At 40.8% G+C, this 209,437-nt stretch overlaps 23 protein-coding genes and 1 non-coding gene across 45 annotated transcripts; 10 read left to right on the top strand and 14 right to left on the bottom strand.

The window, feature by feature from the left end:
- Nucleotides 1-7,456: 7,456 nt before the first annotated feature.
- On the top strand, nt 7,457-21,796 carry LOC115628955 (neprilysin-1). Its single transcript, XM_030525231.1, has 9 exons — nt 7,457-7,784; nt 7,878-8,054; nt 17,571-17,639; nt 18,978-19,105; nt 19,178-19,295; nt 19,376-20,382; nt 20,464-20,626; nt 20,689-21,005; nt 21,068-21,796. The coding sequence occupies exons 1-9, from the start codon at nt 7,457-7,459 to the stop codon at nt 21,338-21,340; spliced, it is 2,580 nt and encodes an 859-aa protein (XP_030381091.1). The 3' UTR covers nt 21,341-21,796.
- Nucleotides 21,797-22,699: 903 nt separating this feature from the next.
- Nucleotides 22,700-25,371, bottom strand: LOC115628846 (putative inorganic phosphate cotransporter). The gene is made up of 2 exons (XM_030525092.1): nt 24,965-25,371; nt 22,700-24,849 (listed from the first exon to the last, which is right to left on the bottom strand). The coding sequence occupies exons 1-2, from the start codon at nt 25,149-25,151 to the stop codon at nt 23,324-23,326; spliced, it is 1,713 nt and encodes a 570-aa protein (XP_030380952.1). The 5' UTR covers nt 25,152-25,371; the 3' UTR covers nt 22,700-23,323.
- A 1,418-nt stretch (nt 25,372-26,789) lies between these two features.
- Nucleotides 26,790-28,035, bottom strand: LOC115628871. Its single transcript, XM_030525127.1, has 2 exons — nt 27,730-28,035; nt 26,790-27,645 (listed from the first exon to the last, which is right to left on the bottom strand). Exons 1-2 carry the CDS (start codon nt 27,841-27,843, stop codon nt 26,935-26,937), a joined length of 825 nt encoding a protein of 274 aa, XP_030380987.1. The 5' UTR covers nt 27,844-28,035; the 3' UTR covers nt 26,790-26,934.
- Nucleotides 28,036-28,342: 307 nt separating this feature from the next.
- LOC115628836 (type-1 angiotensin II receptor-associated protein) lies at nt 28,343-36,157 on the top strand. 3 transcript variants are annotated; one of them, XM_030525075.1, is made up of 5 exons: nt 28,343-28,589; nt 28,801-29,127; nt 29,822-29,968; nt 35,413-35,482; nt 35,588-35,802. In XM_030525075.1, exons 2-5 carry the CDS (start codon nt 29,080-29,082, stop codon nt 35,800-35,802), a joined length of 480 nt encoding a protein of 159 aa, XP_030380935.1. In that variant the 5' UTR covers nt 28,343-28,589; nt 28,801-29,079. The 3 variants fall into 3 exon arrangements, with proteins under 3 accessions (XP_030380935.1, XP_030380936.1, XP_030380937.1); XM_030525077.1 differs by having other exon boundaries at nt 28,414-28,502; XM_030525076.1 differs by having other exon boundaries at nt 28,345-29,127; nt 35,588-36,157.
- Nucleotides 36,158-36,530: 373 nt separating this feature from the next.
- On the bottom strand, nt 36,531-51,068 carry LOC115628851. Its single transcript, XM_030525101.1, has 6 exons — nt 50,949-51,068; nt 39,929-40,444; nt 39,502-39,618; nt 38,317-38,612; nt 38,087-38,246; nt 36,531-36,868 (listed from the first exon to the last, which is right to left on the bottom strand). Exons 2-6 carry the CDS (start codon nt 40,270-40,272, stop codon nt 36,706-36,708), a joined length of 1,080 nt encoding a protein of 359 aa, XP_030380961.1. The 5' UTR covers nt 40,273-40,444; nt 50,949-51,068; the 3' UTR covers nt 36,531-36,705.
- Nucleotides 51,069-54,528: 3,460 nt separating this feature from the next.
- LOC115628850 (amyloid protein-binding protein 2) lies at nt 54,529-62,073 on the bottom strand. 2 transcript variants are annotated; one of them, XM_030525100.1, is made up of 9 exons: nt 61,982-62,073; nt 61,271-61,581; nt 58,721-58,988; nt 58,279-58,642; nt 58,002-58,226; nt 57,833-57,934; nt 56,617-57,293; nt 56,369-56,526; nt 54,529-56,292 (listed from the first exon to the last, which is right to left on the bottom strand). In XM_030525100.1, exons 2-9 carry the CDS (start codon nt 61,460-61,462, stop codon nt 56,113-56,115), a joined length of 2,166 nt encoding a protein of 721 aa, XP_030380960.1. In that variant the 5' UTR covers nt 61,463-61,581; nt 61,982-62,073; the 3' UTR covers nt 54,529-56,112. The 2 variants fall into 2 exon arrangements, with proteins under 2 accessions (XP_030380960.1, XP_030380959.1); XM_030525099.1 differs by having other exon boundaries at nt 58,279-58,988.
- A 1,871-nt stretch (nt 62,074-63,944) lies between these two features.
- On the top strand, nt 63,945-66,303 carry LOC115628956 (putative ammonium transporter 2). The gene is made up of 3 exons (XM_030525232.1): nt 63,945-64,390; nt 64,455-64,850; nt 65,379-66,303. The coding sequence occupies exons 1-3, from the start codon at nt 63,945-63,947 to the stop codon at nt 66,301-66,303; spliced, it is 1,767 nt and encodes a 588-aa protein (XP_030381092.1).
- A 414-nt stretch (nt 66,304-66,717) lies between these two features.
- Nucleotides 66,718-68,085, bottom strand: LOC115628920 (E3 ubiquitin-protein ligase MARCH7). The gene is made up of 3 exons (XM_030525181.1): nt 67,508-68,085; nt 67,158-67,373; nt 66,718-67,067 (listed from the first exon to the last, which is right to left on the bottom strand). Exons 1-3 carry the CDS (start codon nt 67,907-67,909, stop codon nt 66,831-66,833), a joined length of 855 nt encoding a protein of 284 aa, XP_030381041.1. The 5' UTR covers nt 67,910-68,085; the 3' UTR covers nt 66,718-66,830.
- A 3,225-nt stretch (nt 68,086-71,310) lies between these two features.
- LOC115628931 (microtubule-associated protein futsch) lies at nt 71,311-117,140 on the bottom strand. 13 transcript variants are annotated; one of them, XM_030525193.1, is made up of 16 exons: nt 116,486-117,135; nt 113,358-113,433; nt 101,010-101,367; nt 97,884-100,574; nt 97,418-97,795; nt 91,041-96,710; nt 90,290-90,973; nt 90,029-90,222; nt 83,828-83,971; nt 83,692-83,767; nt 81,948-82,310; nt 74,306-74,398; nt 73,678-73,780; nt 72,386-72,533; nt 71,753-71,904; nt 71,311-71,480 (listed from the first exon to the last, which is right to left on the bottom strand). In XM_030525193.1, the coding sequence occupies exons 2-16, from the start codon at nt 113,412-113,414 to the stop codon at nt 71,357-71,359; spliced, it is 11,235 nt and encodes a 3,744-aa protein (XP_030381053.1). In that variant the 5' UTR covers nt 113,415-113,433; nt 116,486-117,135; the 3' UTR covers nt 71,311-71,356. The 13 variants fall into 13 exon arrangements, 11 of the variants coding, with proteins under 11 accessions (XP_030381053.1, XP_030381063.1, XP_030381057.1 ...); XM_030525203.1 differs by having other exon boundaries at nt 91,041-92,354; nt 116,486-116,731; XM_030525197.1 differs by lacking the exons at nt 113,358-113,433; nt 116,486-117,135 and adding exons at nt 107,733-107,841; nt 108,135-108,285.
- A 4,958-nt stretch (nt 117,141-122,098) lies between these two features.
- Nucleotides 122,099-126,679, bottom strand: LOC115628816 (protein deltex). Of its 2 annotated transcripts, XM_030525042.1 has the most exons (6): nt 126,439-126,679; nt 125,755-126,373; nt 125,512-125,686; nt 124,310-125,445; nt 124,073-124,215; nt 123,287-123,587 (listed from the first exon to the last, which is right to left on the bottom strand). In XM_030525042.1, the coding sequence occupies exons 2-6, from the start codon at nt 126,223-126,225 to the stop codon at nt 123,287-123,289; spliced, it is 2,226 nt and encodes a 741-aa protein (XP_030380902.1). In that variant the 5' UTR covers nt 126,226-126,373; nt 126,439-126,679. The 2 variants fall into 2 exon arrangements, with proteins under 2 accessions (XP_030380903.1, XP_030380902.1); XM_030525043.1 differs by having other exon boundaries at nt 122,099-123,587; nt 125,755-126,678.
- A 779-nt stretch (nt 126,680-127,458) lies between these two features.
- LOC115628812 (60S ribosomal protein L7a) lies at nt 127,459-128,991 on the top strand. The gene is made up of 4 exons (XM_030525037.1): nt 127,459-127,592; nt 127,778-127,901; nt 127,964-128,334; nt 128,576-128,991. The coding sequence occupies exons 1-4, from the start codon at nt 127,578-127,580 to the stop codon at nt 128,879-128,881; spliced, it is 816 nt and encodes a 271-aa protein (XP_030380897.1). The 5' UTR covers nt 127,459-127,577; the 3' UTR covers nt 128,882-128,991.
- An 835-nt stretch (nt 128,992-129,826) lies between these two features.
- On the bottom strand, nt 129,827-133,419 carry LOC115628848 (serine--pyruvate aminotransferase, mitochondrial). The gene is made up of 3 exons (XM_030525097.1): nt 133,143-133,419; nt 130,185-131,047; nt 129,827-130,123 (listed from the first exon to the last, which is right to left on the bottom strand). Exons 1-3 carry the CDS (start codon nt 133,290-133,292, stop codon nt 129,949-129,951), a joined length of 1,188 nt encoding a protein of 395 aa, XP_030380957.1. The 5' UTR covers nt 133,293-133,419; the 3' UTR covers nt 129,827-129,948.
- An 866-nt stretch (nt 133,420-134,285) lies between these two features.
- On the top strand, nt 134,286-137,459 carry LOC115628833 (probable RNA-binding protein 19). The gene is made up of 4 exons (XM_030525072.1): nt 134,286-134,389; nt 134,447-136,749; nt 136,811-136,927; nt 136,997-137,459. The coding sequence occupies exons 1-4, from the start codon at nt 134,354-134,356 to the stop codon at nt 137,334-137,336; spliced, it is 2,796 nt and encodes a 931-aa protein (XP_030380932.1). The 5' UTR covers nt 134,286-134,353; the 3' UTR covers nt 137,337-137,459.
- A 935-nt stretch (nt 137,460-138,394) lies between these two features.
- Nucleotides 138,395-155,949, bottom strand: LOC115628842 (active breakpoint cluster region-related protein). 5 transcript variants are annotated; one of them, XM_030525083.1, is made up of 14 exons: nt 155,813-155,949; nt 153,955-154,481; nt 144,656-145,239; nt 143,911-144,583; nt 143,559-143,842; nt 143,370-143,490; nt 142,562-142,582; nt 141,821-141,919; nt 140,768-141,757; nt 140,310-140,693; nt 140,085-140,245; nt 139,878-140,017; nt 139,569-139,818; nt 139,139-139,328 (listed from the first exon to the last, which is right to left on the bottom strand). In XM_030525083.1, the coding sequence occupies exons 2-14, from the start codon at nt 154,300-154,302 to the stop codon at nt 139,139-139,141; spliced, it is 4,245 nt and encodes a 1,414-aa protein (XP_030380943.1). In that variant the 5' UTR covers nt 154,303-154,481; nt 155,813-155,949. The 5 variants fall into 5 exon arrangements, with proteins under 5 accessions (XP_030380945.1, XP_030380944.1, XP_030380943.1 ...); XM_030525085.1 differs by lacking the exon at nt 142,562-142,582 and having other exon boundaries at nt 138,395-139,328; XM_030525084.1 differs by lacking the exon at nt 155,813-155,949 and having other exon boundaries at nt 138,395-139,328; nt 153,955-154,302.
- Nucleotides 155,950-157,388: 1,439 nt separating this feature from the next.
- On the top strand, nt 157,389-159,431 carry LOC115628876 (scoloptoxin SSD14). Its single transcript, XM_030525132.1, has 3 exons — nt 157,389-157,447; nt 157,548-158,312; nt 158,367-159,431. Exons 1-3 carry the CDS (start codon nt 157,401-157,403, stop codon nt 159,307-159,309), a joined length of 1,755 nt encoding a protein of 584 aa, XP_030380992.1. The 5' UTR covers nt 157,389-157,400; the 3' UTR covers nt 159,310-159,431.
- A 1,567-nt stretch (nt 159,432-160,998) lies between these two features.
- Nucleotides 160,999-165,013, bottom strand: LOC115628845 (protein SPT2 homolog). 2 transcript variants are annotated; one of them, XM_030525091.1, is made up of 4 exons: nt 164,854-165,013; nt 163,083-164,481; nt 162,420-162,629; nt 160,999-162,350 (listed from the first exon to the last, which is right to left on the bottom strand). In XM_030525091.1, the coding sequence occupies exons 1-4, from the start codon at nt 164,914-164,916 to the stop codon at nt 162,253-162,255; spliced, it is 1,770 nt and encodes a 589-aa protein (XP_030380951.1). In that variant the 5' UTR covers nt 164,917-165,013; the 3' UTR covers nt 160,999-162,252. The 2 variants fall into 2 exon arrangements, with proteins under 2 accessions (XP_030380951.1, XP_030380950.1); XM_030525090.1 differs by having other exon boundaries at nt 163,083-164,484.
- Nucleotides 165,014-165,191: 178 nt separating this feature from the next.
- Nucleotides 165,192-166,933, top strand: LOC115628881. Its single transcript, XM_030525138.1, has 2 exons — nt 165,192-166,398; nt 166,459-166,933. The coding sequence occupies exons 1-2, from the start codon at nt 165,252-165,254 to the stop codon at nt 166,650-166,652; spliced, it is 1,341 nt and encodes a 446-aa protein (XP_030380998.1). The 5' UTR covers nt 165,192-165,251; the 3' UTR covers nt 166,653-166,933.
- LOC115628883 lies at nt 166,707-168,160 on the bottom strand. Its single transcript, XM_030525139.1, has one exon. The coding sequence runs from the start codon at nt 167,984-167,986 to the stop codon at nt 166,928-166,930; it is 1,059 nt and encodes a 352-aa protein (XP_030380999.1). The 5' UTR covers nt 167,987-168,160; the 3' UTR covers nt 166,707-166,927.
- Nucleotides 168,161-168,332: 172 nt separating this feature from the next.
- On the top strand, nt 168,333-169,048 carry LOC115628884. Its single transcript, XM_030525140.1, has 3 exons — nt 168,333-168,521; nt 168,582-168,612; nt 168,666-169,048. Exons 1-3 carry the CDS (start codon nt 168,341-168,343, stop codon nt 169,006-169,008), a joined length of 555 nt encoding a protein of 184 aa, XP_030381000.1. The 5' UTR covers nt 168,333-168,340; the 3' UTR covers nt 169,009-169,048.
- LOC115628885 (transmembrane protein 242) lies at nt 169,035-169,830 on the bottom strand. The gene is made up of 3 exons (XM_030525141.1): nt 169,676-169,830; nt 169,362-169,603; nt 169,035-169,297 (listed from the first exon to the last, which is right to left on the bottom strand). Exons 1-3 carry the CDS (start codon nt 169,740-169,742, stop codon nt 169,166-169,168), a joined length of 441 nt encoding a protein of 146 aa, XP_030381001.1. The 5' UTR covers nt 169,743-169,830; the 3' UTR covers nt 169,035-169,165.
- Nucleotides 169,831-170,269: 439 nt separating this feature from the next.
- Nucleotides 170,270-176,329, top strand: LOC115628880 (DNA-directed RNA polymerase II subunit RPB1). The gene is made up of 4 exons (XM_030525137.1): nt 170,270-170,350; nt 170,523-172,766; nt 172,834-175,078; nt 175,153-176,329. The coding sequence occupies exons 1-4, from the start codon at nt 170,270-170,272 to the stop codon at nt 176,247-176,249; spliced, it is 5,667 nt and encodes a 1,888-aa protein (XP_030380997.1). The 3' UTR covers nt 176,250-176,329.
- A 1,100-nt stretch (nt 176,330-177,429) lies between these two features.
- On the bottom strand, nt 177,430-177,536 carry LOC115628968. The gene has a single exon (XR_003995858.1). It is a non-coding gene; the product is annotated as a U6 spliceosomal RNA (small nuclear RNA).
- Nucleotides 177,537-179,003: 1,467 nt separating this feature from the next.
- Nucleotides 179,004-197,085, bottom strand: LOC115628958. The gene is made up of 7 exons (XM_030525233.1): nt 197,016-197,085; nt 195,850-196,934; nt 195,668-195,795; nt 191,848-191,943; nt 180,046-180,217; nt 179,416-179,965; nt 179,004-179,281 (listed from the first exon to the last, which is right to left on the bottom strand). Exons 1-7 carry the CDS (start codon nt 197,083-197,085, stop codon nt 179,004-179,006), a joined length of 2,379 nt encoding a protein of 792 aa, XP_030381093.1.
- A 2,671-nt stretch (nt 197,086-199,756) lies between these two features.
- On the top strand, nt 199,757-200,618 carry LOC115628959 (peptidoglycan-recognition protein SA). Its single transcript, XM_030525234.1, has 3 exons — nt 199,757-200,046; nt 200,120-200,238; nt 200,310-200,618. Exons 1-3 carry the CDS (start codon nt 199,757-199,759, stop codon nt 200,492-200,494), a joined length of 594 nt encoding a protein of 197 aa, XP_030381094.1. The 3' UTR covers nt 200,495-200,618.
- Nucleotides 200,619-209,437: the final 8,819 nt, after the last annotated feature.

The raw sequence follows: 209,437 nt of genomic DNA on the forward strand, positions 1-209,437 counted from the left end.
ACTCGTAAGCTTTAACATACAAATATTGTGTGCGGTATGATAGAAAAATGAATATCTGGTACCACAGGGATATGTACAACTCACATCTCTTATAATAACAAGGCGTTATGGAAGAAGCTATTATTTCTGATGTGCATATCAGATCTCTTCTTAAAGTTGGTTGTAATTTCTTGCCGTTATACCTAGATTGAGAAATTGTTTAATTCAAGAAAGCATATTCACTGAAATCGCTTAATTTTTGATTCTTCGTTAATTATAGTTGGGACAAGCGGGAAAGTATGGTATGGTATCCACTAATAGTGCGAAACACAGTTTATCTTAATTATAAGACAAAGACAAAGATTAATAATCTAGAACAAATGAGAATGGTCTGTGAATATCGTGTGTCTTTTTTAGTGTCTCATTAAACCCACTCCTAAATGCTGCAAAGTTATTTTGTTCAGTGCTTTGAAGATCTGTCATGTCAAAGGGATCCTGGTGGAACGCTCAGGCACATATGTATGTATGTATGTGTATGTATGTTTGTATGCATGTGTGTTTGTAGATATTTGCTGCAAAAAGGCGCCGGTTTTTGCATGTCAACAAGTGTGTTGTGTCTGTCTGTCATTGTGAGCGGCGCGAGCTTTCGTTAAAAAGCTCTACAGAGTGTGGGTCGGGTGTGCAGGCTGATGGGTTACGAAGTCGACTTAACGCCGGGCATTTTGTATTATTAACTTGGCTTTGTGTACAAAATGTTTAGTCGCACGCAAAGCAGTCAAAGCGACAGCCAACGTATCGGCGCACAATTCGCTCGTCATAGAAACCGTCGCCGACCGACCGACCGACCAGCGCCTGCCCGACCGCCAAAAGAAAAAACCCAAAAACAAAAAAAAAAGAAAAGAGAGATAAGAAAGTTTGTGCGCGCCTCCAGTTAATGAATGTCAGTTCGATTGGAAGTCGCGTAAGTCGGATGAGCAAATAGAGCCAACATTTGGAGCCCGAGGCGTGCAAATTGTGTTCGAAATCGCGCATTCCTGCCATTTCTCGGCTAGCATATGGCAACGAAAAATGCCGCCAAAAAATCGCGTGTATATGTGAAAAATGTGAAGGCTCAGAACTTGAAACCATTCTGCCGGAACTGTGCGCCAAATTTGAAAAAGTGAAGGTAAAATGTTAAACAATTTATCCAGTTTTCTTGGTCAATTACAATCGACTGTCTGTAATTTTATTTTATGTATGTGTGCGTGTATTTGAATGGGGGCTAAGTGGTTTTTTTTTTATCTCTTGCCACGCCTTCGACAACATAATTTATAAACAATTCCTAATTTCCAGGAATTAAACATTCAACTCAGCTATTCATATTCGTAATTACATACATATGTACATATGTATGTAAATAGACGCTATCGCTGGGATATCTTTGTCTGGCCAATCACAACACCTGTTGGGTGTCAGCTTTGAAGTGAAAAGAACGCCGGGCTTGAAGCTTCGCGTGCTCGCCTGAGAAGTGCAGAGAAGGGATCCGAACAGCTGTTGACTGTGATTGATGGCAGTGGAAAAATAAAGAGCTCAATCAAAAAGATGAAAACTGAATTTTAACGGTGAGTAGGCAAGATAAAGCGGATAATTTATGTACTCATTTAAAAAAATTTTTTTTTATAAATATGTACTATCTTTTGTTTTCTTCAGCCTAATCAAAATGTTTAATTTTATCTGCTCAGTTGGTTGTATATAAATGCGATTGAATTCCAAGACAGAAGTATTTATGAGAGACTTTAGTTTCGGGCATTCCCAGCAAATACTCGTACTTTATAAAACGTTTTAAGAGATCAGTAGTGGAATTCCTGCAAACAATTTCGATTGATAGACCATGATATCATGTAAAGAATGGAATAGTACTTAAACTTATATACTTAAAAAGAATCAAGGCAAGCAATTTGTTAAACATCCATGCACAACTATTCGACAAAATCTATCACAAAACTAGTCAACTTTGAGAAAACTGAATTTGTGGACTCGTGTTGACTTTTCGTTATATTTTAAAGTTAGCCTGCTAACATCAACCAAATATTGTATTTTTAATGAGACATTCCTAAAAAAAATATGTAAGTTAAAACACCCCAAAATATAATTGGAATTAAACATATTATCCATCTTCATTTTACAAAGCAATTTAAAACAAAAGTCCTTATGACGGAAACTTATGTGAGCCATGATCTACACCAATGTTTCAAAATTGTAACAATATGATTCATAATTGTTCGTTTATTTCAAATTTCAAATGCAACAAACCTGTCCGATCGATTTTTTCTATAATTCAAATCATATTCGCCGTGGATTTTTAAAAGAGTATTTTAATTATGCATTAATATTTCCGCTTTCCTTTATTTAAATGCCACGGATAATTTTAATTCGAATAATGTCCAATTCCTTAATGAATTTTACAAAAAGTAATTTTCATAGTTGGCTTTAATCTCTTCAGGTGAAATATTCCATTATTATTTCATGCTTAAGGTAAATAACTTCTTAAATAAATGTCGTTCAATTGTGACATGACATGACTTCTTTATTTTATAAATAAAAAAGCTCAGGATATGCTTGGTAATCACAACGAAAGTAACTTTAGTTCCCAAAGATGGGTGTCTAATCAATCAAAATCGACTATACATTCTATTATACATATAAACACTCTGAAGTGGTAACTGATACAATAATACAGGAATGCTATCTTACATCTCTCTTCTGTTTTGGCAAACTTTCCGCTGACTTTTCACCTGATGTGTTTGGCTGCGTTTAAAAGGCGTCGGCCAGAAGGCAGCATCAGCAATCACGATAACAATAATATAATGTCTATAGTGGTTTAACATGGCGTATAGTATGATTTTTCAAATCGTTGTGTTTTTTTTATTTTTTTTTTGGGCAATACTTATCTGCTTATCTATCGGCAAGTGGTAATTAATTTCGATTCGGCTACGGACAACACAAAAAATGTTGACAATGTTGTTTTGGCCAACGATCACGCGCTGATAATGGCCAGAACCCCCGGCATAAATTTGGCCGTGGCCGTGAGCAGCGTCAGGCAGGCTGCCGGCTGCCGACTGCTGACTGCCGACTGCCGGCTGCGACGATTAGAGGCGATTAGAAGAGCTGTGTGTAGAACGTGCCAAAACGGTACACACGCACACACCCACTCGGATGGGTGTTGGTGGAGTGTGAGAGGGGGAGAGGGGGAGGGGGACATTACTGAAAGACATGCAAATGTGGGTAGTGTGCGTGCGTGCTGCACTTCCTTTAACAACACAGAACGCTGAAGAAAAAAACAACAATAAAAACAAAAAATAAAAAAAAAACCAAAATGAATGTGCGAATAAAAGGGAGCTTTTCATGCCGCACTGTCAATCGGTCGGTCGGTCGGTTGGTTGGTCGATTGGTCGGACGTCTACGCTGGCGTCGTCGTCGTCAACGCCAACCACTGCTGGCTGCTTAAAAGCTAAGGACACGCGTTCAGAACGTTCAGTTCGTGACGAGAAGTTGCCTCGCGTGGTTTGGCGAGACAGACGGAACAAACTTAAACGAAAGACGAACCACACGCACACACACATGCACAAACGAAACACGCGCAAAATAGTTCAAAACAAAACGGTGAAAGCCATAAACAAAGTCAAAGAAACGAAAAAATAATAATTAAAAAAATAAAAGACGACTCCGATTTCGGACCAAACACACTCAACGGTCGAGTTCTCATCTCAATAATATAACCACCAACGTTAACAATTATCGTTCAGCAACAAATTATAAATAAAACAAAAAGTAATAGCATACAAAAAACCAAAAGTTTTCTTAGTTTAAAAGTTAGAGCGTGCATCTAACTCGTTATACAATGGCATAAATTATTTAAGTTTTGTTCAAATTTCATTTCATTTCTGTGTTGTTTTTGTTTTTATTTATTTTTATTTTTTTTGGTTTTTTTTTGTTTGTTTTACTTTGATGAACCCGCCACCGACTCTTTGAAGACCGGAACTGATGAACTGACTAACTGATGGACTGACTATTGCGGATCATAGCGATCGCGTTTCACGTGGCGCCCAATATTTAATTGCTTACTAAACTGTATTGTGAAACAATAAGCGGAATTGGTCAGCAGCTGAAATATTCATGAGTAGCTGCCGTCGCCGGCGCCTCATCACGAGATCAGCGCTGGCCAGTCGAGCCCAGCCTTCTTCTTTTTGACGAGAATCGGCGTCGTCAAGTGGTGACTGGTGACTCGATTCGCGACCAGCTGCGATTCTGGAACTAGTTTAGCTGCTGATCCAAAACGCACATAAATCTCCATTAAAATATACAGAAAATTATTAAATTTTTCTGTTTTTTTTTTTGTGTGTGTTTTTTTTGTATTTTGCATCTCGTGGCCGGCTCAATGGGCAGGCAATGTCGCCGCCTGCTGACAACCTGGCCTGAAACGCGACTGCGTTTGCGCGCATTTCGCGCACGCGGCTTTTGGCGGCTTTTCGATTTGGACAGTGGCAGCCAAACACGTTGGCCCTGATCGGCCGGTCGGCCAAAACGAAATGCAAAGCTAAAGTATGGAAGGAGCAGAGAAACAACAAATACAAATGCCGACACCCCTATACTTTTATAAAAACTCTCAGATGCATGTTAAATATATTCATACATACATACATATGTAAATGTACAGGGTGCGCCATCTTTTATGTCGGTATGTAAACATTGAATATCTTTGAAAATAAACAACCGATTTTCAAGTATGAGATATTTTTATTTAATTTGGTTCTGTACAATTTCTTCAGACTCATTCTTTAACACTGGTCTACTCAAGTCAATCGGTTCACTAATGACAAAGCTATTCAATATTTACATACCGACATAAAAGATGGCGCACCCTGTATGCGTGTAATCATTTTTGAACACAGATACATCTGTATCTACGTAGTATGTTGCATATCAGTGCAAATGAGAAACATATGTGCATACATACATACATATGTATGTATATATGATTTTGTTTATACACCTGGCGGCAAGCAATTATTGCCATTTGTGTTATCAAGTAACTAGCCAGGCAATGGCCGGTTATTAATAGAGGCAGACCTAAATATTGCGATAGTTAATGTACTTATGAGTTTAGTGAAACAAATATTAATTCGGTCTCATTGGCGTCCGTTATTCAAGATATTGGGAATGGCCGATTTGAGATAAACAATAGTTGTATATGTGCTTTAGGGACTCAGATTATTAGCCTATGTGCATCCATTTGTAGTGTTCGGAATGTTAAGTTGAGGGCTTTGCCCAATTAACAGTTTTTTGAAGTGAAACTTCATACTTCACGGTTTTTTGGTCTGCTGGATCGGCAAGGTTTCGTTACGGAAGTGACGTCAGCCAGACACACACACACACACAAGCAAAAGACCGATCGCGAGCGAACTTAGCTTTAAACTCTTTGGTACTTTTTGTGTTCCTTTTATTCATTTTATCTGTGCAAATTTATTTGCTGAGCTGCAAAATAATCGATCTTTTTCCATTTTTAAACATCGACTAAATCGATTTGATTCCAAAGGGGGGGTCACAATATTAATTTAGCTTTAGACGATGCGAAACCATTGATTCCGTTTTTAGAGCAGGAATGAAGACGAAATTTTATTTTATTAGTGGAAAAATTAACTACTGAATAAATACAAATGCTCCCCTTACCAATACAAAAAACAAATAAAATTACTCCAAATAACCACAAAGTTTCACTTCTATCGCGTGTCGTCCTGATACACCATTTTTTTAAGGTCAGAATGCTTTTATGCTCTTAATTAATACATTTAACTTCTCACATACTCGATGAGTTTATGTTTAAAAACTTAAAGCTAAACCTATCTATATGTGGAGCCTTGACTGATTTATTGCAATGGAGCTGAGCTCTACAATTTAAAATCGTTATTACAAGTTAAGTCAACTTATAATGACAATACTATGAATACCTCTTAAATTTATGATAGACTCAAAAAGTGTAAGCAGGTTTGTTTCCAAATATCACGATATTCTTGCGTAATTTGTTAGTAACTGGATAAATCCGTAAAAATGCAAATAACCGGCTTACAAAGTATTTGAATAACCTTTTTGCTGTTATTGTTATGAATTTATCCATTACGTCCAAGTCAAAATATATTATATATATTATTTAAAATGATATCATACGTAAATAGTCCCGTATAAATACCGTGCTATATAAAAATATATTTATTGCTATACTTAGTATGCGAGAAGCTGTAGCGAGTTGTAATTGTAAACTAAAATGGAAGAAAATGTAGATACTTATGGTGTCTTATAATGCTTTTCCCTCCTTTCCTCTCCGACAATTGAATCTTTAACGAATCTTATGTCGTGACAACATTTTGCTTTCCACTCAGTGAATATCTTTCCTTTGAGTAGGTACTAGAATTAGGAACATTTTTAAGTATCCTATGGATGAAATAGGCTCTCAAATTCTTTAAAATAATACTTTACTCCAATTCAATAATCAGATAGTAATAATACTTGTGTTATTTTAAACAATTTCCGTTCCGCTTCCTCCATATACCCTGCCGTTAAGTTCTCGTATAGCTTCCACTTTGAAGCTATTTTGACCGTTAAAATTCAGCAGTTATTTTAAGATTAGTTCCACTGTCGGTACACATCATTGCTAAATGATGCATCCCATCCAGAAAATGATCTGCTGCGGTCTTCGGCCCGATATGAAACCAGCACACACGCCTCATACTTGTTTGGACTCGTACATATCCATATCAAGTATCCATAAATCTATCCATATATAGCTATATGTACGCGTATATATCCGTATCATATGACGGGCCCGTCGAGCCCGTACTCGTTTGCCTCCAGTGGCATAAATATTTCATGCCTAATGCCAGACGACGTGCCATTTGCCATGTGAACGGCCGCATGTGACATTCGTTGTTGTCGCTATTGTCGTTGTTGTTGTTGTTGTTGTTGTTGGTGGTGGTGTCAATCATGGACAGCCTTTCAAAATTGGCGGCCCGGGACCGTAAGAGGGACAGGGACAGGGACTGGGACTGGGACAGTTTGGACCGTGACAGTTTGGACTTAGGAGGGGTTTATAGCGCTCTAGTATCTCACTATCTGTATTATCCGTATCTCTATCTGTGCTTTCCAGTGTCGTCATCAGCGTCAGAGCTGCCGACGTCGGCGTTGTGGCATTAGTCGTCGCATTAGAACAACTGTGCGAAAATCAAATAGTAAAGTTGTTTGGTGGACAGCTGCTCATCATTGATTATTCATAAGCCCCGCGCTCTGTCGAACCCATCAACGAGCCGGCAAAGAGCAGGCTGTTGACTTTATCCGGCGATCCACGACCATAAATCAATATAACATAGAGACGGCCAACCGTATCGGCAGACCAAGTCAACGAGCATTGCAACTGGCGGCACTCGGCCGCCCGCCCCCCCAAATAATGTTGGGAACGGCGAGCAGCGGCGCCCCGGGGCCCACAGAGAACAGCGAGAAGCCCCTGAACAATGGGTTCCTGCAGGCGGGCGCTCATGCCATGGACGAGCTGAATGCCACTGTAGTGTCCCCGCTGCTGGGACAGCAGACCACCAGACCGGGCCTAGCACCAGCTGCAGCCACAGGGTCTCTATCGGCAACGCCGGCTTTCAAAGTTCCGCAGCATCAGTCACAGAACAAACTGCCGAGCGTCGCATTTCTCAGTCCGGACGGCAGTGGCGGCGTGGGCAGCGCCCTTCAGCGCAACATGCCGCCGGCAATGCTGGTGAGCACAGTCACAGCACCAACAGGAACCACAACAACAACAGCAACAGGAGCAGGAGCTGCTCCAAACACAACATTGACGCAAACGTCGGTAACGCGCCATCCTCGACCCAGCGATTGGCTGCTCAAGGAGCCGCAGCAGCGACGTCGACTGCTGGTCTTGGCCATCGCCTTCACTGTCCTGGGTGCGGCCATTGGGGCGCTGGCCATATACTTTGCCAGCGTCCATCAACGATGCCAACTATATCATCGGACAGCCCTGGCGGATGAGCTCAGCTCAGGTGAGTGAAAAGAATATGGAACGAACAGCGAATGCTCTTCCTATAAGCAGTAGTTAGGATATCCATTCATTAACGTTGCGATTATCCAATAATGATTTCGTTTCTCAAGATCACTAGATTGAATTCACATTCGCATTAGCTCTATTAGAGTATGTACAAGTATTCCAAATAATGGCTTCGATTTTAAAAGAATCCATCGATTTACCAGTAACGTGAATAGGATTTTGTGTTTCTTGAAGTGGGCTTTAAAAAGTGCATTTCAGATAAGTTTGTTGTGGCAGAAAACTATATTTTACTACACATATATATCGGTCTTTATATCGGTCTTTATTATCACATTTTAACATACTTAAATTTATTATATAGTTGTTAAGTTCGGCCTATTTCTGTCAGTTTCTTATTTAAATACAAGTACATTTAAATACAAATATATGTTAAGCACAATTTTAAATACAATATATTATTTGATCACCCATATTTAAATATCCATGCCATAAAATAAACTACTAAGCAATAGAAAGATAAAAAAAAACGAATTAAACACGGGCTTATAATCAATAAAAGAATTGGAAGAACAAATACACAAAAAATCTATAATATAGATAGATATAGATTCTATATCATCATCTCTTATAAGTTTGTATATTCATTCCTATTCTGATTGGTCGAAAAGCCTACATTTTAACGCCTCCAAAAATATAAAACAGAGACAATGTTCCAAGAAAATATAAATATTGAAAGTGATGAACCATCATCTTTAAATTCTATTTAATAATATATATATTCTCGTTTCAAATTTAAGTCTAGAGGAGTTGCTACATTTTCACTAACTTAATAAAAGTAAAAAATCAGCAAAGATAGTAAACCACTCCCACACCCTAAATGGTGAATGATTTGACAATTTGGCAGACACAGTAGGGTAGATTAGATACCCTTGGCCATTAAGAACTATATGTTATCAACGATTGTGAAGGGTATATACCTTCGCCACAACCGAAGGTAACTTCTTTCCTTCGTCTTTCGATTGATTATGGCTTAATATCAAAGTTTGGACCTACAAATTTGTCCCACGCTTAGTATTTGCAATGTTTCGAATTTTTTAGTTGATTAAACTTAATTTTTCTTTTAAAATATTCCACAGCTCTATAATCCATTCGTATATTAAACAACTACTAAGAAAAGGATCTTAAGAATTTCCTGCTATGAAATACTATATTTAATTGAAGTAATATTAAAGCATAGGCTTGAGCTAATGAATACCCTCTCTCAATACTTGAGTAAAAAGAAAAGCAGCTAATTAATTATTTTATGAATGGAAATATTTGCCTAATTATTTGAAGAAACATTATATTATTAGAACAAGAACATAACCTTGTAAATACAGTTTTTTGATGAATATTAACGACTGAGAATTGTTGAACAAATATATAAGCATTTGTGCTGGTTTTCTCATAAGCAGTCACAAAAAGTAATTTTAAGGATTGATTTTGAATGCAGTAGCAGGAAATACTATTTAGTTTCATAACAAATACCATTTATACTCTGAAAAAAAGGGGACTTATAAAATAAAGTTTCTTTGCTAAAGACTTAAATAAATAATTGGAACCCCGTTAATTGAAGCCAGCAACTTGCCAGTTATTTGCTATAAAATAAGCTCGTTTAATTAGAAAGTCAATTTATTTCGAAATACCAAATGAATACTTTTTAACTTTCTTGTTTTTGATGTTTCTATGGTTAATACATTTTTAAAGTCAAATGTTTGCCTTAAAATGGCAAATATTATATTCAAAAGCTCTATTAGAATGTCCACCTAGTGTTAAGTTTCAACGAAATTAGTCGAATATTTGATCAACATTATTATAGTTTAAAAAAATCACGGCGACGATTCGATCTACATACGTAGCCAGTTCTGTGTGCTTCTTTCTCCCAGTACCAGATGATTTGTCAGCCAGCCAGATTGGACTACTATATCGTATAGCTGATTTTGCATTTACTTCTTTGTTCTTAAAGCTACCTATCAGATGAAATATATTTTGATTAAATTGAATTGAATTCGAGCTGAAATGCACTCTATTTATATCATATAGGAATCATTAGAACGATCGAGAATACGAAAAGGACAACTTTTAGAGACCAATACGTACTGGAAAAAGCTCTTGACAAAGTTTGAGCAGGATCGTCCTGATATAGAGCTATATGTTAATATGTTATGATACATTTGCGAAAGTTTACAAGCTACGGTATTTATTTATTATTTAAATAGGAGGCAATTGTGCGTTAAAAATGGATTTAAAACTTAGTAAAGGCAAACCTTTAAATAAAATGCATATTCGCCTTCCAAGCATTTAGTCGAAAGGGTAATGGACACAGGTAGTCCAACGGCCCGCCCTATAACCATAGACGATCATCGACTGGCATTATCATTAGGGGGCGCCGATAGTGAGAATTGAAAAGAAATTGCAGGAACGTTGCGCATACGCCACGTTGCCGTTGCTAAATGACTAAATGCTAACTGGGTCAGCAGGCAATCAAAATCGCTTCAGTCGCTCGTTTTGCTGGCTCTGTTGCTGCTCGTTATCCTGGCATCCTTACGTCCTGGCATCCGTCGACGCCGCGCTTCGTTGACTTTTTAGTGCACTAAATGAGCATTCGATTTGCTTGTATGTTAAGTGAATTTGGTGCCGGTGCCAACGGCCACAAAGTCATTTAGTTGTCCCACACACACACACACACACACACACATATAGTTGGCAGCCTGCAGCATCCGCTTAACCGCCATCAGAGCAGCTTGTGAAGCTGGCCAGCAAATGGAGCAAAAACTCAATTTCCTTGCTGCCGCTCAGCCCGGCAACTCGGCCAGCAAACAAACAAACAAACAAACAATGGAAGAAAGAAAGAAAGGGGGGAGTGCGCAGCCAGCAGGCAGTTAGGAAGGCAAGCAACAGGCGTTCAACACTCAACAGGCTGATGCTGACGACGACGCTGACTGCCATTTGGGCTTTATCTCTGAACACCTTCCATTTTAATATTCAAGTGGTTGCGAAAATGTTGTCAAATCTGAGCTTCATCCTTTCAGTTTTCTTTTTTTGGTTGCTCCTTTGCTGCCTCAGCAGAACTTTTGTTTGTTCCTCTACGTCCCCATACTTTTGCTCGCCTTTTCTACCTTTCCTTTCCTGAGAAAGAAGGAATGGTTCTGTCTCCTTTTCTTTTTGCTTTTTTGCTTTTTGTTTGATTTGATGCCATTCATTGGCAAGGACCGGAGACCACAGAGCCGTGAGCCGTGAGCCAAGAGCCATGAGCCAAGAGCCAAGAGCATAGAGTCGGGCCAAGTCAACAAAAGCCACACAATGCCAACCAATTCCCACTAATCGCATTCTCTGCCGCACAGCGACCGCAGACATCATCCAGATTCTCACTCTCTCGCATGCTACAAGCTGCCTATTTCCGCTTGCATTAAATGGCCCGCGTGCCGTTTGAAATTCAATTACAGAATATGTCAAACAACAAACAGGCGCTAAAGCAACAACAACAATACACCATCATCATCATCATCAACAGCAACAGCAACAGCAACAAGAACATGGCTTCCTGGCTTTCTGGCACTGAATCTGACTCTGACTCTGACTTTGGTCATAGCTTTTGTGGTATTTCGTTTGTGCGTTGTTTTTTTTTTTTTTTTATTTTTCTACAGGGGCTTCCAGGCCTCACACATTCTTTGGCCAACAGCCACACCCCCTATCTATTGGCATGGCCTGCCTTGCGCCACCTTCATGCATTCATTCATATCGACATCGAGCTAATGCGTTTCGGAGCCAACTTAAATATTTAAGGTCCATACGGTCCACGGCCATGTTTGGGCAACAACTTCATTTTCAACATTTTCATCATTTTCAAAAAACCAATCAATTGGCGGGCTGCCCATGAATTTTTTAGCGCTCGCTTCAATCGATCGGCAGACTTCGGGCCGCCTCGTGTGGTCCTGTCAGCGCTTGATTGAATGGCTACGCACATCCACAACCACACAACCATATGCACACACACACCCTCACCCCCACGCTCAACCACACACACACACACACATGTGCGTGTTTATATTTGCGTTGTAAAACGTGCTTTTAATGTTTTGCGCCAAAATTCATTGATGGCAGGACAACGGCAGGCTGCCATCAAAGCCTATTTCAAACAACAATGACACGCAGCCAAACCCACACACGCCACGCTTTACACTCCCATTAGTGTGTGTGTGTGTGTGTGTGTGTGCGAACGTGTTTTTTATAACTGTTTAAAAATATATTTCATCTATAAATATGTGCATTATGTTTATGTCGTTAGCTGTGTACCGCCCGCGGCAGCAACAACAACAGCTTACAATGAACAGCATACAGGTCCTTGTCTAGGGCTGCTTCAACAACAAATTCCACCAGGACGAAGCTATTGACAGATTAAAACAACAGAGCAACGAAAATTTATTCCATAATCCGATCACTCTACATATCTTCCTTACTACGAGTATGATTATAAAGACTTGATAATTTAGGACTGATTTTAGTATATCTCTGATACTGATACACAACGTGATGTGAACAAACGGACCTTTTCAAATACACCTAAATCTGTTATTACATGGCTTATTTTATACGGTTTTGATTTAACATGGTTTGACTATTAAAAATGTTTCAATGAACAGCATACAGGTCCTTGTCTAGGGCTGCTTCAACAACAAATTCCACCAGGACGAGGCTATTGACTGATTTAAACAACAGAGCAACGAACATTTATTCCATAACCCGATCACTCTTTCTTCTTTATTATGATATATTTAGTATATCTCTGATACTGATACACAACGTGATATCAACATACGGACCTTTTCAAATACACCAAATTCTGTTTTTACACGGTTTTGATTTAACATGGTTTGACAATTAAAAATGTTTCAATGAACAGCATAAAGGTCCTTGTCTAGGGCTCCTTCAGTAATAAATTCCACCAGGATAAAGCTATTGACTGATTTAAACAACAGAGCAACGAACATTTTTTCCATAATCCGATCACTCTACATATCTTCTTTTCTACGAGTATGATTATACAGACTTGATAATTTGAGTCTGATTTTAATATCAGTGATACTGATACACTACGTGATGTGAACAAACGGACCTTTTCAAATACACCTAGTTATGTTTTTACATGGTTTGAAAATTAAAAATGTTTTACAGTCGACTCTCGTTAATTCAAACCTGCGATAATTCGAACCTCTCTATAATTCAAAGTTATCACGAGGTCCCTTCAAAATCTCCTTATATTTCGAACTAAATCAATATATTTTTATGCACCTGGTAATTCGAACGAAAAACTCATTGATATACTTGTATAACAAAACGACGCGTTAATTCGAGCTCATCGGCGTCCAACACTCGACAATTCATAGTTGCATAGAGATAGAGGCGGAAAGATTGTATGCAAGTACATTTTGCGACAAGTTCAAACTTGTATCAACGTACAGGTGCTAGCAAAAAACGACTTCTGAGCATCATACGGTCACCCCTCAAGATCCGTCCCGGCAACTGCTTTTTATGATTAGTTTGGCTCTTCGACACACACTTCACACAAATTGGTTTCTTTAGTTATCATTCAGTTGCTGTTAGAATTGCAGCTAATAAATAATAATTGATCAACACTTAATAATTCAAAGTTTTCTTATTTTGAAACTCTCGATAATTCGTAATATTTTAAGAGTCCCTCGAGTTTCGAATTAACGAGAGTCGACTGTATATGGTCACACGACTTTATTCCATTTAGCACGATTCATTTTGCATTTGATCAATGTCCTTTTTTACACGACTTTTTTAGGAACCCATCTACCGTGTAAAAACAGAATTAGGTCTTCCGTATAACTTGCTTAGCTGCCTTCAATCATGTTCAGAGACTTTTGAGGCAGCTAACATCGATTTAACTTTCAATTAACATTTATATCTCTGGCGGTTTGTATATGTACAAGTATATATAAAGTTTTACACCTAATTCTGTTTTTACACGGCAGATTGCTTCCAGAAACAACCGTGTAAAAAAAGACATTACATTACATCATCAATTTCATTAATGGTATGACCATATATCTCGCTCTTCATGTATCTTGAATTGGGTAAAGAATCGTTGAATTACAAGAATCATGGAAAATCACAAATAGTGGGTAAGTGGGGTAAGCCTCCGAAATTCTCTTTCAAATACCGCATCGACGACTTTAGCATTTAAAGGCGATGAAATAATTATCTAAAATAATGTTAACTTTAAGCCGAATTCATAAGCGGTAAAATGCTTTCTCCATTCATATAGTATAGTATAGCTTCCTGAGTACATTGATATTTAATTGGTATGAACAATAGGCTCATGTATAAAATAAAATTGACTAGATTTTTCGTACATTAGTTCTAAAAGTAGCCTTAAACAATCCATATACATCCTTTCATTCATTTTGTCTTTCATAAAACACTAAAATGTTTAAACACGTTTTAAAATGTTTCTGTCCAATTTTTCGATTGAAAAGTGTATTAAAGGATAAGGGTTTTAAAGGGCCTGACTCTTGTATATAGTACTTTATGCCCGCGCTCTCGCTTAAGGTCCTTTCATTAAATATAATGCTGTTTTGTTGCTAAAGCCCCATTCAAACTAGTAATTTTTATCACAGTTTTTTTCTCGCATACAATTATTCCAATCTCAGTAGAACTGGCTGTTTATTTCATTAACTAATTCATCTATTAATTGCTGCCAATGGCACTACTACTTGTACATGCAAACGCATCGATTTCAATGCCAGGCAACTATGTTGGATAAGAATTGCTTCTATTCCTTAAAAAACGACGTCAAATGGAGCTTAAATATTTCACAAATTGTTGACCGCGAAAGTTCCAATTAATTTGGTTAGAGGTCTGTTGTTAAATTATTATGCACATATACTTGTACATATATGTGAATGCACATTAATTTATATATAAATATATATTGGAATATAATTTTTCCAAATTCCTCAAATTACAATAACTTGGTTTTTTAAACAAAAACGTAATTCAAATACCACGCCCTAGAGCATGCTAGAAGGAGGCGTGGCAGACCCCACAAAGTATACTATATATTTTATTGATAAGTATGATAATACTTATGCCGATATAGCCATGTCCGTCTGTCCGTCTGTATGAACGCAAGAATCTCGCGAGTTTGCGTTTTGTTTCGTTATTTCTTCGTGTTAAAATGGCGACGATATTTCTGTCTGTTAGAATATGATTGGTTTCTAAGAAAGAAGAACAACATCAAATTATCCAATTTCAATCCAAAAATACATACATATTTATGTGCAAACAAAATGAAAAGGCAAAACAAAATTTAACTTTAGATATTTATTATAGGCACCGTTTCAGTGGCTAATGTCTAAAATTTAGACTCTAAATCATAATTTTTACCGACAAATTGAATTCAGAAAGTATTTGAGGATTTGAACCTTTGGAGGAGTGGGCATCAGTTTGTTGAATTTATACGCCAGCCAAGCTTGATAAATTCAAATAAAATTCCTTCATGAAATATGAATTTTCATGCGCTTTCGTTTGAATCGTGTTTTTTTTTTAAAGTCGAGCTTTCCCGAGCAAGTTCTCGCACTCGTTTGCTTGAAGGATAGTTCCAAACTATGATCAGTCTAGGAGTAACAAAGAAAAACTTATAACATAAAAAAGGAATGCAAAGAAAAAACAGAATATTAATATATTAATATTATTAATATATGTAATATTAAACAAGAGAGAACGCTACAGTCGAGCAAGCCCGACAGTGTAATACCCTGTACCCAGGTAAACTTCCGGCACTGAGTTATATGCGCCTCTAGCAGAAGCAAAAGGAAGAAGAAGAGCGAACTTGATGCTGCAGCTTGTGGGCGTAGTACCGAAGTAAAATTGTTTCGCTAATAACTTTTCTTAGAACAAACCGAATTAGATGAAATTTGAAACAAAGGTAGATAATTATATAGAAACTAGAAATGATGTGTGCATAGTTTGGTTAGGGTAGCTTTTAAAATGTGGACGGTATTGACGAAATTCTGTAGCGGAGGAAGGGGGGGGAAATTCCAAAAAATAAAAGAAACTCGTCCTTTCTCGGACCTAGGAGAAACTGGATACCAACTTTGGTTATTCTAGCTTTTATAGTTTCTGAGATCCTTGCGTTCATCCAGACGGACGGACAGACGGACGGACAGGCGGACAAACGGACGGACAGACGGACGGACGGACGGACATGTCTAGATCGATTTCTCTCGTCATGCTGATTCAGTATATACTTTATGGGGCTTATGGGGAGATGCTTCCTTCTGCATGTTACATACTTTGCACAAACCTAATATACCCTTTTTACCCTACGGGTACAGGGTATAAAAATGTAGTAATGCATTACTGATCCTGAAGGGGTATTTTAGTCGCCGAAATAGGCCGCTGGTATATTTGGGATGGCTATGCATGAATTGCTTTTTAAATGTCAGCGATACATTTTCCATTACATGTCCATGCACGGAGAAGAAGCAAGAAGGTAGCAATACAAGTATGAGTCGCAATACTCGCACCTAATCATGGTAAATTTCATTAGCGGACTGGGGTGGTCCAGGTTAGGGCAAGGGCAAGGGCAGTGGCAGTGGCGGTGGCAATCGTTTTAATTAATAAACAAGGCATGTGTCAGGTAAGGTTACCAAGGCACGAAGCATTTGCTCACCTTTTTTATTGACGGCAGTGGCGGCGACAGTCGCATGCAACATGTGGCACACATTACAACACAGGACAGGACAACAACAAAACGATTCGATGCGATCCGAGCCGAGCGGAGTGGAGTGGAGGCGTTCGACAGGCAGGCAGAAACAGTGGCAGCGAAGCTACAGCGTTTCGTTTTTTAATTCAATAAAGGCCGGGCCGAGCTGGGTCGAATGGAGCAGCTTTAAAAGCTGGCAGCGCTCGGTTGTTGTTGTTGTTATCATTGTTGTTGTTGTTGCCGTTGTCACTGCCTGACTGACTGCTACTCTTTAATTTACATTTGATTATCTTTGGTTGTTAAGGTTGTGACTGCTTCTGCCGTCATTGCCGTTTTTTTTTTATTTTTTTTTATTCTTCACACAATTCTTCTTCTCCTTCCGCTCTCCGACAAGTCCTTTTAATGAAAAATTCAAATTCAATTTACTTGAGTGGTTTTTAAACCGTTTGTTGTCTGTTTGTATTTTTTTTTTCTTGCTGCAAATCAAACCTGTGATTGTCGGTGTATGTGTGCGTGTGTTTTAATGTTTGTGGTTCTTAAAAGTCATTCACTGGCCCCTCAAACCACAAACTGGCCCCTCAATCCCACATTGCTCATACGCCCCATGCGCCGCCTCGAGTCGTTTCCGTGCCAAAGAACCAAAGAGCTTGGCGGCCATTTTGCCGCATATGCAAGCTCTTACCGTTACATACAAGTAAGGACCTTTATTCATGTCCGTACTCTCTGCTCTAATTACAGCCGACGATGGCATATCAACGAGGCATGGACAGGACAATATCTGCATGACACAGGAATGCGTGCGTACAGGTGAGTGTCCAGCTCCCTTCTCCGTGCTCCAAGTTATGTGTTTAGGAAGATTGTGGCTTTGCATGTCCATGACGGGACAGTTTTACTTGGTTGGTGGTGGTTGGGTAGGCGGGCGGGGGGGGAAGAAAGGGCCGAGTGCCACATAAAAAGTGCATGTCAGCCAAGTGTCACCAAACAAGGCGGAAGACGAAGGCAACATGGCCAGCACTTCTAGTCGTTGCTGCTACCACAAAAGACAAACATGTACGATTATGTACGAGCATGTGGTCCTGGTCCTGCTCCTGATCCCCCGACCTGACCACCCATCCCACCCCATCCAACATGACAAAGACATGTTTTAATGGGCGCAGTCAATCAATGCATCGCCGGAGACCGACCACTAAAATGACTTTGGCTTTATATTATTTATAAGTAATTCAGCTGGTTTATTGCCTGTTTACTTGTAAGTAAGCAGTCCACGTCAAATGAATTAGCACAAATACTCTTGATTGTACTTAAATGGAGCTCTTCTAATCTAACTAATTCCGGGAAGCATTCCATGGCAATAAGCCAAAATCCCTTTCCAACATATTCTGAAAAAACAAATTATATTAAACGAACGGGTATGTAGCCTAGACTTATGAGACTAGACCTGCCTTAACTCTTTGATCGTCGTACTAAGAAGCTAAGAAAAGGCACTAGTTCGAGGCGTAAAAGGGAAACTTTGTTCATAGAGAACACATCCAGGAACGAACCAAGTGCTGTGTCGACCGATTTGAAGATTCAAAGTGTCTGCTAAGAAGCGTTTTTCACAATTTGAACCAGATGAATCAAAAGCGGTCTCCAGTCTGTATGAGGATATTTGGCAACTGATTTAGCTGACTATTTTGTTAGCCATGCCTAGGGAATTGGGAGTAGTCAGATATTTTGCGACATTCACGTTGTGTTCAATTTTGAGTTGAGCCTTTTGTTTTGGCTTTTGTCTGACTGGCAAACTTTTTGGCAGCAAGAACTGTAGACAATTCATGCCAAGGACCCAGACTCAGACTGGGCCAACTTTAAGCGTAAATTTTGTGTACATAAAGGAAGTTGCGATGCCTGTACGACTGAGGAAGTAAATGGGTTGGGCTTAGGCCAACAACTGCTAGTGTGTGAAAAAACTTTACACATGATTTGTTGGCCAAGTTGGGAAAGGCGGTACGAGAAGGGGGGGTCTGCGCCTTTATGATCACAATAATGAGGCATAATTTATGACAAGTGCATGGCACTTTAATGAGACGCAGGTGTGACACTTCCCCTGAGCTTCGCTAAAAGAAAGTTATTCAAACAAATGTAATTTACAAGCCAGAGTGTTTGCAGCTGCTTCGTTGTTATCGGCCATGGATATGACGGCCGATCCCTGCGAGGATTTCTTTCAGTATGCTTGTGGCACGTGGAACAAAATGCATCCCATACCCGAAGATCGCAGCTCGATCAGTACATTTGAGGTGGGTCTGGCTCTGTACATATGCATGTATATAGCATCATCGTTGATTGATTTTGGTACTTTTTTTTTACAGGTGTTGTCCGATCAGCAACAGGTGATTCTTCGTGGAGTACTGGAGGAACCGATCGATGGACGCGATAACAAAGCGACGATCAAGGCAAAGACATTTTTCAAAAGCTGCATGGATATACGTAGGTGCAAAAACAGTGCTTACTCAATGATCCTACGGCCCTTGCTCTCGTCGGTTAGCTCATTCCCTTTTCCGTTGCAGCCCAGATACGCAAGATCGGCGATGGCCGGCTGAAGGAAGTGCTCAAGTCACTGGGCGGCTGGCCCGTAATCGAACGCAACTGGCAAGCCCCCAGCCAGATGAGCATTGAACAGCTAATGGGCTACCTGCGCGCCAACTACAGCGAGTCGGTGCTGGTCGAGCTCTATGTGGGGGCCGACGACAAGAATAGCTCGGTGAACATCTTGCAAATGGATCAGCTGCAATACGCCCTGCCCTCGCGCGACTATTACCTGAAGGCGAGCAGCGAGAACGATCTAAAGGCCTATCACAAGTACATGACGCAGGTGTCGCTGTTGCTGGGCGCCGATCCGACCACGGCGGCCCGGGAACTGAATGAGGTGGTACTCTTCGAGACGCAGCTGGTGAATGTTTCGCTGCCGGAGGCAGATCGACATGACACCAGCGCCGTCTATCGCAAGATAACGCTGCCAGAACTGCAGCGTCAGGTGCCGGAACTGAACTGGACAGAATACCTGCAGACCTCACTGGGACCGCAGATCCCCTTGCATGCGGAGGAGCCACTGGTGACGTATGGCATGCAGTATCTCACCGAAATGGGCAAGATCCTGAAGCGCACCGAACGACGTGTGGTGCACAATTATGTGCTCTGGCGTTTGGTCATGTCCCTGATGACGCACATGATCGATGACTATCAACGTGAGCGTGTCGAATTCCGAAAGATATTGATGGGCATTCAGTCGGAGCGCACTCGCTGGTCCCAGTGCGTCGAGTGGACAAACAAGAAGCTGGGCGTGGCCGTGGGTGCGCTATTCATACGCGACAACTTCAATCAGGAGAGCAAGGAGGTGGCACTGGAGATGATACACACTATACGGGCCGCCTTCAATGAGCTGCTCGCCGAGAACCATTGGATGGATGACGAGACCCGTGCTGTGGCCAAGGAAAAGGCGGACTCCATGAACGAGCGCATTGGCTATCCAGAGATACTGACAAATGCCACCGAACTGGAGCAGGAGTATGTCAATGTGAGTGCGCCGAACCTTTCAAGCCCCTCCATAATAATATTGCCATAATCTCTGTCTCTCTCTCTCCCCCTCCGCCTCCAGCTAACAATTGTGCCAAACAACTTTATAGACAACGTGCTGAACATTCTGCAATGGGAATCGGCGAAGGTGCTTCATCTGCTGCGCCAGCCGGTGGACAAGGAGAAGTGGACCACAGAGCCGGCTGTTGTTAATGCCTTCTATAACCCCAACAAGAATGACATTGGTATAATAATATTATGATTCCTGCATAAGAGCGCGCTTTTCAACACCTTCCATCCCACACAGTGTTTCCCGCCGGCATTTTACAGCCGCTTTTCTACAGCCAACACTTCCCCAAGTCGCTCAATTATGGTGGCATTGGGGTTGTGATTGGACATGAGATTACCCACGGCTTCGATGACAAGGGTAGGCAGTTCGACAAGGAGGGAAACATGATGCAATGGTGGAACAATGCCACCATCGAGGCCTTTCGAGAGCGCACGCAGTGCGTCATCGATCAGTACTCGCGCTACAAGATCAATGAGGTGGACATGTATATGGATGGAAGGATGACGCAGGGTGAAAACATAGCGGACAATGGCGGCCTCAAGCAGGCATTTAGGGTAAGTCCGTTAAAGGATATTGCTAATCTTGCATCACTTATGCTTTCGTGTGCTCCCCCTAGGCCTACAAGAAGTGGGAGAAACTGCACGGACGCGAGCTGCAGCTACCAGGCCTGAACATGACGCACGATCAGCTCTTCTTTCTCAACTACGCCCAAATCTGGTGCGGCTCCATGCGACCCGAAGATGCGTTGACCAAAATACGCTCCTCTGTGCACTCGCCGGGCTTCGTGCGAGTGCTCGGACCGCTCTCCAACTCCCGGGACTTTGCTCATGCGTACAACTGTGGCGAGGGCACGACTATGAATCCGGAGAATAAGTGCAGTGTGTGGTAGATGACGACGACACAGTTGCTCCCCTTCGCTCTCTTTCCCGCACCGTCTCTTTCTTGCTCTCTTTCTCGCTCGCTCCCTTTCTCATTAACTGGGGATTGTTTGCATAAGATTATTTTTTTATATTTATATATATCGTATGTATCGGGTGTATAAAGAAGAGGATGTCTTTTTTTGTTTATATATACATATATATATATATACTTATATTCGTTTATATAGTATATGAATACATACCTGATGTATACCTACATATATGTATGCTGCTATATGTATCTGTAATGCATATACAAATCATGCTCCCTCCTCCACATAGCGCTTCAAAATATGCAACCTATATAAGTATATACATATATACATATGCTCTATTCTTTAAGACAAGCAACATCGCTCCCAATATCCGAGAAGAGTCAGTCAACAAATGACATTATAATCGTAAATAAAATTAATTTAAAACCATGTTTACAAAACTATTGTATTGAGTAAGGTTTGGGATATCCACACGGTAATATTTTTCCTAATTTTTCCAATTGCTTCAATAACAGTTTAATATCATTAAATTTTTGCTAGATATGCTATGCAAATGAAACAGATAAAAAAAAGTGTATAAAAAACGCGACCTAACGGCGAATTATAAATACGCCCCCATCCAGCAGAACCAGAAAATAAATCATCAAATGTAACATGCAGAAGGAAGTATACATATGTATTCTTGATCAGCATGACGAGAGAAATCGATCTAAACATGTCCGTCCGTCCGTCTGGATGAACTTAAGAGTCTCAGAAACTATAAAAGCTGGAGTAACCAAAGTTGGTATCCAGTTGCTCCTAGGTCCGAAAAAGGACGAGTTTATTTTATTTTTTGAATTTTCCCCCCTTTCCACACTACAGAATTTCGTCACATTTCCAATCTAAATACAGTTATCTACTTTTGTTTTAAATTTCCAATTCGGTCAATTCTAAGAAAAGTGATTAGCGAAACAATTTCACTCCGGTGCTACGCCCACAAGCTGGAGCTCCTGTTCCTTCATTCCTCTTTTTGCTTCTGCTAGGAGCGCTTATAACTCAGGGACGGAAGTTTCTCTCGTGTTTAATTTACTTTTCATTTAACTAAATGTATATAGTATGCCCTTGATCAGCGTGACGAGCGAACCTTTTAAACACGTATAGTCACGGTCTTTCAGACTCTTCAGTATACCCTTTCATAGAGAATAGGGTATTTGAACAATTGCCCATACAACTGTACCCCTTTGAGTACAAGGAACCTACACGGTCTATAGTAGAGCTGCAGTTCTGATAACCATATCCAAGATAATGAATGGCGCATTAAAAAACGCCCCCGACATCCGACGGGTCTCAGAGTGCGATATGTTTGTGCGGTTTTATTGTTGCCATACAAATCGGCACACAACTGTGCCTTCTTATACGTTAAATAGATACGTTCATACAATATGTACATATGTTCATAAATAAATTGTTGAATATGTATACAAGTAGTTGTAGTTGTAAAAAATTGTCGTAAGGCAGCCACAGGCCACTACTCTAAAGCTATGAGCACGTCTTAAACTCTAAACTTTCGTACATTGTTAAAAAAAAAACAATACGTTGAACAAAAGCTACGCTTTACAAAAACAAAGTTCGTATAAAACCAATATTGCGCGATTCTAGCAAAGCATTTACATTTATAAGTAGTATGTACACACATATTGACATATAGACATCATAATTCATAGTACAAGTAAATCGTTCGAGACCATCGAGCCGCCTCCTTTGAGCGCTTGGAAGCAATGTAACGGGATAATAATATTTGGTTTGGAAGCAACTTGCGCGGAAGGGAGCCTAGGAGGGCCCGATGGCTAGCGTCGCTCGTCAGGAATACTGCGTCTTATAGTTATCACACGTGCTTATAGAACAATATAAGATACATAATTAGATAATCCAGAGTGGTCCGCAGGTACATAAAGCCTCTTCTCTCCCCATATCTGGCTAAGTTTGCAACGGAGCTCTAGTTCCGCGTACACGATGACCACGTCGTTGAGATGGGGCCGCACGAAGCGACCAACTTTGCTCATCTGCACTGGCAAAAAGCAAATAAATGAAATTTCCGGCAATGTTGAGTCCAGCTGCCAGCCAGAAGACAATGTGCCATTGGGTGAGAGTCTCGCGATGATTGATGATTAGACCAATGACATAGGGCGCCAGGAAGCCACAGATATTGGCTGCGGAATTAGTTATGCCATACATTGTGCCCGCAAAGCGAGGACTGAGCGCAATGTGGTTCATTTGATTCCCCGCATAGACGGCGCCCCCAAAGGAGCCAACACCGGCCAGCATAAAGGTAACCCAAACCCAATCACAGCCCACATAGATAATGCCAATTAGACCCAGCGAGGGCACCACAGAGGCCACCGTATTCCACAGTTTGTATGAGTTCAGCAGCGAGATGTAGCGTCGCTGCAGCATCCAGTCGGCCAGAGCGGAGCAAGCAATGCCTACGAACCAGGCCGTTAGATACGGCACAGCATTGAGCAGCGCATTCGATTGAATATCAAAGTGTAGGATATTGCTCATGTATGTGGGCAACTCTGTTAGTTGTGTGTAGAAGGCCCAGCCCTGGCCACACTGCGTGAGAAGAATCGCCCACAAGGGCACGGAACAGAGCAACGAACGCCAAGGTATGGCGTCGTCGACATTCCGTGTACGCCTCAATTCCACGCCATCCCCAACATCGTCGTCCTCCTCTTCCTCATGCACATCGATATATCCGCAATTTGGGCGAATGCTTCGCTCAATGTAGTCCCGTTCAGCTCTCGAGATACGTGGGTGCAAGCTTGGCTTGTCGTACACCAAATACATCCAACAGGCAAACCAGAGCATTCCCATCAGTCCGAAGATGTAGAAAGCCGAAGGCCAGCCGCCCAAAAAGTCCAACGAGCAAAGCCAACCAGCCAATGGCATGGAGATGACGGTGCCAATATTGGAGCCGGCATACACAATGGCCGCAAACTTGTTGCGCTCCAGTGGCGGTATCCAGTGCGCCAGCATGGCATGCATCGCCGGATAGGTGACCCCTTCGCCCATGCCCTCCAATATACGCACCAGCACCAGCAACGGCAAATCCCAGTGAGCAGCGAATGGTGTGAGCAGAGTAAAAATGGCCGTAACTAATACACCGTAGCCATAGATGCGTTTGCCACCCATTAACTCTGCCATGCGTCCGCCGGGCACCTGAGTTAGCACATATCCGTAGAAGAAGCTGCCTAACACCAAGCCCTGTGTGGCCTCGTCCCAAACGAATTCGCCTTGGGGGAGGACGCGCGTATCATTCCGTACTGGCGGCACTGGACACGTATCATCGTCCACCACGGAGCTGTTGGCATGTGGAATAGCCGTTTGATTGACCATGGCCACAATCGCAACTGAGAGATTCACGCGCATGGCATAAACGACGGCGAAGCCCAAAAAGCCCATCAGCCCGAAAATGTGTCGTGTTTTGGGGAATTCACCGTCAGCTGTGGACAATACAAACAGCCATATGTTAGTTACATATGTACATACATACATATGAGTGTATATACATACATACATACATACATATGTACTACATTATTCACTTTTTGCACTTACCGCCCGCATCGTTTATGAGCGGCCCACCCCTGCTGCCGCCACAGAACGCCTCCTGCTCATCAGTCTCGTCGTACTCATCGTCTTCGTCATCGCCTGTGCTGGAAACCAGGCGTCCATGGCCGAGCTCATCATCTGCATAATAACAGGAGGCGTCACGCGTCTCGTCCGTCCATTTGCTGGGCGGCATTGTCCACGTCAGCGAACGACAGCAACTCCTGCTATCGGCAGGGAGTTCTTAATAATTTTAAGAAAATATTGCGCTGATCGTTTTAAATGCGATTGCCTGTTATTTTCGTTACTTTTCCTTCTTCATGTGGTTTTGCAACTGCTAGCGCATTTTCTTTTTTCTAAGCCACGACACCTCACCACCTCCGCCAGCTGGAACGACTGACAGCGACTGTTGATGGCAGCGACGGCTACAGAAACAACTTGGTTGGCTCGCTGTCTGCTTGCAGTTGTAGTTGTAGCAACGACAACAACAAAATGCCAAACAAAAGCAACAGCAATTCTGTTGTAAAAGTGAAGGCCAGACTCAACACAGCGGGCGACGGGACCGTGGAAGGGTGGATATGCCAGACCAGTCAGTTACTCTCTTACTGCTTGTTGCTCTCTTGCGCGTCTCTCATCTGCCCTCTCAGAGCAGCGTGAAAGTGGAGCAAAAGACCCGTCGCAACGCCAGCAGCAAAAAGTAGAAATGAAACGAGTAGAATCAACCAACGCGTTGGTTCCACAGTTTGTCGGGTGTAGGGGAATGCAGCGGAGAATTTGTAAATTACTATGCCATTGTTTAGTTGTTGTTTAATTCCCATTCAGTTAAAGGGTGAGAGAAGAGAAGAGGCCGGGAGAGCACTGACTGATTAAAAGTATGGCGCAGCAATTTGTTAATACATACATATGTACATAGATGTATATATGTACTAACGCTTTTGAAAACACTTCCTTATCGCCAGTTCCTTGGCAGAGAAATCATCCCCTAACTTAATCATAACAAGGCGCCCTGTTGCATCTCTGCAATCCTCCATTTCTAACCTTAACCTTGCCCATTACACACTTCTATGTACATATGTACATACTCTATACACGTACTGTTTAGACACATATATACACGCTGCTTTAAATCGTTCCTTAACACCAGTTCCCTGGCGGAGAGAAATCATCCGCTAACTTAAACAAAACATGTCGCGCAACTACTTAACATGCTACCCTGTTGCATCTCTTTAACCCACATCTAAGCTTAACCTTAACCCATCACAGTTTTATGTATGGTTATAAAAAAATATAAATATAGTCTCTTACTCAGTGAGAGGCTTCAACAAAGAAAGGAGGGATAAAGCAGGTGAGTACCGAAATGGTGCTACAAAAAACAACGTTACTGACATTCTGGCATGAGGACCGCGACAGATTACTCATTAGTTGGCTAAAAGGAAAATTAATAAACAAAACTTGTTCCACGTATACCGCAACCACAGTGAGAGTTTCTATATAAATATCTATATACTTGTACATATGTTTAAAATCGGTAAAGTATCTTTAGTAAAAGCTCAGAAGTTATCTTTGTCCTCGCCCAACTTCACTGTCCCCTATTATAACAACTGTTTTATGGTCGTGAACCGCGAACTCTTACCCTATTGTAGACAAATATTACCTATAATACGTCTACCATTCTACACTTCAGCCGTTCATCGAAGGATAAATATTGAAGTAACTATAGATTTTGTAATATACGGACCAGTATATTCGACTAAGAATACGCTATTTTTTCTTACAACAGGAAACTTGTCCGCCTATTCTGATTTACAAAATAAAATATAAAATAGTGGAGCTATTTTCCCCTTTACATGAAACATACTCGTATATTGACAAAACGTTGTTAGTATATAAAAAGAGGTAGCTATATATTCTAAAAGTCTAATAAAGCACCTTGGATGCTGTCTCCAGTCCCTGTAAATGCTCGGCTCAGTGCGTTTCTTTCAATTGGCGAAAATTGTGCCCACCGGAAAGACAATTATCTTGCGTTTCTTCATAACAATTGACTCATAGTGGTAGCCCTTGGTGATATTTACATCGCTTCGGTCCGCTTTGAATGCCTGATTGATTGGTTCCAGGCTCACATTAGCGCAGTTGATAAAGAACGTGTCGCAGTCCACACGTTCGGCAATTTCATAGGCACAGGACATGTGTTCATTCCAAATGCTGACAGAACTGAACTGTACTGGCTCACTTAGATGTAGCTGGGTAGCCTCTTTGGCAGTACGAAATGTGTGTAAGGTTATTACGCCAGTCGGCCCATCACCCAAATATTTATGGGTAAAATCTTTCACTATAGTGGGCGAAAGCTCAGCAGGAACTGACTTCGGATCGCCCACATAGGTTATAGCTTTAAGATTTTGCAGCTTGGCCAGGGTGCTTACATAAACGGAGTGCTGCGCTACCTCGTCGTCCAATTTCTTAATGCGTGGAACCACTCGCTCCATAAACTGATCAACTATGCTTTCTTGTATGGCTATTGTAGCTACGGAATGTGGTCCAAACGGATTGTGCAGCGATTCGAGGAGATGGTGCATCGCGGAGTTCATATCGCCGTTATCAAACACAATCATCAGACTCGGTGAATTCCATTGGTACTCCACTTGCTTCGATCCATTTAGGCAATCACCACTACGTTCCTTGATCTGGGGCAGCTGTGTGGCGTAAAAGACAACATAAATTATAATAATAATCTCTGTATGATTGTGTAAGACGCGTGCGTGTTTTAAGATACTTACGGCACATTTTCGAGCCTTTGTAGACTCCAGATTGTCTACCATTTTGGATGTGATTATGGACGCCGGTAGTGGGGAAACCTTCGAAATGTTGCTAGATTTTTTAGCAGCAGCCATGCCGTATCCAACTTGCACTTTGTACAATCACAACCTACAAAGGGCGTCGTCGTTGTGGTCCCACACGCGCACGTTATCAACAGGTTTCTCACACACAAACACACTCCTAAACTGAGGCAGTGTTAAAGTTGCTTTGATAACAAACCAGTGTTTATGGTGCGTGGCGTTGCCCAATGTAGGTAATTGCAATGTTAATATGCTAGCTAGTTTAGCTACCAATACAAATCTTAGAAAGCATGGTACATATACTATGTACATATATGTAGAAATTATTTGTTTACAATTTGGCACTGTTGCCATGTTACGCACGGGCCCACTTATTTGAGCACTTCTGCGCACCGCTTTTCAGCACTGATGCTCCTCTACTTGTGTGGCAACACTTTTTGCGATTACGCCACCACTGTTGACGCCGACGCCGACGTCGATGTCGACGCATGTGTCGGTGGGGTCCGCCTTGTCAATGGGGCACCGGCAGCGTAGCAGTCACAGTCAGATTTGAATTGTAAACGCTTTAGCGTCGTGAGCTCCGATTTGATTTTTCGTTTTTTATTGTTGTTATTGCACTTGTTGGTGCTATTGTTGTTGTTGTAGTTCTTATTAATATTTTGCGGTGTGGTAACGGCCCCAGAATACAGGGGGCTGTTACTTTTGCAATTGCTGTTGTGGTTTTTTTGTTTTGTTGCATTTGAAAGGAAGACCAACAAGTGCGCGCTTCACAGCCCACATTATTCATAATTAATACAACTGTATCTACATACATACATACATTCATACATCTGTATATGCACTTTTGTTTGAATGAGTGAGTGTGTCAAAGTGCGTTCAACTACATTGCAATAAACATTTGCGTGTATAGTATTTCTATACAAGTGTATGTATGTACATACAAATTGAAAGTGAAATAAGCAAATGAAAATAGATTTGACAACAACAATACATTTTCGAATTGCTTTGCAGTGCACAAATCGTACGCACTACATATTGAAAAAGTGGAACAATTTCAAATATTTGCACAAAAATAACAAACAGCTGGCTGGCTAAAAAATAACGTCAGCGACAACGACACCAAGAGCGACAACAAAAATAACAAATTACGCCTTGTGTTTTGTGCGTGTGCATCTGCGTACTTGTTTTTGTTGCTGTCGCGTCAGGAGCAACAACAGGTTCAGTTGACGTTTGTCGCTCGCGTGTGGGCGCCACTGAAATTTTCTCGACTGACACACAAAGAGCGCCAAAATGACCGATTTGAATGAGCTGATGGGTTCGCCATTTGTGCGCGTCAAGGTAATTATAGTGTGTTTGATGTTTAAAAAGATGCCTCTTAGAATACTGTAAGTGTAAGTGTTTGTCGCACAAGTGGCGTTTATCAGCGTTTAAAATGCATTGTGCCCCACTCTGACACGCTCTCGCACGCCCACACGAACATGCATACATATCTACATACATATGTACATGTACGTATGTATATAGGTATTAATGTGTAGGAGCCGGTTGACTGTGTTCGTTGCTGGTGGTCGTTGTCATTTTGTCCGACCACATTGCCACACTCCCTCCCATTCAACATGTAATGGGTGCAGCGCTTGTTATCTAACACGAGCCATGAGTCTTCATTGCAGCTTCAACAAAGCCGCACCCAATACTACAACAACTACAACTCCTTCCAGCCAGCTGGCTACTTTAACAACTACCTAGCTTGCAAGAGAGGTAGTACATAGGTATTCGTCAGACGGCTCATTAGCACCTGGCATTGCAAAATGCAGTTCAGCAGTTGCCAACCACTATTGATATGCGATACTCTTCGATATCTGCCTCCAACTTCAGGCAGTAAAGAAGCCCTGTTCGCCTTGTCCACATACTCTTGTGGGGTTTCACTCGACAATGCATTAGCTGCTTACCAACTTTAAATCATATCGCATCTACATACTAAGTACAACAATATGTATAATTCTCCATCTCTATCACGATCCTCTCTCTTCAGCTCGTCGCCTTTGTGCATTTCTTCTTCATCACGAATGCCATGCTCGGCAGTTGGGGTCATGGCGCTTACGAGTTCTACAATTTTCTTTTTATCATTTCCATGTTCTGGACAATGCATAGTAAGGATTCCATTGAGGCGGTGCAAACGGTAAGTACATGCATATGTACAAAGTATTTATATTTACTATATATATACTGATAAGCACAGGCGCTCATTTATTTCAACTGTCTAATCAACTGGCTGTGATTCATGCCGGCACAAATCGTAAAAACAGTGCCCCCCACTGATAAAGCCTTCCATGAATAACAAAACCTCAAATATGTTGGGTTAATATGTATACTATATAGCATATAATAACACACATAGTATGTATATAAAGCAAGTACAGATCGTCCAAATTAATTGTTATTTTTATACATATGTGTATAGTACTTGTGTTTCCGCACAAAGGGATTGTTGTGTCTGAGCGAAGCTTTTTGCTGACTCTGATAATGTCATGGGATTAAAGTGTGATGCTAATGCCTCAAATTTTATGAAAAACCGGTTTCCCGCCCAACAAAAACGAATTCTTGAAATGAAATTAGCATATAAATCGTAAATAAATGAATAGATAATAGCAAAAAGAACAAAATAGAAACTGCACAGATGACAGAACGACTCGACGAGACTTCCTCATGCCAAAGTGTAGTCACACATAAGTCTAAATAGGTTCTCTACTAGTGGTAACAACAAGGTTCTCCGTTCAGAGATGCACAGAACGTCGGGCCACATGATGTGCGCAATCAGAACAGCAGATTTAAAAATTCAGATTGTCATCAGCTGATAAGATAGCGTAGATCATGATCAAATCTTATGCCTTGTTTGCGCAAGTACACTCGAAAAAAAGGTTAATTAAATTTTGGAAACTAAAGAGTTGGAAACATCTATTATTAAAATAAATAAATCCAAATTTGGTCATGATAATCGTTCCTATTGAAGCTATGTAAAATGAGATATTAAAGCAATACATGACTGTAACTAAGCATGATCTTTTTGTTAGGTTTGGTGACAATCTCTCGTTTGGATTAAGATATGTATCTCCAAGTTAGATAAACAGACGGATATGATTCTATTGCCTGTGTAAAGATACACCGTACGCATATGAAAGGCATGAAAAAGCGCAGTCATAAAATAAATTAAAAATTATAAAACCCCTTTGTTTCAGAACACCGCAATTTTCATATCCAAATTGCGAAAACAAAAATTGTTGTTAGTATATATAGGAAAAAATAAACAACTATGATTAAGCAATATTATTGCGGCTAATAAAGTTGAATAAAATTACTTATCGCTCCTGATACAGATTTTTACATTTGTGAGTCACCTCAAAAAATATATAGTCGTTGGAAATACTTATAAATGCATTAAGGTGCATCATACAGCTTTGTAAGATAGTTTGTCAAGTGAAAACTAGAAGCAAAAAAGCTTTATTTAGGTGCTGTAAATATAAATTTGTAGATTCGATATTGATAATCGGTTCGACTATGTTATCTATTGCTGCTGATAAAAAAAAAAAACATTGTTATGTCCCACAATATAAAAGAGGCAGACTAGATACGAGCAATAAATATATTCAGATGCGGTAGAAATGAATGCACTTAAAAATTTTTGTATATTATTATATTTTTATAAAAATATAATCTACGGTATTAAGTAATAAGAGCGCAGTTATTTTTTGCCTAACCATTTCATTTGGCAGTTTCGACTAGAAACAAACGATTGTAAAATATGAAAACAATTCCATTTACTATTGCACTTTCTTTTCCCAAACATTGTTGATCTTTTGTTAGACATAAGTACATCAACATACAGCAATAGGCCAAATAAATGATAAGCCAATAAGGTGGAGAAAAATTTCTGAAGAATTTTATTAAACAAACATATTGAGAAGAGCGAACAGCTTTAACTTTGAAATATAATCCAACATTTCTGTTATTCAAAATACACCAACTTGTATATACTTTTCACAATTTATGTGAATTTAGCTTGTTTTCTTGGTGGGTTAAAAAAGTCTGCTAAAGAAGAAGAGTTGAAGTTTCCGAGATAGTATTCAGACATCTATCCTGATCACTGTTTTGTCGTGTTGTTTGCCGTTCTACCTGACATCGAGCCAGTCCCTATAACTAATATAAAAAATACAGTTTAATTCAAGCACATTTTTGTATAGTTGACCATGAAGTTTAAATATTAAAGACCTATCAGTATATATACTGGTATGCCAATAAAGTGACCGATTAATGTTGACCATAAAATATTCATTTCGTTTTAAGTCCAAGTCCTACATTTAACTGGCACACACATTTTGTTGTTGTTGTTGTTGTTGTATGTAGGTACATATTTATGGATATGTGTATTGGAATAACCATAACATGCATACATACTTATGAACAAGTACGCCTTAAAAGGCAGCCCGTTTCACCTGTCCAAAAAAAAAAGCTCAGAATAAAGAACCGTGAAGAAACATTCTGGCCAAAGTCTTGGCGCGTTCGAATCAAAAACTTGGCCCAGCACGTCAGCTAAAGCTTTTGAATTACCCGTTTGGCTAGCTAAATTTTTTGGCTATAAGCATACAGTTTTGTGTTCATATATACATAAGCATGTATGTATGTGCTGGTTAACTATAGTATATATGTATGTAGTTATGTTCAGCGTTTGAAGCCGCCTTGAATAGAAAAAGCTAACACACAAGTACTCGTCTGCAAGCCGAGGCATTAACTTGAAATTGTTACAATTTCAACTTTGACATTCCACAAATGCATGACCTGGTGAGCCCTGAACTCGGGCGATCCGTTTTTGACAGCTCCACCATCGCCAGCAATTGCAGGAACAACAACCTGCCGCTGCCCTCTATAAGGCTGTACGCTTTATTTTCATTTTTATTTTCAGTTTTTTTTTTTATTTATTTGCTGTTTTTTGTTCCTTGGCCCCAACTAGCTGCTCAAAACGGGTCAAAATGGACGCGGCACGCTATGGGCGCACACATACATATATCAGCATATATATATATATATATACATATATAAATGTTCATAGAGTGAGAGTCATATATCAAATATGTACAATTCTATTTGGTCGGTCAGTCACACGAACCAGCAAGCCAGCAAGCCAGCAAACAAGAGAGTCCCAGCTGCTTAAGTATTGTTGCTATATGTTATTCCCCGAAAGGCATTAGCAACGCCTTTTAATCAACTTAACTATGCAAAAGTCAAATAGCAATGGTCAGCACAGCAACAACAACAATACTAACAACAAATAGCATAAGTCGTGACAAAAGGCGAATTCGTATCGCTTGGATTGGGTTGAAGAAGGGGGTCTTAATGGAACACGCACACACATACATACATACATTCCTACAAACAGAAGTAAATTTAGCTTTTCACTACCTACACTATAACTCCATCCAGTAACTCTTTGGGCTCAGAAATCGGTCAGCCAGGCGGCTTCTGTAACCTCCTGTGGAAATTTAGCGAATGAAAAATAGTCATGGGGATCTAATAAAGAAAGCACTAACATACACGCTCGACTGAAAAATCAATACAAATAATTAATTACTTAGATGTTCCAAGTGTGTGTGTGTGTGTGTGTTGGTGTGTGTTTAGGTCAAGTGTATTAAAAGCTTGCACTTACACAGGTATTCTTGGAATTTCTTTAAAAAGTAGAGTCCCTTCAACTTGCAACACAACGAGGCGAATCGGCGGCAATTTGGATCGAGCTGTCAATGCGATAAGTCCAAGTATAAAGCGTAGTAGATATGTACATATGTATGTGTCTTGTTACATGCAATGCAGTGAATGCAATCTGAACATATGTAGGTACTATATACATATGTATGTATGATTATATCCACATATTATGGATTTATTGCTTCAAAATGCACCCATGCGAAGCATTAAGTGGGGCCGTGTAATCTGAAAATTACTCCCAAAAACGATTTCAAAAATCAATTGGTGGCAAATGCTTTGCTGCTGCTTTAGCAAAGCCATCTTTATTGAGTTTTTGCACAAATTTACCCAATAGCCGACAACAATCCCTTAGCAGTACTCTACACTAGACTAAAAACTAAGACGGGCTGTTAAGAAAAGTTTGAATGCATGTAGCGCGACGAGACGAATCGATAAAGACATGCCCGTACGTGCGTCCGTCTGTCTGTGTTTCCCTTTCAACATCGAGAACTTTTAAAACAGACGTGAGGGACATGTGTTATTAAAAAGTGATCCCTAATTCGAATTAACAATCGAAATAATTTTGTTCTATTACTCCCGCATACCAAATACAAATAATTCAGCCTAGCCAAAGAAATCTTCCAGCACATTCTCTCTCCCATGATGATTTTGAAAGATAGATAATCTTAGTTGCTTTTTTTTATAACTGACAATTAACTCGAGAAAAAAAAGGAAAACATTAATTACCTTTCTGGACAGCCTGTCTTAGAATGTCTCACATAGACAATCAAGAAACCAACGATCCCATAAAAAGTTTGGTGTGGAGAGACAGTGATAACTTGGCAAGAACATTTAGGGATATACTTGAATAGTTCACAGTCTACCTAGTCTGTAGGAATTTATTAGAACCTTCTTCTTATTAAATTCAGCTAAAAGTCGATTCTTATAGGTATAACCAGTCTATGCAATAATTGTATATGTATTTCGATGAGACTGATGGATTATAAAAACACCAAATTGTGTTGCGATATCGTAAAAAGCAAAAGAGTTCATTTTGATTTTTTTGTTTGAGTTGATTTTTGCACGGATCGATGCTATGGCAGCTATATAAAACAATTAAGTTACAAGTATATATATTGTTGCTAATGAACTAGATCTCCGTATGGATTATATAGTACAAGTCTACATAACGAGCTACTTTAAACCTTTAAAACGGGGACTACCACGCTTTTTCCGGCCTGTTACACACAATTGAAGCTTAGACTTGCTAGTAGGCCCTTTTACACTTATGAATTCGGCATCGGGCGTTTAGGACAGTCACGAAATCGTAATCTTGTATAAAATATTAAGCGGTGCTTGCAAGACGTCAATAATGACTTTTATAAATGTCAGGATAACACTTGTGCTCAAAATATCGATATTGCAGCTCAGATCTTTTGGTAAGCCCGGTATAAAAAGGTTCCCTAGTTTTTAATAACTGCACTGTAGCTTCCGGTGTAGTCTAATTTAGAATGGTGCCATAAGACTATAATTATAAATTGGCAAGATAGCCTGAAGAATGTTAAAAGCAGGTATTAATATGAAGCTAGTCGAAGATGCTCGGCTCGGAGGCGTTAATTAGATATTATTGTAATTCCAGCAAAGCCTAAGCTAGCTTATAAGATGCTTTTTATAATTTGTATATATTTTCCTCCTATGTCGGCAGTCAATGTTTGTTGACATAAATAAATAAATAAATAAAATGTTGATTGTGTGCACTGATCGCTCATATCAAGCTCAGCATTTCACATCTGCTAGTCGTAGCTCCCCTCTCCCGAAAATCTGACATGTGTCGCCAATTGTAAAACTCTCATCAACACATTTTTGCATTTATATCTTCTGTATTTGCAGGCGCTCGTCATCAACGCTTCTAGCATATTCTTTGACCTAGTCTGCATTATCGTATTTTTCGCATCCATGAGTGAGTTCAACGTTATATAGTAGAAGCTATAATCGCGACCATAAACAAGATCAACAGCGAAAACAACTAAAAAAAAAACCCTTCATTCCATTTCTTTTCATGCAGATGGCTGGGCCATAGCATTCGCCATTATTAATCTGATGTTGCGCCCCATAAGCGTCGCTCTGCTCTACCGTGAGTTTAACACCCGCGGAGGAAGCCTTCAGACCGGATCGGTATTCCCCACCGGCCAGCAGCGCAGCTACCAGGACATCGACAGACCCACGCAACCCACGCCTACCAACTCCCAGCCGGGACCGAATGTGGCGAGCATTTTTTAGGGGGCCCTATCTTCGCCGCCCACTAAACATCACCCGTTGACGTCTGCCCCTCCCCCTGTATTGTTGTGCCACGTGCTGCCGACTGGCGATTGGAAACTGAAAATTGGCGCTGGGGTGTGAGCGACCAATCGGTAACCCTTCCATGTACCTTGAGAACAAATTGCAATTAGCCTGAACCTAATATCGGATGTCCTGCTACGCCATTTTGTTTACAATTTAATTTTGAGGGCTTATTATCATTATTACATATGTATGTAAATAAGTACGTATGTATGTGTAATTATTATATATAATGTTATTAGTCAAAGCGCGCATATAATAAAGAAAGAATGATTTTTTATATATATAAAGGGAATCTAAACAGTTTTTTTTTTTTGTTTTTTTTTGTATACTACAACAATGTAGTTAAGGTAAAGTAAATCTGTAATCTGTGAGAGGTTAATATTGAAGAGAAAACTAAAATATTTATTATTTATTTCTCATTCATTGTTGGATTGTTGGGCTAACAACACGGCATATGACGTTAAGGATAACTGTTGGAAATCGTGAGAAATGTTTATATATTTATGTATAACAAAAGCAAATGCTACTTTATAATAATATAAGTATATATACATATATACATACAAATACACTACCTACTACACATAACAATAATCTAATTAATAAAAAACGCCGTAATAATTGTATTTCAATAAATATTTAATATTTAAAGTCGTTTCCTTTCCTTTTTCTCTATGTGTATGTTTGTGTATTTGCAGCTATTTTAAGGGGACAGAAAGAAATATAAGGATCAAAAACAATTCTCGTACCAACTATGTTAAGCTCTTTATGTATATACAATTGGCCAGTGCGCTAGTACAGTTGGCCAGTAACCCCGCTCCAGTTGCAGTTGCCAGCACCTCAGAAGCCCTCCTTGGCCGCACGGAACTTGTACTGATTATTGCGGCCATCCAGACAGGGCACCTGCACCAGATTAAAATAAATGGATCCCATGAGCTGCGAGGCCGAGGTGTTTGTCATCTTCAGGCACGAGTACAGCATGTCATCGCAGATGCAGTGAGATCTAAGGGAAAATGCGAATACAAATATATTTTATATTTAAATATCGTTTCTGTTGATAATGCACATTCAATTCTATCGAATATCAATCTGGCCACTGCGGCGTTGTTGCAGTATGTCGTTGCCAGATTGTGTAAAATATATGTGAAGGCAAGAGCAACAATGATAAAAGAAATGCATTAACCGTTAACTTTTCAAAAATTACTTTTTGTGCTAATGTGTAGACATTTCTTGTTTTTTCGGCAACTCGCAAGCTGTGCGCAATAAGGAAATAATAAATCTAAACTTTAATTGAACATTTTGAAACATAAATAAAGTTGGCTTTTATTTATGCGATCGTTATCCTGTATTTCAACAATTTCTTTATAATATTCATTGGTAAATGGTTTCCTATTGTGAGCTGGGAGTATGATGGATATGGAAAGACTCCAAAATGTTCAGCTTAACGACACATAATTTTTTGAAACAAATGCCATTCACACTTTTCTTGAAGAAACAATGTTCATCAAATAGTTTCCAAAAATGAAGAATAGGTTCTATTCCCCCATCTTTGCCAGTTTTAGGACCCTTATATAGAGGATGTTCTGATTCAGGTATTGGTAATAAATACTTAATTTCTACAATAGCTTTATTTGCGACTAGCCTTTGGTTGAGAAAATGCAATCTCTGTAGGCCATTAATTGGTTAGTTTTAAGTGCCACGTTGACAAAAAGGTGGCTTTGATTCATCTTTACAAAGATGCTATATCTCAGATGCAAGTATGTACACCTAGCTAACTCGACTCTTCAATACCATGTACCCACATAGTCTTTCAACGAAATTACACTTGGTTGCATCAATCATTCCTATAAAAGCTATATGATTTAGTTTGCTGATTATGTCATAACTTGAGATTATGGTGAGGCACTATACAGAACTCACAATTGCAAATTTTGCTGAAGATGAGCATTGAAGTTTTTGATACTGACGTCAGCTATATAAACGAATGAAACCTTAGAAATATGTTTTCTAACAAACCCGCTCTGCGCATGGATGAGACAAGTCTACATACCAGTTACAGTGTATAATGGGAATTGTTGCAGCGGGAAATACTTGTAAATCGTATTAACTCAGTAATTCCTAAATAACGATCATCTGAGTCAATCAAATTTTGTTAAATTCTGCCCGCGAATTTGTTTTGTTTTGTTGAACATTTATTTTGTGTTCAGGCGATAGGACTTACTTGGTATATATGGAATCATTTGTCAGCTCGTATTTGCTTTGATAGGCGCGTATCTTTACCGGACAGAGATCATGCTGACGACAGCAGCGGTCCATTCGCATCTCGGTGCCCAGATCGCTGTACGTTTCGGCAATGTCGCCGGTGCCGCACCACTTGGTGCCTGCAATAGAGTGTTGATCAAGAGAGTGTCGAACAGAATGCCATTTGTAAAGTTGTTATTCCTAGCCTACCAGGTATAATGCCGCTTAGCAGCGTGAACGGGTTACGGGGAAAGATGTGGGCGGCGAGCTTGAGGGAGGTGCTCTCACTGTTGGAGGGGCTGCTTCCAGTGCTGCGCATGCCATTAGCACCATCGCCCTCCTCGGCCACCTTGTCAGCGGCCTTTCCCTTGTGACGCGATGCATATGTCATCTTATCCACGTGCTCGCACTGATCCATCAGTTTCAGCATCTCTTCGAATTTAATTTCCAGCGGACGATTATAGTGCGACAAACTATCAAGCAGCATTTCGCCCTCCTTGTCGTTGCTGCGTGTTACAAAAAAATAAAAAGACAAAAAAGAGATCAAGGTATTGTTTCAAAACTATTGCACGCTTTTATAACTCGGCCTTGTGTTGCGGACCCGCTCAACCTCTGATTATAGGCAACTTTTTCATGGTGAATTGCAATTATTTGAGCTTTTTAAGTGAATCTGTTATTCTTTCCGAGATACCGGTTTCTCCCCCAAAAGTTTCAATATGTCAATAAAATATTGCAAAACCCTTCAATACTGTTCGGAACTATTTGTTTTGTACGAGTATCTTATATCCCATTGTAATGCAAATAATTTATATTTTATATAGTTATTAGATTTAAAGGTGTAGTTTATGGATAATTGTAGTATTCCCCTTTAAGGTACAACTGGATTAAGCTGTCATATTAGGTAGCAGTACAATTGTTTAATAAAGTATAAATAAAAGTATAATACAGTACAAATTTTGTACGAGTATCTTCTATGCCACTATAATGCAAATAATTTGTATTTTATATAGTTATTAGATTTAAGTGCAATCCTAAAGATGCAGTCTATGAATAATTGCAGTACTCCCCTTTAAGGTACAACTGGATTTAGCTGCCACATTAGGTAGCAGTACAATTCTTAAATAATAATGATAACGATCAAATGTAGTACAAATTTTTTAATAAAAAAAACTTCTATCCCACCCATAACTATGAAGAAAATCATTTCGACTGTACTTGTAGGAATCTTTTGAGTTCTTTCAGGTTGTGCTTGAGGGAACATTTTATTGATGAATTGAAAAGGTAACTTTAATAAATTTGACTTAACTACGTATTCGTTAGAGGTAAGTCTTACTGTACATATGTGTGTGTGTGTGTGTGTGTGTGTGTGTGTGTGTGTGTGTGTGTGTTACTCACTATATTTCGATGAGCTCGCAGCTGAGCAGCAACTTCTGCGGTCCCAGCTCTGTGACGGCAATGGTCCGATCGTGGTGGTAGATCATTAGCAGCGAGTCATTGCTCACGCGCTGGCCACTACAAACCACAGGAGAGAGGGAGACATCGAGAGAGAGAGAGAGAGAGAGAATGACAATTATAATCAGCATTCGTGTGCACATGGCCAGATGCATATCAATCAATTATAGACGCTGTCTACTACGTGCTGGCCATGGTAAGCCAGCATGGTTGGTGAAAACTACAAAGCTACTGACAGGTGACGTGAATTCGAATGCCACCACACGATACTCCGAGCGTACCAATGATGGGCCGGCAGACCACTTACTAATCCGCCCCGCCCCACCTCATCAGAGCACACTCCAATCCACTCCCAGTGGTGTCCACTCACCTGTATGTCTTGATTTGTCGCGCACTGCGCTGCTCGATCAGCTGCTGTGTGAAGGATTGGAATGAGGGAAAACCCTGCAGTCCCTGGGGCAGGCTGAAGGATAACGTCGGCTTCGCCACCGCCGTTGAGGTCAGATACCCGAGCAGGGCGCAGAGCAGCAGAGAGGCGAGAAACTGCAGCCGTCGCTTCAGCTCGAAATTGCAACTCATTCTGTGTGCCTCAGATGGTGTTGATTTGTGTTGTTTTTGTTTTTGGCGTTGGCGTTGGCGTCTCATCTGTTTGGGTTGCAGCTTCAATTGCAGATGAGGCTGCGGATGCGAATGCAGATGTGGGTTCGGGTGCATGGCGTCCCTCTAGGCCGTGCCCAACGGCCTCACCAGCTCCTTCCTATATTGCGAGAAGTTTGTCTGTTCCAGTATTCGTTTCTATTTAATCCTTTCGCCTGGGCCACGTGTATGCAAGGCTACGACAAGGTTGCGATTACGGCCAATTCCTTACCAACTAGCAGCCAACTACCTTGAACCAATGGAATACGATTGCTTGTCATTGTGTGGTTGTCGTTAAATTAAAAAGTAATATACATACATACATATATGTATGTACATATGTCTATAGGTATAACAAGGATATTCACCAAGTCGTTATGTACTATGGGTCGAATTCGTAGATTTGCGGACCCTATGTTGATGAACATATCAAAAAAGGACACATCGAGTACTTGGTTCGTTAAGATGGAGTTTAGATCGCCGGATTTGAAATTGTCGAAATATTTCCAAACAATACTCTTAACCCTTCTTCTGCAGAAAAGATTAACTTTAGATCGCCGGATTTGAAATTGTCGAAATATTTCCAAACAATACTCTTAACCCTTCTTCTGCAGAAAAGATTAACTTTAGATCGCCGGATTTGAAATTGTCGAAATATTTCCAAACAATACTCTTAACCCTTCTTCTGCACCCATGAGCGGAACATTTTTATTCAGCTAAATAAAAAATCGAATCTGAACTGTTATATTCACACTTCCTCGCCCATTTTAAATTTAAAACTTAAGCACCAAGTGAATCAAGGAAGAATGCTATTCAGTTTAGCTAAGGGAACATCTCTGGAATTCTGATATAGAAATAGCCACGACTATCTTTATTTATATATATTTATACTTGGCGACATTGCAGGGAGTTTATTTATTTTATTTATATACAGCTTAAAGGTAATTCAAATTACAGATAAGCTATGGTGGTCTAATCTATAGCGTCGTGACCTTAAGCTTAACTTAAAAATAATATGATTTATTACAATGAATTAGAATTTATGGAATTGTAATAGAACTATAATTTACGAATTAGATTCGATTTTTTAAAAAACTTTACAAGTATTTTATAGTTGTCTTTTGATGGCCAAAAAAGAGCGGAGAGGACTAAGTGAAATATTAATTTATTTGATACTTAGTATAGTATATTTATAGAGCACAGAGCTTCTTCTAAGTAGTTCTTAATCTCCTCTTCTACAACTTTACTGTTCAAATTGCGGTTACTTTTCATACACAGGTGTAAGCAACAAGAGTTTTTTCAGAACTTCTCTGCACCATGTTGGATAATGAGGCCCAGAGTGCTAATTGCGACTGTACATTTGAGAAAGTTACCATTGTTGTCACTTTTTAACTTAAATTGTCTTCGCAGTCAGTCCCTAGTCGTTGTGAACCGTGTAAATCGTGTGCCACAAGTGTTAGAAACTATTGTTGTGGGTTTGGTACCTGTTTTAAGTTTTGCACGAACCGTACCGAGCCCCGTCTTGACCCAGCCTTTAAATAACCCACACCAGGCCCTTCTTACACACTCGTATGCCCATCGATTTGAGTGAAAAGTGTGCGGGGGGCGTTTGGTAAATGCCGCCCACTTTGTTGTTGTGCGAGCATATCTTAGAAATTCCATATGGCTGTGATTTTGATTTATTTAAAAGGCACCGAAACTTGGAGAGCCAGCTGCAGCTGTTCGAGTTCAGCTGGATCGTCAGACAAAAACCAGCTTGCATTTAAGGTTACCCATATACTATGTACAAGTATATAGGGACGACCTCGATTCGATTCGATTCGAACATACTATATGGAGAACATGTGTGCAAGCAATTGTCTGCTCTAAACAGAAACAAGCAACCGATTCATGTCATACACACACCTACTATATACTATATACATTTATCTGAGTATGCTTTTCTCACTTGTTCCGCTCAATTCCCGCCATAGTCGCGCCCTCTTATTAGCGTCTGCCAGACGTAATTGCTTAAAAGCTGATTGGGAGATTGGGAGACCTACACAATGGAGAAGCCACCACAAAAGTGTCACAATAAGGCCGACAGTGTGACGTATATGCGCATAACTTTCATATCGCCAGCATTAGCGATCTGCGCAGATGATATAACCAGGCAGCTGTTATTCATCTAAAGAGATATATGTGAGAGTATATGTATAGTATATATGTTTTTATTTGATATACTATATATTTTTCTAGTCTAACATATCGTTCTATACTTGAAGTCTACGTGAGGTTGAGCTCATTTTGTCTAAGGTCGCTTGTTTTATGGGTTTGCAAATTGGTCAGGGCCCTGGAGCTGCGATGGGTCAAGTACCTTCGTTTGAAAGCCACAGTAGGGGGAATTCCGGCTAAAATACGCCGACATGGGTGCAAGTCACGTATGATCCAAAACACATGCCGAGCTTAAAGAAAGTAATAGGTACAACGAAATTTTCACTAGAAATGTTGCAAAGTCTGCCTTCACTCAGACAAATATCCATATTCTCCAAAATTTATAAACGTTTTATGTTAAGAAATGCTTTTCTTTAATATACAAATAGTTATTTAAGATTTAGAAAACCATTACATATTGTACATTATATATTTTTGCTCAAAATTAGGATTACGCCTAAAACCTCAGAAATTTTAGTTTAGTTCCGATATTTACTCTTAACTTCCACGGGCCGTTTCTGTTATTGTGTGCTATTAAAACTGGATTTCTATAGGTCTACAGGAAATAAGAATATTATATACGAATTAGTTGATGTAATACTTGTATTAATATCACATAACATTCTAAAATATAGACCTTTAAATGAATCTAATGGCGTATTGCAAACCCACAACAGACGTAAGTATATTTCTGCCATAGGAATTACAATAAATAGTGAAATATAATAATAAATAAATGTTGCCCAATTAATAAAAAAGCCAGCCACTCTACAAGTACATATAGAGTTGGAACCAAAACAGCAGAGGTAAGGCTGGGCAAAGCTTCGATTAAGGAGGTCATGAACCTAGTACTATTGAGATTAATAAAAATACTATATAATGCTTTTTACCCTATCCCTTTATAAGTCTTGTAATACCATTATTTGAAAAAATTCCACGAAGACGATTAAAGACTGTAAATGAATTTTTTTGAAATTTGTGTTTCCATAAAACCATCTGATCAAGAGAGAATGAGACTTGAAAAATGTCGTTTAGAATAGAGTTGGAAAGTTTGGCATTTAGGCTTGCTTATTTATTCATCGCCTAGAACTGGGAGAGTCCTCTACACAATCTAAAATTTGAGGAGGAGAGTACTTCTAGCTCGGAGCATTTATCAATAGAGCTTAAGACTAAATAGATCTACAATCTAATATTGAGACCTATTTAAAGCTTTATAGTATGTAAACGTAGCTTCACTAATTCACTTTAAAAATGGGCTCTTCTAAGAATGAAATTGCTACATGAATAAATTGGGTTTATTTGTGAAGAAGCAGAGGTAAACTTCTAAAACTTTTTAGTGCACTCTACAGTTCGTTCACACTTTATTGTGTTATACTTGGTGTTAACATATGGAAAAGCCGTGCGAATTTCCCAACAATTTCCACAATTGTGGGAATGCTGTTCAGGTCTCAAGCATGCGTCCATAGTTGAAATGGTCGCTAACGCCTCTGGCATATACTTGGATATGGTATAAAAATTATAATAAAATATATTTCCCATCGTCACGAACATGCTAATGAACTTGCCTCGTGTCTCACTGTGTGTGTGTGTGTGGAGCAAGCGCCCCAAAAGTTTATTATCATTATTGTTATTATTATTGTGTTTTCCATTTCTTGGCGACGCTTTGTTTTATGATTTCTGTCTAACCCTCTCCGTCCCCATCCCCGTCCCCATCCTATATTCGTTATTAGGTATTTTGGAATATGTTTTTTTTGAGTTGCTTGCCAAAAGTGAATTAAAATAAAGCAACAAAATAAGCCAAGCACGACATTTTACGCAAGCGTCCGATATCGTCCAACAACAACAACAATACAAACAACAATAAGCAAAACATCGGCGCCCTGTGCGGCCAAAGTGAAAGTGTTTGTCTTGTTGGCCCAACTTGTTTGCGGATTTCGTGCGATTCGCTTGGAAACTGTGGACGAACATGCAACTGGCCGGCACAGCCAGAGCCACAGCCAGAGCCACAGCCAGAGTCAGAGTCAGAGTCAAAGTCAGAGCCGTGTATTGCCGATGATGAATCGGCGCTGACGCTGACGTCGACGTCGACGTCCACACTAACTTTAGCCGCTGGCCACTGGCCACTGGCATTACATTGTTTTTGGCCGAATGTGGCGTGTTTTGCAACTTGGACGCGTCCAAGTCGATTTAACTCGCATCGATTTACTCACACAATTTTTGCCACTGATTTTATACCGACTGGAGGGGTCTGAGCGGGTGAACAGGTGAGGGGCTTCATCGTCACCTGGCCGTGCCCAGTTATGAAACACTTTGCAAATTGTCTGCCTAATTGATGGCTCAGTGGCTGCTCGGCGTTGCCTCATCTTCAACTGAAGAAATTGCGAATGACTGGCCATAACTTTGAGTGGAGGACGAGTACTACAAGTACATAGTAATTACAAAGCACACCTACAACCATGCAAGTTATGGCCATTAAATGGACGTAGAGCAGCTTAAGCTCTTGAATTAACGCTCCGCCAATGAACAGAAAACAGAAAGTGAGAAGGCGGGATTCCCACACAGATACTGGCTACTCGATTCATTCATTTTTGTGGCATAACTTTGTTGTAATTTGAAGAATTGCTTGCTTTTAATCTCTTGATTAATCAATCGATTTAGCTTTTCTGCTGTTTGGAAAATGAACCTCCGATCGATGTTCATTTGAATCACTATTGTTGGATTTGAATTGAAAATAAATATTTCCAAACAAGCTTAACTTTTTCTTCTGCACCCATAAAGTTACCCAGAGCGGAAAATTTGCATACAGTTAATTAAAAAGTGTAATCATAGCTGATATATTTGCACTCGTAGTGGCTTTGAATCAACAATTGATTTAAAAGAGATTACGAAAACTAAATACTACTCAAGAATACTTTTCGGATCCAAACTGTTGCTTACATTAATTGTTTTTTCAGTTTTTTCTATTTGCTAAAGTACTTGTACTTTGAAATAATTACAGTAAAGTATCTAAAATGTGAATTTATCTCAAGTGAACTCAAATAACAATAAAAACGAAATCATTTAAGTTGGGAAAGGTCAGTGAAGAGACATTTTAAATAAATTGGTTAATTTATTGATAAAAGTAGATGAATATGTTAATGTTATCGACTTCGACATCGTCTTGTATTCTTCTACTCTGACTGCAAATGCATTTTCAAAGAGTAATCTTAATTTTTTCGAATATAAATTGGTTGAAACGAGATATTAATTTTATTATGATAGCCTCAAGGCGCCGATAGGGACGATAGGGAAAATGCATCGGTATATAAGTAATGTTACTTTCGAAAAAGACCGAGCTGTAGCAAAAAGAAGAAGAAGAAAAAGTATCTTGTTTTAGAATCAGAAGAGTGTACATAGCATTGGTCCAAGAAATGAAGATCAGGTTATGCTTGAAGGCGTTGTTTGCCCAACAACAAATGTTACGACGATAAGAACAGCCTTAAGACCGTCTGATCTTGCAGTGCTTTTTATAATTAATGGAAATTTGTGTGAATTTCGTTGATGATAGAGCTGTCTAATACTTGCGTACCACGATGGAGTTTTCGTTATCTAAAAATCAGACTATTTGTATGAAAAACCTTCATTTATAGTTTTGGATAAAAACAAACAGTTATTTACTCTTTCTATATAACAATTTGAAGAATTTGTAAAGGTGAGTTCAGCCGTTTTCAAAATCCAGGCATACACTCAAACAGAAGGACAGACGTACGGACTAGCAGACATATCTATATTTAATTCTAATGGATCTGAGATGTTTCTTTCTGTCTGATACATGCATTTGCATAAAACTGCTTTTTCTACCTAATGACTAATCGACATAGCTAGAATTCATATGTAAATACATAAAGACTGAATTAGTTACCAAATGATTAGCCAAATAAATGAACTGTGTGTGAGCGGAAAAAGTGAAATATTTCGCAAGAGAGTTGACTCATAGGAAGACCCATTTGCAGATGCAGATGCTCGGACACAGCGCAACGGTTCATTGTTGGGACTTCCTGTCTACAACTGCTACACTTCCGCCAAACTAAACCGTGTGTGACTTGGCCGAGAGATTTGCTAATGACGGCACAATAACACACAGACAGTAGACTGGGCCGACGGGGGGGGAATCACCGATTGGCTCCCCAATCTGTGAGCTAAATGGTGAGCACATTAGCGTACGCATCGGAATCGCACAGGAAATCAAAAGGTGAACCAAAACCCAATGCTAATGGGCAGTGCGGCATTTTTATTTAGTTTTGCTTTTCATTTTATTTTGTTTTATTTTATTTCAGACGCATTTCATGTCCATCAACGTCGCGACGGTCCAAAAACTGAAACGCAACGCAAAAATGACTACAACAACAACAACAACAACAACGATTGCCATTGAAATTCAATTAGCATTCCAAAAGTCGAAGCAATAAAAAGAAACAACGCGTATTAAAAGTGTTTAGTTTTTAGTTTTTTTAGGCTTAGTTGAAGGCAGATCAAAGTTCGGAACTATAGTGCAGGTGAAAGGACAAAATCTTGGCAACAACAGCAACTTTTTTAAGACAGTCAAACCCCCTAAGCACACATTTTGAGAAGACTTGAACTTAAGATATAAAAAATCTGCTACGAACTGCTTCAAAACATTTTACGTTCCACAATACAAGCAAGCTAGTATTCTACGATCTTTTTCCAAGAGGAGAACACATTCTGCGAAGCTTCTTCAAATTAAATTAATAAATTAAAATTAAATTAATAGTTTCTTTATAACCATAGTTTTCAAGTCGTGGGTAGACTTTAGTTTCTTGCCCAAAAATTTGTTAGAATACTTGTATTTAAAAAATGTATTCTAAACCAGACTGGGAATTACATTTGGTATTATCTTTTGTCCATTCGGGATCATAGACTTTACGCCACATTACTGGATGAACTATATGACGGATGTACATATAATTGTGAACATCGTATAATTGTTAGGAAAAGTGCCCTAAAATGCCCTAAAGGGGGCAAAGGGGCTGACATTTTGATGTAATTTTAGGTAATGCCGCTCACATAAATAAATAAAAGTGTCATAACTTAGTAAACTATTTTTCGGACACTTGTATTTTTTATGATGCCTCAAGAATTGTATGGCACTAGCACCATACTTGTATAACGGACAGATCGGACAAATTTTTTCATACGATAACTAAGAAATAATGATGTTGTTAGAAAATAAAGATTACTCTGCAAACAATTATTTATTTTATTCATATATGTTCTAAAATGTTATGTTATGTTAAGTGTTTCAACTTTTACAACAGATGGGGAGCTCAGTTTCTTAGTTATACAAGTACATGTATATATTTATTTGAAATAATTAATAATTTGAAAAATGTCAATCTAAATATATTTGAAACCAAACGTTTTAATATACTAGGAATTACAATCCGTTTTTTTTTTAATAAACCAACCAATAAGTTATATTTTATTTATTGAAAGTGGCAGTATAATGAATTGGTGATATTTTTAAATAATTGAAATAAATGCGAGCTATGAATGAATTGGGGATTTCTTAAAAAAAGTGAAGTTGATGTTTTGAAAAACTTGCTGCAACTAATAATATGTATTTGGGTTTAATGGCCTCAATAATTTTAGAGCTTCTAGTTATATACTTGTATTTTGCCAGACATTCAAAAACATATTAATTGGATTGAGGTCTATATTACATAGAAAGAATGACACGCTTTAAATATCTGTCGTCCTATATTTCAAAATGAAAGCTCTCGAGCTGTTTATATAAATTTCTATAATTTCAACTGAAGTGCTATATATTTTTGTCTCGATGAAACAATTAAATGTATTCTAATTAGCAAAATACATATCATCAGAGTTTTGATGCAATAAAATACCTGATCTCCCCAGCTAGGTGCTATTGTATTTGATTCAGAAAAACCGATATAATTTGTATACCTGCATTAATCATTTCTTTGAGATTTGTGCTGGGTCGTCATAGCGAAGGCTGACTGTGGACACAACAATGAGTCTAGCGCTCTATAAATCGCCTCTTGGCCTAGGTCAGTGAAGCGAACAAAGTTGTTGGGACGCTACTTTGCTTCGACCATCAGTTGACCTGCTGGCGTTTTTGTTGCCATTAAAGCAAGAAACTCACACTCATATACATATGTATGTATATATATTTGTGTGTATGTGTGTGTGTGTTTTTGCGCTCATTGTCAAAGTCAGTTGCAGTAAAAGTCGGCAAAGTCCGTCCGCTGTCTGCCGCTTGTCTGGCCAGCCAGTGCCAGTGCCAGTGCCGGGCCCAGTCCCAGTGCAGATGCGCCCGAGTTGGAGCCACCAACTGGTTTTAAAGTTCGTTTTTCAGATGTACATACTTGTATATATATACACACATACATGCATAAGTGTGTGCGGTTTTAACTTTCACATTGCTTAATTGTGGGCTTAATCTTGGCTAATTTGCTCCAGTTTTTATTTTCATTTGTACTGCACGCGAGCCGCTGAGCAAAATGCTCACGAATTGTCGATTAAAGCGCGCGCTGATCAAGATATTTGGACGACGCCTCGTCTATGGCTGGATGCCGATTTCGATGTGGATGTTAATGTATTTACTAATGAGAAGACGGCGCGCGCGCGTGCTCCAGCAGCCGCCCGGATTACCCGCAAACGCCTCATGTGTCTACATACATACATACTTAGTATATCTATATCTAACTGCGGACGACTTTAACGACAGGTTGCGTTGTTTTTTTTTTCTGTTTTTTTATTTATATTTTTTTTTTTGTTCCTCTTGTGGCTGCTGTTGCTCTAGTCATTGTAGTTCGCATGTGAAAATGTGATCCATCAATAGGAAGAGCAAACAAAATAGGCGGCATGCGGCCAAAACGAACAGTTGCGGGCACTACACCATCAGAAAACTGAACTATAAGTGTATTGAAAAGCTCTTAGCTCGTCATTATTTAATTTAATTTGAATAGAAAGTTAGAGATATAGAAATCCTTAGCCATGTCTAGAGTTTCCTCAGTTCCATTTCCTGAACTTTCCTCAACTTCTTTAAATTTAATTTGTTAATTTTTAAAATTTGTAATCCTTTCTCTCCTCTAAATTGGCATTGCTATATCCTACTGTCGCTATTCAAAATTTCTGTTGAATTCTATGATATAATTGCGACATTGACTGTTAAATATCAAATGAATATGGTAATTGCTTATTGAATTAACAAAAATCTGTTTTTAAAAAAAAAACTTTTCTGTAATCAGCACAAGTTGTATTCGAATGGAAAAGAAAAGTTATTCGTCTGCTTTTATAAGCGATTTTCGTAATTTAGGCCAATACACAAAATCCATTTGCAGATAGTATTAATTAGCAATTAAGAATAGACTAGCTTAATGGGAAATACTTGTAGTCGTGATAAATGATTGGCTAACTATGCGTTCCCTTTCGGCTCTGTGTGTGGCGGCTTTGTATTCCGATAATTAGCAACATAAAATACAGACACACATGTAAATGATTGATTTAAACAAGAATGTTATTTACGCTGCCTGCTCAACCGATCATCTCCATATACAAACATATATATGTGTGTACATATTTACATATGTACAATATAGGGGCGATATACTGCATGTAAAGTACAATTTATTGCACTGTTTGTGCCAACATGGTTGAGTAGTGAGTTGGGAACGCGCCCAAAAACAACTTTCCTATCCCATGGCATCACGTTTTTGTTTCTATTTGATTTTTTATTTCACTTTTTTATGATTGTCATTCATTGGTTGGCTTGACGAGCGCATGCGTAGGGTGCTAAGCATGTCAAGTGTATGCCCAGAGCCAGAGCTCATGATAATAATAATAATAATAATAATAATAATAATAATAATGGGAATGATGAAGTGTGAGTCGTCTGACGGAATGACTGACTGACTGACTGAATGTCTGTTTGGCTGTCAATCGAAATAGAGTTGCTGCCTGTTGACAACTGCAGTTAACAACTGCAGCCTCCTCCCCCTCCTCCGGCAGCATCGTAGGTCTCTATTGCTGCTGACATCGTTTTGTGCAAGTTTCACAAGCATGGGCGAGCGAGTGAAAAGCGGCCAACGGCAGACGCGCCGATCTGTTGCCAAATACGGCGCATGCGCAGCATATGCAACAAAAGGCAACAACAACAACAACAACAGAAGCAACAATTCAGACAATGGTCAGTCATAACAATGCTTGGCATAATAACTATAATTGCACACATATGGTACACACTTTATACATACATACATACATACACATGCACCAACAATCACTGCAACAGCAGCAACAACAACAACAATAACAACTCACTGGCCACGCATTGGCCTTGCAATTGGCGCGTTTTATTTGAACTTTTGAACTGTTGCGCCACAAAAAACAAACAAACACACTCACACAAACACATTCAGAAAACTGTGTAGAATTGCGTGATACGGTCAAATAAATAAATCAAAAAATATGTAAAATAAAAAAAAAATAAAAATAGCAAACTAAACTAAAAACAAAAACTAAAATTTAATCACATTTACTTTGCAATTGAAGAGGCGCGCCTTTTCCGGCGACAGTTTCACTTTTAAATAATTCGTATGTGGATGCCAAAACCAAAACCAAAACCGACCAACAGGCGAGCAACAACTTTTTGTTAACGTTTTTTATAAACCGTGCGTCGTTAACCGCGCAATCCGTTCGCTGCCGCGCAAAGTCAGCAACTGATCGATCAAACTTCAAGCGGGCCCAGAGCCAAGCCAGTGAGACGAAGAGCCAAAAGCCAAGTCGCCAAGCGCGAGTTGCCGGCCAAGTTTAAACGACGACAGCAACAGCAACAACAACAGCAACAACAACAGCAACAGCAACAACATCAGCGATAGCGACCAAAAATGTGTCAAAAGCAAAAGCTGTGCTGTTGCGGCTGCTGCTGCAAGCAACAAAAACAAAAACACAGATAAACACCAATGCAAGTTTTGGCAGTTGCATGCGTGTATGAATGTCTGTGTCTGTGTGTGTGTGTGTGCGTGTGAGTGGGCGGCCCGCATTGAGCAACATTTCGTATGTTGCTAAACAATCCCACACTCTCGCGCGCGTTTAAAGTCGCGCCCGAAACGCTCGCAAGTCGCATTAACACAATTGCTTCTGCTTTTTACCCCGTTTTTTGGTTTCTGCTACTGCTGCTGACCCATTTTTATTGCCAAGTGCCACACCAAAAGTGTTTCCAGATTCAATTTCCTTTAAAATTCAAAAAAACATTCGACAATGTTGCTGCGAATAAATAGTTAGTGAATAAATTGCAAATGCATTTAAAACGAAAGAAACGCCTACGTTGCACCGCCCCGTCCTTCTCTCTCTGACGTATCTCTAACTAAAAGAAGCCTTGTTCGCCAATCGTTCCTATGGAAGCTATATGATATAGTGCACTAATTTCGAAAAAACTTCAGACAATATAATTGAGAGTGAAACACTATAAAAAGCTTATATGCAATAATTATATTATTTTGTTGTCTTATTTTCGTACTAAGTTTTTTGCCTTCTCAATGGGGTTTTTGTATTAATCGAAATAGCCAGAGAAGGTTAATTCACTTGGAGTGATTTTTTCAAGAATCGGTTATAGTACTTGTATGTATATGGCAGCTATATAAAGCTCGCTCTCTGCGTTGCGTATCAACTCCCTAGACTTTATGGCTCAAAAGTTATCCATCTTCATACGGATGCATATGCGGACAAATGGACAGACGGCTTTGTAGCATAACTTGAACTTTTCCGGTACAGGCTATAAATATAGTGATTAGGCGAATGCAATATTTTGCAAAAAGTTCCATGACAGATAATTGATAGAGTGGTGGGATCAAATAATGTATCTAAAGAATAAAAAGAACGATATCCCTAATACAATAATAAACATCTAGACAGACAAAGGAACCTTAAATTATGTAAGGTAAATATATTTATGTAAATATTTATTTTTCAACATCTAAAATAAATTTATATGTAGATTGTAACTGAATTTTTGCAACATATTTGTCATTTAAGACAAAATATTAATTATCAATTAACCCTTTATACAGCAGAGATAGTTTTAAAAATAGTAAGTGTTTAAAGAAAGCAATAATCGTAAACAATCTATCATTTGCGAGTATACCTAAAAAAAAAGTTGCAAGCTGTAAGTATAGTTGAGACTATAATTATTTATTTTATTTTTTTATTTATGAACCCTGAGCATAGCAGCTTAGTTACAAATTCATTGAGTTCTTTTAATTGTCACAAGCTGAAAATATGAATAGAGAAGCAGCCGAAATGAAGAAGCTACTTTCAAATTTGGGAAACGATTTCTTAGAATACCAGAAGCTTTTATTTGAATTATGAGTGAGGGAGAACAAAGTGTGCGTTAAGATTAGGAAAGCGGTTATATTTTTGTATACCCTGTACCCGTAGGGTAAAAAGGGTATATTAGGTTTGTGCAAAGTATGTAACATGCAGAAGGAAGCATCTCCGACCCCATAAAGTATATATATTCTGAATCTGCATGACGAGAGAAATCGATCTAGACATGTCCGTCCGTCCGTCTGTCCGTCTGGACGAACGCAAGGATCTCAAAAACTATAAAAGCTGGAACAACCAAAGTTGGTATCCAGATTCTCCTAGGTCCGAGAAAGGACGAGTTTATTTTATTTTTTGGAAGTTTTCCCCGCTTTCTCCGCTACAGAATTTTGTCAATAGCGTCCACATTTGAAATGCTACCTAAACCAAACTTTGCACACATAATTTATATATAATTATCTACTGTTGTTCATTTTATTCAATTCGGTTAAATCTAAGAAAAGTTATTAGCGAAACAATTTCTCGCCAGTACAACCTCCCCAAACTGCAGCAACAAGTTCGCTCTTCTTCTTGCTCTTTTTGCTGCTGCTATGGGCGCATATAACTCAGTGACGAGGTACAGGGTATTACACGTTCTCTCTTGTTAACTCTTGTAACACTCCTTCAGACGTGCTGAAGCGTCTGAACGCTGATCAGAAACAGTCCTACATTGTTCTGCAAATGTACATATGTATATAGGTAGAAACAGTACTGTAGTTTGTGGAATGATATATGGCATGTTGAAGATAGCAACAAAATAAAACAATAATATGCCTTGAATTAAGGCCAACAAATAATGAAGATGAGAAAAGTGATTTATGGACCAGTCTAGTGCACTAGTTAACAATTTTCACAACTTCATTTAAACGCTCTCACAGACACACACACACACACTAACAAATCGACGCCCCAAGCAGTTGCCAACACTTGGCCACTTGTTGGCCATATCAGCGAGCTGTCTGATCCGATCCCAAACGCCTCGTGTCTTGTTTGTTGGTGCCGCTTTAGTGTGTGTCGTCCAGTCAGTAGGCTGTAGACGTTGACGTCGTCACCATTCAAGTGAAAACAAACCCAAGCCCAAACAACTTAAACAACCCAAACAACTTAAACAACTTTTACAATGTCAACGTGCCGCTGGCCAAAGAAAAGTGACAGTGGAGCAGTTTCGGTTTGTCTTGCCTGCCGAAAGTGACACACAAAGCAGAAGGAAAAAGCGAACAACGAAAAACGGAAACCGTAAATAAAGAACAGCAACAACAAATCAATTTAAAAGAGAGCGACAACAATGCGGGGCGGCACATTACATCGATTACATTAACAAATAAATGAAACTGTTTGTTAATTAAAATACTTGTATTCATTGCCTTGACATTTCAACTGGAATTTTGTTGTAAAAAGCGCTTAAACAATCGATTATTCTTTCATTTTATTATTTTATTTTTTTTTTTTGGATTTCTCGCCTGAGCCGCAGCGACATTTTCCAAACATATATGTATGTATGTATATATACCACATGATTTATATGCTATGTTGTTAGTTTTTTTTTCGAGACGTACGTATAAATTGTAGTTTTACATTATATTTAAACTGGAAGCTTAATGGTGTTTATGGGCGGGTGTTCTCGGGTTAAATTAGCCCAAAGCATTTCTCTGTTACTTTGTTAATAATTTGTATTTATTTTTTTTTCACTTAGCGGCAGGGCATGGCTTGACATAATACTTATAAATGTATATGATGGCTGCCACAGCAATATAATAATTTTTCGTTTTGTTTACATTTATTTATCTTCTATAGTATTTGACAATATAGTTCTGCATATGCCCGAGACGACTTCTTGCAGGCAAATGCTATTTATGCTGTTTACGTATTTAGATTGCTGCTTCTCGCTTCGTGCAATTGTTTAATTTTGTTTAAACAAAAAATAGTGCTAAGATTTAACAACTGGTCGTTGGACGGCCCCATCTTATATCTTCTTCTCTCGCTTTGGCCACCAATTCTTTTTTTTTTTTGCTTTTCTTGTTTTTGTGTTTTTTGGCGAGTTTTTCTTTTTTTTACATATGAACAAAATATCTAAAGAAACTTAAATCGTCATTTTCATCACATAAACGTATTATGTTAGACAATTCAATTAAGTGCTAAGCATTACAACTAAAGATATTGAACATTGTTGAGTTGGTAGGGGAAAATAATTTATAACCGACTTCATGCAGTTATCGTCTCATATAATTTCAACATAATCTGGATCTATAAAAAAATTTAAAAAATTGCCACAAAACATGATATCGGCGTACGCAAGCAAACTAATTCCAAATGAATGTTTTAAAAAATATACTATATATCTATATACAACAAACTTACAATCAAAATTCATAGCTATATACAAACGAAAAAAAATACAAAGATTACATACATTGTTTGTATGTTTTTAGGTCAAACAGAAATGTTTTCAATTTTAAAACATATAGTTATAAAAAGTTTAAATTTTCATCTGCGGCACCATTTTCTATATATGTACGTTTTCTTTTCCAATTCATAAGGTATGTAAGGTTTAAACAACAATAAATCAACTTTGACCAATTTTGAACGCAACTTAATACAAAAAATATGAAAATAAGCAAAGCCTTAAGCTGTAAGCTTCCTTCCTTATTAGTCAGCCATCTCTTGCTGCTTGGACGTGTGTGGATATGATAATTGTTTTTGTTTTTATTATTATATAAGTATATACTTTTATGTAAAACATCAGCGAGAGCAGTGAGCGCTGTGCAACATTTACATTAATAGGTCAAATTTGTTTGAGATTCAGTTATCGACTATTCAATTATAATGAAAATTTAAACCACCAAAAAGAAATGAAAATGTGAATTTCAAGAAAAGAACATGAATTTATAGACTCGACTTTTAAACAACGTTGAAAATACAAGTATAGGACCCTGATTTGGGTTTGAAATAAAGAACACACTAAGCTAAAAAAAAAATGTATAGACTGAAATGTTGAATATGCACCTAAAATGGTATTCGGGAAAAATGGAAGAATGTACAATATTGCTGAAGTGGGGAAGGGATATATAACATAAAAGAGTAGCAGTATTCTCTTGATCTACTCGTAAGACAAAAATCCTCTGCTCTGAAATCAACTTCATTATGGTAGATATACACATACTTAACTATCTGTACCAATTTCTTAAGTGTGGTAATTCCTTACGATTTCTGCTAAGCATTTTGTAATTGTTAACTAAACGGATTTTTTGAATAACTTAGTAACTAAACTATATTTGTATGTGTGGTGCGCCGTCTCTGGGCGATGTGCGATTTTCGTGTTATTGGACAGGGAAAACATAGGATTTAGTTGACGCCGATAGAGGGGGCAGCCGACTCCGATGTTGGATCGCCCGACCCGGTCGACCCGGTTTGCCCGTTCGGACTGTGGACCAAGCCGGTGGTCCACTTGTTGTTAATGGTAAAGAACTTTGTCTTGACTTCATCAATAGTGTAATCCTCCTCAATGGCCGGATAGCTTGTCTTCTGCAAGGATAACAATATATAAAGCAGGAAATTAGAAAATGTATATTGTTGTCCAAATATAATAATCGTTACTCACATTTTGGGTAATGTTTTGGCCGCGCAGCATGTGCCAATTTTCTAGGATTTGGGCATAGCGCAAATATTTCTCAAAATCGTGCACTGTCTCGTAGACATGGCAGAGTCCCAAATAGTCATACTCCAAGCCGGAGTACGAGCGTCCATACAGACGCAAGCCTGCAAAAATTAAATAATTCGCGTGTGCCGATTAGTGAGAAAGGGAGGGCAACATAGAAGAGAGCGATAGAGATAGACAGAGAGACTCACTTATGTCAATGCTGCGTAGGTAGAGATCCTCAGCCTGGCTATATTTCTTCATCTGATAGTTATAGAGCGAGGCCAAGTGGCCAATAGACAAGCCCACCTCGTAATCGTAGGGACCTAGCAAGTCCGTTTTTATTTTAATGGCCTTCTGATGCATACGCTCTGCTTCATCAAAACGATTCATGGTCTGGTAGAGTCGTCCCAGATTGCCATAATGCTTGGCAGTCTGCACGTTCACTTCGCCGAAAACCTCAAGGGAAAGCTGCAGTGCAAAATTGTGTAACTCCTCCGATTGGTGCAATAGATCCTCCTCATCCATGCCATCAGCCATTTTATCTAGTGCAATTTCCTCAAGCAACAGCGCTTTGACGCGCTTGGCTGAGGCCAATATCAGATGATTGCTTGGCACTATATTCTTCATAATCTCCACAGCCTTGTCCACGTGATCCTGGGCACAGGTGAAGTTCCCGGTACTATATTCGTGCACATAGTATGCATACGAGAGATCCTCGTGCGCAATCGCCACATGGAAGTTCATGTTGCCAAAAATGCCGCGACGCACAGCCAGCGCTTCCTTGTACACGTTGACCGATTGGAACACCGAGTCTACATTCAGCAAAAAGAAACCATAGTCCAGCAGTGCATCGCCATATTTCTGATGCTTGCGTCCAAAGTGTTCGCTGCGAATAGTGCCCAGTAATTGGAAAAAGATTGTATGGGAATGTTTGATGTACGTTGAAATCATTATACTATAGAACTTAAAGTCCCAAAGCACTTCCGTTTTAGTGCTCCTAATGTCTTACAATTTGCACAGTTCGTAGCAAAACATCAAAAATCTATCTCAATAACATACCTAATTCTACGTATTTTTAAAATCACAATTGTTATTATAAGTTCACCGAATTAAACACAAAGTAAACACGTAATGGAAAACTTCGTATTGCTGATCATTTATTTATTTAAACTTCGGGTCTTCTTCGAAATGTGCGCAAAGATATTATATTACTGTGGTGTTATTTAAAAAATAATATATCTAGCATAAAAACACACAGAAACACAACCACATATGTATGTATTTGTTTTCTTTAATAAGGAAATACGAAACCAACTGTATTTAGAAGGAAAACCTGACGAGAAAGCTTGCGTGATTGGAATGCAGACGCCTGTCTCATATAATCGTGTATATGTTAATAGAGATCGGGTTAGCTTTTTCACTTACCGTGCACGTCGCACAGCCTGGCAGATGAGCAAATTGGCGCGGGCAAAGTCGCGCTTGACCACACATGCCTTGGCGGCCTGACGCAGAACATCGATTATAACGCTGCAATAGATAAAGGCAAAGGATAAGCGTGAATAAAGAAATGATGTCTGGACAAGCAGCTACTTACCGTGCGGGGGCAAAGGTCTTAAGGTAGCGCATGGCCAGTACACTCCACATATGGCTGTTATCGTATTCGTTGCGCGCAAAGTGCATGGCCGAGATTTGTGTGTAGGTCATGGCTATTAAGGACGCTGGTAACACACTGTTACAGTTGCGATTCAGTTCCATGAGCTCATCAAGGGTCAGTTGCGCCATCTTAAAGTTGCAATGGGCGGACTCGGCAAAGAGCAAGCTGTAGAAGAGGATGTTTAAGCTCAAGGATTACCATATTACGTTCCACTTACCGCTGCAAGCAATCAATGCGTACGATAACTATATTCCTGAATGGCTTCATCCGCTTGAGTCTTTCGTTGAGGCACTCCAACACCGCAATGCTCTCCTGCATCCAGCCAGCTTCGGAAAGAAACGAGCCCAGACGCAGACCAAAATCAATAATCTCGCCTTCGTCATCAGGCGGTACTTCCGGCATCGAGTCTTCTTCGGAATCACCGTTGACATTGGCAACGGCATTGGCATCGACAATAGTAGCAGATTTAACTGGACGCAATACATCGTTGACGTAGATATTGCTTGGGGCGTTCCAGCGACTGCAACTGGCACTTGTGCCGGCCACATTGTCATCGTCAACTACTTGCATTTTACTGTACTCTGTGGCCAGCATGAGATGTTTTAGCTGTCGCTGCATTATCAAGGCCTTGTCCTTAGCTTCGGCTATAGCCTTCATACCTGGCTGTTGTGGGGGAGGGTCCAGCTTCTGTCCCTCTTCCTCGGGTTTCTCCTCATCCTCATTTTCTTGCAACTGCGCCTGCAGTGCATATTGGGCCACATATGCCTCGCTCAGTCGACGCGACAGCATCTTCTTGCTGGCCATGAGAGCGGCTATAATGCGCAGCAATTTGGAGCGTGCCGGGGTGTGGCGTATGAGACGCCTGAACACATCTAAATCAGATAGCTCTTCGAGTAGAGTATCTTTTAGTGGCTCGCACTGTGACATCTGTGGTGAGCAGAGTTAAATAGTAAAATGTTTCATAATTTTTAACAATTTGGGGGACTAATTACTTAAATAATTTACTTTAAATAGTAATTGCGGTTTATCAGCTAGCATGGGTATAGGCGTAGACAAGACCTATGTCTAGTCTAGCGCTTTTTAATGTATTATGATCATTTCGACAGTTGGTAGTGCAAAGGAAGGTTTTGCAGAGTTGTTAATCAAAATATTGTTCAAAAATTAGTCTTATATGTATTTTTTTTGTAAATATTTTTGTAATAGTACTATATACGTATGTGTATTTTGTACAAAATTAGAACAGAGGGCTATATAAGTGTTTTATTGACATACATATATGTATGTATGTATAATCGCTCTGTTGCAGCTTTATCAGCTAGATGCAGCCATAGTCATATACATATGTATGTACATATGTGTTCATGAATGTATAGGCACGCAAAAAGAGTGCCTTTGCTTGGAAGCTAACTGACAGACTGACTAACTGACTGAAGGACTGACTGAAGTTCAACGGCTTTTCTAGAGGAGCGACAACGATGGTCACAACGACAATGAGCTCTTAATAACAGCTTGATGATGATGGTGCTGCCTGTGCGTTCTCCAGCTAAGCGCAGTCACGCAAAGTATCCACGTCAATGCAACTCGTGCAGGGGACAATCAGCGTGCGTCCAACCAACAACAACCTGATGCTGCTATTTAGACTCCACCACGCTCCCTGCCCATCAGCAACAAAGGGCGCCCGCCTGACACTTCTACAGGGAAGGGCTATTTATAGTCAAGAAAAACGCAGCAACGCCAACGTTTATCATTTATATTGTAATTGCGCGCTTATGACAATCTTGACAATATATACAGATGTCTATATATGTATACGTACATATATATGTGTGTCTGAATGTACGCAGGCTTGTTTACAATTCATGGCAACCACAATAACAACTAGAGGGAATCAGGCCTTAACATCTATGCAACTAATCAGCAAAACTATGTTGCTAACTGAATCTACATATGTATGTACATATACATATGTACATACATAAGTATAAGATAATTCCAATTTATAGCCGTATTAGACCCCCATACATATATGCACATATGTCTGATAATTTATAAGAAGCGAGAGAAACTTGATATCTGGATTGAAAATAGTTATAAATTCCGTTCTGAGGTCGCACTTCCAATTAACAGTTGTTTGGGGAATAAACAATAATATACACACATATGTATATATATATGGGTAATAACAAAAGCCGATAGAGGCTCGACGCCTTGTGGATATGTTCAAAGCTCTGGGAATTAGTCACGACAAGTAAAACACATACATACATACATAGATATATTTAGAATAACAGAATTTAAATAAAATAGAGTGGTGGTTTTTAGTTGACTCTCATAGTGACTACAATTTTCTAACTCTACCTCCTTTAAATACAATCATAATATAAAGAAACGCACATTATTTTAAATGTCCAACAATTCTGTTGGAATACCCCTATTCCTTGTACAAAAATATCATTGTATTATATATCGTTTTATTACTATTATAGTATATATCGGTTTATTTCTATAGTATTAATGAAATCATATTAAATGGCCACACTGTGGTTGGCTTCTTTCTTTTTCTTATTAACTCTGTTCGAGGGAGGTTGTGTTCCTGGTGTTGCGGTATAAAATATAAAGTAAAATATAAAACCATACAACATATATCTTGTGTTTATATTTAAATATATAATTGAAGCATATAATTCAATAAATTCTTGTAAAACCTAGAAATATAAGGCATAAAGCTCTATCAATATTGTAGATATTGCAGATTGGCCAGGCAAAGGAATACAAAATACATATGTATATTTTGATTACATCCTGATAGAAGACGTTACGGAAAAAACCTGAAGCTGTCTTTGTTGTTGTTGCTGCCACAGCTGTCAGTGACGGCGTAAAGACAAATACAAGTGATAATCACAAAAAATGGAAAATATTTGGTTTTTAAGATAACTTTGGCATTGTATTTGATAAACCTACGTATGTGCACACATATGTACATATGTATATAAGTACATATATATATACATATACATATATGTATGTACGTATGCTCATATGACGTACGCATATTCAGACGCACTCCTATTGGCACTTGTTTGCGTGTTGCAAGGCAGCAATAAGTGTAGCAGCTGATTTCTCACTTTCAATACAAAGTGCCCGCTGGGCTTTGGAATGTTATGTGTTGGTCTGGGTTATGCTCAGAGTTATGGGATATATGAACTTACCAAATCGTAAACATCAATGAGTACGCTACGCGGCAGCTCGCGTAGCTTGTGGATGCGGTCCAGGGAGGGCACACTGGTGTCCATGCTACCAACCACTGCCTTAAGGCTCAAATCGTACAGCATTTTGGGATTGTTATTGTTGTTTCTTCCAGCACAGGCCGCAGATATTAATGCGAAAAGCTGTGCTTCCATATTATGTGTGTGTTCAATGATTCGTAGATTTTCGCACCGTCGCAATTCGGATCGAAAGTTGCGCGAGGTGCGGAATAGGAAATAACTATGCTTCGCCTTCGTCTACTGCTTTGGGAACTCTGCAACAAGTTTGTTGAAAGACACACACGTTAGGGAAAATTGAAATTAGAAGAAAAGCTTAGGCTGGTAGCCTAAACAGGCACATGTGCCTGCTCGCACACAGCTAATCAAAGTGGCAGTGGCAACAACAGTCGAAGTCGTAATTGTTATGACTGACAGACTTGGCTGGCTTGCCTATTATATTTTGGCTATGTGCACCAAACATACACACACAAACAGAAACCCAAGCACACTTGCGCTCACTTCACTTTCTTCCAAGATGTTCTTCGTTTTTCCTCTCTTTTCCCTTACTAACAACAGCAACTTTGCAGGTTTGTTTGTGAATTCGCTGAGATTGGCAAAATATGTGCTCGGTTTTCTAGATCAATATATTTATGAAGCGCAGCTAAATTGACTTACACGATGTCGAATTCATCTAATTTTAAACTAACAATACGTGTGCTAGTGCTAACATTAACTTTAACTTCGAAACTTTGTTTTCTTGCAATTCCTATATCTTATAGTTAGTGATGTGCAAAATATATCGATATATCGCTTGAAAGCCTTATGGGCGATAAATATGTGTTGAACAACACTAAAATACGAGATGCGCGCTCTTCGCTTTTCAATTGACAGACGTGTATCAGTACAAAAAATATTTTTGTATGATGATGATGAGAAACACAATGTAAAAGGCCGTTAGTTTATATACGCATATGTGTGTGTGTGCGAGTAGAACAAAGAATTTCGGATGTCACAGCCAATATACATGCGTATACATTTGTTTTTAAACAACTACTTTGTGCGTTTACTGAAATAACGTATCTTATGATACTAACTACCCGCAATTGAATATTTGTATGTAACACATATGTACATACATGTATGTAGTTATTAGTTATGTAATTGTATTCACCATTTTTAGCTTTATTTTCTGTTTGCTTTTGTATACATACACTTTTATATGGAAATCTAGTGGAATATTAATACTAAATTAATATTAGCTATTAAACAAAATTATGATGCGAAATAATAAATAAGCATTCTTTCAAAAATAACCTCTTGACTTAGTCTGGTTCGCGTACTAGTGTGCTAACAAAACAAGTTTTACCAAAAAATAATACACACATACATATGTTTCAAAATACTTACTAATTCAAATCGAATCTTAAAAGTTTAAGTTCGCATGCCGTTGTATAAGTTGTCAATTGGTAGTTCTTGGACTCAATAGCTCCAGGAACAATCTGACGCATACCTTTTACATCATATTCTGATGTCCTTTTCCAGGCCTTCACAGGGCAACAATCAATCATATACCAATTAAATAGCTGTGCCGATTACACGTGGATTCCCATTTCGAGGCTTTTCTGCGTTGACGGTAGTAACAACAATAATATGTACATATGCATATGTATGTATGTATGTACATATTCTCTTGAATATTTTTAATTTAATATAATTTCACTTTCCACCTTGATAATACAGTAGTAGAAGTAGTGGAAATTCGTAATCCAAATGGTCATTTCTGTTTTAATTCAATTTGTCCTATTACATGCTTTTTGATGTTAAATTATTGGCAATTGTTGTTAGTTGAAGATAACATAGCAATATCTGGTATGTGATGAATCCTTCCGTCTTCAAACGCATCTCCACCAAATTTGATATGCAGATTATGTTATTGATATACTTGTGCATACATAGATACATGCATACAGACATACAAGTATGTATTTAAGTATTTTTCACTGAATCCAAAGGAGGAAGGCATAGGTACTGTAAATCCTAAGAAGTTGGAAGCAAATACATGACTAGTTTTTTCTTTTTCTTTAAATACTCCGAAAATATAAATTTCTCCACATACCTAGAGGCATGAATTCTGTGCAACTTCAAGGGGCGGCATTCGTGAGTGCAATAAAATGTAAGCAGCTCCAATAAAAAAAAATCAGTTTGCAATCATTGTGGGTAATTGAATTTAATGCAAATCTGTTCATGAATTTTCCAAAATGCTGCAAACATGCAACTGCAGGAACAACAAGTCGTATTCATGCTTAAAGGTTCTGCTCTTTTAGTTTGGCGGACAAAACACGCGCAAATTAAAAATGGCTGTAAACAACAACAACACGCACATTGTGTGTGAATGTAAATAATTTAATTTTTTTTTTTTTTGCTATGCGCTGTGATTAGCTCGCAGTTAATTCAAATGCAGGTAATTTGTGCCAGTCATTTATGCTGTGTATGTGTGTGTGGGTATGTGTGTGTGAGTGTGTGTGTTTCACTGAATTTGTTCCAAGCATGCAAATGCAGCTGACACTCGCCATCGAGCACGCCCCGTCCATTGACGTGCCGCGTAAAGAGGTCTCGGTCCCGCTTCCAAACCTGTTCAATGGCTTCGAAATTGGCGAATGCGACTGCCTCGCAGACGACGGCATTGAAGGGAGTGGCAAGGAATAGCAGTTATGTAATACCCGGACTCTATGATCTCTCCATCGAGGACACCAACTGGGTGTTGACCTCATCCTTCATCATTTTCACAATGCAAACGGGCTTCGGTATGCTGGAATCGGGCTGTGTTTCGATCAAGAATGAGGTCAATATCATGATGAAGAACGTCATTGACATTGTGTTGGGTGGCTTCACATACTGGCTATTTGGCTATGGGATGAGTTATGGGCGCGGACCATTATCTAATCCTTTCATAGCCATCGGAGACTTTCTGTTGGATCCCCCAGTTGGGGATGCACTAATGGGTCAAATCTTCGCCGCATTTCTTTTTCAGCTCTCGTTTGCGACTACAGCGACGACCATCGTCAGTGGTGCTATGGCCGAGCGGTGAGTAACAGCTTTTGACCTTCACCCTCTCCGATCTTCACTAATCTGGATTCGGTGCTGGCAGATGCAACTTCAAGGCCTACTGCATGTTCTCATTTCTCAACACCGTCGTCTATTGCATACCCGCTGGCTGGGTGTGGGGCGAGCATGGATTCCTAAATAATCTGGGCGCTGTGGATATTGCAGGGAGTGGTCCAGTTCATTTGATAGGTGGTGCCTCGGCCTTTGCATCGGCCGCCATGCTAGGTCCGCGCCTGGGTCGTTATGCTGATGGGTATGATCCCCTACCGTTGGGCAATCCAGTGAACGCCTGCATGGGACTATTTGTGCTCTGGTGGGGCTGGTTGGCCTTTAATTCGGGCAGCACCTATGGTGTCAGCGGCGCCAAATGGCAGTATGCGGCACGAGCCGCCGTCATGACGATGATGGGCTCCTTTGGCGGTGGCTGCGTCAGCTCCCTGTAAGCCTACTAAGTAATGCCCTTTATTCAGGGACTCAAACCCTAACGGTAAAGTGTCTGAGATACGCGAAGGTATTTGTATTTTATACGTAAAACCGATTTGATTTCGGGTTCGTTCCGATACGTGTGTATATCAGTTTTCAAATCGGTTTCGGTTACGTACCTTCAGTGAAATATATAGAATCGGTTCAGCTTGGCTTCCGCGTCGAGTTAATTCTTCTTTAAAATAATGGTTTATTAGACAAACTATCGACATTATTAATAATAATACTAATTGACCGAGATACATGAAGGTATTTGTATTTTATACGTAAAACCGATTTGATTTCGGGTTCGTTCCGATACATGTGTGTAATACAGTTTTAAAATCGGTTTCGGTTACGTACCTTTAGTGAAATATATAGAATCGATTCAGCTTGGCTTCGGCGTCGGGTCTTCATCCTCTGTTAGTCGAGTTTTTGTTCTCGTTTTGTATTCCGTTTGAGTCCCTTTAATGACAAGTCTCTATCACTCAGCAATTTTGTACAGCTTTAGCTTTTGGCGTCATGACGGCCGCATGGACATAATGGATCTGATCAATGGCATCCTGGGTTCGCTCGTCTCGATTACCGCTGGCTGTTTCCTGTATCGTGCTTGGGAAGCTCTGCTGATTGGGGCACTGGGATCGCTGCTCTGCGTGCTCGCTATGCCCCTTTTCGATCGGATGGGGGTGGACGATCCGGTGGGTGCCAGTGCGGTGCATGGCGTCTGTGGAATTTGGGGTGTCATTGCTGTCGGCCTGTTCGCCGATAATCCCATACCACTGGAGACAACAAAAGGACGCAGTGGATTGTTTAAGGGCGGTGGCTGGTACTTGTTGGGTATACAGGTGCTCTCAGCCTTCTGTCTGGCCTGTTGGGGCATCTGCTCCACCTTCCTGCTCTTGTATGTGGTGAACAAAATCATACCCATACGCATGGATCCCAATGAGGAGCTCTTGGGGGCTGACCTCATGGAGCATCGCATTCGACACACACAAATTGGCTTGTCCCGTGCCATCTCAGCACTGGCACCCATTAAGATCGATCTCCACGAGATCTCAGGCGTGCAGCCCATTGGCATTAATCCAGGCCACGAGCGCAGCATCGAGCAGTTGCGTGCGGCTGACGACAAACTGCAACAGTGGCAATCCTTTCTGCAGCAAGTTGGCGGTACTCCAGCCAACTCAAAGGCGCCACAGCAGCAGGGCGCATCCGAAGACCTGGAAACGGACATCAAATTGAATATAAAGTCGCCGATTAAGCAGCTCAGCAACTTGTTTGGACGCAAGCTCAAATCTGTGCACATCCGAGAGCGTCAGCCATCAGCACATCCTGCCAATCAGGAAGTATACAAGTCCTACAACAGTGAGGTACCTGCGCCGCCCAGCGCCCAGAAAGTGGACAAGGATGGTAACTTCGCTTGGGTGGATTAAATGAACCAGCGTTGCTCTTGAAAATAACATATTTAAATCGAATTGATTGTTAGTTAATTCTTTTTTTTAAATTATGGCTTTTTAGACAAACTATCGACAAAACAAATGTATAATATAACTTTTAGATCTCTCCTGTTTAAGCAAGTTTCAATTCCTTACCGAAAACTATATAGAGTGCTATCGCAGGTTAAAACATACATATACATATGTACTATATACACAGTTTAAAATAGAGTCTTTGGCTGCATATGCTATATTGTTTTAAAATAACATGTTCTGAACCCAAATAGTATCTCAGGCTCAATCTATTTTATGCTATAATATTTCGATATAATTAAATAGCACATTTCCAGAAAGGTAATTACTCTGGAGCAACTAAGTCGCCCACCCAAGCAATTCTACGAGTTCAGGCCGTATAACGTATCACCGATTCTATTTTATTAATGCAATTTTGTTATCCAATATATAAAAGTCTAAAGCGTCTAAAGCTTGGTTCTATTGTTTTGTTATCCTGTTTTGTAGTCCTGTTAAAACAGGTCTATGGAGTCGTCATCGATTTCCACGAGAGCATAGTCGCTGGTGCTGCCGAACATCCACCAGTGCCGCAAAATATTCCGGATGAGGAGGCAGCGCGTGGTCACAAATTCGAAGAAGTGGAAGAACAGAGCACTCGAGGTGAGCAACGCGCAGGAGGCCACAAAAACCTCCTGCACGCTGAGCTGTTCGGTGCTGCCCTGATTGAGATTGTCCATGCACTGGAGTACCTGTACACAAGAGAAGAACCGCAGATAAGCGTGGATAAGGGCACGGGTCACATGTCGCCGGAGACGAGCGAGTCGGGCGCACGCGCTCACCTGCTGCAGGATCACGTGGGCCAGGGGCATGAGCGAGGCGCTGAACAGCAAGTGCTTCACAATCAGGCCACAGCAGCGACCACAGCAAAAGGTCTTCAGCATTTGCTTGAAACTGAGGCGATCCTCTGAGATGTCGTAGATGGCGTGGCATATCTCGCAGCGATTGTCGCGTTGATGCATGATCCAGCGCTTCAGACATTTCATATGTATGTAGCCCTAAGAAGATGCGCTACAGTAACGCGAGCTCTGTAAGGTCTGGGCTCCCACTTCCCTTAAGTCTCACCAGAAGTTCTGGACTCTTAACAAAAGTGGGAGCCGTGAAAAGTGGGATGCGATGCCATTGCACTTACCACGCTGCCCTTGCAATTGCAAGGACAACTGATAATCTCCATATCGCTCCGATTCCAGCGACAAATGCGACACGAGTTGCCAAACTCATTCGCGGAATGAACGCTCTCCTGTAAGGTATATGCGGGCGCTGGGATCTGTGAGAGCACACCCAGAGTAGTCACATTATTGCTGCCACTGCCGCAGGCATTGCCACATCCAGTCGCAGTCGCATTTTCAGGGGTCGTGGCAGTGTTGCCAGTGTTGCCAGGGTTACCAGCGCTGCCGACCACGCTGTTGAACAGACGGATGGCCGTGGCCTCCGACAAGGTGCGCTGTGTGCTCGGCATTCTGCTGCGAGGCGGAGGCAAGTCAAACAGCGGCGTGTTCGTGTTGGTGTTGGTGTTCCTGTGCCTGGCATTCATGTGCACGCAGCTTCTCAGCTTCTCCCTGCTCGACCTTACCAACTGACTGACTGCTTCTGGAGCTGCTTGTGGAGCTGCCGATCTCTATGTGAAGGATGGATGATGCTGTCAAAGCGTGCGCCCGTCTTGACTCTAATTTTTCTCTACCAAAAAATTTACACAAAATTTCGTCTACACATTGTACAACAAACTTAATGATATGATGTTTGAAATCGTTTGTTATTTTTTTATTTATCTAGATACTAATGCAAGCGACTATGAAAACAACGGCAACTCTGTCAGTACTGTTTGCGGGAATGGCTGCATCCCTTGCATCTGTGCTCTGGTGGTTATGGTCGCTTTAGCTTTTGGGCAAATATGTATACTGAATTGGCGAAGCAAAAAAAACAGTTTGTTCCTTATACTTGTAGTTCAGTTAAACAGACCATCCACAGTCGAATTTGCTGCCCGAATTTGTTGTGTTCGACGAAATGTTCGACGTTAGTGGAGGTGCTCGGGTTAAATTTGAGTGTTCGACGTTTTGTTCGCAAAGAACACACATGTTTATATTCTGTACATGAAATGTACAAGAGTACAAGAAGTGTTCCAAAGTAAACAAGACTTGTTTAAAATAAAAAAAAACAGAACAAATGGTTTTTTCGGCAAAATCAGTTTATTTTATTCAAAATAGTCTCCATCTGCTTCAATACAGCTTGTTGCACGATCCAAAAGCATGTCGAATGAGTGTTTTAGCTCGTTGGCCGGTATGGCCGCCAGTATGCCGGTGCAAGCGTTTTGAATGGCCTCTACGTCTACATAACGCTTTCCTTTCATGGGCAAATGCATTTTTCTGAAAAGGTAGAAGTCGCACGATGCCATATCAGGTTAATACGGCGAGTGATTAATGGTTAAAATGTGATTTTTGGTCAAATAATCGGTCACAAGCGTCGATCGATGAGATGGATTCTGAGCAATTTTTGGTCGTCAGTCAATTTGTGCGGAACAATCCGTGCACACACCTTTCGTAAGCCCAAATGTTCGGTCAAAATGCGATAAATCGATGCTTTGGAGATGTTCAATTCCATTTCCATCAATTTCAATGATGATTTCGGCTGATTTTTGATGAATTCAGGCACAGTTTCGATGGAATTTTCAGTGATCACGAATTTTGATTGGCCCACATGTTGATCGTCATTTATGTCCTCACGACCACTTTGAAAACGTTGGAACCACTCGTGCACTCTGCTACGGGATAGGCAATCATCGCCACATACTTGTTCCATCAATTGAAACGTTTCGGTAAAAGTTTTACCAATTTTAAAACAAAATTTAATGTTGGCTCTTTGTTCGAAGCTCATTTTCTCACCAATAACACAAACATACTGACACCTAAAACGCAACTTCACTTCCAATCGATGAAATGTCATGAAGTTCTCACTGGACAATCGATAAAGATAGCAGATTCTAGCGCACCAGTCGACATATAGATAGCGCCACCAGGGGGCGCTAGATTCAAAAAGTCCTGTTTACTGTGGAACGCACCTTGTAATTTGAGCTCATGATACATTTTAAAATACTATATATACTCTTGAAATTGTTTGTATCGGTTCAATTCTCAAAGCAAACCGAAACGTTTTATAGATTGGAAAGCCGTTTAGAAAATTATGTGTATTTATATATAGTATGATAGCCGACGCGTCGTGCGTGAATCGTGAGCACAAACTGTCACGATGCACGGCTCAATTGCAGACAACATACATTTTGAAACGAAAAGACACACGTTCTAATTATGATATTTCAAAACGGGTCGGGACAACGGAAAAAATCGGAAAAGCCCTACAAATTGGGCAAAACAAGAGAAAGCAAGCCCGATAGTGAGAAGCAAAAAGAAGAAGAAGAGCGAACTTGATGCTGCAGTTTGTGGGTGTAGTACTGGATTGAAATTATTATGTGATAATAAGTTTTCTTAGAATTGACCAATATCGATGAAATTTAAAACAAAAGTAGATAATTGAATGTAGATTAAATTATAGAAGAGAATATAGATTAGCAAGGGCGTAGGCAGGGGGGGGGGGGGGAATGGGGCTACAAAATATATTGCCATATACAAGTAAAGTCTCCTTAAAATGGATCTGAGTTGGATTTGTTGAAGTTTTTCCATTGATCATATGCCCCCCCTTTGGTAAAAGCTGCCTACGCCCTTGTAGATTAGATTCGCAAAGTTTGTGTAGATTTTGAATTGTGGGGGAATGGGAAGTAACCCAAAAAATAAAATAAATAGGTGTTGCCTGGATATTTGGGGAGTCTACATAACAACTTTGGTTTATGTAGCTATCGAAATGTGGACAGTATTGACGAAATTCTGTAGCGGGGAAAGTAGGGAAAATTACAAAAAAAAAAATTCTTTCTCAGGATACCAACTTTGGTTTTCCCAGCTTTTATAGTTTTTGAGATTCCTGCGTTCATGCAGACAGACAGTTTTTCTCTCGTCATGCTGATTAAGAATTATGTATAAGAATATGTATATATTTTATAGGACGTGCCTTTGTGTGTGTGTAAGTGCAGGCTCTGCTGGCATAGCATGGACAGATATTATATTTGTGGCTAGAACTTCATTTTGGGTTGACACTGAATACCGAGGTCGATGAAATTGAAAAAATTTACACAAAATTTCGTCTACACATTGTACAACAATCTTGATCCTAAATGTGTTACAACTATTATTTTTTGAGAACTCCGCCAGTTTGAAAAACACTTGTCTTCTTTTTGTTAATATCATCGTTTAATATATTTAATATATTTGTATATGTGTGTAAATAATTACAAATAGTTTCAAAATGTCTACGCCCACGCCCACCAAGGTGTGAATCGAGGCGTAGCAGCACGTTAGTGAAATGTTCGATTTCGTTTGTATTAGTTTCCTGTTTTTCCATTGAAGTCGCAAAACGCCAATGCATTTATCGTTATATATGTATATAGGTAGTACTATATGGTTTTATTATATAATGTATTACAATGTTTTCATCGAATTTTCATCAGCTTGGTTTGTTAGTAAGATTGCTGCAATGCAATGCATATTCATATATATGTATGTTTATATATTTAATAATTACAATCAAGACAAAAAAATCAACAAATTAATGAATAGTTTTTAATTCAATAACAAATAAAAAACACGTTTCTTTATAAAAAAAAAATTATTATATAAAAAAAGATGTAACACAAAAATGTCGCACAAATGTATTTGCTGTTTTGTTCAACATGACGAGCCTGCCAAATGTGTGTGGGGGTGTGCGTCGTGAGTGTGTGTGTCAGATGGCTGCCCAAAAGTATGCCACAGTATTTTGTTATAGAAAGCTTAACATTTTAATGAGTTGAGTGTGTGTGTGTGTGTGTGTGGGGGGGGGGGGGGGGGGGGGGTTAGTAGGTTTAGAGACTTGTGCACACTGGTCTGCCTGGTCCCACGCCTCACTGACAATTACGGAAACGCCGCCAGATGCTCTGCACGTAGACAAAAACGCACTTCCAATCCGGCCGACTCATCTCCACCATATCCTCTACGTCAAGCAATGGCGCTATTCCCGCTTTTTCGCTGCAAAAATATGAAAAGTTAACAACGAGCTTGAACAAATATTTTGATAATAGGGACACTAAATCGAAGTCGCGTACAGATTTGGTTCAATCCAGGGGCGTCTATAATTAGTGCGACTCTTTGAAGCACTTTATGGTGACCCCGAACCTTATTTAGAATCATGAGATTCATTTTAGTTCATTCTTTCACTAAATTTTTTCAAAATTAAACAGTATTTTTAAACGCGGACATTCGATTTGATTTCCATAATTTTCTTATCCTTTCATACTTACTCAGCCACGCCAAAGGCCAATTCAAAGTTGTGTCTTCGATTTTGTTTTGTTAGTGTACTGTAGTCAAATGCTTTTGGCAAGAAATGATGTATCAGCGCACAAAAGGCTAAGCCATCTGACCAGCTCGAGCTAAAGTTTGTTATTTGGACGTTCTGTGGAGTAGAGGATATTGAATTATTTCTCTGCCACGGAAGAAAGATGGGGATGGAAATTGGCAGGCATTAAGATATATATTATGTTCCAGCCCAATTTCATGCTAGTCCATGAAAGCAACAACAATGGCAACGGCAATTCTTTTGTTTTGGTTTTCGTTTTTAGTATAAGCACAAAAAAATGACATTAAGAAAAGGCTAAGCTGCATGGAGTGGCCAAAATTAGTTCGCTTGGTTGGCTATTCTTAGAGCAAGGAAAAGAAAAAGCGAGAGTAAAAAGCCTGGCATTATGCTTGGTTTGGTTTGGTTTGTTATTGAGATTCGCAGAGGACGGCCAAATAAAAGAAATGAGCTAAAAATAAAATGAATAACAACTCATAACAACATAGAACAGAAAAGAGATAACGGTCTATAGCTGCAAATGCGATTTTTGCGCTTTGCGATTTGTGGGCTGCTGCTGCTGCTGGTTAGGATAGGATACCTCATATTCCTGCGTTTTTTGCTGACACCACTGCAGAAGTTGATCCTTGACAGTGGCGGCGCGCGCATTTAGTGCCGGATCGGTAAATTTGAATAACGGTTGTACTGAACCGCCTGGGGTCGTGGGTGTGCTTGTTGTTGGAGATGATCTGAACGAAATGATTGAATGGAATTGAGGGGGCAGACGTTTTAGCGAAACTCTCACACAATTCAATTTATCATATTGATATTATTTATTATTTAGCTTGTATCTATATGTGTGTGTGTTTGGTTTTTTTTGGTTTTTTTTTTTTTGTTAGCAATAATCAACAACAAATATAAGTGGTAGATAAAACTATTTGTATTTATTTCTATTTTATTTCATTTTGCCTTTTTTTTTTGGGGGGGGGGGGGGGGGGGGGTTCTTTCAATGTTCGTGCTAATTATAAAAATCCAATATCTTCATTGTGGCAGGGACGTTTTTGCAGAGACAGTGAGAGAGAGAGGGCGAGATAGTGAGAGAGAAAGACAGTGAAGGTCGTAGGGGGAAAGTGGGGAAGAGAAGGAATAAAAAGAAGTGCAATTAAGAAAATAATCTGCCCTGGCCTTTGAGTGAACAGCAGAGTGACGGGAGAATTGAAAAAAGGCATAAAGTGAAAAGGGACAGTTCAAATTTGCTTACAATTTAGAATACAATATAATCACAATTATCGGATTATGTGTGGCAGAGAGGTGGGGCAGCAAACACCATGGACCGTACAAATAACATAAGATGCTACAAATTAAGGTGAAAGTACTTGTCATTAAATCAAGCAAGGACCGATTGTCTTTAAAAACACTCTTGAGGGACCCTTTACTGGGATTCGAACACATTTTAAGTTCAACTAATTTCTGCCTTCATAGATTGTGAAAATTACATTATTTGCGAGTATTTAGATGCATTGTTGGTGTAGGTATGTGTAGTATGTATGTATTTCTGTTAAGTATTTGTGCCCGCTAGGACTGTGTACATATATGCTCTCTTGTGTGTTCACCTTCACCCAATTGTGTGTTAACTAGATTCTTAATAACTAAAACAAATCAGTTGTGTAGCTTATTTTGATTGAAGAGCGGGTGCCCTTCTTTTTGTGCAATGCAATGAGTTTCTAACCAAATGCATACATACATACATCTATGAAGTTTCAATTCCACGAGCCAATAAGATGTGTCTTTCTAATGTACATATATGTATGTGTGTGTGTATATCTCTTATCTACTTGTATGTATATGTGTAGTATTAAGCGGTTAATAGATGTATCTGAGCAGTGTGCTTACTTTTGCGCTTGTTGTTGTGCGGCCTCTTTATCCAGCTGCTTGAACTTGGCCAGCGGTGAAATATTCTTGGATGCAGCGCTGCCGCCTACAGTGCGTGTGGTAACTGTAAAATGGTGCAAATTAGCAGGTGTATCTAAATATCTAAGTAGCTACATACATAAATAGCAAACAGTATGTTTATTTGCAGGCATAACAGAATTATTGTGCATCCTAGTTAACTCAATCAATTCAATAAGAGAAATATGCATTTTATTCTTAGAATTAGATTGAATTTTAGAACTTTAAATTAAATGTAATTCACAAGAGATAAATTGTAAACGAAGTATCTCTACGAAAGTCTCTAATCAACACGACCATATAAAGCTATGGAAGGTATCGCGGAGAAATTGGGAACGATGCAACGGCTTTCGAAAATAATACAAGTAACAGTCTGATGGGATATTGTTCAGACTAACTTGAATAATTTATGTATTCGGTTTTTCGATTATCTTAGAATTTAAAAGAAATCATTTGTTTCTAGTCTTATTAGCCCTCGTATGTGTCAGATGGTTCTCTTAAAATACTGTATGCAAATTGTAAGCATAATTATATGTTCTTTGAAGTATCTAGCAGATACGCTGCAACATACCTTTTGTTGTTGTTGTGGTCACAACGGCGCCACCATCCTTCGACTTGGTCTCAGTGCGTTCGCTGGTCGTTGAGCTTTGTTGCTGTTGTTGTGCTGTATGAAGAAACGTTTAAGGTTTGCGTTTTTGTATTTTTTTTTTTGGTTTTTTGGTTTTGCATTTGTGGCAGACACAGAAAAACGAGAGAGAGAAAAAAGAAGCAAACATTACGAAATTAGTAAAATGCATGCACAAGATCAATTACAAGGAAATCAAATTAAACAAAATGCGACACATACAGATGTGTGTACAATACGAATATTAAATCATACATATTTCAATTAATTATAGAAAATAATAAACATCTGTGTTTCTTACACTAGCAGGCAACAAATATACATACGCTACGCAGCAAAAAAAAAGAGGAAAATTAAAAGAAAAATGGATGAACAGTTAAGAAAACATATAGTAAACAATTTATCGCGCTACATTCAGAGCTAGACAAAAAAAAAAACCAACAACAAAAATTTGTTGCATTCATTTAGGCGCAGAGCGCAACGACTGGCAATGGAACAAATTGCCGATCGTTTCAGACCACTGCTAAGCCACAAAAATTAAAATAAAGTGCTGTGTGATAAAAACCGAAGCGTTGATATGGTGTGGCTGCCGTTGTGGCTGTGGTTGTGGTTGTGGTTCGTGTTTGGTGGCGGCTGGTGGTGGTGCTGATTGGTTGTTCGTGGCTGCTGACTATTTGCTGTTTTTGCGCAGTTTTGTCTTTGGAACAGCATCGAATTTTGGGCATGCAAAATAACTTTTTATTTCTATACAAATTATGTACAACTTAAAAGCTATGTATGTATGTGTTCAGAAATTGCATGCTCACGAATAGAATAGAAAAGAATGGAACGAAACGAAACGAGAAAATAAACAACGCGCACAGACAAGCGACAAAAACCGCGCAGCAAACGCAGCTACTGTCCAAAACGCGACTGTACACAGCAATTTTAAAAAAGTAAAGTGTGCGTCTTGGATTTTGGGTTTTTTTTTTTTGTTTTTTTTTGAATGATTAACAGTAATGACATAGAAAAAAAGGAGGGACAACATGGGGTTTTATTTGTATTTGTTTGTGATTTTGATTTTGATTTTGTTTCTTGCCTGGGACCAACCAACGAACGAACGAACGAACGGGCGCAATGAACGCAAGAAACGCAACGGAATGAAACAAATTATCGTTTTACGAGTATATAGCAAAATAAAAGCGCTGGGTGTCTTACTATGTATAGTATGTACAATTGATCTTTGTATACGAGTATGGGAGAGAGAACGGCAGGCAAAAAAAACAAAAAAAAAAACAGAATATACAATGTGCTTATACGAGTATATGGCTGTATGTACACGTATATATGGCTGTTAGGTTGGGCGTAATATGTAGCATTGGTAGTACAAAAGGTGGCAAATATTGATTCAACTCAAGACGTATTGAAAATTTGTTTGGCGGGTGAAAAATTGGCAACGCTGTTTGTTTAGATTTAGATTTTGGGTGCATCGCAACTATCATTACAGATTGTTGTTGCGTTACCAACAGTAACGTACTAATTCACTCACAAATCTTGAAATAGAGCTCAAGCTGTTGTGCTGTTGTTTCTGTTGCTGTTGCTTCAGCTGATGGCCGTTGTTGCAGTTGCAGTTGCAGTGGCAGCTATCGTCCTTTGGGGCCTTTTCGGTGCAGCAAGGTCAATTATTCAGACTGCCCTTATATGCAATATGTGTGTGTGCTGGTGTGTGTGTGCGTGTGTGTGTGTGTATATAAGTTTGCATAAAAATTGTCTTTAATTTATAATAAAAAAAACCACATGTAGTCCCTCCTTCTGACATCGTCGCTAGCTCTAATTAAACTAATTACACTTCGAAAGCAAATACCATAAGTGGAACGCGAAAACAATATTGAAACGCGGACTAGAAAAACGAAACTAAAACTAAAACAAAAGGCTAAACCTAAACCTACATTCAACAGTAGCGAGTAATCAGTACAATATTGTTGCTCATAGTTCTTGTTCTTCTTCGGTCTTGTTATCTGTCGTCCAGTTGTGTGTTCAGTGCTGACCCACAAGTGGATGCAGCGGTCAAACTGGAATGGCTGCGGGCACAAGTCACAAGGTAATGATGACCTACATGACATGGGCAACTAGGTGCCCAGCATGAGCTGCTCGAATGCATCCTCCACATTGCTCTCGTCAAGCAAATTGAGATGCGCAATGTGCGGCATGGTGGCACTACGACTGAGACCACCACCGAAGCCGCCACCACCAGCACCAGCGCCAGCACCACAGCCGAAGCCCGCATAAATGCCGGCCGTGGAGACATTACCATTCGAGCTGGCACCAGTCAGCGAGCTGAGCGATTTGCGCGCTGCCGACACTTTCTCGCTAGTCTTGGTTCGATTAATCGCCGATTTCCTGGTCGTCACTGTTCGCACCTCCTCCTGCTGGTGTGCCCCAGTGGGTGATTTCTGTCCCGAGAAATACGCCGCAACCGTACGCTGTTTCTCGCCTATGTGCGCCTTATCAATGCCCGCTTCATAGAGCTTTGGCACGGATAGCGAATGTCCCGACTTAGTTCGACGCAGTTCGTTTCCAGCCGGTGACATCGGCTGATTATATTTGGGTTGACTTATAACTGTTTGCTGCTGGCAGATTTGGTTCCAGGAGTCGCATTTGCTCAGACGATTGATGCGCGGACTACTGCCATGGCTGTTGCTGTTGCTGCTCTGGAGCTCCTCCTCATGTGTGTTGCGACGCGAAAGGGAGGTGAAGGCACTGACGTTGTTGAAGACGATGTTGCGTGGTATTTGATCCTCGGATGCTGGCTGTGGTGTTGCCGGTGTCTCCACAATGCTCGGCTTCGAGTTGTGCGTCGAGTGCTGCACAATTTCCCGCTGGGTTGCTGTACTTGTCGTTGTTGCTGTTGTTGTTGTTGTGCTTACTCGGCTGCTGGTGCTGGTGCTGCTGCTGCTATTACTAGTCTTTGAGCCACCCACCTGTGGACTCTGATATGCATTGGGCACATAATGATGCCGCTGTGGCGGTCCGAACTTTTTCAGTATCGGCGCATTTTCATCCTTGGGCAGTGAGGATTTGACAATGTCCGGCGTGTCCGACGGTGCTGAGCTCTTGTATTCCTGCTCCTCAAAATACGCCAGCTTTCGCTGCTGCTGCTGTGTGTCCAGGACATTGCCAAGACTCTTTCGCCGCAGCTCACTGCTCAGCTCCTGCTGACTCTGGTGGCTCTGTTGCCGGGTACTGAACACGTTCTGTTGTCGAGTCACGAGAGATTGCTGAGAGAGTACGCGGTTCTGAGACTGCAAGGGTGTTATGCTGGAGCTACCGCCGTCTATTGTATGCTGCCTCAGCATTGGTGCCTGGGGGCGTTGGTATTGAATGTGTGGCGCTGGTGCTGACGGTGCGGCCGGTGCTGCCAGGGTTGGTGGCTGCTGCTGCTCGTACCGCTGGCTGGAAGTCTCACTTATGGTGTTGCTACGTACACTCAGCTTGGGTCGCTGCTGCGATGCCTGTACCTGCGGTTGTGCCTGCGGTGGCGGCAGCTGTGGCTTGGGTGCTAGCTCTGGCTTGTTGCTGCGATCCACCGGCGGAGGTGCATACTGGGGTTGGGGCTGTATCTGTGGATGCGAATGATGTCGTGGCTGGGGCTGGGGCTGGGGCTGTGGCTGCTGTCGGGGCAGCTGTACATTCGTATAGTGTTGGTTGCGCAAAACTTGCGCGGGCTGTGATGATGGTGGTGGCATAGATAAATCCTCAACTGCATGCGCTGGATTCGCTGTCCAGCTAGTGCTCGGCGAGGGTAAGTTGTGCAGCGAGGGTGTGGAGCTGGTGTTGGAGTGCTCCGATGGACGACGTGGCCTCTGCAGTGGCAACGACATTGGGTGCGGTTGCCGTTGCGACTGCTGAGAGTACTGTGAGTGCTGCGATTGCTGATAGAGGCTGTCCTGATCATCGGTGGAATCATCCACGGGATAGGTGACCACATAGGCCGCTTGTGTGTCACTGATGTAGGGGCGCGAAGGCTCCACATAGCTATCGGGTCTTTGCGGTGGGTGTTGATGGTTCTGTGGTCGTGGGTCCACAATCGGTGGTGGTGGCGTGTATGTGGGGTTTGCCTGATACTTGATGGGTGTTTGCGTGTTGGGCGGTTGTGCAGGATATGTTGGCGCGCGATTGGCCTCGAAATTTGTTACTTGCGGAAAGATTGGGTCCACCAATGGAGCCTGATATTGCCGTCCATCTGGTGATAGGCAGCCCGGCTTGGGTGAGGTAGGCGCGGTCAGTGGCTTGCGGGCACCGGCACCACCATTGCGCTTGCTAGATCGGTCATTGCCACCATTGCCCAGCTGTTGCATAGTGTACAACAAGGACTTGGCTGCACGGGAATTCTTGCCGAAAACTTCATCATCACTCATGTGGGCAGTGCGGCGACCTGCCACAGTAACCGCTGTCTGACTCTTTGGCTTGCGCATGACCTTCGTTTCGGCGCGATACTCCAACATATTGTTGTCTGAGTCGAGGTCCAGATCGTCGTCGGTGTTATCTGTCATGGCAGGAACGGTCATAAAGCTGGGACTTGTGGGTGCGCTATCTACAGGACTGGCATAGTCGAATTGACGCGGCGTATACGGTGGCACCAGATGGTCCGCGGTTGGTACTTGACCGTAACTGGGATTTGCTTGCGTTAGTACCAGGGGTTGAGCCATGGGATTGGTTAGAGAATCACGACGCTTCCGTGTTGGTTCCGCATACTCCACGGCACTGGGCAAGCAAGGATAGCTTCGATAATTACTAGCCAGTTGAGAATGCGGCACCACTGGAGCCGGCGGTAGGTCTGCATACGTGAATGAAATGTTGGTCGGCGGAGGCGGAGGCTGTGCAATAAATTCCTGATGTGGCATATATGCTGCTGGCTCGTAAGGATCCATAGCATTAGGCAGTGAAGGACGCTTTTTGAGCTCTGAATAGGGCTGGGACTTGTTCTTGGAGCGCAGCGAATTGTGACGTTGCAAATAGGGACTATGTGACAGTTGTTGTTGTTGTTGCATGTCCAGATTGTCGCGCAGCGAGCGCTCCTCAAAGTGATGGGCCTTGCGTTTGAAGTCGCTGTTATCCACCTTTGGCTTGGCCACCCAAGGAAGACCTATGGGCGAAGTAGCCGACGGCGATGGTGAATGGCTGCTGGAATACCCGACTCCCTTCGCCTGCAGAAACTGTGGCGAGGCAATGCTGGCTGGCTTGTTCTTGGACATCTGTGGCTGCCAAGTATTGGGGGCATGCGTTTTCTGGGGTATTGGCTTGTAGATGTTTTGGACTGGCTGCTGATTGTTTTCAATGGGTCGAAACACAGACTGTGGAGCATGGATGAACTGATTTACTGGTGAAGGGTCGGAGGCGTTTTGTGCCTGTGCCTGTGCGGCCGCAAGTCTCGCTTGTTCCCGCTCGTAGTATTCGCGTTCGAAACGCGCCTTCTGATCTAGTCGTGCTTGCTGCTCCAGTCTTGCCTGTTGATCGAGTCTTGCTTGCTTCTCCAGCTGCGCTAGTTGCTGTTCTCGCCGTGCCTGTTGCTCCAATTGAGCTTGTGCTTGAGCATGGGCTTGTGCTTGAGCATGGGCTTGTGCTTGTGCATGGGCTTGTGCTTGAGCATGGGCTTGTGCTTGTGCATGGGCTTGTGCATGCGCTTGCACTTGCTGCTCACGTCGCAGCTGATGCACGCGCTCCTGCTGCAGCCGCTCCTGTCGCTCGTGCTCGTAGCGCGCCTCTTGTTCGAGACGCAGCTGGCGCTCTCGTTCCAGACGCATCTCATACTCCTGACGGCGTTGACGCTCGGCCGCTGCTTGGGCGTGCTGTTGCTGCTGTTGATACTGTTGGTCCTGCTTGCTCCAGGATTGCTTGGGTGCCATCTGTGTATGGTTGGGCACATGACCCGGAACCTGGGGCGGTTTGCCAGTTGTTGCCGTTGCCGCCGCTCCCACCTCAAAGGTGTGCTTGATATTGCCAAACTTATTTGTCCAGTTGGACACGGAACGCTGACCATTCCAACCGAGACCCGCCTTATTGCTCTGTTTATTGATGAATGCCAAGAACTTGTGATCGTTCTCGGTCTTTGGCTCAAATGGTGGCACTACATTCTGCACTTTCCGCTTAACGCTCACCTGAACGGCGCGCTTTAGACCCAAATGGGGCCCACCCTTTCCCTCCTCTATCTCTGAGTCCGTATCACAGTCAGCATTATACTTCGTCTTGCCCTTGGGTATGTCAATGGTGTTGGCACGCTTCATCAATTGCTTCTTGTTGCCATTAAAGCGGATGCCTTTGCCATCTAACTGATCCGCCCCTGAAGCGGGGTCTTGGGTTGGGCGCTCCACAGCCGCTGCATAATTGGCGAAGCTGACAGTGTAGTCTCCAGAGAGTGGACGTCGATTGTTATTACTGGTCGAGGGTTTGAGCTGCTGTGGTATTGTGGGCTGACTCTTGGCGGGCACAAACTGATTGGGCCGATAGAGTTGTGTGGCTGGCGCGCTAGTATAAGTCGGGGGTGACGGATTCGGTTTTTTCGATGTTGCCACCGCCGTTGTTGTTGCTGATTGTGTTGTAAGTATAGCGCCCGATGAGGCATTCTTCTCCAACGGCACCGGACACCACTGTGGCGGCGTTAACGGCGTCACACTGCTGTCTGGCGTCGTGCAGCTAGAAATGCTCTCCATCATCAGCATGTCCTCCATGTAGCGACGCGCGTCGGCCAGCTCCTCGCGACTGACGCCAACCGTGTGACGACTGTTGCGGTTGCGTCGCTTCGCGAAGCGCTGACGACTCGTGCGCTGCTGTTCGATGGCCTCCGGTGAACTGGTCTCATCATATTTGGACAGCTCGGTGCCGAGACCGCTTTCGTCCTCGCGTCCCGGATCTGCAGCAGCAATGCCGCTACTTGCAATGAAGCTGTTCATCTCGGCCAACTGTTCTGGTGCACTGAGGCCGGTCTGGAGACGAGCCACAAGCGCCAGAAGTGCTTTACGCTTGTCTCCATCGACCGCTAGCTCCTTCCCTTTGCCCTCCTTCAGCGAGCACTCGAGGCGGCTGAGTGCTGCTGTTACCTCCGCGATGAGATTTGTGTCGTCGTCATCGTCGACGCAGCCACCATTGCCGCTCTGCTGTTGCAGCTTGTCGCGCAAGCCGGCGGCTAACAGACGCAAATCCTCGCCACTTTCCGTGCCCGAATCTTCTTTTTGAGGCACACTCAATCTCTTCACTTGTGTGACTTGACCCGGATTCGTATTGTTGTTCTTACTGTTGTTGGCCATTGTCTCAGTCGTGTTAGTTGTTGCTGCTTTTGTTGTTGTTGTTGTTGCTGTTGCTGTTCTGTCTTGTTTCTGCTGTGTGACTTGTGTTTTTCTACTACCTTGATCACTACTAATGCTACTAATATTTTTACTATTGCTATTTCTACTGCTATTGCTGCTGATTGGTGGCTTGCTGCGATTGCCGCTGCCGCTTCCGCTGGCACTGCTCTGCTGTTTGCTGCTGCTGTTGTTGCTCGTCACTTGCTTTGACTGCTCCTCTGACTGCGTCACTTGCTTTGGCAGCTTCTTTGCCAACGCTGACTCACCCTGCGTTGCTTTAACGCCACCGTCAGTCTGACTAGTCTCCTTGACGCTAATCGAGCTTGAGGTGCTCGCTGAAGATGTTTTCGTTGTCGACTTCTTAGCTGAGGCAGTAGTTGCAGTGACCTTGCTAGAGGCGCTCTCAACTTCCTCGCGCTTTTCAGCTTTGACTGCTTGCTCAACTTTCTCAGCAGTTGCAATGCTTGTGGCCTTTTGATCCGATTTCTCAGCGGCCTTAGTAGGTTTCTCCTTTTCTTCTTCCTCTTCTTCGTCACTGTAATCTGTTACCTCTTCAATTATTTCCTCATATTCGCTGGCACTGCTTTCTTCCTCCTCGGCATTGGTCTGCTCAACCGCCTTTTTTTGCTCTATATGTTTTTTGTTTTTGTTTTTAAAGTTGCGCGACGCGGAAAAAATTTGCGATTCAAATGATAAGATGGTTTTAAAGAACCGAAATAAAAAATAAACGATAAATCGTAAATGGGAAGAAAAAGAGAGAGAAAATTGTTTAAAACAGACATACGCCAGTGGGTTGCGTATTTTGAACGACAACAATAAAACAACGATCAAAAAGCATTACAGTGGCTGGGAGTGGGGCGGCTTGGATAGGACGTTCCATGGGCTGTTGCCGGAACTTTAACTGTAACTTCAACAGTAAATAAGTACAAACATCTTATGAAATGAGGGAGATATAGAGATAGAAAGCAAAACATTTGACAATAACTATGACTGAGATGTTTAAGACGCTGTTCGTCTTTACACATAAATGAATATAAACAGAGTATATATGCTATTTAAGTTCCTCATCATGAACACTTCTTGAAAGTAATGATCATTAAAAACCTACAGATTTAGAAGAATATGTATCCTTCTTTACTGATCGCTGATTGTATTAAGAAACTGTTTACGAATGTAATTGAAAGAAGAGTTGTGGTGAAAAACTCTTCTATGATAATTCTCATTAGTGATATGAACATTTGTGAAAACATACTATATACTAGTATATTATTCACTAGATAATGTTGTTCCTTGATCGATGATTTTTAGTTTCTGCTCTTCTGATCAGATCAGATCAGACTTATATTTCTCTCTGGTATACAAAACACCAATAACTTTCCCTTTTAGTTGAATACTTGTATTGATTGGAAGGAACCATCACTCATGCAAATCCCTTTAGGATCTTTAAAGAGCATAACAATATGTGTTTGTTTAGCTCGGATTTGTTCCACCAGCGGGCAATGGCGTGAATAGAGTCGGGTAGAAGATACAGATATGTATGTATGATGACGAGACGTATTGTAGATAGGCGATACGTGACAATGAGACTATATAGACGACACACACTTAAAAGTACAAATCCAATGATGGGTGAGTGCTTGTTGTGTGCTTGTGCTTGTGCTTCAGTTATGGGGGGTTTATGGTGATCTAAATACCTGGCCTGGCCTCTTGTGGCACCTAATCGCTATGTCTAGCTATGAGCTGAGTGCATATCTACAAGATACAGAACGCGTGAAGATACGAGATAGAAAAGAGAGATTGTTGAGCATGTGCGAAGTAGGTTATAGCGCGACTTACTCTATAGTACTAAGGTATACGTATAATTATTGTCTTAAAAACTGAACTACAACTACATATATAGTGCAGTACTATATACTTGAGTACTTTTATATTTGTTTGTGGGCTCTAATGTAAGAGTATACAAGTTTAAAAGTGTATTAGTTGCTGGCTACGATAAAACTTGAATGTTACCTTCGCGTTCCGCCATAAGTTCGCGTAGACGTGCACGGATTTTGCGACGTTCCTCGTAGGTGGACGCCTTTTCCAGCTGTACGTAGAATTTGATTTGCAATTATGTATTGCTTTCGATCGCGCGCCAATTACTTACCAATTGCTTCAATATATCCTCGTCCCAAATCTCCTCGATGTCACAAGTTGTTCGTGTAACTAGTGATGAAGAGCTATTGCTGTTGTTGTTGTTGCTGCTGTTGCCTGTTTTGCTATAAGTTTTCGTAACACGCGTCGTTTTCACCTGAAATCGAAATGCCAAAAAAAAAAAACATATGTGAATGCCATTTGTTCCTACATTTTGTTTATCAACCGGAAAATTTTTTATGTTTTCTGCTGCTCGCTTCTAAAACGCCAGCATGCCAGCTCACCAGCTGCTTTGTCTATCTAAATAAAGCCGATGAGCGCATAATGCCGGCAGCAACAGCAACAGATTTGCCAAGTATTGGCAAAACAAGAAACTCAAAAAATGAAAGAAGAGCAAAATTTGCGAGGCAGACGCCTTCGCATGTGGCAGAGCTGCGACGAAGCATTTTGGCCCAAAATTCGCCAACAACCATCGGAGCATGACAACACAAAAATCCAATGAACGTCGTTGCCACCATTGTTGTTGGTTTCGTTTTTTTTTTTTTTTTTTGTTGCTTCCGGCTGCGCTTAGCTACTACATGCTAATCAATTAATAATCCATAAATTGAGGAAGCTCTTTCACCACCAGCTAAATGCGCATACTTGCCGTATACTTGCTATTTGTTATAATAACTCATACGCCTCGTGGCTCGCACAAAGATAGCTGAAAGCTTTTGAGAAATGGCAAAAAGTATTGAGAGAAATGGCAATACTATGTAAAGATTTGCAGTATAATTTGCTTAGCTGCCTCCAAAACTTTGCACATATCCTAAAAAAGGCCTAGCAAGCTTTATTTTTTATTTAAAATTTGTGTTGTATATGTACACATTGTTTAACATTTATCAAATTGCTAAGAAATAGGTTGTAATTACTAAAAGATTTGCAGTTACTTTGCCAATATGCGTCTGTAGTCTAATTTAAATAAGTGAATAATGCCTTATTCTAGAGGTTGCATTAGGGTAGTATTTGGTGGAAGATTAAATATTTTTACAAACTCAAACTCACGATCAAAACAAATAAACGATCGTAAAAAAATATGTACACATTGCCATTCTACACAGAATATAAAGGGACTATCTAATTTATAAAATATGTTTCATAGATGGCGCAGCTTACTTCCTTAAGTTTCATAGAAAATGACAACAAATTACAGCCGATATGAGGCGCTTGAGTCCAAAATACTGTTAAATCAACTCTTAGTGTTGCCAAAGGAAACAGGGCAGCTAAGCAAATTACTATCTTTTAATATATTTCTTGCCAGCTAGAGCATTTTCCTGCTGACTGTTTTCCCACTTACATGTATATTAATGTTTATACAATTTTCTTAACAACAGCATAATATTAGGATAACAGTCTTCTAAATATTTCGAAACTTATTTCATTTGTTTTTATTGCATCCCCCATCTTCCCGTACCAAACAAAATTAATTTCCTACGTTAAATGAGAAATGAGCGCAATTTGAAAGGAAAATTGAACAATAAATGTCAATTATTAAGTATACGCAATGTGCGTCGCATGAATTCCGAATGCAAATAACCTCAGACAAACGGATACAAAAACAATGAAAGCAAATGTACAATAAAAATTTAAAAAGCGAACGACCAACCTACAGATTTGTCCGTCTTTTTGTCTGTCTGTCTGTCTGCTTTGCGTCATTGCACGGAAAACGATTTCGAACATTTCCTTATTGCACATTTACCCGCTAATGCATATGTACAACTGGCAGATGTCGAGCGGACGGAATTGCCGCGAAAATTGTTTATAACAATTTGACCAAATTTGGTCAGCAACAAAAATTTGTTGAGCAGAACAATTTTAAAAACAGGCCGCACATTTTCGAGAGCGTCCGAAAACACGCGTTGCTATTTTTAGTTATAAATTATTTAAGAAATACACAGATACCAAGGCACATGGATATATATATATATAAACACACAAATACTCGTATATATATAAATATTCTATGTATATACAAATATATATGTACGGATATAATGTATGCCAGTGTGTGTGTGTAAGAAAAAAATGTTCTTCATAATTCTTTTGAGATTTATCCCATTCTTTCTCTCGCTACCGCTCTCAGTCGCCCCTGGGCATTGTTGTTGTTGTTTTGTTTCGTTGAAAATTGATTACTTTATATAATATTTGTGTCATGTTATAAACAAAAGCATGGCAAGTCAGCAACAAAATTTTAACAATAATTGCACAAGTTGTCAAACAATTTTATACACATTTTTCTTCTCCAATGTGGGCCAACTTTTATTTGTTGTTCGTTCATAAATAAATTTGTGCCTTTTTATGTGCACTCTCTATATTTGTGTGTGTGTGTGTGTGTGTGTGTGTGTGGGTGTGCGTGTGTAGCAGTTGTTGGTTTTTGGGATGCACAATTTATTTACTTTTTTTCAAAAGTTTATTTTCGGGTTTATTTTGTGACGTGTCAAAGCGTTTTCGTTGCCAACTATTTGGCGCAATTCCGCCAAAGCGTAAAAAGTTGACAACGTTGCACAGTTGCAGTTGAGCGTGGAAATAAAATCGAATGGCAAGCAATTAAGATTGCAAAAATGAGACAAGCAGACAGATAGACAAATAGACAGTCAGGGGGGCAGACAGGCGCTACTTTTCACCTGCCCTGTACTGCTTTTGGTTGTTGTTGTTGTTGTTGTTGGTGCCTGGCATTGACAAAGGCCAAATGCATTGTTCATTGTTCCTTGTTCGTTGCTCGTTTTGTGTGGCAGTCAATTAGAGAAATATAGTATGTTTCTGTTGTTGTTGTTGATGTTGTTGTTGGCTTTGAAACAGCCACCCAACGCCCAGGCCATATGATTAATGGTTTTAATTTTGTCAAGGCATTTCAATTAAATGCTAAGTGCTCGCCATTAGGTGTGCAATAAAATTGACCAAATCGATAGCCTTGTCCTGGCCTCAGCGCCCACATGTGAGTAGGTGGGCCAGTTAGTCAGTCAGCCAGTCAGCCAGTCAGCTCCTCCATGTCGTCAAGGCTAGGTATAAACTTTTCATTTAACGCAAAGTTCTTGAAATTGAAATGAAATACACGAAATTTCGTTTTGTTTATATATTTTTAGAGCGCACGTATTTTCACTGTGACATGCAAAAAAGCAAAAACAAGAATGTTGTTCTTGCCGATTATGAAACAAGTTTTCCATATCTTTTGGATTTTGAGGTGAGATGAGGTGAGCAGCTGCTATCTAGCCATAATTATTATTTTGGCTACCTTGCGGGTTCGCTATTGTGTGTTTGTTTGCTTTTGCTTTTGCTTTCGACTATTCGACTATTTTTGTACTCTACACGTATGTATGTTGCCAAATACCCGTACGCATGCCTTTAAACAAGAAATAAACGCTAGGTATTTAGTTCACACACCGTTATAGTAGAAGAAACAAAAATGGAAATGGAAATCGGGAGCACACGAGCATGCTGATTGTGCTTTGCCTACTTCCGCTGCCTGCTCGCCTTCTCGCCTGCTTTCCCCACTGCCCCCCCCCCACCCCCCACAACCCCACCCCTTCACATCTCTTCCCTTGCCATGCCAAAGGCTACATTGCAAGTGCAATGGGCGGCTGTTCGCCTTGCATTCAAGCATGTATTTGTGTAGTATGTGTCTATGTGTATGTGTATGTGTGTGTGCTTGCTTGGGCGCCCGTTGCTCAATGCTCCAAGCAGGCAGGCAGTCCGCATAGCCCGTCCGTACGTAAAAATAGTGCCGCGCTATTTTTGTCGAAATTTTCCGTAAGCTTGCGCTCTCATTCAACGCGCGCCTTCATACCACATTATGGTCGTACACGTATGCCCCACCCTCCTGGTTCCTGCCACAATGCTGCTGTTCTCGTTCCCCCTCCTCGCCCGCTGCACATGTCGCTACACCTCATCTAACATTTTGTCGTCTCGCCTCGCCTCACCTCGCCTCGCCTCGCCCCACCTTGCCCAGCCACGCCCCATCACGCCTCCTCCTTCTTGTCACTGCCCGATTGCTTTGCTTTGCTTTCCTTTTAAATTTATTTATTTATTTTATCTTTGTCTGCCTGCTTTCTACCATTCCCTCTCCCCCCATGCTACGCAAATACAAATACAAATACTTGGTGTGCGTGTCCGTCCGTCTGTTTAGCTCTTAGTGCATAGCATACACACATATGTATAAATATGTATGTATATCACATTTTTATAAAGCAGCCGTCGCTGTCACCATCACCATCGAATTTCAGGTGCATTTTGAGATGTCGTGACAGAAATTCTTTGCCGCAAATTATGCGCATTAAACACTAAAAATAATTAAAGTATTTTCACACATACACACACATGCCCTCGTCCCGCACTTACGTGCCTTGCTTTTATCCAACTGCCAACTGCCAACTGTCGCTTCGTTGTTGCCACTATTGCTATTGTTGTTGTTGCTGCTGCTGAGGCTGCTGATGTATTTTTTTTTTAATGCTGCAATTACTCCAAATATGGACACACGTTGGCCAATGTCTTTGCCGTCACGCACACAAATTCATATCACAGCGAACACACAGAAAAAAAAATTATTTTCTAATTTTTTTTTTAATTTTTTTTCTTGTTTAACACTGCCGGAGAATTTTCCCCTTTATTATTTATTTATTTATTTAATTTGCACTGCAATCTCGAGCTCGTCGTCGTCGTCGTAGTTGCTCGTGGTACAAGTGATCGATGCCGCCTCTGAGTGTGTACTGGCCGACAACGACAATGATGCGTCGCTCCTGTGTGCCAAGATTGGACACGACGACGCACACGGCACTAAACGGCAAAGACAGAGAGTGAGAGAGAGCAGCAGGGAGCTGAGCGAGCGAGCGAGCGAGCGATCGCTCGATCCACAAACTATTGAAAACGGAAAGAGAGGCGGACGCACTCACAACTGTAATACACCGTGGGTGGCTGTAGGGGGCTGTGGACAGCCCTAGGGCAGTATTGGTTAAGTGCTGTGTCCAAAATCGCCAGCTGTGACTCATGGTTTAGATCGGGCTTCATCACTACACCCTTCACTTCACCTTGCAACTAAGGGCCTGGCATAGCTCAGGAGCCAACAGGAATCCCTCAATGTGAAATCGTTCCTAAGTATATGACTCGGTTCGAATCACGGCGCCTACAATCATCGCATAAAGCATGATTTTAAAATTCTATAAGAGTGGTTTCAATTATAAAAAAAAACTCATTTTCATTCCTATTCACTTCATCTTGCATCTAAGATCTTGGCATAGATCAAGAGCCAACAGGAATCCCTCAATGTGAGTTTGTTCCTGTTCGGTTAGTTCATGATTTTAAAAAACTACTTGCCGTTTTGAAAATTCTACAAAATTCTATGAAAAATGTCAAACTGACGTTTTATGGCCAAATCGGCAAGCTGATTTCGCAGCATAATATAATTTTTAATTTCGCCACCTACAAATGATGCAACACCATATCATACTATATTGACAACAATATGTTATTCGGCTCCAAATTGTAATAAACAATAATTAGTTTACGCCATATCGTTCCCATCACAGCTATATGTTATAGTTACATAAAATGTAAGCAAAAAGAAACCTCGCTGCAGATTAAAGCATTCTATGATTAAGTCACAGAGTTCCGCCCAACATTTTAATGAATAAATAGATTTTGTGCAAAGTTCTTAAAGATACAATAGACCTATTAATTTGTAGTTTAAAGTCTGCATTTCCTAAAAAACATACATCATATTTATACTACCACCATATTTCTTTCTTGTAGTAAACAACCTATTGTCTTACGATTGTTTTTTTTTTTAATAGTTTCATTTCGAAATAATTCTGGTGCGGTTCACTTTTGTCGAAGGTTTAAAAAATTAACTTAAAATTCGACCGAACATATGACATTATTGCACATACATTTACATTTAAACAATAGCAATGTTGTTACTAAATCAATAACTTGAAAGCTGTAAGGCACTAGAATTTTCTGTGAATTGAAATCCGCTTTATCTGTAACGGATTTAAATTGATAGAAAACTTATCAAGCAGCTGCAAGCTAATCAGTAATTGAATTTCATTGCTAAATAGGATTAATTTTCTAAGCACATTCCATCATACTTGTGTTACTTAAAATATATCCATATATGTACCTATATACATCCAAAAATCTCTTTGCGTGATCAATCACTATTTTGCGCATCACTATCACTTACCGCTTGATCGCCTTGATTGGCGTTATTGTTGTTGTTGCCACCACGTTGTGTATATGTTCGTGTTGAAGTTGTTGTTGTTCTTCCACCTTGCGGCAACATGCTCTCCACACCCTGCATGATGACGCTGGCACCGAGGAATTTGTTAAGCAACGCACGTGCTTCCTGATCCTCGGCACTATCGCCGGGCTCAACGACTATACAAAAAAAAATTAATATTATAGATAAGATGTTATAATGTCTATAGAATTAATTAGCACCCACCATTATCAGCATTGCGCATGCGCTGAAGCACATCGTCCACGCCTGTCACCACGCGATCTTCACCGGTGGTGTTGAGGAACGAGCGCGTCGATTGCTTGGAACGTGTGCTCGAAGAATGCTGGCGAAGCTGCAGGGACTCGTCCGCTGAGCTGTCATCCAATTGGGAATGCTGCAGCTGTTGCTGGCTGGTATACGCTGCCGATTCGATGACGCTGCAGACCTCGTTGGACTCACTGTCCTCGGTCTCATCGGCGGCGTCGGGCTCTTGCGAGCTCAAACGTGAGTTGGTGCGCAGGATCAGTCCAGCTTTGGGGTAAGCTGAGGCGCTGCTGCTGGTGCTTGTGCTGCTGCTAGTCTTAGACTCAGTTACGGACTGAGAGGACTCTTTCCGTATAAACTTTTCGCTCATTTCTTTGACGGAGCCACGACGCACGTATTTCCTATCTATGTTCAGGTCATCCGCATCGTAGCCGAGCGCCTGTGTAGCTTGCTTGTCCAACTTCTTGAACTCTCGCACCACCACGCTGCCGTCGTCGACATCTTGGGAGCTCTTGCGTTCGACCTGTTGCTGCAGGGAAGCCAGCTCATCGGCATTAGTGGAGTAAATGAGCTCTTTACGCTCGCGCCTAGGAGCTGATTTGTTGTCCGAATAGAACTGCTCCTCGATGACATAGCCTGTGACTTCTATAAAAATGGAAAGTTTACCTAAATGAAGTGGTTCTAAAATTGTACCCATGGTTGTCAAACTTACCTTCGCTTGTTGCACAGGGCTCATGTGCCGGATGCGCCTTTTTCTTGAGTGCGCGTATACCGAAAAGGGGAAGCCCGTTCTCATCGGTGGGTCCTACCCCGTAGCTTGAAGTGATTGAGTCTTCTTCACGACGCTTGATTTTCTGACTGCTACTGGTGGAGCCGGTGGAGCTTGTTGTGGTGCGTGTGATCTTCGTGTTGCTGCTCGCTGTGCTACTCTTTTTGGGTGGGGGCGTCGATACTGGCGTGTGGCCACGAAGCACCTTGCTGCGATCTGCCCATATGGGAGCCGATGTCTTCTCAGCACCTTTTACGGGCTTATTGCGGTTGCCGCTGGTCTTTGTGGTTGTTGTTGTTGTCGTTGTGGACTCAACACGTTTTGTCTGTGGACTGCGGTTTCGATCGGGCGTCTTGGCAGCTGAGTCGCGTCGACGCTCCGGTGACTGAGTAGAAGGACTGCTGCTGGTACTTCCGCGTTTTCCAGTTGGGCTACGGTGTCCGGTTCGAGGATCCTGGGCAGGACTGGCGCTACGATCGCGTGGTTTCACAGGGGGCTTGCCCTGTAGACTAGCGTTATCCACCTGCTCCGTACGGGTGGTCTGACGGCGACTGCTACTGGTACGCACTTCTTTCATACTGCTACTAATTGTCTTGGCATCGGGGCTGTGACTACGGTCCCGAGGCGTACGCGGCTGGGTCTGATCCGGTACTCGTCGCGAGGACTGCGGACTGCGACTCACGTTTGCCGTAGTAGCCTTAGGTGGTTCTGTCTCATTTTTACTTGACACCGTGGTGGTTTTCGTGGTTGTGCTAGTCACTATAGTCGAACCCGAATTGATCATATTCTTTTTAATCAAACGAATTTGGGCGCGTATGCGACGACGTAATTCGTATGAGCTAACGGTTTCCAATAATTCTTCAAGCACTTGCAGATCAAAGATTTCTTCAATGTTGGTGTCGTCGTTAATGCTGCAACTAGGCTCTTTTCGGGTCGTACGCTTCGGCACATCGAACTTAACTGCCGTGTTCGGGTTGCGCGGCTCATAGGTTGTTTCGTCCTCCACCGACGACTTCCGTGAGTAGTTGGTCTTGTTAATCTCAAGAGAGTCGCGACGAATATGTTCCAACGAACTCTTCGTGTGATCCATGTAGGAAGGGCGACGTCCCGTTTCTTCGGACTTGGTGGGCGTTGACGTTGGTGACTGCTTCTCGAAGAGATTGCGCCGTGAGGCTACTGTGTCCGCGGCCACACGGGTTCGTCCGACGCTAGTGTGTATTGGAGGCTTGCCAACGCTGCTAGGCGTCTTAGTCTGGTCTAGAAGTGGTTCAACGGATGGTTCATTGTCAGGTTGGCTCAATGGGTTAGTTGTTGGAGTTTGCTTAGTGCTGTGCTCAGTGGTGGTTTTAACTACGGTGGTCTTTGTGGCGGTGTGCGTACTGGGTGCCGGTTTACTGCGGATCATGTGTGTGGGCGAGGGACTTTGTGGATATGAGCTCTCCTCGTCGACGTCGCTTTCGGGGCGGGTGGCGCGGTAACTACTCTTTACGAATTCTGTTTCGGAATCTGTGGTGGAAATTTCAGCAGTTGTTGCTGGCATACGGTTAAGTCCTGTTTTTGGACTAGGCTGTTCAGCAGACGGCCTACGCTTCGGTGTAGGCGTAGCTGTTCTCGGTATTTCTTCGCGCTGCCGTGGCGTTTCGAATCTAGACTTGGTGGTGGATACACTCTTTGTCTGCTGGCTTTTGTAAGCCCTGCGCTCCTCAGCTATAAGTGAAGCACTTGGCCTTTCCACTTTAGGTGTAACTGGCGAGGTACGCTCATTCGGCTGCAACAATTTCCTCTCAACTGACTGTGGTGACTTGGGTTTATTGCCATTCTGCTTTGATTTGGGCGCCGATATAGGCGTAGAGTTACGTGGCACAGATTTTGGTGAGAGCACCGAGGGCCGACTAAGTATATCTTTCTGACGCTGAAGTTCAATGGCTATGGTATGATTTTTGGTCATGGGAACTACATCATCCTGCTCAGGCTCGGTATCGACGTTATCGGCATTAGGTTCTTTTATAACTTCCGTTCGATCAGTGCGCTTTGTAAACTGTTTGAGAACGACATTGCGATTCGCCTTTTCAATTTGATCCTCCGCATCCGTCTCAATGACGCCTTCTGGCTCTGATTCCTGATCCAGCTCCGGTTCATTCTGACGTGATATATGACGTTCGATGTTTGCTACTAACCGGGGTGATTTTTGCGGAGCCGTGGGGGCCAGTTTTTCGGCCGTATCTATAAATTTGTGCACTTTTTGTGACACACTCAGCGTACAGTCGTCTTGAAGAAGCTCTTCGTCTATATCCTCATAGCTGGGTCGCTCTACTTCGCGTGTTGGCGTTATGGGCTGCATGGTAATGCTTTCAGCTGTCTTCAGGAACTTATCTACTTTTTGATTAATGCTGAGAAGACACTCGTCATTGTCGGCAACCTTGGCATGACGATCGAATTCGCGACTAAATGGCGCCGATGATTTGGGTTGCTTTGTTTTCTCGGCGGTATTTGTAAACTTCGTGACCTTTTCGTGTACACTCAACAAACACTCGTCATCCCCATTGGTGGGATTCCAATCAAGACTTTTCGGTGCCTCAATTGTTGGATTATCCAAAATCTCATCAACTCCGTTTTCATCCGGTTGATCTTTGGAGCTACGCACTTCAGAAATCCGGCAGCCAACATAGTCGTTTGTTTCCTCCTCAAATATGGGTATGTTTGTGACCACAGGTTTCTTTCGTGGTTCGTCGTCTGGTTCCTGCACTACGTCAGGGTAGCGTGGGTTGCCCGTGTCGAACTCAGTGGGCACCGGTGTTGGCACGATCTTATCTGGCGAAGGTTCACGGGAACTCTTTGCATGCTGTATGTCAATGATGACATTTTCCATTTCCTCACTATTAATTAGCTTTTCGGAAGTGGTCAAGTTAATAGTCTTGGTAGTGAAGCATTTACTAGGGCGACCACGATCAGAAGGCCTCTGAGCTGTGTTCGGGTTTAAGGTACTCATTTCCGGTTGCTTAGGAGTTTGCGGCTTGCCGTTGACCACCTTAATGACATTTTCACTTGTTGAACGAGTCACTTTATCTTTGTCGCGTCGAGTAACGCGTGGCACAGGCGCCGATTCTTTTCGTTCCGTTACGGGGAACTTGCGCACAGGGGAATTACCTCCTTTCGGCTGCGAAGGCTTTCTATCTCCTAACTTGGGAGATTTTGGCTCTGTGTGATCAATTATGATCTCTGTGTGAACGGAAATATTGCTCGAGCGACGACGCTCACTAACCCGTACGGGACTAACATCAGAAGAAGAGGACTCTCCATCCACATCGTCGTCTTTCTGCGGCTTTGGCTTGCGTGGTGAGGAACGCAGGCGATCTTTAATCGAGGGCGACGCATTAACATCGCTAGGCTTTCTGCCTTGCTTATTTCTCGATGTTGAAGTTTTGATGGTGGAAATGCTTGTTTCCTCCACCAATCGATCCACCTTTGCTGGCTCTGTCCTAGCTGGGGAGTCCTTGAGAGGACTCTTACCGATTGGTGTTTTTGTTTCGGATTCCCTAGGGCTATGGGGTTGAGGCTGTGCTGATCTAGTAGTTTTTACAGTTGTAGTTGTTCTGGAGCTGCGGCGTTCCGTTTCAGGTTTGAAAATTTGCGGCTTCTTAGTTTCGGACTTGGTCAGTGGTAGCTCTTCAGGTTCACTTTCGTCAGATAGTTTCTTAACTGGAGCTGTATTACGACTAGTAGGACTTACATTGCGTGGCGTTTTGCTTATCTTCTCCACTATAGTTTTTTCATTGCAGTCAATGATCTTTTCGGTAACGAAATGGTTCTCAGTGGAGCTTAATGATTCTTTGCGTGATGGTGATTTGGAGCTACGGGTCGGCGATTCACGATGCGGTGACGGATGCTTTGTGGCAGGCGCATTTCGTTGCGGTGATGGTGACTTCTCTGGGCGCACTGTTACAACAATAGTATTCTCCTTATTCACGTAAACGGTATCCTCAACATTTTTGGGAGTTTTAACGGGCACATTTAAGCCGCTTCTTTGCTTCGGAACTTTCTTTACTTCTGTAGTTTTCTTTGTTTTCTCGCTGTTCACAACTTCCTCAGATTCTATGACATCAACCGTTAGCTCACTTAATTGAGGCGAACGGCCATCTGGCAATGGACTTTCTGTAGGTTGTGAAGGGAACTGCTGGCGCACTACAAAGGTTTCGATAACACCCCTAGGCTTATCATCCTCATCGTCATCTGGACAATCTTCGATTCTCACATCGAAAGTTTCCTTGACCACTTTTGGGATGGTTTCTTGCGGCTGTTCGTCATCAGATCGCACATAGGTGCCCTGTGTATCACCATCCTCTTCCATACCCAGTATTTTTCGACAACGATCCTCAAAGGTCTCACGACGGCTTAATCCCTTTTTACGATAGGTAGGCTTGTCATCGTCCTGATCTGGCTCCGGACTTTTTGAAATAAAACCACCATCAGTACTCTCAGGAATATCAGGCTCGGGCTGTTTTTCATTCTGATTTCGAGGACTAATCGGTTTCTGTGTAATACGTTCGTTGGTTATAAATTCCTCATTAAAATTGTTCGTTGTGTTTCGCACGTTTTGAGTATTTATGCTCTGGAAAATAACTTCTTCTCGATTTTGGGTTGGTCCAGGTATTTGCTTTTCCGGACTCTGTCGTGGTGCATCTCTAGGTTTAGATAAGATTGGTTGTTGTTCTTTAGGGCTTTCGCGTGGTTTAGTTATATTTGACAAGGGTCTTTGAGGACTCTGAAGCGATTCATTGTTTATTTGTGGCTTTTCAGGAATTTCCTTTGGTTTTGTTTTATCCGAAAGGGGTTCGTCAGGGTTTGGACGTGTTTCCTCTCTAGGACTAACTACATTTGGCTGCTGCCTTTTAGGACTGTAGGGTATAGTTTCTTCCGGGAGCTGTTTTTCTGGGCTATGTCGGGCCTTCTCCCTGGGTTTTATTTGACTTGGCAACTGTTTTTCAGGACTATGGCGCGGTGATTTTGTTGGCTGTGGCGCTTCCTTAGGCTTTGTTGGCCGTACAATTGGAGTGTCAAGTTCTTGTCTCGGCTTTGTGGAGGTCGGTAATGGCTTTTCTGTCGTTACGTCCCTGGGGCTAAGCTCACCTGGCAACTGTTTTTCAGGACTTTTTTCCCGGGGCTTTAGTTGGACTGGCAACTGCCTTTCAGGACTCTGAGAAGTTTGTGAACGGGTACGGGGCTTGGGTGAAATAGGCGACTTTCTAACTTCGGACTCATCTATAACGATTTGCTCATCGATATGTAAGACATCGTCAGTTTGAGGAACTCGCTTTATAGAATTATCGCGCAACTTCTCATAGGTTGTTTCTCTCAGTACTGTACGACGATCGACACTGGGAGACTTGGAGCTACGTCTAGAAGGCTCCCGTTCCTCAATCGGCGACTGACGATTGACATCGTCACCGACTATGCGAACATCGTCGTGTGTAGCGTTTGTGCTGCTGGTGATTGTTGTGGTGGTGTTGATGGTATGATTGGGTTTTCTATTACTTTGTGGCGTGCGTTTGCCGATGTCGTTGATCTTGCTGGGTGATTCATTTGGAGTTACATGTGGTCGGCTCTTGGGCGTTGCTGCAGAGAGGACATCAACGCATAAACATAAGGGGATTTCAGACGGCCGCAATGCTGCGTTCTACTTTTGGGTGTGTGTGTGTATTTCCCGCTTGGTTAATGTATTAGTTACGTCAAGTACTACGTAAGTAGGCAGATAGATAGTTGGATTTGTTAATTGCTCTACGGGGTTAAGATTTTTACTAATTAATTTGGCAGGCAAAGTCAGGTGTGCATGGCAAGTAGCTTGAGGGTTAATTGCGCAAAGCCCGTTAATTGAACAAATCAGTTTGTTGCTGGTATGAGAATACTATATAGTTGGTCGTTTGGTTTTCTACTTTCAGCTAACATGCAACTCGTGGCTTCAAGCAACAGCATCATGCTGGCTGCTCTCTCACGCCGTCTTTCTCATCCTCTTCCTTGCTTCGGTCCATACGACCACCTTCTCATGCATCATAGGATAGGGCTAATATAGTATAATCTTTAGATTGTAAAGTCTTGACTCGTCATGTGTATGTTTATGATACGTGTGGTGCTTGAGCAAAACATTTCACAATTGCATTTGGTTTATCAAGTGTTTTTTTATTTGTAAGTTCCAAAACAGTTTAAAAACTAGTATAGGTAAATAGTACTTTATTGATAGCTTTAAGAAGTTTTTGTGTAGTTTTTTCTTTGTGTTTTTCTTTTTTTTTTCAATTCTTTTTATATTTATATTTCTTATGCCTTACCAACGGTTTCTGAATTAATTAAGGCCGTGGCAGTCAACGCAGGCTCAACAGCTGGGCTTGCTGGTGCCTCAGGGGTGGCGGGCGCGTTCTTGGCCGCTGCCTTATCGGACGGACCAAGTTTGTAGTAATGGCGTTTCACACACAGCGGCTCCTCGATGAGCGCGTGGGAGGCGTCGTTTGTGCTCAGTTGAATTTTTGTGATTTCGTTTTCAGTGTTGTTGGTGGACTTGCTGTTTGGCTTGTTGTTGGACTGGTTGTTGTTGTTGTTGTTGTACTTTGTTGTTAGTGTTGGTTCGTTGTTAATAGTAGGAGGAGTAGGTGGTAAAGAGAATATATCGGCTGGCTTAGTGGTAGTATACGTATACTGTGACAGGTTATCTGAAGGATACATTCATATATATTCATACATAGTTTCCGAGATAGGTTTTGCGCCATTGGCATAGGTAATGTGTAGGCTAATTCGTACCTGGCACTTGAGGAAGCTCGCTGCTGACTGAAGCTGGAGCTGGACCTGGACCTGAAGCTGAAGATGGAGGTGAAGCCGGGCTGCTGGCTGGCACGGGTGCAATAGTGGCGGGTGCTATATTGGAAGGTGCAGCTGGGGTGCTTGGTGAAGATATGTTAGCTGGAGCTGTAGGTTGGCCTGCAGGCTTAGTGATAATCGTAGTAGTGTTCGTAGTTTTCGTAGTGCTGATCGGTGCCGATTTGGATATCGGTGATTTGGCACCGGATGCTGGTGGGGACTTCGGCGAACGCTGCGGCATAAGATCGATTGTTTCGTTAGAACCTTGAACGTTGCGGGTCTTCACAACAGTTTGCTTGGTAACGACAGTTTTACCCACGCTCTTGGTGGTGGGCGGGCCAACGTGACGCGTCACCGTCGTCGAGCTGATGCGGCTTGTTTCGGAAGGCGCATGACTATCGTGGGAACCCTCTCGTGTATCGCGTCGATAGGTCTTTGTCGAGGAGATACTCGACCGCGGTGTGTGGCGCTGCTGATTACCATGGGGGTGCGTGTGCGAATCGCGGCGGTGCGACGAGCTACCCGAATGATTACTCTCCGCCGGCGAAGAACTGCGCAGTGAGGCAGCAAATGCGCGATGTGTAGCATCTACTTCACGCTCCTTTTGCAGCTGCCGGCGTGTTGTGGTCGTTGCCTCATTAGTTGTGCGCTTAGTGGTGGTACTCACTGGAGTACTTTGACCACTTGGCTTACGTGGTGGCGATTTGTATAGAGGCGCACGCTTCGTTGCATAGTCAGGCGTTGTCTTTGTAGGGGATCGTGCAGAGGGAAAGCCTTGTGTGGTGTAGTCTTCACGCGATGGAGTGCGTCTGGGACTGATGGGAATGTAGTCAGTGCGTGTTGGTGAACGCGTGGGCGACCTTGCGGCAGGATAGCCATGACTACTCAACTGTTCCGGACGACGATTTGGCTGCTCCACTTCGGTCTCAATAATGCGTTCCGTATTGGTTTTATGCGTAGCGCTATGATTGCGACTTACTGTCGTCTTGGAGGTTATTACTTCGCCATCTGGCTCACTGTGCTCCTTTCTGGGCGAGCGAGCAGAAGGGAATCCGTGCGTGCTATAGTCGTCTTCGACATGTCCACGTCTAGGAGTGGTAGGCTGTTCCCAGCTAGGTGTGGCCTGCTGAGGGGCAGCAATTTTCTTTTGTGGTGCAGAGTCCTGCAGGGCCGGATAATCATCACTGACATATTCCGTCTCGATGGTGCGCTGTGAGCTTGTCTGCTGCTTCACCTGACGACTCTGTTCGGACTTTACCACAATTATTTCCTCACCATTCGGACCGTAACGCACTTCATTCACACTTGATGGTCTATCTGTCGGATACTCCTGAGTGAGCTTATTGGGACGCACCGAAGGAAAGCCGTGCGTTGAGAAGTCCTGTGTGGGCGGCTGACGCGGGGAGCTGGGTGTGCCGGCACGCTGAGTTGGATACTCTTGCGTGGGCTTATGCGGCTTTACCGATGGAAACCCCTGCGTGCTAAAATCGCTGGTCGGCTGACGCGGTGTTTGTGGCGTCGAGGGACGATCTGTTGGATACTCCTGCGTTGGCTTATGTGGCTTCACTGAAGGAAACCCATGGGTGCTAAAATCGCGACCTGGGGATGGTGACTTGTGACTTCCATTAGGATGATCATCATACTCCTCGATAGTCTCAGACGTAGTCTCTGTTGAAAAACGACGACTGGACTTCTTCACCGAGGAGTACGACTGCGATTGAGTGGTTAGCTCATCAGCAGCTGACTGGCGACGCACTGTCTCCACATTGTCTACTACGTCGCGAGGCTCAGAGCCACGTGGTGTCGGCGACTGCTTTACGTAGCGGTCCTCACGCTGATCACGCTCATCATGTGCCCGATGCTGGCTGTAATTGGTGTTAGTGTTGGTCTGCCGCACAGACTCATTACCTGGACGGAGCTCCTCCGTCTCATAACGCTTGTTCTTGACAATAGTGCCATCGGGTAGCTTCTTCACCGTTGTAATCATCTTAACGTTCGGCTTAGGATACTCAACTGTATTGGAAATGATCTCACCCGGCTGAGCCATCAAGTGCTGAACGTGACGCTGATATTCTGGCGAAGCCTTGTCCATGTCCACATAACGCTTGTTCTCTTCATAGTGCTGTTGTGTTTGCACATTCTTAGTAGTATTGGACTGCTCTCGACTCTCATGACGCTCTTCAGAGTATCGCTGCTGTTGTTGGCGTTGGTGCTGCTCCTGCACGCGTTCACGCTCTTCGATAAGCTGCTGCTGTTTTACACGCCTTTGCTGCTCCTGTATGCGATCTCGCTCTTCGTGCAGACGTCGCTCCTGACGTTGTTGCTCCAGACGTTGCTGTTGACTTGTCTGGCTGTCTAGCAGATAGCGCTGAGGCTCGGCGCCATCGTCGTACTCCACGTGGGAGGATGAAGACACCACCTGCGACGTCGACGAGGACGTAGTCGAGCTCATTTTCATCTCGGTGCGGCCGCTGTTTTCATCGCCAAACACCACCTTCTCCTGCAGATGCGTGTCGGAGCTCTCCGATGCTTTCTTCACAAAATTCTTGTCATCACCTTGATGCGAGGCGCTTGAGCGCTGCTCGTTGCGACCCTTGAATTCGGCGATGCCACCACCATTGAGCTTTTCAACACCTAGCGCAAGGATGGGAGAGGGATTGGCACAAACCAAGACAAAGAGTTTATCAAAACGCACACAAAACATATAATATAACTACTAGGCCACAACTACATACATATATACAGTAAATATCGCCTATATGCAAATAGAAATCAATTACAATTACTGATAAAAAGAATACATGAAAAATGATTAAGTGTTTTCCAATTCCTTGTAACTCAAGGATGTATCTGAAAAAGATTTCCAAAACATCTGAATCATAATTTTCTTGTACACTCGGTGAAGATTTTCTGCTTAGCAGTACCTACAGAAAAGTAGCTTTCAGGTAAAATATTGTGGAATTTTCTCTGGTAGCGTATAGGCGATATTTGTTTCAAAATTTGTGTGTCACAGCCACATTACCAATATTGACTGTAGTACATGAGTTACAATTGGCCCAGAATACGTACCATCTGTCTTAGCCACTGTCTCGGTGCGATAGGCACGTCCATCGGGACTCACTTCCGAAGAGGTTTGCACATCCCAGCCTGTGGTGTTTGGCTGATTCAGGCTCAAAGAATGAAACTTAATGTCATGGGTCGGACTCATCGAATCGCGCACCTCCTTGGATTTGAGACTCTGAAAGCTTTGATCCATCAGCGCATCCCCATGGCTAGTCGTCAGCGGATCCTTTCCGTAACCGGTCACTGTATTGGCGTTGTCCGACATCGCTTCGTTCTGATACAAATCTTTTAGGCGTGACTCACGCAACTTGTACAGGTGGCTGCGTATCTGCTTCTTGCGTTCGCTATCCTCGGATTGCTGCCACTGCAAAGAACGAGCAATTGCGACAATTGTGTTAACAACAGGCACTGGGTGTACTCATAAATAAGTATTAAACAACATATAGAAGACTTTGCAACGTCCTTGAGCTAATTGTGAGCGAGCGAGTGCTCAAGTGTTTGCCAAGCAAAGCCCACGCGCGTTTATAGTCGCGTTGAAAAACGCGCCTTTTATGGAGAAGCGCGCGCTCACACACAGGCCGCCAATTAGCAACAAAACAAACACAATCTAACAGTCAATAATAGTCAGTCCGTCAGTCCGGCACTCCGCCAGTCCGCAGGTCTATAACAAAACAGTAGTCGACCAGTTGCCGTTGTAACGACCATTTACAGTTGCATAGCGAGCTCGAACGCTTCGATGATTCGATATTGCGATGCCCCCATGCGATAACATCGAGAATCGAAACCTGCCATAAATGATAAATAAGTGCCCTCTGAGCCAATGCACTAATTATAGAAATCTTGTTGTCGAGAACAGTAACAGCAATAGCAACAGCAACAACAACAACAACAATGACACTACTGAATCGGCTAGGTTATCATCACACCTGAACCGCTCAAACCTTAAAAACAAACAGGCTAGCCGGCCCATGACAACTTTGTTTATAAATAATAAAAAGACCGCAAAGTATTCAAACTGATAAATAAGTTTTACTTTCAACACAATCTCGCCTCTCACGCACACTTTCAGGTGGATATGTGTGTGTGTGTGTGTGTGTGTGTGTTTGCAAATAATTCTACACCTTGGAGCATTCACAGAGTCGTTAACATACAAATTGAGTTGCTTTGAGTTGAGTTGAGTTGAGTTGAGCGGTGATATCACCAAAGCCGAACTGCCAAACACCAACAGCGGAAAAACATGGCAAATAACATTTGTATTAACAATAACAATAACAATAATAAACGTAACAATAACTGGCTGGCAGTGCCGCCTACAAATACATGCACTGACAGCAACTAATGATACAACAATGGCAATAAAAACTAGAAAACTGAGCACAGCTTCGCTTTTAACTGTTTAATTTTAGTCGCTCACTAGCCGGAACCAATTGAATCTCACATTTATCCTGGGCACACCGAAAGGCTGCAAAACTTCTTAAAACATACATAAGTGTTTAAATGATCTTCACAATCTGAACATTCTAGTCCTAATCCTGGCTGAGCAATTTGAAATTGTTCGTAAAGACTGATGAAAAGGCATAGAGGAATTTATTCAATGACAATAATAACTAAAAAAGTGAGCAGAGCTTCGCTTTTAACTGTTTACTTTTAGTCGCTCACTAGCCGGAACCAATTAAATCTCTTTCTTAAAACTGCTTAAAACATAAGTGCTTAAATGATCCTCACAATCTGACCATTTTAGTCCTGATCCTGGCTGAGCAATTTGAAATTGTTCATAAAGACTGATGGAAAGATATAATGCATTTAAAATCTAGTTTAAGTCTTTTTTTAGATTTCGTGTAGAATAGAGAAATTAATTCGAAAAAAGTGTTCATAGCTTCGCTTTTAACTGTTTAATTATAGTCCTTCATTAGTCGGAACCAATTGAATCTTGTTCATACTTCTTAAAACATAAGTGTTTAAATGATCTTCACAATCTGAACATTCTAGTCCTAGTCCTGGCTCGGAAATTTGCAAATTTGGTTACCGTGAAATACGTTTCAACAGACATAATGCATTTAAAAACTAGTTTAAGTCTTTTTTTTTAGAATTCGCGTAGAATAGAGGAATGAATTCGTAAGGTCTGACAGTTAGGGACCAGAGAAAGTATCTGTTTGCTATCAGATGAACTGCCATAAGCAATCAGTGAATCAAGTGGCATAGAAAAGAGGTCAGCTACTTAGTTGGCAAAAATCGAACATATGGCGAGCCCACCACAGCCCACAGCATTCAGCACACAAAGCTGTGAGTCGCTGCGGACGCTTTCACTTCAATTTGGAGCGAAAGAACAACAATAAAAAATACATGTAGTAGTGGCAATAAAACTGCAACAAAACAGCCATAAATGTGTGGCCAGTTGTGGCCAGCAGTGGCTATACATACATACATATGTATCTATGTATCTGATGAATACAAATCTGTTACCTGTATAGCATGTATCGCTGCCGCTGTCTTATCGTCAGCATCGGCCAAATCGAGAGACAGCGAGACAGCGAGGTTCAATTTTGCGAACGAATTGCAGAACTGGTCGCGTGGCGCTCTGACCAAACCTACTAAGGTAGTAGAAGGAGGAGGGGGGAGGGGGAGGGGTGGGAGGTAGAGTCGCAGCCATTGCGACGCAGCCAAAACGCCGACGTGCCCCAGTCTAGACCTTGGCGCTAGACGTGCGCGTCTTGAAACGCCTCGGCGCGCCGCGACGCCAAATGACGTAATTTCTAAAACTGCCAGCGATGATAACCAGTTGGAGCGTCGCGTCGGCAGCGATTCCGACGACGCCAGCAGCAGCCAGAGCAGAATGTCGCCGTCTCGAGCTGCACAGCATTTGGAGCTGCTGCTTTTGGACAACTTCACACCTCCTCCACCACCACCACTGCCAGCACAACCAGCCCCAGCGCCAACCCCACAGCCATGCAACCTGTTGACGTCTGATGACGTGACATGCGATTTTTTTTTGTCTTTCTTTCTGATGCGCAACTGCTGCAAATTTTGATAAATTATTGTTGCCATTTTTATTAAAAGCTTTCGTGTCAATTTTAGAGGTCAACAATAATTCGTCTATTTTCATATTTTTGCCAATTTTTCATTGTTAACCGAAAAAATCTCTTTGTTATTATTTTATGTTAAATTAAAAATTTAATCAACTTTAATTGAGTGAAATCAGCAAAACAAATCTTGTAGACATGCAAAGCACAAGCTACCAGCTGGAGCGCCGATACACACATACATACATATGTGCACATGTATAGTATGTATGTATGTACAAACATGAATATGTTAAAAGGGGCTCTGTGAACAGTATAGGAGGGGGTTAGAAATCGTTTTCGTGAATATTTCCTAAAAAAAGGATTTTTTCAATACGAATTCGAAAAAACTAAATAATTTAAAGCATCATTTAGCATAAGCTCCATAAATGGCATTTAAAATACATACGCATTTAGAAAAGTAGAGAAAATTCTGAACAAAAAATTATCAGTTACTTTAATTTGAATTGTGGAAACTGAAAATTGGCTATGTTCTTTCATAAATAATTTAGAAACCTAAAAGCCTTAGTTGCTCTAACTATTAACATTGTAATTTAGATTTACTTTTAAGTTGAAATAATGTAAATAAATAAATGAATGAATCAAAAATTTAAATGCATTCAAATTCAAAAAAACTAGCTACATTCAATAGTTTTTCAGAGATTTTTTTTTTTTTTTGGTCTATAGAATAAATGGCATTTAGAAGAAAAAGGAAAGGACTAAAAATTCTCATAACGTTGCGAAATAGGCACTAGGTGGAGTTTTTCGTGAGCTTATCACAACCTATGCTCTTGTACGGCATATTACTGTAGTCATGAGTTAGATATCTAGATATCTTTCTCTCCACCCGTCGGGTATTCCCCATAAAAATAGCATGCATTTTGCATATGAAACTGTAAAAAAGAAAATACAGTTTCAAATGATCACAGCTTTATTGCTTCAGATCACATACCCCTACCCACAAGCACAACTGTGAATTTTAATTGCCTCAATTGTGGCGCCACCTGTTGACTGTGGCACGCACACTCACTCACCAATATACACACACACACGCAAGCGCACACACGCCGGCAATTGCGCACTTAATGAAGGCAACAAATCGCGTGGGGTGCAGCAACTAAGCAGCCAAATAAGCAACCAAACGACGAAACGTCGAACCGACAAGCCGACAAACCGACTTTGGAGCACTCACTGCTTCATTCAGTGCTGCTCCCGAGCCAAGCGAAGCCGAGCCACTTGCTATTCACGCCTCTCTGCACAGCTGAGCGCCTGACATTGAATCTCAGTTCAATTCGTTGAGGAAATTGCTGGCAATTTGCTGCTGCTGTTAATTGCTGCCTCCGTCTATGTTGTTGTTGCTGTTGCCGGTCATCATATTTTTTGTTTTTATTTCATTTCAATTTCAACTTGCTTAGTGTTTTTTCAAATTTATTTTATTTTTATTTTGCGAGCATATTAAAATGACCTAATTGCTGCTGCTGTGCGAATTGAAACCGAATGGTGTCATTTTCATGCCCAGTTTATTGTTGTTGCCGTCATTGTTTTTGACTTTGCCACCTGACATTCTCTATACATACTACATACATATACATATACGAGTACAGCGCCGATTTCAGTTCAGCATGTAAATTTGTTTTTGTGAAAGTGACATTGTCATGTGAATAAAACATGCGTCTGTCTGTCTGCCTGCCTGCCTGTCTGTCTGTCTCTGTGATCGGTTTTTGTTCTAGAAAGTGAAGAACCCTACATGAATATTAAACAATTGAATGGTGATGAGCTAAAACTGTTCCATTTTGTTTGATGGACGACAGTGACAGTCAAAGACCATAAAATACAATGAATTGTGCTGGCGACCATCTTCGCCGACAATTCCCACAGTTTTAGGGAATAATTCCATATCTGATCGATTTCGCAGCAATTGTTGTTTTACATTATGTTCTTAAAGCTTGATGGTTAAAATAATTTGTAATATCTGTTATATTCTTTGATGATTATGGATTGTTCTGTTGAATATGTCAGGGGTAATAGTACCATCATATTTGTTTATGTTTCATATTCTGATTCCCTAATACAAATAAATTATAAATTATTAAACTTTAAATGTAAATATTGATTCGATGATAAAAAGTCTTTCCATTTTAAATTAAAATATTATTTAAGCTCAATAGGGAGGGGCATATTTATGCCATATCGGATCAAATACTTACAACTATAGGTTAAATGCTAATAAATGCGTTGAGCTGTCTAACTAGTGTAGTATAAAAACGAAGTAACTCAAAACATTAAAAATACAGGACCTGTTGTAAGAAAGTTATATTGTTTGCCCAAAAACTCTCAAGAAAATAGTAGTAGCTCTACCATGTAGTGTTAGTTTTTAAATACAAGTAGCTTCATGTTTTTGCAATTCGCAACTAGGAAATTATGAAATTTATATTTGTACCTCGGCTTGATTTGATTTTAGAATATTGATATAGGGTTGTTCATTACAGCTACATAAAGTGAATTTTTTTTTATTACGTATCACATTTTAAAAGCGTGGTCAAATGGTTATCCCGAAATGTATATATTTTTACAATATGTAGTCAAAATTATTAATACTTACTACATTTAAATACTAACGTCTTGATCTAAAGTCAATCTAATATGTAAACAATGAACTCATCGCCTTTAAAAGCTCCTACAATATAATATTCAGCTTATCAAGCCGCACTGAAACTTAAAGCTGTCATAGATTAGAATATAAAAAGAAAACAACAATCACAAACATGTACGATAAGTGCCTAGAGTTAGTTTGACCAATAATAAGTAATGAAAGGTGAGAAACTTTCCGCTTTTACTGCCAATCTATGTATGTATGTACGTTACACAAACGCTTTTAGTGTGAATTTATCCAATTATGTCAACAAAATCATTTAAATAAGCTCATTGTATTGTAAAGAAATTCAAATTGAGGCATTAAATATTTCTCTCGCTATATTACCGTAAGCTATGTATGTATATTTAAATGTAAAAAATAATATATTTAAAATGTATTTATTTTTATTTTGATAACTTTCGATCAAAACGAATAATTTGATTCAATTCATACTGCAGAAAAGCGAAGTAATGGACACCAGTGAAGTGATTTCAAAAGCTTTTGAGAAAGCTTCAAATAACGAATCTCCAGTTTATTAATTCCTCCTGATCAGTAGATGACTAGTAAGGGCCCTCAAGCAGCAACGATTACTGCAGTTGAACTTTAGGGAACTCTATGTTTGTTTATGAGTAATAACACAGAAAAAAATGGCTAACAGCTGAGCTAACGAAAATTACCATTTCGTTACAAAACAAACGCGCGTAAGCAAAAATTCTTACTAATATGACGACATAAGCCAATTGTTTTGCTTGTGTGTTCTTAACATGAGATAAGACCTATTTCTGAACATCTGCTATGTGTGTGTGCGTGTGTATGTTAATGTGTGTGTAATGATTTGTTTGTTGACTTATTTGTTTGCAACTGCCGGGCTTGGTCTTAGCACAAAGCGACTAGCTCATTATTCGGCTGATCAATTATGCAAATATGAAAAAGGGAATGTCAAATGCATAAATAAGTAGAACTCCCAAATTTTGCGAAAGTGTGAAAGTTTTTATGGATGTCTGAGAGCTTAATACGTATTAGTAATAAATTTACCTTTACGGAAGCTTCCTTTATGCTCCCGCTCGTCCTCTCTTTTGCTGCTTAAATTCTCCCTTTTGCGCTCTCCCTCTCACTCTCTTTCGCTCTCACACACTGGCGCTCGCTGTTAACACCGCAAAATTACAATAACAACAACAGAAGTCGGCAGTTGAAAATAAAAATACCTGAACGGGTAAATCAATTTTATCTTCAATAAATAAAAAAAAAGTTGCCTGATGTTGTCACTGCTGTTCTAATTGCTGTTGTAGTTGTAGCTGTTAAATATACCGGCAAGCACACAAAAAAACACTTGAAACGTGTGACAAAAGTCTTTGGGTTTTTTTGTTATTATTTTTTTATTTTTTAAATTTGAGAAGATAAAAAAAAACAAAAGATCTTTTGCTTAAGCCGTCTCACAAAATTTGGCAAGTTCGTTGTGTTGAGTTGGGTTGGGTTTGTAGGTATCGGCGAAACAAAAAAAAGACGTTGCTTTATTTGGCTAAAAGCAGTGTTTATAACAATTTTTCAGGTCGGGGCTTAGCACGAGCGTCGGCACGTTGCAATCGATCGAGCACCAAAATCAGACTGAAGTTTCGAATCAAAATCAAAGCCGTGTAAAGTGGACGGCGACTGCAAAGCTTGGACGCTGCTCACAAAAACGTCAGCGCCGACATCGACTTCGGCGTCGGCGTCAGCGTCAGCGTCGAAGCTGCTGTTGCTGTAGCTGTCGCTGCCGGTGACGACAACAACAACTACAGATATGACCGAATACGAATGCGAAGATGAAGCGAAGCCGTTGTTGGCTGTTTTAAGAACGCATTGCCCCGCCTGAGTGTATGTGTAAATGTGACTTTGTGTGTGAATGTGTGTGTGTGTATGTGCGTTAGATACATGTTCTTTGCACACTCTATGCATTTAAGCCCACTATCAGTTAACGAACATTGCCTTTTGTCTTCTGGTCTTCAGGCAAAAGTCAAAGCCCAAAAACACGCAGGCTTAAGCAATAATAAATACTTAAGTATGTATGTATATGTATGTGTATATTATTTAGTTCTTGCCTGACTTATGACACACACTCTTACACACACATATGGCCAAATCTGCTAGCAGCATTGACAAAAACAAAAGCAACCGCTCGCGAAAATTGCAAAACTTTTTTTTGTTCCTTGTTTGCCTTTCAATGTTGACTACATTTTGTCTAATGATGTGAGCTGCTGGATGATAAATCGGTATAAATGTGCAAAGGTATATATGTATACAGAATAATGATAATGATTGGCCGATGTTAGTGTTTGCTTGATTAATTATTGCCGCTGAAAATTGCGCATACGCTCTGTGGATCGTTTGACTGACTTGTCTGCCATATATGTTAAACGCTTGAAAAGGCGATTTTTTTTTGTCACCGCCCTTGTCCCTTGCCCCTTGCCCCTTGCCACCTGCCCATTGTTGCTTATCATATGCACATAAATTTCTCAAAATAAGACACTTTGTAATGTTAACTACTCTATTGGCCAGACAACAACAGACTTAATATAAATAATATATTAAATATACATATGTGCGTGTGGGTGCTCAGTCATTGTGTCAATTCATTTGCAAATTATTTCAGCAATCCAACGCCAATAATTCAATATACGAATCAAGTCATAAGGCACGAATTGTCGCGCACCCACGTCCTGAAATGCTGACTTATAAATTCAATAATAAAATAAACAAAACACAAATACAAATACTCGTAAATGTTCATATTGGAATAAGCCAAAGCCTCGCGATATATGGCTGACAAATAAAAGCCAAATTAATGAATGCTAAGCAAATTACTCATCGAATCTGCGCAGACGCAACGGCGAACCGGCAAACAAATTGAAAATCTCTCTTCATTACGTGATTCGAAAAGTAAGTCTCGAATCTTCATTCTGTTTGATCGCTACATGCATCTATCTATCTATCGCTATAGTTACAGACCACTTGCTATTTTTGGCCATTGTCTAGCGGGTGTTTGTATGTATGTCTGTGCTAATTCAGCTTCAACTTGTTGATTTATTTGTTTTTGTTTTGCCATTTTCTTTATTGTAGTCATTGTTGTTGTTGTTGTTTGGCAGTCGGCGTTGGCTGGCTGGCTGGCTGGCTGGCTGGCTGGCTGGTTAGCTAGCAGGCTGACTGGCTCGACGATCGGCCCACACGTCTCCAAATCGAATCATGGCCAAATGTATATGGAAAACGAGCCACAAACACAGTCAGGCTAGTCAGGCAATCAACCAGTTAGACGAAGCAGCTGAGACGACTGGAGCTGCCAGCCAACGCTTTAAAAGTTGTTTATTTATACCCTATCTAGCTGATGTACTTGCATTACTTAAAAAGAAAGAGACGTTGCGAAAGCAAATCTAAATTCTAATTTGTTGATGAGCCAAACAACTTGCATCTAACACCTTTATAGTGAAATCGGGCGCTTCCTTAAAAAGAAATCACCCTTCATTCAAAAAAAAAAAAAACACCCTCCCATATCTAAGCTAGATCTCACAAACATGTTTTGATGATTAAGGGCACAATTTAAATGTAATAAAATATATACATATATATATTTGTTATAGCCTGTACCCAAAGGGTGAAAGGCTATACTAGTTTTGTGCGAATGTATGTAACACACAGAAGGAGGCGTGGCAGACCCCACAAAGTATATATATTCTTGATCAGGGTGACAAACCGAGTCGATATAGCCATGTCCGTCCGTCCGTCTGTCCGTCAGTCCGTCTGTATGAGCGCAAGGATCTCAGAAGGTACAAGAGCTAGAATAACCAAACTCGGTATCCAGATTCCCATAAGCCCTAGGCAGGTCAAGTTTATTTTTGTATTCTGATACACCCCCCCCACTCCCCCGCAATTCGTGTTTTTTTTTTCATAGCTCCCGTAGTTCTTGGAATTTCGGACTAAAATTAGGTAGCTACATCCCGTTAGTGATTATGTGTCTGCATGCCAAGTTTCATCATGATAGGTCAATTCTGATGAAAATTATAGCCACAAATAAAATCGCTGCCCATGCTCTGCTTGTACCGCTGCCGGCAGTGCTGCCCGCAGCTGTTGTTGTTGCTGCTGCTTGGGTTCAACTTTGTGCTGCATACATACACGCATATAAACACGCAGAGACACGATTCTGATGTAAATGTATGCTGTTGAAACTGTACATGAACATGTCTTTAATTTAATTAAATAATTAAATTAATATACTTTTTTTTAATTATTAAAAATTTTTTTTTTCATTTTTTCCTTTTTTTGTGTTTTTAAGTTTTTAAGTTTTTAACTACCAACATAATATGTATACATAGTAATATAATATATTCATAACATTAAAGCTTTTAGTTGAAATATTTAAAGTAAATATGTATATTGCGTTTCTAAAGAGCAAATACAAAATATCTCAAAAGAACTTTATCGGAAATCTCCCGAAAATATATGTCTGTTCTCTAATTACTGTTTCGCTAACATTATTGTATTGAAGAGATGATTTATTTATGCAGATATCTTCCACTTTACATAATAATATAAATAAAATATATTCATAGGTCTGCTCCTTAAGATCTGCTCCTTAATTACTGTTTCGTTAACATTATTCTATTGAGGAGATGATTTATTTAGATCGGCTATTTTAATGCAGATAACTTTCACATTACATAATAATATAAATAATTAAGAGGTCCCAGAAGTGAAGACAAAAGATCGATTGATAAAAGGAAACTATTTCGCAGCTTATCAATCAATATGTACTCGTATTTATGTCCGTAAGTATAACTCACCCGACCAACTGTAAATACAATTTCTGCAAGGGTATGTCATCTTCGGTGTGGGGAAAACAACGCTCTTTCTTGTTTTGCGTCTGGGTTGACCAGCTTGTGACGTCATCGCAAAGCAAGGAGCTAAGAACGAGAACTTGATTTTGTGGCAGGCAGGCCGGCAGGCAGGCAGGCAAACAGGCAGACAGGCGCATCGAAGCGAGCAGCGCTGCACGGTCGCTGCCAGCGTCATTCGATCGCGCCGAGTTTGTAATTTTCACGCTTAAATCTTAAACCGAGCTGCGCGGTTGCTGCGCAGCCGCCGCGACTTTATCGCCACCTCTCGAATTGATTCATTTGACCGAGGCGATGAGTCATGGGCAGCAGCAGCAGCGGCAACGGCGGCGGCGACGGCGGCATTATCAGTCCAAGTGGCCACTTGCCGCCACCGTTGGCAGTCGCGCATGCGCCGCGGCCGGCAAGTAGACGGAACAGACCCGTCTGCTCGGAATGCGTGGGATGGATCTCGACGTCGCCATCGTCTTCGTCGTCATCTCTGCTATTTTTGTGCAATTTTTTGGATTCTGTTTCAAATCGGTTTTTGGCTTACTGGCTTATTTATGTAATTATATGCACATGTTTTTTTTAGATCTGAATATATTCCATTTGGCTTAGCCAGCGGCTTAATAATCGCTTTTCCTTTAATTTTGAACTTAACGACTTTTTAACGATAATTGCCAATACTATATTTATGTATGTGCATATGTTCGTGTGTTTCTAAGCCCAGTCAGCCAAGCCAGTCGAGTCAGTCAGCCATAAAGCAACCCACGCCATGCTGATGCTGATGCTGATGACGAGCCAACCCAATAAATGACCCGATTTGGTTGCATTGGCTGGTGGGCTGCTTTGGGCATACCCGGCCATTGGTGGAGCACGCTGTTCTCGCGAAGCGTAAGCTCGTAAGTGTTCGAATTTGAATCTGAGCTGTGCTTTAAAGGCAATGAACTTGCCACAAATATGACAGCAGTCAGTCTGTCACACACGATGCCCAACTAAATGGGGCATAGCGACTTACTTCCACAGAAAAGGGCGGCACAGGTACAGGCACAGCCACACGAAGGTGCTGGAAGGTAGCGCAAAATTTGTTCCACTAAACACCTACACCCTAATGACGAAACCCGACACTTATATTATGCAACTGTCATGATGACGAGATGTGAAATGTTGATTTATTTCAATCTGTAAACATACTTGGGGTAGTCCCGCCCAGTGTATGGTTAATGGGTGAACTAATTAAAAGGTTAAGCAACATTTCAATACAATAGGAAAGGGCGGCTTAAGGCAGTTAGAACATTGCACCCACAATTATTATGTCTACGAGCTATAACTCCTTTCGATATTTGTGAATTAGTGTTGCAATTCAGAACGTTTTTATTTTCGGGTCCTTTCTTGTTTTTTGTTGTAAAAAGTGATGTTATGACCAAAAGAGATTACAATTTATTTTGTCACTAATTAAGAACTGGCCGGAAATATCCGAAATTAATTATTTTATTCTCCCCATCATGTAATCGTAATAAAAAATAATTATCCAATTAATTTGAGTAAGATTGAAGGTATTCCGAACCAATTGCCTCGCCGAATCCTCAACCAATTCATTCACACTTCACAAAACACTTGAGTACTCTTATTGGAATACTGTTCGAATGTATTTATTCTTCCACTGCTTTCACACTCACACATACCATCCAAATCAACACTGGAGAATAATAATATTAAGTATAGCTTTTCAGCCTTATGGCTTACTCTCAAAAAAGTAGACTGTACATAGGTCCAGAGGATATTGAATGCAGTAGTCAAAGAAAGTTGAACTTACCATTTTTCTGAGCAATTCCTCGTTCTGTATGGAACCCAAATCACATTCCAACTCCATGGCCAATAAGTAACTGCAACTATAATGAAAAACAAAATTAAAATCACGTTTCAAAGTTAAAAGTAAAGGAATAAATTAATTCTGACCTATTTCCATGCGCTACACTTATTAAAAAGACGTATTTTTAGAATTAGAATTTTTAAATTATTTGATTCTAAATTATTTGATTCTAACTTATTTGATTCTAAGCTTTTTGATTCTAATTTATGTGATTCGAATTAGAACACGAGATTAATTAAGAATAGCATTCTTTTAGGAGCGACGTATCGGATTTGCCGTCCCTTACACAAATCAATTAAAAGAAAATCGAAACGAAAATGTCTAATAATAAATGCTCTGTTTTTGGAGATCCAAGTTCTCTCCTGAAATCACTAACTAATTAATATCAATCAGGATTAATCTTCCATATTGATTTTGAAAAATAATTCTTAAAAATAAAACTTGATTTAATACCTAAGATGGTTTATTGTTATACATGTATAATAATACAAAATAAAGTAGATAAATGGTGAACTATGGGCTCTTATGTTCCGAACCTGCTTAAAAGTTTTTGGGAAATAATAAAAATCTTGAAGTTGCATTTATCAGTATACAAAATTTGTATACGATATAAGAAGGCGTCTCGAATTTGCAGAAATATTGTCTCCAATTCAGGCTTCAAAGACCTGAAAAAGCCTGAAAATTCACCCTCAGTTTTTTAAGCCTCAAGCGAATTAAACTTTTGATTCATTATACCAGATACCTATAAGTATTATATAGTATGTCAGATATGTGTTGCGATATTTTTCTCAGAGGACTCGAGCTAACGTTGTATTGTGAACTCATGCCAACAGCAATTGATGATGATGCAATTTTTATAGCAAATGCATTTTTCATTTTGATTTATTTATTGTTTGCGATTTGGCATCTTTTTGTTTCATTTGTTGTTGTTTTTTGTTGTTTGTTGTGATGTGTTTGGTTGGAAGTCGTCTATGCGTTTTTCTAATTTATCATGATTTGTGTTTTATGGATTTTGAGCATTTTTATTGCAATTTTTGCGAGGCAAACTCGAGTCGTTGCGAAGTCGTTGATTCGAGCGACGCGTCGTCGGCAACAAGTTGTGACATTTCCCCCGTAAATGGTTAAAATAAAACATGTGGCAAATAAAAATAAATGACAGCGTCAAGTGTATTGAGATGTGTGTGTGTGTGCGTGTGTGTGTGAGTTGCTTTTGCTGCTTATTGAGCTGCCTATTTGATTAGGTCGCTGCTTTCGGTATTGGTTAGCGTCAACATGAAGCTCAACTGCGAATTGCAATTCAAAATGCCTTGCACGTAAGCTACTAAGTGTATGTTGTTGGCAGTAGGAGGCTGGGCCGGGGGGGGTGGAGGTAGCGTCGACCGGGGACATATACAAGTATTTGTGCATGTTTATGTGCTCGGCCGCAAGCCAAACAAGTTCAAAACCGCAATTGGGCAAATAGGCCTAGTCGAAAAGTCAAAATGTTGGCCTGTCCAACGTAATTATTGAATGCCACTCGCCTGCCTCAGAAAAACAAGCACCCAACCATCATGGCGGCAGCTTTGAACTTGAAAATTGTGCAATGGTTGGTTGGAAAAAAGAGGAAGTGGGGGGCTCGAATAACAAGCAGTGTATATGCGACTATATGTATTTATGAAAAACTAGGAAGATTATGAAAAGTGACGCCTTATATACGTTGTTTCTCTTCTTTGTGTCTTGGCGATCAATTTAAAATCAATTTCCCAAATTTGCATTCCAATATACTTACATATGTATGTATGTAGCTTTGAGTGTCAATAGTGCGCCCTAAAATAAAAATAAGACCACAGAATTGGTGTTTTGAGAAATATTAGTTAAAGTAAACTAATTTCCAACTCCATACATACGAATTACTCAATTAATTAGCTTTTCATACGAGTGTTTTTTATCCTTCAGAATGTTGGTTGAATGGCTTCGCCATCTCTTTAACGCTTTCCATTCACATGCAAATGCAATTATTACCGAAAAGGTAATAGACATACGGAACGAAATCGGTTTTTTTTTTGTCAAAAAAATCAGTCCCAAAACCTCAACATAAAACAGAGCATAACCCCTTTGAACGATTGTTTAACATTCGTAAAAGTAAATCAATAATATCTTCACTTTTTACTTATCCTAAGGACTTTTTTATTAGATTTGGCTCCACTTTGCTGCTTGATTTCAGAATCAAATATACAAAAATTTCCTTTACAAAATACTTAAAATATGTCCAAAATTTACCAAGTTTTATGGGTTGAAGTTTAATTTTTTTTAATAATTAAGTGTGCGGATTGCAGAGGAGCGACGCTATAATTTCACAAAATTGAAATGTTTCTAAAACTGTTTATAATTAAAGCAAGTAACAATCCATATGCTAATACTTGTAAGTATATAGCTTGACAAGCGACTCTAAAAAACAATGCTCATATGAAAAAAGAGCTGCACCTAAGACTATTATCTTTCTTTGAAATACAAAATAGAACAACTTTATTGTGCACAACTAGTTCTTAGTTGAAGACACTTATTCGCGTCACTGTTGTGTAGGTGTAGGACAATGCCCAGCAAGGGGTGCTCGCGCATAAATTTGTCCATTCCACTCCGATCCCAATTAAAAAACGTTTTATTATCAGCTCAAAATCTGTTTTTGGGCAGAGGCACGCGCTCATAAAGCTGTGTCTGCCAAATTGGCACTTTTGCTTCAATTTGCTCCGATTTTATTGGCCCTGTTGTTCGATTTTGTGTGTTACATTTTGATTTATGTGGCTAACGCCCACCACCATCAACATATGGGAGCAGCACACACACACACCCTCACACTCATGCATACTAAAGTACCTGTACACATGTACATACATATGTATGTAGATTAGAGTATATACAAAAAACAAAAAAAAAACTGATCGGCTAGACAAACTTAAACGGTAGATGGCGCCAGCCGGCACTTGTAACAGGAAAACCGCAAAGTTAGCCGCAAAACGGTTAGAATTTTATACGAGTATGCACAAACGAGTATATTATGTGATTTAAATCTCAACATTGTTGCTGTTGCTCACCTGCAGTGCTTTTGCTTTTTTCTGAATTTTGCTTATCAAACGCTGTTGGCAGCCGACGTCTTTGTAACTGGAGACTGTAGTCTGTATAGTCGGTAGACCGGGGAGATTGCAGAGTAGAGGCGGCTCTGGAGAAGCTGTCGCGCAAAAATAACAACGACAACGAAATTTTCTTTTTTTTTTACTCTTCAAATATTTAAACAGTTTAATTTACGGAAAGATCAAATTGCGCGCGTCGTGATAAGTTTTTGCCGTTTTATGCAACAGCCAGTCCAACTAACGGGCGGTTTCCGTGCGGTTTGCCAGCGACTTGGCCGCTGTTTCTGTCGCCAAATGCCAACTGACAATTATTTGATTGATTTGTGGTTACAACTTCAACAGCTTGTTGTTTTTGTTGTATTTGTTGCTGTAGCCGCTATTGTTATTGTGGTTGTTACAGTTACCGCCACACGCGAATTTAAATATTATTAGAAAATTTGCATAGAGTACAAATTTCAAAACGAAAACTAAAGAATTTGTTTGCACTTGGAACACGTAGAACGCGTCACTCGAAAAAAAAAAAACAACGGGCAGTAATGCACGAACAGAAGCTATTTTTTATATGGCTTGGGTAAATATTTGTGTAGTTGTAGTTGCAGTTGCTAAGGCTGGAAGACTGGACAACTGGAAGACAGGGAAGATGCGCACAACCGTTTGGCACGAGCAGAGGCTCTTAACTGATTGTGCAAGCTGCATTGGTTGCTGCATTTAGGCTCGGATCTGCTCGAATCGGATTGGATCGGAGCAGAGAGATAGCAGCGACAGCATTAAAAGCAATAACAACAACAACTACAACGGGCGATTACGTGCCAAATGGGCGAACGAAATGTCCGCCAGGCAAGGTGCGTGAGTGTGTGTGAGTGTGTGGGTCTGAAGGCATGAGTATCTGTACATGTGTGTGTGATCTTGTGTACTCGTGTGTGTGAGGGTGCGTGGTTGTTGCAAGGAATCAACAACGGCAACAACAACAGCTAACACTGGACCCTGAGCAAACACAACAATAACAACAAATCATCACAAATTCTCGCGATGAGATCAGCATTTCCGTGGTCCCCACTATGAGTTGGGAAACGCACTCGTACCACTAATTCAAAGCAGCAGCTTCGGTCCTCAGAATTAGAGCCGTGTCTGGATGTGTGCGTGAATGTTCGTGATTGCGAATGGCATTTAGAACGTGGTAACAAATCACGATGAAACGAATATTCACGGGCTTAAGACAATTTACCAAACAAGCAAAATGTACAAGGTTGAAGACGCTTGTAGGAAAATAATAATAATAATGGTACATATCTCTCTGAATTCAACCAAAACTGTCCTCTATACTTATCTCCGGGGAAATCTCTGACCACTTTGGCTGTGAAAATCGAAAATTTGTGAGATTTCCCTTTCCTTTCCCCCCTTTATTAGTGTAGGACGCATTAATAATTATTTTTGAGGCATTCTAATTTTTAAAAGTTTCAATTATAACTTAATATTAGTAAACTGTATCGACAGCACTATTTGTTGATCTATTAAATAAATAAATAAATACCTTCGCAAATGCAAACAAAGATTAAGTACTTTTTAAACCCTAGACCCAAAAGGTCAAATGTAACAGGCATTTTAAAAGGCACATACTCGTATATGATGACATGATGAATCAATATGGACCTAACCGTCAATCCCTTCGTACAAACACCGAGAGGTTTTTAACCTTAACCTTTTTACCAATCAGTGTAAAAATCGCCCTTAGTTGGATAACTTTTGGGTTTAAAAAGATATGTTGAAAAACTCTGATATATTCTATAGTTTAATCAAAATTCCCACCCATTGCAAAATAAATAATAAATGCTGTATAATAAAAGATAAAATAGTTAGAAAACAATAGGATAAATAGATAGTTTCCTAGCCTCATAAGCTGAAAATTATTCCTCGTATGTCATAGTTTTATTTTAAGAACATCGTAAACAGATTTTTAATGTGTAAAACATGTTAATAATTAAACTGGACAAGAGTTAATTTCAATTAAACGCTTTTGACAAATAACGATAGAAAGTGAGAAAAGAAAAATTAGCAATAAATTTTGGCATAGAGTCTAATTCCAGTTATTATGGTAAGTGTAGTCAAAAATTTTTGTCTCACAGACTTCAACACGACGATGTTTTTCCAAAAAAAAAAATGGGGTGTTTTTGGAATCAAACGAGATTTGATTTATTTGGAAGATACAAAAGTTCTCTCCAAACGGTGTTGACTGATCCACTAAATGGAACATAATAGTGCCGCCAGCTTAAAAATAAAAAGATTTTTCCCTATCGAAACATCTGCTCGCTATCAGGGCTATATTTCCGGGTACTATTTGTACGCAGTTGTACAATATATATACGAGTAATATACTCTAGTATTATATCGATCATATTTCATAGTTTCCGTACCAACATAATAGATATAAGCGCCGATATATTTTAATGCATTTATATATTAAAAAAGTGCACAATTTTGTCGCAGAACTTATTAGAGAATGCTGTTATTGATTTGGGTTTTAATATAGTAATCACAACTCTATTAATTTCAAATGGAATGATAAAGAATTGTTTGGTGGAATCCTATTTAGGCCACATTTGGCAATTACCAAAGGTGTGGAACAACTTTCAATTGCATGCCTTTAAAAAATGCTAACTTTTAGATCAAAACCTCGACAATTTCTCTGGTGGGTTACAATTTGCCTTTCGTTTTAATTTTCCCTGCCATTTGCAAAATGTAGCATTTTTGTCTTTAAAAAAAACTGGCATAGAAAGCAAGATACAAGCAGGTACTATTTTTAGGTTGCATCCGAATTATTTTTAAAAAGGCTTTCAAATTAAACATAGAACTTAATTCTGCATTTTTATTTTTAACAAATACCTTTTGACTTACAAGTTACGACAATTTGTATTTTAATGCAGCTGCTCTCGTCGAGTTATAATCAGAAGCAGACATCCATGATAGTATATAAATAATAATGAATATTGAATATAAATGGAACGGTGAATCCAGTCCACGTTCAGTTTCTGAAAGGTTGGGGGTCATACGCCCAACACCTAGGATTGATGGCTCTGAGGTGACTCCACTGCATTTAAATAGGTATGTTAAAAGTTAATACTTGTAATGATGAGTTAAAAGTCTTAAAGGAGCAGCCTTCGCATGCCTTCTCAGCAATGCCAAGACGCCACTCGAGGCAACTGCTCCAAAATCTAGATGCCGTCGACTCGCTACAGGGTCAGTGGAGTGCGCCTTTTTAGCCAAAGCCGCTAGCTGAATATGTAGAAACAACTGCAGGCTGCTGCAACGAATGTCAGTGATCAGTGTCAACAAAAATAAATATAAATACAAAAAAAAAAATAACATTACAAAACACGAAAAACCTCAATGCATTAAAACGAACAGCAAAAAAGAGAATTCTAGGAAAACATTTCCTTATGCAACTGGTCCAAGGAGAGCGACAACAACACCTAGAAAAGGGCACAAAACTGAAAGTCCTTACAGCAGCTCCACAGCTAGCAACATCTGCACTCCCATCTCCAGTTCCCGTCCACAGAATGTGGATAATTCCAAACTAATGGTCGGCAGCAGCAACAGATGTTGTCCCTTCGATCTGCAAGTGAAAGTGGCAATTGGAATTGCGTCTGCAGCTCTCAATGTCATTGACAGCAGCAACATTTTTCAACAGATTCTTTTTTGCAATCGCTTCTGCATGTGTGTGTGTGTGTGTGTGTGTGTGTGTGTGTGTATGTGTATGTGTGTGTTTGTGTGTATTTTGATATTTTTGGACACTGTCCTTGTGGTGCCATGACGTCAGCGCGGTTGGCAGTTGAAGACGTTGCGTGGCCAGTGGGACGCACCTTAAAAGGATGAAACAACTTTACAGCCACAGCCACACTCACGAGCATCACGCACGAAAAATGCACAAAAATTGATATTAATTTATTTTAAGTGATTCACAGCAGCATCGGCGAATGCAACAACTGCTAAACAGCAAAAAGTTGCAACCTTGAATGCGCTTAATTTGTCGCTGGCAGCAGCAACAACAACAACAATTGCAACAGCAACAACATCAACTTTGAATAAAACTAATAAAACTGCAGTTTATTTGAATTCTATTTGCACAATGACAAAGTTCAATACAAAACTAAACAGACATACAGTTGTATCTCTGAAAAGTAAACCTCCTGTGCGCTAATGCTGCATACACATGTGGACAAAATAATAGATACACCCTTATTAGTTTTCTCTTAGACCCTCAGAATCATCAAGGAGAAAAAATCCAATTCAATGTATGTTTCCTTAAATAGGGTAGTTTCAAGAAACATTGAATTCAATTCAATTTTCTATCCTTGTATTTGTTGACTTTTTTCACATTTAACTAGAACCGAGTTGGAAACTGTCTGGGATGGCAAAGGAGAATATGGAGAAGAGGGGCTATATCATTGGGAGATTGCTAAAACTCTTGAACTATCGTGAATCAATAAGTATAAGAGTTCAGATAAGGACACAAAAGCCAATGCTATTGCCAAATTACAAAACTCCAAGAATTTCAGCAGTTTTGGAAATTTGCAAATACCGGGGGAATGGGTGGGGGGCCATGATATGCCAAATTAGGTGATTGGTAATAAAAGAATTTCTTTCATGTCAATAAATATTTATATGTGAACCAACTTGTCAGCTCGATAGGATCCTACATAACATTTTTTTAAATTCTTTTCAAATTGTAATAACATCGAAACTTTCCAATTTTTAACAGATCAGATTTGAATATGTTATATGATAATGATAAAGCTTATCTCTTATACGACAACAGGAACTTTTCTATCTGATCAATTTCGTACCGAAGAAACAACATTTTTTGGTTTTTAATTTTAATATAAATCTGTAGTAAAAGGGCTTCTATATTCCAATTTTTCGGCACTTGTTGTGAACTGTTTATTCAGCGAATCACTTCAATCGACTCGAATGTGTTGTGTAGATCCACAAGATATGCAATGATTTCGTAGACGGGTCCAATGTAATCAAATAGTACATCATATCAGTAAATAGTCGCAGGTCAGGTAAACGTTTTCTGGGGCTAGTTAGAAATTTAAATATTATGATATTGGCCTTTAAACATTACAGGAATTCCAGCTCCAATTCCAATGATGTAGATTTGTAATAGATTTTGTCGAGCAGCTGTTTCCAGATGCTCCACACAGAATCTACACATCTGTGTCCAAACAAAACACACAGAGAAAACAATCCTTATTATAAATTGGATATTCCTGTAGAAAATAATTTTGCCAACTATTCGATTAATTCAATTTAACAACCAAAGCATAACTCATATATAAGTAACTATTGTGGATTTGTCCACTTTTTAAAATGATTGCTACATAGCCCAGTCGAGAGTTGTGTGTTTCATTGCTCGATATATGTATATATATGTAAATTTTATATGTATGTATAGTTATAGTTAAATGACAGTCAGCTGGACTCAATGTGAGAAACATTAAAAAATATACACAATTTTGTATGCTGACCCACTTTGTTCTTCCCAAAAATATATGGTAATTGTAGAGAAATATGAACATGTAAAATTGATGAAATTTTTATTTGAACTATATAGCTTAGGCGTATATAATATTAATGATTTCTCTAAAAACTAATCAGTGCTAAATACAGCTTAGTTATCTAAAATGCCGGGGGCTGCTTGCGCTGCCTGCCCGCTAGCTGTTTTAAAACTTTAAAATGTCCTGATGATATCAATATGAAAGCAACAAAAAATCATGATGAAATACAATTACATATTATGTAAGTAGTATGTGTGTATATATGTGTGTATTTATGTATGTATGTATGTAGTCATTAATGCATAAAATTGCGTCTGCATAGACAATTAAATTCAAAATGAAATCACAAATCAATTTCTCATGCACATGTATACTTTAAAGTGCTTAAAAACTAATGGAAGTGGCCAAATAAAAAGACTCTACACAATAATAATTGTTAAATAGACTTACGAGGGAAGAAAACGTTCAACAAAAATGTTACAATTTTGGCACAGCTTAAAATACAATACAGTACAATACGGCATACATATGAACTTGTATATATGTATATGTACATATGCGATGTGTGCTTGTGTCTTATGATTACTATCAATATATAATGATGGGAATGGGCAGCATTTGAATACATAAATGTGAATGCATGTATTTCTGCATGAATGTATCGTATATATGATATGAGAAAATGTAATGGAATCCTTAGCCTAACGTACATACGTTAACTAAATACTATTATTATGAATTTGTATGCAATAGGTGTGCTGAGAGTTTCATACAGCTGCCCAAACAGAAACAAAGACATATTGATAATTGGAAATGGAAATGTTCTTACGTAATAGCGAAAGAAACATAACACAAAACTTATGAGAAACCTATGAGCTACCGATGGAAGAACATGTTTAAAAACACACACAAAAATAATAATAATAATAATAGTATATATGTATATATATAAAAAAAATAACTAGGCCAAAAAATTGCAGCGCAACCAATATTGTAAGGTGACGCTGGCGCCTGCTTACGATTGCAGTTAATGGGAGTTTAGGGTTCGAGCAGCTCGAACACTGGCGGACATAAATATGCATATGTATAGAAGATTGCACACACACTGAGATTTAGCAAGTAGGGGATACAATACACATTTATGTATGTTTAAGGAGAGTTTTTACGAAGCAAGCAGGATAGGCGAGAGTTCCGGGGAATAGTTATACATTCAGTCCGTAACGCCCAAATGCACCAACTGCTGCATTGTGCGCTGCAAATAGGTGGGATCGGGAAACATATTGAATTGTGTCTTGTGATCGACGCTATTCCAAATGACCACATCCTCACGTCCAGTGGTAACCGAACGCCCAATCGAGAATAGCAGACGTCTGTCGAACGCGATCTTAAGAAAACGCAGCACCTTTCGACCCAATGGGCAATCGGGCAAGTAACAGACGCGTGGAAACCCGACAGCGAAGAAAGCACGGCCCGGATGAGGATGCTCAGCAGTTTGTAGTCCCGAGGCAATGCTGAAAAATTAGAAAATAATAGAACATAATTTAGAGAAATTATTTAGGAAATGGGCTTTAATTAAAACTTATGTATTTAGACTTAATTAATTAATTCTTAATTAATCCTTAAAAGTTTTTAAGAAGTAGCAAGAATCATTACAATCCACACGCTACACATGTTCTTACAACATCATTGCTATAACTTAGCTCAATATAATATAATAATAGCTTTTGTCTTAACTTACAAATATTTCAACTTTTGAGATCATATTTTCAATCAAAACAAGGATGAATGTGTCGTAAACTACTTTTCATTTTAGTATTTTAATTTATTTACTTTTGTTGATAGTTTAACTTTACCAATGAAATTGGTAGAAGGACCTCTTTTTTAATTCGACTTGTCTCTTTATAGTTTATAATTGTCACAGTAGTTTACAAATGTTGCTGGTCTTCACAACAGCACGTTTTCTGCAAACATTTCTAGATTTATTTGTTGTACTTACTCGTAAACAATTTGTATGGTATTTTGACCCTCGTGGCCGGGCAAACTTTTGCTAATAATGCTCCAGGACATGCTGCCAATTGGTTGATTGCCCACTTTTTCGCCATAGACAATGCCACACACCGGACACTCGATGAAGAGATTCTGCCAGGCGAGAGAGATAGGTAGCGCGAGACAGAGAGGGAGAGAGAAAGACAGCATAAGGTACTGTTTAATTGGACTCTGGCTTCACACTTACCTTGTTCAGATCACTTTGCTGGGCTATAATCATGCCATTGAGACACTGCAAATGCATTAGATGCTGACAACGACTCAACGATATGGCGGGATTTTGGGCTGAATGTACCAACTCTTCCATACACATGGGACAGGGCTGGGCATTTGGCCAAAGAGGCGGCTCTACAACCTTGACAAACCGCGATATCATGTCGCTGGCTGGGTCTACGCCCACAATCGAACCAGCGATTGATTGCTGCTGTTGCTGTTGTTGCTGCTGTTGGTGCTGTTGCTGCTGATGTTGCTGATGTTGATGGTGCGGCAACGGTGGCGGCACGGGCGCCCGTTCGCCAAGGGATGATGGCGGCAACGATGGCACAAAAACCTCATCACTGCCCAACGAACAGTCGAGCAGATCATTCACAGATATGGCAAAATTACGGCTACGCAAGCTCTCCTTGCTCTCGTGGCTGAGGTACGTCGAAACGGTATCGACGCTAGGACGTCGACGATGCGACTTCATGCTGTTCGTGTCGGTGTCGGAGGCGCGTGTGCGTGATCGCGAACGATGTGATCCCAGGCGACTGCTGCGCTGAGATTGCAGCGAGCCTTCCGAGCAGCGACTATGATGGCTATTCATGGAAGAGGTTAACATATTTTTGCCATGCGAGAAGTGCGGCATGTGATGATGCAGCGATGAGTTGGTCGTATGCGTGGACAACGAGGCCGATGAAGATGAGGAGGAGGCGGTAGTCATGGATGTGTGCTTAGTGCTGCTCCCAAATATATTCAGATTATTTAGTATCTGTCGCAGATTCGTTGTTGAGATTTCACTATGCTTTTTGTTCGGCTTTCGCGATGTTGCTTGCTGTTGATGATGATGTTGCTGCTGATGCTGTTGCTGCTGATGAGCGTGATGATGTTGCTGCTGTTGATGGTTGTGGTGTGCATGATGATGACTGTTCAACGATGAACTGCTCGAGGATGAGCCTGCTGTCACAGACGTGGGCAACGGATGTTGCTGGCGATGGTGTAAGGTACTGCTGCTCATAGGCAAAATGCTGCGATGCAGGGAATTGGTTTCCGCACCCAGACCTGCTCCAATTTTGGGCAGTGTGTTGCGTTTCTGACCATAGTCATTGCAGTTGTTATTACTCGCTGTTAACAATTTCAAGAAATTCAAATTAGTCGCTATTGTAAGCATATAGCTGGATCATCACCTACCCTTGAACTGCAATGCCTGTTGTGGCGTCAGCTTAACCAATGGATAGGGAGCCTGCTGCGTGCGGCGTATACTCCGGATGGGTCCACTGGGTTGGCGTATTTGCGTCAGATTGCAAAAGTTAATGGTGTATGGCAAGCCAAGGTTGGTGTTGCACAAATCCAACGTCTGCTCGCCCTGTGGTGAAGAAACGATGGCAAATGGTGTATAAAACTGTGGGTAATGTCACCTTAATTGCCACTTACCCGTGCCCAAGCATCCTCAATAATGCATTGCACATGCATATTGTAGGGCCGCCAATCACTGTTGCTATCCGCACTACCACCGGACCATTCCCATTTGGTGCCCTTGCCCGCTGGCGAGCTGGGCGCATAGAACATGCGCCGCACACCAATCGTAAGCAGACCCGCCTCCGAATCCGTGTCCGATTCCTGGGTCATGGTGCGAACGTTCACATAGTACTGCTCCAGGCTGGGATCAGCATCACTAAGCATAACGCGTGTCAATTTCTTGGCATGCGCCCGTTCTAGATGCTGGGACACGGCTGGTGAATAGGGCAACCACTTGCCCCCACGGGATTCAAACTCCCAAACGCAAACAGCATGAGTGTGATTAACGCCATTGGTAGTGCCTCCGCCTCCAACTCCAGCACCGGCACCAGTACCGTTGTTATTGCAACCGGCAACCGAAACACCAACACTGCCATGGCTTGCCATTGCAGCAGGCTGTGTGCGCACACACTCTCGCACACCCGAATTCCTGCGCTTGCGTTATCAACTCATTTCATTTTTTCCGTGATGGCTTTTCTTGTTGCTTTTTGAACTTGCAACGGAGATTCTGTGGATCACTTTTAGGACGCCGCGCCTATGTAGTAATCAGCGATTTGTTTATTTTCCTATTTAAACATTCCCAACAAGCAATGTACTTACACGCACACACACATGCGTGGTGCGCTAGCAGTGCAACGACGAAAGATGAACACAAAATAAACAAAGAAAATAAAAATGGTGGACTGGCTGGGTATGGGAGTATTTTCTTGGACTGCAATTCGTAGTGCACTTCACCGAATCACACTGAATTAAATAAATAAAACCGCACAAAACACTTTGGCTGTGTGCACTTTGTACATTTATTTATAATTTATTTTATTTTATTAATAATGCAGTAGAGACAAGCCAATTAAAAATATTGGAGATCGCACTTGCGTCGATCAGTGAAATTCGATAATTTGTATCTACACACATGCTCGTCTACGGATCTACCGTAATCGGCGGCAGGTTAAAAAAATTACTGAAGCGCCACCTCTTGTCAGAACACTAAGCGCTGTCAGGATTGCAACTCAGTGCCGCAGCTGTCAAATTTGACAATAAATCTACTTCCGTTCGACCTCTTTATTAGAGATGTAAGTCGGAATGAAAACAATGTCAATGTCGTATACATTGATGCAAACATGCGAAGAAATCGATGAGGTGCCGATATTTGCTCGAAGTTTTCAAACCAACAACTCGTTTCTTCATGAAAATATAGCCCATTAATCAAAGCGTTTTCAAACGATTGATTTATCTAAATCAAAATGAAAACAAATCAAATCAGTTTTATAAATATTTTAAATAATAAGCCCCATAATAAAATCCAGATTTAATATTAAATTATGTTCTAATAAATATTGGATGTAATGAATCTGCCGTCATTGCATATTTGCTTATATACTATACACTACACTACTAAGAAAACCTATTCATACCGGCTATGTAAAATACCAAGAACATTAACATTTGTCTGATGTCTCATATAAACGCCGACGACCATCAACATATCGACTAGCTCCAATATATCGATATTATATTACAAATTATATGAACTATAATCGTTTGCCAAATGTCTAGAGTACGATGTACAACCCTGTTTTTGCCGCTCGTGCTAACTTCGGCTCACCTTCGTGACCGAATTCGGCTAGCCTTCCGTTCCGTCTCTTTCTTTCGTAACGCGCACGTCGCTTTGAGTAGACGTGGCTGCCGCAATTTAATCTGCTAATTTCTTTAGCATCTTTCAATAAAATCGTTTGAAAATGGTTGTTAAGAAGGTAAATACCGCAAATAATCAAACGTAGTGAACATTTATGTGGTTGGTGCCGTGTATCTTTTTTTTTCTGCGCTGTGTAAATGTTTGTTTGTGTTTACAGTGGAATAGCAATTTACATCAATATTACCATACAATATAGTAATGATTATTATTTTTTTGCGTCTGCAATTCAATTAAACACCACAGCCAAGGCCAAAGAAGAAGCCAGTCACCAAGAAGGTTGCTCCGGCACCATTGGCTGTAAAGAAGCCAGTTGTCAAGAAGGTTGTCAACCAGCTCTTCGAGAAGCGTCCTAAGAACTTTGGCATCGGTAAGTACGAGTATATAAAGCTTTTACTAAATTGATAACTATAAAAACACTTCTTTAAACAGGACAAAACATTCAGCCCAAACGCGATTTGTCACGCTTCGTCAGATGGCCTAAATACATTCGCGTGCAGCGCCAGAAGGCCGTGCTGCAGAAGCGCTTGAAGGTGCCCCCACCAATTCACCAGTTCAGCCAGACCCTGGACAAGACCACTGCTGTGAAGCTATTCAAGCTGCTGGAGAAATACCGCCCAGAGTCGCCATTGGCCAAGAAACAGCGCTTGAAGAAAATTGCTGAGGCTAAGGCCAAGGGCAAGGATGTAGAGCCCAAGAAGAAGCCCAGCTACGTGTCTGCCGGCACCAACACCGTCACCAAGTTGGTTGAGCAAAAGAAGGCTCAATTGGTTGTCATCGCTCATGATGTCGATCCTCTCGAGGTGAGTTTACCAGCTCGATATAAATTTCTGTATGCTGTGCCGCGTGACTTGGCAGTTGTCCCGCTCTCTCAAATGATGTTAATTGAATTTCTTCACCTGAACGTGTCCACGACAAGTGTTCACAACATAATGTGGCAAATTGACAGCTGATTGTTTGCAACGGACAACGGTCGGGCACGCAACACGCAAAACCTTACCCCATGTGTCTTTTTTACTAATGAGAGCTTTTATTGCATTTTAGCTGGTTCTCTTCTTGCCTGCCTTGTGCCGCAAGATGGGCGTGCCCTACTGCATTGTGAAGGGCAAGGCTCGCCTTGGGCGTCTGGTACGCCGCAAGACCTGCACTGCCGTGGCTTTGACCACTGTCGAGGCCAACGATAAGGCTAATTTGGGCAAGGTTCTGGAGGCAGTCAAGACGAACTTCAACGAACGCCACGACGAAATCCGTCGTCACTGGGGCGGTGGTATTCTTGGCTCCAAGAGCTTGGCTCGCATTGCCAAACTGGAGCGCGCCAAGGCTCGCGAGTTGGCTCAAAAGCAGGGCTAAGCAGCTTACAGATGTAACTATGCTTAAGGTGGAGAAGTTATACACATGGATGAAATAAGAACGTGAATCCTGTTCACTGACAACAAATAAACAATAAGTGTACAATTTTTTTTTGTTTTTTTTACTATGTGAGTGACAATGTTCATTAATGAATCGGTTTATTGGCACTCAATAAACTTTAAGCTATATATATACATATGTATGTGCGTTGTGCAATATTTGTTTTGGCCAAAGGATGATCCACATGTTCGTGGTTCGTAAACTGCACGTGGGGCCCAACAACTCGCTCATATTCCTCAAGCAGTTGTCAAGTAAAAAGTAGAAAGGGTTAAATTATACCATTGCTGCTGGGTTAAAAAATGTATTGCATTCGCAAATTATTGCAGGATTTCTTCTGCGATACGATGTTCAATTAATTATACGTTTTCCATTAAAGCAATGTGCACCATTCCAATTTTAAAGGTGGGACTATTTATATATATATCCGCACCTGCATTATTAAAAAAAACTACGTTGCTGCTATTCCCATTCCTGCAACCTTCGATTTGTTTAAATTTGCGAATCAGCTGTTCGTCATTTGACCACACAAAACAGTTCAAGCAGTCGGTCGGCAGAAACAATTCAAATGGTTGCGTTGCCACCTATTCATATTGTACCTTATGGCTATTATTTCCAGAAATATATTCAAAAAAGACGCCATCCCGCATGTTTACCAATTCCACACTTTTGGCATTTAAATTTCATTTACATGCGTACAATCTTATGCAAATACATAAAGCAAACAATGAGTGAAGTAGCGTTGCCACCCCTTGCCCTAAAATGAAATGCATTTTCGATCGACCAAAATGTGTTTTTACTTACAAAAATTAAGATACATTTTATGTAAATAATAATTTATGATAGTTTCATAAAAAGGACCCCAATTGATAAAGAGCCTTAAAAATATTTAACTCTGAAGTTTTTAGATAAATGTATTTCCATTCTATCAAGCAGTACCACATTGAAGGGAATTCCCTGGGCTTTGAAAATAAAGTGCAAGATATTTTATTTGTTTGTACACAGTATATTCATATTTTTGACCGCTCCACATTCGGTGCTCGTTGCTTTATACTCTGTATGGCCTCATGCAAAATACTTAACACCATATCGACTTTCTCCACCGTCGCATTCTCACCCATGAGGCCAATGCGAAAAACATGCTCTACCGTGGGTCCCAGGCCGCCACTTATTTCCAAGTTATATCTACAAATACATAGGTTAAATATTAGAAATAGATAAACAGAATTCTGAGAGTTCCACTCACTTCCGCATAGCATACTCGGCAACCTTCCTCCAGTCCACGCCGAAAGGCACCTTTATAGCATTTACTGTAGACAATCGTTCTGATTCGTGTGCCACAAACATTTCCAGGCCCAGTTCCTCAATGCCCAACTGCAGCCGCGTCGAGCATTCCTTATGTCTATGCACTACCGACTTGAGACCCATGGCACAAAAGTTCGCCAAGGCCTCGCGCAATCCGTACAGCAGGGTTGAGGAGATGGTGTGATGGTAAATGCGGGGCATGCCATAGCACCCCCAATACTGACCCACAAGTAGTATATCAAAGTAGTAGACTTTCGGTTTTGTTTTACGTTGTCGGATGTGGGTTAAGGCACGCTTGCTAAACGATATGGGGGTGATGCCGGCCGGTGCACCCAACGCCTTTTGAGAGCCGGTGTATGCCACATCAACCTTCCACTCGTCCATGAAAAACTCAGTGCCACCGAGAGACGCAACTACGTCCACCACCAGAAAACAGTCGTACTGACGACACAGCTCGCCAATCTCTCGAATATGACCTTGGAGTATTCCAGTGGATGAATCTCCTTGGGCCATAAAGAAAACCCTCGGCTTGTGTGTGTGAAAAGCAAACTTTATTTCCTCTAGCGATAGCGAACGTCCGAAGCTGGCCTCAACGTAGCGCACGTCTGCTCCATAACGACGCGCCATGTCGGCGGCACGATGACCCCAAATACCACAGATGCCCGTGAGTACGACGTCGCCGTCTTCGATTAGATTGCTCATAGCGGCCTCCATGCCGCTGTGGCCAGAGCCACTGATGCACATTGTTGCATCGTTCAGTGTCTGAAATATATACTTGATGCCCTCTTTTATCTCGTCCATGATCTGCGGAATAAAAAAAGCAAAAGAAAGGCCGTCACTAAAGTATATGCGAGTACTTTGCACTCTAATATGAATCCATACAACGTTCTTAAGAAGTAAGAATTCGCATTGTTGCGACGCCAATTATAAATAATTTTAAACACAAGCATTATGACGTTTTTTATATTACTTGTTATTTATTTCGTTTATCACATAAATTTTAAAGATCATTTTCAGAAAGAAGAAAGTTATCCCAAGTATGGCTTATTTTTCGTTTTGTAATTGAAGTGGCATTTACATTATATATTGGTCCGATCGAGTCGCTTTTAGGAATACGCATTTAATTTAAAATAAAATCAAGTGAATGCGTATAAATATCGTCATCATTATCTTTAGTTCCTCGTGTTGACGGAATAAGCACAAAGAAGACTTCATAATCAAACGATACCCACAATCCTCACAGACAATAAACTTTTTTCCAAATTTTAAGATGAATCAGTTAGTTACAAATATGAACCACTCCCTCACAAACGCAAAAAAAAATACATCCCTTCGGCTTACAAGAAAGGCGGCTATACGGCCCGCTTACCAGGCACATACCAGTGCCTTAAGGTGTATTTTAAAAATGAGATTGGTCGAGAATGCGTGACAAAGCTGAGTGGGGCTAGACTCAAAGGAAACTGAAAAACTAGGCACTGGAGAAAGCAATTCATCTACAAAATTGGCAGGAATAACGAAAGCTGGTCGCTAATCTTGCAAGCGCAGTAAGGAGCTAGTCGGGGCTATCATAAAGCCAATAAACCACCAAGTGAAACACAAGCACCATCATGCTTACAAGGAGTACAGGAAGTGCAAGGGGAAGAGAACTAACGGTAACAAAACAAAAATCCTCGATGTCGCCGCCAAAGACAAAAAGACTCTTCGCCTTCGTCATCTTCCTCCAGTAGCAACACCGAATCAGATTCCAGTGACAACGAAGAGTCGAGCACTACTGAGTCGAATGCAAATGGACACAAGGATAAACGCCAGGAAAGCAAAGAATGCGCCGTTTCGTGGCAAGAAAATGACAGTCAGGAGCAAGCGCCATCATGCCGGAGGGTTCCGCGCCAGCTGCAGCGACAGCAGCACCTTCTAAGATTTTCAGAAGCATACGCCCCTAATATCCATGCATAGGATAGATGAATTAGAATTGTAAGGTTTATACGGGCAAGAGAATAGTTTAATTGTCGTTATCGGCTTTCCCCAATAGAAAACGAATGTCCACTATATTGTATAAAGGAGTTCAGTTTCAAAACCTATTCCTGCGATTTTGTAAAGTTTCCCTCAATGCACACCGAAATGTCAATTAGTTACGTCCTTAACTATAAACAATTTAAAAGCTATTGGGATTTTAATTAGTTTAAATTCCTATGCTTTACACCAATGTGGATGTTATGTACAGATAAGTATATTTTAAATAGAAACAATGCTCCTGTCTAATTTTCTAATCGATAATTCACAGCCCAGGGATTTCAACGCTTTTTCCCTTTTGTGTACTGTATTTGGATAGACATTTGTTTGAGTAAATACTAGATTTTCACTTGCTTCTATTAATCATGGGTTAGTTCCTAGACTAAACTTTGTTAACGCCGATTAAGTGGTGCTAGTTCTTCGCGCCCATGCTTGCGTAACTAAAAGATAACACTCAGAATGCCTGTTCAGTTTTGAGGCTTCTACAAGTTTTAAAGAGAGGTGAGCTGCGAGAGAGCTACTTGATATCTCACATAAAAGCGGGAGATGTAACGCAATTACTAATATATAAATGAAAATGATTATTTAAAAAATATTAACATGTCACCTTCTAATGTCTGGAGTTCTTAGTTTTATGGAGAGAAAATGAAACGTAATTCGCATTGAAATGGAATTTCTTTTCTCTGCATAAGGCAAAGGCAAATAAGAAATGTGCTTTGGATAGATCGCATTTAGGCTAAACATAAAAGTTTATTTTCTTAAAAATACGTGTGTAATTGTGTGTGTTATCTGATCAGTATCTGATCATTAACGTATTCGTTTTACTTCTTGATCACGTCTGACTTGGACCAGAACATGATTATTGGCAAAGCTGCATTTTTAAACCAACCTGGAGGCACTCGGGATGCAACTGACCCAGAATGGGATTGCTCATGGCCTCTAGTACACGTTGGGAGCAATTTGAGGGTCCTGGGCCCATCAACGTTTTGCTCGGCACATATAGCGGGCGTTTTAGCACTAGAGGAGGTGGAACTTCCATTTTGTGCGATTTTCACTTAAATCACTATGTTTGTTGATTTAATTCGATTTGGTGATTTGTTTTTTACGTATTAAATTTAAATTGTTGTAATTGCTTGCTTATCAATGTTTTAAGCACAAACACTAATGTATACACAGATAGATAGAGGCGCTACTTTTGATGGCTACGTCTGATGCTCTCAAAGATCCAACTGAAACGTTGGCCAGCCAGCGCGCATCTTTATAGCTTGCCGCTTATCACTTGAGCTTCGACAGTGTCGTCCGCAGCTGATGAACGCACTTGAACAAGGAAAGTAGTGAATGCTGCTCGCTTATCAAGATTTTCGACCCCCTGCTCTATGAAATTTCTATGCTGTGTGTGTTAGTATTTATAACAAGACCGCATACAAATTTCAAAGGTTATGCGATCATTGTGAAATTCACATGTATAAGGATGATGCTACGACTCGACCTTGACCGATTCTATCTGAAAACTTTGCTAATGTCCATACATACTCGTACATGCTCGTATGTCCATAGATATTTATAAACGTAATGTTTAATTTCTGTAAACATTACATCTATTGTGGCTAACCAGGTGCTTAATATTAAATCTTGATAAGCCCAAGCAGTAGTGCTGATAATGATGAGCTCTCAATATTTACATGCATAATTTAATATGTATAATATGTATACACGCATACCTTACATATTAGATTGTAAGCGCATGGGGATATGTTTACGTGCCTATATACGCCGCAAACAAAAGCATGATCATAGCAGATAGTGAAAACGAACTAAATAAACAAGCGAAACAAATCTTGAAACAACATACGTACATATGTATATAATATACGGACAAATCGTCGTTTGTTTTCGTTTTTAATTAAAACGTGTATCAATTGAATTTTATTGTTAGTGCTGTAAAGCGACTACTAATTAAGTAACCGCAAATCTCGAATGTTGCCAGAGAGGGAGCATCAATTTTCAATGAGGTGGCAACATACCCAACACGTGCTGTTCAATTCGTAAACAAAATGCATTCTTCTTGAATGGTGTTTTTATTTTGAAGTATCTACCAAAATGTCGCGCATTATAGTTAAACAGCTGCCCAAAAAGGTAAGAAGTCTGAGCAAGCTTAACAAGTGTCAAGAAAATAAAAAATTATATATGTAGATAACCGAGGAAAAACTACGGAACATCTTCGGCACAAAGGGAATCATTACTGACCTGCAGCTCAAATACACACCCGAAGGTAAATTCCGACAATTCTGTTTTGTAGGGTACAGTAGCGAGCAGGAGGCGCAAGCGGCAGTAAAACATTTTGATAACACATGCATACAAACTAGCCGGGTACGTGTGGAACTATGTGCGGCTCTGGGGAGCGAAGAAAAGCCACAATCTTGGAGCAAATATGCTAAGGATAGCAAAAAGAATGTCGAAAAGCTTAAGGCGGTAGAGAAAGAACTAGAAAAGGAGAAAAAGGCGAATAAAAAGACAAAAGAAAAGAAGATCAACAAAGTAGATGAGATATTAGGAAAACACAAAGATGACCCGGAATTTCAGGAGTTTTTGAAGGTGCACGACAAGACACGTGCACTGTGGGCAAACGATGCCGGCATAAATGATGACCCGACTACCGAGCAAGATGATGCTGAAGAAGAGGACGAAGACACGAGCACACCTGGGGTTCGTAATGATAGTGGCGTAGATGCTGGTGACGAGGAGGTCGAAGATGAGGAAAACGAGGAAGAAGAACCAGCCGAGAAGCTAGCAGCGAAACCAATTAGCGACTTGGAGTACATGAAGTCTCTTATAGCTGGCAATGATGCCACTCCAAAGCCAACGAGATCGTCCAGTGCAAAAGGTCAGACAAATACAAAAGCTGCCAAAGGCGATTTGGATCTATTTACCATAAAAATACACAATGTGCCGTACAATACAAAACGCCAAGATGTTCTCAAGTTTTTTAAGCCGCTCAAGCCCTATTCAGTGCGGCTGCCAGCTAAAGTCCATGGCTTCTGTTATGTGGGTTTTAAAACTGAAAAAGATATGGCCAAGGCCATGTTGAAAAACAAGAGTTTCATCAAAGGCAAGCAGGTATTCTTTTCAGACTTTACGGAGCAGAACAAGGTGACAAAGTCCAAGAACAATGGCGAAAGCGTCGAATCCGAAACTTCAATCCAAAGTAGCGGCAATGCCAAGTGGCAGTATCAGCATGATAGTATTCAAAAGGAGGATAATATTTCAGTCTCCGGTAGAATATTCTTTCGCAACCTGCCCTACACTACAACCGAGGATGATTTGCGTAAGCTATTTGAAGGGTATGGACCCGTCGTCGAGGTCAATCTGCCCGTCGACAAATTAACGCGTCAGATTAAGGGGTTTGGTACAGTCACATACATGATGCCTGAGCACGCGTTAAAGGCATTCAACAGTCTGGATGGCACTGATTTTCATGGTCGGCTGCTGCATTTAATGCCCGCAAAGGAGCTGGCTAACGACGACGATGCTAAACGTGATGGCTTGGATGAAAACGATCCCAATCTCACGTTCCAGCAAAAGAAGGCATTAAAGTTGAAAAAGACTGCGCAGCAATCCATTGGTTGGAATACGCTTTTCCTTGGCCCCAATGCCGTGGCCGATCTGTTAGCAAAGCAGTTTAAGACCACCAAGGAGCGTATCCTGGACACCAACGAGGGCGGTTCCAGTGCTGCTGTGCGTTTGGCCCTAGGCGAGACTCAGATAGTTATGGAGATGAAGAAGTTTCTCGAGGAAGAGGGCGTTCGACTAAGTGCCTTCGACGAGCCATCAGTTAAAAGATCCAACACAGTGATATTGGCCAAGAATCTGCCAGCGGATACACAGGTCTCAGAGCTCACACCAATTTTCGCCAAATTTGGTCCCATTGGTCGAATTGTGCTTCCACCCAGTGGCGTCACTGCCCTCATTGAGTATTGCGATCCAGCAGAAGCGCGTCAAGCGTTTAAGAAGCTAGCTTACAGTAAATTTAAAACTGTTCCGCTGTTCCTTGAGTGGGCGCCAGAACAAATATTTACGACAACTCTAAGCGGTGAGCCTGTCATACCCAAGCAGGAAGAGGTGAAGAAGGAAGAAGTGGAGACAAAGAATGGATTTGACGAAACGAAGCAAGGGGATAAAGATCTAGTTGATGAGAAACCACTGCCCGAGGATGCAGACGATGAGCCTGAGCCTAATACAACGCTCTTCCTACGCAACTTAAACTTCAAGACCGTACCGGAGACTATCATTGCACATTTTCAACATCTGGGCACCATACATACCGTTGAAATAGCGAAGCGCAAAGATCCACAAAATCCACGTCAATTCAACTCGTTAGGCTATGGTTTCATTCAATTCAAAAAGGCTCACGTAGCCGAGCATGCTCTCAAAGACTTACAATTAACCAAAATCGATGGCAATCAGGTGGAGCTGAAGCGAAGCGATCGTATCCTCAAGTAAGTTATAAAATTTGGCGTCCACATCGCCGTGGCTCATGTGCTCTTTGCTCTGTTGCAGAACCCAAGATGATGGCACACGCCGACAAGTAAAACAGAAAAAGCAGACAGGTACAAAAATTTTGGTGCGCAATATACCTTTCCAAGCGCAGTACAAGGAAGTGCACGACATATTCAAGTAAGTTCAAGATCCACACTCACTAACCATATTGAAGGTGACTTATCTAAATTGTAATTAAAATTACAGAGCTTTTGGCCTAATGCGCTCGCTGCGCCTGCCAAAGAAGACGGGGCCTGGTCAGGAAGGCCATCGGGGCTTCGGCTTTGTCGACTTCCTTACCAATACCGACGCCAAGCATGCATTCGACGCACTCAGTGCCAGTACTCATTTATACGGTCGTCGGCTGGTGCTCGAGTGGGCATCAGTGGAAGATCAACATGATGTTGAGGAACTGCGGAAGCGTACAGCATCCAAATTCACCGCAACAGTGGCAGCTGGTGAGGCAAAACGTAGCAAGCGCGCCTTCTTCGACATGGAGGGCAACATGAAGTTGCCGGCCGATGGTGATGGCGACGACGCAGAATAGTTTTCTTTTTGTTTTGGATTATTCGATAAGTACATGTATATAACAACAAATAATATATGTATACAATATGCATATTTAAGTTAAGAGTCTTATCCGAAAATAAAGAACTTTTTATACCCTGTACCCGAAGGGTAAAAAGGGTATATTAGGTTTGTGCAAACAAAGTATGTAACAGGGAGAAGGAAGCATCTCCGACCCCATAAAGAAAACATATTCTTAATCAGCACCACGAGAGAAATCATGTCCATCCGTCTGTCTGGATGAACGCCTAGATTTCGGAAACGACTGGGCCCCAATTAACCAAACTTGGTAAATAGACTCTCCTTATCACCTTAGTTCTGCTGGGTGTTGGATAACAGTTCGGAGAATAGTTAATTAATTCGTCAGCATACTACTACTACAGCTTACTTAAAAAACTCCAACAGTTAGGAGCGTGCTTGGCCGCCTTCTTCATTGAGGCAAAGTCTTAACGTACTACGTTTAAATATTACACGAGTTTTAGTTAGTTCTATTCCTTCCTTTATTTATTCATTTTACCCATTCGTACAAGCGTTCCGATAATTTATACATATACTAATAATTTAAAATATATGTATACTTTTCAAATGCGAGTATATACTTACATTTGAGTCATGCCCAATCAAATAGGTTAATCGCTTTTAATAAAAACACACACAAAACGTTTCTAAATAGAATATACTTTATTTTACGTTTCTATACAAAAAAAAAACTGCAAATTTCTTTTCCTTTTGTCTTTAAATATAAAACCTAAACAATAAATGTATAATAAAACGCTTTTACTTTGTGTAAAAAAATAATATGTATATGGAAGTTTTCTTGCGATTGCTTAAAAATTGCAAATCGTATATGTATACATACATACATATGTACATTTGTATATACATACGTATGTATAGAGCAAGCACGTATCGCATGCATGTGCATATGTTTTCGTTTTCATATGTATTTGTATGCATCTATGTATAAGAGCGTTAACCATTAAACATAAAATATAAATATTTAAAAGTTTACACAAGACAAAATAAGACTGGAAAAAATTAATAAAAGTAAGCATTTGTCAAATGGTTAGTTATTTAGCATTACATTTATAATAAGTATACATATATAATATTGAAATCTTTCAATTTTTAGTAAATAGTTGCAGCGGGGCGAGGGGGCGTTTGTGCTAGTGTGTGTTTCTCTGTCTGTGTGTGTGTGTTGTGTGTTTACGTGTGGGCTTTCTACGCAGCTTAAACAGTAAGTACTATAATGTAAATATATAAATAGAGGTAAAGCATATCGTTATGTGTATATATATATATATATGTATATACGAGTATATATGTATGTATCTGTGCCAGGCAATAAACAGCATGCCCAGCATAATAAGCTAAGAAAAGCCAAAAGGAAAAAGTGCGCATTGTGCCAAAGGCCGACTGTCTGTGTGAGTGTGTATGTGTGTTTAACACTTGAGCATGTGTATGTGTGTGTGCTTGGCGTGTTTGGTTTTTGGCCTCATGTACCGCTTTAACGCCCCCCATTGAGCACTTTGTTCCTTTTTAGATAACATTAGGTTTTTTGCACTCGCTTCAAGCTTGGCCCGAATCCTTCAGCTCAAATCCTGTCATCTTGTCATTATGTACATATCGAAGCGTGTGTGTGGGTGTGTGTTTGTGTGTGCTTGCGATTGGGTGTGTTTTTTGTGTCCTGTGGCCAAACTGTTGTCTTCGCATATACATACATTTGAAACAAATGTAAGAATGTGTTTTGTAGATAAAACTAGCAACTCGCTACAAAAATATCTATTCCTTCTTAATGCGCGCCTGCAGAAAACAGTAGAGTATGCCGGCCTGTGCCATTACATCGACTGTGCTGGCGGCCAAGGGATCCTTTTGCTTCACTTGCGTCTGACCAGGCCGCAGCAGTGTCGGTCCAAATACCATGGCCAAATTGTGCAAAGACATTTTGTTGTCCTTCTCCTTTTCGTGCACTCTGAAATATTAAATGGATTTTAATTAATAGGAATTACTTGTTACACAAAAGGGCTTCTGTAGTTTCCCAAATAAAATTAAGTCCCGGATGCTTTATTTATAAAAGGTCTGTCAATTCTATCGGTTAATAAATGCACATTTTTGCCATGAATTCTTTGAAGGTTAAATTAAATCATATCAACGATGAAGCAACGTTTAAGGAAAACCCCAGATTACAGCTGCTTATGAATATCGCACACACCTGATTAAGTGATCCAATATCAAATTTATTGAGGCTTTGTTCGCCTGCGGCAGCTCCTCGAAAACCTTGAGCAGCTCGTTAATGCGCGTCGCTTCGTTGTTATTGCTAAATACACTGAATGTGTCGAAGAAGCGGGGGTAGAGCACATCGGAGAATAACGCCTCGGGTAATTCGCGCAAGAATGTCTTCAGTATACCTGTCACAGAGTGTATGTCCACCTCCCGCAACAGCTGTTCGGCCTCATAGGGATCTGTGTCATATTTTCATTAGTAATTGGTGACTAAATTAGACGGCTGTCTATTGACTCACCCGATTCGAATGATTTCTTGAGTTTTACCAGATCGGAGGCAGGGCCACTAACCCTATAAATGCCAACCTCCTGCATGCCTCGACGCTCCACTTCGCGTATGCAGGCAATAATTATAAATGGAGTATCGCGTTTTTCCCGCCTATCGGAAGGAAATAGGTGTAGTAAGTTATTCAAAATGTGGAATGAAAGCTTCGATTTGCACCTACTTTAATACTTGAATCATTTTGGCACCAAAGAGAGCGCCCGGCTTGGTTGTGGCGCGACACAGCTCGCCAGGCACAAATCTAAATGTCGCGTTTAGCTCCAGCATTTCGCTCAACTTGATAGTGCGCGACTGTGTACTCTCCGTCAGCCAGCTTCGGCTCAACTGTTTTTGTATAGAAGAATCATTTTATAACTCAATAGTATAGTATAGTTGATCATTTACTCACCTTCAGAGTGTATTTGGCACGCAAGAGGGGCCGCTCCTTGGCCTCGTAGAGCAGCACACGCACATTCTGACTGCCCTCCAGTTCAAGCACAAAACTCTCACTCCATACCGGACTGACACTGCGGCAGATCATTTTGGTGGTGGCCTTGCGGAAGTAGTGTCCATATGAGTCTACCTCGAGGCATATATACAGGTCAGCCGGCTGTTCCAGACCAGTGAGGCCCTGCACGCTCATGTGTAGGTCACCAACAAGCAGGCTCTCGTCATTTGTGTTGCGCATCAGATACGAGCCCATTTCAGTCTTCATGCCCTTCTGCATGGCCACAATAAAGGCCGTCACTTCAAGTGAGTTGATCGTATTGGCACCGGGCAGGTTACACTTTTGCTAAATTCGTATAGGAATGGGTGGATTTTTTAAAGGTCTACCAACGATTTACTCAAATACCGCTTAATAGTTACCTTGAGCGACATGATTGAATCAATCCACTCTGTGCGTTCATAGTCGGAGCTTAGGAAGAACGTCATAATCTTGTTGTTCGCCTTGTTCCCGAGACGCAGTACAAGATTGGGCGAGGCCAGCACCAGCTGTGACTCCAAATCGGCCAGCTTGCGCCTGTATTTGTCACCGGTACGCACTCCGTTCCCTTCCAGGATCAGTTGATCGCGTACAGAGCGCAGATTGCGCTTTACTTGCGAAATGTTCGCGGGACTAGATTCCTTGAGATCCGCTCCATTCTCTGACTCCTCAAACACACTCACATCCTTGAGCACTATGAACCATTTCAGCTCATAATCTATGCGTTCGCGTCCCTGAGCCTTGTATTTAGCACACGCGATCACGTCGTTGAAGAGGAAGAGATGACGCAACTTACGATGCCCATCGACCAGCTCCACAATAAACGAGTTCCGTACCATGCGTCGCAAATTACGATTCGATTCAGTGGGCAGCCGTTGATTAACCACATTGAACTGATTGAGGAACATCTGGATGATCTTCTGCGCTTGTCGCAGGGGCTGGTGGTCCGGATGATTGGGCGGCGTTTCGCGTAGTAGATCGTTGAAGACAAGCGCATTGATCTGCACACGAGCAACGGGCTTATGAAGCAGATCCTCTAGCGTCATCGACTGTTCTGTTTGCAGATTGACCACAATGGTCGATACGATCTTCTTGAATTGTGGATTGCTTGCACTGCACTTCTTAACCGTCTCTATGGCCTGGCCATAGTTGTGCAGAAAGGCGCTGTACAGGTCGAACATGTCGGCAAGACGCTTAAAGGGCTCACCAACCAACACATCTCCGCCTTCGTGAGCCACAATTGTCTTCAGGTCAGCCAAAAATCCGGTGTGCACCTCGTATAGTTCCTCTATTTTGAAGAAAATCGTATTCTCCTCATCCTCTTTAATCACAGGCTGTGATGTGCCGTGGGTGGCATGTATTGCTTTCTTATACTGTTTAATTAGTGAAGGAACTAAGTGACTTATCTGGCCAAGCAAATCATGATCCACACTTACCTGAATCATTTTATTCAAACATTCCACAAAGATGGTTTCGCTATGTATGATGGAGTTAAGCATGGAACGAATTTTTGCGCCACGCGCATTGCCCGATACCTGCGCCAGAGATTGGAAAGCGGAAAATAAATCGTTAATGAAATTGGCATTGGGACTCAAAAAACACACACAGATGAGTAACTACAAATGAAATAGCAATAAAGGCCCAGCACCATTTCTAAATTCTAAACAAAGCCTTTAGCAATGCGAGCAATGGAAAGTTCTTTATAGCTCTGTGCCTTGTTTTTAAACATCTAGAGACTATATACAACTTCGAATTAAAGCGTTTGCAGTATACCATGACACATAGGACGAGGACAGAGCAAGATAGAGACAGAGAGACACCAAGATGGAGAGAGAGGCAACATACAAATAATATGATTTGAAAATTTTGAAAACCAAAACGGAACTTAAATAATGGGAGCACCAATTACAAGACAATGAAAAACAGCAAGCATATACCGTATTTGAAGCGCATACCGGAATATTTGCATTTTTGGGATGTATGGGATATATATATATTTGTATAGAAAAAAAAAAAAAACAGAAAAAACCGATGTGCACATTCAAAGGAGCTTGTAATAAATAGGACTGTACACATTTAGTAAATAAGATATGTATACGTTTGTGAAATATATTTGCATATAGTTAACTAGAAATATACGATTATTCTTTGAGCCAAGCTTGGTGTTTGGTACTCACGAGTATCGCTGAAACTAAGTTCTGTTGAGAAAAAAAGTGAAGATAAAAAATCGAAAATGTTGGTTAGTTCAATAAAATATTAGTATATAATATCAAATAATACATTACAATAAAAGCATATAATGAAATGTTTTTGTCTGTATTTCAGTATAGCATCGAATTAAACCCAAGATTAAAGATATTGGTCACAAAGCGCATGTTTGAAATCAAAGTTAAATTTTTGCTCCTAAAAGTTATACGTGTATTTCAATATAAAGTCGGCGCTTGTAATTCATGTATGATTTAGATGTGAGAGATGGATGCCGCTTCCATCATGCGCTATTTTAAAACAATTAATGTTCCACGAACATGTATTAGCATGCGCTTAGTCATAATAGGAAAATGATCATTAGGCTTTGTCACGCGCTTGTATCATCATCACCATCATCATCAATATGACTTAAGGGTTACTCTGCGACCAATATAATCAACAGATGTACTATGTAGGTATGTATGTATTATGTGAATGGTGTATGTACCAAATGCAATGACAATGACGACTATTACAATAACAAAATGGTTAGATGCAACGTTGAGCCTTGAACGGTAGTCCACAGAGGTAGGCAGATAGTTGCTTCACTCGATTCTATGATTCAAAATGTTAATAGCGCTTAGAAACCATTATATATATTTGTTTTTGTTCGTACGAGGTGGCTGGGGGTGGGGGTGGGGGTGGAGGGTATAGGTGGTACATGTAGACAGGTTTAATTCAAATACAAAATCAAATCAAACCAAATCAACCATAACAAGTGGCTTCGCTCACACGAACCTTGCGTAATGCACCTGGCGTCTGTGATGTTTGCTCATCGTGTGAAATGGTGCGCAATATGTTGGGGCCCTCGTAGTCTCCGTCGCTGTCCAATGAGCTCGAGCGGGTCTCATTGCTTTGACTGCAAAGATATGCAATTAATAACTAAATACATATACATGTATTAAAAGTGGAAATGTTGAAGCTCACTGTAGAAAGAAATCAATGTTCGCATAGTTGGAGGTACGACCGGGAGATTCAGGATCCGTTACGCTAGCCTGACTACTTAATTGTGCCATAGGCAGTGTACTGCCGGGCGTAGAGAGGTCATCACGACTAGACGAGGAGCCGGTGCGACCGGGCTTGATAAAAACATATTCACTATCGCCATTATCCAATGGCACGCTATCATAGTACGGCTCATTATCCGCTTGATGTGCGGCCGCTTTGGCACTGTCCGAGCTCAGCGATGATACTGACTCGTAGCTCTTGATCTGCCGAAAAAATATCCATTCAATAAATTAACATCGACAGAACAGTTTTGAACAAGTCAAATACTTACAACTTCTGATCTGCCTTGTGATGACAGCGATTCTTTTGATCCTGCACTGCGCTGATTGTTTGCTGTGCTTCCACCTACAGTTGCCTCAATGTCGCTGGCCTGCAGTGAGCTGCGAGACTTCTTTTCAAGGCTGCTCGTCGAGCTGCTATCCGCGGCAGCTAGCTTGGCGCTGTTCTTGTTGAGACTGCCCGTTGGCGAGGCGCCCACCGTTCCAATACTGCTCCGACCGGGTGTCAAGGTGCGCGAAGGTGTGGAGCCAGTGCGTCCTAAACTGCCGCCGCCGGCAGCAGCAGCGCCTTCCGCGCGCTTAGCATGCTCCAGACTGTCCGCCTTGACACTGCCACCTCCTACTTTGCGACCCAGCTCTTCCATCAATTCGGGCGTATTCGCCAGTTTGCTGAGCTCGGGTGTTGTTTTGCGATTCGCTGCATATGTTGACTTGGCCTCCAGATTCTCGGATGATTTCTGACGCAGTACGTCTGATGGTTTGACATTGCGTTCCAGTGAGTTTCCGGGACTTTCGCTGGAGGAAAGGCTGCCCCCGGAACTGCCAGTTGAGGGCAATGGCATGCTACTGCCTACGAACGGCATTTCACGCTTAGGGGATGACGAGAGCTGTTGTGAGTTGGGAATGGTGGGGGGCTCAACGCGTCTTGTGGCCTTTGGCGGCGGTCTAGGGGAAGAGATTAGAGTGTATTTTTATCAATCGAGTCTAGTTGAACGAATGACTATTTGTGTCACCTACCTGGGTGGCATTTTCTTTTTTGCCTCCAAATGTGTGGCATACGATGAGGCGGACATGGCGGGCGATGTCAACGATGACGATGCTGTGGGCTCCACTTTGCCACGCTCCGACGCATAGCGACCGAACGTCGTTGCTGCCGTTGGCGTCTCATTGCTCCCCATCGTTGCTGCATCATCGTTGTCTTTGTCTTTGGCCTCCTTGACCTGAATTACGGTTACAAAGTGCGTCGATGGCTTTCGCAGTGGCTTTGGCTCCTTGTCAATGCTGACAACACCACTGCCATCTCCACCTCCTTCTTGCTTGTTGTCGCTTTGTGTAGCTTTTTGCTCCCCACTTTTGCCAATGGACGCCGCCAGTTCACTGATGCACTGCTGCAGTGCACCATTTGCATCCTTTTCGTTACCACTGTCCTTGTCTTCACGTTCGAAGCTGTGCTCCGCACTATTACGCTTCACCGGAGCCGTGGCCAATCCGCTGCTACCACCGGCATTTGTGTGTGTGTATTTGTTGTCCGCATTCAGCGACAGTCTCTCCTTATCCTTGCCAACCCCTGAGGATGCTTCACGCAGATTTAAGCTCGATTTCTGCCAGGAAGAAGTTTAAAGATACGGATACAGTTTCTGCGTAGAGGTTATAGAAATAGCAATTGCATAGGCTAAATGAATCAAGTTTCAAAGAGAACTCGAAGGAACCGTGCTCATCACCAGTATACATATGTAGTTCGAATTTGTTTATTGTTGTTGCTGTGACTACCGACTATTAGTTAATAACATTCTCAACTGGCATCATAGCTTGAGCGGAACATAATCCTCGAATTACGGTGAATGACAACTTTATGACTTTATGAATAATTAATCAACTTTGAAGTTTGAAGATATATCAATAGTAATTGTAAATAAATTGAAAAGTAACAACAAGAAGCTAACTAATTTTCAAACATTATTTCGAACTAACACAATTTAAAGTACAACCAGAAACAAGAGAAGCCCAGAGGAAAACGCGATCACTATAATATATTTCAACCATATAAACAATATGACTAAGAATAAGTTATTGTATAAAGGTCTCATTGTTTACTTTTTGTGAACCAAATTAAATATTGCGAATTGAATATCGTTGCATTCCTAAGATCCATGCGCCCATACAGATGGATGGACAAGCATAAGTAAGCAGTCAAAATCATCTATGTACTTATTTATAACGACATTGCTTATAACGACACATCGGATAGAGGAACGAAATTCGGACGACTACTTCGTTTGGTTTGCAATACTACGCGTCTAAACTTAAATTGAGTCTCTGAGACTTTTCTTGGGGAAGAGCGAAAACAATTAAAATGAAAAACCAACTTAAGCTTTAAATCTTAAAAAATAAAGTACTTTAAACGAATTTAAAAACAAGAAAGGAATGCTATAGTCGAGCGAGCTAAACTCTTAAATACCCTGTACTCACTAGTCCCATAAAAAAGAAAAATATTTAAAAAAAAAATTAAAAATTAATTTTAAAAATTATATTAATTAATTAAATTAAAAATATTTAATACATACATACATAAATGAAGACAGAACTTGGACAGAGATTTTATTTATGACTATAACTTTCTTTATAAATGATGAATGAAATTCCAAGAATTACGGATTGCATCAGAAAAAAAACACAAACTCGTCCTTCCTGGGACTTGGGGAATCTGAATACCAAGTTTGGTTATTCTAGGCCTTATACTTCTGAGATCCTTGCGTTCATACAGTAGGACGGACGGACATGGCTATATCGACTCGTCTTGTCATCCTGATCTAGAATATATATGTATACTTGTGGGGTCTGCCACGCCTCTTTGTGCCTGTTACATACATTCGCACAAAACTAGTATACCCTTTCACCCTTTGGGTACAGGGTATAATAAAGCTGAGTGTTTTTCCTTTTTCATTGATGCAATAAACATTAAATATGGGTTTTTAAAAATCAATTTTAGCCTAATATCGTCAAAAAACATGCAAAATAAGAGTTAATAAATATGTACTTATGTATGTGCATATCTGCCTGCATTTATACATACATGGGTAGGTACTACCTAAAAAATATTGTCAGAAAGTCGCAGACCCCGCTGCTTTAAATTACATGCTCGGCACGTAAACGCATTGCAAAGCGATGGTGCCCATCGAGCGGTTTCATTAAAATGCCGACCATCGAAAGCGAACTGACAAATAAGCCAAACTTGGCTCGTGTGCACACACACTATATGCATGTATGTAGGCATGGACATACACTGGTCGGCACAATTATTTTGACGAACTGTACTCACGACTATCGGTGCTGGTTGCTTTTAGTTTCAAGGAATAACGGTACAATTTTCATACGGGATATAGAGTTCATAGCAACAACAATATGTAGGCAAAATATTTTGCCTATTACTCTTCACACCTTCTTTCTACAAATGACAATGTGAGTTGACTGCGGATTCAGGCACGGCATAAGTATTTTGACCAAATCTTTGTCGCCGTTTTCGCGTACGTTTTATCAAGTGATACTAAAATAACTTTGGTGTAACAATTTTTGTTGACCTTTTTACATTATTTTCATTAAAATTTGATTCAAAAGTAATCGATACAATGGTAAAAAAGACAGAATTAAGTTATGTTGTTAGAGCCTCAATAGTGGCGAAGTTTAATGCCGGCGTAGCACCAAAAGACATTGCAAATGAATATAATTTGTCGCGGCAAACAGTCCACTATCAAATTAACAAATATAAGACCCACAATCACGTCAAAAACTTGCCTAGATCAGGTGCTAACCGCAAAACAACACCCATTGAAGATCGAGTCCTATTGCGGGAATTTAAAAAAAATATTCATTTAAAGCCGCAAGCTGCTGCAGATCAATGGAATAAGTCGACCAAGACTCCAATCAGTGAGCGTACTGTTCGGCGACGCCTAAAAGAAGTAGATTTTAAGACATACAAAGCGAAGGACATACCTTACATATCAAAGGTGAACAAGCTCAAAAGATTGGCTTTTGCAAAGGAGCATCTGCATAAGCCAAAAGAGTTTTGGAGAAGCGTTCTATGGACAGATGAAAGCTCCTTTGAATACAATTCATCAAAAACAAAGATTTTTGTAAGGCTCCCACAGTTTCAAAGACAAAAAAATATCCCCGTATGTCAAAAAGTGAGCCATGGCGGAGGCTCAGTCATGTTCTGGGGATGCATTGCGTACAATGGGTTAGGTGATTTCGTTCCCATCACCGGCTCAATGAACCAGCAACAATATTTGAGTACCCTTAACGAAAACGCATTCCCTTCCGGTGACAGGCTGATTGGAGAATCATTTATCCTGCAACAGGATAACGCCCCATGCCACAAAAGCAAAATGATAAGAGCATTTTTAACCGATGTTGGTGTTACTACTCTGGATTGGCCACCACAAAGTCCGGACTTAAACGTTATTGAGAATGTGTGGTCTCTTGTAAAACGTAAAAGAAATGCGTCTTTGCATAAAACCGAAGAAGAAACTATTTCCGAGGTCACTTCTCTTTGGAAAGAGATACCATTAGAGGTCCTTCAAAATTTAGTGGACTCAGTTCCAAGACGTCTTCAAAAAGTTATCGAAGCCAAAGGCGGGTATACATTTTATTAATCTACCATCAATTTCTTATGTTTTGTTTAGTATTAAGCTTTGTTTTTTTTGTTAATATCCATTGTCAAAATACTTATGCCAACCCATGAAAATTACCTTGATTTATAATTTTAAAAGTCCTTATAAAAATATATCCTTTGAATTATTTTTAAGTTTGTAATACCAATATGGAATTGAGAAAAAAAATTTCCTTTGATATCTTAAACCAATAACCAGTTATTGACAAAAATGTATGATTTTCTTCTCGTCAAAATAATTGTGCCGACCAGTGTATGTATGTACATTTAGGCTTGTTTTGGCTATGAAAAAGTGAAAACTATGTACGCATACGAGTATGTGTAGATATAAATTGTAAAACAAAAACAGATCAAACGCTCCAAGTTTTTACCAAAAAGCTAAAAATTGACAACAAACTGTGATATTTCGATGTGTGTTTGTGTATATGATGTGTGTGTGTGTGTGTGGCAGTGGGTGGGGGTGGTGCAGCTGTCCAAGCCAGCGACTGACCGACAAACAGATGTGACCAAGCGAAGCGAAGAAGAAAGCGTATATGGGAAGATAGAGGGGTGTTAAAAGCAACAAAAGACTGAAAGAGGAGCTGTGCCAGACACTCTCATATTATATATATATATATATATGTATATATATATATATATGTACATACATATCTATATATATATATATATATATATATATATATATATATATATGCATATATGTCTGTAGACTCACACACGCCTGATATCTAAAGCTGCGCTGGAGAAACTTTTATCTTTGCGCCTCCGTTTCCCAAGAATATGCTCTGCTACAATATTATTTAGCATATTTTTAATCAACGACAACGGCTGCCTGCTTGAAAGCACAAATGTACAAACGTATATATGTATATACACATATATGTATATAGTATGTGCTTCTGTACATGTGTATTGTATGTAATCAATAAAAGCAAACGTGAAATATATTTGATGTGAATCATAAGAAGTCAATAGGCGGCAAGTGAGTTGCAGATACGGATACAGGGTAGGTTTTGACCACCCAGCTCCCACTACAGATATAGTAAAGCTACTCAGGATTCAGGTATGAGCTTGACTCAGCATTGTTTTATGCGCCCTCACACTCTCCTCCTAAAATAACCAGCTTATTAGCTGTCTAGCTTGTCCACAACTGGGCTGGGAGTGATAAATTCATTTGAAACCGAGTTCGAAAATGTGCCGTACAATGCCATGTCAAGAACCTTTCGGGAAGCTACAGTGAAGTACGTCCAACAATACCAAAATCTGAGTTTCCTTGTTGGCTTTAATTTCCATTATATAACAAAGTCTTCTAAGGCCATAGCCTTAGACAGGCAAATACTTAGTTTGACGAATTTCAAAAGATTGTTATAAATATTATCAGACTTTAATCAAAAGCAATAACAATTACTAAAAGTTTTCTTCTCGAAAAAGGCTTGTGAAACTTGTTTTTAGGCCCCACTGGAAAACTATAACGAATTTGTGTGTAAACAAACTACTCGTATTTATCACAAACAGTTCAAAATCAAGTTCAAAGCCGAAGCAATCATATTCACGAAATTGAATTTTTTAATGAGTAATTGTATTACCGTCTATGACGCATTAAATGCTAAAAATTTGAGCCGAAATCATATCAGCCCGTATACCCGTATCCGCGTAAACCACTCATAAGTTTTATAATCAAACAAATACGCTCATGAAACACATGATTTTCAGGTACAAAGTAATCCAAAAACGGACACTTATAAAATTTAATTTTCGGCGCTCAGGCATTTTCCCGAAAAGCGAAGAAGAAGAACTTGTTGTTAGCTAAGCAGATTTTAAACAAAAGAACTGTGGGAATGAATGTTGGGAAATCAGGAAATGGATCAACTATGTCAAACAAATTTCATGAAGAGGCGAAGGCCCGAGTAGCTAGTACTCGTTAATCTACTATTAAGTTTAGTATTAGGTACTAGATTTAATTTGTTAAAATGAAAAAAAAATAAAATAAATTTCATTAAAGTGGTGGATTTAAAGAGGACTATTCGAAGGGAAAGAAAACGGAAACACTTTAAATGATTTTCCATAATGCTGCCAAGACTAATTCAAAACGGTTCTTAATATGATATCCGTATGAATGTATCTTGTGTTTTTCAAGATCATATAAGCACTTGTAAATATATAATGTGTGTATATTCATATATGACTTAAGAATTTGCAAGATATACTATATATTATGTACTTATATAGATTTTAATTATCTATGCAAATGTTAAAGTCTAATCTAGACCTCGCTGTTGAATGAATTGTCTTTCAGATTCACCCATTCAAGTTGTTTTTTCTATTGTTTTCTTCAGAGTACTGAAGAGAAAGAAAATGAGATCGGGGAGCGAAATAGAGAGTAGGGCGTTACGTCTGTCTGATAAGCTATCAGTGGCAATGGAAATGCACGGATTTCTTAGCGCAAACTAACACCAGCAGCAATAATAACAACAACAATTTCAATGCTCGCTTACAATGGTGTTGTTGTTATTGTTGTTGGTGAGATGATTGCGCTAAACGCCTCCTGTTCTCCGCTACAGTTTAGACGTATTGGTAACCGTTTTTTGTTTTTTTGTACTTTAGTGTCGAGTGTTTCAGATACTGTTGTTGTTGTTTATATTTGCCGTTGTGTGTATGAATGTGTGTGTGTTCCGCTTTTGCCACTTTTTAAACTGTTTTTTTGTTGCTGTTGTTGTTCATTTATTGCTTAATTTTATAGCACAAGTACACAAAGCCAACAACATCTACTATGTATATGACCGGGGTAGTGAGGGTGTGGGGGTGGCATGGGGCGTTTGCTTTAGCGCTCTATTGTTGTCATTGTATGCATGTGTTTGCTTATATATATATATATATATATATATATATATATATATATATATATATATATATATATATATATATATATATATATATATATATATATATATATATATATATATATATATATGTGTGTGTGTGTGTGTGAGGGCGATAAGTTTATTGATTTCAACTTGTGATAATACAACAATTTTTCAATAGCATTGCCTTGAATGCTCATATGTACATACATATGTAGTTGCTGTTGTTGTACCATTAACTGTTCTTTTTTATTGTTGTTGTGAACATTATATTCACGTTATATTCATAGCTGTTGCACAGCACTGTCTGTGTCTGTGATTACGCACCCCTCTAGTCCATAGCCTGAATTTCTCTTTAAAGGATGACATGTCTGCCCGCCACTTTGGATAACTCAATTGGCTGCTACTATATGCGCTTGATGTTGCAGTAGTAGTAGTAGTTGTTGTTGTTATATCTGCACAAATATGTATGCTGAAGAACGCAGTGAACGGGAAGCGCGAAGCACAATAACTAAACTGATTAATAACAAACAAAAAAACAAATAATAGTAGACCCACAAAACGAAAAGACTTTAAACGGGCGTCTACAACGACATTAACGACGTCTCCCGACCCCGCCCGACGCCACTAACCGATATTGACCACGAAATCCGAGTTAACACTTAACGCCACAAAACGTTCAAGCGTTCCGTTCTGCGGCCAATTTAGCCGCTAGCGCTATTTTACGTAAGTGTCGTTAATATGCAAAACCCTTTAACACGTTTCCAATTTTTAAGAATTCAAATGCAACACTCGAGTTTCGTTACGTTTCGTTTAATTGTTTTCTTTAATTTTCTATTTATGGCCACATTTTAGGCCTTTTCACACTTTGGCTCTTTCACTGGGTTTCGTTATTGTTTTTGTTTTTGCTATTTTTTAGGCGTACCCATAACCGTGAAAATGAAAACGAGGTGCGCGTTTTGTTCTATTTGCTAACTGGCCCCTTTGGCCAGTTACTGACGACGATGCGCAGCCGGAGTCGAAAGTCAGTCCCATTCGCAGTCGACGACGCGCAAAACCGAAAGAAAATAAAGAGCCACACACTCGCATACATGAGTATCAGAGTCTCTGTGTTTGTGTGTGTGTGTGTGTGTGTGTGTGTGCAGAGATAACAAGGCAAAATTAAAGATATCGAAATGCTAGAACACATGGAGCACGGACGACGCACGCATAGATACGACATACGACAAAAAGCCAGCGAAAGACGACGCCCACAGAGGCAGAAGCAGCGGCAGCGGCAGAAGCAGCGACTGTGACAGCAACAGAAGCAGCTGTTGAACGCTGATTGAAGCTTGGACGCTGGGCAGTTGGGCGGTGGGTGGGTTCTTCAGTCGCCTCTGATAAGATTCAAATTATTTACCAATATATATGTAATTAGTAGATGTAGCTTTGGGCCACGATCACATTGGCAGTGAACTTGGCATGAAATATCAAACATTGACACAGGTTGGAGACTTTTGTGTAGGTTATGGACGGCTATGGAAGTCATATATGTAGCTTATATTGGTTGGATAAGTTACTTGAAGACTCAGTATAATCCGACTCAAGCCACACCCAGAAATAGTCGAAAACAAAATTGGCATTTGAAATTTTAAAATAAAAAGAATCAACTGAAAGTATTGTATTCGAAGTGAACAGAAGTCTAAATAAAATGTTAAAGTAGGGCAGTTCTTAGTTCCCAACAATGGGAAATTTCTATGGAAAGCTTTAATAAATATTTATTCAAATGAACTTTTTATACTCGTATAAATACCTCAGGTGTTTTATAAAAAACGTAGAAAATAGAAACATATTTGCGATCAGAAAAATAGAATTTATTTATTTATTTTTACAACAACAGACTGACAAGACAAGACTTACCAACAATAAACCTCATGGAAAAATTACTATGGATAATAATATAAGTTTTCTGCTTCATTCATTAAAACATCTAAAATAAACAAATATTTGTTTAATAAATAAAAAGCGATCGTAAAGGTCAGGATTAGAACCTGAGAGTCCTATCTTTTGTCCCTCACAGCGCTTAAAGAAACTTTACCACCATAATTTTGAAAAACATTCAAAAAAGGGAAGCTATATGCACACGTAGGTTTTAATTTCTGGGTAACCAATATCTTATCTTATCCAAACTCGTACACTCCCTTACAAAATAACAAAAAAAAAAAACTGAAAACTGTGAAGCAGCTAGTGCAAGCATTTCAATGATTGTTATTGTAAATTTGGCGTAACATTTTTAGTGTTAAGATTTGGAATGGTACGAAAGGAAAATTCGCAGAACGGATAAAAACTGCCGATAAACACGAAATACCACAACATTCATTAAACTGCGGATCATTTCAGACTTGCATAATGACCCCAGTCTGTATATTGATGAATAGAAGATTTTCATTTCGCTGCAGGGGCTCTCAACTATCACTCTGACAGGCTGCGGTTCCCTCATTAGTGCGGGACCGTTGGCAGCAGCAGCCAAGACAACGTCGCTGCTTCTGCTGCCGCTGCCTTACTGATAAGCAGCCAATGACATTTGCTGCCAGCTACTAGCGAACAAGCTGACTACAAACATGTACATACATATGTACATATGTATGTAGCAATTGCGCTACTCTGGGAACGCTGCGCGCCTGCTAGCGGCGCTCACAGAACAATCGCTCAAAGCAACATCAGCAACATCGTTTATTTGTTACATGACATGGAAAATTAGTTAGTTGCATGGGTTGGGTGTGTGTGTGTGTTAGTGTGCATGTACTTACAAAATCTTTATCCACGCCAGTTGCACCATTAGAGGCTGTGCTGCTGCCGCTCGATGATGATGCTGCCATAGCTGGTTGCTGCTGAGACGGTGACGTTGCATTGCCAGTGGCTGCTTCAAAGAGCGTTGTCGGATCACCGCCCGATTCACGATATTTCTCAACATCGGATAGTAGACGCTCCAAGTACTCCACATATAATGTTTCCTGCTCCAGCTCTTTACTTAGCTCGCCTATTTTAAGCTTGTGCCGCTCGAGGCTGGCACGTACATCCTGCTCCCAGGCATCAGAGAGTGAGCTTTGTGGAAATCGTTGCACCCACAGGCGTTGAAAGTCATCAAAGACGCTCATTGTGTGTGATGGCTGCTCCTCTAACTACAAATACTTCTTCTAATACACTGATGCTGCTACAGCTACAGTTGTTGTTATTTTCTGATGCTGGGACAAGGCTGTATCGTTTGGTTATTAACGAAGGCGAGGTGTTGGCTTTTATGTAATAAGCGCCAGTTCTTTGTCGCCTTGGCTGTAGCCTGAATTGAAACGGTTAAGTGTGTAAGTATGTATGTACATATATTTGTATGCGCTCGTGTGTGTGTGTGTGTGTGTGTATGTGAGCGTCTGTTTGCATGCGTGCGTCACAGCTGCAGTTGCAGCTGCAGTTGCAGCTGCAACAACAACAAGAACTACACAACCAGTCAGTCGTTTGTCTTGTATCCTTGCGTGGGGCATCAACAACAACAAGACCCGTTGCTGTTGACAACGGCGAATGAAGAGCATCAACAACACGCTAGTGGCAAAGGCTGGCTATGGCAGAAGCGCATCAGATTCATCACGACTTGTATTTTAGTTTTCTGTTTTCTGTTTTGTTCTTCTGCTGTTCTTTTTTCTCTACATTTTTGTTTGCCTTTTACAGTGCGCGCGCTACCACTGACACCGACTGCTCTGCTCCATTGTGAGCCGCTGCCTTTGCCTTTGCTGATGTTGCTGCACTTGTAGTTGTTGCCCTTTCAATTTGCGACGTTGCGTGTGTGTCTGTATGTACAGATGTCTGTATGTATGTATGTGTGCAAATGCAATGCAAGTTTGTTTTCGTTTCTTTTTTTTTTAGCCAAGGCCAAAAGTTGTTGTGTCTTTTACAGACGCAATGATCTCGTTTCACTTTTTACTTTTATTCATATACATACATATATAGTATGTATGTATGCATGTGTATATATAACAAAAACAAAAAAAAAACAAAAGAAACTACTACTACCAACTGCAATAATAACAACAACACTGGCCAATCACCCACGCAATGCTGTTAAGTTTTGTTATTATGATAGCCGCTAATTTTTGTTGTTGTTGTGGTTGCTGCAGAGATTTATTTTGGGCAAGTTTTCATTTGGTTGGTCTTCTTGATGCCGACGATGTTGAGGTGTTGTTGTTTTTGCTAATGCTTTTTTAGTCAGCTGCCAGACAATCAGTGGGCGTTGCAATTGGGCGCAGCTTGAAAGCCGTCGCTGTCACCGCCACCGTCGAGTTTTTGTTATGCCCTTTGCTAGTGCAGCACACACGACACACTCACGCACACATGTACACAGATCCTTTTTCTTTATTATTTTGAAGCAGCTTACAAGTTTATTTAAATTTGTACACTGTCTTACAATTTCACTGCAATTAATTTATTTAATTCCAATTTGATTGCGTTTAGAAAAAATCACTTCATACACACACACATTTGCCCGTTGGCCAACGGGGCCATAAACGCACGCACACACCTTGTTGGAGACACATTTGCATATATACATATGAGCATAGATGCGCACTGGTGTGTGTGTGTGTTTGTTTAAAACTCGGCTTTGTTTTTGTATTAACTCACGTTTCATTTTTCCAAAAGACACATTCGTAATACTTGCGGAAAATACTTTTAGTTTCGACGCGATTTCAATTTTTTACTTTCTCATTGAACTTCTTAGCAGTTATTACGGATTTCGAGGCAAAGATGCCCAAAAGGTTGTGCTTGCGATAGCAACGATAGATTTTGTGCAGTGCTGTAAAATGTTTGCTTGTAATAATTGGCAGCACTGCTGATTAATATTTGGTGCTGCCACGCTCCCTTGGATAACGACTTTTTAAAAAGGTGTAAGTGTTTACTGTTTAACGGGATAATATAAATTAATGTGTGTGTGTGCAATGTACATAAATATGGGCTACATTATATTAAATACAATACTGAACATAGGTGGAAATTTTATTTGGAACATTATTTTTAATTATATTTTGTAATTTGCTATACAATTTTGTGGTCTAGTGTCCACAGCTCTAGAGAACAAAGTCCAAAAGTAAATGCAAATTCGTTTATCTAATTCCTTCATCACGTTTTTTATAAAAACCTTAAAGTCAAGCACCAATAAAAGGAACTAAATTGGCAGTGTTCGAATAAAGCATTTGAGATCTTCACTCTCATCCGGTCTGATCCCATTGTTTGTCTAAAATGGCAGTAATGTTATGAAATGAAGGTAAGAATATTCATTTTTCACATACAAGATGACAAACTTATATACTCGTGTGTTAAAATAATTGAAATTGTTATATAATGACAGATTTCCTAGCAGTACATTTAGGATAGGGTGAATCCAGAAGTAAAGAAAAACGTATTTACAAGTTCAAATATACATTAAAATTAAGTAAGCATGTTAATTTCAGGGGATTTTCCTCTAAGAATGAGTAGCATTTTATGGAAATGATGACATATTCTAAATAAAGAATGCTATGACTGCGAGTATCATGGCCTTAACTCATAAGAATATTGCTGCTTATCGTATATTTATTAGATAATACCTAATTAAGACTTTGTCGCAGTTGATTAAATGCTTAAAAATACAAATATTTATGCGTTTGTCGGCAATCCCTTTTGGTCTCGACCATCAATTAGTCAGCTAACTCTACGAAAAGTGAACTTTCTATTTTAGACGAGCGTGACGTTTGTACGTCTATATGAATGCATATGTACGAGTATGCTTGGAAACAGGGCCATGGGATAGCGTCTTATCGCAAATATGTACATATTTCAGCAGTATTGATAGTTCCAAGCGAGTACCGGATATCGTATCGTATCATATAAATACGGTGGCTTATGGCCGATGGACAGTCAGTAATTTATTAAAATCCGGCTAGCGCCCACGACGTTAAGCAATAAATATTAATTACCTTTTTTTTTCACTAACTTTAAGCCATTATTTATAAGGATATTCACACACGCACACAAGCAAAATGTCGTAAGTAAAGCAAAAGAATGGAGATCATGGATTAGGATAAGCCCATCATCACCATCGTTGATGTATCGTTTGGTTGATTGAATTGGAAGATGAATTGAAGAGGAATAGATCACAACCAAAGTATTCATATTTTTTCGGAACTGCTTTCAAAGTCATCAAAATGATTTTGTATTAGAACACCTGAGTATTATGTTATATGTGCAGTTATTTGACGTCCTCAGCGATATTTTAACTGGGTACGCCTCGGCGCCTTCTTCTCACCCTTCATCGTTGCCTTCTTTCGTCCTAATTATACTTAAATTGCATATCCTTCTTCTCAATTTGTATCCCCAACAGCTGTTGCAAAAAATACGCCGTTTGCTGGATTATACTCGTGGTGGCGCTGGTCGGTATTACCTTAGGCCTAGTCTTCGGTCTACGCGGACACACGGAAGAGCCCCGTCGGTATGGGGCCGTCGCCTCCAATGGCGTCGGCTGTGCCGAAGTGGGTGGCAACATTCTGGATATTGGCGGATCAGCGGCCGACGCTGCCATTGCAACCATGCTGTGCGAGGGCGTCATGTTGCCGCACAGTCTGGGCGTTGGCGGTGGCTTTGTGGCGACCATTTACTCCAAGGAGACGGGGTTCATTGAGACGCTAATAGCACGCGAAACGGCACCAGCAGCGGCCACCCAAGACATGTTCGTGAACAAGAACATCACCGGTGCCCTATCATGTGCGGTGCCCAGCGAAATCTACGGCTATTGGCGTCTGCATGACAAGTACGGCAAGTTGCCGTGGCGCGATCTCTTCCAGCCCACGATCAATTTGTGCCGCAATGGCATAGAGGTATCTCGTTATTTGGCCAATGTTCTGGATACCCATGGGGATCACATACGCCAAGAGCCTTCGATGGCCGAGATATTCGTTAACCCCAAAACCGATGAACTCTACAAGGAAGGTGAAATCATGTACCGTCATATGTTGGCCGAAACACTGGAGATAGTAGCCAATGAGGGCCCAGAGGTCATTTACAGAGGTGGACGTGTTGGACGCAAGCTGGTTCAGGACATTCAGGCCATGGGTGGCATTGTGACGGAGCAGGATTTACAGAATTACGAGTATGTAGGCTCTAAAAATAGTTTTCCTAGTTTGCTTATCCAAGTTCGTTGCAGAGTGCGTTGGGAAGATCCGTTACGGGCTCGTTTTACTGGAGGGTATGAGCTTTACACTTCCCCACTGCCCACCAGTGGTGCTGTCCTGACTTTCATGCTGAATGTCATGGAACCGCTGTACACCACAAATACGGACAAGTACTGGCAGCGTCTCATTGAAACGTTCAAGCACGCGTATGGGCATCGAACCAATCTGGGAGACATTCATTTCGAGCCCGAAGTGCGCGAGGTCTATGAGAAACTGATTGATCCAGAATTTGCAACTGAGATTCGTGAACTGATCGTTGATGATCGCACGTTTACGGATATCGCTTACTATGGAGCGAACTTCAGTAATGTGGAGGATCATGGTACGGCGCATATTTCAGTGCTGTCACCCAATGGCGATGCTATTTCAGTGACCAGCACCATCAACAGTCATCTGGGTGCCAAGGTGCGCTCCCGTCAGACAGGCTTCATATTAAACGACGAGATGGATGACTTCTCGACGCCAGGTGTGGTCAACACTTACGGCATCCCGGCTAGTCCAGCAAATTATATCAAGCCCGGCAAGCGTCCACTCTCGTCTACTTGTCCCAGCATTGTGCTCGATCCGGAGGGCAATGTCAAGCTCTTGGTGGGCGGTGCGGGTGGCTCCAAGATTACAACATCGGTGGCACAGACGATTCTGCGCTACTTTGTGCTTCACGAGCCACTCGAGCGTGCGGTTAATGCGGGTCGTATACATCATCAGCTGATGCCGATGCTGGTCGATGTGGAGCCAGAGGTGCCGAGACACACGGCCGCCTATTTGAGACGTATTGGGCATGAGCTCAACTATTTGCCCGGGGACAAGGCCTTCTCAGCACTAACGGCCATTGGTCTAATGGACACGGAGCCGCATCCTGTTTGCGATCGGCGCCGTGTGGGAAGCGCCGTAGTCGTGGAGCCCGAACGAATCTAGATGATTTACAGGCCCAGAAAACAGAAATGCTCACTGAAGAGAGGTTGTTTCTTTAAATACATTTTATTCACAAACTTCTATATATTCACACATCTTTTATATCAAATATATAAAAAGTTTTATTGTGGGTTGTATAAATTAAGGTTTACGAGTGCGTGTATTGTGTAAGTGTCTTGGGAATTATAAATTATAACTTAAGGGGCTAAACTCAACAACCAGCAGCTACATGCAAAATATTTCAGGGTATAACACAACAATGGGGGAAACTTCGACGGGCCGAAGCTGGTACACTCTTTGAAAACCAATCATCTTCTAGCCTCGGTCCTTAAAAACATCGCATTGAATAGATGAAATAAACGGTTTAAGCGAAATACTATCAAATTCTCATTAAAAACAATTTAATACAGTGCGTTTTATATTTATAGTGCATCTAATTGTTTTTTTTTTTTTTTTTTTTTGATAAACTTGGCAGTTGATCTAGCCTTTAGTTACAGATTCTAAAATATAGTATTGAATTGATTGCGTGTTTGAGTGCGTTACTTAAAAATTTGATTGCTTAAACGAATTAAGCTAAGAAATGAATGCTTAAATAAACAAATAAAATTTTTACATACAGGGATAGCGGTTCAAATTTAACACTGATGGGCCAAAAGCTCAGTAGAAGCCTGATCAGAAATTGTAAAACAAATGCTCAAAACAGCAACATTAATGCCGGAATAGAGGCGGATTTGCGGCAATGTGTCGAATTCGATGTCTGTATGCAAAAATGTATGAGCTCTATTGGATTATAAAGAATCGCTTTTGAAACATAGGCTTAGGCTTCGCTTGGAATGGCTGAAAGGCCCCTTGCCCCTCTTCGCTACTGTAGCTATTCGGTGCTTCTAAGGAACCTTGCGATATTCGCACATTCGATGTTTACCAGCTCTGAGAGCAAAGAAGAACCCGCGCCTACTGAGTGCTGGGCAGTAACAAAGGAGGTGCTCGACACTCTCCTCCTCTTCTTCATCTCTACAGCTTCTACAGAAGTCATTGTGAGGGATCCCTAGTCTTGCAGCGTGCCTCTCTACTGGGCACTGGCCAGTAAGCGTTCCCACAATCAGCGAGACGTCCTTCCTGCTCAGTTTGAAACATAAAACACCCAAAATTATTGAAGGCTCCATTTTAACTTTAAAATAGCTTAGCAAATGATCCTTTTTATAGGAATAATGTAAGTTCTCAAACCATGTCTTAACACAATTTTATCTAATAGGTTTTATTGTCTGATGAGAAATCGTTCAATCTACTTAAGCCAGCTAGTTTTCATTCTTACTGGAATGATATTAGAAAAGATTCGCTTGCATTTTCGAAGCTACATTTAAATGATTTTTTCAAAACTTTTGGATAATTCTATTAAAATCCATAGAAATAGTACGCAATTTCTAACGTTTATGATTTAATAATCTGGGTACAGTTGAAAGTATTCGTAATCTTCAAATAACTTATTAAACAATAACAAAAAATAAAGTTCGATTGTTTTCTGTAGCCATACAAAGTATTAATAAACATTTTTGTTTAATAAAGTTATATTAACGTTGTACTGAAAACGAATTGCTTCTTTTTTTTTTTTAAAGTGAATTTTAAAGATTTTGATATTTACATTTTTTAAACTTTAGATGATTTATAGCTTTTTGGTAAATATTTTCTGCAAAAAATAGGTGTCCTATAAATATGAAACGCACTATAAGCTACCAAATAGCTCTACACAAGAATTAAGTTAGAAAACCGTACTCTATATGGAGGTATACACTTTGTAGGTAATTCATTTCACAAAAACTGATAAAAATTTAATGTTTCTTGGCTGAAACATTTTTTTCTTGGATTTTTGACAAGCTTTAAAACATCGTTAGGTATACGGACACACTTCTCGCTACGGAACTTGGATATTCATAAGCATAATTGTTTATATTACAAAAACCGTTATAGTAGTAGTAGAAGTAGTAATAGTGCTACTACTACAACTTTTGTAAAACATCGTTTATATGGCAGCTATACATGTTATAGAGAATTAGCCCGTTGGGTTATTGTTTTGCTTCTGTTTATCGGGTTCAGCTTACGATATGAAGTAGTTATGTTCATGTGTAATATATAAATATATACAAAAATATCGAAAAATGCAAAGTTGATTATACTGCATTGGGGAGAACTTTCTATTATCTACAATAGTATCCCTACACATCTGTTCAAAATTGAGATAATAGTTGGCGTAAATACGTACGGACAGAAAAAAAGGTCGAATCTATCCACTCGCGTTATCACACAGATACCTAATGTTAAATAAATACAAAAACAAAAATACCACCATTAACGATCTCTTAAATTTGATATAATATTATTATATTGATATAATTGCTTAGCCACTAAAACCAATGTGAAGATAAACAAAATGTTGTTAGCCCGAATTAGGTTTTGTTCCAGATTTCAAAGGCAAAGATACATGAAGAGTTTTGACCTTACAAGAAATGTTTTTATCCTTTGGTGCACAGTATTATAATTTAAACTGCAATCGGAAAAACCCTGTTTGTAGAATTTCTAAATACTTTTAAACATGCCAGCTTATGCTGGCTAATGTATCAAAAGGAGTAGCACAGTCTCAGTTTTCTAAAGATTCTCCTTGTTCCTGCTATATTTTTTAAAAATAATTAACGAACCATGTTTTCAAAGAGTATAAAAATGAAAATCATAATGATTATTATTGCGACAAGGCACTCGGCTCTGGTTTTGGGAACTTGGGCACGTTGACGAAAAGCAACGCACCTTTAAGAGTTGAGAATGTGGTTGGGTTTGGCATTGCGGAGCCCTTTTCTGCGTTATAAAAACGAATCTGTGCTCTGTAGGTTCGTGTACCTGAATATCAACCTATAAGTTGACACTGCACGCAGTTTTAAAGTTGTATTAAGCGTATGGTTAATCATCATCGGATATTCGTCTGGTACGTTTGTGGGCAATTTTACGTTTTTTGTGCTCCGCTTCCATCCGCATATCTTCCAAGTCCTCTTGTAAGCCTACATTAAATAAAAAGAACACAAATTTTACTCAACCGTGAGTGGGCAGAGACCGTTTCATAGACGAACCTAATTTTTTGCTTATAAATTCTTCGCGCTGCATTTGAGCAAAACTTGACTCCATTTCTCGATCATCAAAGTCCTGATCGCGGTATCTCCGCTTATCATAGCCAAAGATATCACGTATATGCGATGATATGTCCTCTTCGCAGTCTCCATCATCGATGAAATCATCCAACTCAGAGTCGTATTCATCTTCATCATCATCGTAGATACGTTCTGTATAAGGTAAAATTATATAATATTAACGAACAGTCACAAAAAATTGATTTTTTTCTATCTACTAAGAACTGATTATTCCTACAACGACTATATGGTACATACATACAATTTTGATACATAATGGAGTTTTAATCACCCATGCTTAGGATTCAGTTTTTCGGTTTACTGCCTATGTGGCTGTAATTTGTAGAAATATTAACTCTGGTGTTGTTATATTATTGCGTTACAGTTGGTTCTTATTTAATCTATATGCTTTTATGCAGCATGGATCAGTGCAGCACAATTCTTTGGTAAGACAGTCGAAAAATAACTCTAATATTTCACTTATGAAGATAAGTGGTTTTTAGTTATTTGTCGTCTTTGTACTTTGTACTGATTTGTATTGAAATCATTAAGTATTTCTAATCACTTCTAACCACATAATTTTAATCCAAACATGATTTGACTCACTTTTGTTGACTGGCTCGGCTGGTCTGCGAGGAGGTGGCGCTGGACGTCCTCTGACATCGGGCGGTGGGAATTGTCGAGTTTTGGTGACGTTGACTGAGTCGCGTGGCGGAAACTCGCGAGTTGAATTTGTCTTGCTGGCCGCAGCGTAGGGATTTCGAGATTGACTGGCCTTCGAAGTGCCGGCACTGCTGCTCGTTTGTGTTTTTGTAGATGGTGCTGTGTTTGCTTTACTGATCGTTGAGGACGAGGCTGTTGTTTTTGTTGTATTGTTAACATTGGCTTTCGACGAATTTGCCATTGATGTGGCTGGTCGCTTAAGGCTATCACTTGTGGGCTTGACTTTGGACTCACTATGAACAATTGTTGTTGACTTCGGTGTTACCGATTTCGACACACTCGATGTGTTTGGTGTGGCGGAGGCAGCGCTATTGAGCTTTGGTATACGTCCATTTGGTTCCATTCGATTGCTGCTGCAGCTGCCGCTGCCACTGCTACTGCCGCTGGTGGTTCCGTTCTCTTTTCGCGTTTCCTTTGACTTTTGATCTCCATCACGCAAGCGTTCGCGTTCCCGGCGCGCACGTTCGTCCTTTTGTCGCTGACGCTCCTCAAGTTCGCGTTTCTCACGCGCTGACAACAGTCGCTCTGGCTCCCTTTTCTTCTCCGGTGCAGCAAATATAACCGGTTCATGTTGCTTCTTTTCAGCCAGACGCAGCAGAGCCTGAAAATCCATCGGCGGTGGCTGAAGCGGCCTCTTGGATTTCGCCTTCTTTTGGTCTTCCTCGCGTTTTTTGCGCTCCTCCTCGCGGCGCTCCACTTCCGGATCATAAAGAGTTTTTGATGTGCCATATGCACGGGCGACATTTACGTCCTTGCTGCTAGAGCTCGAGCTTGGCGTGTTTGGTGCTGCTCCGATGCTGCTGCGTTGTCGCGTATGAGTCTTAGCCTCCTCACGCTCCCGCGTTATTGCCGCCTTGACCCGCTCTTTAGTGCCGCTGAGATCACGCAATGATTGCGGACGACTTGGCGCAAATCCTTTATCCTCCTTCACATCCTTTACTTTTTCTATGTATTTCTGATAAAATGCGTTTGCTTCAGTAGATACGTAACCGTAGTCATCACCATCTGCATGATCGGGTCCGTCCATAGTGCCACCATCCTTGGCATCTTCGAGCACAGACTTATTGGCCGACTTTGTGACTTTTAGCATTTTCCGAATTTTATTTTTGGACTTTTCATCGCGCATGGCCAGCAGATTGGAAAGCTTCTCTCGCTCCTCCCGTTTACGTTGCTGCTCCTCTGCTTCACGCTTCTTGAGAAACTTTTGTATGTTGTTCGAAAGTTGTTTACTCTCCTTGCTCTCCTTCTTGGGTGGTGCATATTTGGTGCTGTAGAATTTACCCTGCTTGGAAATAAATAATAATAATAGAATGACACTTGTTGACACTGCAACACACAAACATACATAGGTATATGCACACAACAAAGATGCAATATGGTTGGTAGTCAGTATGCCAATGCATCCATATGTACATTCATACATATGTATATTACACATACATATGTATGTAAATATGTTTAATTTAGAAGTATACCTGGTAGTGACCCCCTGGTGGGCCAATGCCTTCAAATTCTTAAATTTAAAAGTGACAGTTTTTGGGTCAACAAATTGGCCACATACATATGTATGTATGTACTCAGTCTTGCATATATATTAGGGTGCACATTGTTTAATTGAACGAGCATATTTCTGATAAAAACAATAGCAACAAACCTCATCTTTTGTAGTTGCATCGTTCTTTTTCTTGGCATAATGCAGCAGCGCGCCGAAGTCCATGTTAGGTGTCCCTCTATATGATGTCACCGAAATATAGTCTCCAATTTGTATCAAAATAAATTGAACGCGTTGTATTTGCGTTTCTTTTTAGGGACGTACGGACTTGTTGGTTGAATACTCTAGAAAGACTGGATGTTAAATAGAGATGGCAAAAACTTCGATGCCTTCAGTCACGGTATCGATGCCCATCCCAATGTCTTGCACTCACGACTCTCGATTATAACAGGGGAGTTTGCATTCATTTACAAGAATTATCGCTGTACATCGTGCCCAGTTCCCATTAATTTACGCGTAACGAGGGTGAATTAAATTTATTAGGCAACTAACAGTAATTCATGCGAAGCAATACAATAATTCCTGCAGATGCCGATGCTGCAACGAGCAGTAAGTCCGGTAAAGTTAGTGAAATGGGCGAGAGTAGCCAGAGCCAAGGAGCTGGTGATGGCGATGCTGGCATCTACACAGAATGTTGCTTTGATGGCGAGGGCAGCGAAAAAGACCCAAATATTAGGGAGACGGCAGCTGGAACTGTTGAAAAGTCAGAGGAGCTTTTAAAACTGCATCAGGCCGATCTCACAACTAAAGAAATCTTAGCAGATTCAATGGACGATTCGGAGGAAATGGCGTCTGAGCTGGAAGATGGGCAGCAAAGGAGGCCAAAGCATCGAAGAGGTCATGAAGATAATGCATATAATGGTGGAGAGCAAGTGCAAAAACAATCACAAGAAATGGTGCTTGAAAATGATGGCGAAAAGCATGAAATTAAAACAGATATTGCATCCAGCTCAGTATCAGGAACGAGGGCAGCAGAAAATACGCCAACGTCGACAATTTCAAAGCCAATCAGTCCAGTTGAAATTAAAATCGAAAACCAATCAACGAGGCCCATTGACTCAGCAGATGCACCACCCTCACCGGAGCCCACTACTTCATTCCGTCATAGTCCTAAGATTACACGAAGCAGCATCAACGGCACCCGCACACCGACAATGCTAAAACGCTTACGCAAGAGCACGCGGAGTACACGTTTCAAGGCGAAAATGTCGATGCGTAACAATGCATCTGGCAACAATAACAGCAATGGCTTTAATGGACAAAACCCCATTTTATCGGCGCACATAGCCGCATCTTCACCACATCCTGGCAGCAGCAAATCGCACAGCAAGGCAAGTGGTATTGGAGGTGCAGGCACTATGACTAGCATGAGGAGTCGACGTGCTCTCTTCAAACGACCGGCACAGAAAACTCCAAAGGTCCAGGCATGCACCAAGTTCGTAAAGAGCGTCTTCTATAAGGGCAGCTATATGCAAATTGGAGACATTGTGAGCATTGTGGATGGTGAGGATGGAGTGTATTATGCGCAAATACGAGGTCTGCTTGTGGATGCCTATTGTGAAAAGTCGGCATTTCTTACCTGGCTTATACCTACGCAGGACAGTCCGGATCCCAAAGAAGGTTTCGATCCGGCAACCTATTTAATTGGTAAGTTGTAGAAACACTCAGGGATAGCTTAAGCTACAGCATGAATGTGTTTTATTTCAGGACCCGATGAGGAGCTATCCCGTAAGCTATGTTACATGGAGTTCGTGATGCATGCGCCTAGCAATTATTACTATGATCGGACAACACCCTTTCCGGTACCCGATGTGGACGAATATGCGCCACAGCGGGCATGTGGTTACATTTGGACCCGATTGCCCGTCGTAAAGCGTGAAAAAAATGATGCACATAGTTGAACGAATTCAGCATTAATTATCAGATACCCATAATACTTCATTAAAAATCATGGATAAGGATATTTCTGAACAATTTGAACAAGTTAATTTATTGTAATTTCTGTATATGAACGAAACTTAAGTATGTGGCAACATGCCAATCTTGCCTAGGTCTATGGCTACTATCAGCAATTGACAGGTATATTTCTATTGTATTTCCCAGACTATTGAGTATAATAATGTGTGTTCTTTTTCCTTTCATAATGTTTAAGTCAAATTAAAGTTGGCATTCATATTCACAATTCGCATTTGGTGTTACTAATATTTAGATTGGTGCCTATTAAATTCGAGTTGCCCGGTAGCGGATTGTTAATGGAACCATCCTGCTCGTGCAGGATGCGACCCAGCTCCTGGTTAACTCCTTGTTGCTTGCGAAGCCCTCGCTTTGGCTTTGGTGGACGTTGTGGCTTCTCGACAGGCTGATACACGGGCCCCATAAATGTAGTCATTGTATTAGCGAGCATGTGGCTGTTGGCACGTGCAAAGGGCTCACTGTTTGACATCTGGTTGGTTAGCTGTATGCGTTGGGCAACCTCTGCCTCCGCCTTTAAAATGCGCAATTCAATTTCGCTGCTGCACTTGATGTCTATGTGTTGGCCAGGCTTAGACTCCGATGTGACTTGTGACTCTGATTCCGGCTGCTGCGGCGTTGATTTTTCGAGCGATTGGGATTTCTGCGACAACTTCAGTTTGGCCAGCTCTCCTAGAGAACGACATTTGACTACTTTGCGTGCAACCTCCTTTAGCTTTGCAACCTGTTCCTCAATTTGCTCGTTGTTGGTTCCGCTTGCACTAGTGCCTTGACGTCCAGCGAGCACTTCATTTAGAGCCGCCTCAATGCTAGGAGTCAAGTGCATATCCCCATTCTGACGCATAATGCAGCATTGTTCAGCAATTACCACTAGGATGCTGTAGAGTAACTGAACCAGTTCACTGAGAATTTCACCGCTTTTAATAGAGATAGTCGTGATGGCTTGGTCAATGGCACTCTCGTTGCGCGTAAAAAATGGACATAAGAAGTCATCGTAAATCAGTTCGCTGCCGCCTCCAACAGTAGGTAACAACCAACAAAGAAAAAAAAGCTTGAACTCATTAATGAAGGGTACCCACCAGATAAGACCAACGGAGAAGAACTCGATGATGGCATAGACTCCGTAAGCGATCCAGTACGATAGCCAAATGTTCTGCTCGCGTTCTGAGCGCGATTTACCGTTCAAAATTTTGTACGATGCAAATGCCGGATATACACAGCCCACTAAAAGCGAGCTGAGACGTACAATGCCTTCGTTGATCATCTTTTAATGTTCAACTTGTGGTGTTATTGACTGAATTGTAATTCGCGGTGGGAATTTTATTAAACCGAAATTTTCGAAATTTTGCAGTGCCGGTATCAGAATCTCGGTGTGTTTTTATACTTTTTGTAAATATGTAGCTCCTTTCCAACCGAGCCTTTGACTGTTACTGCTTAAATATTCGAATACCTTATCTATGTAAGTATATTTGAACATTTGAATCAACAGTCACGGCCTACTGTTTCAGTGCTGACAAATTTCACAGAATCTTAGCTGAGCCGATAGGCTTTGACTGTCGTTGCAAGTTGCGCATCAAGCTACCATCTCTAATGTAAATGGTGCTACAATATTTTGAAAATGGACGCGAGCAATACTGGGAACCATAATAAGGAGCTCTTTCCTAACTGCAACGTAGCTTTTAGCGACGATTCTAACGCATCAGATATAGATATCGATGAAATTGTAGCCAGTATAACTACTTCTCAAAGGTTCGATTTTAATTCAACGAAAAGCCTATTCAACATTGCGCTCGATGGCTGTAAGTTCAACACGCTATTACAGTTTGTTATTTCATTAAATCCATAAATCTTATTTTCAGTTCGGGAAAAATCGAACGAAGAAATTGATAGGTAAGTGGACAGGGTGTTGTATGAAGCTTCTTTTTAAAAATATATCTTCTCAGATATAAGGAATCGGCGCAAAAGGTGGAGAAAGAATGGATAGACTTTATAATTGGTTGTATAGATGTTTTTAAAGAGACAATAGCGAAGCATGCTACGCCTTTCCAGTGCGAACCTAGCAAAGATCAGCAGGCTTACCTAGACCAAATGCCCGATCTTCAAAACTTTCTACGAAATTCCGTTGCATTTGTAAAAGATGCAACAACTTTTTTGGAGAAGGATCATGCTGAAATGTCAGAACTGCAGTTATCATTAATGGACGCATGCCAACATATTCTGAATTCCGAAAGCAGGATTCGCCTAAATGAAAATTTGGCAGCCTCTGATTGTACTGAACGCCATTAGGTTTTTAAAATGTGAACAAATAAAAGTTGAAACAAGTAAATAGTAAATTTTTTTGATTTGGGCAACTAACTGATGTGAGCAAGCATTGGCTCCGGACATTAACTTATGCTATGCTTACATATAAAGTATGTATGTATGTTAAAATAATTTGTATTAGCTACTCTTTCGCCCAAGTGGCCAAGTATTTCATCAGATCAGTAAGGCTGTCAAAATCGGTGCGGCTTTGGGGTTGCTCCTCTTTGGTAATACGCGGCAGTGAGTTGCCCATTTTCATTCGAAACTCTTCAAACTGTGGAGAGAGAATCTTGGCATTAGTGGCTAAGCCAAAACACTTAACGCAAGTGAAAACTTACATCTTTGGCCCCACTAAGTTTCCAAAAACCATAGCAAAATGCACCAGTACCCAGGACAGCATAAAGTGTCCCCCATCCGAGGGCGCGCATGGCTAGCGTGGCGCCCTCATCCATCAGAATAAGACCTTGTCGTGTTCCTTGTTGTTGCAACACTTTGTTGTCTGACTTTTTGGCCTTGCCAAGCGTTTGTGAAAATCCAATGAGCGCAGATATGCCGCCAACCAGACCCAGAAAGGCAGCGCCTATATGCAATGAATACATTAGTTCATAATATACATACATACATACCCATTGCTGATTGCATACAAACTTACCTTGCACGCGGAACTTGCGTTTCTTTTCTGCAGCCACGGCGTCCATATTGGTGCTGGCTTCGTTCATTATTTAAATAAGATCGTTTGTATTTCTTAATTATTATTCAACAAAACGACCTTCGAGCAATATCACAGCTGTTAAAGAGACGGCCGTTTACCGACTGATGTTGCTCAACACTGGAATGCAACGTTGCGTACGATTGTGGTTCACGGTTGCAATTGCGATTTTGCATTTGTCAGTGCGTTTTTTTGGTCGGCGCGTCTACTCGCGTCTTGTCTTAAAAACGCGGAATTGTAGGCCTAAAAGTGTTAAACTACCCACGCTTGCTTGTAAACACACTAAAATGCACTTTAATAAAACAATTGCGGAATTTTGAGTGTTTTTGTGCATAAGCACGTGTGTAAAAGTCGTTTGTCTTGCCCCTTTGCGCCCCAAGTACATTGTGCCTTTGTCTTCGCTCTCACTCGTGCAAATTCGGCTGTGGAAAAGTGTGACGACAGCGAATACGGCACAGACGGCGGCAAGTTGCAATTAGCAACTGAGTGCAGGCCACTTGAATTCTTTAGTGCAACTGCATTTCTGTTGTGATCATAATGAGTACCACAACTGATTCCAAGGCGCCGTTGCGGCAAGTGAAGCGCGTACAGTTTGGTATTTTATCACCTGATGAAATCGTGAGTATTGCTGCGTTATTCCCCCCGTGGGTTTTGCCTGCTTGTTAAGGCCGCCATTTTGAAAATTTGCAACGCCAAATAAACAATAACAATCATACATACACTAATTGGCATAGGTAACTTGGTATGAGATGCTTTAATGTTTTGCATGTATTTTTTCTCATTCCCATAGCGACGGATGTCTGTCACCGATGGCGGTGTACAGTTTGCTGAGACGATGGAGGGTGGCAGACCCAAGTTGGGCGGTCTTATGGATCCGCGACAGGGTGTCATTGACCGCACATCTCGCTGTCAAACGTGTGCCGGCAACATGACCGAGTGCCCCGGACATTTTGGCCACATTGATTTAGCTAAGCCCGTCTTTCACATTGGTTTCATAACGAAAACTATCAAAATATTGCGATGCGTGTGCTTCTATTGCTCTAAAATGCTTGTCTCACCGCACAATCCGAAGATTAAGGAGATTGTCATGAAATCCAAAGGCCAGCCCCGCAAGCGTCTCGCCTACGTCTACGACCTGTGCAAGGGCAAGACGGTTTGCGAAGGCGGCGAAGACATGGATTTGACAAAAGACAACCAACAGGTGGATCCAAACAAGAAGCCTGGTCATGGTGGCTGTGGTCATTATCAGCCCTCTATACGCAGAACTGGACTGGATTTAACAGCTGAATGGAAGCATGTCAATGAAGATTCGCAGGAGAAGAAGATTATGGTATCGGCAGAGCGTGTGTGGGAGATTCTGAAACACATCACTGACGAGGAGTGTTTCATTTTGGGTATGGATCCTAAGTATGCTCGTCCCGATTGGATGATTGTTACTGTTTTGCCGGTGCCACCATTAGCTGTACGTCCTGCTGTGGTCATGTTTGGTGCTGCCAAGAACCAGGACGATTTGACGCATAAGCTTGCGGATATAATTAAGGCTAATAATGAGCTGCGCAAGAACGAAGCGAGCGGTGCCGCTGCTCACGTCATCCAGGAAAACATAAAAATGTTACAATTTCACGTTGCCACATTGGTGGACAATGACATGCCAGGCATGCCGCGTGCCATGCAGAAATCTGGAAAGCCCCTGAAAGCCATCAAGGCACGCTTGAAGGGCAAGGAAGGTCGTATTCGTGGAAACTTGATGGGAAAACGTGTGGACTTCTCAGCACGTACTGTCATCACACCCGATCCCAATTTGCGCATTGATCAGGTCGGCGTACCACGTTCCATTGCCCAAAATCTAACTTTCCCCGAGCTGGTTACACCCTTTAACATCGATCGAATGCAGGAACTGGTGCGTCGTGGCAACTCACAGTATCCGGGTGCCAAATATATTGTGCGAGACAATGGGGAGCGAATCGATTTGCGGTTTCATCCCAAATCATCCGATCTGCATTTGCAATGCGGCTACAAAGTTGAGCGTCATTTGCGTGATGACGATTTGGTAATTTTCAATCGCCAACCGACTCTACACAAAATGAGTATGATGGGGCATCGTGTGAAAGTGCTGCCATGGTCCACATTCCGCATGAATCTATCCTGTACATCGCCATACAATGCCGATTTCGATGGAGACGAGATGAATTTGCACGTGCCGCAGTCAATGGAGACGCGCGCAGAGGTGGAGAACATTCATATAACGCCCAGACAGATCATTACGCCTCAGGCAAACAAACCCGTCATGGGTATTGTGCAGGACACACTGACTGCGGTGCGTAAGATGACAAAACGCGATGTCTTTATAACGCGGGAACAGATGATGAATCTTCTAATGTTTTTGCCCACATGGGATGGCAAAATGCCGCAGCCGTGCATCTTGAAGCCGCGTCCATTATGGACAGGCAAACAGATCTTTTCGCTTATCATTCCCGGCAATGTAAACATGATTCGCACTCATTCTACCCATCCCGATGAAGAAGACGACGGACCCTACAAGTGGATCTCGCCTGGTGACACCAAGGTCATGGTCGAGCATGGTGATCTGATAATGGGCATTCTTTGTAAGAAGACCCTGGGCACATCGGCAGGATCTCTACTGCATATTTGTTTCCTCGAACTGGGTCATGATATTGCTGGTCGTTTCTATGGCAACATTCAAACCGTGATCAACAACTGGCTGCTCCTTGAGGGTCACAGCATAGGTATCGGTGATACTATTGCCGATCCGCAGACATATAATGAAATTCAGATGGCCATCAAGAAGGCCAAAGATGATGTCATAAACGTTATACAGAAGGCGCACAACATGGAGCTGGAACCGACGCCAGGTAACACATTGCGTCAGACTTTCGAGAACAAAGTGAATCGTATTCTAAACGATGCTCGTGACAAGACTGGTGGCTCAGCCAAAAAGTCCCTCACGGAATACAACAATTTAAAGGCTATGGTGGTGTCGGGATCTAAAGGTTCCAATATTAATATTTCACAAGTAAGTGGGCTTGGTAGAAAGGTGTAGGCATTCTTTATCATACTAATTTCTTATTATATCCACCCAGGTTATTGCTTGTGTGGGGCAGCAGAACGTTGAGGGCAAACGTATTCCCTATGGTTTTCGCAAGCGTACATTGCCGCACTTCATCAAAGACGATTATGGTCCCGAGTCGCGTGGGTTTGTTGAGAACTCCTATCTGGCCGGTCTGACACCTTCAGAGTTCTACTTCCATGCCATGGGTGGCCGTGAAGGTCTGATCGATACTGCTGTCAAAACTGCAGAAACAGGTTACATTCAGCGTCGTTTGATAAAGGCTATGGAGTCTGTTATGGTCAACTATGATGGCACCGTGCGTAATTCTGTGGGCCAGCTGATTCAGTTGCGTTATGGCGAGGATGGTCTCTGCGGTGAGCTGGTCGAATTCCAGACCATGCCGACAGTGAAGCTATCAAACAAGTCGTTTGAGAAACGCTTTAAATTTGACTGGTCAAATGAGCGCTATATGCGCAAGGTATTCACCGATGATGTGATCAAGGAAATGACCGATAGTAGCGAGGCCATACAAGAGTTGGAAGCAGAATGGGATCGTCTGGTTGCCGATCGCGACAGCTTGCGTCAGATCTTCCCCAATGGCGACTCTAAGGTGGTGTTACCATGTAATCTTCAGCGCATGATCTGGAACGTGCAGAAAATCTTTCACATCAACAAGCGCATGCCCACGGACTTGTCGCCGATGCGCGTTATCAAGGGTGTGCGTGGATTGTTGGAGCGTTGCGTCATTGTAACGGGCAACGATCGAATCTCGAAACAAGCTAATGAGAATGCCACGCTGCTGTTCCAGTGTCTGGTGCGCTCTACACTCTGTACGAAATACGTGTCCGAAGAGTTCCGTCTGTCTACAGAGGCCTTCGAGTGGTTGATTGGTGAAATTGAGACGCGTTTCCAGCAAGCGCAGGCTAACCCTGGAGAAATGGTGGGCGCCTTGGCGGCCCAGAGTTTGGGTGAGCCCGCTACTCAGATGACACTGAACACTTTCCATTTCGCTGGTGTGTCCTCAAAGAACGTGACACTAGGTGTGCCTCGCCTAAAGGAAATTATAAACATATCAAAGAAACCGAAGGCGCCGTCGCTAACAGTATTTCTGACTGGCGGCGCTGCTCGCGATGCTGAAAAGGCCAAGAACGTGCTCTGTCGTCTGGAGCACACGACATTGCGTAAAGTTACGGCTAATACTGCGATTTACTATGATCCCGACCCGCAGCGCACGGTCATATCGGAAGATCAAGAGTTTGTTAATGTCTATTATGAGATGCCTGACTTCGATCCAACACGAATTTCGCCTTGGCTGCTTCGTATTGAGTTAGATCGCAAACGCATGACAGATAAGAAGTTGACAATGGAACAGATCGCAGAGAAGATAAACGTAGGCTTTGGCGAGGATCTTAACTGCATATTCAACGATGACAATGCCGACAAACTGGTGCTACGCATACGCATTATGAATAATGAGGAGAACAAGTTCCAAGACGAGGATGAGGCCGTCGACAAAATGGAAGACGACATGTTCCTGCGTTGTATTGAAGCCAACATGCTCTCGGACATGACGTTACAGGGCATCGAAGCCATTGGCAAGGTGTACATGCATTTGCCCCAGACGGACAGCAAAAAACGCATTGTCATCACAGAGACGGGTGAATTCAAAGCCATTGGCGAGTGGCTTCTGGAAACTGACGGCACGTCTATGATGAAAGTGTTATCAGAACGTGACGTCGATCCCATACGTACCTCGTCTAACGACATTTGTGAGATATTCCAAGTGCTGGGCATTGAGGCTGTGAGAAAGTCTGTGGAGAAGGAAATGAACGCGGTGTTGCAGTTCTATGGCCTATACGTGAACTATCGGCATTTGGCGCTGCTGTGTGACGTAATGACCGCCAAGGGTCATTTGATGGCCATCACACGTCACGGCATTAACAGGCAAGACACTGGCGCACTGATGAGATGCTCCTTCGAGGAAACAGTGGATGTGTTGATGGATGCGGCCGCCCATGCAGAAACCGATCCTATGCGTGGCGTATCCGAGAACATTATTATGGGCCAACTGCCTAAAATGGGCACTGGCTGTTTCGATTTGTTGCTAGACGCTGAGAAGTGTAGATTCGGCATTGAAATACCCAACACTTTGGGCAGCAGTATGTTGGGAGGAACCGCCATGTTTATTGGCGGTGGCTCAACACCGAGCATGACGCCACCAATGACCCCATGGGTAAATTGTCATACACCACGCTATTTCTCGCCACCTGGCCATGGTAACTATTCAATTTGCTTTTAAAGCTAACTGTTTCAAGCATTAACAATTGTCGTTTTCCTTTTTATTTTGCAGTAAGCGCCATGACTCCAGGTGGTCCGAGTTTCTCGCCTTCTGCGGCCTCAGATGCATCTGGCATGTCACCCAGTTGGTCACCGGCACATCCAGGCTCGTCGCCCAGCTCACCGGGTCCTTCTATGTCACCATACTTCCCGGCCTCACCAAGTGTGTCACCATCGTACTCGCCGACCAGTCCAAACTACACGGCTTCATCGCCTGGTGGCGCCTCACCGAACTATTCGCCATCTAGTCCGAATTATTCACCAACGTCGCCACTGTATGCAGCTAGTCCACGCTACGCATCTACCACACCCAATTTCAACCCACAATCGACCGGCTACTCACCATCCTCCTCGGGCTATTCACCTACATCGCCCGTATACTCGCCCACATCGGGTTTCCAATCAAGTCCATCGTTCGCAGGGAGTGGGAGCAACATGTACTCACCTGGAAACGCTTACTCGCCCAGCTCTTCCAACTATTCACCCAATTCGCCTTCCTATTCGCCCACATCACCATCGTATTCGCCATCCAGTCCCTCCTACTCGCCCACATCGCCTTGCTACTCACCCACGTCGCCTTCATACTCACCCACCTCTCCGAATTATACGCCAGTTACACCCTCTTACTCCCCTACTTCTCCAAATTATTCGGCATCGCCGCACTATTCGCCCGCATCGCCAGCCTATTCACAAACGGGTGTCAAGTACTCGCCCACATCACCAACCTATTCACCGCCCTCGCCCTCGTATGATGGATCCCCGGGCTCGCCACAATACACTCCCGGATCACCTCAGTACTCACCGGCTTCACCCAAATATTCACCGACGTCCCCGCTCTATTCGCCCAGTTCACCACAGCATTCACCATCTAATCAGTACAGTCCCACGGGATCAACATACTCGGCAACAAGTCCTCGATACTCGCCCAACATGTCTATCTACTCGCCGAGCAGCACCAAATATTCGCCAACGTCGCCCACGTACACGCCCACGGCTCGCAACTACTCTCCCACATCGCCGATGTACTCACCAACTGCACCATCCCACTATAGCCCGACAAGCCCGGCCTACTCGCCCAGTAGTCCAACGTTTGAGGAGAGCGATGACTAAGCGATAATATAAGAGCTGCGAATATCTAGTTTATTTTGTATACCAGCAACACATAAAAATACACAATAGTGTATACCCAATTAGAGTTTTGTTTTCTTAATGCCACAGTTTAGAATATTTTGGATAGTAAAAATTCCGGAGACAATCTATGGAAGATCTTTCCTACTCCCTCGTCCGCAATATTTATCGGTTTATTTATAATTGTAGTTCGATTTTTAATACCCTGTACCCAAAGGGTAAAAGGGTATACTAGTTTTGTGCGAATGTATGTAACACACAGAAGGAGGCGTGGCAGACACCACAAAGTATATAATTGATCAGTATGAGAAGACACGTAGATAAACCCATGTCCGTCTGTCTGTCTGTATGAATGCAAGGATCTCAGAAAGTAAAAGAGCTAGAATAACCAAACTTGGTATTCAGGTTCTCCTGAGCCCTAAGCGGATCAAGTTTGTTTATTTTTTCTGATACACCCCCCCACTCACCCGCAATTCGTGTTTTTTCCATAACTAACGTAATTTTTGGAATTTTATACTCAGATTCGGCAAATACTTCCAGTTAGTGATTAATTATGAAGAAACTTATAGCCATAAATATATTCTCTGACGAAGTTCTGCCCGCAGCTGTTGTTGTTGCTGATTTGGTTCAATTTTGTGCTGCATACATACACGCATAGACATGATTATGTAAAAGTATGCTGTTGAAACTGAATATAAACATGTCTTCACTTTCGTATGTATTGAATGTTTTTTATTTATTTTAATTAATTAAATTTTTTTTTAATTTTCCTGTTTTCCTGAGAGTACAGGGTATTTTACTGTTGGGCTTGCTCGACTGTAGCATTCTCTTTTGTTTTTTTTTTTAAATATTGAGAAATTTGATCAGGACACCTACATTTTATACACGGTACACGTAAAAGGTTTCGCGAAAACCATATTTTTTGTAACTACGCTATTGTAATAAATAAGCGTATCTTAAACTATATTCAATAAAAAGATTTGTTGGAAAACCCGCAAATATGTCGATTAATTACTGAATGCAAAAGGGTTACTTAAATCTGTTTATGAATATTTTTACTTGTAATATTTTACTTGTAAAAAAAGCTAACCGCAATAAAATGTGGAACGATATTTTTACTTGTTTAGAGGTTAAAAAAGCTAACCAGTACACAACACAGCAAAAAAATGTGGAACGCTTCACGATTTTGCGTGTCATCCTTGCGCAGGGGCCATGCTAATCTTCTCTGTATCGTTCCAATTTTAGTATATGTTCTGCCGAAGCAAGAACAAGTTGAGGTCTTCATATATTGTATTTATGTGTGCTATTCGATGAAAAACAACTTGGGAATTCTAAGATATTTAATGGCAAATGTGCCATCTAGCGGTGGTAAAATTTCCTGCTTGCGTAATTAAGGAAATGTAGTCAATTTTATTATTGTTATATTTTTGAATATCATAAGAACAGACAACATTCCAGCTAAAAATGTGTATAGCTTTTATTTTACATCCTAATTTGCTTCCTTCTAAAATAATTGATAACTTAATTGATTGCCGGTAAAATGTATTGAGTTGCCAAAAGTGTAAGGTGCCGCCATCTAGCGACGCAAGATTGGCCAATGTGTTATTTTTGTTGCCGATTTGCTTATAATTCTCAAGTGGGTTTATGACGTATGGATGGATGTACGATTTGGTCAAAAGTGAGCAAATGGGGCATACAACTTGCTGAGGGTTTTCTCATTCTCGGTTCAGGGAAAAATATGTCAAACGCAGCATTTAGACGTCTGGGTGATCTGAGCTATATCTCTTATTTTGATTTGGCGGTCGGCCATGACTATTTAAACGCTAATATACTGCCAAATTGTCGTGTTTTATAAAAATGTTGGGTAGCTTGTTTTATCAATGGGCTTTATGGGCACTACATACTATCTTCTCATTAATAGCAACCCCAATCTTTAGGCGTTCTTCAATAAAACAGAAAAATTGAATTTAAATTTAATAAAAAAAACCATTTATTTTTGCCATAATTGATGAAATCATTTGAGTGCACTTACTACATGGTAACCAATACGCATTAGGATTCACTTGTTTTGTTTTGTGTGTTCTGTTTGTACATACTTATACACTCGTTTTCATGTACGGAGTTCTAGGGGGATGTAGTTTTTAAATATTTAGACTTGAGCAAACATACTTGTACATACATTTATTAAGTACTTTCTTTAGATATTCAGCTATGAGTAAAAACACTTAACTAACATTCAGGGCCTTCAGGGATAGTACTAAATTGTCATTACCTGGGGGAGGAAATGTTTGCCACTATTTAAACTACTTATATGTCGTGCCCTGTTGATGAGGGGCTTAATGCTAATAGTTGCTTAACTTATGTGGTTAAAATAAAAAACCAACAAAAAAAAATTGAATAAATATTAGATTGGTACATACATACATACATGTATATTAAGGTCTAGACGTAGGGACGCCAAGTATTATGTATACTATATAGCTATGCCTACAGTCGTATTGTTGCCTTAGGTGGTTACTATATATTAATATTAGAGACAAGTTACGGTAGTAAGTGTGACTAGTATTGATTTAGAATTGGCTTACGGGTACTACGATTGTTGGGTTTGTGGCAATCAGTATCAATTGCTGACTGCAGTTGAACCTGAACCACTGGTATTGCTACTGGTATGGAATTAGCCTGCGCTGGGGCCTCTGTCTGCTCCTGGGCCGCCATTGGCTGTTGGAGTTTGAGCGGTCAAGCGACAATGTCGCTGCCCGGATTATAGCCAAAATAGTTCAGATTAAACTCATCGCTGAAGAGGACCTCTTCCTCGGAGGGCTCCACCTGATGCGACATTTGTATGCCCAGCTCCATAGGATCGATTTCGGTGATATAATATTGGGAATGGGTGAGTCCTGTGCCGAGGACGCCGCCGCCGCCGCCGCCGCCACCGCTGCCATTGCTGCTGCTGTGATGCTGCCGCAAGCCGCTCTCGGTGACTACAACATCCTTGTGTATGGGATTTAGATAGTCTTCTGAAAGAAAGGTTGCACTTGTAGCTAACTGTCTATTTTATAACTGGGAAGGGCATATAAAACAAATATTCCTTCAATATTTGTTTGCACAATTAATTGACAGAACATGAGCTCCCTGTCGCATCACTTACCATTATCGAGCAGCACATCATGATAGGTGCTGATAATGGAGTTGACCGATTGAACCTCGACTTCACGATGTATGCCATTGAGTATTTGGCCCGCAGTCTTGCGCAGCTCCTCGTCGCTGAGTAGGTCGTTGAAGGGCAACAGTCTTTGATGGTGATGCGTGTGCGATTGCGGGTGGGGGTGTGTAGCAGGCGTTGTTGCTACTGTTGTTTCAGCGTGAGTCTGGTTGTGGCAGCTGTGGGGAGTCATCGGATCATTGGAGGCATTGCTACCATGCTGTAGCATCTCCTGGGTGATTGCAGCCGCAGCAACGGCCGCTTCATCGTAGAGGCATTGGTCCGGACGCTGATGTGACTGTGGCGATGGCTGGTGGTGCAGATGTTGGTGCTGATGGGCCCGTTGCTGATGTTGGCAAGTCTGTTGCGGCGAGCTGCAGCATTGCTGTTGTTGTTGCTGCAGCTGCTGTTGCTGTTGAATGTGCTGCTGATGTTGCTGAATGCGTTCCCGATTGATTGACTCCATTTTGAAAAACAAATCCAGACGTTGCTTTTTCTACAGACACGCATAGGGATGCACAGTTATCAGGAATATTTACATATAATAAGTAGCATATAGGAATAGGCATCACTTACATGCTCCCACGCCAGCACATTCTCCGCCGAATCGCCACTAGATATGGCCCACAAATGACCTGCGCCTTGTGGCGCTTTGACACCTTTGCGAAAGTGCGGATTGATAGAGAGATTGTGCCTCACCGAATTCTTCCAGCGATCGTCGTTCGACTTATAGTAGGGAAAGCGATCACTGTGGTGCGAGAGTGAAAAAAGGTTCAGAGTGAGTCTCGAGTGGAGAACAATCTTATTTTCATATTATTATAACAATCCTTTTAGTCGGCGATTATTTAGCAAACGGATTTTCTGTAGTCGAACCGATTTCATTACATTAAATTACAGTACCTTAAATTTGTATTAAATAAAATAGACTTCCTCACCTCCTTCGTCACCGACTAAACCAGTAAATCAATTAATTTGCAAAGACGAAGAGGCAGTCATTTAACTCTTAAGTAGTATATTCTCCCAAATAGCCGTAGATTAGAAAGAATCGAGCTTCTCTGCCTCGTCACAGCATTTTATGTAAATGTTCTGCTTAGTGCTTGTTTCTTTGTTTATTTATGCCAGTTAAATATATCTGCTTATAAGTACTACTATAATAAATCCTAGTTAATATATACATTGGTTGTTACTCTCTAGAAATTATTTAAAGCAATCTATATTTCGTTTCTTCGATGCTCTGGTAAACTGGTTGATGTTATCATGATTCAGACATATTTATATGAAGAACAAACTCATTCCTGATCATCGTCACTGCATTTGAAGCAAGCAACAGAATGAGAGAATGATTCCCTACAAATACTATGCTTGATTATCATCACCACTGATGACTGGAATCTCAGAAAATGGTGAGAAAATGAGAAAAAAGCGTGCTGGTCAATTAACCACCATATAAATATCTCTGCCATGTTTCCTAACCCAAATAGTCAGATTAGAACTAATAAAATATATACCCTAAGCCCGCAGAGGTTCAAGTAAATGCCAAACTACTACTATATATACTTAGAACACATACTCGTATGCTGATGAGAGCGGGAGGGCTAGCGCTATTGGTCACGTCAGTTGGTTCGTGCCGATTGGCTGCCTGATGGCTGGTGGCTGATGGCTGGTGGTCACCTACCCTCAGACCCAAAAGGCACTCAGACCATTAAAACTTTTTTGACCATTTGCAATTAAAGTTTCAACATGCGCACGCCAACCAAACGAAGGGGCCAATTTTCATGGAACACGTCATGGTACGGCACTGCGGCAGACCAACACGCATATATCCATATACCAGTGCTTATATATTTATATGTATGTGTATGTGTATGTCTGTGAATGTGTGTGTGTAGAGACAGAGCATGGGCACAAATTATGCGTCGTTTTGTAGGCAGTCACGAACAGGCGATTTGGGCATACGAATACAAAGTGGAAAAAAAAAAAATGGAGTAGCATGCAGGCCAGGCCGAGCTAAATGTAAAAGGAAACAACGACGACCGGAAAGGACATCGCGTGCCTAGCGCGCTCCCACTCTGCACGACCGTTGGGTGGTTCGGGTGCCTCGGGCTCTGTGCAGGAACAAAATGGAAAGTATTTCAAATTACAGCACACACACACACACACACACACACACACACACACACACACACACACACACACACACACACACACACACACACACACACACACACACACACACACACACACACACACACACACACACACACACAATCCGTTCTTGGGCTGCGCCACACGCGCTTGGTCCGAATAAAACAACCCTCCTAGAACACAGAGAGCCACCCACGCCACCAGCAGTAGAACCACCACCACCACCACCATCACCAGCACCACCACTTCCAACACCAGCACTAAAGTTGCTAGCATTGCCGTCAGTAGCGGCGCTATGTCATTGGTTAACTCCCACCCTTCTCCATGAGCTCTGCACCACCCTCCTTTAGGGCCCACATCCCACGGCCCACGGCCCACGTCGAGCTAAACAGCAATCCAAAAATTGTGTATTTCAGCACGCGACGGCCACGGCTCAAGGCGCTTAACTGTGGGCCTCATTGGGTTTTCCTCTTTTTGGAAAAAAATGACGACTTATAAATGAAATGAAATGTATAAGTCCCCCCCGACTATGGGTGGGGATGGTCGATGGTGGATGGTTGAGAAGCTTTCTGGATTCCATGCTTGATTGGCGCTTGTCTGTCTTGAAAGGCTGTAATGCCGCACACGCATCTGTGGCAGGCTTTTAATGACCCTTCCGTTATGTTCTGATAACTGCCTTTACATACATACTTGTACAAATGTATATCACGCATCCAAAATTAACGGGGGTATAAATTTATGTACTACTCCTACGTCCCAATACATATACGAATTTGTATGAGAATTCGCCACTTGAATCTATCAATGTGTTGGAGACTTTTTTTGGAATCACAAATGTGTGTGTAGTCCAGGATTGAAATTGTTTTTGTTTTCCTATTAAGTTTATTCCTTCAAATGATTATAGGTCATCTAAGATTAATTAATAACTTGTTACTTATCGCCAATATTGGCGATTGGATGGTTAATTGACATATTCAAACTCTAATGAAACATATACTACACATACATTATTATGGCATGCTTGAGAAAACACCTAAAGGTTTTTTCAGATGCCGTGGCAATTTCTACATACTCGTATAAATATATTATAAACATGAAAATGCAATTCAAAAGCTTAGTTATATTGTCTGAGGATCAGAGAATGGAGAGTTCCTAAGAATACTACCACCTTTATTTATCACTTTTTATAACCTTTGCCTAAATGCTAGTATCATTATCGTGAGTTCCAAAATCATATGAGCATTGTATGGTTATTTAAGATATTTCATCCGATGTGCTTTGTCTTCAGTTGCTTTTGAAATCACTTTTTAGAAAACATAGCTGTTCCAGATGGCTTAATTTTCCGAAATATTGAAAAGCACAGCATCAACAGAAATAACGTTTATGACTATAACATTCGTTAAACAAGTATTGTGCTCTGATTATAATACTTTTTACTCTCAAATGAGCTTCTCCTCCCCGTACTAAAATCTTCTGTGAGTAGGGGCTTAGTTTGCCGGACAGACTAATAAACCTTCCCCCACCGGGTCAGTTCTTCTCCACCTTTTATTATTTAAGTAAATATTGGGTCTTCCATTTCTTTTTTGTTAGGTCTCATAACGTCTATGAAACTAGTCAGACTTAAATCGCTGCTATGCATCGGTGCTTATTAGATATTATTACATATTTTTGTAATTCCTCTAGGCTTTTTTATTTCTTTAGTTTATTGTTTTTTTTTAAATATTTTTATTGTTGTTTTTTATTTTTTACATCGACAGCTTTGTTTGTCGATGAAATAAATGAATAAAATTAAATAAACAAGAAAGGAATGCTAAAGTCGAGCAGGCTCAACTCTTAAATACCCTGTACCACCCCACAAAAAAATAAATAAATAAAATTTAATTAATTAAATTAAATTAATTTAATTAATTAACTAACTTAAATCTAAAATATTTCATATATGCATACATACATTTACATTTACATCAGAATCGTGTCTATGCGTGTTTGTGAACTTGTACATACATACAAGTATGTATGTATGTGTGCATTGGACCTGGTTATATGGCTATAACTTTCTTTCTGATCAACCTATCATAATGAAACTTGGATATATAATCACTAACTGGATGTGTCTACCAAATTTTAGTTTAAAATTCCAAGAATTACGGGAGTTATAGAAAATCTTGAATAGGGTGGGAGTGGGGGGGGGGGTGCATCGGGAAAAATGAACAAACTCGTCCTTTCTCGGGCTCAGGAGAATCTAGATACCAAGTTTAGTTATTCTAGCTCTTATACTTTCTGAGACGGACAGACAGACAGACGGACAGACAGACAGACGGACAGACAGACGGACATGGCTATATCGACTCGGCTTGTCATGCTGATCAAGAATATATATACTTTGTGGGGTCTGCCACGCCTCCTTCTGTGTGTTACATGTACACTCGCACAAAACTAATATACCCTTGTACCCTTTGGGTGCTGTACCCATCTTATCTTTCGGCTTACTATTTCATTTGTTTCTTTTTAAAAATAGTCGCTCCATCAACTGATTTAGATTTGTACTAGATTTGTCCATTCTGAATAAAAATTATGGATTAATATGGACATATAGAAATACTTGTATGAAAACTCACGAAACTTCAAAAATCTTTCGTCAATCATGAAAAGCGGCCAAAAATTAGATAACAAAGCATTAATTTAAAATACGAGAGACGTCCGTAATCAGAGCTGTTTGCATAGGTTTGACCAATGATTGCTATAAGGGTCAATAGAGGTACAAAACTAGGAAGCCCCATATTTGTATTTCCTTTAATCCATCGCATAACATAGGAGATTCATTTTCGAAGCTGTTAATTATTGCCATGTCTTCAAATGCTTCGCGCCAGATTAGAGACTACAATTTCATGACACAAAGCAAGACAACAAATACCTTGTGCTCTACCTCCTTTCAGTCCTTCAAATCCTTAATGCACTTGTAAATTTATATAGTTTATGGCGCTGCATGCCAAGCATAGTTTAATCATAAATTTTTCCAACGGACCTGCCAAGGCAATCGATAGGCTTACATTTACATATGTATGTATGTATGTTTGTGTATAAGAGTATGTGGTGTGTCTGTCTGGTTGTCTGTCGCACTTGTCGAATTGTCAACGTTGCTTAAAGCTTCGCATTATAGTCTCTCGGCCCACCCCCGCATGGCGAGGTTTCGGAAAAGTTCGTGAAGAACGTCGAATAAAATCAAATACTCGCTATCAACGTCGTCATCATTGTCAATGAAATTGAGTGACTGACTGACTGAATGACTGGCTGGCTGACTTGCTGGCTGGCTCCTTTCTGCCTCACTCCCTCACCCCCTTCCACACAGTTGACTGGATAGTTGGAATGAACTGTCGAAATACACGGCATGCTCTGGGCTCGACTATACTCTCTTTGGTTCTGATAATGGCCCTAATAATAATAATAATAATAGTAATAACAGATAGTACGTGTACGATACTCGTATATACAAAATATGTATTTGCATTTGATTTGTTAAATCCAAGTTTTAGTTTCAGTTTCGTTTTCACAGGAGAAAAAATCAAAATAAAATAAATGCGAACGGTCCTCGTCATTGCATAATAACTGCATAAACTTTCGGAACGGTACGCTGAATGGGGTGCCCTGTAAAGGGTGTCCCGTAGAAGGGGGGGTTTTACCGCCAACAGCTAACAGCATTTGATGATGAATGTTTTGCATTTGTGCACAACATTCAACTAAGAGACAATTTGATGGAAATTGGGTTTTAGAGCTGCAGGCCGTTCGGTTCGCTTCGCTTCGCACATGCAACCAGGGCTAGAGAGGGCCAGGGAGGGCCCAGGGCTAGAGCGGGCCAGAGAGGGCCAGGGAGGGCGCAAGGCTTGACGCGCCGTTGTCCAGCCCTATGACTGGGCCGACAGTTTCGAGCGGCCAACGGGGCCAACTCCGTTTATTTGTGAGCATGTGTGTGTGTGTGTGTGTGTTATGCCGGAGCCGTGTGGCGTCTCTATAAAGCATTTTGTCTGATAGGCTGACTTGGCTAGCTGGCTCTGTCGTTCGGTCGGTTGGTCGGTCGAATGGCAGACTAAATGGCTGGCTGGCTGGTTGGTTTGCGTGCCAGGCACGCCCCGACACGGCACGGCCAACCATGGCATCACACACACACACAGAAACACACACACAGCCATAAGCAGACGCTTCACTTGGCTCAGTGTTGTGTGCATTCCTTCTCTTCTCTTCGGTTTTTTTTTTTTTTTTTGACATGGCTATGGCTGCCTGTCCTGGCCCCCAAAGTCTCGTCCTTAGGCCGGGCAACTACTTCTGGCGGTTTGTTTCGAGTTGATTTTTCTTCTTTCCTTTTCTCTATTTGCTGTATTGCATTTTTGTATTTATGTGGGTATTATTATTTTTGCTATAGCAGGCATAAATGTATATTATATTCATTTTTCTGCTGGCTTTCTTGGTGCTGCGGCAAGTTAGTTCATAAATTTGGGCGCCATTCCATTCCTTCCCATTATATTTTCATTTTTATTTTTGGCATCCATCTTTTTGGGGAGGAGGACTTTCGGCTCGTTTTGGCCAAAATGCTTTTCTGTTTTGTGTAAATGTGCAGACTTATGGCAAAAGCGGCCGAATTTTTCCCCATTCTGAGTAAAAACTTTTTAATGGCAACTGGGCTGCGGTTATACTCGTCGACTAGGCCCGGGGGCTGCTCAGCATTAAAAGAGTTTTCATTTCATAGCTGTTTGTGAGGCAATCGGCGATGGTCTATAATTGAAACTATCTTGCAATCGTATAGTAAGTATTTCCAGCTTGAATGAATCGCAAATGGCTGTCGAATTTATTTGTGTTTTCTTCCCTTAGAAAATTCGGCGATGGGTGTTTTGGAAAGAGTTGTACAATTATTTAAATTTATATTCAAAAATTTACATTATATGTTGAATAGTGCGGAAAGTTAGAGACTTGTTTTCACATTCAAATATTGCAATGGAATCTTGTAAATGATATAGAAATGATAGCACATCCATATAAATTGTATTTTTTTAATTCAAAACAATTTTATATTAGTGCAATTTTTGTTGTTGTCTGTCTAATATAATCAAATAAAGAAAAAAAGTTAAAGTTCTCACACTGCTGGACTACTAAGTTAATAATAATGGAAGGTTAATGATTAAAGATTATATTTTTGTACCCTGTAGCCGAAGAGCGAAAGTGTTTACTAAACGCCAAAAAAATGTAAACAGACAGGGAATGGCGTGGTAGACCCATGTTATAGGATCAGAAACTATAATAGCTTTGGACACCCAACTTGGTATGTAGACCTGTGGTATCCATTTATTATTATCTTTAGTTTTATTTACTTTAAGATCTCAATTGTATTGATTTTTTGTATATATGTATATATTTATATATTTTTTTCTTTTTTCTTTCACATCGACTGCATTGTTTGTCGTTGAAATAAATAAAATACAAAAAGCAATTTGATTACAAACTATACTTAACTCCATTATATAATTAAGATGCTTCTATAGTGCCTCACTATAATCTGAAGATATCAATGAAGCGCTAGATAAAGTTAATACTCACACAACGAATTACAAATCTAAATTAGTTGACGAAACGTCCAATTAAAAAGTGCACAAATAATGTAGAATGGCACAAGAAAAATAAGAATTTAAAGCTCAAATACTCTGAAGTATGCTTTAGTTGTTAGATAGAAAAGGTGACAGATATTGAATGAACGTCAAAGAGATTGTTCTTTGTTATAAATACAGGATGTTCACAAGCCATAATGAACCTTTTCGCCTACTCTCTACCCACGCTGTCTGCAGCTTAGAAGTGTCTAATTATCCATATTTGGGTAACCTCGGACCACACATAGCTATGAGTCTTGCCGTACTAGCTGATAAATCGTTCACCGAAAGATACATTTCGAATACATGTTTTATTTTCGGATTAATTTTTTTGTTAAGTGGTTCATTTATTTATAGTATTAGATATTATTGTTAGTTTTTATATTGAGATTTGAATTTGTTGAAAAAAGTGACTGCACAGTATCCTGGTACCAAAAATGATGTAAACCAATAAATCCACCATTCATAAGGTCCAATAAAGAAACCAACAGGCGCAATGTTGATGGAAAGAAATGCGATATAAAGTGCTTCAATATATGAAGGTATATTTCAAGATAAACAGAAGGAAAGTACTGTTCAGCCAATAATTCAACAGTGCATTGGAAATATTGAAGTATTGCTACAACTATAATAACTATAACTATAATAATAATAGCGAGTGTACCTCGTACTTCCAAAACTACGCCAAGTACAAGTATAATTGTTTATTTACTCTCAAGAGGAGCTAAAATATGGCTTAATCAAATGTATATTTTGCTACAATTTGTATATTGATATATCGATATTCGACTTCATATAGCTCTCTTTGGTGGACTCTATTATTATTTTTAGATATATATAAATTTTTTGGTTATCAATATTCCTATTGATAGATTGGACAATTCTAGCAATATAGGTCGCTAAGTGGATTTTCATTAAAATGCTTCGCTCATGCTGCAACGGTTTCCTTTTTAGATCACCCTATCTATGGGACTTTAATTTAGCATACAAGTATTCAGAATATAGTCCTGCTGTCGGCCTGTTGTCCTGTTGTCCTGACTGCCTGTCTGCCTGGCTGCCTGCCTGTGCGCCCATGCATGATCATCACCCAATAAACGCTCAATATACAATTCAAATTAACCGGAAGACTGTGAAACACATGCGCAGCCTAATCGCCAAGTGCTCCTAATTGCGAGCCATGCACACATGTCCGGGAAAGGACTTGTGCATGTACGTGTACCTGTGTATGTCTATATATAATTCCAGTATATTACGGGGCGGTCAGTCAAACACCTGATCGAGTGCATTGAGGCGTGTAAAAGGTGTAGAAAGGCCGGAAAGCAACTGACGTTCAACGACATCGACATCGACATCAAATATTGCAGCCGGCGCGTGGACAAGACCGAGGCCGTGGCTGAGGCCGAGTCCAAGACCTAGACGCACAGACCCTAAAATTGCTGCTGACTGCGTTTAACATTCAGAGCTACCCCTACTCCTTCTGCCCTCCCACTCCTTCTCCTACTCCTACTCCTACTCCTACTTCTACTCCATCCTGCCATAGCTAGCTTACGTTGCACAGCCCGAGCAATTAATAATTATTATGAGCAATGTGCAGAGCGTATAAATTTCATGGGCAATTTGTAGGGGGCGGGGGTTGGTGGCAGGGGCAGTAGCAAGGGTGTGGGTGTGGGTGTGGGTGTGGGCGGTTCTGTTGTGTGGGTGCTGAACTGAGTTGAGCTGCGCAGGCGCTAGTGTTGCCTTCAAAGAGTGTGACGAGGACGAGGGCGCACTAAAGGGCGATGGCTATGGCGAGGACACGGGCGAGGACGAGGCCGCTGATGAGGATGAGGACGTTTTGAACGGCCCATGCACCGCAAAGTAAATTTGTGAATGGTTAATGAAAAGTTCAGGAAAAACAACAACATAGCTGCAAATTGCTGTTGAAGTTCAAACCAAGCGACAGGGCGGGGGGGGGGGGGGGGGCTTCGATAAGTTGGGGAGTGACGCTTTCTCTGCTTACTCATTACTTTTAATGAACAGGTGGGGTGGTCTATAGGAGTGCGTGGGCTTGGGGTGGGTGGATGCAAGGGGGTGGGGGGTCGTGTACGGTGGGTGGGAATTGGTTAGGCGCACAGGTGATGGGCAAATGTCATAAATTGTTGCCAGTTCAGTTGCAACTTTGACTCGAGCGAGGGTGGGTCTATATGTAAATTTATATAGCATATTTACACGCAACATTTAGCTGTGGCTTCAAATATTTACACTGATTCCACACACAAACTCACACAACACACGCATACAGGTGCATGTGTAGGCGAGACGAGGCTTTTTCTATATATTATAGATAGATACTTATACCTACTCGTATGTTTGTATGTCTGATTGGGGTTGACGTTTCGTCTACTTTCTGTTCATGTTTTTCTACTCCTCGTATTGCCTGGGGGCGGCCAAATTAATGAACCTTGAAAAATGTGTTAAAAGTTTTTTACTACCATAGTTGAATTGATATTTTGTATATTTACTGGGGCTTGTCTTATTTTTTATTTTCCCATCCCTTGCCGCTTCAAAACTAGGTAAAAAAAAATAAAAACAGAAAAACAAGTGAGGGACACAAAACCGAAACGTGCCATTCCTAACCCTTTCACCTCCTTTTTTCCTAACGCCAGGCCCCAAATATTTGTAAGGACTTCTACTTGTCAGTATGGCTTGCACAAAAGGCAGATTCTCCGCTTCATGGCATGCATGTTTTCCGGTTTCAAAAGCAAAAAGCGAAACAAAATTGCACAGCTATTTTGTGAATTGATGAATGGCGTTTAATATAAAATAAAATATTTTTATATGCACACCAAGAATCAAAACAGACCTTATTTTCACATTTGCCATTTCAAGGCATAATTAAATCGTTTTAATACTTGAAAGGAATCGTGAGAAAAACCACCTAGTGCATATTTTTTGAGCTATATAACGAAAAGATTCCATTTAGTTAGACACATACAAAAAGCGCAACCTATTTTTTTAGCCTGTTTGATCTATGAATTCAACATTTGTATTTCCAAATACCACATAATCTATTTATGTTTTGAACAACTTAAGACTATCTAAGCAAACAGATTAGATTGCTTTACAATGTCTGCTTAATAGTTTGCTAAGATTAATATTAAAACAAATGTCTCTGCTTTTTCTTTAAGTTCAATCCCAGCTAATTTTTTAATTAAAATCAATTATGCGTTTTTAATGCCCATCTAATTATTTACAAATATAAAATTAAATCTCTCCTGATTGGATACTTTTATGACGTTTCGTAGTCAGGAAGGCTCGATTTTAATAATTTAATTTTAAATATAATATTTGCAGCTAAAGGAACTGTGGATTCTTGCTTTAACAAATAAAGCTGGTTTTTAACTGAAAATTTTAGGTTTGTCTGTCAAAGACGACCACAAAAAAGAAACATGTCTGGTATGTTTAATAATCCAAAAACTATTACTATTTTGCACATTGCCTCGGTATAACAAAGACAAGTGGATGCAATTATTTAAAATCTCTAAATCAGAACTCTGAAGAAAATGTTGCATACTTCTAGGCTCTGCTAGAAAAGATCAAAGTTTGTGTAATCCTATTGAAAAGGAGAAGATATAGTAGCTTCTGATATAAACAGAAATGTTCCTGCAATGGATGCATATTGCTTATAGGACTGGGAATGTTCAAGATTCCTAGGAGTTAATACCACAATTACATATTTATTAAACAGACATAATTATGTTTTGCATTAAAACTTTTGATATAAGAAATAAATGAATCTGTACAATTGTATGTATAGTATATACTTGTATATTTTAATTTGTTATCTAAATGAGTTGTTGGCGCTTCATTAGAATCTTATCTCTGCTTAATTGCCATTCGAATCGGATGCCTTACATTTGTGACTTTTTCTTGTGCTTGAGAAAATGAGGAAATGCTTTAATTTCCACTTCCAGCCATTCGTTTGTCAACACATTAATATTGATGTGTGATTATGAATCAAGGGAATTTCCTTATTCAGCTGGTTGCTGAAATACCTCGTATATATCCAATGGAACCAAAAATATTTCTACATGCCACCAACGAAAACAATTTGCTTGCAGCAGTTGAAGGGATCTTGATATACTATAGAAGTAGTATGTGTGTACATATGAGCAACTTGTTGAAGTTGTTTGCAAAATGAAAAAGGACAACAGCAACAACAGCAATAGGACATTGCCGTTTGCTGTTAAATGTAAAAAATGTTGCACACATGTGTGAAGAAAAACAAAAACAGGGAAAACGAAGCCACGCTCGCGTAGAGTAAGCAATAAATTAGTTGAACTTTGCACACTCACATTCAAGCCTTTTGGGTTGTTGATGTTGTTGCTTTTAATTCTATACTTTTGTTTGGCTAACAACCGAACAAAATGCAGCAACAACGAGTGAAAAGAAGAATAAAAGGCCAGCGTGAATGGCAAAAGAAATGCTTGAGATTTGTTTAATTACATCCGGCTGCCGTTCCACAACAAAATGGCGCCCGATGGTGTGTGTGTGTGTTTGTGTGTGTGAATTAGAAAGTGTGTGAGTGTGTTGGTGGGGGGGGGGGGGGTCTAGCACTTACGATATCCATTGGTATATGCCCGAGACCGTCAGTTCACCCTTATCCTCGAGGGCGTATTCGATGAGCTCCGTATATGTAAACGGTGGTTTCTTTGGCCTGCTTGTTTTGCGGTGGTGGGTGGCAGTCGGTGGTGGGTGGCAGTCGGTGGTTGATGGTTCGGCGGTTCGGCGGTTGGGTGGTTGGGTGGTCGGCATCACATCGATTGGTGGCGGCGACGGTGGCATTAGGTAGACGGTTGTTGGCAGCCCATGAAATAGAAAATGTCGGAAAGAAAAACGGCAGTGTGAAAATAGAGAATAGCAGGCCAATTATATATATGTATGTACATACATACTGTACATCATACTTGTATGTATATAAGTATACACTATATTTATGTACACACTCGTGTATGCACTGGCAAGTGCTGGTGGGTGGGAATGTTTAGGTGTTCAGGGCACACTGCAGTGCTTCAATGAAAGGTTTACATTTCCGCTATGTTCTTCATTTGATTTTTCGGGCAAGTTGGAAAACTGTTGTAAAATGTTTGACAACAAGCTGTGATTTTAATTGCTGCGGTTCGGGGAGGCTTTCGAGGAAATTGGATTAAGTAAGCCCGACGGAGTGTATCCGGTCTGGCTTAATCGCACCTACTATACAATTATTGGTCGATTATAGCTACTATATGTATAACTGAAATTATCATCCAACTCCTTTATTTGCTAAGCCATTGCGAATTCTCCATTCAATTATGGACCTTTCAAATACAAATTCAGCCTATGGAACGATGAAACTAACTAAATTATTATAAACCCAACAATGCAGGCATAGGAAAGGATGTACATTTGTCGAATTATTCTTTTATATTCAAACCTATATATATATATATAGTATATTCAACCGATTTTCACCAACAGCGAATGGAACAGTGGAATTTATTTAGCTAAGAATTCAAAGCTGTACACAAGTCGATGGTTTTTTTTATCGCCTAGAATTTTGAATGCACTTTTTATACTCTGTACATGAAATGTACAGAAGTATATTAAGTTTGCGGGAGCTGGAAAATGTAACAGGCAGAAGGAGGCGTGCCAGACCCCACAAAGTATATATGCATATTCTTCATGTCTGTCTGTCTGTCCGTCTGTCCGTCCGTATGAACGCCTGGATCTCAGAGACTATAAGAGATAGAGACACCAAATTTTGCACAAAGATGCCTTATGAGTGTATTCTATACGAGTTTGTTTTATTTTTTTGATGTTCCCCCCCCCACTTCCCCCCTATGGGGGTTTTCCCGATTTTGCATTCGTATAATCGCCTATATCTCGGAGACTATAAGAACTAGGAATACCATATTTTAGTCCAAGATGCCTTGTGTAAATACGCAGAAAATGTATGTATGTTTTGGAATTTCCCTCCCTCCCCCCTCTCCCCTGCAAATCGCGATTTTCTCTAACTCCCGTAATTCATGGAATTTCGAACGCAAATTTTGCAAATACCCCCAGTTAGTTATTATGTGTCCGTATGCCAAGTTTCACTATGATAGACCGATTTAACAAGAAGTTATAGCCATAAATATATTTGCTGCTGCAGCGCTGCTCAAGCGCTGCCCGCGGCTGTTGTTCATGTTGCTGTTTGGTTGACTGCTAACATGTTTACACAGACACGAATAGATGCGCATAGGCATACATACACTCACACAGACGCAATTGCTATGTAAATGTGCAATTATACACCCTTTACGTGAGTTCGAATACCGAAAATCGATCAAAAATTTTTTTTTTAATTTTCTTAATTTTTTAATTTCCTTAATTATTGTAAACATATGTACAGAGTATTTCAAAGACGGGACACCCGACTTTAGCTTTTTTACTTGTTTAAGTCTTTTAGTTTATTTTTGCTATTAAACTTTTTAGTTATTATTTCTCATGAACTGATTTTGCAATAAATTAAAATGCCTTTACGTGTTAACCTCCAATAATCTGCAAACAGATGTCTGCCGAATAGAATTTGCTGCATCGGTTCCCCAATTGTCTGCTGCAGATGATTGAAAATGATTGATGATGATTGATTCTTAAAAGCAAGTGCCAAAATTATTATTTTAGGGATCTTCCCACACACACCCAAATCTCAATATTTTAAGTTTCAAAATTTGCTATAATTTTTGCATTCTATGCAAAGCAAATGTAGAAATTTAGATGGATCTTTTGAAATAATTCGGCAGTTGGATTTAGTATGAAGAATGTGTACTTCTTCTCTTTTAATTAAGAAAAATAGCCGCTTCAGGAGCTGCGGAAGAACATTTTATATTCTTATGGGATGTTAGCGATCATTTAAGACTAACAAATCTGTTGTACTGGGAGCATTCGCATTTGTTTTTGTCAGACCCTAGACATAGATTCGGCAAGCCAATTATGTGCGTATCTTGTCCTAGCTTAAAAAACATTATAGTTGTCTATAACATGCCACTTGCTTTGATTAGCCATTAAGGTATGGGAAATAGGCCCACTTATACAGGCAGGCCGAGAAATAAGATTTCTGTTTAGTTGCATTATTTGGAATACGTTAGATCATACGTTTTTCAAATAGCTATGATTTTGTAGTTTAAAAGGATACAAAATCTAAGCTAGCATAAAAAAATAATCGGATTTTAATGCAGTCTTTGGTTTACTTCCATATCGACAATAACATTGCATTGGATTCAATATAAACTGTTAATAATAAAGCGTTTTGTTTTAGATCTTGCTGGCAACCTAATTCCAGGAAAAATTTAATTGAAATGATGTTGATTATTTGTATTAAGGAGAATGCTAAGTAAATGCTATGAAGACACACTTTCTTAAATGGGAATGGAAACCAACTGATGATTAGCTAATTTTTTATTGAAAACTGCTATTTGGTGTTTCAATTGCCTGAACTTTTCGAATACTCTCGAATAATATATTATAATACTTGTATTATATTTAAGTCAAATACAAACCGGATTCTCAGTATTTGAATTTTGAAAATGATATTTACTATATGTCTGAATTATAAGCGTTATTTACAAGCTTTGTTGGGCTATCTCGTATATTGCCAGATCTGGGGACGAACTTTAGATATGGGAAATGTATCTGAAATTTCTTCAATTTGAACAGATAGTAGTAATTTTTCATATTGGGATCACATTTCTGCACTCAGAAAATGAAATCAAGTACGCTATCTGAGTCAATAGTTGTTAGTTAGTTTTAAATAGATTTGTATATCTTTGATGAGAAATAGAAGATCGTTTTAGGATCGTACATAAATTAAATTATCTAGAAAATTGGAAAGAGAAACTGTTTGAAATTTTTAGAAGTGTAAATGCCTTTTTTCTATCAATATTAGTGTTATTTTTTGCATTGGAAAGAGAAACTGTTTAATATTTATAGAATTGTACATTTTTTTTCCTATCAGAAATATAACTCCAATATTTAATGTGCTACTACTTGCTTCTTTCTTGCGTCTTTTCAATGACGAATAACTAATAAAGTCCAGTAAACATAATTATTTAACAATAGTGTGCAATTATTTAAAAGCCACTTTATACTCGACTTAGCTTCCTCTATCTTTCCCGAAGTGTTCGGATTCTACTCAGAAATGTAGCAATAGTTGCAGGATATGGACCACAGATCTATTTTGGTGTGTGTCTTAAGTCAGACGGTCAGACATGCAAATAATTTGCATCTCTAGCACTAAAGGGAGGCGTGCCTTATTGGTTGAAGAGCACTGAGAAGAGTTATACTTCTATAGATATATCCATTGTCAAAAGTGTAGAGTGGCTTTCGATGGACGGACGGTCTAATAATTAGGGCTAAGTACTCACGCTTTGGATGCTGTATCCTCGACAACCACATGCTCGGCAACAATCATGTCGTTGCCGTCCAACTCGGAGGTGACCTCCATGACCAGCTCCTCGAACTTGCGACCCGTCTTTGTGGTGGTCGTTGTTGTTGTCATTGGCCCCGATGTTGCTGTTGTTGTAGCCCCATTTTTGGGGGAGCGTGCCCGCTGGTCCAGCGCCAGGGTCGAGGAGCTCGAATTGTGGGAATGATTCGAATTGGACGCGGGCGAGGCTGAGTTTGATTTGTTGTTGTAGACTGATGGTGGCGATGTGCCGGCCGCTGTGGGCGCGGCAGCATCCATTAGGCTGCCAGTTAAGCCAGCAGGGGTCTGAGCCAACCGAGCATTGGCGCCCACATCGGGCGACAGGTGTGGGAACTCATCGAACTTGAAGTTCAGCAGCCAGGAGAGATTCTTGTCCTCGAAATCCGCTTCCGACTCGCTCGACGGGGAGCGCATCTTGAGGCCGGCATTGCCGTTGGGCAGCTGCATGGACCGATTGCCCTGGCTGGACTGCTTCTGAGGAACTAGGAAACTGTTGGACGATGAGTGTTGTTGGTGCTGTTGCTGCTGTTGCTGCTGTTGGTGCTGGGCAGCCGACGGCGTTGCTTGCATGGACGAGACGCCCGGCAGCGTGGCATTAAGCTGGCCCAGTTCCGCTTGTAGGCCCGAATTGTAGCGATGGTCCAGCTCCAGGAGATCGGTGGCCTGCCAGCTGGCGTCGGCATCGAAGCTGGCCACAGCATTGGCGGCGTTGGAACCTCCGCCTGTGGCACACACGCTGATGGTGGGCGCACTGAAGGTCGACAGCGTACTGGCCCCGCAGTAGGCGGCTGTGGGGCTGCAGGCCGCGCCCACTGGGACCAACAGGCTGGCATCGTAGGCGAACAGATCGTTGATGAAGGCAGCCGTGCACGACGAGGCGGACGAGGAGGCGGAGGAGACAGCAGTGCCGATCGCAGTCGATTGACTAACGGTGGCGGCGCTTGGGTCCAGCTGCAGTTGGAAGGACATGTCGGCGCTGCTGACGTCCAGAGACGGTTCCTGGCCATGACCACTTCGGCTGCCCTCGTAGTCCAACAAGGGTGCGTAGCTGTCGCGAGTCTCCACATGCCGTTTCTTCCAGGGATTGGACTCCTGCCCGGTGTAGCTCGGCAGCGGTAGCGCGTGAATCGCTCGTTGCTGGTGTTGTTGCTGTTCGGCCTCGTATTTGCGCTTCAAAAAGTTATAATCACATTGTCCTTGTGGCGCTGCCAAGGCATCGCTCACCAGCGTCACAAGCGCATTATTGTTGTTGTTGTTGTTGTTGCTGCTGCTGCTGCTGCTGGCACTCGTGCTGTTGTTGGAGCCGCCGCCAGCTCCATCGCCACCCGTGCCACTGACGGGCATATTGACAATCATTTTCCGATATTCGATTTTCGCTCTTCACGTTCACGTGGCAAGGTAGCCGAAAAAAAAAAACAACAAACAAAATAGCAGACCGCAAGACGCGCAAGGACCAACGGGAGGGGGTCGAGGAAAAAAAAAAAATGAAAACAGAGTTTGCCTTTGCACTGCTAGAGAATTCCGTGTGGCGCGACCGTCTCGTTCTTCGACTGGCCACGGAATGCCGTGCGCTGTGCCACTGAACTCGACGCGACTCGCTGAACGAACGCCTCTAGTTGGCAAGGAGCTCTGCCCTAATGCCTTTATGCCTTTATGGCACCGACTGCGTGCCACAACGACTGAGCATTTGCGCTCAATGCTCAGCAACTTGCCGCTCATTACCCTTGCGCATTCAGTGAAGCACAAAACTATCGACGTTCAACGTCCAACGTCCAACGTCTCCCAACATTCGACCCCCACCCAGTCCATAGAGCACCGGCCTTCTGAGCCGGGCTCAGAACCCGGCCCTGTCCCGCTAAGTGGGTAAATGGTCTCTGGTTCTGCTTGGTCGCACTCTGCCCATAATCGAACATGTGCGCTCTCCTGCCCAGGCAGGCGCCGCTCACACAGCCTGTGGGCCGCCATTGAAGCGTGTAGCGTGGCAGCGTGTTAACGGTTCGCACAGACAGGCACCCTGTATCGCAGGTGTTGCGCAGGATTGGTTTGTCAACAGAATTGCGCCTGGTTGGCAGCCATTGCCGTTGCCCAGGGCTACGCCGAATTCAAAGCTCTCTGGGAGATCTTGAGCGGGCGCCCAGTATGGTCGGGCATTGGCAGTTCGAGTGGAGCGCTACACCGTATCCTTGCCATAGGGTGCTACTCAATAGATTTCTATTTACAAACGCAACGATCTGTAACTCTTTTCGGAATCTCTCTCCTCTTCTTAACCGACTTAAAAAAGGACGAGGCTACCAATACGTCTGTATTTCCTTGAATTTTAGTTGTTGTTTTATTTGTTGTTTATTTGTGCCAACTAAATATATATCCACTTGTACTACTATAATAAACTCTATTGGTTCTTACTCTAATAGTCCCTAATGGGCACTCTAGAATTTATTGAAAGTAATCTATATTTATAGAAGCTTTATTTATCTATATCTATATATATGAAGGAAGTTGTTGAAAAAACGAAATTATAATTATAAATGATGATTATTTTTCCATTTGAAAGCTGCTGTTCCCGAATGGTCCCATTTCAATGGCATCCATGAGAAAACTACCTTAAACAGACCTCATTTAGTCCAAATAGCTGAAAATTCTATTCCTGAACATCATTCTCGAAACATCAAGTCTTTTTAAATGATAATAGTAGAAAAGCTAAAGTAGGGAGCTCCGAATTTGAAATACTCTGTACATATGTGTTGCATAATTATAGGATTTAATAAAATGAAGTGGTAATAAAAATAGTTCTATATTTTAATTTGAAGACTTTTGTAACTCGTAAGTGTATTCTTTAGATCTTAATGCATGCAAGAAACATAATAAATATATAAGACTTTTTTGCAGCGATTGATAATGTGGGATAAGAAAACAATATTGGATATATACATACTTGATATATGTATATATATGAATATAGGATTTAAAAAAATGAAGTGGTAATAAAAAATAATTCATGCTTTATTTGAATTTGAAGGTTTTTGTAACTCGTAAGTGTATTCTTTAGGCTTCTGTAGAAATATAAGAAATATATACAAAATAATTACATTTTGTAAGTAAATTTTTGCAGCGATTGATAATGTGGGATAAGAAAGCAATATTGGATATATACATACTTGTATATGATATATGTATATATATGAATATAGAATTTAAGAAAATGAAGTGGTAATAAAAATAATTCATGCTTTATTTGAATTTGAAGGTTTTCTTTATGCTTCTGTAGAAATATAAGAAATATATACAAAATAATTATATTTTGTAAGTAAATTTTTGCAGCGATTGATAATGTGGGATAAGAAAGCAATATTGGATATATGTATACATATATGATATATATACATATACATGAATATAGGATTTAAAAAAATGGAGTGGTAATAAAAATAATTCAGGCTTTATTTTAATTTGAAGATTTTGTAACTTGCTTAGGCTTCTTTAGATCTTCATGCATGCAAGAAATATAGGAAATATATAAAATTAATTACATTAATTAAGATAAGAGTGATCATCTGGGATGAGAAAGCAATAGTGAAGGGTTGGTTGGCTTACAATGGAGAACGACCCGACAATAAACTAAAATAAAAACGAGTGCAGGGTATTGCGAAATGTCGTTGTCAGTGCTAATTTTGTTGGTGCTGCTGCTAAAGGAGTGTTTCGAGCGCTGAGCAGAAGTCGCACATTCATGATCTACATATGACATACATACATATATGTATGTATGGGCATACTCGTATCTGGTCCGCCAAGTGATTCCCGGTGAGGTGAGCAATGAGGCGACGTCAAAAGCAGAAACACGTTTGGCTTTAAAAGTGGCGCGAGAGAGACGGAGACAGAGTGGGAGTGGGAGAGGGAGAGGGAGAGCGCGCGATGAATTGAGATTGAACGGTGAGGCAGCTCATGGAAATCCCACAAGAATTGGCTTGATAAGAGCTCGCACTCGGCCTGTGGCCTGTGGCCTGTGTTTGCAAGCGTCAGTGTAGCCGAAATGTTCAGAACAACAACGTTGCTGCTGGTGCTCGGGCTCGGGCTCGGGCTCGCTGGTGCGGCTTTCGGCGGCCAATACAGCACCAAGGACTGTCCGCGAATCAAACTGAAGCGGCAATGGGGCGGCAAGCCGGCCACGGGACTCGACTATCAGGTGCGACCCATCCGCTATGTGGTCGTTCATCACACGGTGACCTCCGATTGTAGCGGATTTGTAGAGTGCGCCGAAATTCTGCAAAACATGCAGTCCTATCACCAGAATCAGCTCAACTATCATGATATTTGCTACAAGTAAGTGTGCGGCCCGACCCGCAGCCTCTGAACCCTACTTATCGGCGCACCATGCCACCACCACTGTGCTCAGTTTTCTCATAGGAAATGACGGAGTTGTCTACGAGGGCACTGGCTGGGGCGTCACTGGATCCCACACTTATGGCTATAATGCCAACGGCACAGGCATCGCTTTCATTGGCAATTACGTGGGTAAGGGCAACTCTTCCGCTTCCTGCAATTAATTTGTAGTTTTTCGTTAACCTATTGCATTTCTTTTGCAGAGAAACTGCCCCCACAGGCCGCCCTTGATGCTGCCAAGAGCTTGCTCGCCTGTGGCGTCAAGCAGGGCGAGCTTAGCGAGGATTATCATCTGTTGGCCGCCTCGCAGGTTAGTGATACGAAGAGTCCCGGACTAACCTTGTATAACGAAATACAGGAATGGCCTCACTGGCTCTCCAATCCGTGAATGGCCACCTAGGCGTTGCTTAACCCTTTCACGGCTACTGGGCCAACGAACACAACAATTCAAGATAATGGCCCTTTCTCTGTAAAAATAAACAAAAATATAATAAAACCTAACAGCGTGTTAATTCTGTTGAACCAGACAACGGATGTCATTCCTTCGTGGGAATTTCATCATTTAACTGGGAGTTATTATCTCCGTTTAGGTACAACTTAGTGGAAATAAGAGGAAGCAGGATTCTAGTAGTGGCACATTTTTATTTTCATAACATTCAGGACAGTAAGCCATCCAATTGTCGAAATTGTCTATTCCAGCACAAATGGAAGATTTCAGGCTTTCGCAGAGCCTTAGAAATCTCTTCAAGTATTATCTTGACTTTTCAAATACGACTTTGTCACCAAGGGGTTAAGCATGTGTACAAATTATGTTTTATTCTCTGTGGTAATGTCCAAGAGATGGCGTTTTAAGTTACATTTGCTAAAACCTTTAAAATGTGGTCGTTTAGTAGTGCCCTACAGATGGCGCTGTACTGTCAATTACACCTAATTCTGTTTTTGCACGGTATTTTTTTACACAATGTTGATATAACACGGTTTGAAAATTAAAAATTGCATATATCCAATCACCTATTTTTGCATATGATTAATGTCTTTTTTTACACGGAACCATTCTACCGTGTAAAAACAGAATTAGGTGTATAGATTTATGCGTTTTCTTATGAAAATATTTAAATCCATGATTGCCTCAAAGAATATTTTATGTAGCACCGTTTTAACGAAAAGTTATCATTTCTGAGTACCTTTTTAAGCAAAAAGCATAAAATTGATTAAAATACAAAACTTGTATAACAATGACAAAAAAGTACCAGTTTTGTTAGTAAAATACCAAAAGTGGCAACCGTATTTAAAGACATTTGCGAATGTTGTTAAAACAGGAGTGTTTTCTCTATTGCATTGTCCGACAGGTGGCGTTTTTCGGAATATGGTTGGTGTTTTGGCTAAGGTATTGATGGAATTCTATCTGTCCTGCTCACTCTAAGGCGCACCTGTTCAAAGCGGCTAACACATGCGCACAAACACGCTGCTTACTCTTATAAATGCGCAGCGCACTATGGCTTTCGCTTTGGCGCGACTGTTTTCAGTTGTCAGTCTGTTGCTGCAGCGAATTCGAGACGGACGTATGGGAAACTGCGGCCGGGCGATTAACACTTGCTATTGGAATTAACTTTCGTCATAGATGATGGTGTTGTTGTTGTTTGATGTTCTTTTGTGAGAAACTCGCAACTTGTTTGCGTTTACGTTTACGTTTGTGCGTGCGACGTCGTCAGCGTCTATATTTCCGCATTAAGGAAAACAAATAAATTGTTGTTGTTTGTTGTGCGCGTTTTAAGCCGCGCGCTTGTCCGCGTCTTAGTCGCGACCTGTTGCAATACACACACACGCACACACACATATGCACACACACATATGCACACACACCGAGAAGTGTAGGTGTGTGAGTGTTCGTCAGTACCGGAGTGTTTGTGTGTGCGCACAAATTGTTCGTTAGTTTTTGTATTTTGTTTGTTTTTTTTTGTTTTATTTTGGTTTTTGTGTCAAACCGCAATACTAAACTTTCTACTGCGCGCGCGCGACTAGCGACATCGATGCGTTTTATCAGCGATTTATCAGCGTTGAAAACAACAACACAGAAAATGCAACGCAATGCAATGCATTTGAACAGTTTTTAAATGCAACAAAACAAAATAAAACCAATTTTTGTTTAAGTTTTTCATTTTTGTTGAAGTGAAAGCGTGTGAAAAGCTGAAAAGCCTGCCTGCCTGCCTGCCTTAACATTGCCAAAGCTGAGGGCGACACCTTGACAGAAACCCAAACCCATATTTACATACACACATACATACATAATTTACATACATATGTATGTACATACATATATACTTGTATATGTAAAGTGACGAAGCGACAAAAGCAACTAGCAGTTGCTTCTGACAGAGTGAGAGAGAGTGCGAGAGGGGGAGAGAGCGAGCCTGAATCTGAAACATTTAACCTCTTAATATCCTGTTTTGTGGCCAAGATGTTTCCGGCCGGCTTCCATACATGGGACTAATTGAAACCGCAACTGTTGCGCCCTACCACAGCATTACAGATAAAGGTAAGTGGCAACAACAAGCCCAACCATTGCAATGGCTGGGAGTGCCGCATTGTGGCAGACACTGAGTCGCGCCTAAGGCTTATCAGAGTGCTGCTTAACAGGTCTCATTAGCTATCACATTAGTATGAGTATAAGTATTAGTATAAGTACACGCGAAACAATGCAATGGCTTTAAAGAGCTAACCATTGATGACATAAGTCTGTCACTAAGTTCATTACTTAGTAGTTAAGTTTAGATAAAGGGCTTAGGTGCGAAAGTCGCTTACACTTGAACTGGGATTGGTCTGCGTTTTGTTCTCTGGGCTGCCAGACTAAACATGTACTCTGGCCGACGATTATATATGCATCTTGGCTAGATCCAGCGTGACTAGCTCCTTAAGCATATACATATTAGTTCTCCAAAATTGAATAACAACACTCATATGTACATATATATCCACAGTTCCCTTTATACATATACTACAAGTAGTATATTGACACATACTTGTAGTCCACGAAAATCCAGTTGGGAGTTATAAATCAATGCAGAAACTATCACACTATGTTGGGAAAACGGTCCCAAATAGACTTCTTTAGTGGAACAAAGCCCACATTTGGACAGGTTCCAGTTGACCAATTAGTTGTCCATATTTAAGGTGCTGCATGCATTATTTGAGCGTATGAGTGGCTTCTCACTTTCCACACCCAGGAAAAGGTGCAGCCCATACCAAGAAGAACAAACAACAGCGCTCGACTTTAAGATAGCCTGCACCCCAATTTCCTTGAACTCGCCCATGCTCCCTATTTCTCAACCTAACTTGAATGCGAAGTATACATAAGTATTTATAATACATAGGTATGTGCTTTTTAAACATCCCCGGTTATGTATCGCCCTTTGGCGATAAATGAAGTGAACGAAATGTAGACGGACTTGCTCAAAAGCTTGAACTTGCTGATTTCGAATTATAAAAAACAACTATATAATTATCTAAACAGTATTAGTAGTACTCTTGATTTTAAAACAGATTTGAACCGACCATGCACATACTTATATACAAAAATGTTTCGCTCAAGCCCCAATACTAATACGACTGAGAACGGAAGATGTTTCCAGATTTCCAGGAGTAAACATATTCTATTTTCGTACTGGACATGAAATTATTTCTGTTTGGAGTCATTTTCTTAAGCAACTTCTGGTGATTTGATTTTGAACTGCCATCAATCAGAAGAGAAAGACTCCAATATTATATTTGTTTAATGGTAGTTTTAATTTCAACGGCGCGAACGTTTCAATTTAAATCATAATTATGGGTATACGAGTATGTCTGCATGCACCTGATTCGTCAGATATAGACTGCCATTTATTAAAAATGAAAATATGTTACCACACCCTATCAGCTATATCAAATATTAATAAGCAGCCACCTCAAAATATTTCCTACTCTTTACATCTGGTCCTAACTATTTTCGTCACAACTACAAGCATTTTCGATTACCGATGTTATCTCCAGACTTTGTCGTTACATATTTGTCGAACATTTTTCCATAAGAGTGGGAGCGACGCAGACTGTTCACACATTCAACATTTTGGAAAAGCGCTTCTAAATGAGAGAGTCTCACGAGTTTGCTCCAATCGGCCAGTTTCTAGTAGTAGTCAAAAGCATTGTATTTGTGTATATCATGTTTTTAAAGAATTGTCCATTCCCAAAACAATGATGTTGATACCATAGTATATTAAATTATTTAACCTTTCTGACAGTTTTCGTTTCAAAAACTACCCAAAGCTCTAATGGCACTGCTGGAGATTTATGGAAAATACTTGTCTGTAGTCCTTATGGTTTTAGAAACTGGTTTAATTCTCATGATGATGAGCTTCTTTTGTCGATTAGTAAACATTTCTTTATTTTATTTTATTTGGTTTAAATCAAATTTGGTTGGAAATCAAAAATTGTAATTGTATTTAATAATAATAATGACAATTTTCTTTAATTCGTTGGGAACTGTGAAAATGCCAAACCAATAGATGGGCTACGAATATATTGTTCCTGAAAATGAAATACTTCATTATAGTTTCATTTCTAGTCGAATATTTTAACAGAAACAGAATGAATTTACAGATTTCTTTATCTATATAGTAGCTACAGCAAAGTAATTGAAGTTCCATTATCTGCAACTTGCAATCTTCAAAATGAGTAAAACTGATTTGCTTCCAGCTTAATAGTGGAATTTGTTATTTTATTTGGTTTAATTAAGATTTGGTTATAAATCAAAAATAGCAGGGGATAGTAATACGTAATAGATGTAGTACGAATATATTGTTCCGGCAAAGGAAGGACTTCAATTTTGTTACTTTTCTAGTCGATATATTTCTTTTGGCTTAACCATCAAATATTTCAACAGAAATAGAATGAGTTTTCAAATTTCAAGACAGTCGAAGTGAAGTTCCATTTAAATTGCAATCTTCAGAATGCGTAAAAGTGATTTGCTTTCTGCTGAAAAGTGGAATTGCCACAGCAGATTTCGACTCGTCCATATTTGTAAGGCGTGTTGCCAATGGTTTGGGTCAACTCAAGACCAAATTGTGGCACCTCTACTTATGGTCGAGGCATTCAAATGATTTATATACTTGTATATTGTAGCAGTATAGTGTGTTGTTACCGTTGCGGCTCTTGTAGTGTTTGTTGTTGTTGTTGTTATTGTTGTGTTGGCCTTTTTTTTTTTTTTTTTTGAAAAAAACAATTTTGCACATTTTTGGGCAAGCATTTTAGTTTTTGTTGTTGTGTTTTGTAGTTGCTTCGTTTTTGGCAAAACGCTGTAAACTCTTTGGCTTTAACTTCGGCTCTGGCTGCTGTGGCGACGTCTGCCCAAGGCACACATATTTGGAGTTTCGGGGTCATCAGCTCTTAAAGACGCGACGATAGCGCTCACAATTGCCGGCCACCAATAGTTGCGTACATATATATATATATATATATATATATACATGTAAGCAGAAAAATTTCTGCCTTATATGCACATGCATATATGACCATGTTTGTGCAGATGACTTTAACATAAATATATAGTTATTTGTATATACACACTATACTTGTACGCGTATGTATGTGTGTGCTTGGCTGCTACTGTTCTTCAGATTTTTGTGTGTTTGTCGTTTTTGGTGGGCTGGTGTCATGGCCAAATGACAAAATAAGCGTCTTTCAACATTTTCAAGTCGCTCGAATTACTTGGCCGCTTTGTAATTGTGAGGCGCTACTTTCGCACGCCCCATGAACGCAGTTGCAGTTGTTGCAATTTTTTGTTGTTGTTGTTGTTTTTGTTGTTGTCGTCGCCGTCGTTGTCGTTACTTTGACCGCCCCATTGATAATTGTCGGTTTCCTACCGCATGCCTTGGATAGGCGAGACAAGTCAGGCTCCAAGTGCCACAGCTAGACAGGCTGTCAGACAGACAGACAGGCAGACAGGCGGGCAAGGAGTTATATGACAGTACACTCAGATCTATCCACTGGCCGTGTTTTTTTTATGTCTTTGTTTTAATGAAGCGCAGCATTAAATTGGAGAAACTACTCGTGGCGATATATTTTGAGGAAGGAGTCTACAAAAATTGTCGCATCATAGAACTCCTCTGCCGAACAGCAGAGACTAAAAAAGTTAAAGCTTGCCTCCAGATTTAAATCTTGGCTGACTATATCAAGAAGAAATGTACTCCCATTTAAAGATTGTTATTAGAAAAGATACTCTCAAATGTTGGAATATACATACTGTGTACAATATCGGTTCCGATATAAGAACAACAAATTGTTTTCAAAATGAAATACTATACTATGTAAGTCACAAAATTTCAACTTTAGCATTATTAATTAGGAAAAGCACTTGTTTTCATGTCCAGTCTTTCATAAATATATTCTTAAATCAAATATGTTTGTATTAACGCATATATGTACTTATCATAAAATAATATATTATGATATGTATTACATATGTTATTTCTAATTATTTCGTTATTTTATTAAAAAAGTATATAAATATTTTCGAAGCTAATAAATAGCTTCAAATCAATAAATTTTTAAATCGAACAACAACGAATTATTTTTTTGTCCAAGTCTTAATTGGTGAACAAGAATTAATTATTTATGTTTTAATTTATTTAAGAGCTAACTTAATAATAATATAGTTATAGGCTAGCTTATTTTATCTAAGAAATAATTAGAATTTATTAATTAAGTAAAGAAGTAAGAATAGTTAGGATAGTATTTTATGCCAATACAAGTACATTTGCCAAGCAAATGCTCTGCATTTAAATCAATAGCTTAGCTTTTCCATCTGTTGATTCAAGTATCAATTACTGCTCCGAGTACAGACTCTGTCCAGGCAGTAGTATATCCAGTTAGCTACTTTGTTCGCTTTCGTCCCGACTGCTGTTGCAGCCAGTTTTTTGAGCTCCACATTAGATGCGTTTGCGAGTGAAATTTCGTAGCATTGCATTTGCATAAACGGCCCAAAGAGCCAATGGCAGACAACATCGAGTGTTTTTCCCAGCTTCAATTATGTGGCTGTTGTCGCATAACCCCATTTTTCTCGGACTGAGAAAAAGCAGTTACAACCACTGGCGGCTGCTTCTTGTCGTCAGCGTCACGAAAACTGCATTTGCCCGCAATTTATGCGAGTATGTTGTTGTTGTTGCTGTTGTCCTCAATTGCGTAAAATTTGCGTAGCGACTGCGTAGATTTTCACCACCTGCCGCAGTCGAAGCTCACCTCAGCCAGAGTAATCGATGCGGAGCCGTTTTCGCCATTATCGTCATCGTCGTTGTCGTCGTCGTCATCGTCAGCATCGAGAGTGGCGGCGACGGCGACGGCGACAGCGGCGTTGGCTGCGACTGTGACTGCGACAAAATGCCGTTAAATGTTGTCGCGCAAAAAATGTTTAATTACACTGTGCCGATATTGTTGTTGTTTATGCTGATGTTTTTTGGCAGTCATTTTTTATTTTCTTTGTTTTGTTTTTTGTTTTGTGCGAGCATGTAATTGCCGTTGCCAAAACTTGGGGGCTTCAGTTTCGGGCTAGTGGCTTGTCAATACATGCGCTTGTAATTAAAAACCTTGGCAGCAGCAATAACAACTCAATGCTTTGACTTTCACACGGCACGCATGCATCTACATACATACATATGTATGTGTGTATGTATATTTTAGTGTTCATTGCTGGTCAGTCAGTAAATTGAAACATCTTTTGACATTGACTGCGTACCAAGCAGTTACGACAACAGCTGCAACAACAACAGCAACAAAAACAACAGCCATATAGTACCGAGCACTGTTTTCGTTTCCCCCTTTCTCCACCCTCTAGCCAACAACACATTTCTCGCCCACTCAAATGGCTGATGACATTTGCTTTACAGAAAGCAACCAACAACCCACAACTAGCAGCATGACAAAGTTGAAGACATGGGGAGGGACATGGAACGTCGAACTGTGACTCCGACTCCGACTCCGACTCAGACTCAGACTCTGACTTGGACACCGACAGTGAGCGGCTCATTAAAGTTGTTGCTGCGTATTGTTTTTTTTTTTTGTTTTGTTTCCATTATTATTATAGCGATGTTGAGGTTGATATTAGCTCGGTCTCTCAGCTGTCTGGTTGGCTCTGTAACTAACTGTTGATGCTTAAATGTTGTCATTGTATAATGCATTGCTGTTGCTGTTGTTGTTGTAGCTATTGTTAAATTAGAGCAATCTGCGCATTTGTCAATTTAGCAATTCCTGCTTCAGAGCAAATTGCGTGAGACGGACTAATTTGTGGCGTTGAACTGGCCGATGAATTGTAACAGAGAGAGGATGGAAACGAGAGCAATGGGCAATGGACATAGGAATGGAGAAGCTGATATTTGTATTCCAAAATTTTTCATACAATATCATTAAAGTTATACAGAAATGTGAAGAACGATATGGGAAAGGAGAAGAACAGTAAGAAGACAGGACAGACCAAAGTTTTGATATCTCTAATATTTCGAAAACTGAGAATCAGTATGTATCTGTATGTATCAGTATGTATCTGATGTGTGTTTCAAGCATTAACTTAATTATTATCTTTACTCACAAACTCTTATAAACTGCAACGTTCTGCTCTGGGTCAGCCATCGAAGATGAAAATATTGAATAGTCTGTTGCTACGCCGAATATTGAAAAATTTTAGAATTTCTATAAGCAACCATGGATGCACAAAAATATATTCTGGTCTGCGGTTTCGGTTGCCTATCTCAGCATATTGAATTGGTGAGTCCCACAAACAATAACAGTCGAATTTGCACTTGAAGTTGTGAAAAATGTACCGCTCGAGAGGCAAAGGGACTACAAGTAATATCCGAAAGGGAGCACCACTTGAGTTCCACATGTGTGTGTGCGCTTCAAGTGGCTAGGGAGAGAAGATGAGAGGAGGAACAATGAGTTTTGGGGTTGAGTTCTAAGTGTCGTTCTCATATTACCACAACGGCAGACCCTCCACAACCTGCGTAAGAAAAACCAATCAAGCACCCAACCAAGTTAAGAACCCAACCAACCAACCAACCAACCAACCAACCAACCAACCAACCAACCAACCAACCAACTAACTATCTCAATCAATCAATCTTCAATTTAAAATCGATTAACAGCGAGCAGTGCAGAGGAAGAAAATGTAGAGAGAGAGCCAAGTGGCCGACACTAAAAACGCAAACGTCACGTCCAGTCAAGGAATCTTGTTCGCTGAGGCAGCAGCTCCTGCCAGAAAGCCAACTCAGCAATAAGCCACTAGCCTAGCTGGGCAGCCGGCTGGCTCCCC

Source organism: Scaptodrosophila lebanonensis, unplaced genomic scaffold, assembly GCF_003285725.1.
Source record: "Scaptodrosophila lebanonensis strain 11010-0011.00,11010-0021.00 unplaced genomic scaffold, SlebRS2 tig00000129-arrow-arrow-pilon, whole genome shotgun sequence".
Classification (NCBI taxonomy): domain Eukaryota; kingdom Metazoa; phylum Arthropoda; class Insecta; order Diptera; family Drosophilidae; genus Scaptodrosophila; species Scaptodrosophila lebanonensis.

Excerpts from the sequence above, each read along its gene's own strand:
- LOC115628955 (XM_030525231.1), top strand. The coding sequence starts at position 7,457 with ATGTTGGGAACGGCGAGCAGCGGCGCCCCGGGGCCCACAGAGAACAGC. Across the intron at positions 19,106-19,177 it reads GCTCGATCAGTACATTTGAG|GTGTTGTCCGATCAGCAACA; the intron begins GTGGGTCTGGCT and ends TTTTTTTTACAG. Across the intron at positions 20,627-20,688 it reads CCCCAACAAGAATGACATTG|TGTTTCCCGCCGGCATTTTA; the intron begins GTATAATAATAT and ends CATCCCACACAG.
- LOC115628846 (XM_030525092.1), bottom strand. The coding sequence starts at position 25,151 with ATGCCGCCCAGCAAATGGACGGACGAGACGCGTGACGCCTCCTGTTAT. Across the intron at positions 24,850-24,964 it reads GCTCATAAACGATGCGGGCG|CTGACGGTGAATTCCCCAAA; the intron begins GTAAGTGCAAAA and ends TATTGTCCACAG.
- LOC115628871 (XM_030525127.1), bottom strand. The coding sequence starts at position 27,843 with ATGGCTGCTGCTAAAAAATCTAGCAACATTTCGAAGGTTTCCCCACTA. Across the intron at positions 27,646-27,729 it reads CAAAGGCTCGAAAATGTGCC|CTGCCCCAGATCAAGGAACG; the intron begins GTAAGTATCTTA and ends TACGCCACACAG.
- LOC115628836 (XM_030525075.1), top strand. The coding sequence starts at position 29,080 with ATGACCGATTTGAATGAGCTGATGGGTTCGCCATTTGTGCGCGTCAAG. Across the intron at positions 29,969-35,412 it reads CCATTGAGGCGGTGCAAACG|GCGCTCGTCATCAACGCTTC; the intron begins GTAAGTACATGC and ends CTGTATTTGCAG. Across the intron at positions 35,483-35,587 it reads CGTATTTTTCGCATCCATGA|ATGGCTGGGCCATAGCATTC; the intron begins GTGAGTTCAACG and ends CTTTTCATGCAG.
- LOC115628851 (XM_030525101.1), bottom strand. The coding sequence starts at position 40,272 with ATGCACCCGAACCCACATCTGCATTCGCATCCGCAGCCTCATCTGCAA. Across the intron at positions 38,247-38,316 it reads GCTAAGCGGCATTATACCTG|GCACCAAGTGGTGCGGCACC; the intron begins GTAGGCTAGGAA and ends ACTCTATTGCAG. Across the intron at positions 36,869-38,086 it reads AATGATTCCATATATACCAA|ATCTCACTGCATCTGCGATG; the intron begins GTAAGTCCTATC and ends ATTTTCCCTTAG.
- LOC115628850 (XM_030525099.1), bottom strand. The coding sequence starts at position 61,462 with ATGGAAGCACAGCTTTTCGCATTAATATCTGCGGCCTGTGCTGGAAGA. Across the intron at positions 57,294-57,832 it reads CAGGCTGTGCGACGTGCACG|CGAACACTTTGGACGCAAGC; the intron begins GTAAGTGAAAAA and ends CACTATTCGCAG. Across the intron at positions 56,293-56,368 it reads GCCAAAACATTACCCAAAAT|AAGACAAGCTATCCGGCCAT; the intron begins GTGAGTAACGAT and ends TTATCCTTGCAG.
- LOC115628956 (XM_030525232.1), top strand. The coding sequence starts at position 63,945 with ATGGCTTCGAAATTGGCGAATGCGACTGCCTCGCAGACGACGGCATTG. Across the intron at positions 64,391-64,454 it reads AGTGGTGCTATGGCCGAGCG|ATGCAACTTCAAGGCCTACT; the intron begins GTGAGTAACAGC and ends CGGTGCTGGCAG. Across the intron at positions 64,851-65,378 it reads GGTGGCTGCGTCAGCTCCCT|CTTTAGCTTTTGGCGTCATG; the intron begins GTAAGCCTACTA and ends AATTTTGTACAG.
- LOC115628920 (XM_030525181.1), bottom strand. The coding sequence starts at position 67,909 with ATGAATGCCAGGCACAGGAACACCAACACCAACACGAACACGCCGCTG. Across the intron at positions 67,374-67,507 it reads GCAATTGCAAGGGCAGCGTG|GGCTACATACATATGAAATG; the intron begins GTAAGTGCAATG and ends GCATCTTCTTAG. Across the intron at positions 67,068-67,157 it reads CCCACGTGATCCTGCAGCAG|GTACTCCAGTGCATGGACAA; the intron begins GTGAGCGCGTGC and ends TCTTGTGTACAG.
- LOC115628931 (XM_030525193.1), bottom strand. The coding sequence starts at position 113,414 with ATGGAGTTGGAATGTGATTTGGGTTCCATACAGAACGAGGAATTGCTC. Across the intron at positions 90,223-90,289 it reads CATGCGCAATGCTGATAATG|TCGTTGAGCCCGGCGATAGT; the intron begins GTGGGTGCTAAT and ends TTTTTTGTATAG. Across the intron at positions 71,905-72,385 it reads AAAAAACGCAGGAATATGAG|AACGTCCAAATAACAAACTT; the intron begins GTATCCTATCCT and ends TCTACTCCACAG.
- LOC115628816 (XM_030525043.1), bottom strand. The coding sequence starts at position 126,225 with ATGGCAAGCCATGGCAGTGTTGGTGTTTCGGTTGCCGGTTGCAATAAC. Across the intron at positions 125,687-125,754 it reads TTGAGGATGCTTGGGCACGG|GGCGAGCAGACGTTGGATTT; the intron begins GTAAGTGGCAAT and ends TCTTCACCACAG. Across the intron at positions 124,216-124,309 it reads AGCAAAGTGATCTGAACAAG|AATCTCTTCATCGAGTGTCC; the intron begins GTAAGTGTGAAG and ends CTCGCCTGGCAG.
- LOC115628812 (XM_030525037.1), top strand. Across the intron at positions 127,902-127,963 it reads TCCTAAGAACTTTGGCATCG|GACAAAACATTCAGCCCAAA; the intron begins GTAAGTACGAGT and ends TTCTTTAAACAG. Across the intron at positions 128,335-128,575 it reads ATGATGTCGATCCTCTCGAG|CTGGTTCTCTTCTTGCCTGC; the intron begins GTGAGTTTACCA and ends ATTGCATTTTAG.
- LOC115628848 (XM_030525097.1), bottom strand. The coding sequence starts at position 133,292 with ATGGAAGTTCCACCTCCTCTAGTGCTAAAACGCCCGCTATATGTGCCG. Across the intron at positions 131,048-133,142 it reads TGCATCCCGAGTGCCTCCAG|ATCATGGACGAGATAAAAGA; the intron begins GTTGGTTTAAAA and ends TTTATTCCGCAG. Across the intron at positions 130,124-130,184 it reads GCCGAGTATGCTATGCGGAA|ATATAACTTGGAAATAAGTG; the intron begins GTGAGTGGAACT and ends ATGTATTTGTAG.
- LOC115628833 (XM_030525072.1), top strand. The coding sequence starts at position 134,354 with ATGTCGCGCATTATAGTTAAACAGCTGCCCAAAAAG. Across the intron at positions 134,390-134,446 it reads TTAAACAGCTGCCCAAAAAG|ATAACCGAGGAAAAACTACG; the intron begins GTAAGAAGTCTG and ends TTATATATGTAG. Across the intron at positions 136,928-136,996 it reads GAAGTGCACGACATATTCAA|AGCTTTTGGCCTAATGCGCT; the intron begins GTAAGTTCAAGA and ends TTAAAATTACAG.
- LOC115628842 (XM_030525084.1), bottom strand. The coding sequence starts at position 154,302 with ATGAGCGTCTTTGATGACTTTCAACGCCTGTGGGTGCAACGATTTCCA. Across the intron at positions 145,240-153,954 it reads CTGGCGTGGATAAAGATTTT|AAATCGAGCTTAAATCTGCG; the intron begins GTAAGTACATGC and ends TCTTCCTGGCAG. Across the intron at positions 143,843-143,910 it reads CACAAGGCAGATCAGAAGTT|ATCAAGAGCTACGAGTCAGT; the intron begins GTAAGTATTTGA and ends TTTTTTCGGCAG.
- LOC115628876 (XM_030525132.1), top strand. The coding sequence starts at position 157,401 with ATGTTATATGTGCAGTTATTTGACGTCCTCAGCGATATTTTAACTGG. Across the intron at positions 157,448-157,547 it reads CTCAGCGATATTTTAACTGG|CTGTTGCAAAAAATACGCCG; the intron begins GTACGCCTCGGC and ends TATCCCCAACAG. Across the intron at positions 158,313-158,366 it reads CAGGATTTACAGAATTACGA|AGTGCGTTGGGAAGATCCGT; the intron begins GTATGTAGGCTC and ends AGTTCGTTGCAG.
- LOC115628845 (XM_030525090.1), bottom strand. The coding sequence starts at position 164,916 with ATGGACTTCGGCGCGCTGCTGCATTATGCCAAGAAAAAGAACGATGCA. Across the intron at positions 162,630-163,082 it reads AGCCGAGCCAGTCAACAAAA|AACGTATCTACGATGATGAT; the intron begins GTGAGTCAAATC and ends TACCTTATACAG. Across the intron at positions 162,351-162,419 it reads ATTTATAAGCAAAAAATTAG|GCTTACAAGAGGACTTGGAA; the intron begins GTTCGTCTATGA and ends TATTTAATGTAG.
- LOC115628881 (XM_030525138.1), top strand. The coding sequence starts at position 165,252 with ATGCGAAGCAATACAATAATTCCTGCAGATGCCGATGCTGCAACGAGC. Across the intron at positions 166,399-166,458 it reads TCCGGCAACCTATTTAATTG|GACCCGATGAGGAGCTATCC; the intron begins GTAAGTTGTAGA and ends GTTTTATTTCAG.
- LOC115628883 (XM_030525139.1), bottom strand. The coding sequence starts at position 167,986 with ATGATCAACGAAGGCATTGTACGTCTCAGCTCGCTTTTAGTGGGCTGT.
- LOC115628884 (XM_030525140.1), top strand. The coding sequence starts at position 168,341 with ATGGACGCGAGCAATACTGGGAACCATAATAAGGAGCTCTTTCCTAAC. Across the intron at positions 168,522-168,581 it reads CAACATTGCGCTCGATGGCT|TTCGGGAAAAATCGAACGAA; the intron begins GTAAGTTCAACA and ends TCTTATTTTCAG. Across the intron at positions 168,613-168,665 it reads TCGAACGAAGAAATTGATAG|ATATAAGGAATCGGCGCAAA; the intron begins GTAAGTGGACAG and ends ATATCTTCTCAG.
- LOC115628885 (XM_030525141.1), bottom strand. The coding sequence starts at position 169,742 with ATGAACGAAGCCAGCACCAATATGGACGCCGTGGCTGCAGAAAAGAAA. Across the intron at positions 169,604-169,675 it reads ACGCAAGTTCCGCGTGCAAG|GCGCTGCCTTTCTGGGTCTG; the intron begins GTAAGTTTGTAT and ends CATTGCATATAG. Across the intron at positions 169,298-169,361 it reads AACTTAGTGGGGCCAAAGAT|TTTGAAGAGTTTCGAATGAA; the intron begins GTAAGTTTTCAC and ends CTCTCTCCACAG.
- LOC115628880 (XM_030525137.1), top strand. The coding sequence starts at position 170,270 with ATGAGTACCACAACTGATTCCAAGGCGCCGTTGCGGCAAGTGAAGCGC. Across the intron at positions 170,351-170,522 it reads TTTTATCACCTGATGAAATC|CGACGGATGTCTGTCACCGA; the intron begins GTGAGTATTGCT and ends TCATTCCCATAG. Across the intron at positions 175,079-175,152 it reads TTTCTCGCCACCTGGCCATG|TAAGCGCCATGACTCCAGGT; the intron begins GTAACTATTCAA and ends TTTATTTTGCAG.
- LOC115628958 (XM_030525233.1), bottom strand. The coding sequence starts at position 197,085 with ATGATTGTCAATATGCCCGTCAGTGGCACGGGTGGCGATGGAGCTGGC. Across the intron at positions 179,966-180,045 it reads ATGTGCTGGCGTGGGAGCAT|AAAAAGCAACGTCTGGATTT; the intron begins GTAAGTGATGCC and ends GCGTGTCTGTAG. Across the intron at positions 179,282-179,415 it reads TGATGTGCTGCTCGATAATG|ACTATCTAAATCCCATACAC; the intron begins GTAAGTGATGCG and ends TTCTTTCAGAAG.
- LOC115628959 (XM_030525234.1), top strand. The coding sequence starts at position 199,757 with ATGTTCAGAACAACAACGTTGCTGCTGGTGCTCGGGCTCGGGCTCGGG. Across the intron at positions 200,047-200,119 it reads TATCATGATATTTGCTACAA|TTTTCTCATAGGAAATGACG; the intron begins GTAAGTGTGCGG and ends CACTGTGCTCAG. Across the intron at positions 200,239-200,309 it reads TTTCATTGGCAATTACGTGG|AGAAACTGCCCCCACAGGCC; the intron begins GTAAGGGCAACT and ends TTTCTTTTGCAG.